This window comes from Narcine bancroftii, unplaced genomic scaffold (assembly GCF_036971445.1).
Source record: "Narcine bancroftii isolate sNarBan1 unplaced genomic scaffold, sNarBan1.hap1 Scaffold_149, whole genome shotgun sequence".
Lineage (NCBI taxonomy): Eukaryota > Metazoa > Chordata > Chondrichthyes > Torpediniformes > Narcinidae > Narcine > Narcine bancroftii.
This window is the reverse complement of record NW_027211884.1, coordinates 3,295,225-3,574,738: the sequence shown is the minus strand read 5'-3', so window position 1 is coordinate 3,574,738 and position 279,514 is coordinate 3,295,225.

Below are 279,514 nucleotides of genomic sequence, written 5' to 3'. Positions count from 1 at the left end.
CATTGGTTTCACACTGTTCTGCAGCGTTCCCCACGGTTCCCCACTTTTTTACAAGCTGTTTGCCCTGCTCCTTTTGGTTCCCCCCTGTTCTGCATTGTCCTCCACGCTTACCAACTTTTTGCAATCCATTCCCCCTGCTCCGTTTGTTTGCCCTCTGTTCTGCAGTGTTCCCCACAGTTCCCCACTTTTTCCACTCAGTTCCCCCTGCTCCCTTTGATTCCACTTTGTCCTACAGTGTTTCCCATCGGCCAAACATTTTACAATGCGTTCCCCCTGCTTCCTTTGGTTCCCCTCTGTCGTGCAGTGTTCCCCACGGTTCCCCAGTTTTCCAATGCGTTCCCTCTGCTCCCTTTGGTGCCCCTCTGTTCTGCAGTGTTCCCCACGGTTCCCCACTTTTTCCAATCTGTTTCCCCTGCTACCTCTGGTTGCCCTCTGTTCTGCATTTTTCCACACTGTTCCCCACTTTCACCAATCCGTTCCCCCTGCTTCCTTTGGTTCACCTCTGTTCTGCAGATCTTTCCACGACTCCCCACATTTTACAATCTGTTCCCCCTGCTCCCTTTGGTTCCCCTCTGTTCTGCATTGTTCCCCACGGTTCCCCACTTCTCCAAACTGTACCCCCTGCTCCCTTTGGTTCCCCTCTGTTCTGCAGTGTTCCTCACGGTTCCCCACTTTTTCCAATCTGTTCTTCCTGCTCCCTTTGGTTCCCCACTGTTCTGCATTTTTCCACACGGTTCCCCACTTTTTTCCAATCTGTTCCCCCTGCTTCCTTTGATTCCCCACTGTTCTGCATTTTTCCACACGGTTCCCCACTTTTTCCAATCTGTTTCACCTGCTCCCTTTGGTTCGTCACTGTTCTGCAGTGTTCCTCACGGTTCTCCAAATTTTTTCTAATCTGTTCCCCCTTCTCCCTCTGGTTCGCCTCTGTTCAACATTTTTCCACACGGTTCCCCACTTTTTCCAATCCGTTCCCCCTGCTTCATTTGGGTCCCCACTGTTCTGCAGAACTCCCCATGATTCCCCACTTTTTCCAATCTGTTCCCCCTTCTCCCTTTGGTTCCTCTCTGTTCTGCATTGTTCCCCACGGGTCGCCACTTTTCCGAGTTGTTCCCCCTTCTCCCTTTGTTTCCTCTCTGTTCTGCAGTTTTCCCCATTGTTCTACAAATTTTTTCTATTCTGTTCCCATGCTCCCTTTGGTTCCCCTCTGCCCTGCAGTATCCCCCATGGTTCCTTACTTTTTCCAATCCGTTCCCCCTGCTACCTCTGGGTCCCCTCTGTTCTGCAGTGTTCCCCACAGTTACCCACTTTTTCCAATCGGTTCCCCCTGCTCCCTTTGATTACCCTCTGTCATGCAGTGTTCGCCTTGGGCCCCACTTTTTGCAATCCGTTTCCCCTGCTCCCTTTGGTTCCCCTCTGTGCTGCAGTGTTCACCACGGTTCCCCACTTTTTACAACCTGTACCTCCTGCTCCCTTTGGTTCCCCTCTGAAAATGCAGTGTCCCCCATGGTTCCCCACTTATTCCAATCCGTTCCCCCTGTTCCCTTTGGTTCACCTCTGTGCTGCAGTGTTCACCACGGTTCCCCACATTTTACAACCTGTACCTCCTGCTCCCTTTGGTTCCCCTCTGTCATGCAGTGTTCCCCACGGTTCCCCACTTTTTCCAATCCGTTCCCTCTGCTCCCTTTGGTTACCCTCTATTCTGCAGTGTTCCCCACGATTCTCCACATTTTTTTCCATCCTGTACCCCTGGCTCCCTGTGGTTCCCCTCTGCATTGAAGTGTTACCCATGGGACCACACTTTTCCCAACCTGTTCCCCTTGTTCCCTTTGGTTCCCCTCTGTCCTGCCATATTCTCCACAGTTATCAACTTTTTGCAATCCATTCCCCCTGCTCCGTTTGGTTCCCCGCTGTTCTGCAGTGTTCCCCACGGTTCCCCACTTTTTCCAATCTGTTCCCCCTGCTCCTTTGGCTCCACTCTGTTCTGCAGTTTTCCACACGTTTCCCCACATTTTCCAAACCATTCCCCCGGCTCGCATTGTTTTCATACTGTTCTGGCGCGTTCCCAACGGTTCCCCACTTTTTGACAATCTGTTCGTCCTGCTCCCTTTGGTTCCCCTCTATCTGCAGTGTCCTCCACGCTTACCAACTTTTTGCAATCCATTCCCCCTGCTCTGTTTGTTTCTCCTCTGTCCTGCATTGTCCTCCACGGTTCCCAACTTTTTGAAATGCATTCCACCTGCTCCGTTTGTTTGCCCTCTGTTCTGCAGTGTTACCCACAGTTCCCCACTTTTTCCAATCAGTTCCCCCTGCTCCCTTTGATTCCCCTCTGTCCTACAGTGTTCCCCATGGGCCCAACTTTTTACAATCCGTCCCCCCTGCTTCCTTTGGTTCCCCTCTGTCGTGCAGTATTCCCCACGGTTCCCCACTTTTTCTAATGTGTTCCCTCTGCTCCCTTTGCTGCCCCTCTGTTCTGCAGTGTTCCCGACGGTTCCCCACTTTTTCCAATCTGTTTCCCCTGCTACCTCTGGTTCCCCTCTGTTTTGTATTTTTCCACACTGTTCCCCACTTTTTCCAATCAGTTCCCCCTTCTTCCTTTGGTTCACCTCTGTTCTGCAGAACTCCCCACGATTCCCCACTTTTTCCAATTTGTTCCCCCTGCTCCCTTTGGTTCCCCACTGTTCTGCATTTTTCCACACGGTTCCCCACTTTTTCCAATCTGTTCCCCCTGCTCCCTTTTATTCCTCACTGTTCTCCACATTTTTTCCAACCTGCACCCCCTGCTCCCTATGGTTCCCCTCTGCCTTGCAGTGTTCCCCATGGGACCCTACTTTTTCCAATCTGTTCCCCCTGCTCCTTTGGCTCCACTCTGTTCTGCAGTTTTCCCCATGGTTCTCCACATTTTTTCCAATCTGTTCCACCTGCTCCCTTTGGTTCTGCAGTGTTTCCCACGGTTCCCCACTTTTTCCAATCCATTTCCCCTGCTCCCTTTTGTTCCCCTCTATTGTTCAGTGTTCCCCACGGTCCCCCACTTTTTCCAATCCGTTCCCCTGCTCCCTTTGGTTCCCCTCTGTTCTGCAGGATCCCCACGGTTCCCCATATTTTCCAAACTGTTCCCCAGGCTCGATTTCGTTTCATACTGTTCTGCAGTGTTCCCCACGATTCCCCACTTTTTTACAATTTATTCGCCCTGCTCCCTTTGGTTCCCCTCTGTCCTGCAGTGTCCTTCACGGTTCCCAACTTTTTCCAACATGTACCTCCTGTCCCCTTTGGTTCCCCTCTGTCATGCAGTGTTTTCACAGTTCCCCAATTTTTTCCTATCTGTTCCCCCTGATCCCTTTGGTTCCCCTCTGTTGTGCAGTGTGCCCCAAGGTTCCCCACTTTTTCCAATCCGTTCCCTCTGCTCCCTTTGGTTCCCCTCTGTTCTGCAGTGTTCCCCACAGTTCTCCACCTTTTCCAATTCGTTCCCCCTGCTCCCTTTGGTTCCCCACCTCTCTGCATTTTTCCACATGATTCTCTACTTTTTTCCAATCGGTTCCCCACTTTTTCAAATCTGTTCCCCCTGCTCCCTTTGGTTCTCATCTCTTCTGCAGTGTTCCCGACGCTTCCCCACTTTTTCCAATCCGTTCCCCCTGCTCACTTTGGTTCCCCTCTATTCTACAGTGTTCCCCACGATTCTCCACATTTTTTTACATACTGTACTCCCTTCTCCCTTTGGTTCCCCTCTGCCTTGCAGTGTTACCCATGGGACACCACTTTTTCCAACCTGTTCCCCTTGTTCCCTTTGGTTCCCCTCTGTCCTTCCGTGTTCTCCAGTGTTCCCAACTTTTTGCAATCCGTTGCCCCTGCTACGTTTGATTCCCCTCTGTTTTGTAGTGTTCCCCACGGTGACCCACTTTTTCCAATCTGTTCCCCCTGCTCCTTTGTCTCCACTCTTTTCTGCAGTTTTCCCCACGGTTCCCCACATTTTCCAAACCATTCCCCCGGCTCGCATTGGTTTCATACTGTTCTGCAGCGTTCCCCACGGTTCCCCACTTTTTTACAAGCTGTTTGCCCTGCTTCCTTTGGTCCACCTCTTTTCTGCAGTGTTCCCCACGGTTCCCCACTTTTTCCAATGCATTCCCTCTGCTCCCTTTGGTGCCCCTCTGTTCTGCAGTGTTCCCCACGGTTCCCCACATTTTCCAATCTGTTTCCCCTGATCCCTTTGGTTCACCTCTGTTCTGCAGTTTTCCCCACGGTTCCCCACATTTTCCAAACCATTCCCCCGGCTTGCTTTGTTTTCATACTGTTCTGCAGCGTTCCCCACGGTTCCCCACTTTTTTACAATCTGTTCGCCCTGCTCCCTTTGGTTCCCCTCTGTTCTGCAGTGTCCTCCACGCTTACCAACTTTTTGCAATCCATTCCCCCTGCTCCGTTTGTTTCCATCTGTTCTGCAGTGTTCCCCACAGTTCCCCACTTTTTCCAATCAGTTCCCCCTGCTCCCTTTCATTCCCCTCTGTCCAACAGTGTTCCCCATCGTCCCAACCTTTTACAATCCGTTCCCCCTGATTCCTTTGGTTCCCCTCTGTCGTGCAGTGTTCACCACGGTTCCCCAGTTTTCCAATGCGTTCCCTCTGCTCCCTTTGGTGCCCCTCTGTTCTGCAGTGTTCCCCACGGTTCCCCACTTTTTCCAATCTGTTTCCCCTGCTACCTCTGGTTGCCCTCTGTTCTGCATTTTTCCACACTGTTCCCCACTTTTTCCAATCCGTTCCCCCTGCTCCTTTTGGTTCCCCCCTGTTCTGCATTGTCCTCCACGGTTCCCAACTTTTTGGAATCCATTCCCCCTGTTCCGTTTGTTTGCCCTCTGTTCTGCAGTGTTCCCCACAGTTGCCCACTTTTTCCAATTAGTTCCCCCTGCTCCCTTTGAATTCCCCTCTGTCCTACAGTGTTCCCCATCGGCGCAACTTTTTACAATCCGTTCCCCCTGCTTCCTTTGGTCCACCTCTTTTCTGCAGTGTTCCCCACGGTTCCCCACTTTTTCCAATGCATTCCCTCTGCTCCCTTTGGTGCCCCTCTGTTCTGCAGTGTTCCCCAGGGTTCCCCACATTTTCCAATCTGTTCCCCTTGATCCCTTTGGTTCACCTCTGTTCTACAGTTTTCCCCACGGTTCCCCACATTTTCCAAACCATTCCCACGGCTTGCTTTGTTTTCATACTGTTCTGCAGCGTTCCCCACGGTTCCCCACTTTTTTACAATCTGTTCGCCCTGCTCCCTTTGGTTCCCCTCTGTTCTGCAGTGTCCTCCACGCTTACCAACTTTTTGCAATCCATTCTCCCTGCTCCGTTTGTTTGTCCTCTGTTCTGCAGTGTTCCCCACAGTTTCCCACTTTTTCCAATCAGTTCCCCCTGCTCCCTTTGATTCCCCTCTGTCCAACAGTGTTCCCCATCGGCCCAACCTTTTACAATCAGTTCCCCCTGCTTCCTTTGGTTCCCCTCTGTCGTGCAGTGTTCCCTACGGTTCCCCAGTTTTCCAATGCGTTCCCTCTGCTCCCTTTGGTGTCCCTCTGTTCTGCAGTGTTCCCTACGGTTCCCCACTTTTTCCAATCTGTTTCCCCTGCTACCTCTGGTTGCCCTCTGTTCTGTATTTTTCCACACTGTTCCCCGCTTTTTCCAATCCGTTCCCCCTGCTTCCTTTGGTTCACCTCTGTTCTGCAGTATGCCCCACGGTTCCCCACATTTTCCAATCCGTTCCCTCTGCTCCCTTTGGTTCCCCTCGGTTCTGCAGTGTTCCCCACAGTTCTCCACCATTTCCAATTTGTTCCCCCTGCTCCGTTTGGTTCCCCTCTGTTTTGTAGTGTTCCCCACGGTGACCCACTTTTTCCAATCTGTTCCCCCTGCTCCTTTGTCTCCACTCTTTTCTGCAGTTTTCCCCACGGTTCCCCACATTTTCCAAACCATTCCCCCGGCTCGCATTGGTTTCACACTGTTCTGCAGCGTTCCCCACGGTTCCCCACTTTTTTACAAGCTGTTTGCCCTGCTCCTTTTGGTTCCCCCCTGTTCTGCATTGTCCTCCACGCTTACCAACTTTTTGCAATCCATTCCCCCTGCTCCGTTTGTTTGCCCTCTGTTCTGCAGTGTTCCCCACAGTTCCCCACTTTTTCCACTCAGTTCCCCCTGCTCCCTTTGATTCCACTTTGTCCTACAGTGTTTCCCATCGGCCAAACATTTTACAATGCGTTCCCCCTGCTTCCTTTGGTTCCCCTCTGTCGTGCAGTGTTCCCCACGGTTCCCCAGTTTTCCAATGCGTTCCCTCTGCTCCCTTTGGTGCCCCTCTGTTCTGCAGTGTTCCCCACGGTTCCCCACTTTTTCCAATCTGTTTCCCCTGCTACCTCTGGTTGCCCTCTGTTCTGCATTTTTCCACACTGTTCCCCACTTTCGCCAATCCGTTCCCCCTGCTTCCTTTGGTTCACCTCTGTTCTGCAGATCTTTCCACGACTCCCCACTTTTTACAATCTGTTCCCCCTGCTCCCTTTGGTTCCCCTCTGTTCTGCATTGTTCCCCACGGTTCCCCACTTCTCCAAACTGTACCCCCTGCTCCCTTTGGTTCCCCTCTGTTCTGCAGTGTTCCTCACGGTTCCCCACTTTTTCCAATCTGTTCTTCCTGCTCCCTTTGGTTCCCCACTGTTCTGCATTTTTCCACACGGTTCCCCACTTTTTTCCAATCTGTTCCCCCTGCTTCCTTTGATTCCCCACTGTTCTGCATTTTTCCACACGGTTCCCCACTTTTTCCAATCTGTTCCACCTGCTCCCTTTGGTTCGTCACTGTTCTGCAGTGTTCCTCACGGTTCTCCAAATTTTTTCTAATCTGTTCCCCCTTCTCCCTCTGGTTCGCCTCTGTTCAACATTTTTCCACACGGTTCCCCACTTTTTCCAATCCGTTCCCCCTGCTTCATTTGGGTCCCCACTGTTCTGCAGAACTCCCCATGATTCCCCACTTTTTCCAATCTGTTCCCCCTTCTCCCTTTGGTTCCTCTCTGTTCTGCATTGTTCCCCACGGGTCGCCACTTTTCCGAGTTGTTCCCCCTTCTCCCTTTGTTTCCTCTCTGTTCTGCAGTTTTCCCCATTGTTCTACAAATTTTTTCTATTCTGTTCCCATGCTCCCTTTGGTTCCCCTCTGCCCTGCAGTATCCCCCATGGTTCCTTACTTTTTCCAATCCGTTCCCCCTGCTACCTCTGGGTCCCCTCTGTTCTGCAGTGTTCCCCACAGTTACCCACTTTTTCCAATCGGTTCCCCCTGCTCCCTTTGATTACCCTCTGTCATGCAGTGTTCGCCTTGGGCCCCACTTTTTGCAATCCGTTTCCCCTGCTCCCTTTGGTTCCCCTCTGTGCTGCAGTGTTCACCACGGTTCCCCACTTTTTACAACCTGTACCTCCTGCTCCCTTTGGTTCCCCTCTGAAAATGCAGTGTCCCCCATGGTTCCCCACTTATTCCAATCCGTTCCCCCTGTTCCCTTTGGTTCACCTCTGTGCTGCAGTGTTCACCACGGTTCCCCACATTTTACAACCTGTACCTCCTGCTCCCTTTGGTTCCCCTCTGTCATGCAGTGTTCCCCACGGTTCCCCACTTTTTCCAATCCGTTCCCTCTGCTCCCTTTGGTTACCCTCTATTCTGCAGTGTTCCCCACGATTCTCCACATTTTTTTCCATCCTGTACCCCTGGCTCCCTGTGGTTCCCCTCTGCATTGAAGTGTTACCCATGGGACCACACTTTTCCCAACCTGTTCCCCTTGTTCCCTTTGGTTCCCCTCTGTCCTGCCATATTCTCCACAGTTATCAACTTTTTGCAATCCATTCCCCCTGCTCCGTTTGGTTCCCCGCTGTTCTGCAGTGTTCCCCACGGTTCCCCACTTTTTCCAATCTGTTCCCCCTGCTCCTTTGGCTCCACTCTGTTCTGCAGTTTTCCACACGTTTCCCCACATTTTCCAAACCATTCCCCCGGCTCGCATTGTTTTCATACTGTTCTGGCGCGTTCCCAACGGTTCCCCACTTTTTGACAATCTGTTCGTCCTGCTCCCTTTGGTTCCCCTCTATCTGCAGTGTCCTCCACGCTTACCAACTTTTTGCAATCCATTCCCCCTGCTCTGTTTGTTTCTCCTCTGTCCTGCATTGTCCTCCACGGTTCCCAACTTTTTGAAATGCATTCCACCTGCTCCGTTTGTTTGCCCTCTGTTCTGCAGTGTTACCCACAGTTCCCCACTTTTTCCAATCAGTTCCCCCTGCTCCCTTTGATTCCCCTCTGTCCTACAGTGTTCCCCATCGGCGCAACTTTTTACAATCCGTTCCCCCTGCTTCCTTTGGTCCACCTCTTTTCTGCAGTGTTCCCCACGGTTCCCCACTTTTTCCAATGCATTCCCTCTGCTCCCTTTGGTGCCCCTCTGTTCTGCAGTGTTCCCCAGGGTTCCCCACATTTTCCAATCTGTTCCCCTTGATCCCTTTGGTTCACCTCTGTTCTTCAGTTTTCCCCACGGTTCCCCACATTTTCCAAACCATTCCCACGGCTTGCTTTGTTTTCATACTGTTCTGCAGCGTTCCCCACGGTTCCCCACTTTTTTACAATCTGTTCGCCCTGCTCCCTTTGGTTCCCCTCTGTTCTGCAGTGTCCTCCACGCTTACCAACTTTTTGCAATCCATTCTCCCTGCTCCGTTTGTTTGTCCTCTGTTCTGCAGTGTTCCCCACAGTTTCCCACTTTTTCCAATCAGTTCCCCCTGCTCCCTTTGATTCCCCTCTGTCCAACAGTGTTCCCCATCGGCCCAACCTTTTACAATCAGTTCCCCCTGCTTCCTTTGGTTCCCCTCTGTCGTGCAGTGTTCCCTACGGTTCCCCAGTTTTCCAATGCGTTCCCTCTGCTCCCTTTGGTGTCCCTCTGTTCTGCAGTGTTCCCTACGGTTCCCCACTTTTTCCAATCTGTTTCCCCTGCTACCTCTGGTTGCCCTCTGTTCTGTATTTTTCCACACTGTTCCCCGCTTTTTCCAATCTGTTCCCCCTGCTTCCTTTGGTTCACCTCTGTTCTGCAGTATGCCCCACGGTTCCCCACATTTTCCAATCCGTTCCCTCTGCTCCCTTTGGTTCCCCTCGGTTCTGCAGTGTTCCCCACAGTTCTCCACCATTTCCAATTTGTTCCCCCTGCTCCCTTTGGTTCCCCACCTTTCTGTATTTTTACATACTGTTCCCTACTTTTTCCAATCGGTTCCCCACTTTTTCCAATCTGTTCCCCCTGCTCCCTTTGGTTCTCCTCTGTTCTGCAGTGCTCCCCACGATACTCCACATTTTTTTCCATCCTGTAACCCCTGCTCCCTATGGTTCCCCTCTGCCTTGCAGTGTTACCCATGGGACACCACTTTTTCCAACCTGTTCCCCTTGTTCCCTTTGGTTCCCCTCTGTCCTTCCGTGGGGTAATCCGTTGCCCCTGCTCCGTTTGGTTCCCCTCTGTTCTGCAGTTTTCCCCAAGGTTCACCCTGGTTCCATTCTGTTCCCCCTGCTCCTTTGGCTCCACTCTGTTCTGCAGTTTTCCCCACGGTTCCCCACATTTTCTAAACCATTCCCCCGGCTTGCTTTGTTTTCATACTGTTCAGCAGCATTCCCCACGGTTCCCCACTTTTCTACAATCTGTTCCCCCTGCTCCATTTGGTTCCCCTCTGTTCTGCAGTGTCCTCCATGCTTACCAACTTTTTGCAATCCATTCCCCCTGCTCCGTTTGTTTGCCCTCTATTCTGCAGTGTTCCCCACAGTTCCCCACTTTTTCCAATCAGTTCCCCCTGCTCCCTTTGATTCCCCTTTGTCCTACAGTGTTCCCCATCGGCCAACCTTTTTACAATCCGTTCCCCCTGCTTCCTTTGGTTCCCCTCTGTCGTGCAGTGTTCCCCACGGTTCCCCAGTTTTCTAATGCGTTCCCACTGCTCCCTTTGGTGCCCCTCTGTTCTGCAGTGTTCCCCACGTTTCCCCACTTTTTCCAATCTGTTTCCCCTGCTTACCTCTTGTTGCCCTCTGTTCTGCATTTTTCCACACTGTTCCCCACTTTTGCCCATCCGTTCCCCCTGCTTCCTTTGGTTCACCTCTGTTCTGCAGATCTCTCCATGAATCCCCACTTTTTCCAATCTGTTCCCCCTGCTCCCTTTGGTTCCCCTCTGTTCTGCATTGTTCCCCACGGTTCCCCACTTCTCCAAACTGTACCCCCTGCTCCCTTTGGTTCCCCTCTGTTCTGCAGTGTTCCTCACGGTTCCCCACTTTTTCCAATCTGTTCTTCCTGCTCCCTTTGGTTCCCCATTGTTCTGCATTTTTCCACACGGTTCCCCACTTTTTCCAATCTGTTCCCCCTGCTTCCTTTGCTTCCCCACTGTTCTGCATTTTTCCACACGGTTCCCCACTTTTTCCAATCTGTTCCACCTGCTCCCTTTGGTTCCTCACTGTTCTGCAGTGTTCCCCACGGTTCTCCAATTTTTTTCTAAACTGTTCCCCCTTCTCCCTCTGGTTCGCCTCTGTTCTACATTTTTCCACACGGTTCCCCATTTTTTCCAATCCGTTCCCCCTGCTTCCTTTGGTCCACCTCTTTTCTGCAGAGTTCCCCACGGTCCAGTTTTTCGAATCCTTTCCCCCTGCTCCCTTTGTGTCCCCACTGTTCTGCAGAACTCCCCACGATTCCCCACTTTTTCCAATCTGTTCCCCCTTCTCCCTTTGGTTCCTCTCTGTTCTGCAGTTTTCCCCACGGTTCTCCAAATTTTTTCTAATCTGTTCCCATGCTCCCTTTGGTTCCCCTCTGCCCTGCAGTGTCCCCCATGGTTCCATACTTTTTCCAATCCGTTCCCCCTGCTACCTTTGGTTCCCCTCTGTTCTGCAGTGTTCCCCACAGTTCCCCACTTTTTCCAATCGGTTCCCCCTGCTCCCTTTGATTACACTCTGTCATTTAGTGTTCGCCATGGGCCCCACTTTTTGCAATCCGTTTCCCCTGCTTCCTTTGGTTCACCTCTGTGCTGCAGTGTTCACCACGGTTCCCCACATTTTACAACCTGTACCTCCTGCTCCCTTTGGTTCCCCTCTGTCATGCTGTGTTCCCCACGGTTCCCCACTTTTTCCAATCCGTTCCCTCTGCTCCCTTTGGTTACCCTCTATTCTGCAGTGTTCCCCACGATTCTCCACATTTTTTTCCATCCTGTACCCCCGGCTCCCTATGGTTCCCCTCTGCATTGAAGTGTTACCCATGGGACCACACTTTTCCCAACCTGTTCCCCTTGTTCCCTTTGGTTCCCCTCTGTCCTGCCATATTCTCCACAGTTATCAACTTTTTGCAATCCATTCCCCCTGCTCCGTTTGGTTCCCCGCTGTTCTGCAGTGTTCCCCACGGTTCCCCACTTTTTCCAATCTGTTCCCCCTGCTCCTTTGGCTCCACTCTGTTCTGCAGTTTTCCACACGTTTCCCCACATTTTCCAAACCATTCCCCCGGCTCGCATTGTTTTCATACTGTTCAGCAGCGTTCCCCACGGTTCCCCACTTTTTTACAATCTGTTCGCCCTGCTCCCTTTGGTTCCCCTCTGTTCTGCAGCGTCCTCCACGCTTACCAACTTTTTGCAATCCATTCCCCCTGCTCCGTTTGTTTGCCCTCTGTTCTGCAGTGTTCCCCACAGTTCCCCACTTTTTCCACTCAGTTCCCCCTGCTCCCTTTGATTCCACTTTGTCCTACAGTGTTTCCCATCGGCCAAACATTTTACAATGCGTTCCCCCTGCTTCCTTTGGTTCCCCTCTGTCGTGCAGTGTTCCCCACGGTTCCCCTGTTTTCCAATGCGTTCCCTCTGCTCCCTTTGGTGCCCCTCTGTTCTGCAGTGTTCCCCACGGTTCCCCACTTTTTCCAATCTGTTTCCCCTGCTACCTCTGGTTGCCCTCTGTTCTGCATTTTTCCACACTGTTCCCCACTTTTGCCAATCCGTTCCCCCTGCTTCCTTTGGTTCACCTCTGTTCTGCAGATCTTTCCACGATTCCCCACTTTTTACAATCTGTTCCCCCTGCTCCCTTTGGTTCCCCTCTGTTCTGCATTGTTCCCCACGGTTCCCCACTTCTCCAAACTGTACCCCCTGCTCCCTTTGGTTCCCCTCTGTTCTGCAGTGTTCCTCACGGTTCCCCACTTTTTCCAATCTGTTCTTCCTGCTCCCTTTGGTTCCCCACTGTTCTGCAGTGTTCCTCACGGTTCCCCACTTTTTCCAATCTGTTCTTCCTGCTCCCTTTGTTTCCCCTTTGTTCTGCATTTTTCCACATGGTTCCCCTCTTTTTCCAATCTGTTCCCCATGCTCCCTTTGGTTCCTCTCTGTTCTGCATTGTTCCCCACGGGTCCAATGCTTTTCCGAGCTGTTCCCCCTGCTCCCTTTGGTTCTGCTCTGTTCTGCAGTTTTCCCCAATGTTCTCAACTTTTTCCAATCTGTTCCTCTTGCTCCCTTTGTTTCCCCACTGTTCTGCATTTTTGCACACGGTTCCCCACTTTTTCAAAACTGTTCCCCCTGCTCCCTTTGGTTCTTCACTGTTCTGCAGTTTTCCTCACGGTTCTCCACATTTTTCCAACCTGTACCCCCTGCACCCTATGGTTCCCCTCTGCCCTGCAGTGTCCCCCATGGTTCCCCACTTTTTCCAATCCGTTCCCCCTGTTCCCTTTGGTTCGCCTCTGTTCTGCAGTGTTCCCGACGCTTCCCCACTTTTTCCAATCCGTTTCCCCTGCTCCCTCTGGTTTCCCCTCTGTTCTGCATTTTTCCACACTGTTCACTACTATTTCCAATCCGTTCCCCCTGCTCCTTTTGGTTCCTCACTGTTCTGCAGTGTTCCCCACGGATCTCCAAATTATTTCTAATCTGTTCCCCCTTCTCCCTCTGGTTCGCCTCTATTCTACATTTTTCCACACGGTTCCCCATTTTTTCCAATCCGTTCCCCCTGCTTCCTTTGGTCCACCTCTTTTCTGCAGAGTTCCCCACGGTCCACTTTTTCGAATCCTTTCCCCCTGCTCCCTTTGGGTCCCCACTGTTCTGCAGGACTCACCACGATTCCCCACTTTTTCCAATCTGTTCCCCCTTCTCCCTTTGGTTCCTCTCTGTTCTGCATTGTTCCCCATGGGTCTGCACTTTTCCGAGCTGTTCACCCTGGTCCCTTTGGTTCCGCTCTGTTCTGCAGTTTTCCCCACGGTTCTCCAAATTTTTTGTAATCTGTTCCCATGCTCCCTTTGGTTCCCCTCTGTTCTGCAGTGTTCCCCACTGTTCCCCACTTTTTCCAATCGGTTCCCCCTGCTCCCTTTGATTCCCCTCTGTCCTACAGTGTTCCCCATCGGCCCAACTTTTTACAATCCGTTCCCCCTGCTTCCTTTGGTTCCCCTCTGTCGTGCAGTATTCCCCACGGTTCCCCGGTTTTCCAATGCGTTCGCTCTGCTCCCTTTGGTGCCCCTCTGTTCTGCAGTGTTCCCCACGGTTCCCCACTTTTTCCAATCTGTTTCCCCTGCTACCTCTGGTTGCCCTCTGTTCTGCATTTTTCCACACTGTTCCCCACTTTTTCCAATCCGTTCCCCCTGCTTCCTTTGGTTCACCTCTGTTCTGCAGTGTGCCCCACGGTTCCCCACTTTTTCCAATCCGTTCCCTCTGCTCCCTTTGGTGCCCCTCTGTTCTGCAGTGTTGCCCACGGTTCCCCACTTTTTCCAATCTGTTTCCCCTGCTACCTCTGGTTCCCCTCTGTTCTGCATTTTTCCACACTGTTCCCCACTTTTTCCAATCTGTTTCCCCTGCTACCTCTGTTTCCCCTCTGTTCTGCATTTTTCCACACTGTTCCCCACTTTTTCCAATCCGTTCCCCCTGCTTCCTTTGGTTCACCTCTGTTCTGCATTTTTCCACACGGTTCCACACATTTTCCAATCTCTTCCCCCTGCTCCCTTTGGTTCCTCTCTTTTCTGCATTGTTCCCCACGGGTCCCCATTTTCCGAGCTGTTCCCCCTGCTCCCTTTGGTTCCGCTCTGTTCTGCTGTTTTCCCCACTGTTCTCAACTTTTTCCAATCTGTTCCTCCTGCTCCCTTTGGTTCCCCACTGTTCTGCATTTTTGCACACGGTTCCCGACTTTTTCACAACTGTTCCCCCTTCTCCCTTTTGTTCCTCACTGTTCTGCAGTTTTCCTCACGGTTCTCCACATTTTTCCAACCTGTACCCCCTGCTCCCTATGGTTCCCCTCTGCCCTGCAGTGTCGCCCATGTTTCCCCACTTTTTCCAATCCGTTCCCCCTGTTCCCTTTGGTTCGCCTCTGTTCTGCAGTGTTCCCGACACTTCCCCACTTTTTCCAAACCGTTCCACCTTCTCCCTTTGGTTCCCCTCTATTCTGCAGTGTTCCCCACGATTCTCTACATTTTTTTCCATCCTGTACCCCCTGCTCCCTTTGGTTCCCCACTGTTGTGCATTTTTCCACAAGGTACCCCACTTCTTCTAATCTGTTCCTCCTGCACCCTTTGTTTCCCCACTGTTCTGCATTTTTTCACACGGTTCCCCACTTTTTCCAATCTGTTCCCCCTGCTCCCTTTGGTTCCTCACTGTTCTGCAGTGTTCCCCACGGTTCCCCACTTTTTCCAATGCATTCCCCTGCTCCCTTTGGTTCCCCTCTATTCTGCAGTGATCCTCACGGTTCCCCACATTTTCCAAACTGTTCCCCCTGCTCGCTTTGGTTTCATACTGTTCTGCAGTGTTCCCCACTTTTTTACAATCTGTTCGCCCTGCTCCCTTTGGTTCCCCTCTGTCATGCAGTGTTTTCACAGTTCCCCAATTTTTTCCTATCTGTTCCCCCTGATCCCTTTGGTTCCCCTCTGTCATGCAGTGTTTTCACAGTTCCCCAATTTTTTCCTATCTGTTCCCCCTGAAACCTTTGGTTCTCCTCTGTCGTGCAGTGTTCCCCACAGTTCCCCACTTTTTCCAATCCGGACCCTCTGCTCCCTTTGGTTCCCCTCTGTTCTGCAGTGTTCCCCACAGTTCCCCACTTTTTCCAATCAGTTCCCCCTGCTCCCTTTCATTCCCCTATGTCCTGCAGTGTTCCCCATGGGCCCCACTTTTTACAATCCGTTCCCCCTGCTACCTTTGGTTTCCCTTTGTCGTGTAGTGTTCCAAACGGTTCCCCACATTTTCCAATGCGTTCCCTCTGCTCCCTTTGGTTCACCTCTGTTCTGCAGACCTCTCCACGTATCCCCACTTTTTCCAATCTGTTCCCCCTGCACCCTTTGGTTCGCCTCTGTTCTGCAGTGTTCCCGACACTTCCCCACTTTTTCCAAACCGTTCCCCCTGCTTCCTTTGGTTCACCTCTGTTCTGCATTTTTCCACACGGTTCCACACATTTTCCAATCTCTTCCCCCTGCTCCCTTTGGTTCCTCTCTTTTCTGCATTGTTCCCCACGGGTCCCCATTTTCCGAGCTGTTCCCCCTGCTCCCTTTGGTTCCGCTCTGTTCTGCTGTTTTCCCCACTGTTCTCAACTTTTTCCAATCTGTTCCTCCTGCTCCCTTTGGTTCCCCACTGTTCTGCATTTTTGCACACGGTTCCCGACTTTTTCACAACTGTTCCCCCTTCTCCCTTTGGTTCCTCACTGTTCTGCAGTTTTCCTCACGGTTCTCCACATTTTTCCAACCTGTACCCCCTGCTCCCTATGGTTCCCCTCTGCCCTGCAGTGTCCCCCATGTTTCCCCACTTTTTCCAATCCGTTCCCCCTGTTCCCTTTGGTTCGCCTCTGTTCTGCAGTGTTCCCGACACTTCCCCACTTTTTCCAAACCGTTCCACCTTCTCCCTTTGGTGCCCCACTGTTCTGCAGTGTTCCTCACGGTTCCCCACTTTTTCCAATCTGTTCTTCCTGCTCCCTTTGTTTCCCCTTTGTTCTGCATTTTTCCACATGGTTCCCCTCTTTTTCCAATCTGTTCCCCATGCTCCCTTTGGTTCCTCTCTGTTCTGCATTGTTCCCCACGGGTCCAATGCTTTTCCGAGCTGTTCCCCCTGCTCCCTTTGGTTCTGCTCTGTTCTGCAGTTTTCCCCAATGTTCTCAACTTTTTCCAATCTGTTCCTCTTGCTCCCTTTGTTTCCCCACTGTTCTGCATTTTTGCACACGGTTCCCCACTTTTTCAAAACTGTTCCCCCTGCTCCCTTTGGTTCTTCACTGTTCTGCAGTTTTCCTCACGGTTCTCCACATTTTTCCAACCTGTACCCCCTGCACCCTATGGTTCCCCTCTGCCCTGCAGTGTCCCCCATGGTTCCCCACTTTTTCCAATCCGTTCCCCCTGTTCCCTTTGGTTCGCCTCTGTTCTGCAGTGTTCCCGACGCTTCCCCACTTTTTCCAATCCGTTTCCCCTGCTCCCTCTGGTTTCCCCTCTGTTCTGCATTTTTCCACACTGTTCACTACTATTTCCAATCCGTTCCCCCTGCTCCTTTTGGTTCCTCACTGTTCTGCAGTGTTCCCCACGGATCTCCAAATTATTTCTAATCTGTTCCCCCTTCTCCCTCTGGTTCGCCTCTGTTCTACATTTTTCCACACGGTTCCCCATTTTTTCCAATCCTTTCCCCCTGCTTCCTTTGGTCCACCTCTTTTCTGCAGAGTTCCCCACGGTCCACTTTTTCGAATCCTTTCCCCCTGCTCCCTTTGGGTCCCCACTGTTCTGCAGGACTCACCACGATTCCCCACTTTTTCCAATCTGTTCCCCCTTCTCCCTTTGGTTCCTCTCTGTTCTGCATTGTTCCCCATGGGTCTGCACTTTTCCGAGCTGTTCACACTGGTCCCTTTGGTTCCGCTCTGTTCTGCAGTTTTCCCCACGGTTCTCCAAATTTTTTGTAATCTGTTCCCATGCTCCCTTTGGTTCCCCTCTGTTCTGCAGTGTTCCCCACTGTTCCCCACTTTTGCCAATCGGTTCCCCCTGCTCCCTTTGATTCCCCTCTGTCCTACAGTGTTCCCCATCGGCCCAACTTTTTACAATCCGTTCCCCCTGCTTCCTTTGGTTCCCCTCTGTCGTGCAGTATTCCCCACGGTTCCCCGGTTTTCCAATGCGTTCACTCTGCTCCCTTTGGTGCCCCTCTGTTCTGCAGTGTTCCCCACGGTTCCCCACTTTTTCCAATCTGTTTCCCCTGCTACCTCTGGTTGCCCTCTGTTCTGCATTTTTCCACACTGTTCCCCACTTTTTCCAATCCGTTCCCCCTGCTTCCTTTGGTTCACCTCTGTTCTGCAGTGTGCCCCACGGTTCCCCACTTTTTCCAATCCGTTCCCTCTGCTCCCTTTCGTGCCCCTCTGTTCTGCAGTGTTGCCCACGGTTCCCCACTTTTTCCAATCTGTTTCCCCTGCTACCTCTGGTTCCCCTCTGTTCTGCATTTTTCCACACTGTTCCCCACTTTTTCCAATCTGTTTCCCCTGCTACCACTGTTTCCCCTCTGTTCTGCATTTTTCCACACTGTTCCCCACTTTTTCCAATCCGTTCCCCCTGCTTCCTTTGGTTCACCTCTGTTCTGCATTTTTCCACACGGTTCCCCACTTTTTCACAACTGTTCCCCCTTCTCCCTTTGGTTCCTCACTGTTCTGCAGTTTTCCTCACGGTTCTCCACATTTTTCCAACCTGTACCCCCTGCTCCCTATGGTTCCCCTCTGCCCTGCAGTGTCCCCCATGTTTCCCCACTTTTTTACAATCTGTTCGCCCTGCTCCCTTTGGTTCCCCTCTGTCATGAATGGTTTTCACAGTTCCCCAATTTTTTCCTATCTGTTCCCCCTGATCCCTTTGGTTCCCCTCTGTCATGCAGTGTTTTCACAGTTCCCCAATTTTTTCCTATCTGTTCCCCCTGAAACCTTTTGTTCTCCTCTGTCGTGCAGTGTTCCCCACAGTTCCCCACTTTTTCCAATCCGGACCCTCTGCTCCCTTTGGTTCCCCTCTGTTCTGCAGTGTTCCCCACAGTTCTCCACCTTTTCCAATTCGTTCCCCCTGCTCCCTTTGGTTCCCCACCTTTCTGCATTTTTCCACACGGTTCCCTACTTTTTCCAATCGGTTCCCCACTTTTTCCAATCTGTTCCACCTGCTCCCTTTGGTTCTGCTCTGTTCTGCACTGTTCCCCACAGTTACCCACTTTTTCCAATCTGTTCCCCCTGTTTCTTTGGCTCCACTCTGTTCTGCAGTTTTCCCCACGGTTCCCCACATTTTCCAAACCATTCCCCCAGCTTGCTTTGTTTTCATACTGTTCAGCAGCATTCCCCACGGTTCCCCACTTTTTTACAACCTGTTCTCCCTGCTCCCTTTGGTTCCCCTCTGTTCTGCAGCGTCCTCCACGCTTACCAACTTTTTGCAATCCATTCCCCCTGCTCCGTTTGTTTGCCCTCTGTTCTGCAGTGTTCCCCACAGTTCCCCACTTTTTTCCACTCAGTTCCCCTGCTCCCTTTGATTCCACTTTGTCCTACAGTGTTTCCCATCGGCCAAACATTTTACAATGCGTTCCCCCTGCTTCCTTTGGTTCCCCTCTGTCGTGCAGTGTTCCCCACGGTTCCCCAGTTTTCCAATGCTTTCCCTCTGCTCCCTTTGGTGCCCCTCTGTTCTGCAGTGTTCCCCACGGTTCCCCACTTTTTCCAATCTGTTTCCCCTGCTACCTCTGGTTGCCCTCTGTTCTGCATTTTTCCACACTGTTCCCCACTTTTGCCAATCCGTTCCCCCTGCTTCCTTTGGTTCACCTCTGTTCTGCAGATCTCTCCACGACTCCCCACTTTTTACAATCTGTTCCCCCTGCTCCCTTTGGTTCCCCTCTGTTCTGCATTGTTCCCCACGGTTCCCCACTTCTCTAAACTGTACCCCCTGCTCCCTTTGGTTCCCCTCTGTTCTGCAGTTTTCCCCACGGTTCCCCACATTTTCCAAACCATTCCCCCGGCTCGCATTGGTTTCATACTGTTCTGCAGCGTTCCCCACGGTTCCCCACTTTTTTACAAGCTGTTTGCCCTGCTCCTTTTGGTTCCCCCGTGTTCTGCATTGTCCTCCACGGTTCCCAACTTTTTGGAATCCATTCCCCCTGTTCCGTTTGTTTGCCCTCTGTTCTGCAGTGTTCCCCACAGTTCCCCACTTTTTCCAATCATTTCCCCCTGCTCCCTTTGATTCCCCTCTGTCCTACAGTGTTCCCCATCGGCGCAACTTTTTACAATCCGTTCCCCCAGCTTCCTTTGGTCCACCTCTTTTCTGCAGTGTTCCCCACGGTTCCCCACTTTTTCCAATGCATTCCCTCTGCTCCCTTTGGTGCCCCTCTGTTCTGCAGTGTTCCCCACGGTTCCCCACATTTTCCAATCTGTTTCCCCTGATCCCTTTGGTTCACCTCTGTTCTGCAGTTTTCCCCACGGTTCCCCACATTTTCCAAACCATTCCCCCGGCTTGCTTTGTTTTCATACTGTTCTGCAGTGTTCCCCACGGTTCCCCACTTTTTTACAATCTGTTCGCCCTGCTCCCTTTGGTTCCCCTCTGTTCTGCAGTGTCCTCCATGCTTACCAACTTTTTGCAATCCATTCCCCCTGCTCCGTTTGTTTCCATCTGTTCTGCAGTGTTCCCCACAGTTCCCCACTTTTTCCAATCAGTTCCCCCTGCTCCCTTTCATTCCCCTCTGTCCAACAGTGTTCCCCATCGTCCCAACCTTTTACAATCCGTTCCCCCTGATTCCTTTGGTTCCCCTCTGTCGTGCAGTGTTCACCACGGTTCCCCAGTTTTCCAATGCGTTCCCTCTGCTCCCTTTGGTGGCCCTCTGTTCTGCAGTGTTCCCCACGGTTCCCCACTTTTTCCAATCTGTTTCCCCTGCTACCTCTGGTTGCCCTCTGTTCTGCATTTTTCCACACTGTTCCCCACTTTTTCCAATCCGTTCCCCCTGCTCCTTTTGGTTCCCCCCTGTTCTGCATTGTCCTCCACGGTTCCCAACTTTTTGGAATCCATTCCCCCTGTTCCGTTTGTTTGCCCTCTGTTCTGCAGTGTTCCCCACAGTTGCCCACTTTTTCCAATTAGTTCCCCCTGCTCCCTTTGATTCCCCTCTGTCCTACAGTGTTCCCCATCAGCGCAACTTTTTACAATCTGTTCCCCCTGCTTCCTTTGGTCCACCTCTTTTCTGCAGTGTTCCCCACGGTTCCCCACTTTTTCCAATGCATTCCCTCTGCTCCCTTTGGTGCCCCTCTGTTCTGCAGTGTTCCCCAGGGTTCCCCACATTTTCCAATCTGTTCCCCTTGATCCCTTTGGTTAACCTCTGTTCTGCAGTTTTCCCCACGGTTCCCCACATTTTCCAAACCATTCCCACGGCTTGCTTTGTTTTCATACTGTTCTGCAGCGTTCCCCACGGTTCCCCACTTTTTTACAATCTGTTCGCCCTGCTCCCTTTGGTTCCCCTCTGTTCTGCAGTGTCCTCCACGCTTACCAACTTTTTGCAATCCATTCTCCCTGCTCCGTTTGTTTGTCCTCTGTTCTGCAGTGTTCCCCACAGTTTCCCACTTTTTCCAATCAGTTCCCCCTGCTCCCTTTGATTCCCCTCTGTCCAACAGTGTTCCCCATCGGCCCAACCTTTTACAATCAGTTCCCCCTGCTTCCTTTGGTTCCCCTCTGTCGTGCAGTGTTCCCTACGGTTCCCCAGTTTTCCAATGCGTTCCCTCTGCTCCCTTTGGTGTCCCTCTGTTCTGCAGTGTTCCCTACGGTTCCCCACTTTTTCCAATCTGTTTCCCCTGCTACCTCTGGTTGCCCTCTGTTCTGTATTTTTCCACACTGTTCCCCGCTTTTTCCAATCCGTTCCCCCTGCTTCCTTTGGTTCACCTCTGTTCTGCAGTATGCCCCACGGTTCCCCACATTTTCCAATCCGTTCCCTCTGCTCCCTTTGGTTCCCCTCGGTTCTGCAGTGTTCCCCACAGTTCTCCACCATTTCCAATTTGTTCCCCCTGCTCCCTTTGGTTCCCCACCTTTCTGTATTTTTACATACTGTTCCCTACTTTTTCCAATCGGTTCCCCACTTTTTCCAATCTGTTCCCCCTGCTCCCTTTGGTACTCCTCTGTTCTGCAGTGCTCCCCACGATACTCCACATTTTTTTCCATCCTGTAACCCCTGCTCCCTATGGTTCCCCTCTGCCTTGCAGTGTTACCCATGGGACACCACTTTTTCCAACCTGTTCCCCTTGTTCCCTTTGGTTCCCCTCTGTCCTTCCGTGGGGCAATCCGTTGCCCCTGCTCCGTTTGGTTCCCCTCTGTTCTGCAGTTTTCCCCAAGGTTCACCCTGGTTCCATTCTGTTCCCCCTGCTCCTTTGGCTCCACTCTGTTCTGCAGTTTTCCCCACGGTTCCCCACATTTTCTAAACCATTCCCCCGGCTTGCTTTGTTTTCATACTGTTCAGCAGCATTCCCCACGGTTCCCCACTTTTCTACAATCTGTTCCCCCTGCTCCATTTGGTTCCCCTCTGTTCTGCAGTGTCCTCCATGCTTACCAACTTTTTGCAATCCATTCCCCCTGCTCCGTTTGTTTGCCCTCTATTCTGCAGTGTTCCCCACAGTTCCCCACTTTTTCCAATCAGTTCCCCCTGCTCCCTTTGATTCCCCTTTGTCCTACAGTGTTCCCCATCGGCCAACCTTTTTACAATCCGTTCCCCCTGCTTCCTTTGGTTCCCCTCTGTCGTGCAGTGTTCCCCACGGTTCCCCAGTTTTCTAATGCGTTCCCACTGCTCCCTTTGGTGCCCCTCTGTTCTGCAGTGTTCCCCACGTTTCCCCACTTTTTCCAATCTGTTTCCCCTGCTTACCTCTTGTTGCCCTCTGTTCTGCATTTTTCCACACTGTTCCCCACTTTTGCCCATCCGTTCCCCCTGCTTCCTTTGGTTCACCTCTGTTCTGCAGATCTCTCCATGAATCCCCACTTTTTCCAATCTGTTCCCCCTGCTCCCTTTGGTTCCCCTCTGTTCTGCATTGTTCCCCACGGTTCCCCACTTCTCCAAACTGTACCCCCTGCTCCCTTTGGTTCCCCTCTGTTCTGCAGTGTTCCTCACGGTTCCCCACTTTTTCCAATCTGTTCTTCCTGCTCCCTTTGGTTCCCCATTGTTCTGCATTTTTCCACACGGTTCCCCACTTTTTCCAATCTGTTCCCCCTGCTTCCTTTGCTTCCCCACTGTTCTGCATTTTTCCACACGGTTCCCCACTTTTTCCAATCTGTTCCACCTGCTCCCTTTGGTTCCTCACTGTTCTGCAGTGTTCCCCACGGTTCTCCAATTTTTTTCTAAACTGTTCCCCCTTCTTCCTCTGGTTCGCCTCTGTTCTACATTTTTCCACACGGTTCCCCATTTTTTCCAATCCGTTCCCCCTGCTTCCTTTGGTCCACCACTTTTCTGCAGAGTTCCCCACGGTCCAGTTTTTCGAATCCTTTCCCCCTGCTCCCTTTGTGTCCCCACTGTTCTGCAGAACTCCCCACGATTCCCCACTTTTTCCAATCTGTTCCCCCTTCTCCCTTTGGTTCCTCTCTGTTCTGCAGTTTTCCCCACGGTTCTCCAAATTTTTTCTAATCTGTTCCCATGCTCCCTTTGGTTCCCCTCTGCCCTGCAGTGTCCCCCATGGTTCCATACTTTTTCCAATCCGTTCCCCCTGCTACCTTTGGTTCCCCTCTGTTCTGCAGTGTTCCCCACAGTTCCCCACTTTTTCCAATCGGTTCCCCCTGCTCCCTTTGATTACACTCTGTCATTTAGTGTTCGCCATGGGCCCCACTTTTTGCAATCCGTTTCCCCTGCTTCCTTTGGTTCACCTCTGTGCTGCAGTGTTCACCACGGTTCCCCACATTTTACAACCTGTACCTCCTGCTCCCTTTGGTTCCCCTCTGTCATGCTGTGTTCCCCACGGTTCCCCACTTTTTCCAATCCGTTCCCTCTGCTCCCTTTGGTTACCCTCTATTCTGCAGTGTTCCCCACGATTCTCCACATTTTTTTCCATCCTGTACCCCCGGCTCCCTATGGTTCCCCTCTGCATTGAAGTGTTACCCATGGGACCACACTTTTCCCAACCTATTCCCCTTGTTCCCTTTGGTTCCCCTCTGTCCTGCCATATTCTCCACAGTTATCAACTTTTTGCAATCCATTCCCCCTGCTCCGTTTGGTTCCCCGCTGTTCTGCAGTGTTCCCCACGGTTCCCCACTTTTTCCAATCTGTTCCCCCTGCTCCTTTGGCTCCACTCTGTTCTGCAGTTTTCCACACGTTTCCCCACATTTTCCAAACCATTCCCCCGGCTCGCATTGTTTTCATACTGTTCTGGCGCGTTCCCCACGGTTCCCCACTTTTTTACAATCTGTTCGCCCTGCTCCCTTTGGTTCCCCTCTGTTCTGCAGCGTCCTCCACGCTTACCAACTTTTTGCAATCCATTCCCCCTGCTCCGTTTGTTTGCCCTCTGTTCTGCAGTGTTCCCCACAGTTCCCCACTTTTTCCACTCAGTTCCCCCTGCTCCCTTTGATTCCACTTTGTCCTACAGTGTTTCCCATCGGCCAAACATTTTACAATGCGTTCCCCCTGCTTCCTTTGGTTCCCCTCTGTCGTGCAGTGTTCCCCACGGTTCCCCAGTTTTCCAATGCGTTCCCTCTGCTCCCTTTGGTGCCCCTCTGTTCTGCAGTGTTCCCCACGGTTCCCCACTTTTTCCAATCTGTTTCCCCTGCTACCTCTGGTTGCCCTCTGTTCTGCATTTTTCCACACTGTTCCCCACTTTTGCCAATCCGTTCCCCCTGCTTCCTTTGGTTCACCTCTGTTCTGCAGATCTTTCCACGACTCCCCACTTTTTACAATCTGTTCCCCCTGCTCCCTTTGGTTCCCCTCTGTTCTGCATTGTTCCCCACGGTTCCCCACTTCTCCAAACTGTACCCCCTGCTCCCTTTGGTTCCCCTCTGTTCTGCAGTGTTCCTCACGGTTCCCCACTTTTTCCAATCTGTTCTTCCTGCTCCCTTTGGTTCCCCACTGTTCTGCAGTGTTCCTCACGGTTCCCCACTTTTTCCAATCTGTTCTTCCTGCTCCCTTTGTTTCCCCTTTGTTCTGCATTTTTCCACATGGTTCCCCTCTTTTTCCAATCTGTTCCCCATGCTCCCTTTGGTTCCTCTCTGTTCTGCATTGTTCCCCACGGGTCCAATGCTTTTCCGAGCTGTTCCCCCTGCTCCCTTTGGTTCTGCTCTATTCTGCAGTTTTCCCCAATGTTCTCAACTTTTTCCAATCTGTTCCTCTTGCTCCCTTTGTTTCCCCACTGTTCTGCATTTTTGCACACGGTTCCCCACTTTTTCAAAACTGTTCCCCCTGCTCCCTTTGGTTCTTCACTGTTCTGCAGTTTTCCTCACGGTTCTCCACATTTTTCCAACCTGTACCCCCTGCACCCTATGGTTCCCCTCTGCCCTGCAGTGTCCCCCATGGTTCCCCACTTTTTCCAATCCGTTCCCCCTGTTCCCTTTGGTTCGCCTCTGTTCTGCAGTGTTCCCGACGCTTCCCCACTTTTTCCAATCCGTTTCCCCTGCTCCCTCTGGTTTCCCCTCTGTTCTGCATTTTTCCACACTGTTCACTACTATTTCCAATCCGTTCCCCCTGCTCCTTTTGGTTCCTCACTGTTCTGCAGTGTTCCCCACGGATCTCCAAATTATTTCTAATCTGTTCCCCCTTCTCCCTCTGGTTCGCCTCTATTCTACATTTTTCCACACGGTTCCCCATTTTTTCCAATCCGTTCCCCCTGCTTCCTTTGGTCCACCTCTTTTCTGCAGAGTTCCCCACGGTCCACTTTTTCGAATCCTTTCCCCCTGCTCCCTTTGGGTCCCCACTGTTCTGCAGGACTCACCACGATTCCCCACTTTTTCCAATCTGTTCCCCCTTCTCCCTTTGGTTCCTCTCTGTTCTGCATTGTTCCCCATGGGTCTGCACTTTTCCGAGCTGTTCACCCTGGTCCCTTTGGTTCCGCTCTGTTCTGCAGTTTTCCCCACGGTTCTCCAAATTTTTTGTAATCTGTTCCCATGCTCCCTTTGGTTCCCCTCTGTTCTGCAGTGTTCCCCACTGTTCCCCACTTTTTCCAATCGGTTCCCCCTGCTCCCTTTGATTCCCCTCTGTCCTACAGTGTTCCCCATCGGCCCAACTTTTTACAATCCGTTCCCCCTGCTTCCTTTGGTTCCCCTCTGTCGTGCAGTATTCCCCACGGTTCCCCGGTTTTCCAATGCGTTCGCTCTGCTCCCTTTGGTGCCCCTCTGTTCTGCAGTGTTCCCCACGGTTCCCCACTTTTTCCAATCTGTTTCCCCTGCTACCTCTGGTTGCCCTCTGTTCTGCATTTTTCCACACTGTTCCCCACTTTTTCCAATCCGTTCCCCCTGCTTCCTTTGGTTCACCTCTGTTCTGCAGTGTGCCCCACGGTTCCCCACTTTTTCCAATCCGTTCCCTCTGCTCCCTTTGGTGCCCCTCTGTTCTGCAGTGTTGCCCACGGTTCCCCACTTTTTCCAATCTGTTTCCCCTGCTACCTCTGGTTCCCCTCTGTTCTGCATTTTTCCACACTGTTCCCCACTTTTTCCAATCTGTTTCCCCTGCTACCTCTGTTTCCCCTCTGTTCTGCATTTTTCCACACTGTTCCCCACTTTTTCCAATCCGTTCCCCCTGCTTCCTTTGGTTCACCTCTGTTCTGCATTTTTCCACACGGTTCCCCACATTTTCCAATCTCTTCCCCCTGCTCCCTTTGGTTCCTCTCTTTTCTGCATTGTTCCCCACGGGTCCCCATTTTCCGAGCTGTTCCCCCTGCTCCCTTTGGTTCCGCTCTGTTCTGCTGTTTTCCCCACTGTTCTCAACTTTTTCCAATCTGTTCCTCCTGCTCCCTTTGGTTCCCCACTGTTCTGCATTTTTGCACACGGTTCCCGACTTTTTCACAACTGTTCCCCCTTCTCCCTTTGGTTCCTCACTGTTCTGCAGTTTTCCTCACGGTTCTCCACATTTTTCCAACCTGTACCCCCTGCTCCCTATGGTTCCCCTCTGCCCTGCAGTGTCGCCCATGTTTCCCCACTTTTTCCAATCCGTTCCCCCTGTTCCCTTTGGTTCGCCTCTGTTCTGCAGTGTTCCCGACACTTCCCCACTTTTTCCAAACCGTTCCACCTTCTCCCTTTGGTTCCCCTCTATTCTGCAGTGTTCCCCACGATTCTCTACATTTTTTTCCATCCTGTACCCCCTGCTCCCTTTGGTTCCCCACTGTTGTGCATTTTTCCACAAGGTACCCCACTTCTTCTAATCTGTTCCTCCTGCACCCTTTGTTTCCCCACTGTTCTGCATTTTTTCACACGGTTCCCCACTTTTTCCAATCTGTTCCCCCTGCTCCCTTTGGTTCCTCACTGTTCTGCAGTGTTCCCCACGGTTCCCCACTTTTTCCAATGCATTCCCCTGCTCCCTTTGGTTCCCCTCTATTCTGCAGTGATCCTCACGGTTCCCCACATTTTCCAAACTGTTCCCCCTGCTCGCTTTGGTTTCATACTGTTCTGCAGTGTTCCCCACTTTTTTACAATCTGTTCGCCCTGCTCCCTTTGGTTCCCCTCTGTCATGCAGTGTTTTCACAGTTCCCCAATTTTTTCCTATCTGTTCCCCCTGATCCCTTTGGTTCCCCTCTGTCATGCAGTGTTTTCACAGTTCCCCAATTTTTTCCTATCTGTTCCCCCTGAAACCTTTGGTTCTCCTCTGTCGTGCAGTGTTCCCCACAGTTCCCCACTTTTTCCAATCCGGACCCTCTGCTCCCTTTGGTTCCCCTCTGTTCTGCAGTGTTCCCCACAGTTCCCCACTTTTTCCAATCAGTTCCCCCTGCTCCCTTTCATTCCCCTATGTCCTGCAGTGTTCCCCATGGGCCCCACTTTTTACAATCCGTTCCCCCTGCTACCTTTGGTTTCCCTTTGTCGTGTAGTGTTCCAAACGGTTCCCCACATTTTCCAATGCGTTCCCTCTGCTCCCTTTGGTTCACCTCTGTTCTGCAGACCTCTCCACGTATCCCCACTTTTTCCAATCTGTTCCCCCTGCACCCTTTGGTTCGCCTCTGTTCTGCAGTGTTCCCGACACTTCCCCACTTTTTCCAAACCGTTCCCCCTGCTTCCTTTGGTTCACCTCTGTTCTGCATTTTTCCACACGGTTCCACACATTTTCCAATCTCTTCCCCCTGCTCCCTTTGGTTCCTCTCTTTTCTGCATTGTTCCCCACGGGTCCCCATTTTCCGAGCTGTTCCCCCTGCTCCCTTTGGTTCCGCTCTGTTCTGCTGTTTTCCCCACTGTTCTCAACTTTTTCCAATCTGTTCCTCCTGCTCCCTTTGGTTCCCCACTGTTCTGCATTTTTGCACACGGTTCCCGACTTTTTCACAACTGTTCCCCCTTCTCCCTTTGGTTCCTCACTGTTCTGCAGTTTTCCTCACGGTTCTCCACATTTTTCCAACCTGTACCCCCTGCTCCCTATGGTTCCCCTCTGCCCTGCAGTGTCCCCCATGTTTCCCCACTTTTTCCAATCCGTTCCCCCTGTTCCCTTTGGTTCGCCTCTGTTCTGCAGTGTTCCCGACACTTCCCCACTTTTTCCAAACCGTTCCACCTTCTCCCTTTGGTGCCCCACTGTTCTGCAGTGTTCCTCACGGTTCCCCACTTTTTCCAATCTGTTCTTCCTGCTCCCTTTGTTTCCCCTTTGTTCTGCATTTTTCCACATGGTTCCCCTCTTTTTCCAATCTGTTCCCCATGCTCCCTTTGGTTCCTCTCTGTTCTGCATTGTTCCCCACGGGTCCAATGCTTTTCCGAGCTGTTCCCCCTGCTCCCTTTGGTTCTGCTCTGTTCTGCAGTTTTCCCCAATGTTCTCAACTTTTTCCAATCTGTTCCTCTTGCTCCCTTTGTTTCCCCACTGTTCTGCATTTTTGCACACGGTTCCCCACTTTTTCAAAACTGTTCCCCCTGCTCCCTTTGGTTCTTCACTGTTCTGCAGTTTTCCTCACGGTTCTCCACATTTTTCCAACCTGTACCCCCTGCACCCTATGGTTCCCCTCTGCCCTGCAGTGTCCCCCATGGTTCCCCACTTTTTCCAATCCGTTCCCCCTGTTCCCTTTGGTTCGCCTCTGTTCTGCAGTGTTCCCGACGCTTCCCCACTTTTTCCAATCCGTTTCCCCTGCTCCCTCTGGTTTCCCCTCTGTTCTGCATTTTTCCACACTGTTCACTACTATTTCCAATCCGTTCCCCCTGCTCCTTTTGGTTCCTCACTGTTCTGCAGTGTTCCCCACGGATCTCCAAATTATTTCTAATCTGTTCCCCCTTCTCCCTCTGGTTCGCCTCTGTTCTACATTTTTCCACACGGTTCCCCATTTTTTCCAATCCTTTCCCCCTGCTTCCTTTGGTCCACCTCTTTTCTGCAGAGTTCCCCACGGTCCACTTTTTCGAATCCTTTCCCCCTGCTCCCTTTGGGTCCCCACTGTTCTGCAGGACTCACCACGATTCCCCACTTTTTCCAATCTGTTCCCCCTTCTCCCTTTGGTTCCTCTCTGTTCTGCATTGTTCCCCATGGGTCTGCACTTTTCCGAGCTGTTCACCCTGGTCCCTTTGGTTCCGCTCTGTTCTGCAGTTTTCCCCACGGTTCTCCAAATTTTTTGTAATCTGTTCCCATGCTCCCTTTGGTTCCCCTCTGTTCTGCAGTGTTCCCCACTGTTCCCCACTTTTTCCAATCGGTTCCCCCTGCTCCCTTTGATTCCCCTCTGTCCTACAGTGTTCCCCATCTGCCCAACTTTTTACAATCCGTTCCCCCTGCTTCCTTTGGTTCCCCTCTGTTCTGCAGTGTTCCCCACGGTTCCCCACTTTTTCCAATCTGTTTCCCCTGCTACCTCTGGTTGCCCTCTGTTCTGCATTTTTCCACACTGTTCCCCACTTTTTCCAATCCGTTCCCCCTGCTTCCTTTGGTTCACCTCTGTTCTGCAGTGTGCCCCACGGTTCCCCACTTTTTCCAATCCGTTCCCTCTGCTCCCTTTGGTGCCCCTCTGTTCTGCAGTGTTGCCCACGGTTCCCCACTTTTTCCAATCTGTTTCCCCTGCTACCTCTGGTTCCCCTCTGTTCTGCATTTTTCCACACTGTTCCCCACTTTTTCCAATCTGTTTCCCCTGCTACCTCTGTTTCCCCTCTGTTCTGCATTTTTCCACACTGTTCCCCACTTTTTCCAATCCGTTCCCCCTGCTTCCTTTGGTTCACCTCTGTTCTGCATTTTTCCACACGGTTCCCCACATTTTCCAATCTCTTCCCCCTGCTCCCTTTGGTTCCTCTCTTTTCTGCATTGTTCCCCACGGGTCCCCATTTTCCGAGCTGTTCCCCCTGCTCCCTTTGGTTCCGCTCTGTTCTGCTGTTTTCCCCACTGTTCTCAACTTTTTCCAATCTGTTCCTCCTGCTCCCTTTGGTTCCCCACTGTTCTGCATTTTTGCACACGGTTCCCGACTTTTTCACAACTGTTCCCCCTTCTCCCTTTGGTTCCTCACTGTTCTGCAGTTTTCCTCACGGTTCTCCACATTTTTCCAACCTGTACCCCCTGCTCCCTATGGTTCCCCTCTGCCCTGCAGTGTCCCCCATGTTTCCCCACTTTTTCCAATCCGTTCCCCCTGTTCCCTTTGGTTCGCCTCTGTTCTGCAGTGTTCCCGACACTTCCCCACTTTTTCCAAACCGTTCCACCTTCTCCCTTTGGTTCCCCTCTATTCTGCAGTGTTCCCCACGATTCTCTACATTTTTTTCCATCCTGTACCCCCTGCTCCCTTTGGTTCCCCACTGTTGTGCATTTTTCCACAAGGTACCCCACTTCTTCTAATCTGTTCCTCCTGCACCCTTTGTTTCCCCACTGTTCTGCATTTTTTCACACGGTTCCCCACTTTTTCCAATCTGTTCCCCCTGCTCCCTTTGGTTCCTCACTGTTCTGCAGTGTTCCCCACGGTTCCCCACTTTTTCCAATGCATTCCCCTTCTCCCTTTGGTTCCCCTCTGTTCTGCAGTGATCCTCACGGTTCCCCACATTTTCCAAACTGTTCCCCCTGCTCGCTTTGGTTTCATACTGTTCTGCAGTGTTCCCCACTTTTTTACAATCTGTTCGCCCTGCTCCCTTTGGTTCCCCTCTGTCATGAATGGTTTTCACAGTTCCCCAATTTTTTCCTATCTGTTCCCCCTGATCCCTTTGGTTCCCCTCTGTCATGCAGTGTTTTCACAGTTCCCCAATTTTTTCCTATCTGTTCCCCCTGAAACCTTTTGTTCTCCTCTGTCGTGCAGTGTTCCCCACAGTTCCCCACTTTTTCCAATCCGGACCCTCTGCTCCCTTTGGTTCCCCTCTGTTCTGCAGTGTTCCCCACAGTTCTCCACCTTTTCCAATTCGTTCCCCCTGCTCCCTTTGGTTCCCCACCTTTCTGCATTTTTCCACACGGTTCCCTACTTTTTCCAATCGGTTCCCCACTTTTTCCAATCTGTTCCACCTGCTCCCTTTGGTTCTGCTCTGTTCTGCACTGTTCCCCACAGTTACCCACTTTTTCCAATCTGTTCCCCCTGTTTCTTTGGCTCCACTCTGTTCTGCAGTTTTCCCCACGGTTCCCCACATTTTCCAATCTGTTTCCCCTGATCCCTTTGGTTCACCTCTGTTCTGCAGTTTTCCCCACGGTTCCCCACTTTTTTACAATCTGTTCGCCCTGCTCCCTTTGGTTCCCCTCTGTTCTGCAGTGTCCTCCATGCTTACCAACTTTTTGCAATCCATTCCCCCTGCTCCGTTTGTTTCCATCTGTTCTGCAGTGTTCCCCACAGTTCCCCACTTTTTCCAATCAGTTCCCCCTGCTCCCTTTCATTCCCCTCTGTCCAACAGTGTTCCCCATCGTCCCAACCTTTTACAATCCGTTCCCCCTGATTCCTTTGGTTCCCCTCTGTCGTGCAGTGTTCACCACGGTTCCCCAGTTTTCCAATGCGTTCCCTCTGCTCCCTTTGGTGGCCCTCTGTTCTGCAGTGTTCCCCACGGTTCCCCACTTTTTCCAATCTGTTTCCCCTGCTACCTCTGGTTGCCCTCTGTTCTGCATTTTTCCACACTGTTCCCCACTTTTTCCAATCCGTTCCCCCTGCTCCTTTTGGTTCCCCCCTGTTCTGCATTGTCCTCCACGGTTCCCAACTTTTTGGAATCCATTCCCCCTGTTCCGTTTGTTTGCCCTCTCTTCTGCAGTGTTCCCCACAGTTGCCCACTTTTTCCAATTAGTTCCCCCTGCTCCCTTTGATTCCCCTCTGTCCTACAGTGTTCCCCATCAGCGCAACTTTTTACAATCCGTTCCCCCTGCTTCCTTTGGTCCACCTCTTTTCTGCAGTGTTCCCCACGGTTCCCCACTTTTTCCAATGCATTCCCTCTGCTCCCTTTGGTGCCCCTCTGTTCTGCAGTGTTCCCCAGGGTTCCCCACATTTTCCAATCTGTTCCCCTTGATCCCTTTGGTTCACCTCTGTTCTGCAGTTTTCCCCACGGTTCCCCACATTTTCCAAACCATTCCCACGGCTTGCTTTGTTTTCATACTGTTCTGCAGCGTTCCCCACGGTTCCCCACTTTTTTACAATCTGTTCGCCCTGCTCCCTTTGGTTCCCCTCTGTTCTGCAGTGTCCTCCACACTTACCAACTTTTTGCAATCCATTCTCCCTGCTCCGTTTGTTTGTCCTCTGTTCTGCAGTGTTCCCCACAGTTTCCCAATTTTTCCAATCAGTTCCCCCTGCTCCCTTTGATTCCCCTCTGTCCAACAGTGTTCCCCATCGGCCCAACCTTTTACAATCAGTTCCCCCTGCTTCCTTTGGTTCCCCTCTGTCGTGCAGTGTTCCCTACGGTTTCCCAGTTTTCCAATGCGTTCCCTCTGCTCCCTTTGGTGTCCCTCTGTTCTGCAGTGTTCCCTACGGTTCCCCACTTTTTCCAATCTGTTTCCCCTGCTACCTCTGGTTGCCCTCTGTTCTGTATTTTTCCACACTGTTCCCCGCTTTTTCCAATCCGTTCCCCCTGCTTCCTTTGGTTCACCTCTGTTCTGCAGTATGCCCCACGGTTCCCCACATTTTCCAATCCGTTCCCTCTGCTCCCTTTGGTTCCCCTCGGTTCTGCAGTGTTCCCCACAGTTCTCCACCATTTCCAATTTGTTCCCCCTGCTCCCTTTGGTTCCCCACCTTTCTGTATTTTTACATACTGTTCCCTACTTTTTCCAATCGGTTCCCCACTTTTTCCAATCTGTTCCCCCTGCTCCCTTTGGTACTCCTCTGTTCTGCAGTGCTCCCCACGATACTCCACATTTTTTTCCATCCTGTAACCCCTGCTCCCTATGGTTCCCCTCTGCCTTGCAGTGTTACCCATGGGACACCACTTTTTCCAACCTGTTCCCCTTGTTCCCTTTGGTTCCCCTCTGTCCTTCCGTGGGGCAATCCGTTGCCCCTGCTCCGTTTGGTTCCCCTCTGTTCTGCAGTTTTCCCCAAGGTTCACCCTGGTTCCATTCTGTTCCCCCTGCTCCTTTGGCTCCACTCTGTTCTGCAGTTTTCCCCACGGTTCCCCACATTTTCTAAACCATTCCCCCGGCTTGCTTTGTTTTCATACTGTTCAGCAGCATTCCCCACGGTTCCCCACTTTTCTACAATCTGTTCCCCCTGCTCCATTTGGTTCCCCTCTGTTCTGCAGTGTCCTCCATGCTTACCAACTTTTTGCAATCCATTCCCCCTGCTCCGTTTGTTTGCCCTCTATTCTGCAGTGTTCCCCACCGTTCCCCACTTTTTCCAATCAGTTCCCCCTGCTCCCTTTGATTCCCCTTTGTCCTACAGTGTTCCCCATCGGCCAACCTTTTTACAATCCGTTCCCCCTGCTTCCTTTGGTTCCCCTCTGTCGTGCAGTGTTCCCCACGGTTCCCCAGTTTTCTAATGCGTTCCCACTGCTCCCTTTGGTGCCCCTCTGTTCTGCAGTGTTCCCCACGTTTCCCCACTTTTTCCAATCTGTTTCCCCTGCTTACCTCTTGTTGCCCTCTGTTCTGCATTTTTCCACACTGTTCCCCACTTTTGCCCATCCGTTCCCCCTGCTTCCTTTGGTTCACCTCTGTTCTGCAGATCTCTCCATGAATCCCCACTTTTTCCAATCTGTTCCCCCTGCTCCCTTTGGTTCCCCTCTGTTCTGCATTGTTCCCCACGGTTCCCCACTTCTCCAAACTGTACCCCCTGCTCCCTTTGGTTCCCCTCTGTTCTGCAGTGTTCCTCACGGTTCCCCACTTTTTCCAATCTGTTCTTCCTGCTCCCTTTGGTTCCCCATTGTTCTGCATTTTTCCACACGGTTCCCCACTTTTTCCAATCTGTTCCCCCTGCTTCCTTTGCTTCCCCACTGTTCTGCATTTTTCCACACGGTTCCCCACTTTTTCCAATCTGTTCCACCTGCTCCCTTTGGTTCCTCACTGTTCTGCAGTGTTCCCCACGGTTCTCCAATTTTTTTCTAAACTGTTCCCCCTTCTCCCTCTGGTTCGCCTCTGTTCTACATTTTTCCACACGGTTCCCCATTTTTTCCAATCCGTTCCCCCTGCTTCCTTTGGTCCACCTCTTTTCTGCAGAGTTCCCCACGGTCCAGTTTTTCGAATCCTTTCCCCCTGCTCCCTTTGTGTCCCCACTGTTCTGCAGAACACCCCACGATTCCCCACTTTTTCCAATCAGTTCCCCCTTCTCCCTTTGGTTCCTCTCTGTTCTGCAGTTTTCCCCACGGTTCTCCAAATTTTTTCTAATCTGTTCCCATGCTCCCTTTGGTTCCCCTCTGCCCTGCAGTGTCCCCCATGGTTCCATACTTTTTCCAATCCGTTCCCCCTGCTACCTTTGGTTCCCCTCTGTTCTGCAGTGTTCCCCACAGTTCCCCACTTTTTCCAATCGGTTCCCCCTGCTCCCTTTGGTTCCCCTCTGTTCTGCAGTGTTCCCCACAGTTCCCCACTTTTTCCAATCGGTTCCCCCTGCTCCCTTTGATTACACTCTGTCATTTAGTGTTCGCCATGGGCCCCACTTTTTGCAATCCGTTTCCCCTGCTTCCTTTGGTTCACCTCTGTGCTGCAGTGTTCACCACGGTTCCCCACATTTTACAACCTGTACCTCCTGCTCCCTTTGGTTCCCCTCTGTCATGCTGTGTTCCCCACGGTTCCCCACTTTTTCCAATCCGTTCCCTCTGCTCCCTTTGGTTACCCTCTATTCTGCAGTGTTCCCCACGATTCTCCACATTTTTTTCCATCCTGTACCCCCGGCTCCCTATGGTTCCCCTCTGCATTGAAGTGTTACCCATGGGACCACACTTTTCCCAACCTGTTCCCCTTGTTCCCTTTGGTTCCCCTCTGTCCTGCCATATTCTCCACAGTTATCAACTTTTTGCAATCCATTCCCCCTGCTCCGTTTGGTTCCCCGCTGTTCTGCAGTGTTCCCCACGGTTCCCCACTTTTTCCAATCTGTTCCCCCTGCTCCTTTGGCTCCACTCTGTTCTGCAGTTTTCCACACGTTTCCCCACATTTTCCAAACCATTCCCCCGGCTCGCATTGTTTTCATACTGTTCTGGCGCGTTCCCCACGGTTCCCCACTTTTTTACAATCTGTTCGCCCTGCTCCCTTTGGTTCCCCTCTGTTCTGCAGCGTCCTCCACGCTTACCAACTTTTTGCAATCCATTCCCCCTGCTCCGTTTGTTTGCCCTCTGTTCTGCAGTGTTCCCCACAGTTCCCCACTTTTTCCACTCAGTTCCCCCTGCTCCCTTTGATTCCACTTTGTCCTACAGTGTTTCCCATCGGCCAAACATTTTACAATGCGTTCCCCCTGCTTCCTTTGGTTCCCCTCTGTCGTGCAGTGTTCCCCACGGTTCCCCAGTTTTCCAATGCGTTCCCTCTGCTCCCTTTGGTGCCCCTCTGTTCTGCAGTGTTCCCCACGGTTCCCCACTTTTTCCAATCTGTTTCCCCTGCTACCTCTGGTTGCCCTCTGTTCTGCATTTTTCCACACTGTTCCCCACTTTTGCCAATCCGTTCCCCCTGTTTCCTTTGGTTCACGTCTGTTCTGCAGATCTTTCCACGACTCCCCACTTTTTACAATCTGTTCCCCCTGCTCCCTTTGGTTCCCCTCTGTTCTGCATTGTTCCCCACGGTTCCCCACTTCTCCAAACTGTACCCCCTGCTCCCTTTGGTTCCCCTCTGTTCTGCAGTGTTCCTCACGGTTCCCCACTTTTTCCAATCTGTTCTTCCTGCTCCCTTTGGTTCCCCACTGTTCTGCAGTGTTCCTCACGGTTCCCCACTTTTTCCAATCTGTTCTTCCTGCTCCCTTTGTTTCCCCTTTGTTCTGCATTTTTCCACATGGTTCCCCTCTTTTTCCAATCTGTTCCCCATGCTCCCTTTGGTTCCTCTCTGTTCTGCATTGTTCCCCACGGGTCCAATGCTTTTCCGAGCTGTTCCCCCTGCTCCCTTTGGTTCTGCTCTGTTCTGCAGTTTTCCCCAATGTTCTCAACTTTTTCCAATCTGTTCCTCTTGCTCCCTTTGTTTCCCCACTGTTCTGCATTTTTGCACACGGTTCCCCACTTTTTCAAAACTGTTCCCCCTGCTCCCTTTGGTTCTTCACTGTTCTGCAGTTTTCCTCACGGTTCTCCACATTTTTCCAACCTGTACCCCCTGCACCCTATGGTTCCCCTCTGCCCTGCAGTGTCCCCCATGGTTCCCCACTTTTTCCAATCCGTTCCCCCTGTTCCCTTTGGTTCGCCTCTGTTCTGCAGTGTTCCCGACGCTTCCCCACTTTTTCCAATCCGTTTCCCCTGCTCCCTCTGGTTTCCCCTCTGTTCTGCATTTTTCCACACTGTTCACTACTATTTCCAATCCGTTCCCCCTGCTCCTTTTGGTTCCTCACTGTTCTGCAGTGTTCCCCACGGATCTCCAAATTATTTCTAATCTGTTCCCCCTTCTCCCTCTGGTTCGCCTCTATTCTACATTTTTCCACACGGTTCCCCATTTTTTCCAATCCGTTCCCCCTGCTTCCTTTGGTCCACCTCTTTTCTGCAGAGTTCCCCACGGTCCACTTTTTCGAATCCTTTCCCCCTGCTCCCTTTGGGTCCCCACTGTTCTGCAGGACTCACCACGATTCCCCACTTTTTCCAATCTGTTCCCCCTTCTCCCTTTGGTTCCTCTCTGTTCTGCATTGTTCCCCATGGGTCTGCACTTTTCCGAGCTGTTCACCCTGGTCCCTTTGGTTCCGCTCTGTTCTGCAGTTTTCCCCACGGTTCTCCAAATTTTTTGTAATCTGTTCCCATGCTCCCTTTGGTTCCCCTCTGTTCTGCAGTGTTCCCCACTGTTCCCCACTTTTTCCAATCGGTTCCCCCTGCTCCCTTTGATTCCCCTCTGTCCTACAGTGTTCCCCATCGGCCCAACTTTTTACAATCCGTTCCCCCTGCTTCCTTTGGTTCCCCTCTGTCGTGCAGTATTCCCCACGGTTCCCCGGTTTTCCAATGCGTTCGCTCTGCTCCCTTTGGTGCCCCTCTGTTCTGCAGTGTTCCCCACGGTTCCCCACTTTTTCCAATCTGTTTCCCCTGCTACCTCTGGTTGCCCTCTGTTCTGCATTTTTCCACACTGTTCCCCACTTTTTCCAATCCGTTCCCCCTGCTTCCTTTGGTTCACCTCTGTTCTGCAGTGTGCCCCACGGTTCCCCACTTTTTCCAATCCGTTCCCTCTGCTCCCTTTCGTGCCCCTCTGTTCTGCAGTGTTGCCCACGGTTCCCCACTTTTTCCAATCTGTTTCCCCTGCTACCTCTGGTTCCCCTCTGTTCTGCATTTTTCCACACTGTTCCCCACTTTTTCCAATCTGTTTCCCCTGCTACCTCTGTTTCCCCTCTGTTCTGCATTTTTCCACACTGTTCCCCACTTTTTCCAATCCGTTCCCCCTGCTTCCTTTGGTTCACCTCTGTTCTGCATTTTTCCACACGGTTCCCCACATTTTCCAATCTCTTCCCCCTGCTCCCTTTGGTTCCTCTCTTTTCTGCATTGTTCCCCACGGGTCCCCATTTTCCGAGCTGTTCCCCCTGCTCCCTTTGGTTCCGCTCTGTTCTGCTGTTTTCCCCACTGTTCTCAACTTTTTCCAATCTGTTCCTCCTGCTCCCTTTGGTTCCCCACTGTTCTGCATTTTTGCACACGGTTCCCGACTTTTTCACAACTGTTCCCCCTTCTCCCTTTGGTTCCTCACTGTTCTGCAGTTTTCCTCACGGTTCTCCACATTTTTCCAACCTGTACCCCCTGCTCCCTATGGTTCCCCTCTGCCCTGCAGTGTCCCCCATGTTTCCCCACTTTTTCCAATCCGTTCCCCCTGTTCCCTTTGGTTCGCCTCTGTTCTGCAGTGTTCCCGACACTTCCCCACTTTTTCCAAACCGTTCCACCTTCTCCCTTTGGTTCCCCTCTATTCTGCAGTGTTCCCCACGATTCTCTACATTTTTTTCCATCCTGTACCCCCTGCTCCCTTTGGTTCCCCACTGTTGTGCATTTTTCCACAAGGTACCCCACTTCTTCTAATCTGTTCCTCCTGCACCCTTTGTTTCCCCACTGTTCTGCATTTTTTCACACGGTTCCCCACTTTTTCCAATCTGTTCCCCCTGCTCCCTTTGGTTCCTCACTGTTCTGCAGTGTTCCCCACGGTTCCCCACTTTTTCCAATGCATTCCCCTGCTCCCTTTGGTTCCCCTCTATTCTGCAGTGATCCTCACGGTTCCCCACATTTTCCAAACTGTTCCCCCTGCTCGCTTTGGTTTCATACTGTTCTGCAGTGTTCCCCACTTTTTTACAATCTGTTCGCCCTGCTCCCTTTGGTTCCCCTCTGTCATGCAGTGTTTTCACAGTTCCCCAATTTTTTCCTATCTGTTCCCCCTGATCCCTTTGGTTCCCCTCTGTCATGCAGTGTTTTCACAGTTCCCCAATTTTTTCCTATCTGTTCCCCCTGAAACCTTTGGTTCTCCTCTGTCGTGCAGTGTTCCCCACAGTTCCCCACTTTTTCCAATCCGGACCCTCTGCTCCCTTTGGTTCCCCTCTGTTCTGCAGTGTTCCCCACAGTTCCCCACTTTTTCCAATCAGTTCCCCCTGCTCCCTTTGATTCCCCTATGTCCTGCAGTGTTCCCCATGGGCCCCACTTTTTACAATCCGTTCCCCCTGCTACCTTTGGTTTCCCTTTGTCGTGTAGTGTTCCAAACGGTTCCCCACATTTTCCAATGCGTTCCCTCTGCTCCCTTTGGTTCACCTCTATTCTGCAGACCTCTCCACGTATCCCCACTTTTTCCAATCTGTTCCCCCTGCACCCTTTGGTTCCCCTCTGTTCTGCATTGTTCCCCACGGTTCCCCACTTTTCCAAACTGTACCCCCTGCTCCCTTTGGTGCCCCACTGTTCTGCAGTGTTCCTCACGGTTCCCCACTTTTTCCAATCTGTTCTTCCTGCTCCCTTTGTTTCCCCTTTGTTCTGCATTTTTCCACATGGTTCCCCTCTTTTTCCAATCTGTTCCCCATGCTCCCTTTGGTTCCTCTCTGTTCTGCATTGTTCCCCACGGGTCCAATGCTTTTCCGAGCTGTTCCCCCTGCTCCCTTTGGTTCTGCTCTGTTCTGCAGTTTTCCCCAATGTTCTCAACTTTTTCCAATCTGTTCCTCTTGCTCCCTTTGTTTCCCCACTGTTCTGCATTTTTGCACACGGTTCCCCACTTTTTCAAAACTGTTCCCCCTGCTCCCTTTGGTTCTTCACTGTTCTGCAGTTTTCCTCACGGTTCTCCACATTTTTCCAACCTGTACCCCCTGCACCCTATGGTTCCCCTCTGCCCTGCAGTGTCCCCCATGGTTCCCCACTTTTTCCAATCCGTTCCCCCTGTTCCCTTTGGTTCGCCACTGTTCTGCAGTGTTCCCGACGCTTCCCCACTTTTTCCAATCCGTTTCCCCTGCTCCCTCTGGTTTCCCCTCTGTTCTGCATTTTTCCACACTGTTCACTACTATTTCCAATCCGTTCCCCCTGCTCCTTTTGGTTCCTCACTGTTCTGCAGTGTTCCCCACGGATCTCCAAATTATTTCTAATCTGTTCCCCCTTCTCCCTCTGGTTCGCCTCTGTTCTACATTTTTCCACACGGTTCCCCATTTTTTCCAATCCGTTCCCCCTGCTTCCTTTGGTCCACCTCTTTTCTGCAGAGTTCCCCACGGTCCACTTTTTCGAATCCTTTCCCCCTGCTCCCTTTGGGTCCCCACTGTTCTGCAGGACTCACCACGATTCCCCACTTTTTCCAATCTGTTCCCCCTTCTCCCTTTGGTTCCTCTCTGTTCTGCATTGTTCCCCATGGGTCTGCACTTTTCCGAGCTGTTCACCCTGGTCCCTTTGGTTCCGCTCTGTTCTGCAGTTTTCCCCACGGTTCTCCAAATTTTTTGTAATCTGTTCCCATGCTCCCTTTGGTTCCCCTCTGTTCTGCAGTGTTCCCCACTGTTCCCCACTTTTTCCAATCGGTTCCCCCTGCTCCCTTTGATTCCCCTCTGTCCTACAGTGTTCCCCATCGGCCCAACTTTTTACAATCCGTTCCCCCTGCTTCCTTTGGTTCCCCTCTGTCGTGCAGTATTCCCCACGGTTCCCCGGTTTTCCAATGCGTTCGCTCTGCTCCCTTTGGTGCCCCTCTGTTCTGCAGTGTTCCCCACGGTTCCCCACTTTTTCCAATCTGTTTCCCCTGCTACCTCTGGTTGCCCTCTGTTCTGCATTTTTCCACACTGTTCCCCACTTTTTCCAATCCGTTCCCCCTGCTTCCTTTGGTTCACCTCTGTTCTGCAGTGTGCCCCACTGTTCCCCACTTTTTCCAATCCGTTCCCTCTGCTCCCTTTCGTGCCCCTCTGTTCTGCAGTGTTGCCCACGGTTCCCCACTTTTTCCAATCTGTTTCCCCTGCTACCTCTGGTTCCCCTCTGTTCTGCATTTTTCCACACTGTTCCCCACTTTTTCCAATCTGTTTCCCCTGCTACCTCTGTTTCCCCTCTGTTCTGCATTTTTCCACACTGTTCCCCACTTTTTCCAATCCGTTCCCCCTGCTTCCTTTGGTTCACCTCTGTTCTGCATTTTTCCACACGGTTCCCCACATTTTCCAATCTCTTCCCCCTGCTCCCTTTGGTTCCTCTCTTTTCTGCATTGTTCCCCACGGGTCCCCATTTTCCGAGCTGTTCCCCCTGCTCCCTTTGGTTCCGCTCTGTTCTGCTGTTTTCCCCACTGTTCTCAACTTTTTCCAATCTGTTCCTCCTGCTCCCTTTGGTTCCCCACTGTTCTGCATTTTTGCACACGGTTCCCGACTTTTTCACAACTGTTCCCCCTTCTCCCTTTGGTTCCTCACTGTTCTGCAGTTTTCCTCACGGTTCTCCACATTTTTCCAACCTGTACCCCCTGCTCCCTATGGTTCCCCTCTGCCCTGCAGTGTCCCCCATGTTTCCCCACTTTTTCCAATCCGTTCCCCCTGTTCCCTTTGGTTCGCCTCTGTTCTGCAGTGTTCCCGACACTTCCCCACTTTTTCCAAACCGTTCCACCTTCTCCCTTTGGTTCCCCTCTATTCTGCAGTGTTCCCCACGATTCTCTACATTTTTTTCCATCCTGTACCCCCTGCTCCCTTTGGTTCCCCACTGTTGTGCATTTTTCCACAAGGTACCCCACTTCTTCTAATCTGTTCCTCCTGCACCCTTTGTTTCCCCACTGTTCTGCATTTTTTCACACGGTTCCCCACTTTTTCCAATCTGTTCCCCCTGCTCCCTTTGGTTCCTCACTGTTCTGCAGTGTTCCCCACGGTTCCCCACTTTTTCCAATGCATTCCCCTGCTCCCTTTGGTTCCCCTCTATTCTGCAGTGATCCTCACGGTTCCCCACATTTTCCAAACTGTTCCCCCTGCTCGCTTTGGTTTCATACTGTTCTGCAGTGTTCCCCACTTTTTTACAATCTGTTCGCCCTGCTCCCTTTGGTTCCCCTCTGTCATGCAGTGTTTTCACAGTTCCCCAATTTTTTCCTATCTGTTCCCCCTGATCCCTTTGGTTCCCCTCTGTCATGCAGTGTTTTCACAGTTCCCCAATTTTTTCCTATCTGTTCCCCCTGAAACCTTTGGTTCTCCTCTGTCGTGCAGTGTTCCCCACAGTTCCCCACTTTTTCCAATCCGGACCCTCTGCTCCCTTTGGTTCCCCTCTGTTCTGCAGTGTTCCCCACAGTTCCCCACTTTTTCCAATCAGTTCCCCCTGCTCCCTTTGATTCCCCTATGTCCTGCAGTGTTCCCCATGGGCCCCACTTTTTACAATCCGTTCCCCCTGCTACCTTTGGTTTCCCTTTGTCGTGTAGTGTTCCAAACGGTTCCCCACATTTTCCAATGCGTTCCCTCTGCTCCCTTTGGTTCACCTCTATTCTGCAGACCTCTCCACGTATCCCCACTTTTTCCAATCTGTTCCCCCTGCACCCTTTGGTTCCCCTCTGTTCTGCATTGTTCCCCACGGTTCCCCACTTTTCCAAACTGTACCCCCTGCTCCCTTTGGTGCCCCACTGTTCTGCAGTGTTCCTCACGGTTCCCCACTTTTTCCAATCTGTTCTTCCTGCTCCCTTTGTTTCCCCTTTGTTCTGCATTTTTCCACATGGTTCCCCTCTTTTTCCAATCTGTTCCCCATGCTCCCTTTGGTTCCTCTCTGTTCTGCATTGTTCCCCACGGGTCCAATGCTTTTCCGAGCTGTTCCCCCTGCTCCCTTTGGTTCTGCTCTGTTCTGCAGTTTTCCCCAATGTTCTCAACTTTTTCCAATCTGTTCCTCTTGCTCCCTTTGTTTCCCCACTGTTCTGCATTTTTGCACACTGTTCACTACTATTTCCAATCCGTTCCCCCTGCTCCTTTTGGTTCCTCACTGTTCTGCAGTGTTCCCCACGGATCTCCAAATTATTTCTAATCTGTTCCCCCTTCTCCCTCTGGTTCGCCTCTGTTCTACATTTTTCCACACGGTTCCCCATTTTTTCCAATCCGTTCCCCCTGCTTCCTTTGGTCCACCTCTTTTCTGCAGAGTTCCCCACGGTCCACTTTTTCGAATCCTTTCCCCCTGCTCCCTTTGGGTCCCCACTGTTCTGCAGGACTCACCACGATTCCCCACTTTTTCCAATCTGTTCCCCCTTCTCCCTTTGGTTCCTCTCTGTTCTGCATTGTTCCCCATGGGTCTGCACTTTTCCGAGCTGTTCACCCTGGTCCCTTTGGTTCCGCTCTGTTCTGCAGTTTTCCCCACGGTTCTCCAAATTTTTTGTAATCTGTTCCCATGCTCCCTTTGGTTCCCCTCTGTTCTGCAGTGTTCCCCACTGTTCCCCACTTTTTCCAATCGGTTCCCCCTGCTCCCTTTGATTCCCCTCTGTCCTACAGTGTTCCCCATCGGCCCAACTTTTTACAATCCGTTCCCCCTGCTTCCTTTGGTTCCCCTCTGTCGTGCAGTATTCCCCACGGTTCCCCGGTTTTCCAATGCGTTCGCTCTGCTCCCTTTGGTGCCCCTCTGTTCTGCAGTGTTCCCCACGGTTCCCCACTTTTTCCAATCTGTTTCCCCTGCTACCTCTGGTTGCCCTCTGTTCTGCATTTTTCCACACTGTTCCCCACTTTTTCCAATCCGTTCCCCCTGCTTCCTTTGGTTCACCTCTGTTCTGCAGTGTGCCCCACTGTTCCCCACTTTTTCCAATCCGTTCCCTCTGCTCCCTTTCGTGCCCCTCTGTTCTGCAGTGTTGCCCACGGTTCCCCACTTTTTCCAATCTGTTTCCCCTGCTACCTCTGGTTCCCCTCTGTTCTGCATTTTTCCACACTGTTCCCCACTTTTTCCAATCTGTTTCCCCTGCTACCTCTGTTTCCCCTCTGTTCTGCATTTTTCCACACTGTTCCCCACTTTTTCCAATCCGTTCCCCCTGCTTCCTTTGGTTCACCTCTGTTCTGCATTTTTCCACACGGTTCCCCACATTTTCCAATCTCTTCCCCCTGCTCCCTTTGGTTCCTCTCTTTTCTGCATTGTTCCCCACGGGTCCCCATTTTCCGAGCTGTTCCCCCTGCTCCCTTTGGTTCCGCTCTGTTCTGCTGTTTTCCCCACTGTTCTCAACTTTTTCCAATCTGTTCCTCCTGCTCCCTTTGGTTCCCCACTGTTCTGCATTTTTGCACACGGTTCCCGACTTTTTCACAACTGTTCCCCCTTCTCCCTTTGGTTCCTCACTGTTCTGCAGTTTTCCTCACGGTTCTCCACATTTTTCCAACCTGTACCCCCTGCTCCCTATGGTTCCCCTCTGCCCTGCAGTGTCCCCCATGTTTCCCCACTTTTTCCAATCCGTTCCCCCTGTTCCCTTTGGTTCGCCTCTGTTCTGCAGTGTTCCCGACACTTCCCCACTTTTTCCAAACCGTTCCACCTTCTCCCTTTGGTTCCCCTCTATTCTGCAGTGTTCCCCACGATTCTCTACATTTTTTTCCATCCTGTACCCCCTGCTCCCTTTGGTTCCCCACTGTTGTGCATTTTTCCACAAGGTACCCCACTTCTTCTAATCTGTTCCTCCTGCACCCTTTGTTTCCCCACTGTTCTGCATTTTTTCACACGGTTCCCCACTTTTTCCAATCTGTTCCCCCTGCTCCCTTTGGTTCCTCACTGTTCTGCAGTGTTCCCCACGGTTCCCCACTTTTTCCAATGCATTCCCCTGCTCCCTTTGGTTCCCCTCTATTCTGCAGTGATCCTCACGGTTCCCCACATTTTCCAAACTGTTCCCCCTGCTCGCTTTGGTTTCATACTGTTCTGCAGTGTTCCCCACTTTTTTACAATCTGTTCGCCCTGCTCCCTTTGGTTCCCCTCTGTCATGCAGTGTTTTCACAGTTCCCCAATTTTTTCCTATCTGTTCCCCCTGATCCCTTTGGTTCCCCTCTGTCATGCAGTGTTTTCACAGTTCCCCAATTTTTTCCTATCTGTTCCCCCTGAAACCTTTGGTTCTCCTCTGTCGTGCAGTGTTCCCCACAGTTCCCCACTTTTTCCAATCCGGACCCTCTGCTCCCTTTGGTTCCCCTCTGTTCTGCAGTGTTCCCCACAGTTCCCCACTTTTTCCAATCAGTTCCCCCTGCTCCCTTTGATTCCCCTATGTCCTGCAGTGTTCCCCATGGGCCCCACTTTTTACAATCCGTTCCCCCTGCTACCTTTGGTTTCCCTTTGTCGTGTAGTGTTCCAAACGGTTCCCCACATTTTCCAATGCGTTCCCTCTGCTCCCTTTGGTTCACCTCTATTCTGCAGACCTCTCCACGTATCCCCACTTTTTCCAATCTGTTCCCCCTGCACCCTTTGGTTCCCCTCTGTTCTGCATTGTTCCCCACGGTTCCCCACTTTTCCAAACTGTACCCCCTGCTCCCTTTGGTGCCCCACTGTTCTGCAGTGTTCCTCACGGTTCCCCACTTTTTCCAATCTGTTCTTCCTGCTCCCTTTGTTTCCCCTTTGTTCTGCATTTTTCCACATGGTTCCCCTCTTTTTCCAATCTGTTCCCCATGCTCCCTTTGGTTCCTCTCTGTTCTGCATTGTTCCCCACGGGTCCAATGCTTTTCCGAGCTGTTCCCCCTGCTCCCTTTGGTTCTGCTCTGTTCTGCAGTTTTCCCCAATGTTCTCAACTTTTTCCAATCTGTTCCTCTTGCTCCCTTTGTTTCCCCACTGTTCTGCATTTTTGCACACGGTTCCCCACTTTTTCAAAACTGTTCCCCCTGCTCCCTTTGGTTCTTCACTGTTCTGCAGTTTTCCTCACGGTTCTCCACATTTTTCCAACCTGTACCCCCTGCACCCTATGGTTCCCCTCTGCCCTGCAGTGTCCCCCATGGTTCCCCACTTTTTCCAATCCGTTCCCCCTGTTCCCTTTGGTTCGCCACTGTTCTGCAGTGTTCCCGACGCTTCCCCACTTTTTCCAATCCGTTTCCCCTGCTCCCTCTGGTTTCCCCTCTGTTCTGCATTTTTCCACACTGTTCACTACTATTTCCAATCCGTTCCCCCTGCTCCTTTTGGTTCCTCACTGTTCTGCAGTGTTCCCCACGGATCTCCAAATTATTTCTAATCTGTTCCCCCTTCTCCCTCTGGTTCGCCTCTGTTCTACATTTTTCCACACGGTTCCCCATTTTTTCCAATCCGTTCCCCCTGCTTCCTTTGGTCCACCTCTTTTCTGCAGAGTTCCCCACGGTCCACTTTTTCGAATCCTTTCCCCCTGCTCCCTTTGGGTCCCCACTGTTCTGCAGGACTCACCACGATTCCCCACTTTTTCCAATCTGTTCCCCCTTCTCCCTTTGGTTCCTCTCTGTTCTGCATTGTTCCCCATGGGTCTGCACTTTTCCGAGCTGTTCACCCTGGTCCCTTTGGTTCCGCTCTGTTCTGCAGTTTTCCCCACGGTTCTCCAAATTTTTTGTAATCTGTTCCCATGCTCCCTTTGGTTCCCCTCTGTTCTGCAGTGTTCCCCACTGTTCCCCACTTTTTCCAATCGGTTCCCCCTGCTCCCTTTGATTCCCCTCTGTCCTACAGTGTTCCCCATCGGCCCAACTTTTTACAATCCGTTCCCCCTGCTTCCTTTGGTTCCCCTCTGTCGTGCAGTATTCCCCACGGTTCCCCGGTTTTGCAATGCGTTCGCTCTGCTCCCTTTGGTGCCCCTCTGTTCTGCAGTGTTCCCCACGGTTCCCCACTTTTTCCAATCTGTTTCCCCTGCTACCTCTGGTTGCCCTCTGTTCTGCATTTTTCCACACTGTTCCCCACTTTTTCCAATCCGTTCCCCCTGCTTCCTTTGGTTCACCTCTGTTCTGCAGTGTGCCCCACGGTTCCCCACTTTTTCCAATCCGTTCCCTCTGCTCCCTTTGGTGCCCCTCTGTTCTGCAGTGTTGCCCACGGTTCCCCACTTTTTCCAATCTGTTTCCCCTGCTACCTCTGGTTCCCCTCTGTTCTGCATTTTTCCACACTGTTCCCCACTTTTTCCAATCTGTTTCCCCTGCTACCTCTGTTTCCCCTCTGTTCTGCATTTTTCCACACTGTTCCCCACTTTTTCCAATCCGTTCCCCCTGCTTCCTTTGGTTCACCTCTGTTCTGCATTTTTCCACACGGTTCCCCACATTTTCCAATCTCTTCCCCCTGCTCCCTTTGGTTCCTCTCTTTTCTGCATTGTTCCCCACGGGTCCCCATTTTCCGAGCTGTTCCCCCTGCTCCCTTTGGTTCCGCTCTGTTCTGCTGTTTTCCCCACTGTTCTCAACTTTTTCCAATCTGTTCCTCCTGCTCCCTTTGGTACCCCACTGTTCTGCATTTTTGCACACGGTTCCCGACTTTTTCACAACTGTTCCCCCTTCTCCCTTTGGTTCCTCACTGTTCTGCTGTTTTCCTCACGGTTCTCCACATTTTTCCTACCTGTACCCCCTGCTCCCTATGGTTCCCCTCTGCCCTGCAGTGTCCCCCATGTTTCCCCACTTTTTCCAATCCGTTCCCCCTGTTCCCTTTGGTTCGCCTCTGTTCTGCAGTGTTCCCGACACTTCCCCACTTTTTCCAAACCGTTCCACCTTCTCCCTTTGGTTCCCCTCTATTCTGCAGTGTTCCCCACGATTCTCTACATTTTTTTCCATCCTGTACCCCCTGCTCCCTTTGGTTCCCCACTGTTGTGCATTTTTCCACAAGGTACCCCACTTCTTCTAATCTGTTCCTCCTGCACCCTTTGTTTCCCCACTGTTCTGCATTTTTTCTCACGGTTCCCCACTTTTTCCAATCTGTTCCCCCTGCTCCCTTTGGTTCCTCACTGTTCTGCAGTGTTCCCCACGGTTCCCCACTTTTTCCAATGCATTCCCCTGCTCCCTTTGGTTCCCCTCTGTTCTGCAGTGATCCTCACGGTTCCCCACATTTTCCAAACTGTTCCCCCTGCTCGCTTTGGTTTCATACTGTTCTGCAGTGTTCCCCACTTTTTTACAATCTGTTCGCCCTGCTCCCTTTGGTTCCCCTCTGTCATGCAGTGTTTTCACAGTTCCACAATTTTTTCCTATCTGTTCCCCCTGATCCCTTTGGTTCCCCTCTGTCATGCAGTGTTTTCACAGTTCCCCAATTTTTTCCTATCTGTTCCCCCTGAAACCTTTGGTTCTCCTCTGTCGTGCAGTGTTCCCCACAGTTCCCCACTTTTTCCAATCCGGACCCTCTGCTCCCTTTGGTTCCCCTCTGTTCTGCAGTGTTCCCCACAGTTCTCCACCTTTTCCAATTCGTTCCCCCTGCTCCCTTTGGTTCCCCACCTTTCTGCATTTTTCCACAGGGTTCCCTACTTTTTCCAATCGGTTCCCCACTTTTTCCAATCTGTTCCACCTGCTCCCTTTGGTTCTGCTCTGTTCTGCACTGTTCCCCACAGTTACCCACTTTTTCCAATCTGTTCCCCCTGTTTCTTTGGCTCCACTCTGTTCTGCAGTTTTCCCCACGGTTCCCCACATTTTCCAAACCATTCCCCCAGCTTGCTTTGTTTTCATACTGTTCAGCAGCGTTCCCCACGGTTCCCCACTTTTTTACAACCTGTTCTCCCTGCTCCCTTTGGTTCCCCTCTGTTCTGCAGCGTCCTCCACGCTTACCAACTTTTTGCAATCCATTCCCCCTGCTCCGTTTGTTTGCCCTCTGTTCTGCAGTGTTCCCCACAGTTCCCCACTTTTTTCCACTCAGTTCCCCTGCTCCCTTTGATTCCACTTTGTCCTACAGTGTTTCCCATCGGCCAAACATTTTACAATGCGTTCCCCCTGCTTCCTTTGGTTCCCCTCTGTCGTGCAGTGTTCCCCACGGTTCCCCAGTTTTCCAATGCTTTCCCTCTGCTCCCTTTGGTGCCCCTCTGTTCTGCAGTGTTCCCCACGGTTCCCCACTTTTTCCAATCTGTTTCCCCTGCTACCTCTGGTTGCCCTCTGTTCTGCATTTTTCCACACTGTTCCCCACTTTTGCCAATCCGTTCCCCCTGCTTCCTTTGGTTCACCTCTGTTCTGCAGATCTCTCCACGACTCCCCACTTTTTACAATCTGTTCCCCCTGCTCCCTTTGGTTCCCCTCTGTTCTGCATTGTTCCCCACGGTTCCCCACTTCTCCAAACTGTACCCCCTGCTCCCTTTGGTTCCCCTCTGTTCTGCAGTGTTCCTCACGGTTCCCCACTTTTTCCAATCTGTTCTTCCTGCTCCCTTTGGTTCCCCACTGTTCTGCATTTTTCCACACGGTTCCCCACTTTTTTCCAATCTGTTCCCCCTGCTTCCTTTGATTCCCCACTGTTCTGCATTTTTCCACACGGTTCCCCACTTTTTCCAATCTGTTCCCCTGCTGCTTTGGCTCCACTCTGTTCTGCAGTTTTCAACACGTTTCCCCACATTTGCCAAACCATTCCCCCGGCTCGCATTGTTTTCATACTGTTCTGGCGCGTTCCCCACGCTTCCCCACTTTTTGACAATCTGTTTGTCCTGCTCCCTTTGGTTCCCCTCTATCTGCAGTGTCCTCCACGCTTACCAACTTTTTGCAATCCATTCCCCCTGCTCTGTTTGTTTCTCCTCTGTCCTGCATTGTCCTCCACGGTTCCCAACTTTTTGCAATCCATTCCCCCTGCTCTGTTTGTTTGCCCTCTGTTCTGCAGTGTTCCCCACAGTTCCCCACTTTTTCCAATCAGTTCCCCCTGCTCCCTTTGATTCCCCTCTGTCCTACAGTGTTCCCCATGGGCCCACCTTTTTACAATCCGTTCCCCCTGCTTCCTTTGGTTCCCCTCTGTCGTGCAGTATTCCCCACGGTTCCCCGGTTTTCCAATGCGTTCGCTCTGCTCCCTTTGGTGCCCCTCTGTTCTGCAGTGTTCCCCACGGTTCCCCACTTTTTCCAATCTGTTTCCCCTGCTACCTCTGGTTGCCCTCTGTTCTGCATTTTTCCACACTGTTCCCCACTTTTTCCAATCCGTTCCCCCTGCTTCCTTTGGTTCACCTCTGTTCTGCAGTGTGCCCCACGGTTCCCCACTTTTTCCAATCCGTTCCCTCTGCTCCCTTTCGTGCCCCTCTGTTCTGCAGTGTTGCCCACGGTTCCCCACTTTTTCCAATCTGTTTCCCCTGCTACCTCTGGTTCCCCTCTGTTCTGCATTTTTCCACACTGTTCCCCACTTTTTCCAATCTGTTTCCCCTGCTACCTCTGTTTCCCCTCTGTTCTGCATTTTTCCACACTGTTCCCCACTTTTTCCAATCCGTTCCCCCTGCTTCCTTTGGTTCACCTCTGTTCTGCATTTTTCCACACGGTTCCCCACATTTTCCAATCTCTTCCCCCTGCTCCCTTTGGTTCCTCTCTTTTCTGCATTGTTCCCCACGGGTCCCCATTTTCCGAGCTGTTCCCCCTGCTCCCTTTGGTTCCGCTCTGTTCTGCTGTTTTCCCCACTGTTCTCAACTTTTTCCAATCTGTTCCTCCTGCTCCCTTTGGTTCCCCACTGTTCTGCATTTTTGCACACGGTTCCCGACTTTTTCACAACTGTTCCCCCTTCTCCCTTTGGTTCCTCACTGTTCTGCAGTTTTCCTCACGGTTCTCCACATTTTTCCAACCTGTACCCCCTGCTCCCTATGGTTCCCCTCTGCCCTGCAGTGTCCCCCATGTTTCCCCACTTTTTCCAATCCGTTCCCCCTGTTCCCTTTGGTTCGCCTCTGTTCTGCAGTGTTCCCGACACTTCCCCACTTTTTCCAAACCGTTCCACCTTCTCCCTTTGGTTCCCCTCTATTCTGCAGTGTTCCCCACGATTCTCTACATTTTTTTCCATCCTGTACCCCCTGCTCCCTTTGGTTCCCCACTGTTGTGCATTTTTCCACAAGGTACCCCACTTCTTCTAATCTGTTCCTCCTGCACCCTTTGTTTCCCCACTGTTCTGCATTTTTTCACACGGTTCCCCACTTTTTCCAATCTGTTCCCCCTGCTCCCTTTGGTTCCTCACTGTTCTGCAGTGTTCCCCACGGTTCCCCACTTTTTCCAATGCATTCCCCTGCTCCCTTTGGTTCCCCTCTATTCTGCAGTGATCCTCACGGTTCCCCACATTTTCCAAACTGTTCCCCCTGCTCGCTTTGGTTTCATACTGTTCTGCAGTGTTCCCCACTTTTTTACAATCTGTTCGCCCTGCTCCCTTTGGTTCCCCTCTGTCATGCAGTGTTTTCACAGTTCCCCAATTTTTTCCTATCTGTTCCCCCTGATCCCTTTGGTTCCCCTCTGTCATGCAGTGTTTTCACAGTTCCCCAATTTTTTCCTATCTGTTCCCCCTGAAACCTTTGGTTCTCCTCTGTCGTGCAGTGTTCCCCACAGTTCCCCACTTTTTCCAATCCGGACCCTCTGCTCCCTTTGGTTCCCCTCTGTTCTGCAGTGTTCCCCACAGTTCCCCACTTTTTCCAATCAGTTCCCCCTGCTCCCTTTGATTCCCCTATGTCCTGCAGTGTTCCCCATGGGCCCCACTTTTTACAATCCGTTCCCCCTGCTACCTTTGGTTTCCCTTTGTCGTGTAGTGTTCCAAACGGTTCCCCACATTTTCCAATGCGTTCCCTCTGCTCCCTTTGGTTCACCTCTATTCTGCAGACCTCTCCACGTATCCCCACTTTTTCCAATCTGTTCCCCCTGCACCCTTTGGTTCCCCTCTGTTCTGCATTGTTCCCCACGGTTCCCCACTTTTCCAAACTGTACCCCCTGCTCCCTTTGGTGCCCCACTGTTCTGCAGTGTTCCTCACGGTTCCCCACTTTTTCCAATCTGTTCTTCCTGCTCCCTTTGTTTCCCCTTTGTTCTGCATTTTTCCACATGGTTCCCCTCTTTTTCCAATCTGTTCCCCATGCTCCCTTTGGTTCCTCTCTGTTCTGCATTGTTCCCCACGGGTCCAATGCTTTTCCGAGCTGTTCCCCCTGCTCCCTTTGGTTCTGCTCTGTTCTGCAGTTTTCCCCAATGTTCTCAACTTTTTCCAATCTGTTCCTCTTGCTCCCTTTGTTTCCCCACTGTTCTGCATTTTTGCACACGGTTCCCCACTTTTTCAAAACTGTTCCCCCTGCTCCCTTTGGTTCTTCACTGTTCTGCAGTTTTCCTCACGGTTCTCCACATTTTTCCAACCTGTACCCCCTGCACCCTATGGTTCCCCTCTGCCCTGCAGTGTCCCCCATGGTTCCCCACTTTTTCCAATCCGTTCCCCCTGTTCCCTTTGGTTCGCCACTGTTCTGCAGTGTTCCCGACGCTTCCCCACTTTTTCCAATCCGTTTCCCCTGCTCCCTCTGGTTTCCCCTCTGTTCTGCATTTTTCCACACTGTTCACTACTATTTCCAATCCGTTCCCCCTGCTCCTTTTGGTTCCTCACTGTTCTGCAGTGTTCCCCACGGATCTCCAAATTATTTCTAATCTGTTCCCCCTTCTCCCTCTGGTTCGCCTCTGTTCTACATTTTTCCAAACGGTTCCCCATTTTTTCCAATCCGTTCCCCCTGCTTCCTTTGGTCCACCTCTTTTCTGCAGAGTTCCCCACGGTCCACTTTTTCGAATCCTTTCCCCCTGCTCCCTTTGGGTCCCCACTGTTCTGCAGGACTCACCACGATTCCCCACTTTTTCCAATCTGTTCCCCCTTCTCCCTTTGGTTCCTCTCTGTTCTGCATTGTTCCCCATGGGTCTGCACTTTTCCGAGCTGTTCACCCTGGTCCCTTTGGTTCCGCTCTGTTCTGCAGTTTTCCCCACGGTTCTCCAAATTTTTTGTAATCTGTTCCCATGCTCCCTTTGGTTCCCCTCTGTTCTGCAGTGTTCCCCACTGTTCCCCACTTTTTCCAATCGGTTCCCCCTGCTCCCTTTGATTCCCCTCTGTCCTACAGTGTTCCCCATCGGCCCAACTTTTTACAATCCGTTCCCCCTGCTTCCTTTGGTTCCCCTCTGTCGTGCAGTATTCCCCACGGTTCCCCGGTTTTGCAATGCGTTCGCTCTGCTCCCTTTGGTGCCCCTCTGTTCTGCAGTGTTCCCCACGGTTCCCCACTTTTTCCAATCTGTTTCCCCTGCTACCTCTGGTTGCCCTCTGTTCTGCATTTTTCCACACTGTTCCCCACTTTTTCCAATCCGTTCCCCCTGCTTCCTTTGGTTCACCTCTGTTCTGCAGTGTGCCCCACGGTTCCCCACTTTTTCCAATCCGTTCCCTCTGCTCCCTTTGGTGCCCCTCTGTTCTGCAGTGTTGCCCACGGTTCCCCACTTTTTCCAATCTGTTTCCCCTGCTACCTCTGGTTCCCCTCTGTTCTGCATTTTTCCACACTGTTCCCCACTTTTTCCAATCTGTTTCCCCTGCTACCTCTGTTTCCCCTCTGTTCTGCATTTTTCCACACTGTTCCCCACTTTTTCCAATCCGTTCCCCCTGCTTCCTTTGGTTCACCTCTGTTCTGCATTTTTCCACACGGTTCCCCACATTTTCCAATCTCTTCCCCCTGCTCCCTTTGGTTCCTCTCTTTTCTGCATTGTTCCCCACGGGTCCCCATTTTCCGAGCTGTTCCCCCTGCTCCCTTTGGTTCCGCTCTGTTCTGCTGTTTTCCCCACTGTTCTCAACTTTTTCCAATCTGTTCCTCCTGCTCCCTTTGGTTCCCCACTGTTCTGCATTTTTGCACACGGTTCCCGACTTTTTCACAACTGTTCCCCCTTCTCCCTTTGGTTCCTCACTGTTCTGCTGTTTTCCTCACGGTTCTCCACATTTTTCCTACCTGTACCCCCTGCTCCCTATGGTTCCCCTCTGCCCTGCAGTGTCCCCCATGTTTCCCCACTTTTTCCAATCCGTTCCCCCTGTTCCCTTTGGTTCGCCTCTGTTCTGCAGTGTTCCCGACACTTCCCCACTTTTTCCAAACCGTTCCACCTTCTCCCTTTGGTTCCCCTCTATTCTGCAGTGTTCCCCACGATTCTCTACATTTTTTTCCATCCTGTACCCCCTGCTCCCTTTGGTTCCCCACTGTTGTGCATTTTTCCACAAGGTACCCCACTTCTTCTAATCTGTTCCTCCTGCACCCTTTGTTTCCCCACTGTTCTGCATTTTTTCTCACGGTTCCCCACTTTTTCCAATCTGTTCCCCCTGCTCCCTTTGGTTCCTCACTGTTCTGCAGTGTTCCCCACGGTTCCCCACTTTTTCCAATGCATTCCCCTGCTCCCTTTGGTTCCCCTCTGTTCTGCAGTGATCCTCACGGTTCCCCACATTTTCCAAACTGTTCCCCCTGCTCGCTTTGGTTTCATACTGTTCTGCAGTGTTCCCCACTTTTTTACAATCTGTTCGCCCTGCTCCCTTTGGTTCCCCTCTGTCATGCAGTGTTTTCACAGTTCCACAATTTTTTCCTATCTGTTCCCCCTGATCCCTTTGGTTCCCCTCTGTCATGCAGTGTTTTCACAGTTCCCCAATTTTTTCCTATCTGTTCCCCCTGAAACCTTTGGTTCTCCTCTGTCGTGCAGTGTTCCCCACAGTTCCCCACTTTTTCCAATCCGGACCCTCTGCTCCCTTTGGTTCCCCTCTGTTCTGCAGTGTTCCCCACAGTTCTCCACCTTTTCCAATTCGTTCCCCCTGCTCCCTTTGGTTCCCCACCTTTCTGCATTTTTCCACAGGGTTCCCTACTTTTTCCAATCGGTTCCCCACTTTTTCCAATCTGTTCCACCTGCTCCCTTTGGTTCTGCTCTGTTCTGCACTGTTCCCCACAGTTACCCACTTTTTCCAATCTGTTCCCCCTGTTTCTTTGGCTCCACTCTGTTCTGCAGTTTTCCCCACGGTTCCCCACATTTTCCAAACCATTCCCCCAGCTTGCTTTGTTTTCATACTGTTCAGCAGCGTTCCCCACGGTTCCCCACTTTTTTACAACCTGTTCTCCCTGCTCCCTTTGGTTCCCCTCTGTTCTGCAGCGTCCTCCACGCTTACCAACTTTTTGCAATCCATTCCCCCTGCTCCGTTTGTTTGCCCTCTGTTCTGCAGTGTTCCCCACAGTTCCCCACTTTTTTCCACTCAGTTCCCCTGCTCCCTTTGATTCCACTTTGTCCTACAGTGTTTCCCATCGGCCAAACATTTTACAATGCGTTCCCCCTGCTTCCTTTGGTTCCCCTCTGTCGTGCAGTGTTCCCCACGGTTCCCCAGTTTTCCAATGCTTTCCCTCTGCTCCCTTTGGTGCCCCTCTGTTCTGCAGTGTTCCCCACGGTTCCCCACTTTTTCCAATCTGTTTCCCCTGCTACCTCTGGTTGCCCTCTGTTCTGCATTTTTCCACACTGTTCCCCACTTTTGCCAATCCGTTCCCCCTGCTTCCTTTGGTTCACCTCTGTTCTGCAGATCTCTCCACGACTCCCCACTTTTTACAATCTGTTCCCCCTGCTCCCTTTGGTTCCCCTCTGTTCTGCATTGTTCCCCACGGTTCCCCACTTCTCCAAACTGTACCCCCTGCTCCCTTTGGTTCCCCTCTGTTCTGCAGTGTTCCTCACGGTTCCCCACTTTTTCCAATCTGTTCTTCCTGCTCCCTTTGGTTCCCCACTGTTCTGCATTTTTCCACACGGTTCCCCACTTTTTTCCAATCTGTTCCCCCTGCTTCCTTTGATTCCCCACTGTTCTGCATTTTTCCACACGGTTCCCCACTTTTTCCAATCTGTTCCCCCTGCTGCTTTGGCTCCACTCTGTTCTGCAGTTTTCAACACGTTTCCCCACATTTGCCAAACCATTCCCCCGGCTCGCATTGTTTTCATACTGTTCTGGCGCGTTCCCCACGCTTCCCCACTTTTTGACAATCTGTTTGTCCTGCTCCCTTTGGTTCCCCTCTATCTGCAGTGTCCTCCACGCTTACCAACTTTTTGCAATCCATTCCCCCTGCTCTGTTTGTTTCTCCTCTGTCCTGCATTGTCCTCCACGGTTCCCAACTTTTTGCAATCCATTCCCCCTGCTCTGTTTGTTTGCCCTCTGTTCTGCAGTGTTCCCCACAGTTCCCCACTTTTTCCAATCAGTTCCCCCTGCTCCCTTTGATTCCCCTCTGTCCTACAGTGTTCCCCATGGGCCCACCTTTTTACAATCCGTTCCCCCTGCTTCCTTTGGTTCCCCTCTGTCGTGCAGTATTCCCCACGGTTCCCCACTTTTTCCAATGTGTTCCCTCTGCTCCCTTTGCTGCCCCTCTGTTCTGCAGTGTTCCCGACGGTTCCCCACTTTTTCCAATCTGTTTCCCCTGCTACCTCTGGTTCCCCTCTGTTTTGTATTTTTCCACACTGTTCCCCACTTTTTCCAATCAGTTCCCCCTTCTTCCTTTGGTTCACCTCTGTTCTGCAGAACTCCCCACGATTCCCCACTTTTTCCAATTTGTTCCCCCTGCTCCCTTTGGTTCCCCACTGTTCTGCATTTTTCCACACTGTTCCCCACTTTTTCCAATCCGTTCCCCCTGCTTCCTTTGGTTCACCTCTGTTCTGCAGTGTGCCCCACGGTTCCCCACTTTTTCCAATCCGTTCCCTCTGCTCCCTTTGGTGCCCCTCTGTTCTGCAGTGTTGCCCACGGTTCCCCACTTTTTCCAATCTGTTTCCCCTGCTACCTCTGGTTCCCCTCTGTTCTGCATTTTTCCACACTGTTACCCACTTTTTCCAATCTGTTTCCCCTGCTACCCCTGTTTCCCCTCTGTTCTGCATTTTTCCACACTGTTCCCCACTTTTTCCAATCCGTTCCCCCTGCTTCCTTTGGTTCACCTCTGTTCTGCAGATCTCTCCACGAATCCCCACATTTTCCAATCTGTTCTCCCTGCTCCCTTTGGTTCCCCTTTGTTCTGCATTTTTCCACACGGTTCCCCACATTTTCCAATCTCTTCCCCCTGCTCCCTTTGGTTCCTCTCTTTTCTGCATTGTTCCCCACGGTTCCCCACTTTTCCGAGCTGTTCCCCCTGCTCCCTTTGGTTCCGCTCTGTTCTGCAGTTTTCCCCACTGTTCTCAACTTTTTCCAATCTGTTCCTCCTGCTCCCTTTGGTTCCCCACTGTTCTGCATTTTTGCACACGGTTCCCGACTTTTTCACAACTGTTCCCCCTTCTCCCTTTGGTTCCTCACTGTTCTGCAGTTTTCCTCACGGTTCTCCACATTTTTCCAACCTGTACCCCCTGCTCCCTATGGTTCCCCTCTGCCCTGCAGTGTCCCCCATGTTTCCCCACTTTTTCCAATCCGTTCCCCCTGTTCCCTTTGGTTCGCCTCTGTTCTGCAGTGTTCCCGACACTTCCCCACTTTTTCCAAACCGTTCCACCTTCTCCCTTTGGTTCCCCTCTATTCTGCAGTGTTTCCCACGATTCTCTACATTTTTTTCCATCCTGTACCCCCTGCTCCCTTTGGTTCCCCACTGTTGTGCATTTTTCCACAAGGTACCCCACTTCTTCTAATCTGTTCCTCCTGCACCCTTTGTTTCCTCACTGTTCTGCAGTGTTCCCCACGGTTCCCCACTTTTTCCAATGCATTCCCCTGCTCCCTTTGGTTCCCCTCTGTTCTGCAGTGATCCCCACGGTTCCCCACATTTTCCAAACTGTTCCCCCTGCTCGCTTTGGTTTCATACTGTTCTGCAGTGTTCCCCACTTTTTAACAATCTGTTCGCCCTGCTCCCTTTGGTTCCCCTCTGTCCTACAGTGTCCTCCACGGTTCCCCACTTTTTCCAACCTGTACCTCCTGCTCCCTTTGGTTCCCCTCTGTCATGCAGTGTTTTCACAGTTCCCCAATTTTTTCCTGTCTGTTCCCCCTGATCCCTTTGGTTCTCCTCTGTCGTGCAGTGTTCCCCACAGTTCCCCACTTTTTCCAATCCGGTCCCTCTGCTCCCTTTGGTTCCCCTCTGTTCTGCAGTGTTCCCACAGTTCTCCACCTTTTCTAATTTGTTCCCCCTGCTCCCTTTGGTTCCCCACCTTTCTGCATTTTTCCACACGGTTCCCTACTTTTTCCAATCGGTTCCCCACTTTTTCCAATCTGTTCCACCTGCTCCCTTTGGTTCTGCTCTGTTCTGCACTGTTCCACACAGTTACCCACTTTTTCCAATCTGTTCCCCCTGTTTCTTTGGCTCCACTCTGTTCTGCAGTTTTCCCCACGGTTCCCCACATTTTCCAAACCATTACCCCAGCTTGCTTTGTTTTCATACTGTTCAGCAGCGTTCCCCACAGTTCCCCACTTTTTTACAATCTGTTCGCCCTGCTCCCTTTGGTTCCCCTCTGTTCTGCAGCGTCCTCCACGCTTACCAACTTTTTGCAATCCATTCCCCCTGCTCCGTTTGTTTGCCCTCTGTTCTGCAGTGTTCCCCACAGTTCCCCACTTTTTCCACTCAGTTCCCCCTGCTCCCTTTGATTCCACTTTGTCCTACAGTGTTTCCCATCGGCCAAACATTTTACAATGCGTTCCCCCTGCTTCCTTTGGTTCCCCTCTGTCGTGCAGTGTTCCCCATGGGACACCACTTTTTCCAACCTGTTCCCCTTGTTCCCTTTGGTTCCCCTCTGTCCTTCCGTGGGGCAATCCGTTGCCCCTGCTCCGTTTGGTTCCCCTCTGTTCTGCAGTTTTCCCCACGGTTCACCCTGGTTCCATTCTGTTCCCCCTGCTCCTTTGGCTCCACTCTGTTCTGCAGTTTTCCCCACGGTTCCCCACATTTTCTAAACCATTCCCCCGGCTTGCTTTGTTTTCATACTGTTCAGCAGCATTCCCCACGGTTCCCCACTTTTCTACAATCTGTTCCCCCTGCTCCATTTGGATCCCCTCTGTTCTGCAGTGTCCTCCACGCTTACCAACTTTTTGCAATCCATTCCCCCTGCTCCGTTTGTTTGCCTTCTATTCTGCAGTGTTCCCCACAGTTCCCCATTTTTTCCAATCAGTTCCCCCTGCTCCCTTTGATTCCCCTTTGTCCTACAGTGTTCCCCATCGGCCAACCTTTTTACAATCCGTTCCCCCTGCTTCCTTTGGTTCCCCTCTGTCGTGCAGTGTTCCCCACGGTTCCCCAGTTTTCTAATGCGTTCCCTCTGCTCCCTTTGGTGCCCCTCTGTTCTGCAGTGTTCCCCACGTTTCCCCACTTTTTCCAATCTGTTTCCCCTGCTTACCTCTTGTTGCCCTCTGTTCTGCATTTTTCCACACTGTTCCCCACTTTTGCCCATCCGTTCCCCCTGCTACCTTTGGTTCACCTCTGTTCTGCAGATCTCTCCATGAATCCCCACTTTTTCCAATCTGTTCCCCCTGCTCCCTTTGGTTCCCCTCTGTTCTGCATTGTTCCCCACGGTTCCCCACTTCTCCAAACTGTACCCCCTGCTCCCTTTGGTTCCCCTCTTTTCTGCAGTGTTCCTCACGGTTCCCCACTTTTTCCAATCTGTTCTTCCTGCTCCCTTTGGTTCCCCACTGTTCTGCATTTTTCCACACGGTTCCCCACTTTTTCCAATCTGTTCCCCCTGCTTCCTTTGCTTCCCCACTGTTCTGCATTTTTCCACACGGTTCCCCACTTTTTCCAATCTGTTCCACCTGCTCCCTTTGGTTCCTCACTGTTCTGCAGTGTTCCCCACGGTTCTCCAAATTTTTTTCTAAACTGTTCCCCCTTCTCCCTCTGGTTCGCCTCTGTTCTACATTTTTCCACACGGTTCCCCATTTTTTCCAATCCGTTCCCCCTGCTTCCTTTGGTCCACCTCTTTTCTGCAGAGTTCCCCACGGTCCAGTTTTTCGAATCCTTTCCCCCTGCTCCCTTTGTGTCCCCACTGTTCTGCAGAACTCCCCACAATTCCCCACTTTTTCCAATCTGTTCCCCCTTCTCCCTTTGGTTCCTCTCTGTTCTGCAGTTTTGCCCACGGTTCTCCAAATTTTTTCTAATCTGTTCCCATGCTCCCTTTGGTTCCCCTCTGCCCTGCAGTGTCCCCCATGGTTCCATACTTTTTCCAATCCGTTCCCCCTGCTACCTTTGGTTCCCCTCTGTTCTGCAGTGTTCCCCACAGTTCCCCACTTTTTCCAATCGGTTCCCCCTGCTCCCTTTGATTACACTCTGTCATGCAGTGTTCGCCATGGGCCCCACTTTTTGCAATCCGTTTCCCCTGCTCCCTTTGGTTCCCCACCTTTCTGCATTTTTCCACACGGTTCCCTACTTTTTCCAATCGGTTCCCCACTTTTTCCAATCTGTTCACACTTCTCCCTTTGCATCTCCTCTGTTCTGCAATGTTCCCGACGCTTCCCCACTTTTTCCAATCCGTTCCCCCGTTCCCTTTGGTTCCCCTCTATTCTGCAGTGTTCCCCACGATTCTCCACATTTTTTTCCATCCTGTATCCCCGGCTCCCTATGGTTCCCCTCTGCATTGAAGTGTTAGCCATGGGACCACACTTTTCCCAACCTGTTGCACTTGTTCCCTTTGGTTCCCCTCTGTCCTGCCATGTTCTCCACAATTATCAACTTTTTGCAATCCATTCCCCCTGCTCCGTTTGGTTCCCCTCTGTTCTGCAGTGTTCCCCACGGTTCCCCACTTTTTCCAATCTGTTCCCCCTGCTGCTTTGGCTCCACTCTGTTCTGCAGTTTTCAACACGTTTCCCCACATTTGCCAAACCATTCCCCCGGCTCGCATTGTTTTCATACTGTTCTGGCGCGTTCCCCACGCTTCCCCACTTTTTGACAATCTGTTCGTCCTGCTCCCTTTGGTTCCCCTCTATCTGCAGTGTCCTCCACGCTTACCAACTTTTTGCAATCCATGCCCCCTGCTCTGTTTGTTTCTCCTCTGTCCTGCATTGTCCTCCACGGTTCCCAACTTTTTGCAATCCATTCCCCCTGCTCTGTTTGTTTGCCCTCTGTTCTGCAGTGTTCCCCACAGTTCCCCACTTTTTCCAATCAGTTCCCCCTGCTCCCTTTGATTCCCCTCTGTCCTACAGTGTTCCCCATGGGCCCACCTTTTTACAATCCGTTCCCCCTGCTTCCTTTGGTTCCCCTCTGTCGTGCAGTATTCCCCACGGTTCCCCACTTTTTCTAATGTGTTCCCTCTGCTCCCTTTGCTGCCCCTCTGTTCTGCAGTGTTCCCGACGGTTCCCCACTTTTTCCAATCTGTTTCCCCTGCTACCTCTGGTTCCCCTCTGTTTTGTATTTTTCCACACTGTTCCCCACTTTTTCCAATCAGTTCCCCCTTCTTCCTTAGGTTCACCTCTGTTCTGCATAACTCCCCACGATTCCCCACTTTTTCCAATTTGTTCCCCCTGCTCCCTTTGGTTCCCCACTGTTCTGCATTTTTCCACACGGTTCCCCACTTTTTCCAATCTGTTCCCCCTGCTCCCTTTTATTCCTCACTGTTCTCCACATTTTTTCCAACCTGCACCCCCTGCTCCCTATGGTTCCCCTCTGCCTTGCAGTGTTCCCCATGGGACCCTACTTTTTCCAATCTGTTCCCCCTGCTCCTTTGGCTCCACTCTGTTCTGCAGTTTTCCCCACGGTTCCCCACTTTTTCCAATCCATTTCCCCTGCTCCCTTTTGTTCCCCTCTATTGTTCAGTGTTCCCCACGGTCCCCCACTTTTTCCAATCCGTTCCCCTGCTCCCTTTGGTTCCCCTCTGTTCTGCAGGATCCCCACGGTTCCCCATATTTTTCAAACTGTTCCCCAGGCTCAATTTCGTTTCATACTGTTCTGCAGTGTTCCCCACGATTCCCCACTTTTTTACAATTTGTTCGACCTGCTCCCTTTGGTTCCCCTCTGTCCTGCAGTGTCCTTCACGGTTCCCAACTTTTTCCAACATGTACCTCCTGTCCCCTTTGGTTCCCCTCTGTCATGCAGTGTTTTCACAGTTCCCCAATTTTTTCCTATCTGTTCCCCCTGATCCCTTTGGTTCCCCTCTGTTGTGCAGTGTGCCCCAAGGTTCCCCACTTTTTCCAATCCGTTCCCTCTGCTCCCTTTGGTTCCCCTCTGTTCTGCAGTGTTCCCCACAGTTCTCCACCTTTTCCAATTCGTTCCCCCTGCTCCCTTTGATTCCCCACCTCTCTGCATTTTTCCACACGGTTCCCTACTTTTTTCCAATCGGTTCCCCGCTTTTTCAAATCTGTTCCCCCTGCTCCCTTTGGTTCTCATCTCTTCTGCAGTGTTCCCGACGCTTCCCCACTTTTTCCAATCCGTTCCCCCTGCTCCCTTTGGTTCCCCTCTATTCTACAGTGTTCCCCACGATTCTCCACATTTTTTTACATACTGTACTCCCTTCTCCCTTTGGTTCCCCTCTGCCTTGCAGTGTTACCCATGGGACACCACTTTTTCCAACCTGTTCCCCTTGTTCCCTTTGGTTCCCCTCTGTCCTTCCGTGTTCTCCAGTGTTCCCAACTTTTTGCAATCTGTTGCCCCTGCTCCGTTTGGTTCCCCTCTGTTTTGTAGTGTTCCCCACGGTGACCCACTTTTTCCAATCTGTTCCCCCTGCTCCTTTGTCTCCACTCTTTTCTGCAGTTTTCCCCACGGTTCCCCACATTTTCCAAACCATTCCCCCGGCTCGCTTTGGTTTCATACTGTTCTGCAGCGTTCCCCACGGTTCCCCACTTTTTTACAAGCTGTTTGCCCTGCTCCTTTTGCTTCCCCCCTGTTCTGCATTGTCCTCCACGGTTCCCAACTTTTTGGAATCCATTCCCCCTGTTCCGTTTGTTTGCCCTCTGTTCTGCAGTGTTCCCCACAGTTCCCCACTTTTTCCAATCATTTCCCCCTGCTCCCTTTGATTCCCCTCTGTCCTACAGTGTTCCCCATCGGCGCAACTTTTTACAATCCGTTCCCCCTGCTTCCTTTGGTCCACCTCTTTTCTGCAGTGTTCCCCACGGTTCCCCACTTTTTCCAATGCATTCCCTCTGCTCCCTTTGGTGCCCCTCTGTTCTGCAGTGTTCCCCACGGTTCCCCACATTTTCCAATCTGTTTCCCCTGATCCCTTTGGTTCACCTCTGTTCTGCAGTTTTCCCCACGGTTCCCCACATTTTCCAAACCATTCCCCCGGCTTGCTTTGTTTTCATACTGTTCTGCAGTGTTCCCCACAGTTCCCCACATTTTCCACTCAGTTCCCCCTGCTCCCTTTGATTCCACTTTGTCCAACAGTGTTCCCCATCGTCCCAACCTTTTACAATCCGTTCCCCCTGATTCCTTTGGTTCCCCTCTGTCGTGCAGTGTTCCCCACGGTTCCCCAGTTTTCCAACGCGTTCCCTCAGCTCCCTTTGGTGCCCCTCTGTTCTGCAGTGTTCCCCACGGTTCCCCACTTTTTCCAATCTGTTTCCCCTGCTACCTCTGGTTGCCCTCTGTTCTGCATTTTTCCACACTGTTCCCCACTTTTTCCAATCCGTTCCCCCTGCTCCTTTTGGTTCCCCCCTGTTCTGCATTGTCCTCCACGGTTCCCATCTTTTTGGAATCCATTCCCCCTGTTCCGTTTGTTTGCCCTCTGTTCTGCAGTGTTCCCCACAGTTGCCCACTTTTTCCAATCAGTTCCCCCTGCTCCCTTTGATTCCCCTCTGTCCTACAGTGTTCCCCATCGGCGCAACTTTTTACAATCCGTTCCCCCTGCTTCCTTTGGTCCACCTCTTTTCTGCAGTGTTCCCCACGGTTCCCCACTTTTTCCAATGCATTCCCTCTGCTCCCTTTGGTGCCCCTCTGTTCTGCAGTGTTCCCCAGGGTTCGCCACATTTTCTAATCTGTTCCCCTTGATCCCTTTGGTTCACCTCTGTTCTGCAGTTTTCCCCACGGTTCCCCACATTTTCCAAACCATTCCCACGGCTTGCTTTGTTTTCATACTGTTCTGCAGTGTCCTCCACGCTTACCAACTTTTTGCAATCCATTCCCCCTGCTCTGTTTGTTTCCCCTCTGTCCTGCAGTGTCCTCCACGGTTCCCAACTTTTTGCAATCCATTCCCCCTGCTCCGTTTGTTTGTCCTCTATTCTGCAGTGTTCCCCACAGTTTCCCACTTTTTCCAATCAGTTCCCCCTGCTCCCTTTGATTCCCCTCTGTCCAACAGTGTTCCCCATCGGCCCAACCTTTTACAATCAGTTCCCCCTGCTTCCTTTGGTTCCCCTCTGTCGTGCAGTTTTCCCTACGGTTCCCCAGTTTTCCAATGCGTTCCCTCTGCTCCCTTTGGTGTCCCTCTGTTCTGCAGTGTTCCCTACGGTTCCCCACTTTTTCCAATCTGTTTCCCCTGCTACCTCTGGTTGCCCTCTGTTCTGTATTTTTCCACACTGTTCCCCACATTTTCCAATCCGTTCCCTCTGCTCCCTTTGGTTCCCCTCGGTTCTGCAGTGTTCCCCACAGTTCTCCACCATTTCCAATTTGTTCCCCCTGCTCCCTTTGGTTCCCCACCTTTCTGTATTTTTACATACTGTTCCCTACTTTTTCCAATCGGTTACCCACTTTTTCCAATCTGTTCCCCCTGCTCCCTTTGATTCTCCTCTGTTCTGCAGTGCTCCCCACGATACTCCACATTTTTTTCCATCCAGTAACCCCTGCTCCCTATGGTTCCCCTCTGCCTTGCAGTGTTACCCATGGGACACCACTTTTTCCAACCTGTTCCCCCTGCTCCGTTTGGTTCCCCTCTGTTCTGCAGTTTTCCCCACGGTTCACCCTGGTTCCATTCTGTTCCCCCTGCTCCTTTGGCTCCACTCTGTTCTGCAGTTTTCCCCACGGTTCCCCACATTTTCTAAACCATTCCCCCGGCTTGCTTTGTTTTCATACTGTTCAGCAGCATTCCCCACGGTTCCCCACTTTTCTACAATCTGTTCCCCCTGCTCCATTTGGTTCCCCTCTGTTCTGCAGTGTCCTCCACGCTTACCAACTTTTTGCAATCCATTCCCCCTGCTCCGTTTGTTTGCCCTCTATTCTGCAGTGTTCCCCACAGTTCCCCACTTTTTCCAATCAGTTCCCCCTGCTTCCTTTGGTTCCCCTCTGTCGTGCAGTGTTCCCCACGGTTCCCCAGTTTTCTAATGCGTTCCCTCTGCTCCCTTTGGTGCCCCTCTGTTCTGCAGTGTTCCCCACGTTTCCCCACTTTTTCCAATCTGTTTCCCCTGCTTACCTCTTGTTGCCCTCTGTTCTGCATTTTTCCACACTGTTCCCCACTTTTGCCCATCCGTTCCCCCTGCTACCTTTGTTTCACCTCTGTTCTGCAGATCTCTCCATGAATCCCCACTTTTTCCAATCTGTTCCCCCTGCTCCCTTTGGTTCCCCTCTGTTCTGCATTGTTCCCCACGGTTCCCCACTTCTCCAAACTGTACCCCCTGCTCCCTTTGGTTCCCCTCTTTTCTGCAGTGTTCCTCACGGTTCCCCACTTTTTCCAATCTGTTCTTCCTGCTCCCTTTGGTTCCCCACTGTTCTGCATTTTTCCACACGGTTCCCCACTTTTTCCAATCTGTTCCCCCTGCTTCCTTTGCTTCCCCACTGTTCTGCATTTTTCCACACGGTTCCCCACTTTTTCCAATCTGTTCCACCTGCTCCCTTTGGTTCCCCACTGTTCTGCATTTTTCCACACGGTTCCCCACTTTTTCCAATCTGTTCCCCCTGCTTCCTTTGCTTCCCCACTGTTCTGCATTTTTCCACACGGTTCCCCACTTTTTCCAATCTGTTCCACCTGCTCCCTTTGGTTCCTCACTGTTCTGCAGTGTTCCCCACGGTTCTCCAAATTTTTTTCTAAACTGTTCCCCCTTCTCCCTCTGGTTCGCCTCTGTTCTACATTTTTCCACACGGTTCCCCATTTTTTCCAATCCGTTCCCCCTGCTTCCTTTGGTCCACCTCTTTTCTGCAGAGTTCCCCACGGTCCAGTTTTTCGAATCCTTTCCCCCTGCTCCCTTTGTGTCCCCACTGTTCTGCAGAACTCCCCACAATTCCCCACTTTTTCCAATCTGTTCCCCCTGCTCCCTTTGGTTCTGCTCTGTTCTGCAGTTTTCCCCAATGTTCTCAACTTTTTCCAATCTGTTCCTCTTGCTCCCTTTGTTTCCCCACTGTTCTGCATTTTTGCACACTGTTCACTACTATTTCCAATCCGTTCCCCCTGCTCCTTTTGGTTCCTCACTGTTCTGCAGTGTTCCCCACGGATCTCCAAATTATTTCTAATCTGTTCCCCCTTCTCCCTCTGGTTCGCCTCTGTTCTACATTTTTCCACACGGTTCCCCATTTTTTCCAATCCGTTCCCCCTGCTTCCTTTGGTCCACCTCTTTTCTGCAGAGTTCCCCACGGTCCACTTTTTCGAATCCTTTCCCCCTGCTCCCTTTGGGTCCCCACTGTTCTGCAGGACTCACCACGATTCCCCACTTTTTCCAATCTGTTCCCCCTTCTCCCTTTGGTTCCTCTCTGTTCTGCATTGTTCCCCATGGGTCTGCACTTTTCCGAGCTGTTCACCCTGGTCCCTTTGGTTCCGCTCTGTTCTGCAGTTTTCCCCACGGTTCTCCAAATTTTTTGTAATCTGTTCCCATGCTCCCTTTGGTTCCCCTCTGTTCTGCAGTGTTCCCCACTGTTCCCCACTTTTTCCAATCGGTTCCCCCTGCTCCCTTTGATTCCCCTCTGTCCTACAGTGTTCCCCATCGGCCCAACTTTTTACAATCCGTTCCCCCTGCTTCCTTTGGTTCCCCTCTGTCGTGCAGTATTCCCCACGGTTCCCCGGTTTTCCAATGCGTTCGCTCTGCTCCCTTTGGTGCCCCTCTGTTCTGCAGTGTTCCCCACGGTTCCCCACTTTTTCCAATCTGTTTCCCCTGCTACCTCTGGTTGCCCTCTGTTCTGCATTTTTCCACACTGTTCCCCACTTTTTCCAATCCGTTCCCCCTGCTTCCTTTGGTTCACCTCTGTTCTGCAGTGTGCCCCACTGTTCCCCACTTTTTCCAATCCGTTCCCTCTGCTCCCTTTCGTGCCCCTCTGTTCTGCAGTGTTGCCCACGGTTCCCCACTTTTTCCAATCTGTTTCCCCTGCTACCTCTGGTTCCCCTCTGTTCTGCATTTTTCCACACTGTTCCCCACTTTTTCCAATCTGTTTCCCCTGCTACCTCTGTTTCCCCTCTGTTCTGCATTTTTCCACACTGTTCCCCACTTTTTCCAATCCGTTCCCCCTGCTTCCTTTGGTTCACCTCTGTTCTGCATTTTTCCACACGGTTCCCCACATTTTCCAATCTCTTCCCCCTGCTCCCTTTGGTTCCTCTCTTTTCTGCATTGTTCCCCACGGGTCCCCATTTTCCGAGCTGTTCCCCCTGCTCCCTTTGGTTCCGCTCTGTTCTGCTGTTTTCCCCACTGTTCTCAACTTTTTCCAATCTGTTCCTCCTGCTCCCTTTGGTTCCCCACTGTTCTGCATTTTTGCACACGGTTCCCGACTTTTTCACAACTGTTCCCCCTTCTCCCTTTGGTTCCTCACTGTTCTGCAGTTTTCCTCACGGTTCTCCACATTTTTCCAACCTGTACCCCCTGCTCCCTATGGTTCCCCTCTGCCCTGCAGTGTCCCCCATGTTTCCCCACTTTTTCCAATCCGTTCCCCCTGTTCCCTTTGGTTCGCCTCTGTTCTGCAGTGTTCCCGACACTTCCCCACTTTTTCCAAACCGTTCCACCTTCTCCCTTTGGTTCCCCTCTATTCTGCAGTGTTCCCCACGATTCTCTACATTTTTTTCCATCCTGTACCCCCTGCTCCCTTTGGTTCCCCACTGTTGTGCATTTTTCCACAAGGTACCCCACTTCTTCTAATCTGTTCCTCCTGCACCCTTTGTTTCCCCACTGTTCTGCATTTTTTCACACGGTTCCCCACTTTTTCCAATCTGTTCCCCCTGCTCCCTTTGGTTCCTCACTGTTCTGCAGTGTTCCCCACGGTTCCCCACTTTTTCCAATGCATTCCCCTGCTCCCTTTGGTTCCCCTCTATTCTGCAGTGATCCTCACGGTTCCCCACATTTTCCAAACTGTTCCCCCTGCTCGCTTTGGTTTCATACTGTTCTGCAGTGTTCCCCACTTTTTTACAATCTGTTCGCCCTGCTCCCTTTGGTTCCCCTCTGTCATGCAGTGTTTTCACAGTTCCCCAATTTTTTCCTATCTGTTCCCCCTGATCCCTTTGGTTCCCCTCTGTCATGCAGTGTTTTCACAGTTCCCCAATTTTTTCCTATCTGTTCCCCCTGAAACCTTTGGTTCTCCTCTGTCGTGCAGTGTTCCCCACAGTTCCCCACTTTTTCCAATCCGGACCCTCTGCTCCCTTTGGTTCCCCTCTGTTCTGCAGTGTTCCCCACAGTTCCCCACTTTTTCCAATCAGTTCCCCCTGCTCCCTTTGATTCCCCTATGTCCTGCAGTGTTCCCCATGGGCCCCACTTTTTACAATCCGTTCCCCCTGCTACCTTTGGTTTCCCTTTGTCGTGTAGTGTTCCAAACGGTTCCCCACATTTTCCAATGCGTTCCCTCTGCTCCCTTTGGTTCACCTCTATTCTGCAGACCTCTCCACGTATCCCCACTTTTTCCAATCTGTTCCCCCTGCACCCTTTGGTTCCCCTCTGTTCTGCATTGTTCCCCACGGTTCCCCACTTTTCCAAACTGTACCCCCTGCTCCCTTTGGTGCCCCACTGTTCTGCAGTGTTCCTCACGGTTCCCCACTTTTTCCAATCTGTTCTTCCTGCTCCCTTTGTTTCCCCTTTGTTCTGCATTTTTCCACATGGTTCCCCTCTTTTTCCAATCTGTTCCCCATGCTCCCTTTGGTTCCTCTCTGTTCTGCATTGTTCCCCACGGGTCCAATGCTTTTCCGAGCTGTTCCCCCTGCTCCCTTTGGTTCTGCTCTGTTCTGCAGTTTTCCCCAATGTTCTCAACTTTTTCCAATCTGTTCCTCTTGCTCCCTTTGTTTCCCCACTGTTCTGCATTTTTGCACACGGTTCCCCACTTTTTCAAAACTGTTCCCCCTGCTCCCTTTGGTTCTTCACTGTTCTGCAGTTTTCCTCACGGTTCTCCACATTTTTCCAACCTGTACCCCCTGCACCCTATGGTTCCCCTCTGCCCTGCAGTGTCCCCCATGGTTCCCCACTTTTTCCAATCCGTTCCCCCTGTTCCCTTTGGTTCGCCACTGTTCTGCAGTGTTCCCGACGCTTCCCCACTTTTTCCAATCCGTTTCCCCTGCTCCCTCTGGTTTCCCCTCTGTTCTGCATTTTTCCACACTGTTCACTACTATTTCCAATCCGTTCCCCCTGCTCCTTTTGGTTCCTCACTGTTCTGCAGTGTTCCCCACGGATCTCCAAATTATTTCTAATCTGTTCCCCCTTCTCCCTCTGGTTCGCCTCTGTTCTACATTTTTCCACACGGTTCCCCATTTTTTCCAGTCCGTTCCCCCTGCTTCCTTTGGTCCACCTCTTTTCTGCAGAGTTCCCCACGGTCCACTTTTTCGAATCCTTTCCCCCTGCTCCCTTTGGGTCCCCACTGTTCTGCAGGACTCACCACGATTCCCCACTTTTTCCAATCTGTTCCCCCTTCTCCCTTTGGTTCCTCTCTGTTCTGCATTGTTCCCCATGGGTCTGCACTTTTCCGAGCTGTTCACCCTGGTCCCTTTGGTTCCGCTCTGTTCTGCAGTTTTCCCCACGGTTCTCCAAATTTTTTGTAATCTGTTCCCATGCTCCCTTTGGTTCCCCTCTGTTCTGCAGTGTTCCCCACTGTTCCCCACTTTTTCCAATCGGTTCCCCCTGCTCCCTTTGATTCCCCTCTGTCCTACAGTGTTCCCCATCGGCCCAACTTTTTACAATCCGTTCCCCCTGCTTCCTTTGGTTCCCCTCTGTCGTGCAGTATTCCCCACGGTTCCCCGGTTTTGCAATGCGTTCGCTCTGCTCCCTTTGGTGCCCCTCTGTTCTGCAGTGTTCCCCACGGTTCCCCACTTTTTCCAATCTGTTTCCCCTGCTACCTCTGGTTGCCCTCTGTTCTGCATTTTTCCACACTGTTCCCCACTTTTTCCAATCCGTTCCCCCTGCTTCCTTTGGTTCACCTCTGTTCTGCAGTGTGCCCCACGGTTCCCCACTTTTTCCAATCCGTTCCCTCTGCTCCCTTTGGTGCCCCTCTGTTCTGCAGTGTTGCCCACGGTTCCCCACTTTTTCCAATCTGTTTCCCCTGCTACCTCTGGTTCCCCTCTGTTCTGCATTTTTCCACACTGTTCCCCACTTTTTCCAATCTGTTTCCCCTGCTACCTCTGTTTCCCCTCTGTTCTGCATTTTTCCACACTGTTCCCCACTTTTTCCAATCCGTTCCCCCTGCTTCCTTTGGTTCACCTCTGTTCTGCATTTTTCCACACGGTTCCCCACATTTTCCAATCTCTTCCCCCTGCTCCCTTTGGTTCCTCTCTTTTCTGCATTGTTCCCCACGGGTCCCCATTTTCCGAGCTGTTCCCCCTGCTCCCTTTGGTTCCGCTCTGTTCTGCTGTTTTCCCCACTGTTCTCAACTTTTTCCAATCTGTTCCTCCTGCTCCCTTTGGTACCCCACTGTTCTGCATTTTTGCACACGGTTCCCGACTTTTTCACAACTGTTCCCCCTTCTCCCTTTGGTTCCTCACTGTTCTGCTGTTTTCCTCACGGTTCTCCACATTTTTCCTACCTGTACCCCCTGCTCCCTATGGTTCCCCTCTGCCCTGCAGTGTCCCCCATGTTTCCCCACTTTTTCCAATCCGTTCCCCCTGTTCCCTTTGGTTCGCCTCTGTTCTGCAGTGTTCCCGACACTTCCCCACTTTTTCCAAACCGTTCCACCTTCTCCCTTTGGTTCCCCTCTATTCTGCAGTGTTCCCCACGATTCTCTACATTTTTTTCCATCCTGTACCCCCTGCTCCCTTTGGTTCCCCACTGTTGTGCATTTTTCCACAAGGTACCCCACTTCTTCTAATCTGTTCCTCCTGCACCCTTTGTTTCCCCACTGTTCTGCATTTTTTCTCACGGTTCCCCACTTTTTCCAATCTGTTCCCCCTGCTCCCTTTGGTTCCTCACTGTTCTGCAGTGTTCCCCACGGTTCCCCACTTTTTCCAATGCATTCCCCTGCTCCCTTTGGTTCCCCTCTGTTCTGCAGTGATCCTCACGGTTCCCCACATTTTCCAAACTGTTCCCCCTGCTCGCTTTGGTTTCATACTGTTCTGCAGTGTTCCCCACTTTTTTACAATCTGTTCGCCCTGCTCCCTTTGGTTCCCCTCTGTCATGCAGTGTTTTCACAGTTCCACAATTTTTTCCTATCTGTTCCCCCTGATCCCTTTGGTTCCCCTCTGTCATGCAGTGTTTTCACAGTTCCCCAATTTTTTCCTATCTGTTCCCCCTGAAACCTTTGGTTCTCCTCTGTCGTGCAGTGTTCCCCACAGTTCCCCACTTTTTCCAATCCGGACCCTCTGCTCCCTTTGGTTCCCCTCTGTTCTGCAGTGTTCCCCACAGTTCTCCACCTTTTCCAATTCGTTCCCCCTGCTCCCTTTGGTTCCCCACCTTTCTGCATTTTTCCACAGGGTTCCCTACTTTTTCCAATCGGTTCCCCACTTTTTCCAATCTGTTCCACCTGCTCCCTTTGGTTCTGCTCTGTTCTGCACTGTTCCCCACAGTTACCCACTTTTTCCAATCTGTTCCCCCTGTTTCTTTGGCTCCACTCTGTTCTGCAGTTTTCCCCACGGTTCCCCACATTTTCCAAACCATTCCCCCAGCTTGCTTTGTTTTCATACTGTTCAGCAGCGTTCCCCACGGTTCCCCACTTTTTTACAACCTGTTCTCCCTGCTCCCTTTGGTTCCCCTCTGTTCTGCAGCGTCCTCCACGCTTACCAACTTTTTGCAATCCATTCCCCCTGCTCCGTTTGTTTGCCCTCTGTTCTGCAGTGTTCCCCACAGTTCCCCACTTTTTTCCACTCAGTTCCCCTGCTCCCTTTGATTCCACTTTGTCCTACAGTGTTTCCCATCGGCCAAACATTTTACAATGCGTTCCCCCTGCTTCCTTTGGTTCCCCTCTGTCGTGCAGTGTTCCCCACGGTTCCCCAGTTTTCCAATGCTTTCCCTCTGCTCCCTTTGGTGCCCCTCTGTTCTGCAGTGTTCCCCACGGTTCCCCACTTTTTCCAATCTGTTTCCCCTGCTACCTCTGGTTGCCCTCTGTTCTGCATTTTTCCACACTGTTCCCCACTTTTGCCAATCCGTTCCCCCTGCTTCCTTTGGTTCACCTCTGTTCTGCAGATCTCTCCACGACTCCCCACTTTTTACAATCTGTTCCCCCTGCTCCCTTTGGTTCCCCTCTGTTCTGCATTGTTCCCCACGGTTCCCCACTTCTCCAAACTGTACCCCCTGCTCCCTTTGGTTCCCCTCTGTTCTGCAGTGTTCCTCACGGTTCCCCACTTTTTCCAATCTGTTCTTCCTGCTCCCTTTGGTTCCCCACTGTTCTGCATTTTTCCACACGGTTCCCCACTTTTTTCCAATCTGTTCCCCCTGCTTCCTTTGATTCCCCACTGTTCTGCATTTTTCCACACGGTTCCCCACTTTTTCCAATCTGTTCCCCTGCTGCTTTGGCTCCACTCTGTTCTGCAGTTTTCAACACGTTTCCCCACATTTGCCAAACCATTCCCCCGGCTCGCATTGTTTTCATACTGTTCTGGCGCGTTCCCCACGCTTCCCCACTTTTTGACAATCTGTTTGTCCTGCTCCCTTTGGTTCCCCTCTATCTGCAGTGTCCTCCACGCTTACCAACTTTTTGCAATCCATTCCCCCTGCTCTGTTTGTTTCTCCTCTGTCCTGCATTGTCCTCCACGGTTCCCAACTTTTTGCAATCCATTCCCCCTGCTCTGTTTGTTTGCCCTCTGTTCTGCAGTGTTCCCCACAGTTCCCCACTTTTTCCAATCAGTTCCCCCTGCTCCCTTTGATTCCCCTCTGTCCTACAGTGTTCCCCATGGGCCCACCTTTTTACAATCCGTTCCCCCTGCTTCCTTTGGTTCCCCTCTGTCGTGCAGTATTCCCCACGGTTCCCCGGTTTTCCAATGCGTTCGCTCTGCTCCCTTTGGTGCCCCTCTGTTCTGCAGTGTTCCCCACGGTTCCCCACTTTTTCCAATCTGTTTCCCCTGCTACCTCTGGTTGCCCTCTGTTCTGCATTTTTCCACACTGTTCCCCACTTTTTCCAATCCGTTCCCCCTGCTTCCTTTGGTTCACCTCTGTTCTGCAGTGTGCCCCACGGTTCCCCACTTTTTCCAATCCGTTCCCTCTGCTCCCTTTCGTGCCCCTCTGTTCTGCAGTGTTGCCCACGGTTCCCCACTTTTTCCAATCTGTTTCCCCTGCTACCTCTGGTTCCCCTCTGTTCTGCATTTTTCCACACTGTTCCCCACTTTTTCCAATCTGTTTCCCCTGCTACCTCTGTTTCCCCTCTGTTCTGCATTTTTCCACACTGTTCCCCACTTTTTCCAATCCGTTCCCCCTGCTTCCTTTGGTTCACCTCTGTTCTGCATTTTTCCACACGGTTCCCCACATTTTCCAATCTCTTCCCCCTGCTCCCTTTGGTTCCTCTCTTTTCTGCATTGTTCCCCACGGGTCCCCATTTTCCGAGCTGTTCCCCCTGCTCCCTTTGGTTCCGCTCTGTTCTGCTGTTTTCCCCACTGTTCTCAACTTTTTCCAATCTGTTCCTCCTGCTCCCTTTGGTTCCCCACTGTTCTGCATTTTTGCACACGGTTCCCGACTTTTTCACAACTGTTCCCCCTTCTCCCTTTGGTTCCTCACTGTTCTGCAGTTTTCCTCACGGTTCTCCACATTTTTCCAACCTGTACCCCCTGCTCCCTATGGTTCCCCTCTGCCCTGCAGTGTCCCCCATGTTTCCCCACTTTTTCCAATCCGTTCCCCCTGTTCCCTTTGGTTCGCCTCTGTTCTGCAGTGTTCCCGACACTTCCCCACTTTTTCCAAACCGTTCCACCTTCTCCCTTTGGTTCCCCTCTATTCTGCAGTGTTCCCCACGATTCTCTACATTTTTTTCCATCCTGTACCCCCTGCTCCCTTTGGTTCCCCACTGTTGTGCATTTTTCCACAAGGTACCCCACTTCTTCTAATCTGTTCCTCCTGCACCCTTTGTTTCCCCACTGTTCTGCATTTTTTCACACGGTTCCCCACTTTTTCCAATCTGTTCCCCCTGCTCCCTTTGGTTCCTCACTGTTCTGCAGTGTTCCCCACGGTTCCCCACTTTTTCCAATGCATTCCCCTGCTCCCTTTGGTTCCCCTCTATTCTGCAGTGATCCTCACGGTTCCCCACATTTTCCAAACTGTTCCCCCTGCTCGCTTTGGTTTCATACTGTTCTGCAGTGTTCCCCACTTTTTTACAATCTGTTCGCCCTGCTCCCTTTGGTTCCCCTCTGTCATGCAGTGTTTTCACAGTTCCCCAATTTTTTCCTATCTGTTCCCCCTGATCCCTTTGGTTCCCCTCTGTCATGCAGTGTTTTCACAGTTCCCCAATTTTTTCCTATCTGTTCCCCCTGAAACCTTTGGTTCTCCTCTGTCGTGCAGTGTTCCCCACAGTTCCCCACTTTTTCCAATCCGGACCCTCTGCTCCCTTTGGTTCCCCTCTGTTCTGCAGTGTTCCCCACAGTTCCCCACTTTTTCCAATCAGTTCCCCCTGCTCCCTTTGATTCCCCTATGTCCTGCAGTGTTCCCCATGGGCCCCACTTTTTACAATCCGTTCCCCCTGCTACCTTTGGTTTCCCTTTGTCGTGTAGTGTTCCAAACGGTTCCCCACATTTTCCAATGCGTTCCCTCTGCTCCCTTTGGTTCACCTCTATTCTGCAGACCTCTCCACGTATCCCCACTTTTTCCAATCTGTTCCCCCTGCACCCTTTGGTTCCCCTCTGTTCTGCATTGTTCCCCACGGTTCCCCACTTTTCCAAACTGTACCCCCTGCTCCCTTTGGTGCCCCACTGTTCTGCAGTGTTCCTCACGGTTCCCCACTTTTTCCAATCTGTTCTTCCTGCTCCCTTTGTTTCCCCTTTGTTCTGCATTTTTCCACATGGTTCCCCTCTTTTTCCAATCTGTTCCCCATGCTCCCTTTGGTTCCTCTCTGTTCTGCATTGTTCCCCACGGGTCCAATGCTTTTCCGAGCTGTTCCCCCTGCTCCCTTTGGTTCTGCTCTGTTCTGCAGTTTTCCCCAATGTTCTCAACTTTTTCCAATCTGTTCCTCTTGCTCCCTTTGTTTCCCCACTGTTCTGCATTTTTGCACACGGTTCCCCACTTTTTCAAAACTGTTCCCCCTGCTCCCTTTGGTTCTTCACTGTTCTGCAGTTTTCCTCACGGTTCTCCACATTTTTCCAACCTGTACCCCCTGCACCCTATGGTTCCCCTCTGCCCTGCAGTGTCCCCCATGGTTCCCCACTTTTTCCAATCCGTTCCCCCTGTTCCCTTTGGTTCGCCACTGTTCTGCAGTGTTCCCGACGCTTCCCCACTTTTTCCAATCCGTTTCCCCTGCTCCCTCTGGTTTCCCCTCTGTTCTGCATTTTTCCACACTGTTCACTACTATTTCCAATCCGTTCCCCCTGCTCCTTTTGGTTCCTCACTGTTCTGCAGTGTTCCCCACGGATCTCCAAATTATTTCTAATCTGTTCCCCCTTCTCCCTCTGGTTCGCCTCTGTTCTACATTTTTCCAAACGGTTCCCCATTTTTTCCAATCCGTTCCCCCTGCTTCCTTTGGTCCACCTCTTTTCTGCAGAGTTCCCCACGGTCCACTTTTTCGAATCCTTTCCCCCTGCTCCCTTTGGGTCCCCACTGTTCTGCAGGACTCACCACGATTCCCCACTTTTTCCAATCTGTTCCCCCTTCTCCCTTTGGTTCCTCTCTGTTCTGCATTGTTCCCCATGGGTCTGCACTTTTCCGAGCTGTTCACCCTGGTCCCTTTGGTTCCGCTCTGTTCTGCAGTTTTCCCCACGGTTCTCCAAATTTTTTGTAATCTGTTCCCATGCTCCCTTTGGTTCCCCTCTGTTCTGCAGTGTTCCCCACTGTTCCCCACTTTTTCCAATCGGTTCCCCCTGCTCCCTTTGATTCCCCTCTGTCCTACAGTGTTCCCCATCGGCCCAACTTTTTACAATCCGTTCCCCCTGCTTCCTTTGGTTCCCCTCTGTCGTGCAGTATTCCCCACGGTTCCCCGGTTTTGCAATGCGTTCGCTCTGCTCCCTTTGGTGCCCCTCTGTTCTGCAGTGTTCCCCACGGTTCCCCACTTTTTCCAATCTGTTTCCCCTGCTACCTCTGGTTGCCCTCTGTTCTGCATTTTTCCACACTGTTCCCCACTTTTTCCAATCCGTTCCCCCTGCTTCCTTTGGTTCACCTCTGTTCTGCAGTGTGCCCCACGGTTCCCCACTTTTTCCAATCCGTTCCCTCTGCTCCCTTTGGTGCCCCTCTGTTCTGCAGTGTTGCCCACGGTTCCCCACTTTTTCCAATCTGTTTCCCCTGCTACCTCTGGTTCCCCTCTGTTCTGCATTTTTCCACACTGTTCCCCACTTTTTCCAATCTGTTTCCCCTGCTACCTCTGTTTCCCCTCTGTTCTGCATTTTTCCACACTGTTCCCCACTTTTTCCAATCCGTTCCCCCTGCTTCCTTTGGTTCACCTCTGTTCTGCATTTTTCCACACGGTTCCCCACATTTTCCAATCTCTTCCCCCTGCTCCCTTTGGTTCCTCTCTTTTCTGCATTGTTCCCCACGGGTCCCCATTTTCCGAGCTGTTCCCCCTGCTCCCTTTGGTTCCGCTCTGTTCTGCTGTTTTCCCCACTGTTCTCAACTTTTTCCAATCTGTTCCTCCTGCTCCCTTTGGTTCCCCACTGTTCTGCATTTTTGCACACGGTTCCCGACTTTTTCACAACTGTTCCCCCTTCTCCCTTTGGTTCCTCACTGTTCTGCTGTTTTCCTCACGGTTCTCCACATTTTTCCTACCTGTACCCCCTGCTCCCTATGGTTCCCCTCTGCCCTGCAGTGTCCCCCATGTTTCCCCACTTTTTCCAATCCGTTCCCCCTGTTCCCTTTGGTTCGCCTCTGTTCTGCAGTGTTCCCGACACTTCCCCACTTTTTCCAAACCGTTCCACCTTCTCCCTTTGGTTCCCCTCTATTCTGCAGTGTTCCCCACGATTCTCTACATTTTTTTCCATCCTGTACCCCCTGCTCCCTTTGGTTCCCCACTGTTGTGCATTTTTCCACAAGGTACCCCACTTCTTCTAATCTGTTCCTCCTGCACCCTTTGTTTCCCCACTGTTCTGCATTTTTTCTCACGGTTCCCCACTTTTTCCAATCTGTTCCCCCTGCTCCCTTTGGTTCCTCACTGTTCTGCAGTGTTCCCCACGGTTCCCCACTTTTTCCAATGCATTCCCCTGCTCCCTTTGGTTCCCCTCTGTTCTGCAGTGATCCTCACGGTTCCCCACATTTTCCAAACTGTTCCCCCTGCTCGCTTTGGTTTCATACTGTTCTGCAGTGTTCCCCACTTTTTTACAATCTGTTCGCCCTGCTCCCTTTGGTTCCCCTCTGTCATGCAGTGTTTTCACAGTTCCACAATTTTTTCCTATCTGTTCCCCCTGATCCCTTTGGTTCCCCTCTGTCATGCAGTGTTTTCACAGTTCCCCAATTTTTTCCTATCTGTTCCCCCTGAAACCTTTGGTTCTCCTCTGTCGTGCAGTGTTCCCCACAGTTCCCCACTTTTTCCAATCCGGACCCTCTGCTCCCTTTGGTTCCCCTCTGTTCTGCAGTGTTCCCCACAGTTCTCCACCTTTTCCAATTCGTTCCCCCTGCTCCCTTTGGTTCCCCACCTTTCTGCATTTTTCCACAGGGTTCCCTACTTTTTCCAATCGGTTCCCCACTTTTTCCAATCTGTTCCACCTGCTCCCTTTGGTTCTGCTCTGTTCTGCACTGTTCCCCACAGTTACCCACTTTTTCCAATCTGTTCCCCCTGTTTCTTTGGCTCCACTCTGTTCTGCAGTTTTCCCCACGGTTCCCCACATTTTCCAAACCATTCCCCCAGCTTGCTTTGTTTTCATACTGTTCAGCAGCGTTCCCCACGGTTCCCCACTTTTTTACAACCTGTTCTCCCTGCTCCCTTTGGTTCCCCTCTGTTCTGCAGCGTCCTCCACGCTTACCAACTTTTTGCAATCCATTCCCCCTGCTCCGTTTGTTTGCCCTCTGTTCTGCAGTGTTCCCCACAGTTCCCCACTTTTTTCCACTCAGTTCCCCTGCTCCCTTTGATTCCACTTTGTCCTACAGTGTTTCCCATCGGCCAAACATTTTACAATGCGTTCCCCCTGCTTCCTTTGGTTCCCCTCTGTCGTGCAGTGTTCCCCACGGTTCCCCAGTTTTCCAATGCTTTCCCTCTGCTCCCTTTGGTGCCCCTCTGTTCTGCAGTGTTCCCCACGGTTCCCCACTTTTTCCAATCTGTTTCCCCTGCTACCTCTGGTTGCCCTCTGTTCTGCATTTTTCCACACTGTTCCCCACTTTTGCCAATCCGTTCCCCCTGCTTCCTTTGGTTCACCTCTGTTCTGCAGATCTCTCCACGACTCCCCACTTTTTACAATCTGTTCCCCCTGCTCCCTTTGGTTCCCCTCTGTTCTGCATTGTTCCCCACGGTTCCCCACTTCTCCAAACTGTACCCCCTGCTCCCTTTGGTTCCCCTCTGTTCTGCAGTGTTCCTCACGGTTCCCCACTTTTTCCAATCTGTTCTTCCTGCTCCCTTTGGTTCCCCACTGTTCTGCATTTTTCCACACGGTTCCCCACTTTTTTCCAATCTGTTCCCCCTGCTTCCTTTGATTCCCCACTGTTCTGCATTTTTCCACACGGTTCCCCACTTTTTCCAATCTGTTCCCCCTGCTGCTTTGGCTCCACTCTGTTCTGCAGTTTTCAACACGTTTCCCCACATTTGCCAAACCATTCCCCCGGCTCGCATTGTTTTCATACTGTTCTGGCGCGTTCCCCACGCTTCCCCACTTTTTGACAATCTGTTTGTCCTGCTCCCTTTGGTTCCCCTCTATCTGCAGTGTCCTCCACGCTTACCAACTTTTTGCAATCCATTCCCCCTGCTCTGTTTGTTTCTCCTCTGTCCTGCATTGTCCTCCACGGTTCCCAACTTTTTGCAATCCATTCCCCCTGCTCTGTTTGTTTGCCCTCTGTTCTGCAGTGTTCCCCACAGTTCCCCACTTTTTCCAATCAGTTCCCCCTGCTCCCTTTGATTCCCCTCTGTCCTACAGTGTTCCCCATGGGCCCACCTTTTTACAATCCGTTCCCCCTGCTTCCTTTGGTTCCCCTCTGTCGTGCAGTATTCCCCACGGTTCCCCACTTTTTCCAATGTGTTCCCTCTGCTCCCTTTGCTGCCCCTCTGTTCTGCAGTGTTCCCGACGGTTCCCCACTTTTTCCAATCTGTTTCCCCTGCTACCTCTGGTTCCCCTCTGTTTTGTATTTTTCCACACTGTTCCCCACTTTTTCCAATCAGTTCCCCCTTCTTCCTTTGGTTCACCTCTGTTCTGCAGAACTCCCCACGATTCCCCACTTTTTCCAATTTGTTCCCCCTGCTCCCTTTGGTTCCCCACTGTTCTGCATTTTTCCACACTGTTCCCCACTTTTTCCAATCCGTTCCCCCTGCTTCCTTTGGTTCACCTCTGTTCTGCAGTGTGCCCCACGGTTCCCCACTTTTTCCAATCCGTTCCCTCTGCTCCCTTTGGTGCCCCTCTGTTCTGCAGTGTTGCCCACGGTTCCCCACTTTTTCCAATCTGTTTCCCCTGCTACCTCTGGTTCCCCTCTGTTCTGCATTTTTCCACACTGTTACCCACTTTTTCCAATCTGTTTCCCCTGCTACCCCTGTTTCCCCTCTGTTCTGCATTTTTCCACACTGTTCCCCACTTTTTCCAATCCGTTCCCCCTGCTTCCTTTGGTTCACCTCTGTTCTGCAGATCTCTCCACGAATCCCCACATTTTCCAATCTGTTCTCCCTGCTCCCTTTGGTTCCCCTTTGTTCTGCATTTTTCCACACGGTTCCCCACATTTTCCAATCTCTTCCCCCTGCTCCCTTTGGTTCCTCTCTTTTCTGCATTGTTCCCCACGGTTCCCCACTTTTCCGAGCTGTTCCCCCTGCTCCCTTTGGTTCCGCTCTGTTCTGCAGTTTTCCCCACTGTTCTCAACTTTTTCCAATCTGTTCCTCCTGCTCCCTTTGGTTCCCCACTGTTCTGCATTTTTGCACACGGTTCCCGACTTTTTCACAACTGTTCCCCCTTCTCCCTTTGGTTCCTCACTGTTCTGCAGTTTTCCTCACGGTTCTCCACATTTTTCCAACCTGTACCCCCTGCTCCCTATGGTTCCCCTCTGCCCTGCAGTGTCCCCCATGTTTCCCCACTTTTTCCAATCCGTTCCCCCTGTTCCCTTTGGTTCGCCTCTGTTCTGCAGTGTTCCCGACACTTCCCCACTTTTTCCAAACCGTTCCACCTTCTCCCTTTGGTTCCCCTCTATTCTGCAGTGTTTCCCACGATTCTCTACATTTTTTTCCATCCTGTACCCCCTGCTCCCTTTGGTTCCCCACTGTTGTGCATTTTTCCACAAGGTACCCCACTTCTTCTAATCTGTTCCTCCTGCACCCTTTGTTTCCTCACTGTTCTGCAGTGTTCCCCACGGTTCCCCACTTTTTCCAATGCATTCCCCTGCTCCCTTTGGTTCCCCTCTGTTCTGCAGTGATCCCCACGGTTCCCCACATTTTCCAAACTGTTCCCCCTGCTCGCTTTGGTTTCATACTGTTCTGCAGTGTTCCCCACTTTTTAACAATCTGTTCGCCCTGCTCCCTTTGGTTCCCCTCTGTCCTACAGTGTCCTCCACGGTTCCCCACTTTTTCCAACCTGTACCTCCTGCTCCCTTTGGTTCCCCTCTGTCATGCAGTGTTTTCACAGTTCCCCAATTTTTTCCTGTCTGTTCCCCCTGATCCCTTTGGTTCTCCTCTGTCGTGCAGTGTTCCCCACAGTTCCCCACTTTTTCCAATCCGGTCCCTCTGCTCCCTTTGGTTCCCCTCTGTTCTGCAGTGTTCCCACAGTTCTCCACCTTTTCTAATTTGTTCCCCCTGCTCCCTTTGGTTCCCCACCTTTCTGCATTTTTCCACACGGTTCCCTACTTTTTCCAATCGGTTCCCCACTTTTTCCAATCTGTTCCACCTGCTCCCTTTGGTTCTGCTCTGTTCTGCACTGTTCCACACAGTTACCCACTTTTTCCAATCTGTTCCCCCTGTTTCTTTGGCTCCACTCTGTTCTGCAGTTTTCCCCACGGTTCCCCACATTTTCCAAACCATTACCCCAGCTTGCTTTGTTTTCATACTGTTCAGCAGCGTTCCCCACAGTTCCCCACTTTTTTACAATCTGTTCGCCCTGCTCCCTTTGGTTCCCCTCTGTTCTGCAGCGTCCTCCACGCTTACCAACTTTTTGCAATCCATTCCCCCTGCTCCGTTTGTTTGCCCTCTGTTCTGCAGTGTTCCCCACAGTTCCCCACTTTTTCCACTCAGTTCCCCCTGCTCCCTTTGATTCCACTTTGTCCTACAGTGTTTCCCATCGGCCAAACATTTTACAATGCGTTCCCCCTGCTTCCTTTGGTTCCCCTCTGTCGTGCAGTGTTCCCCATGGGACACCACTTTTTCCAACCTGTTCCCCTTGTTCCCTTTGGTTCCCCTCTGTCCTTCCGTGGGGCAATCCGTTGCCCCTGCTCCGTTTGGTTCCCCTCTGTTCTGCAGTTTTCCCCACGGTTCACCCTGGTTCCATTCTGTTCCCCCTGCTCCTTTGGCTCCACTCTGTTCTGCAGTTTTCCCCACGGTTCCCCACATTTTCTAAACCATTCCCCCGGCTTGCTTTGTTTTCATACTGTTCAGCAGCATTCCCCACGGTTCCCCACTTTTCTACAATCTGTTCCCCCTGCTCCATTTGGATCCCCTCTGTTCTGCAGTGTCCTCCACGCTTACCAACTTTTTGCAATCCATTCCCCCTGCTCCGTTTGTTTGCCTTCTATTCTGCAGTGTTCCCCACAGTTCCCCATTTTTTCCAATCAGTTCCCCCTGCTCCCTTTGATTCCCCTTTGTCCTACAGTGTTCCCCATCGGCCAACCTTTTTACAATCCGTTCCCCCTGCTTCCTTTGGTTCCCCTCTGTCGTGCAGTGTTCCCCACGGTTCCCCAGTTTTCTAATGCGTTCCCTCTGCTCCCTTTGGTGCCCCTCTGTTCTGCAGTGTTCCCCACGTTTCCCCACTTTTTCCAATCTGTTTCCCCTGCTTACCTCTTGTTGCCCTCTGTTCTGCATTTTTCCACACTGTTCCCCACTTTTGCCCATCCGTTCCCCCTGCTACCTTTGGTTCACCTCTGTTCTGCAGATCTCTCCATGAATCCCCACTTTTTCCAATCTGTTCCCCCTGCTCCCTTTGGTTCCCCTCTGTTCTGCATTGTTCCCCACGGTTCCCCACTTCTCCAAACTGTACCCCCTGCTCCCTTTGGTTCCCCTCTTTTCTGCAGTGTTCCTCACGGTTCCCCACTTTTTCCAATCTGTTCTTCCTGCTCCCTTTGGTTCCCCACTGTTCTGCATTTTTCCACACGGTTCCCCACTTTTTCCAATCTGTTCCCCCTGCTTCCTTTGCTTCCCCACTGTTCTGCATTTTTCCACACGGTTCCCCACTTTTTCCAATCTGTTCCACCTGCTCCCTTTGGTTCCTCACTGTTCTGCAGTGTTCCCCACGGTTCTCCAAATTTTTTTCTAAACTGTTCCCCCTTCTCCCTCTGGTTCGCCTCTGTTCTACATTTTTCCACACGGTTCCCCATTTTTTCCAATCCGTTCCCCCTGCTTCCTTTGGTCCACCTCTTTTCTGCAGAGTTCCCCACGGTCCAGTTTTTCGAATCCTTTCCCCCTGCTCCCTTTGTGTCCCCACTGTTCTGCAGAACTCCCCACAATTCCCCACTTTTTCCAATCTGTTCCCCCTTCTCCCTTTGGTTCCTCTCTGTTCTGCAGTTTTGCCCACGGTTCTCCAAATTTTTTCTAATCTGTTCCCATGCTCCCTTTGGTTCCCCTCTGCCCTGCAGTGTCCCCCATGGTTCCATACTTTTTCCAATCCGTTCCCCCTGCTACCTTTGGTTCCCCTCTGTTCTGCAGTGTTCCCCACAGTTCCCCACTTTTTCCAATCGGTTCCCCCTGCTCCCTTTGATTACACTCTGTCATGCAGTGTTCGCCATGGGCCCCACTTTTTGCAATCCGTTTCCCCTGCTCCCTTTGGTTCCCCACCTTTCTGCATTTTTCCACACGGTTCCCTACTTTTTCCAATCGGTTCCCCACTTTTTCCAATCTGTTCACACTTCTCCCTTTGCATCTCCTCTGTTCTGCAATGTTCCCGACGCTTCCCCACTTTTTCCAATCCGTTCCCCCGTTCCCTTTGGTTCCCCTCTATTCTGCAGTGTTCCCCACGATTCTCCACATTTTTTTCCATCCTGTATCCCCGGCTCCCTATGGTTCCCCTCTGCATTGAAGTGTTAGCCATGGGACCACACTTTTCCCAACCTGTTGCACTTGTTCCCTTTGGTTCCCCTCTGTCCTGCCATGTTCTCCACAATTATCAACTTTTTGCAATCCATTCCCCCTGCTCCGTTTGGTTCCCCTCTGTTCTGCAGTGTTCCCCACGGTTCCCCACTTTTTCCAATCTGTTCCCCCTGCTGCTTTGGCTCCACTCTGTTCTGCAGTTTTCAACACGTTTCCCCACATTTGCCAAACCATTCCCCCGGCTCGCATTGTTTTCATACTGTTCTGGCGCGTTCCCCACGCTTCCCCACTTTTTGACAATCTGTTCGTCCTGCTCCCTTTGGTTCCCCTCTATCTGCAGTGTCCTCCACGCTTACCAACTTTTTGCAATCCATGCCCCCTGCTCTGTTTGTTTCTCCTCTGTCCTGCATTGTCCTCCACGGTTCCCAACTTTTTGCAATCCATTCCCCCTGCTCTGTTTGTTTGCCCTCTGTTCTGCAGTGTTCCCCACAGTTCCCCACTTTTTCCAATCAGTTCCCCCTGCTCCCTTTGATTCCCCTCTGTCCTACAGTGTTCCCCATGGGCCCACCTTTTTACAATCCGTTCCCCCTGCTTCCTTTGGTTCCCCTCTGTCGTGCAGTATTCCCCACGGTTCCCCACTTTTTCTAATGTGTTCCCTCTGCTCCCTTTGCTGCCCCTCTGTTCTGCAGTGTTCCCGACGGTTCCCCACTTTTTCCAATCTGTTTCCCCTGCTACCTCTGGTTCCCCTCTGTTTTGTATTTTTCCACACTGTTCCCCACTTTTTCCAATCAGTTCCCCCTTCTTCCTTAGGTTCACCTCTGTTCTGCATAACTCCCCACGATTCCCCACTTTTTCCAATTTGTTCCCCCTGCTCCCTTTGGTTCCCCACTGTTCTGCATTTTTCCACACGGTTCCCCACTTTTTCCAATCTGTTCCCCCTGCTCCCTTTTATTCCTCACTGTTCTCCACATTTTTTCCAACCTGCACCCCCTGCTCCCTATGGTTCCCCTCTGCCTTGCAGTGTTCCCCATGGGACCCTACTTTTTCCAATCTGTTCCCCCTGCTCCTTTGGCTCCACTCTGTTCTGCAGTTTTCCCCACGGTTCCCCACTTTTTCCAATCCATTTCCCCTGCTCCCTTTTGTTCCCCTCTATTGTTCAGTGTTCCCCACGGTCCCCCACTTTTTCCAATCCGTTCCCCTGCTCCCTTTGGTTCCCCTCTGTTCTGCAGGATCCCCACGGTTCCCCATATTTTTCAAACTGTTCCCCAGGCTCAATTTCGTTTCATACTGTTCTGCAGTGTTCCCCACGATTCCCCACTTTTTTACAATTTGTTCGACCTGCTCCCTTTGGTTCCCCTCTGTCCTGCAGTGTCCTTCACGGTTCCCAACTTTTTCCAACATGTACCTCCTGTCCCCTTTGGTTCCCCTCTGTCATGCAGTGTTTTCACAGTTCCCCAATTTTTTCCTATCTGTTCCCCCTGATCCCTTTGGTTCCCCTCTGTTGTGCAGTGTGCCCCAAGGTTCCCCACTTTTTCCAATCCGTTCCCTCTGCTCCCTTTGGTTCCCCTCTGTTCTGCAGTGTTCCCCACAGTTCTCCACCTTTTCCAATTCGTTCCCCCTGCTCCCTTTGATTCCCCACCTCTCTGCATTTTTCCACACGGTTCCCTACTTTTTTCCAATCGGTTCCCCGCTTTTTCAAATCTGTTCCCCCTGCTCCCTTTGGTTCTCATCTCTTCTGCAGTGTTCCCGACGCTTCCCCACTTTTTCCAATCCGTTCCCCCTGCTCCCTTTGGTTCCCCTCTATTCTACAGTGTTCCCCACGATTCTCCACATTTTTTTACATACTGTACTCCCTTCTCCCTTTGGTTCCCCTCTGCCTTGCAGTGTTACCCATGGGACACCACTTTTTCCAACCTGTTCCCCTTGTTCCCTTTGGTTCCCCTCTGTCCTTCCGTGTTCTCCAGTGTTCCCAACTTTTTGCAATCTGTTGCCCCTGCTCCGTTTGGTTCCCCTCTGTTTTGTAGTGTTCCCCACGGTGACCCACTTTTTCCAATCTGTTCCCCCTGCTCCTTTGTCTCCACTCTTTTCTGCAGTTTTCCCCACGGTTCCCCACATTTTCCAAACCATTCCCCCGGCTCGCTTTGGTTTCATACTGTTCTGCAGCGTTCCCCACGGTTCCCCACTTTTTTACAAGCTGTTTGCCCTGCTCCTTTTGCTTCCCCCCTGTTCTGCATTGTCCTCCACGGTTCCCAACTTTTTGGAATCCATTCCCCCTGTTCCGTTTGTTTGCCCTCTGTTCTGCAGTGTTCCCCACAGTTCCCCACTTTTTCCAATCATTTCCCCCTGCTCCCTTTGATTCCCCTCTGTCCTACAGTGTTCCCCATCGGCGCAACTTTTTACAATCCGTTCCCCCTGCTTCCTTTGGTCCACCTCTTTTCTGCAGTGTTCCCCACGGTTCCCCACTTTTTCCAATGCATTCCCTCTGCTCCCTTTGGTGCCCCTCTGTTCTGCAGTGTTCCCCACGGTTCCCCACATTTTCCAATCTGTTTCCCCTGATCCCTTTGGTTCACCTCTGTTCTGCAGTTTTCCCCACGGTTCCCCACATTTTCCAAACCATTCCCCCGGCTTGCTTTGTTTTCATACTGTTCTGCAGTGTTCCCCACAGTTCCCCACATTTTCCACTCAGTTCCCCCTGCTCCCTTTGATTCCACTTTGTCCAACAGTGTTCCCCATCGTCCCAACCTTTTACAATCCGTTCCCCCTGATTCCTTTGGTTCCCCTCTGTCGTGCAGTGTTCCCCACGGTTCCCCAGTTTTCCAACGCGTTCCCTCAGCTCCCTTTGGTGCCCCTCTGTTCTGCAGTGTTCCCCACGGTTCCCCACTTTTTCCAATCTGTTTCCCCTGCTACCTCTGGTTGCCCTCTGTTCTGCATTTTTCCACACTGTTCCCCACTTTTTCCAATCCGTTCCCCCTGCTCCTTTTGGTTCCCCCCTGTTCTGCATTGTCCTCCACGGTTCCCATCTTTTTGGAATCCATTCCCCCTGTTCCGTTTGTTTGCCCTCTGTTCTGCAGTGTTCCCCACAGTTGCCCACTTTTTCCAATCAGTTCCCCCTGCTCCCTTTGATTCCCCTCTGTCCTACAGTGTTCCCCATCGGCGCAACTTTTTACAATCCGTTCCCCCTGCTTCCTTTGGTCCACCTCTTTTCTGCAGTGTTCCCCACGGTTCCCCACTTTTTCCAATGCATTCCCTCTGCTCCCTTTGGTGCCCCTCTGTTCTGCAGTGTTCCCCAGGGTTCGCCACATTTTCTAATCTGTTCCCCTTGATCCCTTTGGTTCACCTCTGTTCTGCAGTTTTCCCCACGGTTCCCCACATTTTCCAAACCATTCCCACGGCTTGCTTTGTTTTCATACTGTTCTGCAGTGTCCTCCACGCTTACCAACTTTTTGCAATCCATTCCCCCTGCTCTGTTTGTTTCCCCTCTGTCCTGCAGTGTCCTCCACGGTTCCCAACTTTTTGCAATCCATTCCCCCTGCTCCGTTTGTTTGTCCTCTATTCTGCAGTGTTCCCCACAGTTTCCCACTTTTTCCAATCAGTTCCCCCTGCTCCCTTTGATTCCCCTCTGTCCAACAGTGTTCCCCATCGGCCCAACCTTTTACAATCAGTTCCCCCTGCTTCCTTTGGTTCCCCTCTGTCGTGCAGTTTTCCCTACGGTTCCCCAGTTTTCCAATGCGTTCCCTCTGCTCCCTTTGGTGTCCCTCTGTTCTGCAGTGTTCCCTACGGTTCCCCACTTTTTCCAATCTGTTTCCCCTGCTACCTCTGGTTGCCCTCTGTTCTGTATTTTTCCACACTGTTCCCCACATTTTCCAATCCGTTCCCTCTGCTCCCTTTGGTTCCCCTCGGTTCTGCAGTGTTCCCCACAGTTCTCCACCATTTCCAATTTGTTCCCCCTGCTCCCTTTGGTTCCCCACCTTTCTGTATTTTTACATACTGTTCCCTACTTTTTCCAATCGGTTACCCACTTTTTCCAATCTGTTCCCCCTGCTCCCTTTGATTCTCCTCTGTTCTGCAGTGCTCCCCACGATACTCCACATTTTTTTCCATCCAGTAACCCCTGCTCCCTATGGTTCCCCTCTGCCTTGCAGTGTTACCCATGGGACACCACTTTTTCCAACCTGTTCCCCCTGCTCCGTTTGGTTCCCCTCTGTTCTGCAGTTTTCCCCACGGTTCACCCTGGTTCCATTCTGTTCCCCCTGCTCCTTTGGCTCCACTCTGTTCTGCAGTTTTCCCCACGGTTCCCCACATTTTCTAAACCATTCCCCCGGCTTGCTTTGTTTTCATACTGTTCAGCAGCATTCCCCACGGTTCCCCACTTTTCTACAATCTGTTCCCCCTGCTCCATTTGGTTCCCCTCTGTTCTGCAGTGTCCTCCACGCTTACCAACTTTTTGCAATCCATTCCCCCTGCTCCGTTTGTTTGCCCTCTATTCTGCAGTGTTCCCCACAGTTCCCCACTTTTTCCAATCAGTTCCCCCTGCTTCCTTTGGTTCCCCTCTGTCGTGCAGTGTTCCCCACGGTTCCCCAGTTTTCTAATGCGTTCCCTCTGCTCCCTTTGGTGCCCCTCTGTTCTGCAGTGTTCCCCACGTTTCCCCACTTTTTCCAATCTGTTTCCCCTGCTTACCTCTTGTTGCCCTCTGTTCTGCATTTTTCCACACTGTTCCCCACTTTTGCCCATCCGTTCCCCCTGCTACCTTTGTTTCACCTCTGTTCTGCAGATCTCTCCATGAATCCCCACTTTTTCCAATCTGTTCCCCCTGCTCCCTTTGGTTCCCCTCTGTTCTGCATTGTTCCCCACGGTTCCCCACTTCTCCAAACTGTACCCCCTGCTCCCTTTGGTTCCCCTCTTTTCTGCAGTGTTCCTCACGGTTCCCCACTTTTTCCAATCTGTTCTTCCTGCTCCCTTTGGTTCCCCACTGTTCTGCATTTTTCCACACGGTTCCCCACTTTTTCCAATCTGTTCCCCCTGCTTCCTTTGCTTCCCCACTGTTCTGCATTTTTCCACACGGTTCCCCACTTTTTCCAATCTGTTCCACCTGCTCCCTTTGGTTCCCCACTGTTCTGCATTTTTCCACACGGTTCCCCACTTTTTCCAATCTGTTCCCCCTGCTTCCTTTGCTTCCCCACTGTTCTGCATTTTTCCACACGGTTCCCCACTTTTTCCAATCTGTTCCACCTGCTCCCTTTGGTTCCTCACTGTTCTGCAGTGTTCCCCACGGTTCTCCAAATTTTTTTCTAAACTGTTCCCCCTTCTCCCTCTGGTTCGCCTCTGTTCTACATTTTTCCACACGGTTCCCCATTTTTTCCAATCCGTTCCCCCTGCTTCCTTTGGTCCACCTCTTTTCTGCAGAGTTCCCCACGGTCCAGTTTTTCGAATCCTTTCCCCCTGCTCCCTTTGTGTCCCCACTGTTCTGCAGAACTCCCCACAATTCCCCACTTTTTCCAATCTGTTCCCCCTTCTCCCTTTGGTTCTTCTCTGTTCTGCAGTTTTGCCCACGGTTCTCCAAATTTTTTCTAATCTGTTCCCATGCTCCCTTTGGTTCCCCTCTGCCCTGCAGTGTCCCCCATGGTTCCATACTTTTTCCAATCCGTTCCCCCTGCTACCTTTGGTTCCCCTCTGTTCTGCAGTGTTCCCCACAGTTCCCCACTTTTTCCAATCGGTTCCCCCTGCTCCCTTTGATTACACTCTGTCATGCAGTGTTCGCCATGGGCCCCACTTTTTGCAATCCGTTTCCCCTGCTCCCTTTGGTTCCCCACCTTTCTGCATTTTTCCACACGGTTCCCTACTTTTTCCAATCGGTTCCCCACTTTTTCCAATCTGTTCACACTTCTCCCTTTGCATCTCCTCTGTTCTGCAATGTTCCCGACGCTTCCCCACTTTTTCCAATCCGTTCCCCCGTTCCCTTTGGTTCCCCTCTATTCTGCAGTGTTCCCCACGATTCTCCACATTTTTTTCCATCCTGTATCCCCGGCTCCCTATGGTTCCCCTCTGCATTGAAGTGTTAGCCATGGGACCACACTTTTCCCAACCTGTTGCACTTGTTCCCTTTGGTTCCCCTCTGTCCTGCCATGTTCTCCACAATTATCAACTTTTTGCAATCCATTCCCCCTGCTCCGTTTGGTTCCCCTCTGTTCTGCAGTGTTCCCCACGGTTCCCCACTTTTTCCAATCTGTTCCCCCTGCTGCTTTGGCTCCACTCTGTTCTGCAGTTTTCAACACGTTTCCCCACATTTGCCAAACCATTCCCCCGGCTCGCATTGTTTTCATACTGTTCTGGCGCGTTCCCCACGCTTCCCCACTTTTTGACAATCTGTTCGTCCTGCTCCCTTTGGTTCCCCTCTATCTGCAGTGTCCTCCACGCTTACCAACTTTTTGCAATCCATGCCCCCTGCTCTGTTTGTTTCTCCTCTGTCCTGCATTGTCCTCCACGGTTCCCAACTTTTTGCAATCCATTCCCCCTGCTCTGTTTGTTTGCCCTCTGTTCTGCAGTGTTCCCCACAGTTCCCCACTTTTTCCAATCAGTTCCCCCTGCTCCCTTTGATTCCCCTCTGTCCTACAGTGTTCCCCATGGGCCCACCTTTTTACAATCCGTTCCCCCTGCTTCCTTTGGTTCCCCTCTGTCGTGCAGTATTCCCCACGGTTCCCCACTTTTTCTAATGTGTTCCCTCTGCTCCCTTTGCTGCCCCTCTGTTCTGCAGGATCCCCACGGTTCCCCATATTTTTCAAACTGTTCCCCAGGCTCGATTTCGTTTCATACTGTTCTGCAGTGTTCCCCACGATTCCCCACTTTTTTACAATTTGTTCGACCTGCTCCCTTTGGTTCCCCTCTGTCCTGCAGTGTCCTTCACGGTTCCCAACTTTTTCCAACATGTACCTCCTGTCCCCTTTGGTTCCCCTCTGTCATGCAGTGTTTTCACAGTTCCCCAATTTTTTCCTATCTGTTCCCCCTGATCCCTTTGGTTCCCCTCTGTTGTGCAGTGTGCCCCAAGGTTCCCCACTTTTTCCAATCCGTTCCCTCTGCTCCCTTTGGTTCCCCTCTGTTCTGCAGTGTTCCCCACAGTTCTCCACCTTTTCCAATTCGTTCCCCCTGCTCCCTTTGATTCCCCACCTCTCTGCATTTTTCCACACGGTTCCCTACTTTTTTCCAATCGGTTCCCCGCTTTTTCAAATCTGTTCCCCCTGCTCCCTTTGGTTCTCATCTCTTCTGCAGTGTTCCCGACGCTTCCCCACTTTTTCCAATCCGTTCCCCCTGCTCCCTTTGGTTCCCCTCTATTCTACAGTGTTCCCCACGATTCTCCACATTTTTTTACATACTGTACTCCCTTCTCCCTTTGGTTCCCCTCTGCCTTGCAGTGTTACCCATGGGACACCACTTTTTCCAACCTGTTCCCCTTGTTCCCTTTGGTTCCCCTCTGTCCTTCCGTGTTCTCCAGTGTTCCCAACTTTTTGCAATCTGTTGCCCCTGCTCCGTTTGGTTCCCCTCTGTTTTGTAGTGTTCCCCACGGTGACCCACTTTTTCCAATCTGTTCCCCCTGCTCCTTTGTCTCCACTCTTTTCTGCAGTTTTCCCCACGGTTCCCCACATTTTCCAAACCATTCCCCCGGCTCGCTTTGGTTTCATACTGTTCTGCAGCGTTCCCCACGGTTCCCCACTTTTTTACAAGCTGTTTGCCCTGCTCCTTTTGCTTCCCCCCTGTTCTGCATTGTCCTCCACGGTTCCCAACTTTTTGGAATCCATTCCCCCTGTTCCGTTTGTTTGCCCTCTGTTCTGCAGTGTTCCCCACAGTTCCCCACTTTTTCCAATCATTTCCCCCTGCTCCCTTTGATTCCCCTCTGTCCTACAGTGTTCCCCATCGGCGCAACTTTTTACAATCCGTTCCCCCTGCTTCCTTTGGTCCACCTCTTTTCTGCAGTGTTCCCCACGGTTCCCCACTTTTTCCAATGCATTCCCTCTGCTCCCTTTGGTGCCCCTCTGTTCTGCAGTGTTCCCCACGGTTCCCCACATTTTCCAATCTGTTTCCCCTGATCCCTTTGGTTCACCTCTGTTCTGCAGTTTTCCCCACGGTTCCCCACATTTTCCAAACCATTCCCCCGGCTTGCTTTGTTTTCATACTGTTCTGCAGTGTTCCCCACAGTTCCCCACATTTTCCACTCAGTTCCCCCTGCTCCCTTTGATTCCACTTTGTCCAACAGTGTTCCCCATCGTCCCAACCTTTTACAATCCGTTCCCCCTGATTCCTTTGGTTCCCCTCTGTCGTGCAGTGTTCCCCACGGTTCCCCAGTTTTCCAACGCGTTCCCTCAGCTCCCTTTGGTGCCCCTCTGTTCTGCAGTGTTCCCCACGGTTCCCCACTTTTTCCAATCTGTTTCCCCTGCTACCTCTGGTTGCCCTCTGTTCTGCATTTTTCCACACTGTTCCCCACTTTTTCCAATCCGTTCCCCCTGCTCCTTTTGGTTCCCCCCTGTTCTGCATTGTCCTCCACGGTTCCCATCTTTTTGGAATCCATTCCCCCTGTTCCGTTTGTTTGCCCTCTGTTCTGCAGTGTTCCCCACAGTTGCCCACTTTTTCCAATCAGTTCCCCCTGCTCCCTTTGATTCCCCTCTGTCCTACAGTGTTCCCCATCGGCGCAACTTTTTACAATCCGTTCCCCCTGCTTCCTTTGGTCCACCTCTTTTCTGCAGTGTTCCCCACGGTTCCCCACTTTTTCCAATGCATTCCCTCTGCTCCCTTTGGTGCCCCTCTGTTCTGCAGTGTTCCCCAGGGTTCGCCACATTTTCTAATCTGTTCCCCTTGATCCCTTTGGTTCACCTCTGTTCTGCAGTTTTCCCCACGGTTCCCCACATTTTCCAAACCATTCCCACGGCTTGCTTTGTTTTCATACTGTTCTGCAGTGTCCTCCACGCTTACCAACTTTTTGCAATCCATTCCCCCTGCTCTGTTTGTTTCCCCTCTGTCCTGCAGTGTCCTCCACGGTTCCCAACTTTTTGCAATCCATTCCCCCTGCTCCGTTTGTTTGTCCTCTATTCTGCAGTGTTCCCCACAGTTTCCCACTTTTTCCAATCAGTTCCCCCTGCTCCCTTTGATTCCCCTCTGTCCAACAGTGTTCCCCATCGGCCCAACCTTTTACAATCAGTTCCCCCTGCTTCCTTTGGTTCCCCTCTGTCGTGCAGTTTTCCCTACGGTTCCCCAGTTTTCCAATGCGTTCCCTCTGCTCCCTTTGGTGTCCCTCTGTTCTGCAGTGTTCCCTACGGTTCCCCACTTTTTCCAATCTGTTTCCCCTGCTACCTCTGGTTGCCCTCTGTTCTGTATTTTTCCACACTGTTCCCCACATTTTCCAATCCGTTCCCTCTGCTCCCTTTGGTTCCCCTCGGTTCTGCAGTGTTCCCCACAGTTCTCCACCATTTCCAATTTGTTCCCCCTGCTCCCTTTGGTTCCCCACCTTTCTGTATTTTTACATACTGTTCCCTACTTTTTCCAATCGGTTACCCACTTTTTCCAATCTGTTCCCCCTGCTCCCTTTGATTCTCCTCTGTTCTGCAGTGCTCCCCACGATACTCCACATTTTTTTCCATCCAGTAACCCCTGCTCCCTATGGTTCCCCTCTGCCTTGCAGTGTTACCCATGGGACACCACTTTTTCCAACCTGTTCCCCCTGCTCCGTTTGGTTCCCCTCTGTTCTGCAGTTTTCCCCACGGTTCACCCTGGTTCCATTCTGTTCCCCCTGCTCCTTTGGCTCCACTCTGTTCTGCAGTTTTCCCCACGGTTCCCCACATTTTCTAAACCATTCCCCCGGCTTGCTTTGTTTTCATACTGTTCAGCAGCATTCCCCACGGTTCCCCACTTTTCTACAATCTGTTCCCCCTGCTCCATTTGGTTCCCCTCTGTTCTGCAGTGTCCTCCACGCTTACCAACTTTTTGCAATCCATTCCCCCTGCTCCGTTTGTTTGCCCTCTATTCTGCAGTGTTCCCCACAGTTCCCCACTTTTTCCAATCAGTTCCCCCTGCTTCCTTTGGTTCCCCTCTGTCGTGCAGTGTTCCCCACGGTTCCCCAGTTTTCTAATGCGTTCCCTCTGCTCCCTTTGGTGCCCCTCTGTTCTGCAGTGTTCCCCACGTTTCCCCACTTTTTCCAATCTGTTTCCCCTGCTTACCTCTTGTTGCCCTCTGTTCTGCATTTTTCCACACTGTTCCCCACTTTTGCCCATCCGTTCCCCCTGCTACCTTTGTTTCACCTCTGTTCTGCAGATCTCTCCATGAATCCCCACTTTTTCCAATCTGTTCCCCCTGCTCCCTTTGGTTCCCCTCTGTTCTGCATTGTTCCCCACGGTTCCCCACTTCTCCAAACTGTACCCCCTGCTCCCTTTGGTTCCCCTCTTTTCTGCAGTGTTCCTCACGGTTCCCCACTTTTTCCAATCTGTTCTTCCTGCTCCCTTTGGTTCCCCACTGTTCTGCATTTTTCCACACGGTTCCCCACTTTTTCCAATCTGTTCCCCCTGCTTCCTTTGCTTCCCCACTGTTCTGCATTTTTCCACACGGTTCCCCACTTTTTCCAATCTGTTCCACCTGCTCCCTTTGGTTCCCCACTGTTCTGCATTTTTCCACACGGTTCCCCACTTTTTCCAATCTGTTCCCCCTGCTTCCTTTGCTTCCCCACTGTTCTGCATTTTTCCACACGGTTCCCCACTTTTTCCAATCTGTTCCACCTGCTCCCTTTGGTTCCTCACTGTTCTGCAGTGTTCCCCACGGTTCTCCAAATTTTTTTCTAAACTGTTCCCCCTTCTCCCTCTGGTTCGCCTCTGTTCTACATTTTTCCACACGGTTCCCCATTTTTTCCAATCCGTTCCCCCTGCTTCCTTTGGTCCACCTCTTTTCTGCAGAGTTCCCCACGGTCCAGTTTTTCGAATCCTTTCCCCCTGCTCCCTTTGTGTCCCCACTGTTCTGCAGAACTCCCCACAATTCCCCACTTTTTCCAATCTGTTCCCCCTTCTCCCTTTGGTTCTTCTCTGTTCTGCAGTTTTGCCCACGGTTCTCCAAATTTTTTCTAATCTGTTCCCATGCTCCCTTTGGTTCCCCTCTGCCCTGCAGTGTCCCCCATGGTTCCATACTTTTTCCAATCCGTTCCCCCTGCTACCTTTGGTTCCCCTCTGTTCTGCAGTGTTCCCCACAGTTCCCCACTTTTTCCAATCGGTTCCCCCTGCTCCCTTTGATTACACTCTGTCATGCAGTGTTCGCCATGGGCCCCACTTTTTGCAATCCGTTTCCCCTGCTCCCTTTGGTTCCCCACCTTTCTGCATTTTTCCACACGGTTCCCTACTTTTTCCAATCGGTTCCCCACTTTTTCCAATCTGTTCACACTTCTCCCTTTGCATCTCCTCTGTTCTGCAATGTTCCCGACGCTTCCCCACTTTTTCCAATCCGTTCCCCCGTTCCCTTTGGTTCCCCTCTATTCTGCAGTGTTCCCCACGATTCTCCACATTTTTTTCCATCCTGTATCCCCGGCTCCCTATGGTTCCCCTCTGCATTGAAGTGTTAGCCATGGGACCACACTTTTCCCAACCTGTTGCACTTGTTCCCTTTGGTTCCCCTCTGTCCTGCCATGTTCTCCACAATTATCAACTTTTTGCAATCCATTCCCCCTGCTCCGTTTGGTTCCCCTCTGTTCTGCAGTGTTCCCCACGGTTCCCCACTTTTTCCAATCTGTTCCCCCTGCTGCTTTGGCTCCACTCTGTTCTGCAGTTTTCAACACGTTTCCCCACATTTGCCAAACCATTCCCCCGGCTCGCATTGTTTTCATACTGTTCTGGCGCGTTCCCCACGCTTCCCCACTTTTTGACAATCTGTTCGTCCTGCTCCCTTTGGTTCCCCTCTATCTGCAGTGTCCTCCACGCTTACCAACTTTTTGCAATCCATGCCCCCTGCTCTGTTTGTTTCTCCTCTGTCCTGCATTGTCCTCCACGGTTCCCAACTTTTTGCAATCCATTCCCCCTGCTCTGTTTGTTTGCCCTCTGTTCTGCAGTGTTCCCCACAGTTCCCCACTTTTTCCAATCAGTTCCCCCTGCTCCCTTTGATTCCCCTCTGTCCTACAGTGTTCCCCATGGGCCCACCTTTTTACAATCCGTTCCCCCTGCTTCCTTTGGTTCCCCTCTGTCGTGCAGTATTCCCCACGGTTCCCCACTTTTTCTAATGTGTTCCCTCTGCTCCCTTTGCTGCCCCTCTGTTCTGCAGGATCCCCACGGTTCCCCATATTTTTCAAACTGTTCCCCAGGCTCGATTTCGTTTCATACTGTTCTGCAGTGTTCCCCACGATTCCCCACTTTTTTACAATTTGTTCGACCTGCTCCCTTTGGTTCCCCTCTGTCCTGCAGTGTCCTTCACGGTTCCCAACTTTTTCCAACATGTACCTCCTGTCCCCTTTGGTTCCCCTCTGTCATGCAGTGTTTTCACAGTTCCCCAATTTTTTCCTATCTGTTCCCCCTGATCCCTTTGGTTCCCCTCTGTTGTGCAGTGTGCCCCAAGGTTCCCCACTTTTTCCAATCCGTTCCCTCTGCTCCCTTTGGTTCCCCTCTGTTCTGCAGTGTTCCCCACAGTTCTCCACCTTTTCCAATTCGTTCCCCCTGCTCCCTTTGATTCCCCACCTCTCTGCATTTTTCCACACGGTTCCCTACTTTTTTCCAATCGGTTCCCCGCTTTTTCAAATCTGTTCCCCCTGCTCCCTTTGGTTCTCATCTCTTCTGCAGTGTTCCCGACGCTTCCCCACTTTTTCCAATCCGTTCCCCCTGCTCCCTTTGGTTCCCCTCTATTCTACAGTGTTCCCCACGATTCTCCACATTTTTTTACATACTGTACTCCCTTCTCCCTTTGGTTCCCCTCTGCCTTGCAGTGTTACCCATGGGACACCACTTTTTCCAACCTGTTCCCCTTGTTCCCTTTGGTTCCCCTCTGTCCTTCCGTGTTCTCCAGTGTTCCCAACTTTTTGCAATCTGTTGCCCCTGCTCCGTTTGGTTCCCCTCTGTTTTGTAGTGTTCCCCACGGTGACCCACTTTTTCCAATCTGTTCCCCCTGCTCCTTTGTCTCCACTCTTTTCTGCAGTTTTCCCCACGGTTCCCCACATTTTCCAAACCATTCCCCCGGCTCGCTTTGGTTTCATACTGTTCTGCAGCGTTCCCCACGGTTCCCCACTTTTTTACAAGCTGTTTGCCCTGCTCCTTTTGCTTCCCCCCTGTTCTGCATTGTCCTCCACGGTTCCCAACTTTTTGGAATCCATTCCCCCTGTTCCGTTTGTTTGCCCTCTGTTCTGCAGTGTTCCCCACAGTTCCCCACTTTTTCCAATCATTTCCCCCTGCTCCCTTTGATTCCCCTCTGTCCTACAGTGTTCCCCATCGGCGCAACTTTTTACAATCCGTTCCCCCTGCTTCCTTTGGTCCACCTCTTTTCTGCAGTGTTCCCCACGGTTCCCCACTTTTTCCAATGCATTCCCTCTGCTCCCTTTGGTGCCCCTCTGTTCTGCAGTGTTCCCCACGGTTCCCCACATTTTCCAATCTGTTTCCCCTGATCCCTTTGGTTCACCTCTGTTCTGCAGTTTTCCCCACGGTTCCCCACATTTTCCAAACCATTCCCCCGGCTTGCTTTGTTTTCATACTGTTCTGCAGTGTTCCCCACAGTTCCCCACATTTTCCACTCAGTTCCCCCTGCTCCCTTTGATTCCACTTTGTCCAACAGTGTTCCCCATCGTCCCAACCTTTTACAATCCGTTCCCCCTGATTCCTTTGGTTCCCCTCTGTCGTGCAGTGTTCCCCACGGTTCCCCAGTTTTCCAACGCGTTCCCTCAGCTCCCTTTGGTGCCCCTCTGTTCTGCAGTGTTCCCCACGGTTCCCCACTTTTTCCAATCTGTTTCCCCTGCTACCTCTGGTTGCCCTCTGTTCTGCATTTTTCCACACTGTTCCCCACTTTTTCCAATCCGTTCCCCCTGCTCCTTTTGGTTCCCCCCTGTTCTGCATTGTCCTCCACGGTTCCCAACTTTTTGGAATCCATTCCCCCTGTTCCGTTTGTTTGCCCTCTGTTCTGCAGTGTTCCCCACAGTTGCCCACTTTTTCCAATCAGTTCCCCCTGCTCCCTTTGATTCCCCTCTGTCCTACAGTGTTCCCCATCGGCGCAACTTTTTACAATCCGTTCCCCCTGCTTCCTTTGGTCCACCTCTTTTCTGCAGTGTTCCCCACGGTTCCCCACTTTTTCCAATGCATTCCCTCTGCTCCCTTTGGTGCCCCTCTGTTCTGCAGTGTTCCCCAGGGTTCGCCACATTTTCTAATCTGTTCCCCTTGATCCCTTTGGTTCACCTCTGTTCTGCAGTTTTCCCCACGGTTCCCCACATTTTCCAAACCATTCCCACAGCTTGCTTTGTTTTCATACTGTTCTGCAGTGTCCTCCACGCTTACCAACTTTTTGCAATCCATTCCCCCTGCTCTGTTTGTTTCCCCTCTGTCCTGCAGTGTCCTCCACGGTTCCCAACTTTTTGCAATCCATTCCCCCTGCTCCGTTTGTTTGTCCTCTATTCTGCAGTGTTCCCCACAGTTTCCCACTTTTTCCAATCAGTTCCCCCTGCTCCCTTTGATTCCCCTCTGTCCAACAGTGTTCCCCATCGGCCCAACCTTTTACAATCAGTTCCCCCTGCTTCCTTTGGTTCCCCTCTGTCGTGCAGTTTTCCCTACGGTTCCCCAGTTTTCCAATGCGTTCCCTCTGCTCCCTTTGGTGTCCCTCTGTTCTGCAGTGTTCCCTACGGTTCCCCACTTTTTCCAATCTGTTTCCCCTGCTACCTCTGGTTGCCCTCTGTTCTGTATTTTTCCACACTGTTCCCCGCTTTTTCCAATCCGTTCCCCCTGCTTCCTTTGGTTCACCTCTGTTCTGCAGTATGCCCCACGGTTCCCCACATTTTCCAATCCGTTCCCTCTGCTCCCTTTGGTTCCCCTCGGTTCTGCAGTGTTCCCCACAGTTCTCCACCATTTCCAATTTGTTCCCCCTGCTCCCTTTGGTTCCCCACCTTTCTGTATTTTTACATACTGTTCCCTACTTTTTCCAATCGTTTACCCACTTTTTCCAATCTGTTCCCCCTGCTCCCTTTGATTCTCCTCTGTTCTGCAGTGCTCCCCACGATACTCCACATTTTTTTCCATCCAGTAACCCCTGCTCCCTATGGTTCCCCTCTGCCTTGCAGTGTTACCCATGGGACAGCACTTTTTCCAACCTGTTCCCCTTGTTCCCTTTGGTTCCCCTCTGTCCTTCCGTGGGGCAATCCGTTGCCCCTGCTCCGTTTGGTTCCCCTCTGTTCTGCAGTTTTCCCCACGGTTCACCCTGGTTCCATTCTGTTCCCCCTGCTCCTTTGGCTCCACTCTGTTCTGCAGTTTTCCCCACGGTTCCCCACATTTTCTAAACCATTCCCCCGGCTTGCTTTGTTTTCATACTGTTCAGCAGCATTCCCCACGGTTCCCCACTTTTCTACAATCTGTTCCCCCTGCTCCATTTGGTTCCCCTCTGTTCTGCAGTGTCCTCCACGCTTACCAACTTTTTGCAATCCATTCCCCCTGCTCCGTTTGTTTGCCCTCTATTCTGCAGTGTTCCCCACAGTTCCCCACTTTTTCCAATCAGTTCCCCCTGCTTCCTTTGGTTCCCCTCTGTCGTGCAGTGTTCCCCACGGTTCCCCAGTTTTCTAATGCGTTCCCTCTGCTCCCTTTGGTGCCCCTCTGTTCTGCAGTGTTCCCCACGTTTCCCCACTTTTTCCAATCTGTTTCCCCTGCTTACCTCTTGTTGCCCTCTGTTCTGCATTTTTCCACACTGTTCCCCACTTTTGCCCATCCGTTCCCCCTGCTACCTTTGGTTCACCTCTGTTCTGCAGATCTCTCCATGAATCCCCACTTTTTCCAATCTGTTCCCCCTGCTCCCTTTGGTTCCCCTCTGTTCTGCATTGTTCCCCACGGTTCCCCACTTCTCCAAACTGTACCCCCTGCTCCCTTTGGTTCCCCTCTTTTCTGCAGTGTTCCTCACGGTTCCCCACTTTTTCCAATCTGTTCTTCCTGCTCCCTTTGGTTCCCCACTGTTCTGCATTTTTCCACACGGTTCCCCACTTTTTCCAATCTGTTCCCCCTGCTTCCTTTGCTTCCCCACTGTTCTGCATTTTTCCACACGGTTCCCCACTTTTTCCAATCTGTTCCACCTGCTCCCTTTGGTTCCTCACTGTTCTGCAGTGTTCCCCACGGTTCTCCAAATTTTTTTCTAAACTGTTCCCCCTTCTCCCTCTGGTTCGCCTCTGTTCTACATTTTTCCACACGGTTCCCCATTTTTTCCAATCCGTTCCCCCTGCTTCCTTTGGTCCACCTCTTTTCTGCAGAGTTCCCCACGGTCCAGTTTTTCGAATCCTTTCCCCCTGCTCCCTTTGTGTCCCCACTGTTCTGCAGAACTCCCCACGATTCCCCACTTTTTCCAATCTGTTCCCCCTTCTCCCTTTGGTTCCTCTCTGTTCTGCAGTTTTGCCCACGGTTCTCCAAATTTTTACTAATCTGTTCCCATGCTCCCTTTGGTTCCCCTCTGCCCTGCAGTGTCCCCCATGGTTCCATACTTTTTCCAATCCGTTCCCCCTGCTACCTTTGGTTCCCCTCTGTTCTGCAGTGTTCCCCACAGTTCCCCACTTTTTCCAATCGGTTCCCCCTGCTCCCTTTGATTACACTCTGTCATGCAGTGTTCGCCATGGGCCCCACTTTTTGCAATCCATTTCCCCTGCTTCCTTTGGTTCACCTCTGTGCTGCAGTGTTCACCACGGTTCCCCACATTTTACAACCTGTACCTCCTGCTCCCTTTGGTTCCCCTCTGTCATGCAGTGTTCCCCACGGTTACCCACTTTTTCCAATCCGTTCCCTCTGCTCCCTTTGGTTACCCTCTATTCTGCAGTGTTTCCCACGATTCTCCACATTTTTTTCCATCCTGTACCCCCGGCTCCCTATGGTTCCCCTCTGCATTGAAGTGTTACCCATGGGACCACACTTTTCCCAACCTGTTCCCCTTGTTCCCTTTGGTTCCCCTCTGTCCTGCCATATTCTCCACAGTTATCAACTTTTTGCAATCCATTCCCCCTGCTCCGTTTGGTTCCCCGCTGTTCTGCAGTGTTCCCCACGGTTCCCCACTTTTTCCAATCCGTTCCCCCGTTCCCTTTGGTTCCCCTCTATTCTGCAGTGTTCCCCACGATTCTCCACATTTTTTTCCATCCTGTATCCCCGGCTCCCTATGGTTCCCCTCTGCATTGAAGTGTTACCCATGGGACCACACTTTTCCCAACCTGTTGCACTTGTTCCCTTTGGTTCCCCTCTGTCCTGCCATGTTCTCCACATTTATCAACTTTTTGCAATCCATTCCCCCTGCTCCGTTTGGTTCCCCTCTGTTCTGCAGTGTTCCCCACGGTTCCCCACTTTTTCCAATCTGTTCCCCCTGCTGCTTTGGCTCCACTCTGTTCTGCAGTTTTCAACACGTTTCCCCACATTTGCCAAACCATTCCCCCGGCTCGCATTGTTTTCATACTGTTCTGGCGCGTTCCCCACGCTTCCCCACTTTTTGACAATCTGTTTGTCCTGCTCCCTTTGGTTCCCCTCTATCTGCAGTGTCCTCCACGCTTACCAACTTTTTGCAATCCATTCCCCCTGCTCTGTTTGTTTCTCCTCTGTCCTGCATTGTCCTCCACGGTTCCCAACTTTTTGCAATCCATTCCCCCTGCTCTGTTTGTTTGCCCTCTGTTCTGCAGTGTTCCCCACAGTTCCCCACTTTTTCCAATCAGTTCCCCCTGCTCCCTTTGATTCCCCTCTGTCCTACAGTGTTCCCCATGGGCCCACCTTTTTACAATCCGTTCCCCCTGCTTCCTTTGGTTCCCCTCTGTCGTGCAGTATTCCCCACGGTTCCCCACTTTTTCTAATGTGTTCCCTCTGCTCCCTTTGCTGCCCCTCTGTTCTGCAGTGTTCCCGACGGTTCCCCACTTTTTCCAATCTGTTTCCCCTGCTACCTCTGGTTCCCCTCTGTTTTGTATTTTTCCACACTGTTCCCCACTTTTTCCAATCAGTTCCCCCTTCTTCCTTTGGTTCACCTCTGTTCTGCAGAACTCCCCACGATTCCCCACTTTTTCCAATTTGTTCCCCCTGCTCCCTTTGGTTCCCCACTGTTCTGCATTTTTCCACACTGTTCCCCACTTTTTCAAATCCGTTCCCCCTGCTTCCTTTGGATCACCTCTGTTCTGCAGTGTGCCCCACGGTTCCCCACTTTTTCCAATCCGTTCCCTCTGCTCCCTTTGGTGCCCCTCTGTTCTGCAGTGTTGCCCACGGTTCCCCACTTTTTCCAATCTGTTTCCCCTGCTACCTCTGGTTCCCCTCTGTTCTGCATTTTTCCACACTGTTCCCCACTTTTTCCAATCTGTTTCCCCTGCTACCTCTGTTTCCCCTCTGTTCTGCATTTTTCCACACTGTTCCCCACTTTTTCCAATCCGTTCCCCCTGCTTCCTTTGGTTCACCTCTGTTCTGCAGATCTCTCCACGAATCCCCACATTTTCCAATCTGTTCTCCCTGCTCCCTTTGGTTCCCCTTTGTTCTGCATTTTTCCACACGGTTCCCCACATTTTCCAATCTCTTCCCCCTGCTCCCTTTGGTTCCTCTCTTTTCTGCATTGTTCCCCACGGGTCCCCACTTTTCCGAGCTGTTCCCCCTGCTCCCTTTGGTTCCGCTCTGTTCTGCAGTGTTCCCCACAGTTCTCCACCTTTTCCAATTCATTCCCCCTGCTCCCTTTGGTTCCCCACCTTTCTGCATTTTTCCACACGGTTCCCTACTTTTTCCAATCGGTTCCCCACTTTTTCCAATCTGTTCCCCCTGCTCCCTTTGGTTCCTCACTGTTCTGCAGTGTTCCCCACGGTTCCCCACTTTTTCCAATGCATTCCCCTGCTCCCTTTGGTTCCCCTCTGTTCTGCAGTGATCCCCACGGTTCCCCACATTTTCCAAACTGTTCCCCCTGCTCGCTTTGGTTTCATACTGTTCTGCAGTGTTCCCAACTTTTTTACAATCTGTTCGCCCTGCTCCCTTTGGTTCCCCTCTGTCCTGCAGTGTCCTCCACGGTTCCCCACTTTTTCCAACCTGTACCTCCTGCTCCCTTTGGTTCCCCTCTGTCATGCAGTGTTTTCACAGTTCCCCAATTTTTTCCTATCTGTTCCCCCTGATCCCTTTGGTTCCCCTCTGTCATGCAGTGTTTTCACAGTTCCCCAATTTTTTCCTATCTGTTCCCCCTGAAACCTTTGGTTCTCCTCTGTCGTGCAGTGTTCCCCACAGTTCCCCACTTTTTCCAATCCGGTCCCTCTGCTCCCTTTGGTTCCCCTCTGTTCTGCAGTGTTCCCCACAGTTCTCCACCTTTTCCAATTCGTTCCCCCTGCTCCCTTTGGTTCCCCACCTTTCTGCATTTTTCCACACGGTTCCCTACTTTTTCCAATCGGTTCCCCACTTTTTCCAATCTGTTCCACCTGCTCCCTTTGGTTCTGCTCCGTTCTGCACTGTTCCCCACAGTTACCCACTTTTTCCAATCTGTTCCCCCTGTTTCTTTGGCTCCACTCTGTTCTGCAGTTTTCCCCACGGTTCCCCACATTTTCCAAACCATTCCCCCAGCTTGCTTTGTTTTCATACTGTTCAGCAGCGTTCCCCACGGTTCCCCACTTTTTTACAATCTGTTCGCCCTGCTCCCTTTGGTTCCCCTCTGTCCTGCAGTGTCCTCCACGGTTCCCCACTTTTTCCAACCTGTACCTCCTGCTCCCTTTGGTTCCCCTCTGTCATGCAGTGTTTTCACAGTTCCCCAATTTTTTCCTATCTGTTCTCCCTGATCCCTTTGGTTCCCCTCTGTCATGCAGTGTTTTCACAGTTCCCCAATTTTTTCCTATCTGTTCCCCCTGAAACCTTTGGTTCTCCTCTGTCGTGCAGTGTTCCCCACAGTTCCCCACTTTTTCCAATCCGGTCCCTCTGCTCCCTTTGGTTCCCCTCTGTTCTGCAGTGTTCCCCACAGTTCTCCACCTTTTCCAATTCGTTCCCCCTGCTCCCTTTGGTTCCCCACCTCTCTGCATTTTTCCACACGATTCTCTACTTTTTTCCAATCGGTTCCCCACTTTTTCAAATCTGTTCCCCCTGCTCCCTTTGGTTCTCATCTCTTCTGCAGTGTTCCCCACAGTTCCCCACATTTTCCACTCAGTTCCCCCTGCTCCCTTTGATTCCACTTTGTCCTACAGTGTTTCCCATCGGCCAAACATTTTACAATGCGTTCCCCCTGCTTCCTTTGGTTCCCCTCTGTCGTGCAGTGTTCCCCACGGTTCCCCAGTTTTCCAATGCGTTCCCTCTGCTCCCTTTGGTGCCCCTCTGTTCTGCAGTGTTCCCCACGGTTCCCCACTTTTTCCAATCTGTTTCCCCTGCTACCTCTGGTTGCCCTCTGTTCTGCATTTTTCCACACTGTTCCCCACTTTTGCCAATCCGTTCCCCCTGCTTCCTTTGGTTCACCTCTGTTCTGCAGATCTTTCCACGACTCCCCACATTTTACAATCTGTTCCCCCTGCTCCCTTTGGTTCCCCTCTGTTCTGCATTGTTCCCCACGGTTCCCCACTTCTCCAAACTGTACCCCCTGCTCCCTTTGGTTCCCCTCTGTTCTGCAGTGTTCCTCACGGTTCCCCACTTTTTCCAATCTGTTCTTCCTGCTCCCTTTGGTTCCCCACTGTTCTGCATTTTTCCACACGGTTCCCCACTTTTTTCCAATCTGTTCCCCCTGCTTCCTTTGATTCCCCACTGTTCTGCATTTTTCCACACGGTTCCCCACTTTTTCCAATCTGTTCCACCTCCTCCCTTTGGTTCGTCACTGTTCTGCAGTGTTCCTCACGGTTCTCCAAATTTTTTCTAATCTGTTCCCCCTTCTCCCTCTGGTTCGCCTCTGTTCAACATTTTTCCACACGGTTCCCCACTTTTTCCAATCCGTTCCCCCTGCTTCATTTGGGTCCCCACTGTTCTGCAGAACTCCCCATGATTCCCCACTTTTTCCAATCTGTTCCCCCTTCTCCCTTTGGTTCCTCTCTGTTCTGCATTGTTCCCCACGGGTCGCCACTTTTCCGAGTTGTTCCCCCTTCTCCCTTTGTTTCCTCTCTGTTCTGCAGTTTTCCCCATTGTTCTACAAATTTTTTCTATTCTGTTCCCATGCTCCCTTTGGTTCCCCTCTGCCCTGCAGTATCCCCCATGGTTCCTTACTTTTTCCAATCCGTTCCCCCTGCTACCTCTGGTTCCCCTCTGTTCTGCAGTGTTCCCCACAGTTACCCACTTTTTCCAATCGGTTCCCCCGGCTCCCTTTGATTACCCTCTGTCATGCAGTGTTCGCCTTGGGCCCCACTTTTTGCAATCCGTTTCCCCTGCTCCCTTTGGTTCCCCTCTGTGCTGCAGTGTTCACCACGGTTCCCCACTTTTTACAACCTGTACCTCCTGCTCCCTTTGGTTCCCCTCTGAAAATGCAGTGTCCCCCATGGTTCCCCACTTATTCCAATCCGTTCCCCCTGTTCCCTTTGGTTCACCTCTGTGCTGCAGTGTTCACCACGGTTCCCCACATTTTACAACCTGTACCTCCTGCTCCCTTTGGTTCCCCTCTGTCATGCAGTGTTCCCCACGGTTCCCCACTTTTTCCAATCCATTCCCTCTGCTCCCTTTGGTTACCCTCTATTCTGCAGTGTTCCCCACGATTCTCCACATTTTTTTCCATCCTGTACCCCCGGCTCCCTGTGGTTCCCCTCTGCATTGAAGTGTTACCCATGGGACCACACTTTTCCCAACCTGTTCCCCTTGTTCCCTTTGGTTCCCCTCTGTCCTGCCATATTCTCCACAGTTATCAACTTTTTGCAATCCATTCCCCCTGCTCCGTTTGGTTCCCCGCTGTTCTGCAGTGTTCCCCACGGTTCCCCACTTTTTCCAATCTGTTCCCCCTGCTCCTTTGGCTCCACTCTGTTCTGCAGTTTTCCACACGTTTCCCCACATTTTCCAAACCATTCCCCCGGCTCGCATTGTTTTCATACTGTTCTGGCGCGTTCCCAACGGTTCCCCACTTTTTGACAATCTGTTCGTCCTGCTCCCTTTGGTTCCCCTCTATCTGCAGTGTCCTCCACGCTTACCAACTTTTTGCAATCCATTCCCCCTGCTCTGTTTGTTTCTCCTCTGTCCTGCATTGTCCTCCACGGTTCCCAACTTTTTGAAATGCATTCCACCTGCTCCGTTTGTTTGCCCTCTGTTCTGCAGTGTTACCCACAGTTCCCCACTTTTTCCAATCAGTTCCCCCTGCTCCCTTTGATTCCCCTCTGTCCTACAGTGTTCCCCATGGGCCCAACTTTTTACAATCCGTCCCCCCTGCTTCCTTTGGTTCCCCTCTGTCGTGCAGTATTCCCCACGGTTCCCCACTTTTTCTAATGTGTTCCCTCTGCTCCCTTTGCTGCCCCTCTGTTCTGCAGTGTTCCCGACGGTTCCCCACTTTTTCCAATCTGTTTCCCCTGCTACCTCTGGTTCCCCTCTGTTTTGTATTTTTCCACACTGTTCCCCACTTTTTCCAATCAGTTCCCCCTTCTTCCTTTGGTTCACCACTGTTCTGCATTTTTCCACACGGTTCCCCACTTTTTCCAATCTGTTCCCCCTGCTCCCTTTTATTCCTCACTGTTCTCCACATTTTTTCCAACCTGCACCCCCTGCTCCCTATGGTTCCCCTCTGCCTTGCAGTGTTCCCCATGGGACCCTACTTTTTCCAATCTGTTCCCCCTGCTCCTTTGGCTCCACTCTGTTCTGCAGTTTTCCCCATGGTTCTCCACATTTTTTCCAATCTGTTCCACCTGCTCCCTTTGGTTCTGCAGTGTTTCCCACGGTTCCCCACTTTTTCCAATCCATTTCCCTTGCTCCCTTTTGTTCCCCTCTATTGTTCAGTGTTCCCCACGGTCCCCCACTTTTTCCAATCCGTTCCCCTGCTCCCTTTGGTTCCCCTCTGTTCTGCAGGATCCCCACGGTTCCCCATATTTTCCAAACTGTTCCCCAGGCTCGATTTCGTTTCATACTGTTCTGCAGTGTTCCCCACGATTCCCCACTTTTTTACAATTTGTTCGCCCTGCTCCCTTTGGTTCCCCTCTGTCCTGCAGTGTCCTTCACGGTTCCCAACTTTTTCCAACATGTACCTCCTGTCCCCTTTGGTTCCCCTCTGTCATGCAGTGTTTTCACAGTTCCCCAATTTTTTCCTATCTGTTCCCCCTGATCCCTTTGGTTCCCCTCTGTTGTGCAGTGTGCCCCAAGGTTCCCCACTTTTTCCAATCCGTTCCCTCTGCTCCCTTTGGTTCCCCTCTGTTCTGCAGTGTTCCCCACAGTTCTCCACATTTTCCAATTCGTTCCCCCTGCTCCCTTTGGTTCCCCACCTCTCTGCATTTTTCCACACGGTTCTCTACTTTTTTCCAATCGGTTCCCCACTTTTTCAAATCTGTTCCCCCTGCTCCCTTTTGGTTCTCATCTCTTCTGCAGTGTTCCCGACTCTTCCCCACTTTTTCCAATCCGTTCCCCCTGCTCACTTTGGTTCCCCTCTATTCTACAGTGTTCCCCACGATTCTCCACATTTTTTTACATACTGTACTCCCTTCTCCCTTTGGTTCCCCTCTGCCTTGCAGTGTTACCCATGGGACACCACTTTTTCCAACCTGTTCCCCTTGTTCCCTTTGGTTCCCCTCTGTCCTTCCGTGTTCTCCAGTGTTCCCAACTTTTTGCAATCCGTTGCCCCTGCTCCGTTTGGTTCCCCTCTGTTTTGTAGTGTTCCCCACGGTGACCCACTTTTTCCAATCTGTTCCCCCTGCTCCTTTGTCTCCACTCTTTTCTGCAGTTTTCCCCACGGTTCCCCACATTTTCCAAACCATTCCCCCGGCTCGCATTGGTTTCATACTGTTCTGCAGCGTTCCCCACGGTTCCCCACTTTTTTACAAGCTGTTTGCCCTGCTCCTTTTGGTTCCCCCCTGTTCTGCATTGTCCTCCACGGTTCCCAACTTTTTGGAATCCATTCCCCCTGTTCCGTTTGTTTGCCCTCTGTTCTGCAGTGTTCCCCACAGTTCCCCACTTTTTCCAATCATTTCCCCCTGCTCCCTTTGATTCCCCTCTGTCCTACAGTGTTCCCCATCGGCGCAACTTTTTACAATCCGTTCCCCCTGCTTCCTTTGGTCCACCTCTTTTCTGCAGTGTTCCCCACGGTTCCCCACTTTTTCCAATGCATTCCCTCTGCTCCCTTTGGTGCCCCTCTGTTCTGCAGTGTTCCCCACGGTTCCCCACATTTTCCAATCTGTTTCCCCTGATCCCTTTGGTTCACCTCTGTTCTGCAGTTTTCCCCACGGTTCCCCACATTTTCCAAACCATTCCCCCGGCTTGCTTTGTTTTCATACTGTTCTGCAGCGTTCCCCACGGTTCCCCACTTTTTTACAATCTGTTCGCCCTGCTCCCTTTGGTTCCCCTCTGTTCTGCAGTGTCCTCCACGCTTACCAACTTTTTGCAATCCATTCCCCCTGCTCCGTTTGTTTCCATCTGTTCTGCAGTGTTCCCCACAGTTCCCCACTTTTTCCAATCAGTTCCCCCTGCTCCCTTTCATTCCCCTCTGTCCAACAGTGTTCCCCATCGTCCCAACCTTTTACAATCCGTTCCCCCTGATTCCTTTGGTTCCCCTCTGTCGTGCAGTGTTCACCACGGTTCCCCAGTTTTCCAATGCGTTCCCTCTGCTCCCTTTGGTGCCCCTCTGTTCTGCAGTGTTCCCCACGGTTCCCCACTTTTTCCAATCTGTTTCCCCTGCTACCTCTGGTTGCCCTCTGTTCTGCATTTTTCCACACTGTTCCCCACTTTTTCCAATCCGTTCCCCCTGCTCCTTTTGGTTCCCCCCTGTTCTGCATTGTCCTCCACGGTTCCCAACTTTTTGGAATCCATTCCCCCTGTTCCGTTTGTTTGCCCTCTGTTCTGCAGTGTTCCCCACAGTTCCCCACTTTTTCCAATCATTTCCCCCTGCTCCCTTTGATTCCCCTCTGTCCTACAGTGTTCCCCATCGGCGCAACTTTTTACAATCCGTTCCCCCTGCTTCCTTTGGTCCTCCTCTTTTCTGCAGTGTTCCCCACGGTTCCCCACTTTTTCCAATGCATTCCCTCTGCTCCCTTTGGTGCCCCTCTGTTCTGCAGTGTTCCCCACGGTTCCCCACATTTTCCAATCTGTTCCCCTTGATCCCTTTGGTTCACCTCTGTTCTGCAGTTTTCCCCACGGTTCCCCACATTTTCCAAACCATTCCCACGGCTTGCTTTGTTTTCATACTGTTCTGCAGCGTTCCCCACGGTTCCCCACTTTTTTACAATCTGTTCGCCCTGCTCCCTTTGGTTCCCCTCTGTTCTGCAGTGTCCTCCACGCTTACCAACTTTTTGCAATCCATTCTCCCTGCTCCGTTTGTTTGTCCTCTGTTCTGCAGTGTTCCCCACAGTTTCCCACTTTTTCCAATCAGTTCCCCCTGCTCCCTTTGATTCCCCTCTGTCCAACAGTGTTCCCCATCGGCCCAACCTTTTACAATCAGTTCCCCCTGCTTCCTTTGGTTCCCCTCTGTCGTGCAGTGTTCCCTACGGTTCCCCAGTTTTCCAATGCGTTCCCTCTGCTCCCTTTGGTGTCCCTCTGTTCTGCAGTGTTCCCTACGGTTCCCCACTTTTTCCAATCTGTTTCCCCTGCTACCTCTGGTTGCCCTCTGTTCTGTATTTTTCCACACTGTTCCCCGCTTTTTCCAATCCGTTCCCCCTGCTTCCTTTGGTTCACCTCTGTTCTGCAGTATGCCCCACGGTTCCCCACATTTTCCAATCCGTTCCCTCTGCTCCCTTTGGTTCCCCTCGGTTCTGCAGTGTTCCCCACAGTTCTCCACCATTTCCAATTTGTTCCCCCTGCTCCCTTTGGTTCCCCACCTTTCTGTATTTTTACATACTGTTCCCTACTTTTTCCAATCGGTTCCCCACTTTTTCCAATCTGTTCCCCCTGCTCCCTTTGGTTCTCCTCTGTTCTGCAGTGCTCCCCACGATACTCCACATTTTTTTCCATCCTGTAACCCCTGCTCCCTATGGTTCCCCTCTGCCTTGCAGTGTTACCCATGGGACACCACTTTTTCCAACCTGTTCCCCTTGTTCCCTTTGGTTCCCCTCTGTCCTTCCGTGGGGCAATCCGTTGCCCCTGCTCCGTTTGGTTCCCCTCTGTTCTGCAGTTTTCCCCAAGGTTCACCCTGGTTCCATTCTGTTCCCCCTGCTCCTTTGGCTCCACTCTGTTCTGCAGTTTTCCCCACGGTTCCCCACATTTTCTAAACCATTCCCCCGGCTTGCTTTGTTTTCATACTGTTCAGCAGCATTCCCCACGGTTCCCCACTTTTCTACAATCTGTTCCCCCTGCTCCATTTGGTTCCCCTCTGTTCTGCAGTGTCCTCCATGCTTACCAACTTTTTGCAATCCATTCCCCCTGCTCCGTTTGTTTGCCCTCTATTCTGCAGTGTTCCCCACAGTTCCCCACTTTTTCCAATCAGTTCCCCCTGCTCCCTTTGATTCCCCTTTGTCCTACAGTGTTCCCCATCGGCCAACCTTTTTACAATCCGTTCCCCCTGCTTCCTTTGGTTCCCCTCTTTCGTGCAGTGTTCCCCACGGTTCCCCAGTTTTCTAATGCGTTCCCACTGCTCCCTTTGGTGCCCCTCTGTTCTGCAGTGTTCCCCACGTTTCCCCACTTTTTCCAATCTGTTTCCCCTGCTTACCTCTTGTTGCCCTCTGTTCTGCATTTTTCCACACTGTTCCCCACTTTTGCCCATCCGTTCCCCCTGCTTCCTTTGGTTCACCTCTGTTCTGCAGATCTCTCCATGAATCCCCACTTTTTCCAATCTGTTCCCCCTGCTCCCTTTGGTTCCCCTCTGTTCTGCATTGTTCCCCACGGTTCCCCACTTCTCCAAACTGTACCCCCTGCTCCCTTTGGTTCCCCTCTGTTCTGCAGTGTTCCTCACGGTTCCCCACTTTTTCCAATCTGTTCTTCCTGCTCCCTTTGGTTCCCCATTGTTCTGCATTTTTCCACACGGTTCCCCACTTTTTCCAATCTGTTCCCCCTGCTTCCTTTGCTTCCCCACTGTTCTGCATTTTTCCACACGGTTCCCCACTTTTTCCAATCTGTTCCACCTGCTCCCTTTGGTTCCTCACTGTTCTGCAGTGTTCCCCACGGTTCTCCAATTTTTTTCTAAACTGTTCCCCCTTCTCCCTCTGGTTCGCCTCTGTTCTACATTTTTCCACACGGTTCCCCATTTTTTCCAATCCGTTCCCCCTGCTTCCTTTGGTCCACCTCTTTTCTGCAGAGTTCCCCTAGGTCCAGTTTTTCGAATCCTTTCCCCCTGCTCCCTTTGTGTCCCCACTGTTCTGCAGAACTCCCCACGATTCCCCACTTTTTCCAATCTGTTCCCCCTTCTCCCTTTGGTTCCTCTCTGTTCTGCAGTTTTCCCCACGGTTCTCCAAATTTTTTCTAATCTGTTCCCATGCTCCCTTTGGTTCCCCTCTGCCCTGCAGTGTCCCCCATGGTTCCATACTTTTTCCAATCCGTTCCCCCTGCTACCTTTGGTTCCCCTCTGTTCTGCAGTGTTCCCCACAGTTCCCCACTTTTTCCAATCGGTTCCCCCTGCTCCCTTTGATTACACTCTGTCATTTAGTGTTCGCCATGGGCCCCACTTTTTGCAATCCGTTTCCCCTGCTTCCTTTGGTTCACCTCTGTGCTGCAGTGTTCACCACGGTTCCCCACATTTTACAACCTGTACCTCCTGCTCCCTTTGGTTCCCCTCTGTCATGCTGTGTTCCCCACGGTTCCCCACTTTTTCCAATCCGTTCCCTCTGCTCCCTTTGGTTACCCTCTATTCTGCAGTGTTCCCCACGATTCTCCACATTTTTTTCCATCCTGTACCACCGGCTCCCTATGGTTCCCCTCTGCATTGAAGTGTTACCCATGGGACCACACTTTTCCCAACCTGTTCCCCTTGTTCCCTTTGGTTCCCTTCTGTCCTGCCATATTCTCCACAGTTATCAACTTTTTGCAATCCATTCCCCCTGCTCCGTTTGGTTCCCCGCTGTTCTGCAGTGTTCCCCACGGTTCCCCACTTTTTCCAATCTGTTCCCCCTGCTCCTTTGGCTCCACTCTGTTCTGCAGTTTTCCACACGTTTCCCCACATTTTCCAAACCATTCCCCCGGCTCGCATTGTTTTCATACTGTTCAGCAGCGTTCCCCACGGTTCCCCACTTTTTTACAATCTGTTCGCCCTGCTCCCTTTGGTTCCCCTCTGTTCTGCAGCGTCCTCCACGCTTACCAACTTTTTGCAATCCATTCCCCCTGCTCCGTTTGTTTGCCCTCTGTTCTGCAGTGTTCCCCACAGTTCCCCACTTTTTCCACTCAGTTCCCCCTGCTCCCTTTGATTCCACTTTGTCCTACAGTGTTTCCCATCGGCCAAACATTTTACAATGCGTTCCCCCTGCTTCCTTTGGTTCCCCTCTGTCGTGCAGTGTTCCCCACGGTTCCCCAGTTTTCCAATGCGTTCCCTCTGCTCCCTTTGGTGCCCCTCTGTTCTGCAGTGTTCCCCACGGTTCCCCACTTTTTCCAATCTGTTTCCCCTGCTACCTCTGGTTGCCCTCTGTTCTGCATTTTTCCACACTGTTCCCCACTTTTGCCAATCCGTTCCCCCTGCTTCCTTTGGTTCACCTCTGTTCTGCAGATCTTTCCACGACTCCCCACTTTTTACAATCTGTTCCCCCTGCTCCCTTTGGTTCCCCTCTGTTCTGCATTGTTCCCCACGGTTCCCCACTTCTCCAAACTGTACCCCCTGCTCCCTTTGGTTCCCCTCTGTTCTGCAGTGTTCCTCACGGTTCCCCACTTTTTCCAATCTGTTCTTCCTGCTCCCTTTGGTTCCCCACTGTTCTGCATTTTTCCACACGGTTCCCCACTTTTTTCCAATCTGTTCCCCCTGCTTCCTTTGATTCCCCACTGTTCTGCATTTTTCCACACGGTTCCCCACTTTTTCCAATCTGTTCCACCTGCTCCCTTTGGTTCGTCACTGTTCTGCAGTGTTCCTCACGGTTCTCCAAATTTTTTCTAATCTGTTCCCCCTTCTCCCTCTGGTTCGCCTCTGTTCAACATTTTTCCACACGGTTCCCCACTTTTTCCAATCCGTTCCCCCTGCTTCATTTGGGTCCCCACTGTTCTGCAGAACTCCCCATGATTCCCCACTTTTTCCAATCTGTTCCCCCTTCTCCCTTTGGTTCCTCTCTGTTCTGCATTGTTCCCCACGGGTCGCCACTTTTCCGAGTTGTTCCCCCTTCTCCCTTTGTTTCCTCTCTGTTCTGCAGTTTTCCCCATTTTTCTACAAATTTTTTCTATTCTGTTCCCATGCTCCCTTTGATTACCCTCTGTCATGCAGTGTTCGCCTTGGGCCCCACTTTTTGCAATCAGTTCCCCCTGCTTCCTTTGGTTCCCCTCTGTCGTGCAGTATTCCCCACGGTTCCCCACTTTTTCTAATGTGTTCCCTCTGCTCCCTTTGCTGCCCCTCTGTTCTGCAGTGTTCCCGACGGTTCCCCACTTTTTCCAATCTGTTTCCCCTGCTACCTCTGGTTCCCCTCTGTTTTGTATTTTTCCACACTGTTCCCCACTTTTTCCAATCAGTTCCCCCTTCTTCCTTTGGTTCACCTCTGTTCTGCAGAACTCCCCACGATTCCCCACTTTTTCCAATCCGTTCCCTCTGCTCCCTTTGGTTACCCTCTATTCTGCAGTGTTCCCCACGATTCTCCACATTTTTTTCCATCCTGTACCCCCGGCTCCCTATGGTTCCTCTCTGCATTGAAGTGTTACCCATGGGACCACACTTTTCCCAACCTGTTCCCCTTGTTCCCTTTGGTTCCCCTCTGTCCTGCCATATTCTCCACAGTTATCAACTTTTTGCAATCCATTCCCCCTGCTCCGTTTGGTTCCCCGCTGTTCTGCAGTGTTCCCCACGGTTCCCCACTTTTTCCAATCTGTTCCCCCTGCTCCTTTGGCTCCACTCTGTTCTGCAGTTTTCCACACGTTTCCCCACATTTTCCAAACCATTCCCCCGGCTCGCATTGTTTTCATACTGTTCTGGCGCGTTCCCAACGGTTCCCCACTTTTTGACAATCTGTTCGTCCTGCTCCCTTTGGTTCCCCTCTATCTGCAGTGTCCTCCACGCTTACCAACTTTTTGCAATCCATTCCCCCTGCTCTGTTTGTTTCTCCTCTGTCCTGCATTGTCCTCCACGGTTCCCAACTTTTTGAAATGCATTCCACCTGCTCCGTTTGTTTGCCCTCTGTTCTGCAGTGTTACCCACAGTTCCCCACTTTTTCCAATCAGTTCCCCTGCTCCCTTTGATTCCCCTCTGTCCTACAGTGTTCCCCATGGGCCCAACTTTTTAGAATCCGTCCCCCCTGCTTCCTTTGGTTCCCCTCTGTCGTGCAGTATTCCCCACGGTTCCCCACTTTTTCTAATGTGTTCCCTCTGCTCCCTTTGCTGCCCCTCTGTTCTGCAGTGTTCCCGACGGTTCCCCACTTTTTCCAATCTGTTTCCCCTGCTACCTCTGGTTCCCCTCTGTTTTGTATTTTTCCACACTGTTCCCCACTTTTTCCAATCAGTTCCCCCTTCTTCCTTTGGTTCACCTCTGTTCTGCAGAACTCCCCACGATTCCCCACTTTTTCCAATTTGTTCCCCCTGCTCCCTTTGGTTCCCCACTGTTCTGCATTTTTCCACACGGTTCCCCACTTTTTCCAATCTGTTCCCCCTGCTCCCTTTTATTCCTCACTGTTCTCCACATTTTTTCCAACCTGCACCCCCTGCTCCCTATGGTTCCCCTCTGCCTTGCAGTGTTCCCCATGGGACCCTACTTTTTCCAATCTGTTCACCCTGCTCATTTGGCTCCACTCTGTTCTGCAGTTTTCCCCATGGTTCTCCACATTTTTTCCAATCTGTTCCACCTGCTCCCTTTGGTTCTGCAGTGTTTCCCACGGTTCCCCACTTTTTCCAATCCATTTCCCCTGCTCCCTTTTGTTCCCCTCTATTGTTCAGTGTTCCCCACGGTCCCCCACTTTTTCCAATCCGTTCCCCTGCTCCCTTTGGTTCCCCTCTGTTCTGCAGGATCCCCACGGTTCCCCATATTTTCCAAACTGTTCCCCAGGCTCGATTTCGTTTCATACTGTTCTGCAGTGTTCCCCACGATTCCCCACTTTTTTACAATTTGTTCGCCCTGCTCCCTTTGGTTCCCCTCTGTCCTGCAGTGTCCTTCACGGTTCCCAACTTTTTCCAACATGTACCTCCTGTCCCCTTTGGTTCCCCTCTATCATGCAGTGTTTTCACAGTTCCCCAATTTTTTCCTATCTGTTCCCCCTGATCCCTTTGGTTCCCCTCTGTTGTGCAGTGTGCCCCAAGGTTCCCCACTTTTTCCAATCCGTTCCCTCTGCTCCCTTTGGTTCCCCTCTGTTCTGCAGTGTTCCCCACAGTTCTCCACCTTTTCCAATTCGTTCCCCCTGCTCCCTTTGGTTCCCCACCTCTCTGCATTTTTCCACACGGTTCTCTACTTTTTTCCAATCGGTTCCCCACTTTTTCAAATCTGTTCCCCCTGCTCCCTTTGGTTCTCATCTCTTCTGCAGTGTTCCCGACGCTTCCCCACTTTTTCCAATCCGTTCTCCCTGCTCACTTTGGTTCCCCTCTATTCTACAGTGTTCCCCACGATTCTCCACATTTTTTTACATACTGTACTCCCTTCTCCCTTTGGTTCCCCTCTGCCTTGCAGTGTTACCCATGGGACACCACTTTTTCCAACCTGTTCCCCTTGTTCCCTTTGGTTCCCCTCTGTCCTTCCGTGTTCTCCAGTGTTCCCAACTTTTTGCAATCCGTTGCCCCTGCTCCGTTTGGTTCCCCTCTGTTTTGTAGTGTTCCCCACGGTGACCCACTTTTTCCAATCTGTTCCCCCTGCTCCTTTGTCTCCACTCTTTTCTGCAGTTTTCCCCACGGTTCCCCACATTTTCCAAACCATTCCCCCGGCTCGCATTGGTTTCATACTGTTCTGCAGCGTTCCCCACGGTTCCCCACTTTTTTACAAGCTGTTTGCCCTGCTCCTTTTGGTTCCCCCCTGTTCTGCATTGTCCTCCACGGTTCCCAACTTTTTGGAATCCATTCCCCCTGTTCCGTTTGTTTGCCCTCTGTTCTGCAGTGTTCCCCACAGTTCCCCACTTTTTCCAATCATTTCCCCCTGCTCCCTTTGATTCCCCTCTGTCCTACAGTGTTCCCCATCGGCGCAACTTTTTACAATCCGTTCCCCCTGCTTCCTTTGGTCCACCTCTTTTCTGCAGTGTTCCCCACGGTTCCCCACTTTTTCCAATGCATTCCCTCTGCTCCCTTTGGTGCCCCTCTGTTCTGCAGTGTTCCCCACGGTTCCCCACATTTTCCAATCTGTTTCCCCTGATCCCTTTGGTTCACCTCTTGTCTGCAGTTTTCCCCACGGTTCCCCACATTTTCCAAACCATTCCCCCGGCTTGCTTTGTTTTCATACTGTTCTGCAGCGTTCCCCACGGTTCCCCACTTTTTTACAATCTGTTCGCCCTGCTCCCTTTGGTTCCCCTCTGTTCTGCAGTGTCCTCCACGCTTACCAACTTTTTGCAATCCATTCCCCCTGCTCCGTTTGTTTCCATCTGTTCTGCAGTGTTCCCCACAGTTCCCCACTTTTTCCAATCAGTTCCCCCTGCTCCCTTTCATTCCCCTCTGTCCAACAGTGTTCCCCATCGTCCCAACCTTTTACAATCCGTTCCCCCTGATTCCTTTGGTTCCCCTCTGTCGTGCAGTGTTCACCACGGTTCCCCAGTTTTCCAATGCGTTCCCTCTGCTCCCTTTGGTGCCCCTCTGTTCTGCAGTGTTCCCCACGGTTCCCCACTTTTTCCAATCTGTTTCCCCTGCTACCTCTGGTTGCCCTCTGTTCTGCATTTTTCCACACTGTTCCCCACTTTTTCCAATCCGTTCCCCCTGCTCCTTTTGGTTCCCCCCTGTTCTGCATTGTCCTCCACGGTTCCCAACTTTTTGGAATCCATTCCCCCTGTTCCGTTTGTTTGCCCTCTGTTCTGCAGTGTTCCCCACAGTTGCCCACTTTTTCCAATTAGTTCCCCCTGCTCCCTTTGATTCCCCTCTGTCCTACAGTGTTCCCCATCGGCGCAACTTTTTACAATCCGTTCCCCCTGCTTCCTTTGGTCCACCTCTTTTCTGCAGTGTTCCCCACGGTTCCCCACTTTTTCCAATGCATTCCCTCTGCTCCCTTTGGTGCCCCTCTGTTCTGCAGTGTTCCCCAGGGTTCCCCACATTTTCCAATCTGTTCCCCTTGATCCCTTTGGTTCACCTCTGTTCTGCAGTTTTCCCCACGGTTCCCCACATTTTCCAAACCATTCCCACGGCTTGCTTTGTTTTCATACTGTTCTGCAGCGTTCCCCACGGTTCCCCACTTTTTTACAATCTGTTCGCCCTGCTCCCTTTGGTTCCCCTCTGTTCTGCAGTGTCCTCCACGCTTACCAACTTTTTGCAATCCATTCTCCCTGCTCCGTTTGTTTGTCCTCTGTTCTGCAGTGTTCCCCACAGTTTCCCACTTTTTCCAATCAGTTCCCCCTGCTCCCTTTGATTCCCCTCTGTCCAACAGTGTTCCCCATCGGCCCAACCTTTTACAATCAGTTCCCCCTGCTTCCTTTGGTTCCCCTCTGTCGTGCAGTGTTCCCTACGGTTCCCCAGTTTTCCAATGCGTTCCCTCTGCTCCCTTTGGTGTCCCTCTGTTCTGCAGTGTTCCCTACGGTTCCCCACTTTTTCCAATCTGTTTCCCCTGCTACCTCTGGTTGCCCTCTGTTCTGTATTTTTCCACACTGTTCCCCGCTTTTTCCAATCCGTTCCCCCTGCTTCCTTTGGTTCACCTCTGTTCTGCAGTATGCCCCACGGTTCCCCACATTTTCCAATCCGTTCCCTCTGCTCCCTTTGGTTCCCCTCGGTTCTGCAGTGTTCCCCACAGTTCTCCACCATTTCCAATTTGTTCCCCCTGCTCCCTTTGGTTCCCCACCTTTCTGTATTTTTACATACTGTTCCCTACTTTTTCCAATCGGTTCCCCACTTTTTCCAATCTGTTCCCCCTGCTCCCTTTGGTTCTCCTCTGTTCTGCAGTGCTCCCCACGATACTCCACATTTTTTTTCCATCCTGTAACCCCTGCTCCCTATGGTTCCCCTCTGCCTTGCAGTGTTACCCATGGGACACCACTTTTTCCAACCTGTTCCCCTTGTTCCCTTTGGTTCCCCTCTGTCCTTCCGTGGGGCAATCCGTTGCCCCTGCTCCGTTTGGTTCCCCTCTGTTCTGCAGTTTTCCCCAAGGTTCACCCTGGTTCCATTCTGTTCCCCCTGCTCCTTTGGCTCCACTCTGTTCTGCAGTTTTCCCCACGGTTCCCCACATTTTCTAAACCATTCCCCCGGCTTGCTTTGTTTTCATACTGTTCAGCAGCATTCCCCACGGTTCCCCACTTTTCTACAATCTGTTCCCCCTGCTCCATTTGGTTCCCCTCTGTTCTGCAGTGTCCTCCATGCTTACCAACTTTTTGCAATCCATTCCCCCTGCTCCGTTTGTTTGCCCTCTATTCTGCAGTGTTCCCCACAGTTCCCCACTTTTTCCAATCAGTTCCCCCTGCTCCCTTTGATTCCCCTTTGTCCTACAGTGCTCCCCATCGGCCAACCTTTTTACAATCCGTTCCCCCTGCTTCCTTTGGTTCCCCTCTGTCGTGCAGTGTTCCCCACGGTTCCCCAGTTTTCTAATGCGTTCCCACTGCTCCCTTTGGTGCCCCTCTGTTCTGCAGTGTTCCCCACGTTTCCCCACTTTTTCCAATCTGTTTCCCCTGCTTACCTCTTGTTGCCCTCTGTTCTGCATTTTTCCACACTGTTCCCCACTTTTGCCCATCCGTTCCCCCTGCTTCCTTTGGTTCACCTCTGTTCTGCAGATCTCTCCATGAATCCCCACTTTTTCCAATCTGTTCCCCCTGCTCCCTTTGGTTCCCCTCTGTTCTGCATTGTTCCCCACGGTTCCCCACTTCTCCAAACTGTACCCCCTGCTCCCTTTGGTTCCCCTCTGTTCTGCAGTGTTCCTCACGGTTCCCCACTTTTTCCAATCTGTTCTTCCTGCTCCCTTTGGTTCCCCATTGTTCTGCATTTTTCCATACGGTTCCCCACTTTTTCCAATCTGTTCCCCCTGCTTCCTTTGCTTCCCCACTGTTCTGCATTTTTCCACACGGTTCCCCACATTTTCCAATCTGTTCCACCTGCTCCCTTTGGTTCCTCACTGTTCTGCAGTGTTCCCCACGGTTCTCCAATTTTTTTCTAAACTGTTCCCCCTTCTCCCTCTGGTTCGCCTCTGTTCTACATTTTTCCACACGGTTCCCTATTTTTTCGAATCCTTTCCCCCTGCTCCCTTTGTGTCCCCACTGTTCTGCAGAACTCCCCACGATTCCCCACTTTTTCCAATCTGTTCCCCCTTCTCCCTTTGGTTCCTCTCTGTTCTGCAGTTTTCCCCACGGTTCTCCAAATTTTTTCTAATCTGTTCCCATGCTCCCTTTGGTTCCCCTCTGCCCTGCAGTGTCCCCCATGGTTCCATACTTTTTCCAATCCGTTCCCCCTGCTACCTTTGGTTCCCCTCTGTTCTGCAGTGTTCCCCACAGTTCCCCACTTTTTCCAATCGGTTCCCCCTGCTCCCTTTGATTACACTCTGTCATTTAGTGTTCGCCATGGGCCCCACTTTTTGCAATCCGTTTCCCCTGCTTCCTTTGGTTCACCTCTGTGCTGCAGTGTTCACCACGGTTCCCCACATTTTACAACCTGTACCTCCTGCTCCCTTTGGTTCCCCTCTGTCATGCTGTGTTCCCCACGGTTCCCCACTTTTTCCAATCCGTTCCCTCTGCTCCCTTTGGTTACCCTCTATTCTGCAGGGTTCCCCACGATTCTCCACATTTTTTTCCATCCTGTACCCCCGGCTCCCTATGGTTCCCCTCTGCATTGAAGTGTTACCCATGGGACCACACTTTTCCCAACCTGTTCCCCTTGTTCCCTTTGGTTCCCCTCTGTCCTGCCATATTCTCCACAGTTATCAACTTTTTGCAATCCATTCCCCCTGCTCCGTTTGGTTCCCCGCTGTTCTGCAGTGTTCCCCACGGTTCCCCACTTTTTCCAATCTGTTCCCCCTGCTCCTTTGGCTCCACTCTGTTCTGCAGTTTTCCACACGTTTCCCCACATTTTCCAAACCATTCCCCCGGCTCGCATTGTTTTCATACTGTTCTGGCGCGTTCCCAACGGTTCCCCACTTTTTGACAATCTGTTCGTCCTGCTCCCTTTGGTTCCCCTCTATCTGCAGTGTCCTCCACGCTTACCAACTTTTTGCAATCCATTCCCCCTGCTCTGTTTGTTTCTCCTCTGTCCTGCATTGTCCTCCACGGTTCCCAACTTTTTGCAATGCATTCCACCTGCTCCGTTTGTTTGCCCTCTGTTCTGCAGTGTTACCCACAGTTCCCCACTTTTTCCAATCAGTTCCCCCTGCTCCCTTTGATTCCCCTCTGTCCTACAGTGTTCCCCATGGGCCCAACTTTTTACAATCCGTCCCCCCTGCTTCCTTTGGTTCCCCTCTGTCGTGCAGTATTCCCCACGGTTCCCCACTTTTTCTAATGTGTTCCCTCTGCTCCCTTTGGTGCCCCTCTGTTCTGCAGTGTTCCCCACGGTTCCCCACTTTTTCCAATCTGTTTCCCCTGCTACCTCTGGTTCCCCTCTGTTCTGCATTTTTCCACACTGTTCCCCACTTTTTCCAATCCGTCCCCCTTCTTCCTTTGGTTCACCTCAGTTATGCAGAACTCCCCACGATTCCCCACTTTTGCAAATTTGTTCCCCCTGCTCCCTTTGGTTCCCCACTGTTCTGCATTTATCCACACGGTTCCCCACTTTTTCCAATCTGTTCCTCTGCTCCTTTGATTCCTCACTGTCTCCACATTTTTTCCAACCTGCACCCACTGCTCCCTATAGTTCCCCTCTGCCTTGCAGTGTTCCCCATGGGACCCCACTTTTTGCAATCTGTTCCCCCTGCTCCTTTGGCTCCACTCTGTTCTGCAGTTTTCCCCATGGTTCTCCAGATTTTTTCCAATCTGTTCCACCTGCTCCCTTTGGTTCTGCAGTGTTTCCCACGGTTCCCCACTTTTTCCATTCCATTTCCCCTGCTCCCTTTGGTTCCCCTCTATTGTTCAGTGTTCCCCACGGTTCCCCACTTTTTCCAATCCATTCCCCTGCTCCCTTTGGTTCCCCTCTGTTCTGCAGTGATCCCCACGGTTCCCCACATTTTGCAAACTGTTCCCCCGGCTCGCTTTGGTTTCATACTGTTCTGCAGTGTTCCCCACGGTTCCCCACTTTTTTACAATCTGTTCGCCCTGCTCCCTTTGGTTCCCCTCTGTCCTGCAGTATCCTTCACGGTTCCCCACTTTTTCCAACATGTACCTCCTGTTCCCTTTGGTATCCCTCTGTCATGCAGCGTTTTCACAGTTCCCCAATTTTTTCCTATCTTTTCCCCCTGTTCCCTTTGGTTCCCCTCTGATGTGCAGTGTGCCACAAGGTTCCCCACTTTTTCCAATCCGTTCCCTCTGCTCCCTTTGGTTCCCCTCTGTTCTGCAGTGTTCCCCACACTTCTCCACCTTTTCCAATTCGTTCCCCCTGCTCCATTTGGTTCCACACCTTTCTGCATTTTTCCACACGATTCCCTACTTTTTTCCAATCGGTTCCCCAATTTTTCAAATCTGTTCCCCCTGCTCCCTTTGGTCCTCCTCTCTTCTGCAGTGTTCCCGACGCTTCCCCACTTTTTCCAATCCGTTCCCCCTGCTCCCTTTGGTTCCCCTCTATTCTAAAGTGTTCCCCACGATTCTCCACATTTTTTTACATAATGTACCCCAGCTCCCTATGGTTCCCCTCTGCCTTGCAGTGTTACCCATGGGACACCACTTTTTCCAACCTGTTCCGCTTGTTCCCTTTGGTTCCCCTCTGTCCTTCCGTATTTTCCAGGGTTCCCAACTTTTTGCAATCCGTTGCCCCTGCTCCGTTTGGTTCCCCTCTGTTTTGTAGTGTTCCCCACAGTTCCCCACTTTTTCCAATCTGTTCCCCCTGCTCCTTTGTCTCCACTCTGTTCTGCAGTTTTCCCCACGGTTCCCCACATTTTCCAAACCATTCCCCCGGCTCGCTTTGTTTCATACTGTTCTGCAGCGTTCCCCACGGTTCCCCACTTATTTACAAGCTGTTTACCCTGCTCCTTTTGGTTCCCCCCTGTTCTGCATTGTCCTCCACGGTCCCAACTTTTTGGAATCCATTCCCCCTGTTCCGTTTGTTTGCCCTCTGTTCTGCAGTGTTCCCCACAGTTCCCCACTTTTTCCAATCAGTTCCCCCTGCTCCCTTTGATTCCCCTCTGTTCTACAGTGTTCCCCATCGGCGCAACTTTTTACAATCCGTTCCCCCTGCTTCCTTTGGTCCACCTCTTTTCTGCTGTGTTCCCCACGGTTCCCCACTTTTTTCAATGCATTTCCTCTGCTCCCTTTGGTGCCCCTCTGTTCTGCAGTGTTCCCCACGTTTCCCCACTTTTTCCAATCTGTTCGCCCTGCTCCCTTTGGTTCCCCTCTGTCCTGCAGTGTCCTCCACGGTTCCCCACTTTTTCCAACCTGTACCTCCTGCTCCCTTTGATTCCCCTCTGTCCTACAGTGTTCCCCATCGGCCCAACTTTTTACAATCCGTTCCCCCTGCTTCCTTTGGTTCCCCTCTGTCGTGCAGTTTTCCCCACGGTTCCCCAGTTTTCCAATGCGTTCCCTCTGCTCCCTTTGGTGCCCCTCTGTTCTGCAGTGTTCCCCACGGTTCCCCTCTTTTTCCAATCTGTTTCCCCTGCTACCTCTGGTTGCCCTCTGTTCTGCATTTTTCCACACTTTTGCCCACTTTTGCCAATCCGTTCCCCCTGCGTCCTTTGGTTCACCTCTGTTCTGCAGATCTCTCCACGAATCCCCACTTTTTCAAATCTGTTCCCCCTGCTCCCTTTGGTTCCCCTCTGTGCTGCAGATTTCTCCACTGTTCCCCACTTTTTCCAACCTGTACCTCCTGCTCCCTTTGGTTCCCCTCTGTCATGAAGTGTTCCCCACGGTTCCCCACTTTTTCCAATCCGTTCCCTCTGCTCCCTTTGGTTCCCCTCTGTTCTGCAGTGTTCCCCACAGTTCTCCACCTTTTCCAATTCGTTCCGCCTGCTCCCTTTGGTTCCCCACCTTTCTGCATTTTTCCACACGTTTCCCTACTTTTTCCAATCTGTTCCCCACTTTTTCCAATCCGTTTCCCTGCTCACTTTGATTACACTCTGTCATTTAGTGTTCGCCATGGGCCCCACTTTTTGCAATCCGTTTCCCCTGCTTCCTTTGGTTCACCTCTGTGCTGCAGTGTTCACCACGGTTCCCCACATTTTACAACCTGTACCTCCTGCTCCCTTTGGTTCCCCTCTGTCATGCAGTGTTCCCCACGGTTCCCCACTTTTTCCAATCCGTTCCCTCTGCTCCCTTTGGTTACCCTCTATTCTGCAGTGTTCCCCACGATTCTCCACATTTTTTTCCATCCTGTACCCCCGGCTCCCTATGGTTCCCCTCTGCATTGAAGTGTTACCCATGGGACCACACTTTTCCCAACCTGTTCCCCTTGTTCCCTTTGGTTCCCCTCTGTCCTGCCATATTCTCCACAGTTATCAACTTTTTGCAATCCATTCCCCCTGCTCCGTTTGGTTCCCCGCTGTTCTGCAGTGTTCCCCACGGTTCCCCACTTTTTCCAATCTGTTCCCCCTGCTCCTTTGGCTCCACTCTGTTCTGCAGTTTTCCACACGTTTCCCCACATTTTCCAAACCATTCCCCCGGCTCGCATTGTTTTCATACTGTTCTGGCGCGTTCCCAACGGTTCCCCACTTTTTGACAATCTGTTCGTCCTGCTCCCTTTGGTTCCCCTCTATCTGCAGTGTCCTCCACGCTTACCAACTTTTTGCAATCCATTCCCCCTGCTCTGTTTGTTTCTCCTCTGTCCTGCATTGTCCTCCACGGTTCCCAACTTTTTGCAATGCATTCCACCTGCTCCGTTTGTTTGCCCTCTGTTCTGCAGTGTTACCCACAGTTCCCCACTTTTTCCAATCAGTTCCCCCTGCTCCCTTTGATTCCCCTCTGTCCTACAGTGTTCCCCATGGGCCCAACTTTTTACAATCCGTCCCCCCTGCTTCCTTTGGTTCCCCTCTGTCGTGCAGTATTCCCCACGGTTCCCCACTTTTTCTAATGTGTTCCCTCTGCTCCCTTTGGTGCCCCTCTGTTCTGCAGTGTTCCCCACGGTTCCCCACTTTTTCCAATCTGTTTCCCCTGCTACCTCTGGTTCCCCTCTGTTCTGCATTTTTCCACACTGTTCCCCACTTTTTCCAATCCGTCCCCCTTCTTCCTTTGGTTCACCTCAGTTATGCAGAACTCCCCACGATTCCCCACTTTTTCCAATTTGTTCCCCCTGCTCCCTTTGGTTCCCCACTGTTCTGCATTTTTCCACACGGTTCCCCACTTTTTCCAATCTGTTCCTCTGCTCCTTTGATTCCTCACTGTCTCCACATTTTTTCCAACCTGCACCCACTGCTCCCTATAGTTCCCCTCTGCCTTGCAGTGTTCCCCATGGGACCCCACTTTTTGCAATCTGTTCCCCCTGCTCCTTTGGCTCCACTCTGTTCTGCAGTTTTCCCCATGGTTCTCCAGATTTTTTCCAATCTGTTCCACCTGCTCCCTTTGGTTCTGCAGTGTTTCCCACGGTTCCCCACTTTTTCCAATCCATTTCCCCTGCTCCCTTTGGTTCCCCTCTATTGTTCAGTGTTCCCCACGGTTCCCCACTTTTTCCAATCCGTTCCCCTGCTCCCTTTGGTTCCCCTCTGTTCTGCAGTGTTCCCCACAGTTCTCCACCTTTTCCAATTCGTTCCGCCTGCTCCCTTTGGTTCCCCACCTTTCTGCATTTTTCCACACGTTTCCCTACTTTTTCCAATCTGTTCCCCACTTTTTCCAATCTGTTTCCCCTGCTCCCTTTGGTTCTCCTCTGTTCTGCAGTGTTCCCGACACTTCCCCACTTTTTCCAATCCGTTCCCCCTGCTCCCTTTGGTTCCCCTCTATTCTGCAGTGTTCCCCACGATTCTCCACATTTTTTTCCATCCTGTACCCCCGGCTCCCTATGATTCCCTTCTGCATTCCAGTGTTACCCATGGGACCACATTTTTTCCAACCAGTTCCCCTTGTTCCCTTTGGTTCCCCTCTGTCCTGCCGTGTTCTCCACAGTTATCAACTTTTTCAATCCGTTCCCCATGCTCCGTTTGGTTCCCCTCTGTTCTGCAGTGTTCCCCACGGTTCCCCACTTTTTCCAGTCTGTTCCCCCTGCTCCTTTGGCTCCACTCTGTTCTGCAGTTTTCATACTGTTCTGCAGCGTTCCCCACGTTTCCCTACTTTTTTACAATCTGTTCACCCTGCTCCCTTTGGTTCCCCTCTGTTCTGCAGTGTCCTCCACGCTTACCAACTTTTTGCAATCCATTCCCCCTGCTCTGTTTGTTTCCCCTCTGTCCTGCATTGTCCTCCACGGTTCCCAACTTTTTGCAATCATATTCCCCTGCTCCCTTTGATTCCCCTCTGTCCTACAGTGTCCCCCATGGGCCCAACTTTTTACAATCCGTTCCCCCTGCTTCCTTTGGTTCACCTCTGTCGTGCAATATTCCCCACGGTTCCCCACTTATTCCAATGTGTTCCATCTGCTCCCTTTGGTGCCCCTCTGTTCTGCAGTGTTCCCCACGGTTCCCCAGTTTTCCAATGCGTTCCCTCTGCTCCCTTTGGTGCCCCTCTGTTCTGCAGTGTTCCTCACGGTTCCCCACTTTTTCCAATCTGTTCCCCCTGCTTCCTTTGGTTCACCTCTGTTCTGCAGTGTTGCCCACTGTTCTCAACTTTTTCCAATCTGTTCCTCCTGCTCCCTTTGGTTCCCCACTGTTCTGCATTTTTGCACACGGTTCCCCACTTTTTCAAAACTGTTCCCCCTGCTCCCTTTGGTTCCTCACTGTTCTGCAGTTTTCCTCACGGTTCTCCACATATTTCCAACCTCTACCCCCTGCTCCCTATGGATCCCCTCTGCCCTGCAGTTTCCCCCATGGTTCCCCACGTTTTCCAATCCGTTCCCCCTGTTCCCTTTGGTTCGCCTTTGTTCTGCAGTGTTCCCGACGCTTCCCCAATTTTTCCAATCCGTTCCCCGTGCTCCCTCTGGTTCCCCTCTATTCTGAAGTGTTCCCCACGATTCTCCACATTTTTTTCCTTCCTGTACCCCCTGCTCCCTTTGGTCCCCACTGTTGAGCATTTTTGTACACGGTACCCCACTTCTTCTAATCTGTTCCTCCTGCACCCTTTGTTTCCCCACTGTTCTGCATTTTTCCACACGGTTCCCCACTTTTTCCAATCTATTCCCCCTGCTCCCTTTGGTTCCTCACTGTTCTGCAGTGTTCCCCACGGTTCCCCACTTTTTCCAAATCGTTCCCCTGCTCCCTTTGGTTCCGCTCTGTTCTGCAGTGATCCCCACGGTTCCCCACATTTTCCAAACTGTTCTCCCTGCTCGCTTTGGTTTCATACTGTTCTGCAGTGTTCCCCACGGTTCCCCACTTTTTTACAATCTGTTCGCCCTGCTCCCTTTGGTTCCCCTCTGTCCTGCAGTGTCCTCCACGGTTCCCCACTTTTTCCAACCTGTACCTCCTGCTCCCTTTGGTTCCCCTCTGTCATACAGTGTTTTCACAGTTCCCAAATTTTTTCCTATCTGTTCGCCCTGATCCCTTTGGTTCCCCTCTGTCGTGCAGTGTTCCCCACGGTTCCCCACTTTTTCCAATCCGTTCCCTCTGCTCCCTTTGGTTCCCCTCTGTTCTGCAGTGTTCCCCACAGTTCCCTACTTTTTCCAATCGGTTCCCCACTTTTTCCAATCTGTTCCCCCTGCTCCTTTGGCTCCACTCTGTTCTGCAGTTTTCCACACGTTTCCCCACATTTTCCAAACCATTCCCCCGGCTCGCTTTGGTTTCATACTGTTCTGCAGCGTTCCCCACGTTTCCCTACTTTTTTACAATCTGTTCACCCTGCTCCCTTTGGTTCCCCTCTGTTCTGCAGTGTCCTCCACGCGTACCAACTTTTTGCAATCCATTCCCCCTGCTCTGTTTGTTTCCCCTCTGTCCTGCAGTGTTCCCCACAGTTCCCCACTTTTTCCAATCAGTTCCCCTGCTCCCTTTGATTCCCCTCTGTCCTACAGTGTTCCCCATGGGCCCACCTTTTTACAATCCGTTCCCCCTGCTTCCTTTGGTTCCCCTCTGTCGTGCAGTATTCCCCACGGTTCCCCACTTTTTCTAATGTGTTCCCTCTGCTCCCTTTGCTGCCCCTCTGTTCTGCAGTGTTCCCGACGGTTCCCCACTTTTTCCAATCTGTTTCCCCTGCTTCCTTTGGTTCACCTCTGTTCTGCAGAAGTCCCCACGATTCCCCACTTTTTCCAATCTGTACCCCCTGCTCCCTTTGGTTCCCCACTGTTCTGCATTTTTCCACACAGTTCCCCACTTTTTTCCAATATGTTCCTCCTGCTCCCTTTGATTCCTCACTGTTCTCCACATTTTTTCCAACCTGCACCCCCTGCTCTCTATGTTTCCCCTCTGCCCTGCAGTGTCCCCCATGGTTCCCCACTTTTTCCAATCCGTTCCCCCTGTTCCCTTTTGTTTGCCTCTGTTCTGCAGTGTTCCCGACGCTTCCCCACTTTTTCCAATCCGTTCCCCCTGCTCCCTTTGGTTCCCCTCTATTCTGCATTGTTACCCACATTTCTCCACATTTTTTCCATCCTGTACCCCCTTCTCCCTATTAATCCCCTCTGCCTTGCAGTGTTCCCAATGGGACCCCACTTTTTCCAATCTGTTCCCCCTGGTCCTTTCGCTCCACTCTGTTCTGCAGTTTTCCCCATGGTTCTCCACATTTTTTCCAAACTGTTCCACCTGCTCCCTTTGGTTCTGCAGTGCTTCCCATGGTTCCCCACTTTTTCCAATGCATTTCCCCTGCTCCCTTTGGTTCCCCTCTATTGTTCAGTGTTCCCCACGGTTCCCCACTTTTTCCAATCCGTTTCCCTGCTCCCTTTGGTTCCCCTCTGTTCTGCAGTGATCCCCACGGTTCCCAACATTTTCCAAACTGTTCCCCCGGCTCGCTTTGGTTTCATACTCTTCTGCAGTGTTCCCCACGGTTCCCCAATTTTTTACAATCTGTTCGCCCTGCTCCCTTTGGTTCCCCTCTGTCCTGCAGTGTCCTCCACGGTTCCCCACTTTTTCCAACCTGTACTTCCTGTTCCCTTTGGTTCCCCTCTGTCATGCAGTGTTTTCAAAGTTCCCCAATTTTTTCCTATCTGTTCCCCCTGATCCCTTTGGTTCCCCTATATCATGCAGTGTGCCCCACGGTTCCCCACTTTTTCCAATCCGTTCCCTCTGCTCCCTTTGGTTCCCCTCTGTTCTGCAGTGTTCCCCACAGTTCTCCACCTTTTCCAATTCGTTCCCCCTGCTCCCTTTGGTCCCCACCTTTCTGCATTTTTCCACATGGTTCCCTACTTTTTCCAATCGGTTCCCCACTTTTTCCAATCTGTTCCCCCTGCTCCCTTTGGTTCTCCTCTGTTCTGCAGTGTTCCCGACCTTCCCCACTTTTTCCAATCCGTTCCCCCTGCTCCCTTTGGTTCCCCTCTATTCTACAGTGTTCCCCACGTTTCTCCACATTTTTTTTCATACTGTACCCCCTGCTCCCTATGGTTCCCCTCTACCTTGCAGTGTTACCCATGGGACACCACTTTTTCCAACCTGTTCCCCTTGTTCCCTTTGGTTCCCCTCTGTCCTTCCGTGTTCTCCACAGTTCCCCACTTTTTACAACCTGTAGCTCCTGCTCCCTTTGGTTCCCCTCTGTTATGCAGTGTTCCCCACGGTTCCCCACTTTTTCCAACCTGTACCTCCTGCTCCCTTTGGTGCCCCTCTGTTCTGCAGTGTTGCCCACGGTTCCCCACTTTTTCCAATCTGTTTCCCCTGCTACCTCCGGTTCCCCTCTGTTCTGCATTTTTCCACACTGTTCCCCACTTTTTCCAATCCGTCCCCCTTCTTCCTTTGGTTCACCTCTGTTATGCAGAACTCCCCACGATTCCCCACTTTTGCCAATTTGTTCCCCCTGCTCCCTTTGGTTCCCCACTGTTCTGCATTTTTCCACACGGTTCCCCACTTTTTCCAATCTGTTCCCCTGCTCCCTTTCATTCCTCACTGTCTCCACATTTTTTCCAACCTGCACCCACTGCTCCCTATAGTTCCCCTCTGCCTTGCAGTGTTCCCCATGGGACCCCACTTTTTGCAATCTGTTCCCCCTGCTCCTTTGGCTCCACTCTGTTCTGCAGTTTTCCCCATGGTTCTCCAGATTTTTTCCAATCTGTTCCTCCTGCTCCCTTTGGTTCTGCAGTGTTTCCCACGGTTCCCCACTTTTTCCAATCCATTTCCCCTGCTCCCTTTGGTTCCCCTCTATTGTTCAGTGTTCCCCACGGTTCCCCACTTTTTCCAATCCGTTCCCCTGCTCCCTTTGGTTCCCCTCTGTTCTGCAGTGATCCCCACGGTTCCCCACATTTTTCAAACTGTTCCCCCGGCTCGCTTTGGTTTCATACTGTTCTAGAGTGTTCCCCACGATTCCCCACTTTTTTACAATCTGTTTGCCCTGCTCCCTTTGGTTCCCCTCTGTACTGCAGTATCCTTCACGGTTCGCCACTTTTTCCAACATGTACCTCCTGTTCCCTTTGGTATCCCTCTGTCATGCAGCGTTTTAACAGTTCCCCAATTTTTTCCTATCTGTTCCCCCTGATCCCTTTGGTTCCCCTCTGACGTGCAGTGTGCCCCAAGGTTCCCCACTTTTTCCAATCCGTTCCCTCTGCTCCCTTTGGTTCCCCTATGTTCTGCAGTGTTCCCCACAGTTCTCCACCTTTTCCAATTCGTTCCCCCTGCTCCCTTTGGTTCCCCACCTTTCTGCATTTTTCCACACGATTCCCTACTTTTTTCCAATCGGTTCCCCAATTTTTCAAATCTGTTCCCCCTGCTCCCTTTGGTTCTCCTCTCTTCTGCAGTGTTCCCGACGCTTCCCCACTTTTTCCAATCCGTTCCCCCTGCTCCCTTTGGTTCCCCTCTATTCTACAGTGTTCCCCACGATTCTCCACATTTTTTTACATACTGTACCCCCGCTCCCTATAGTTCCACTCTGCATTGCAGTGTTACCCATGGGACACCACTTTTTCCAACCTGTTCCGCTTGTTCCCTTTGGTTCCCCTCAGTCCTTCCGTATTTTCCAGGGTTCCCAACTTTTTGCAATCCGTTGCCCCTGCTCCGTTTGGTTCCCCTCTGTTCTGCAGTGTTCCCCACGGTTCCCCACTTTTTCCAATCTGTTCCCCCTGCTCCTTTGTCTCCACTCTGTTCTGCAGTTTTCCCCACGGTTCCCCACATTTTCCAAACCATTCCCCCGGCTCGCTTTGGTTTCATACTGTTCTGCAGCGTTCCCCACGGTTCCCCACTTTTTTACAAGCTGTTTGCCCTGCTCCTTTTGGTTCCCCCCTGTTCTGCATTGTCCTCCACGGTCCCAACTTTTTGGAATCCATTCCCCCGTTCCGTTTGTTTGCCCTCTGTTCTGCAGTGTTCCCCACAGTTCCCCACTTTTTCCAATCAGTTCCCCCTGCTCCCTTTGATTCCCCTCTGTTCTACAGTGTTCCCCATCGGCGCAACTTTTTACAATCCATTCCCCCTGCTTCCTTTGGTCCACCTCTTTTCTGCAGTGTTCCCCACGGTTCCCCACTTTTTCCAATGCATTCCCTCTGCTCCCTTTGGTGCCCCTCTGTTCTGCAGTGTTCCCCACGGTTCCCCAATTTTTCCAATCTGTTCGCCCTGCTCCCTTTGGTTCCCTTCTGTCGTGCAGTGTCCTCCACGGTTCCCCACTTTTTCCAACCTGTACCTCCTGCTCCCTTTGATTCCCCTCTGTCCTACAGTGTTCCCCATCGGCCCAACTTTTTACAATCCGTTCCCCCTGCTTCCTTTGGTTCCCCTCTGTCGTGCAGTGTTCCCCACGGTTCCCCAGTTTTCCAATGCGTTCCCTCTGCTCCCTTTGGTGCCCCTCTGTTCTGCAGTGTTCCCCACGGTTCCCCACTTTTTCCAATCTGTTTCCCCTGCTACCTCTGGTTGCCCTCTGTTCTGCATTTTTCCACACTTTTCCCCACTTTTGCCAATCCGTTCCCCCTGCGTCCTTTGGTTCACCTCTGTTCTGCAGATCTCTCCACGAATCCCCACTTTTTCAAATCTGTTTCCCCTGCTCCCTTTGGTTCCCCTCTGTGCTGCAGTTTTCTCCACGGTTCCCCACTTTTTCCAATCTGTACCTCCTGCTCCCTTTGGTTCCCCTCTGTCATGCAGTGTTCCCCACGGTTCCCCACTTTTTCCAATCCGTTCCCTCTGCTCCCTTTGGTTCCCCTCGCTTCTGCAGTGTTCCCCACAGTTCTCCACCTTTTCCAATTCGTTCCGCCTGCTCCCTTTGGTTCCCCACCTTTCTGCATTTTTCCACACGTTTCCCTCATTTTTCCAATCTGTTCCCCACTTTTTCCAATCTGTTTCCCCTGCTCCCTTTGGTTCTCCTCTGTTCTGCAGTGTTCCCGACACTTCCCCACTTTTTCCAATCCGTTCCCCCTGCTCCCTTTGGTTCCCCTCTATTCTGCAGTGTTCCCCACGGTTCCCCACTTTTTCCAGTCTGTTCCCCCCGCTCCTTTGGCTCCACTCTGTTCTGCAGTTTTCATACTGTTCTGCAGCGTTCCCCACGTTTCCCTACTTTTTTACAATCTGTTCAACCTGCTCCCTTTGGTTCCCCTCTGTTCTGCAGTGTCCTCCACGCTTACCAACTTTTTGCAATCCATACCCCCTGCTCTGTTTGTTTCCCCTCTGTCCTGCATTGTCCTCCACGGTTCCCAACTTTTTGCAATCATATTCCCCTGCTCCCTTTGATTCCCCTCTGTCCTACAGTGTCCCCCATGGGCCCAACTTTTTACAATCCGTTCCCCCTGCTTCCTTTGGTTCCCCTGTCATGCAATATTCCCCACGGTTCCCCACTTATTCCAATGTGTTCCATCTGCTCCCTTTGGTGCCCCTCTGTTCTGCAGTGTTCCCCACGGTTCCCCAGTTTTCCAATGCGTTCCCTCTGCTCCCTTTGGTGTCCCTCTGTTCTGCAGTGTTCCTCACGGTTCCCCACTTTTTCCAATCTGTTCCCCCTGCTTCCTTTGGTTCACCTCTGTTCTGCAGAATTCCCCACGATTCCCCACTTTTTCCAATCTGCTCCCCCTGCTCCCTTTGGTTCCCCACTGTTCTGCATTTTTCCACACAGTTCCCCACTTTTTCCAATATGTTCCTCCTGCTCCCTTTGATTCCTCACTGTTCTCCACATTTTTTCCAACCTGCACCCCCTGCTCTCTATGGTTCCCCTTTGCCCTGCAGTGTTCCCCATGGTTCCCCACTTTTTCCAATCCTGTCCCTCTGCTCCCTTTGGTTCCCCTCTGTTCTGCAGTGTTCCCCACAGTTCTCCACCTTTTCCAATTCGTTCCCCCTGCTCCCTTTGGTTCCCCACCTTTCTGCATTTTTCCACACGGTTCCCTACTTTTTCCAATCGGTTCCCCACTTTTTCCAATCTGTTCCACCTGCTCCCTTTGGTTCTGCTCTGTTCTGCACTGTTCCCCACAGTTCCCCACTTTTTCCAATCTGTTCCCCCTGTTCCTTTGGCTCCACTCTGTTCTGCAGTTTTCCCCACGGTTCCCCACATTTTCCAAACCATTCCCCCAGATTGCTTTGTTTTCATACTGTTCAGCAGCGTTTCCCACGGTTCCCCACTTTTTTACAATCTGTTCGCCCTGCTCCCTTTGGTTCCCCTCTGTTCTGCAGCGTCCTCCACGCTTACCAACTTTTTGCAATCCATTCCCCCTGCTCCGTTTGTTTGCCCTCTGTTCTGCAGTGTTCCCCACAGTTCCCCACTTTTTCCAATCAGTTCCCCCTGCTCCCTTTTATTCCCCTTTGTCCTACAGTGTTTCCCATCGGCCAAACATTTTACAATGCGTTCCCCCTGCTTCCTTTGGTTCCCCTCTGTCGTGCAGTGTTCCCCACGGTTCCCCAATTTTCCAATGCTTTCCCTCTGCTCCCTTTGGTGCCCCTCTGTTCTGCAGTGTTCCCCACGGTTCCCCACTTTTTCCAATCTGTTTCCCCTGCTACCTCTGGTTGCCCTCTGTTCTGCATTTTTCCACACTGTTCCCCAGTTTTGCCAATCCGTTCCCCCTGCTTCCTTTCGTTCACCTCTGTTCTGCAGATCTCTCCACGACTCCCCACTTTTTACAATCTGTTCCCCCTGCTCCCTTTGGTTCCCCTCTGTTCTGCATTGTTCCCCACGGTTCCCCACTTCTCCAAACTGTACCCCTGCTCCCTTTGGTTCCCCTCTGTTCTGCAGTGTTCCTCACGGTTCCCCACTTTTTCCAATCTGTTCTTCCTGCTCCCTTTGGTTCCCCAATGTTCTGCATTTTTCCACACGGTTCCCCACTTTTTTCCAATCTGTTCCCCCTGCTTTCTTTGCTTCCCCACTGTTCTGCATTTTTCCACACGGTTCCCCACTTTTTCCAATCTGTTCCACCTGCTCCCTTTGGTTCCTCACTGTTCTGCAGTGTTCCTCACCGTTCTCCAAATTTTTTCTAATCTGTTCCCCCTTCTCCCTCTGGTTCGCCTCTGTTCAACATTTTTCCACACGGTTCCCCACTTTTTCCAATCCGTTCCACCTGCTTCATTTGGGTCCCCACTGTTCTGCAGAACTCCCCACGATTCCCCACTTTTTTCAATCCGTTCCCCCTTCTCCCTTTGGTTCCTCTCTGTTCTGCATTGTTCCCCACGGGTCTCCACTTTTCCGAGCTGTTCCCCCTTCTCCCTTTGGTTCCGCTCTGTTCTGCAGTTTTCCCCACGGTTCTACAAATTTTTTCTATTCTGTTCCCATGCTCCCTTTGGTTCCCCTCTGCCCTGCAGTGTTCACCACGGTTCCCCACTTTTTACAACCTGTACCTCCTGCTCCCTCTGGTTCGCCTCTGTTCAACATTTTTCCACACGGTTCCCCACTTTTTCCAATCCGTTCCCCCTGCTTCATTTGGGTCCCCACTGTTCTGCAGAACTCCCCACGATTCCCCACTTTTTCCAATCCGTTCCCCCTGCAACCTTATGTTCCCCTCTGTTCTGCAGTGTTCCCCACAGTTACCCACTTTTTCCAATCGGTTCCCCCTGCTCCCTTTGATTACCCTCTGTCATGCAGTGTTCGCCTTGGGCCCCACTTTTTGCAATCCGTTTCCCCTGCTCCCTTTGGTTCCCCTCTGTGCTGCAGTGTTCACCACGGTTCCCCACTTTTTACAACCTGTACCTCCTGCTCCCTTTGGTTCCCCTCTGTCATGCAGTGTCCCCCATGGTTCCCCACTTATTCCAATCCGTTCCCCCTGTTCCCTTTGGTTCTCCTCAGTTCTGCAGTGTTCCCGACGCTTCCCTACTTTTTCCAATCGGTTCCCCACTTTTTCCAATCTGTTCACCCTGCTCCCTTTGCATCTCCTCTGTTCTGCAATGTTCCCGACGCTTCCCCACTTTTTCCAATCCGTTCCCTTTGGTTCCCCTCTATTCTGCAGTGTTCCCCACGATTCTGCACATTTTTTTCCATCCTGTATCCCCGGCTCCCTATGGTTCCCCTCTGCATTGAAGTGTTACCCATTGGACCACACTTTTCCCAACCTGTTCCACTTGTTCCCTTTGGTTCCCCTCTGTCCTGCCATGTTCTCCACAATTATCAACTTTTTGCAATCCATTCCCCTGCTCCGTTTGGTTCCCCTCTGTTCTGCAGTGTTCCCCACGGTTCCCCACTTTTTCCAATCTGTTCCCCCTGCTCCTTTGGCTCCACTCTGTTCTGCAGTTTTCAACACGTTTCCCCACATTTGCCAAACCATTCCCCCGGCTCGCATTGTTTTCATACTGTTCTGGCGCGTTCCCCACGCTTCCCCACTTTTTGACAATCTGTTCGTCCTGCTCCCTTTGGTTCCCCTCTATCTGCAGTGTCCTCCACGCTTACCAACTTTTTGCAATCCATTCCCCCTGCTCTGTTTGTTTCTCCTCTGTCCTGCATTGTCCTCCACGGTTCCCAACTTTTTGCAATCCATTCCCCCTGCTCTGTTTGTTTGCCCTCTGTTCTGCAGTGTTCCCCACAGTTCCCCACTTTTTCCAATCAGTTCCCCCTGCTCCCTTTGATTCCCCTCTGTCCTACAGTGTTCCCCATGGGCCCACCTTTTTACAATCCGTTCCCCCTGCTTCCTTTGGTTCCCCTCTGTCGTGCAGTATTCCCCACGGTTCCCCACTTTTTCTAATGTGTTCCCTCTGCTCCCTATGCTGCCCCTCTGTTCTGCAGTGTTCCCGACGGTTCCCCACTTTTTCCAATCTGTTTCCCCTGCTACCTCTGGTTCCCCTCTGTTCTGTATTTTTCCACACTGTTCCCCACTTTTTCCAATCAGTTCCCCCTTCTTCGTTTGGTTCACCTCTGTTCTGCAGAACTCCCCACGATTCCCCACTTTTTCCAATTTGTTCCCCCTGCTCCCTTTGGTTCCCCACTGTTCTGCATTTTTCCACACGGTTCCCCACTTTTTCCAATCTGTTCCCCCTGCTCCCTTTGATTCCTCACTGTTCTCCACATTTTTTCCAACCTGCAGCCCCTGCTCCCTATGGTTCCCCTCTGCCTTGCAGTGCTCCCCATGGGACCCTACTTTTTCCAATCTGTTCCCCCTGCTCCTTTGGCTCCACTCTGTTCTGCAGTTTTCCCCATGGTTCTCCACATTTTTTAAAATCTATTCCACCTGCTCCCTTTGGTTCTGCAGTGTTTCCCACGGTTCCCCACTTTTTCCAATCCATTTCCCCTGCTCCCTTTTGTTCCCCCCTATTGTTCAGTGTTCCCCACTGTCCCCCACTTTTTCCAATCCGTTCCCCTGCTCACTTTGGTTCCCCTCTGTTCTGCAGGATCCCCACGGTTCCCCACATTTTCCAAACTGTTCCCCAGGCTCGCTTTGGTTTCATACTGTTCTGCAGTGTTCCCCACGATTCCCCACTTTTTTACAATTTGTTCGCCCTGCTCCCTTTGGTTCCCCTCTGTCCTGCAGTGTCCTTCACGGTTCCCAACTTTTTCCAACATGTACCTCCTGTCCCCTTTGGTTCCCCTCTGTCATGCAGTGTTTTCACAGTTCCCCAATTTTTTCCTATCTGTTCCCCCTGATCCCTTTGGTTCCCCTCTGTTGTGCAGTGTGCCCCAAGGTTCCCCACTTTTTCCAATCCGTTCCCTCTGCTCCCTTTGGTTCCCCTCTGTTCTGCAGTGTTCCCCACAGTTCTCCACCTTTTCCAATTCGTTCCCCCTGCTCCCTTTGGTTCCCCACCTCTCTGCATTTTTCCACACGGTTCCCTACTTTTTTCCAATCGGTTCCCCACTTTTTAAAATCTGTTCCCCCTGCTCCCTTTGGTTCGCATCTCTTCTGCAGTGTTCCCGACGCTTCCCCACTTTTTCCAATCCGTTCCCCCTGCTCCCTTTGGTTCCCCTCTATTCTACAGTGTTCCCCACGATTCTCCACATTTTTTTACTTACTGTACTCCCTTCTCCCTTTGGTTCCCCTCTGCCTTGCAGTGTTACCCATGGGACACCACTTTTTCCAACCTGTTCCCCTTGTTCCCTTTGGTTCCCCTCTGTCCTTCCGTGTTCTCCAGTGTTCCCAACTTTTTGCAATCCGTTGCCCCTGCTCCGTTTGGTTCCCCTCTGTTTTGTAGTGTTCCCCACGGTTCCCCACTTTTTCCAATCTGTTCCCCCTGCTCCTTTGTCTCCACTCTTTTCTGCAGTTTTCCCCACGGTTCCCCACATTTTCCAAACCATTCCCCCGGCTCGCTTTGGTTTCATACTGTTCTGCAGCGTTCCCCATGGTTCCCCACTTTTTTACAAGCTGTTTGCCCTGCTCCTTTTGGTTCCCCCCTGTTCTGCATTGTCCTCCACGGTTCCCAACTTTTTGGAATCCATTCCCCCTGTTCCGTTTGTTTGCCTTCTGTTCTGCAGTGTTCCCCACAGTTCCCCACTTTTTCCAATCATTTCCCCCTGCTCCCTTTGATTCCCCTCTGTCCTACAGTGTTCCCCATCGGCGCAACTTTTTACAATCCGTTCCCCCTGCTTCCTTTGGTCCACATCTTTTCTGCAGTGTTCCCCACGGTTCCCCACTTTTTCCAATGCATTCCCTCTGCTCCCTTTGGTGCCCCTCTGTTCTGCAGTGTTCCCCACGGTTCCCCACATTTTCAAATCTGTTCCCACTGATCCCTTTGGTTCACCTCTGTTCTGCAGTTTTCCCCACGGTTCCCCACATTTTCCAAACCATTCCCCCGGCTTGCTTTGTTTTCATACTGTTCTGCAGCGTTCCCCACGGTTCCCCACTTTTTTACAATCTGTTCGCCCTGCTCCCTTTGGTTCCCCTCTGTTCTGCAGTGTCCTCCACGCTTACCAACTTTTTGCAATCCATTCCCCCTGCTCCGTTTGTTTCCCTCTGTTCTGCAGTGTTCCCCACAGTTTCCCACTTTTTCCAATTAGTTCCCCCTGCTCCCTTTGATTCCCCTCTGTCCAACAGTGTTGCCCATCGGCCCAACCTTTTACAATCAGTTCCCCCTGCTTCCTTTGGTTCCCCTCTGTCGTGCAGTGTTCCCCACGGTTTCCCAGTTTTCCAATGCGTTCCCTCTGCTCCCTTTGGTGTCCCTCTGTTCTGCAGTGTTCCCTACGGTTCCCCACTTTTTCCAATCTGTTTCCCCTGCTACCTCTGGTTGCCCTCTGTTCTGCATTTTTCCACACTGTTCCCCACTTTTTCCAATCCGTTCCCCCTGCTTCCTTTGGTTCACCTCTGTTCTGCAGTATGCCCCACGGTTCCCCACATTTTCCAATCCGTTCCCTCTGCTCCCTTTAGTTCCCCTCGGTTCTGCAGTGTTCCCCACAGTTCTCGACCATTTCAAATTTGTTCCCCCTGCTCCCTTTGGTTCCCCACCTTTCTGTATTTTTACATACTGTTCCCTACTTTTTCCAATCGGTTCCCCACTTTTTCCAATCTGTTCCCCCTGCTCCCTTTGGTTCTCCTCTGTTCTGCAGTGTTCCCCACGATACTCCACATTTTTTTCCATCCTGTAACCCCTGCTCCCTATGGTTCCCCTCTGCCTTGCAGTGTTACCCATGGGACACCACTTTTTCCAACCTGTTCCCCTTGTTCCCTTTGGTTCCCCTCTGTCCTTCCGTGGGGAAATCCGTTGCCCCTGCTCCATTTGGTTCCCCTCTGTTCTGCAGTGTTCCCCACGGTTCACCCTGTTTCCATTCTGTTCCCCCTGCTCCTTTGGCTCCACTCTGTTCTGCAGTTTTCCCCACGGTTCCCCACATTTTCTAAACCATTCCCCCGGCTTGCTTTGTTTTCATACTGTTCAGCAGCATTCCCCATGGTTCCCCACTTTTCTACAATCTGTTCCCCCTGCTCCCTTTGGTTCCCCTCTGTTCTGCAGTGTCCTCCACGCTTACCAACTTTTTGCAATCCATTCCCCCTGCTCCGTTTGTTTGCCCTCTGTTCTGCAGTTTTCCCCACAGTTCCCCACTTTTTCCAATCAGTTCCCCCTGCTCCCTTTGATTCCCCTTTGTCCTACAGTGTTCCCCATCGGCCAACCTTTTTACAATCCGTTCTCCCTGCTTCCTTTGGTTCCCCTCTGTCGTGCAGTGTTCCCCACGGTTCCCCAGTTTTCTAATGCGTTCCCTCTGCTCCCTTTGGTGCCCCTCTGTTCTGCAGTGTTCCCCACGTTTCCCCATTTTTTCCAATCTGTTTCCCCTGCTACCTCTTGTTGCCCTCTGTTCTGCATTTTTCCACACTGTTCCCCACTTTTGCCCATCCGTTCCCCCTGCTCCCTTTGGTTCCCCTCTGTTCTGCATTGTTCCCCACGGTTCCCCACTTCTCCAAACTGTACCCCCTGCTCTCTTTGGTTCCCCTCTGTTCTGCAGTGTTCCTCACGGTTCCCCACTTTTTCCAATCTGTTCTTCCTGCTCCCTTTGGTTCCCCACTGTTCTGCATTTTTCCACACGTTTCCCCACTTTTTCCAATCTGTTCCCCCTGCTTCCTTTGCATCCCCACTGTTCTGCCTTTTTCCACACGGTTCCCCACTTTTTCCAATCTGTTCCACTTGCTCCCTTTGGTTCCTCACTGTTCTGCAGTGTTCCGCACGGTTCTCCAAATTTTTTTCTAATCTGTTCCCCCTTCTCCCTCTGGTTCGCCTCTGTTCAACATATTTCCACACGGTTCCCCATTTTTTCCAATCCGTTCCCCCTGCTTCCTTTGTTCTACCTCTTTTCTGCAAAGCTCCCCATGGTCCAGTTTTTCGAATCCTTTCCCCCTGCTCCTTTGTGTCCCCACTGTTCTGCAGAACTCCCCACGATTCCCCTCTTTTTCCAATCTGTTCCCCCTTCTCCCTTTGGTTCCTCTCTGTTCTGCAGTTTTCCCCACGGTTCTCCAAATTTTTTCTAATCTGTTCCCATGCTCCCTTTGGTTCCCCTCTGCCCTGCAGTGTCCCCCATGGTTCCTTACTTTTTCCAATCTGTTCCCCCTGCTTCCTTTGCATCCCCACTGTTCTGCCTTTTTCCACACGGTTCCCCACTTTTTCCAATCTGTTCCACTTGCTCCCTTTGGTTCCTCACTGTTCTGCAGTGTTCCGCACGGTTCTCCAAATTTTTTTCTAATCTGTTCCCCCTTCTCCCTCTGGTTCGCCTCTGTTCAACATATTTCCACACGGTTCCCCATTTTTTCCAATCCGTTCCCCCTGCTTCCTTTGTTCTACCTCTTTTCTGCAAAGCTCCCCATGGTCCAGTTTTTCGAATCCTTTCCCCCTGCTCCCTTTGTGTCCCCACTGTTCTGCAGAACTCCCCACGATTCCCCACTTTTTCCAATCTGTTCCCCCTTCTCCCTTTGGTTCCTCTCTGTTCTGCAGTTTTCCCCACGGTTCTCCAAATTTTTTCTAATCTGTTCCCATGCTCCCTTTGGTTCCCCTCTGCCCTGCAGTGTCCCCCATGGTTCCTTACTTTTTCCAATCCGTTCCCCCTGCTACCTTTGGTTCCCCTCTGTTCTGCAGTGTTCCCCACAGTTCCCCACTTTTTCCAATCGGTTCCCCCTGCTCCCTTTGATTACACTCTGTCATGCAGTGTTCGCCATGGGCCCCACTTTTTGCAATCCGTTTCCCCTGCTTCCTTTGGTTCCCCTCTGTGCTGCAGTGTTCACCACGGTTCCCCACTTTTTACAACCTGTACCTCCTGCTCCCTTTGCTTCCCCTCTGTCATGCAGTGTTCCCCACGGTTCCCCACTTTTTCCAATCCGTTCCCTCTGCTCCCTTTGGTTCCCCTCTGTTCTGTAGTGTGCCCCACAGTTCTCCACCTTTTCCAATTCGTTCCCCCTGCTCCCTTTGGTTACCCTCTATTCTGCAGTGTTCCCCACGATTCTCCACATTTTTTTCCATCCTGTACCCCCGGCTCCCTATGGTTCCCCTCTGCATTGAAGTGTTACCCATGGGACCACACTTTTCCCAACCTGTTCCCCTTGTTCCCTTTGGTTCCCCTCTGTCCTGCCATATTCTCCACAGTTATCAACTGTTTGCAATCCATTCCCCCTGCTCCGTTTGGTTCCCCTCTGTTCTGCAGTGTTCCCCACGGTTCCCCACTTTTTCCAGTCTGTTCCCCCTGCTCCTTTGGCTCCACTCTGTTCTGCAGTTTTCATACTGTTCTGCAGCGTTCCCCACGTTTCCCTACTTTTTTACAATCTGTTCACCCTGCTCCCTTTGGTTCCCCTCTGTTCTGCAGTGTCCTCCACGCTTACCAACTTTTTGCAATCCATTCCCCCTGCTCTGTTTGTTTCCCCTCTGTCCTGCATTGTCCTCCACGGTTCCCAACTTTTTGCAATCATATTCCCCTGCTCCCTTTGATTCCCCTCTGTCCTACAGTGTCCCCCATGGGCCCAACTTTTTACAATCCGTTCCCCCTGCTTCCTTTGGTTCACCTCTGTCGTGCAATATTCCCCACGGTTCCCCACTTATTCCAATGTGTTCCATCTGCTCCCTTTGGTGCCCCTCTGTTCTGCAGTGTTCCCCACGGTTCCCCAGTTTTCCAATGCGTTCCCTCTGCTCACTTTGGTGCCCCTCTGTTCTGCAGTGTTCCTCACGGTTCCCCACTTTTTCCAATCTGTTCCCCCTGCTTCCTTTGGTTCACCTCTGTTCTGCAGTGTTGCCCACTGTTCTCAACTTTTTCCAATCTGTTCCTCCTGCTCCCTTTGGTTCCCCACTGTTCTGCATTTTTGCACACGGTTCCCCACTTTTTCAAAACTGTTCCCCCTGCTCCCTTTGGTTCCTCACTGTTCTGCAGTTTTCCTCACGGTTCTCCACATATTTCCAACCTCTACCCCCTGCTCCCTATGGATCCCCTCTGCCCTGCAGTTTCCCCCATGGTTCCCCACGTTTTCCAATCCGTTCCCCCTGTTCCCTTTGGTTCGCCTTTGTTCTGCAGTGTTCCCGACGCTTCCCCACTTTTTCCAATCCGTTCCCCGTGCTCCCTCTGGTTCCCCTCTATTCTGAAGTGTTCCCCACGATTCTCCACATTTTTTTCCTTCCTGTACCCCCTGCTCCCTTTGGTTCCCCACTGTTGAGCATTTTTGTACACGGTACCCCACTTCTTCTAATCTGTTCCTCCTGCACCCTTTGTTTCCCCACTGTTCTGCATTTTTCCACACGGTTCCCCACTTTTTCCAATCTATTCCCCCTGCTCCCTTTGGTTCCTCACTGTTCTGCAGTGTTCCCCACGGTTCCCCACTTTTTCCAAATCGTTCCCCTGCTCCCTTTGGTTCCGCTCTGTTCTGCAGTGATCCCCACGGTTCCCCACATTTTCCAAACTGTTCTCCCTGCTCGCTTTGGTTTCATACTGTTCTGCAGTGTTCCCCACGGTTCCCCACTTTTTTACAATCTGTTCGCCCTGCTCCCTTTGGTTCCCCTCTGTCCTGCAGTGTCCTCCACGGTTCCCCACTTTTTCCAACCTGTACCTCCTGCTCCCTTTGGTTCCCCTCTGTCATACAGTGTTTTCACAGTTCCCAAATTTTTTCCTATCTGTTCGCCCTGATCCCTTTGGTTCCCCTCTGTCGTGCAGTGTTCCCCACGGTTCCCCACTTTTTCCAATCCGTTCCCTCTGCTCCCTTTGGTTCCCCTCTGTTCTGCAGTGTTCCCCACAGTTCCCTACTTTTTCCAATCGGTTCCCCACTTTTTCCAATCTGTTCCCCCTGCTCCTTTGGCTCCACTCTGTTCTGCAGTTTTCCACACGTTTCCCCACATTTTCCAAACCATTCCCCCGGCTCGCTTTGGTTTCATACTGTTCTGCAGCGTTCCCCACGTTTCCCTACTTTTTTACAATCTGTTCACCCTGCTCCCTTTGGTTCCCCTCTGTTCTGCAGTGTCCTCCATGCGTACCAACTTTTTGCAATCCATTCCCCCTGCTCTGTTTGTTTCCCCTCTGTCCTGCAGTGTTCCCCACAGTTCCCCACTTTTTCCAATCAGTTCCCCCTGCTCCCTTTGGTTCCCCTCTATTCTGCATTGTTACCCACATTTCTCCACATTTTTTCCATCCTGTACCCCCTGCTCCCAAGGAATCCCCTCTGCCTTGCAGTGTTCCCAATGGGACCCCACTTTTTCCAATCTGTTCCCCCTGGTCCTTTCGCTCCACTCTGTTCTGCAGTTTTCCCCATGGTTCTCCACATTTTTTCCAAACTGTTCCACCTGCTCCCTTTGGTTCTGCAGTGCTTCCCATGGTTCCCCACTTTTTCCAATGCATTTCCCCTGCTCCCTTTGGTTCCCCTCTATTGTTCAGTGTTCCCCACGGTTCCCTACTTTTTCCAATCCGTTTCCCTGCTCCCTTTGGTTCCCCTCTGTTCTGCAGTGATCCCCACGGTTCCCAACATTTTCCAAACTGTTCCCCCGGCTCGCTTTGGTTTCATACTCTTCTGCAGTGTTCCCCACGGTTCCCCAATTTTTTACAATCTGTTCGCCCTGCTCCCTTTGGTTCCCCTCTGTCCTGCAGTGTCCTCCACGGTTCCCCACTTTTTCCAACCTGTACTTCCTGTTCCCTTTGGTTCCCCTCTGTCATGCAGTGTTTTCAAAGTTCCCCAATTTTTTCCTATCTGTTCCCCCTGATCCCTTTGGTTCTGCTCTGTTCTGCACTGTTCCCCACAGTTCCCCACTTTTTCCAATCTGTTCCCCCTGTTCCTTTGGCTCCACTCTGTTCTGCAGTTTTCCCCACGGTTCCCCACATTTTCCAAACCATTCCCCCAGATTGCTTTGTTTTCATACTGTTCAGCAGCGTTCCCCACGGTTCCCCACTTTTTTACAATCTGTTCGCCCTGCTCCCTTTGGTTCCCCTCTGTTCTGCAGCGTCCTCCACGCTTACCAACTTTTTGCAATCCATTCCCCCTGCTCCGTTTGTTTGCCCTCTGTTCTGCAGTGTTCCCCACAGTTCCCCACTTTTTCCAATCAGTTCCCCCTGCTCCCTTTTATTCCCCTTTGTCCTACAGTGTTTCCCATCGGCCAAACATTTTACAATGCGTTCCCCCTGCTTCCTTTGGTTCCCCTCTGTCGTGCAGTGTTCCCCACGGTTCCCCAATTTTCCAATGCTTTCCCTCTGCTCCCTTTGGTGCCCCTCTGTTCTGCAGTGTTCCCCACGGTTCCCCACTTTTTCCAATCTGTTTCCCCTGCTACCTCTGGTTGCCCTCTGTTCTGCATTTTTCCACACTGTTCCCCAGTTTTGCCAATCCGTTCCCCCTGCTTCCTTTCGTTCACCTCTGTTCTGCAGATCTCTCCACGACTCCCCACTTTTTACAATCTGTTCCCCCTGCTCCCTTTGGTTCCCCTCTGTTCTGCATTGTTCCCCACGGTTCCCCACTTCTCCAAACTGTACCCCTGCTCCCTTTGGTTCCCCTCTGTTCTGCAGTGTTCCTCACGGATCCCCACTTTTTCCAATCTGTTCTTCCTGCTCCCTTTGGTTCCCCAATGTTCTGCATTTTTCCACACGGTTCCCCACTTTTTTCCAATCTGTTCCCCCTGCTTTCTTTGCTTCCCCACTGTTCTGCATTTTTCCACACGGTTCCCCACTTTTTCCAATCTGTTCCACCTGCTCCCTTTGGTTCCTCACTGTTCTGCAGTGTTCCTCACGGTTCTCCAAATTTTTTCTAATCTGTTCCCCCTTCTCCCTCTGGTTCGCCTCTGTTCAACATTTTTCCACACGGTTCCCCACTTTTTCCAATCCGTTCCACCTGCTTCATTTGGGTCCCCACTGTTCTGCAGAACTCCCCACGATTCCCCACTTTTTTCAATCCGTGCCCCCTTCTCCCTTTGGTTCCTCTCTGTTCTGCATTGTTCCCCACGGGTCTCCACTTTTCCGAGCTGTTCCCCCTTCTCCCTTTGGTTCCGCTCTGTTCTGCAGTTTTCCCCACGGTTCTACAAATTTTTTCTATTCTGTTCCCATGCTCCCTTTGGTTCCCCTCTGCCCTGCAGTGTTCACCACGGTTCCCCACTTTTTACAACCTGTACCTCCTGCTCCCTCTGGTTCGCCTCTGTTCAACATTTTTCCACACGGTTCCCCACTTTTTCCAATCCGTTCCCCCTGCTTCATTTGGGTCCCCACTGTTCTGCAGAACTCCCCACGATTCCCCACTTTTTCCAATCCGTTCCCCCTGCAACCTTTGGTTCCCCTCTGTTCTGCAGTGTTCCCCACAGTTACCCACTTTTTCCAATCGGTTCCCCCTGCTCCCTTTGATTACCCTCTGTCATGCAGTGTTCGCCTTGGGCCCCACTTTTTGCAATCCGTTTCCCCTGCTCCCTTTGGTTCCCCTCTGTGCTGCAGTGTTCACCATGGTTCCCCACTTTTTACAACCTGTACCTCCTGCTCCCTTTGGTTCCCCTCTGTCATGCAGTGTCCCCCATGGTTCCCCACTTATTCCAATCCGTTCCCCCTGTTCCCTTTGGTTCTCCTCAGTTCTGCAGTGTTCCCGACGCTTCCCTACTTTTTCCAATCGGTTCCCCACTTTTTCCAATCTGTTCACCCTGCTCCCTTTGCATCTCCTCTGTTCTACAATGTTCCCGACGCTTCCCCACTTTTTCCAATCCGTTCCCCCTGTTCCCTTTGGTTCCCCTCTATTCTGCAGTGTTCCCCACGATTCTGCACATTTTTTTCCATCCTGTATCCCCGGCTCCCTATGGTTCCCCTCTGCATTGAAGTGTTACCCATGGGACCACACTTTTCCCAACCTGTTCCACTTGTTCCCTTTGGTTCCCCTCTGTCCTGCCATGTTCTCCACAATTATCAACTTTTTGCAATCCATTCCCCCTGCTCCGTTTGGTTCCCCTCTGTTCTGCAGTGTTCCCCACGGTTCCCCACTTTTTCCAATCTGTTCCCCCTGCTCCTTTGGCTCCACTCTGTTCTGCAGTTTTCAACACGTTTCCCCACATTTGCCAAACCATTCCCCCGGCTCGCATTGTTTTCATACTGTTCTGGCGCGTTCCCCACGCTTCCCCACTTTTTGACAATCTGTTCGTCCTGCTCCCTTTGGTTCCCCTCTATCTGCAGTGTCCTCCACGCTTACCAACTTTTTGCAATCCATTCCCCCTGCTCTGTTTGTTTCTCCTCTGTCCTGCATTGTCCTCCACGGTTCCCAACTTTTTGCAATCCATTCCCCCTGCTCTGTTTGTTTGCCCTCTGTTCTGCAGTGTTCCCCACAGTTCCCCACTTTTTCCAATCAGTTCCCCCTGCTCCCTTTGATTCCCCTCTGTCCTACAGTGTTCCCCATGGGCCCACCTTTTTACAATCCGTTCCCCCTGCTTCCTTTGGTTCCCCTCTGTCGTGCAGTATTCCCCACGGTTCCCCACTTTTTCTAATGTGTTCCCTCTGCTCCCTATGCTGCCCCTCTGTTCTGCAGTGTTCCCGACGGTTCCCCACTTTTTCCAATCTGTTTCCCCTGCTACCTCTGGTTCCCCTCTGTTCTGTATTTTTCCACACTGTTCCCCACTTTTTCCAATCAGTTCCCCCTTCTTCCTTTGGTTCACCTCTGTTCTGCAGAACTCCCCACGATTCCCCACTTTTTTCAATTTGTTCCCCCTGCTCCCTTTGGTTCCCCACTGTTCTGCATTTTTCCACACGGTTCCCCACTTTTTCCAATCTGTTCCCCCTGCTCCCTTTGATTCCTCACTGTTCTCCACATTTTTTCCAACCTGCAGCCCCTGCTCCCTATGGTTCCCCTCTGCCTTGCAGTGCTCCCCATGGGACCCTACTTTTTCCAATCTGTTCCCCCTGCTCCTTTGGCTCCACTCTGTTCTGCAGTTTTCCCCATGGTTCTCCACATTTTTTCCAATCTATTCCACCTGCTCCCTTTGGTTCTGCAGTGTTTCCCACGGTTCCCCACTTTTTCCAATCCATTTCCCCTGCTCCCTTTTGTTCCCCCCTATTGTTCAGTGTTCCCCACTGTCCCCCACTTTTTCCAATCCGTTCCCCTGCTCACTTTGGTTCCCCTCTGTTCTGCAGGATCCCCACGGTTCCCCACATTTTCCAAACTGTTCCCCAGGCTCGCTTTGGTTTCATACTGTTCTGCAGTGTTCCCCACGATTCCCCACTTTTTTACAATTTGTTCGCCCTGCTCCCTTTGGTTCCCCTCTGTCCTGCAGTGTCCTTCACGGTTCCCAACTTTTTCCAACATGTACCTCCTGTCCCCTTTGGTTCCCCTCTGTCATGCAGTGTTTTCACAGTTCCCCAATTTTTTCCTATCTGTTCCCCCTGATCCCTTTGGTTCCCCTCTGTTGTGCAGTGTGCCCCAAGGTTCCCCACTTTTTCCAATCCGTTCCCTCTGCTCCCTTTGGTTCCCCTCTGTTCTGCAGTGTTCCCCACAGTTCTCCACCTTTTCCAATTCGTTCCCCCTGCTCCCTTTGGTTCCCCACCTTTCTGCATTTTTCCACACGATTCCCTACTTTTTTCCAATCGGTTCCCCAATTTTTCAAATCTGTTCCCCCTGCTCCCTTTGGTTCTCCTCTCTTCTGCAGTGTTCCCGACGCTTCCCCACTTTTTCCAATCCGTTCCCCCTGCTCCCTTTGGTTCCCCTCTATTCTACAGTGTTCCCCACGATTCTCCACATTTTTTTACATACTGTACCCCCGCTCCCTATGGTTCCACTCTGCATTGCAGTGTTACCCATGGGACACCACTTTTTCCAACCTGTTCCGCTTGTTCCCTTTGGTTCCCCTCTGTCCTTCCGTATTTTCCAGGGTTCCCAACTTTTTGCAATCCGTTGCCCCTGCTCCGTTTGGTTCCCCTCTGTTCTGCAGTGTTCCCCACGGTTCCCCACTTTTTCCAATCTGTTCCCCCTGCTCCTTTGTCTCCACTCTGTTCTGCAGTTTTCCCCACGGTTCCCCACATTTTCCAAACCATTCCCCCGGCTCGCTTTGGTTTCATACTGTTCTGCAGCGTTCCCCACGGTTCCCCACTTTTTTACAAGCTGTTTGCCCTGCTCCTTTTGGTTCCCCCCTGTTCTGCAGTGTTCCCCACAGTTCTCCACCTTTTCCAATTCGTTCCCCCTGCTCCCTTTGGTCCCCACCTTTCTGCATTTTTCCACATGGTTCCCTTCTTTTTCCAATCGGTTCCCCACTTTTTCCAATCTGTTCCCCCTGCTCCCTTTGGTTCCCCTCTATTCTACAGTGTTCCCCACGTTTCTCCACATTTTTTTTCATACTGTACCCCCTGCTCCCTATGGTTCCCCTCTACCTTGCAGTGTTACCCATGGGACACCACTTTTTCCAACCTGTTCCCCTTGTTCCCTTCGGTTCCCCTCTGTCCTTCCGTGTTCTCCACAGTTCCCCACTTTTTACAACCTGTAGCTCCTGCTCCCTTTGGTTCCCCTCTGTTATGCAGTGTTCCCCACGGTTCCCCACTCTTTCCAACCTGTACCTCCTGCTCCCTTTGGTGCCCCTCTGTTCTGCAGTGTTGCCCACGGTTCCTCACTTTTTCCAATCTGTTTCCCCTTCTACCTCCGGTTCCCCTCTGTTCTGCATTTTTCCACACTGTTCCCCACTTTTTCCAATCCGTCCCCCTTCTTCCTTTGGTTCACCTCTGTTATGCAGAACTCCCCACGATTCCCCACTTTTGCCAATTTGTTCCCCCTGCTCCCTTTGGTTCCCCACTGTTCTGCATTTTTCCACACGGTTCCCCACTTTTTCCAATCTGTTCCCCTGCTCCCTTTGATTCCTCACTGTCTCCACATTTTTTCCAACCTGCACCCACTGCTCCCTATACTTCCCCTCTGCCTTGCAGTGTTCCCCATGGGACCCCACTTTTTGCAATCTGTTCCCCCTGCTCCTTTGGCTCCACTCTGTTCTGCAGTTTTCCCCATGGTTCTCCAGATTTTTTCCAATCTGTTCCTCCTGCTCCCTTTGGTTCTGCAGTGTTTCCCACGGTTCCCCACTTTTTCCAATCCATTTCCCCTGCTCCCTTTGGTTCCCCTCTATTGTTCAGTGTTCCCCACGGTTCCCCACTTTTTCCAATCCGTTCCCCTGCTCCCTTTGGTTCCCCTCTGTTCTGCAGTGATCCCCACGGTTCCCCACATTTTGCAAACTGTTCCCCCGGCTCGCTTTGGTTTCATACTGTTCTGCAGTGTTCCCCACGATTCCCCACTTTTTTACAATCTGTTCGCCCTGCTCCCTTTGGTTCCCCTCTGTACTGCAGTATCCTTCACGGTTCCCAACTTTTTCCAACATGTACCTCCTGTCCCCTTTGGTTCCCCTCTGTCATGCAGTGTTTTCACAGTTCCCCAATTTTTTCCTATCTGTTCCCCCTGATCCCTTTGGTTCCCCTCTGTTGTGCAGTGTGCCCCAAGGTTCCCCACTTTTTCCAATCCGTTCCCTCTGCTCCCTTTGGTTCCCCTCTGTTCTGCAGTGTTCCCCACAGTTCTCCACCTTTTCCAATTCGTTCCCCCTGCTCCCTTTGGTTCCCCACCTCTCTGCATTTTTCCACACGGTTCCCTACTTTTTTCCAATCGGTTCCCCACTTTTTAAAATCTGTTCCCCCTGCTCCCTTTGGTTCTCATCTCTTCTGCAGTGTTCCCGACGCTTCCCCACTTTTTCCAATCCGTTCCCCCTGCTCCCTTTGGTTCCCCTCTATTCTACAGTGTTCCCCACGATTCTCCACATTTTTTTACTTACTGTACTCCCTTCTCCCTTTGGTTCCCCTCTGCCTTGCAGTGTTACCCATGGGACATCACTTTTTCCAACCTGTTCCCCTTGTTCCCTTTGGTTCCCCTCTGTCCTTCCGTGTTCTCCAGTGTTCCCAACTTTTTGCAATCCGTTGCCCCTGCTCCGTTTGGTTCCCCTCTGTTTTGTAGTGTTCCCCACGGTTCCCCACTTTTTCCAATCTGTTCCCCCTGCTCCTTTGTCTCCACTCTTTTCTGCAGTTTTCCCCACGGTTCCCCACATTTTCCAAACCATTCCCCCGGCTCGCTTTGGTTTCATACTGTTCTGCAGCGTTCCCCATGGTTCCCCACTTTTTTACAAGCTGTTTGCCCTGCTCCTTTTGGTTCCCCCCTGTTCTGCATTGTCCTCCACGGTTCCCAACTTTTTGGAATCCATTCCCCCTGTTCCGTTTGTTTGCCTTCTGTTCTGCAGTGTTCCCCACAGTTCCCCACTTTTTCCAATCATTTCCCCCTGCTCCCTTTGATTCCCCTCTGTCCTACAGTGTTCCCCATCGGCGCAACTTTTTACAATCCGTTCCCCCTGCTTCCTTTGGTCCACATCTTTTCTGCAGTGTTCCCCACGGTTCCCCACTTTTTCCAATGCATTCCCTCTGCTCCCTTTGGTGCCCCTCTGTTCTGCAGTGTTCCCCACGATACTCCACATTTTTTTCCATCCTGTAACCCCTGCTCCCTATGGTTCCCCTCTGCCTTGCAGTGTTACCCATGGGACACCACTTTTTCCAACCTGTTCCCCTTGTTCCCTTTGGTTCCCCTCTGTCCTTCCGTGGGGCAATCCGTTGCCCCTGCTCCATTTGGTTCCCCTCTGTTCTGCAGTGTTCCCCACGGTTCACCCTGTTTCCATTCTGTTCCCCCTGCTCCTTTGGCTCCACTCTGTTCTGCAGTTTTCCCCACGGTTCCCCACATTTTCTAAACCATTCCCCCGGCTTGCTTTGTTTTCATACTGTTCAGCAGCATTCCCCATGGTTCCCCACTTTTCTACAATCTGTTCCCCCTGCTCCCTTTGGTTCCCCTCTGTTCTGCAGTGTCCTCCACGCTTACCAACTTTTTGCAATCCATTCCCCCTGCTCCGTTTGTTTGCCCTCTGTTCTGCAGTTTTCCCCACAGTTCCCCACTTTTTCCAATCAGTTCCCCCTGCTCCCTTTGATTCCCCTTTGTCCTACAGTGTTCCCCATCGGCCAACCTTTTTACAATCCGTTCTCCCTGCTTCCTTTGGTTCCCCTCTGTCGTGCAGTGTTCCCCACGGTTCCCCAGTTTTCTAATGCGTTCCCTCTGCTCCCTTTGGTGCCCCTCTGTTCTGCAGTGTTCCCCACGTTTCCCCATTTTTTCCAATCTGTTTCCCCTGCTACCTCTTGTTGCCCTCTTTTCTGCATTTTTCCACACTGTTCCCCACTTTTGCCCATCCGTTCCCCCTGCTCCCTTTGGTTCCCCTCTGTTCTGCATTGTTCCCCACGGTTCCCCACTTCTCCAAACTGTACCCCCTGCTCTCTTTGGTTCCCCTCTGTTCTGCAGTGTTCCTCACGGTTCCCCACTTTTTCCAATCTGTTCTTCCTGCTCCCTTTGGTTCCCCACTGTTCTGCATTTTTCCACACGTTTCCCCACTTTTTCCAATCTGTTCCCCCTGCTTCCTTTGCATCCCCACTGTTCTGCCTTTTTCCACACGGTTCCCCACTTTTTCCAATCTGTTCCACTTGCTCCCTTTGGTTCCTCACTGTTCTGCAGTGTTCCGCACGGTTCTCCAAATTTTTTTCTAATCTGTTCCCCCTTCTCCCTCTGGTTCGCCTCTGTTCAACATATTTCCACACGGATCCCCATTTTTTCCAATCCGTTCCCCCTGCTTCCTTTGTTCTACCTCTTTTCTGCAAAGCTCCCCATGGTCCAGTTTTTCGAATCCTTTCCCCCTGCTCCTTTGTGTCCCCACTGTTCTGCAGAACTCCCCACGATTCCCCTCTTTTTCCAATCTGTTCCCCCTTCTCCCTTTGGTTCCTCTCTGTTCTGCAGTTTTCCCCACGGTTCTCCAAATTTTTTCTAATCTGTTCCCATGCTCCCTTTGGTTCCCCTCTGCCCTGCAGTGTCCCCCATGGTTCCTTACTTTTTCCAATCTGTTCCCCCTGCTTCCTTTGCATCCCCACTGTTCTGCCTTTTTCCACACGGTTCCCCACTTTTTCCAATCTGTTCCACTTGCTCCCTTTGGTTCCTCACTGTTCTGCAGTGTTCCGCACGGTTCTCCAAATTTTTTTCTAATCTGTTCCCCCTTCTCCCTCTGGTTCGCCTCTGTTCAACATATTTCCACACGGTTCCCCATTTTTTCCAATCCGTTCCCCCTGCTTCCTTTGTTCTACCTCTTTTCTGCAAAGCTCCCCATGGTCCAGTTTTTCGAATCCTTTCCCCCTGCTCCCTTTGTGTCCCCACTGTTCTGCAGAACTCCCCACGATTCCCCACTTTTTCCAATCTGTTCCCCCTTCTCCCTTTGGTTCCTCTCTGTTCTGCAGTTTTCCCCACGGTTCTCCAAATTTTTTCTAATCTGTTCCCATGCTCCCTTTGGTTCCCCTCTGCCCTGCAGTGTCCCCCATGGTTCCTTACTTTTTCCAATCCGTTCCCCCTGCTACCTTTGGTTCCCCTCTGTTCTGCAGTGTTCCCCACAGTTCCCCACTTTTTCCAATCGGTTCCCCCTGCTCCCTTTGATTACACTCTGTCATGCAGTGTTCGCCATGGGCCCCACTTTTTGCAATCCGTTTCCCCTGCTTCCTTTGGTTCCCCTCTGTGCTGCAGTGTTCACCACGGTTCCCCACTTTTTACAACCTGTACCTCCTGCTCCCTTTGCTTCCCCTCTGTCATGCAGTGTTCCCCACGGTTCCCCACTTTTTCCAATCCGTTCCCTCTGCTCCCTTTGGTTCCCCTCTGTTCTGCAGTGTTCCCCACAGTTCTCCACCTTTTCCAATTCGTTCCCCCTGCTCCCTTTGGTTCCCCACCTCTCTGCATTTTTCCACACGGTTCCCTACTTTTTTCCAATCGGTTCCCCACTTTTTAAAATCTGTTCCCCCTGCTCCCTTTGGTTCTCATCTCTTCTGCAGTGTTCCCGACGCTTCCCCACTTTTTCCAATCCGTTCCCCCTGCTCCCTTTGGTTCCCCTCTATTCTACAGTGTTCCCCACGATTCTCCACATTTTTTTACTTACTGTACTCCCTTCTCCCTTTGGTTCCCCTCTGCCTTGCAGTGTTACCCATGGGACACCACTTTTTCCAACCTGTTCCCCTTGTTCCCTTTGGTTCCCCTCTGTCCTTCCGTGTTCTCCAGTGTTCCCAACTTTTTGCAATCCGTTGCCCCTGCTCCGTTTGGTTCCCCTCTGTTTTGTAGTGTTCCCCACGGTTCCCCACTTTTTCCAATCTGTTCCCCCTGCTCCTTTGTCTCCACTCTTTTCTGCAGTTTTCCCCACGGTTCCCCACATTTTCCAAACCATTCCCCCGGCTCGCTTTGGTTTCATACTGTTCTGCAGCGTTCCCCATGGTTCCCCACTTTTTTACAAGCTGTTTGCCCTGCTCCTTTTGGTTCCCCCCTGTTCTGCATTGTCCTCCACGGTTCCCAACTTTTTGGAATCCATTCCCCCTGTTCCGTTTGTTTGCCTTCTGTTCTGCAGTGTTCCCCACAGTTCCCCACTTTTTCCAATCATTTCCCCCTGCTCCCTTTGATTCCCCTCTGTCCTACAGTGTTCCCCATCGGCGCAACTTTTTACAATTCGTTCCCCCTGCTTCCTTTGGTCCACATCTTTTCTGCAGTGTTCCCCACGGTTCCCCACTTTTTCCAATGCATTCCCTCTGCTCCCTTTGGTGCCCCTCTGTTCTGCAGTGTTCCCCACGGTTCCCCACATTTTCAAATCTGTTCCCACTGATCCCTTTGGTTCACCTCTGTTCTGCAGTTTTCCCCACGGTTCCCCACATTTTCCAAACCATTCCCCCGGCTTGCTTTGTTTTCATACTGTTCTGCAGCGTTCCCCACGGTTCCCCACTTTTTTACAATCTGTTCGCCCTGCTCCCTTTGGTTCCCCTCTGTCCTGCAGTGTCCTCCACGGTTCCCCACTTTTTCCAACCTGTACCTCCTGCTCCCTTTGGTTCCCCTCTGTCATACAGTGTTTTCACAGTTCCCAAATTTTTTCCTATCTGTTCGCCCTGATCCCTTTGGTTCCCCTCTGTCGTGCAGTGTTCCCCACGGTTCCCCACTTTTTCCAATCCGTTCCCTCTGCTCCCTTTGGTTCCCCTCTGTTCTGCAGTGTTCCCCACAGTTCCCTACTTTTTCCAATCGGTTCCCCACTTTTTCCAATCTGTTCCCCCTGCTCCTTTGGCTCCACTCTGTTCTGCAGTTTTCCACACGTTTCCCCACATTTTCCAAACCATTCCCCCGGCTCGCTTTGGTTTCATACTGTTCTGCAGCGTTCCCCACGTTTCCCTACTTTTTTACAATCTGTTCACCCTGCTCCCTTTGGTTCCCCTCTGTTCTGCAGTGTCCTCCATGCGTACCAACTTTTTGCAATCCATTCCCCCTGCTCTGTTTGTTTCCCCTCTGTCCTGCAGTGTTCCCCACAGTTCCCCACTTTTTCCAATCAGTTCCCCCTGCTCCCTTTGGTTCCCCTCTATTCTGCATTGTTACCCACATTTCTCCACATTTTTTCCATCCTGTACCCCCTGCTCCCAAGGAATCCCCTCTGCCTTGCAGTGTTCCCAATGGGACCCCACTTTTTCCAATCTGTTCCCCCTGGTCCTTTCGCTCCACTCTGTTCTGCAGTTTTCCCCATGGTTCTCCACATTTTTTCCAAACTGTTCCACCTGCTCCCTTTGGTTCTGCAGTGCTTCCCATGGTTCCCCACTTTTTCCAATGCATTTCCCCTGCTCCCTTTGGTTCCCCTCTATTGTTCAGTGTTCCCCACGGTTCCCTACTTTTTCCAATCCGTTTCCCTGCTCCCTTTGGTTCCCCTCTGTTCTGCAGTGATCCCCACGGTTCCCAACATTTTCCAAACTGTTCCCCCGGCTCGCTTTGGTTTCATACTCTTCTGCAGTGTTCCCCACGGTTCCCCAATTTTTTACAATCTGTTCGCCCTGCTCCCTTTGGTTCCCCTCTGTCCTGCAGTGTCCTCCACGGTTCCCCACTTTTTCCAACCTGTACTTCCTGTTCCCTTTGGTTCCCCTCTGTCATGCAGTGTTTTCAAAGTTCCCCAATTTTTTCCTATCTGTTCCCCCTGATCCCTTTGGTTCCCCTATATCATGCAGTGTGCCCCACGGTTCCCCACTTTTTCCAATCCGTTCCCTCTGCTCCCTTTGGTTCCCCTCTGTTCTGCAGTGTTCCCCACAGTTCTCCACCTTTTCCAATTCGTTCCCCCTGCTCCCTTTGGTCCCCACCTTTCTGCATTTTTCCACATGGTTCCCTTCTTTTTCCAATCGGTTCCCCACTTTTTCCAATCTGTTCCCCCTGCTCCCTTTGGTTCCCCTCTATTCTACAGTGTTCCCCACGTTTCTCCACATTTTTTTCATACTGTACCCCCTGCTCCCTATGGTTCCCCTCTACCTTGCAGTGTTACCCATGGGACACCACTTTTTCCAACCTGTTCCCCTTGTTCCCTTCGGTTCCCCTCTGTCCTTCCGTGTTCTCCACAGTTCCCCACTTTTTACAACCTGTAGCTCCTGCTCCCTTTGGTTCCCCTCTGTTATGCAGTGTTCCCCACGGTTCCCCACTTTTTCCAACCTGTACCTCCTGCTCCCTTTGGTGCCCCTCTGTTCTGCAGTGTTGCCCACGGTTCCCCACTTTTTCCAATCTGTTTCCCCTTCTACCTCCGGTTCCCCTCTGTTCTGCATTTTTCCACACTGTTCCCCACTTTTTCCAATCCGTCCCCCTTCTTCCTTTGGTTCACCTCTGTTATGCAGAACTCCCCACGATTCCCCACTTTTGCCAATTTGTTCCCCCTGCTCCCTTTGGTTCCCCACTGTTCTGCATTTTTCCACACGGTTCCCCACTTTTTCCAATCTGTTCCCCTGCTCCCTTTGATTCCTCACTGTCTCCACATTTTTTCCAACCTGCACCCACTGCTCCCTATAGTTCCCCTCTGCCTTGCAGTGTTCCCCATGGGACCCCACTTTTTGCTATCTGTTCCCCCTGCTCCTTTGGCTCCACTCTGTTCTGCAGTTTTCCCCATGGTTCTCCAGATTTTTTCCAAACTGTTCCACCTGCTCCCTTTGGTTCTGCAGTGCTTCCCATGGTTCCCCACTTTTTCCAATGCATTTCCCCTGCTCCCTTTGGTTCCCCTCTATTGTTCAGTGTTCCCCACGGTTCCCTACTTTTTCCAATCCGTTTCCCTGCTCCCTTTGGTTCCCCTCTGTCCTGCAGTGTTCCCCACAGTTCCCCACTTTTTCCAATCAGTTCCCCCTGCTCCCTTTGGTTCCCCTCTATTCTGCATTGTTACCCACATTTCTCCACATTTTTTCCATCCTGTACCCCCTGCTCCCAAGGAATCCCCTCTGCCTTGCAGTGTTCCCAATGGGACCCCACTTTTTCCAATCTGTTCCCCCTGGTCCTTTCGCTCCACTCTGTTCTGCAGTTTTCCCCATGGTTCTCCACATTTTTTCCAAACTGTTCCACCTGCTCCCTTTGGTTCTGCAGTGCTTCCCATGGTTCCCCACTTTTTCCAATGCATTTCCCCTGCTCCCTTTGGTTCCCCTCTATTGTTCAGTGTTCCCCACGGTTCCCTACTTTTTCCAATCCGTTTCCCTGCTCCCTTTGGTTCCCCTCTGTTCTGCAGTGATCCCCACGGTTCCCAACATTTTCCAAACTGTTCCCCCGGCTCGCTTTGGTTTCATACTCTTCTGCAGTGTTCCCCACGGTTCCCCAATTTTTTACAATCTGTTCGCCCTGCTCCCTTTGGTTCCCCTCTGTCCTGCAGTGTCCTCCACGGTTCCCCACTTTTTCCAACCTGTACTTCCTGTTCCCTTTGGTTCCCCTCTGTCATGCAGTGTTTTCAAAGTTCCCCAATTTTTTCCTATCTGTTCCCCCTGATCCCTTTGGTTCCCCTATATCATGCAGTGTGCCCCACGGTTCCCCACTTTTTCCAATCCGTTCCCTCTGCTCCCTTTGGTTCCCCTCTGTTCTGCAGTGTTCCCCACAGTTCTCCACCTTTTCCAATTCGTTCCCCCTGCTCCCTTTGGTCCCCACCTTTCTGCATTTTTCCACATGGTTCCCTTCTTTTTCCAATCGGTTCCCCACTTTTTCCAATCTGTTCCCCCTGCTCCCTTTGGTTCCCCTCTATTCTACAGTGTTCCCCACGTTTCTCCACATTTTTTTCATACTGTACCCCCTGCTCCCTATGGTTCCCCTCTACCTTGCAGTGTTACCCATGGGACACCACTTTTTCCAACCTGTTCCCCTTGTTCCCTTCGGTTCCCCTCTGTCCTTCCGTGTTCTCCACAGTTCCCCACTTTTTACAACCTGTAGCTCCTGCTCCCTTTGGTTCCCCTCTGTTATGCAGTGTTCCCCACGGTTCCCCACTTTTTCCAACCTGTACCTCCTGCTCCCTTTGGTGCCCCTCTGTTCTGCAGTGTTGCCCACGGTTCCCCACTTTTTCCAATCTGTTTCCCCTTCTACCTCCGGTTCCCCTCTGTTCTGCATTTTTCCACACTGTTCCCCACTTTTTCCAATCCGTCCCCCTTCTTCCTTTGGTTCACCTCTGTTATGCAGAACTCCCCACGATTCCCCACTTTTGCCAATTTGTTCCCCCTGCTCCCTTTGGTTCCCCACTGTTCTGCATTTTTCCACACGGTTCCCCACTTTTTCCAATCTGTTCCCCTGCTCCCTTTGATTCCTCACTGTCTCCACATTTTTTCCAACCTGCACCCACTGCTCCCTATAGTTCCCCTCTGCCTTGCAGTGTTCCCCATGGGACCCCACTTTTTGCAATCTGTTCCCCCTGCTCCTTTGGCTCCACTCTGTTCTGCAGTTTTCCCCATGGTTCTCCAGATTTTTTCCAATCTGTTCCTCCTGCTCCCTTTGGTTCTGCAGTGTTTCCCACGGTTCCCCACTTTTTCCAATCCATTTCCCCTGCTCCCTTTGGTTCCCCTCTATTGTTCAGTGTTCCCCACGGTTCCCCACTTTTTCCAATCCGTTCCCCTGCTCCCTTTGGTTCCCCTCTGTTCTGCAGTGATCCCCACGGTTCCCCACATTTTGCAAACTGTTCCCCCGGCTCGCTTTGGTTTCATACTGTTCTGCAGTGTTCCCCACGATTCCCCACTTTTTTACAATCTGTTCGCCCTGCTCCCTTTGGTTCCCCTCTGTACTGCAGTATCCTTCACGGTTCCCCACTTTTTCCAACATGTACCTCCTGTTCCCTTTGGTATCCCTCTGTTATGCAGCGTTTTAACAGTTCCCCAATTTTTTCCTATCTGTTCCCCCTGATCCCTTTGGTTCCCCTCTGACGTGCAGTGTGCCCCAAGGTTCCCCACTTTTTCCAATCCGTTCCCTCTGCTCCCTTTGGTTCCCCTATGTTCTGCAGTGTTCCCCACAGTTCTCCACCTTTTCCAATTCGTTCCCCCTGCTCCCTTTGGTTCCCCACCTTTCTGCATTTTTCCACACGATTCCCTACTTTTTTCCAATCGGTTCCCCAATTTTTCAAATCTGTTCCCCCTGCTCCCTTTGGTTCTCCTCTCTTCTGCAGTGTTCCCGACGCTTCCCCACTTTTTCCAATCCGTTCCCCCTGCTCCCTTTGGTTCCCCTCTATTCTACAGTGTTCCCCACGATTCTCCACATTTTTTTACATACTGTACCCCCGCTCCCTATGGTTCCACTCTGCATTGCAGTGTTACCCATGGGACACCACTTTTTCCAACCTGTTCCGCTTGTTCCCTTTGGTTCCCCTCTGTCCTTCCGTATTTTCCAGGGTTCCCAACTTTTTGCAATCCGTTGCCCCTGCTCCGTTTGGTTCCCCTCTGTTCTGCAGTGTTCCCCACGGTTCCCCACTTTTTCCAATCTGTTCCCCCTGCTCCTTTGTCTCCACTCTGTTCTGCAGTTTTCCCCACGGTTCCCCACATTTTCCAAACCATTCCCCCGGCTCGCTTTGGTTTCATACTGTTCTGCAGCGTTCCCCACGGTTCCCCACTTTTTTACAAGCTGTTTGCCCTGCTCCTTTTGGTTCCCCCCTGTTCTGCAGTGTTCCCCACAGTTCTCCACCTTTTCCAATTCGTTCCCCCTGCTCCCTTTGGTCCCCACCTTTCTGCATTTTTCCACATGGTTCCCTTCTTTTTCCAATCGGTTCCCCACTTTTTCCAATCTGTTCCCCCTGCTCCCTTTGGTTCCCCTCTATTCTACAGTGTTCCCCACGTTTCTCCACATTTTTTTTCATACTGTACCCCCTGCTCCCTATGGTTCCCCTCTACCTTGCAGTGTTACCCATGGGACACCACTTTTTCCAACCTGTTCCCCTTGTTCCCTTCGGTTCCCCTCTGTCCTTCCGTGTTCTCCACAGTTCCCCACTTTTTACAACCTGTAGCTCCTGCTCCCTTTGGTTCCCCTCTGTTATGCAGTGTTCCCCACGGTTCCCCACTTTTTCCAACCTGTACCTCCTGCTCCCTTTGGTGCCCCTCTGTTCTGCAGTGTTGCCCACGGTTCCCCACTTTTTCCAATCTGTTTCCCCTTCTACCTCCGGTTCCCCTCTGTTCTGCATTTTTCCACACTGTTCCCCACTTTTTCCAATCCGTCCCCCTTCTTCCTTTGGTTCACCTCTGTTATGCAGAACTCCCCACGATTCCCCACTTTTGCCAATTTGTTCCCCCTGCTCCCTTTGGTTCCCCACTGTTCTGCATTTTTCCACACGGTTCCCCACTTTTTCCAATCTGTTCCCCTGCTCCCTTTGATTCCTCACTGTCTCCACATTTTTTCCAACCTGCACCCACTGCTCCCTATACTTCCCCTCTGCCTTGCAGTGTTCCCCATGGGACCCCACTTTTTGCAATCTGTTCCCCCTGCTCCTTTGGCTCCACTCTGTTCTGCAGTTTTCCCCATGGTTCTCCAGATTTTTTCCAATCTGTTCCTCCTGCTCCCTTTGGTTCTGCAGTGTTTCCCACGGTTCCCCACTTTTTCCAATCCATTTCCCCTGCTCCCTTTGGTTCCCCTCTATTGTTCAGTGTTCCCCACGGTTCCCCACTTTTTCCAATCCGTTCCCCTGCTCCCTTTGGTTCCCCTCTGTTCTGCAGTGATCCCCACGGTTCCCCACATTTTGCAAACTGTTCCCCCGGCTCGCTTTGGTTTCATACTGTTCTGCAGTGTTCCCCACGATTCCCCACTTTTTTACAATCTGTTCGCCCTGCTCCCTTTGGTTCCCCTCTGTACTGCAGTATCCTTCACGGTTCCCCACTTTTTCCAACATGTACCTCCTGTTCCCTTTGGTATCCCTCTGTTATGCAGCGTTTTAACAGTTCCCCAATTTTTTCCTATCTGTTCCCCCTGATCCCTTTGGTTCCCCTCTGACGTGCAGTGTGCCCCAAGGTTCCCCACTTTTTCCAATCCGTTCCCTCTGCTCCCTTTGGTTCCCCTATGTTCTGCAGTGTTCCCCACAGTTCTCCACCTTTTCCAATTCGTTCCCCCTGCTCCCTTTGGTTCCCCACCTTTCTGCATTTTTCCACACGATTCCCTACTTTTTTCCAATCGGTTCCCCAATTTTTCAAATCTGTTCCCCCTGCTCCCTTTGGTTCTCCTCTCTTCTGCAGTGTTCCCGACGCTTCCCCACTTTTTCCAATCCGTTCCCCCTGCTCCCTTTGGTTCCCCTCTATTCTCCAGTGTTCCCCACGATTCTCCACATTTTTTTACATACTGTACCCCCGCTCCCTATGGTTCCACTCTGCATTGCAGTGTTACCCATGGGACACCACTTTTTCCAACCTGTTCCGCTTGTTCCCTTTGGTTCCCCTCTGTCCTTCCGTATTTTCCAGGGTTCCCAACTTTTTGCAATCCGTTGCCCCTGCTCCGTTTGGTTCCCCTCTGTTCTGCAGTGTTCCCCACGGTTCCCCACTTTTTCCAATCTGTTCCCCCGGCTCGCTTTGGTTTCATACTGTTCTGCAGCGTTCCCCACGGTTCCCCACTTTTTTACAAGCTGTTTGCCCTGCTCCTTTTGGTTCCCCCCTGTTCTGCATTGTCCTCCACGGTCCCAACTTTTTGGAATCCATTCCCCCGTTCCGTTTGTTTGCCCTCTGTTCTGCAGTGTTCCCCACAGTTCCACACTTTTTCCAATCAGTTCCCCCTGCTCCCTTTGATTCCCCTCTGTTCTACAGTGTTCCCCATCGGCGCAACTTTTTACAATCCATTCCCCCTGCTTCCTTTGGTCCACCTCTTTTCTGCAGTGTTCCCCACGGTTCCCCACTTTTTCCAATGCATTCCCTCTGCTCCCTTTGGTGCCCCTCTGTTCTGCAGTGTTCCCCACGGTTCCCCAATTTTTCCAATCTGTTCGCCCTGCTCCCTTTGGTTCCCCTCTGTCCTGCAGTGTCCTCCACGGTTCCCCACTTTTTCCAACCTGTACCTCCTGCTCCCTTTGATTCCCCTCTGTCCTACAGTGTTCCCCATCGGCCCAACCTTTTACAATCCGTTCCCCCTGCTTCCTTTGGTTCCCCTCTGTCGTGCAGTGTTCCCCACGGTTCCCCAGTTTTCCAATGCGTTCCCTCTGCTCCCATTGGTGCCCCTCTGTTCTGCAGTGTTCCCCACGGTTCCCCACTTTTTCCAATCTGTTTCCCCTGCTACCTCTGGTTGCCCTCTGTTCTGCATTTTTCCACACTTTTCCCCACTTTTGCCAATCCGTTCCCCCTGCGTCCTTTGGTTCACCTCAGTTCTGCAGATCTCTCCACGAATCCCCACTTTTTCAAATCTGTTTCCCCTGCTCCCTTTGGTTCCCCTCTGTGCTGCAGTTTTCTCCACGGTTCCCCACTTTTTCCAATCTGTACCTCCTGCTCCCTTTGGTTCCCCTCTGTCATGCAGTGTTCCCCACGGTTCCCCACTTTTTCCAATCCGTTCCCTCTGCTCCCTTTGGTTCCCCTCGCTTCTGCAGTGTTCCCCACAGTTCTCCACCTTTTCCAATTCGTTCCGCCTGCTCCCTTTGGTTCCCCACCTTTATGCATTTTTCCACACGTTTCCCTACTTTTTCCAATCTGTTCCCCACTTTTTCCAATCTGTTTCCCCTGCTCCCTTTGGTTCTCCTCTGTTCTGCAGTGTTCCCGACACTTCCCCACTTTTTCCAATCCGTTCCCCCTGCTCCCTTTGGTTCCCCTCTATTTTGCAGTGTTCCCCTCGATTCTCCACATTTTTTTCCATCCTGTACCCCCGGCTACCTATGATTCCCTTCTGCATTCCAGTGTTACCCATTGGACCACATTTTTTCCAACCTGTTCCCCTTGTTCCCTTTGGTTCCCCTCTGTTCTGCAGTGTTCCCCACGGTTGCCCACTTTTTCCAGTCTGTTCCCCCCGCTCCTTTGGCTCCACTCTGTTCTGCAGTTTTCATACTGTTCTGCAGCGTACCCCACGTTTCCCTACTTTTTTACAATCTGTTCAACCTGCTCCCTTTGGTTCCCCTCTGTTCTGCAGTGTCCTCCACGCTTACCAACTTTTTGCAATCCATACCCCCTGCTCTGTTTGTTTCCCCTCTGTCCTGCATTGTCCTCCACGGTTCCCAACTTTTTGCAATCATATTCCCCTGCTCCCTTTGATTCCCCTCTGTCCTACAATGTCCCCCATGGGCCCAACTTTTTACAATTCGTTCCCCCTGCTCCCTTTGGTTCCCCACCTTTCTGCATTTTTCCACACGATTCCCTACTTTTTTCCAATCGGTTCCCCAATTTTTCAAATCTGTTCCCCCTGCTCCCTTTGGTTCTCCTCTCTTCTGCAGTGTTCCCGACGCTTCCCCACTTTTTCCAATCCGTTCCCCCTGCTCCCTTTGGTTCCCCTCTATTCTCCAGTGTTCCCCACGATTCTCCACATTTTTTTACATACTGTACCCCCGCTCCCTATGGTTCCACTCTGCATTGCAGTGTTACCCATGGGACACCACTTTTTCCAACCTGTTCCGCTTGTTCCCTTTGGTTCCCCTCTGTCCTTCCGTATTTTCCAGGGTTCCCAACTTTTTGCAATCCGTTGCCCCTGCTCCGTTTGGTTCCCCTCTGTTCTGCAGTGTTCCCCACGGTTCCCCACTTTTTCCAATCTGTTCCCCCTGCTCCTTTGTCTCCACTCTGTTCTGCAGTTTTCCCCACGGTTCCCCACATTTTCCAAACCATTCCCCCGGCTCGCTTTGGTTTCATACTGTTCTGCAGCGTTCCCCACGGTTCCCCACTTTTTTACAAGCTGTTTGCCCTGCTCCTTTTGGTTCCCCCCTGTTCTGCATTGTCCTCCACGGTCCCAACTTTTTGGAATCCATTCCCCCGTTCCGTTTGTTTGCCCTCTGTTCTGCAATGTTCCCCACAGTTCCCCACTTTTTCCAATCAGTTCCCCCTGCTCCCTTTGATTCCCCTCTGTTCTACAGTGTTCCCCATCGGCGCAACTTTTTACAATCCATTCCCCCTGCTTCCTTTGGTCCACCTCTTTTCTGCAGTGTTCCCCACGGTTCCCCACTTTTTCCAATGCATTCCCTCTGCTCCCTTTGGTGCCCCTCTGTTCTGCAGTGTTCCCCACGGTTCCCCAATTTTTCCAATCTGTTCGCCCTGCTCCCTTTGGTTCCCCTCTGTCCTGCAGTGTCCTCCACGGTTCCCCACTTTTTCCAACCTGTACCTCCTGCTCCCTTTGATTCCCCTCTGTCCTACAGTGTTCCCCATCGGCCCAACCTTTTACAATCCGTTCCCCCTGCTTCCTTTGGTTCCCCTCTGTCGTGCAGTGTTCCCCACGGTTCCCCAGTTTTCCAATGCGTTCCCTCTGCTCCCTTTGGTGCCCCTCTGTTCTGCAGTGTTCCCCACGGTTCCCCACTTTTTCCAATCTGTTTCCCCTGCTACCTCTGGTTGCCCTCTGTTCTGCATTTTTCCACACTTTTCCCCACTTTTGCCAATCCGTTCCCCCTGCGTCCTTTGGTTCACCTCTGTTCTGCAGATCTCTCCACGAATCCCCACTTTTTCAAATCTGTTTCCCCTGCTCCCTTTGGTTCCCCTCTGTGCTGCAGTTTTCTCCACGGTTCCCCACTTTTTTCAATCTGTACCTCCTGCTCCCTTTGGTTCCCCTCTGTCATGCAGTGTTCCCCACGGTTCCCCACTTTTTCCAATCCGTTCCCTCTGCTCCCTTTGGTTCCCCTCGCTTCTGCAGTGTTCCCCACAGTTCTCCACCTTTTCCAATTCGTTCCGCCTGCTCCCTTTGGTTCCCCACCTTTCTGCATTTTTCCACACGTTTCCCTACTTTTTCCAATCTGTTCCCCACTTTTTCCAATCTGTTTCCCCTGCTCCCTTTGGTTCTCCTCTGTTCTGCAATGTTCCCGACACTTCCCCACTTTTTCCAATCCGCTCCCCCTGCTCCCTTTGGTTCCCCTCTATTCTGCAGTGTTCCCCTCGATTCTCCACATTTTTTTCCATCCTGTACCCCCGGCTACCTATGATTCCCTTCTGCATTCCAGTGTTACCCATTGGACCACATTTTTTCCAACCTGTTCCCCTTGTTCCCTTTGGTTCCCCTCTGTTCTGCAGTGTTCCCCACGGTTCCCCACTTTTTCCAGTCTGTTCCCCCCGCTCCTTTGGCTCCACTCTGTTCTGCAGTTTTCATACTGTTCTGCAGCGTTCCCCACGTTTCCCTACTTTTTTACAATCTGTTCAACCTGCTCCCTTTGGTTCCCCTCTGTTCTGCAGTGTCCTCCACGCTTACCAACTTTTTGCAATCCATACCCCCTGCTCTGTTTGTTTCCCCTCTGTCCTGCATTGTCCTCCACGGTTCCCAACTTTTTGCAATCATATTCCCCTGCTCCCTTTGATTCCCCTCTGTCCTACAGTGTCCCCCATGGGCCCAACTTTTTACAATCCGTTCCCCCTGCTTCCTTTGGTTCCCCTGTCATGCAATATTCCCCACGGTTCCCCACTTATTCCAATGTGTTCCATCTGCTCCCTTTGGTGCCCCTCTGTTCTGCAGTGTTCCCCACGGTTCCCCAGTTTTCCAATGCGTTCCCTCTGCTCCCTTTGGTGTCCCTCTGTTCTGCAGTGTTCCTCACGGTTCCCGACTTTTTCCAATCTGTTCCCCCTGCTTCCTTTGGTTCACCTCTGTTCTGCAGAATTCCCCACGATTCCCCACTTTTTCCAATCTGCTCCCCCTGCTCCCTTTGGTTCCCCACTGTTCTGCATTTTTCCACACAGTTCCCCACTTTTTCCAATATGTTCCTCCTGCTCCCTTTGATTCCTCACTGTTCTCCACATTTTTTCCAACCTGCACCCCCTGCTCTCTATGGTTCCCCTTTGCCCTGCAGTGTTCCCCATGGTTCCCCACTTTTTCCAATCCCGTCCCTCTGCTCCCTTTGGTTCCCCTCTGTTCTGCAGTGTTCCCCACAGTTCTCCACCTTTTCCAATTCGTTCCCCCTGCTCCCTTTGGTTCCCCACCTTTCTGCATTTTTCCACACGGTTCCCTACTTTTTCCAATCGGTTCCCCACTTTTTCCAATCTGTTCCACCTGCTCCCTTTGGTTCTGCTCTGTTCTGCACTGTTCCCCACAGTTCCCCACTTTTTCCAATCTGTTCCCCCTGTTCCTTTGGCTCCACTCTGTTCTGCAGTTTTCCCCACGGTTCCCCACATTTTCCAAACCATTCCCCCAGATTGCTTTGTTTTCATACTGTTCAGCAGCGTTCCCCACGGTTCCCCACTTTTTTACAATCTGTTCGCCCTGCTCCCTTTGGTTCCCCTCTGTCCTGCATTGTCCTCCACGGTTCCCAACTTTTTGCAATCATATTCCCCTGCTCCCTTTGATTCCCCTCTGTCCTACAGTGTCCCCCATGGGCCCAACTTTTTACAATCCGTTCCCCCTGCATCCTTTGGTTCACCTCTGTCGTGCAATATTCCCCACGGTTCCCCACTTATTCCAATGTGTTCCATCTGCTCCCTTTGGTTTCTCTCTGTTCTGCAGTTTTCCCCACGGTTCTCCAAATTTTTTCTAATCTGTTCCCATGCTCCCTTTGGTTCCCCTCTGCCCTGCAGTGTCCCCCATGGTTCCTTACTTTTTCCAATCTGTTCCCCCTGCTTCCTTTGCATCCCCACTGTTCTGCCTTTTTCCACACGGTTCCCCACTTTTTCCAATCTGTTCCACTTGCTCCCTTTGGTTCCTCACTGTTCTGCAGTGTTCCGCACGGTTCTCCAAATTTTTTTCTAATCTGTTCCCCCTTCTCCCTCTGGTTCGCCTCTGTTCAACATATTTCCACACGGTTCCCCATTTTTTCCAATCCGTTCCCCCTGCTTCCTTTGTTCTACCTCTTTTCTGCAAAGCTCCCCATGGTCCAGTTTTTCGAATCCTTTCCCCCTGCTCCCTTTGTGTCCCCACTGTTCTGCAGAACTCCCCACGATTCCCCACTTTTTCCAATCTGTTCCCCCTTCTCCCTTTGGTTCCTCTCTGTTCTGCAGTTTTCCCCACGGTTCTCCAAATTTTTTCTAATCTGTTCCCATGCTCCCTTTGGTTCCCCTCTGCCCTGCAGTGTCCCCCATGGTTCCTTACTTTTTCCAATCCGTTCCCCCTGCTACCTTTGGTTCCCCTCTGTTCTGCAGTGTTCCCCACAGTTCCCCACTTTTTCCAATCGGTTCCCCCTGCTCCCTTTGATTACACTCTGTCATGCAGTGTTCGCCATGGGCCCCACTTTTTGCAATCCGTTTCCCCTGCTTCCTTTGGTTCCCCTCTGTGCTGCAGTGTTCACCACGGTTCCCCACTTTTTACAACCTGTACCTCCTGCTCCCTTTGCTTCCCCTCTGTCATGCAGTGTTCCCCACGGTTCCCCACTTTTTCCAATCCGTTCCCTCTGCTCCCTTTGGTTCCCCTCTGTTCTGCAGTGTTCCCCACAGTTCTCCACCTTTTCCAATTCGTTCCCCCTGCTCCCTTTGGTTCCCCACCTCTCTGCATTTTTCCACACGGTTCCCTACTTTTACCAATCGGTTCCCCACTTTTTAAAATCTGTTCCCCCTGCTCCCTTTGGTTCTCATCTCTTCTGCAGTGTTCCCGACGCTTCCCCACTTTTTCCAATCCGTTCCCCCTGCTCCCTTTGGTTCCCCTCTATTCTACAGTGTTCCCCACGATTCTCCACATTTTTTTACTTACTGTACTCCCTTCTCCCTTTGGTTCCCCTCTGCCTTGCAGTGTTACCCATGGGACACCACTTTTTCCAACCTGTTCCCCTTGTTCCCTTTGGTTCCCCTCTGTCCTTCCGTGTTCTCCAGTGTTCCCAACTTTTTCCAATCCGTTCCCCCTGCTCCCTTTGGTTCCCCTCTATTCTACAGTGTTCCCCACGGTTCCCCACTTTTTCCAATCTGTTCCCCCTGCTCCTTTGTCTCCACTCTTTTCTGCAGTTTTCCCCACGGTTCCCCACATTTTCCAAACCATTCCCCCGGCTCGCTTTGGTTTCATACTGTTCTGCAGCGTTCCCCATGGTTCCCCACTTTTTTACAAGCTGTTTGCCCTGCTCCTTTTGGTTCCCCCCTGTTCTGCATTGTCCTCCACGGTTCCCAACTTTTTGGAATCCATTCCCCCTGTTCCGTTTGTTTGCCTTCTGTTCTGCAGTGTTCCCCACAGTTCCCCACTTTTTCCAATCATTTCCCCCTGCTCCCTTTGATTCCCCTCTGTCCTACAGTGTTCCCCATCGGCGCAACTTTTTACAATCCGTTCCCCCTGCTTCCTTTGGTCCACATCTTTTCTGCAGTGTTCCCCACGGTTCCCCACTTTTTCCAATGCATTCCCTCTGCTCCCTTTGGTGCCCCTCTGTTCTGCAGTGTTCCCCAGGGTTCCCCACATTTTCAAATCTGTTCCCACTGATCCCTTTGGTTCACCTCTGTTCTGCAGTTTTCCCCACGGTTCCCCACATTTTCCAAACCATTCCCCCGGCTTGCTTTGTTTTCATACTGTTCTGCAGCGTTCCCCACGGTTCCCCACTTTTTTACAATCTGTTCGCCCTGCTCCCTTTGGTTCCCCTCTGTCCTGCAGTGTCCTCCACGGTTCCCCACTTTTTCCAACCTGTACCTCCTGCTCCCTTTGGTTCCCCTCTGTCATACAGTGTTTTCACAGTTCCCAAATTTTTTCCTATCTGTTCGCCCTGATCCCTTTGGTTCCCCTCTGTCGTGCAGTGTTCCCCACGGTTCCCCACTTTTTCCAATCCGTTCCCTCTGCTCCCTTTGGTTCCCCTCTGTTCTGCAGTGTTCCCCACAGTTCCCTACTTTTTCCAATCGGTTCCCCACTTTTTCCAATCTGTTCCCCCTGCTCCTTTGGCTCCACTCTGTTCTGCAGTTTTCCACACGTTTCCCCACATTTTCCAAACCATTCCCCCGGCTCGCTTTGGTTTCATACTGTTCTGCAGCGTTCCCCACGTTTCCCTACTTTTTTACAATCTGTTCACCCTGCTCCCTTTGGTTCCCCTCTGTTCTGCAGTGTCCTCCATGCGTACCAACTTTTTGCAATCCATTCCCCCTGCTCTGTTTGTTTCCCCTCTGTCCTGCAGTGTTCCCCACAGTTCCCCACTTTTTCCAATCAGTTCCCCCTGCTCCCTTTGGTTCCCCTCTATTCTGCATTGTTACCCACATTTCTCCACATTTTTTCCATCCTGTACCCCCTGCTCCCAAGGAATCCCCTCTGCCTTGCAGTGTTCCCAATGGGACCCCACTTTTTCCAATCTGTTCCCCCTGGTCCTTTCGCTCTTCTCTGTTCTGCAGTTTTCCCCATGGTTCTCCACATTTTTTCCAAACTGTTCCACCTGCTCCCTTTGGTTCTGCAGTGCTTCCCATGGTTCCCCACTTTTTCCAATGCATTTCCCCTGCTCCCTTTGGTTCCCCTCTATTGTTCAGTGTTCCCCACGGTTCCCTACTTTTTCCAATCCGTTTCCCTGCTCCCTTTGGTTCCCCTCTGTTCTGCAGTGATCCCCACGGTTCCCAACATTTTCCAAACTGTTCCCCCGGCTCGCTTTGGTTTCATACTCTTCTGCAGTGTTCCCCACGGTTCCCCAATTTTTTACAATCTGTTCGCCCTGCTCCCTTTGGTTCCCCTCTGTCCTGCAGTGTCCTCCACGGTTCCCCACTTTTTCCAACCTGTACTTCCTGTTCCCTTTGGTTCCCCTCTGTCATGCAGTGTTTTCAAAGTTCCCCAATTTTTTCCTATCTGTTCCCCCTGATCCCTTTGGTTCCCCTATATCATGCAGTGTGCCCCACGGTTCCCCACTTTTTCCAATCCGTTCCCTCTGCTCCCTTTGGTTCCCCTCTGTTCTGCAGTGTTCCCCACAGTTCTCCACCTTTTCCAATTCGTTCCCCCTGCTCCCTTTGGTCCCCACCTTTCTGCATTTTTCCACATGGTTCCCTTCTTTTTCCAATCGGTTCCCCACTTTTTCCAATCTGTTCCCCCTGCTCCCTTTGGTTCCCCTCTATTCTACAGTGTTCCCCATGTTTCTCCACATTTTTTTCATACTGTACCCCCTGCTCCCTATGGTTCCCCTCTACCTTGCAGTGTTACCCATGGGACACCACTTTTTCCAACCTGTTCCCCTTGTTCCCTTCGGTTCCCCTCTGTCCTTCCGTGTTCTCCACAGTTCCCCACTTTTTACAACCTGTAGCTCCTGCTCCCTTTGGTTCCCCTCTGTTATGCAGTGTTCCCCACGGTTCCCCACTTTTTCCAACCTGTACCTCCTGCTCCCTTTGGTGCCCCTCTGTTCTGCAGTGTTGCCCACGGTTCCCCACTTTTTCCAATCTGTTTCCCCTTCTACCTCCGGTTCCCCTCTGTTCTGCATTTTTCCACACTGTTCCCCACTTTTTCCAATCCGTCCCCCTTCTTCCTTTGGTTCACCTCTGTTATGCAGAACTCCCCACGATTCCCCACTTTTGCCAATTTGTTCCCCCTGCTCCCTTTGGTTCCCCACTGTTCTGCATTTTTCCACACGGTTCCCCACTTTTTCCAATCTGTTCCCCTGCTCCCTTTGATTCCTCACTGTCTCCACATTTTTTCCAACCTGCACCCACTGCTCCCTATAGTTCCCCTCTGCCTTGCAGTGTTCCCCATGGGACCCCACTTTTTGCAATCTGTTCCCCCTGCTCCTTTGGCTCCACTCTCTTCTGCAGTTTTCCCCATGGTTCTCCAGATTTTTTCCAATCTGTTCCTCCTGCTCCCTTTGGTTCTGCAGTGTTTCCCACGGTTCCCCACTTTTTCCAATCCATTTCCCCTGCTCCCTTTGGTTCCCCTCTATTGTTCAGTGTTCCCCACGGTTCCCCACTTTTTCCAATCCGTTCCCCTGCTCCCTTTGGTTCCCCTCTGTTCTGCAGTGATCCCCACGGTTCCCCACATTTTTTTACATACTGTACCCCCGCTCCCTATGGTTCCACTCTGCATTGCAGTGTTACCCATGGGACACCACTTTTTCCAACCTGTTCCGCTTGTTCCCTTTGGTTCCCCTCTGTCCTTCCGTATTTTCCAGGGTTCCCAACTTTTTGCAATCCGTTGCCCCTGCTCCGTTTGGTTCCCCTCTGTTCTGCAGTGTTCCCCACGGTTCCCCACTTTTTCCAATCTGTTCCCCCTGCTCCTTTGTCTCCACTCTGTTCTGCAGTTTTCCCCACGGTTCCCCACATTTTCCAAACCATTCCCCCGGCTCGCTTTGGTTTCATACTGTTCTGCAGCGTTCCCCACGGTTCCCCACTTTTTTACAAGCTGTTTGCCCTGCTCCTTTTGGTTCCCCCCTGTTCTGCAGTGTTCCCCACAGTTCTCCACCTTTTCCAATTCGTTCCCCCTGCTCCCTTTGGTCCCCACCTTTCTGCATTTTTCCACATGGTTCCCTTCTTTTTCCAATCGGTTCCCCACTTTTTCCAATCTGTTCCCCCTGCTCCCTTTGGTTCCCCTCTATTCTACAGTGTTCCCCACGTTTCTCCACATTTTTTTTCATACTGTACCCCCTGCTCCCTATGGTTCCCCTCTACCTTGCAGTGTTACCCATGGGACACCACTTTTTCCAACCTGTTCCCCTTGTTCCCTTCGGTTCCCCTCTGTCCTTCCGTGTTCTCCACAGTTCCCCACTTTTTACAACCTGTAGCTCCTGCTCCCTTTGGTTCCCCTCTGTTATGCAGTGTTCCCCACGGTTCCCCACTTTTTCCAACCTGTACCTCCTGCTCCCTTTGGTGCCCCTCTGTTCTGCAGTGTTGCCCACGGTTCCCCACTTTTTCCAATCTGTTTCCCCTTCTACCTCCGGTTCCCCTCTGTTCTGCATTTTTCCACACTGTTCCCCACTTTTTCCAATCCGTCCCCCTTCTTCCTTTGGTTCACCTCTGTTATGCAGAACTCCCCACGATTCCCCACTTTTGCCAATTTGTTCCCCCTGCTCCCTTTGGTTCCCCACTGTTCTGCATTTTTCCACACGGTTCCCCACTTTTTCCAATCTGTTCCCCTGCTCCCTTTGATTCCTCACTGTCTCCACATTTTTTCCAACCTGCACCCACTGCTCCCTATACTTCCCCTCTGCCTTGCAGTGTTCCCCATGGGACCCCACTTTTTGCAATCTGTTCCCCCTGCTCCTTTGGCTCCACTCTGTTCTGCAGTTTTCCCCATGGTTCTCCAGATTTTTTCCAATCTGTTCCTCCTGCTCCCTTTGGTTCTGCAGTGTTTCCCACGGTTCCCCACTTTTTCCAATCCATTTCCCCTGCTCCCTTTGGTTCCCCTCTATTGTTCAGTGTTCCCCACGGTTCCCCACTTTTTCCAATCCGTTCCCCTGCTCCCTTTGGTTCCCCTCTGTTCTGCAGTGATCCCCACGGTTCCCCACATTTTGCAAACTGTTCCCCCGGCTCGCTTTGGTTTCATACTGTTCTGCAGTGTTCCCCACGATTCCCCACTTTTTTACAATCTGTTCGCCCTGCTCCCTTTGGTTCCCCTCTGTACTGCAGTATCCTTCACGGTTCCCCACTTTTTCCAACATGTACCTCCTGTTCCCTTTGGTATCCCTCTGTTATGCAGCGTTTTAACAGTTCCCCAATTTTTTCCTATCTGTTCCCCCTGATCCCTTTGGTTCCCCTCTGACGTGCAGTGTGCCCCAAGGTTCCCCACTTTTTCCAATCCGTTCCCTCTGCTCCCTTTGGTTCCCCTATGTTCTGCAGTGTTCCCCACAGTTCTCCACCTTTTCCAATTCGTTCCCCCTGCTCCCTTTGGTTCCCCACCTTTCTGCATTTTTCCACACGATTCCCTACTTTTTTCCAATCGGTTCCCCAATTTTTCAAATCTGTTCCCCCTGCTCCCTTTGGTTCTCCTCTCTTCTGCAGTGTTCCCGACGCTTCCCCACTTTTTCCAATCCGTTCCCCCTGCTCCCTTTGGTTCCCCTCTATTCTCCAGTGTTCCCCACGATTCTCCACATTTTTTTACATACTGTACCCCCGCTCCCTATGGTTCCACTCTGCATTGCAGTGTTACCCATGGGACACCACTTTTTCCAACCTGTTCCGCTTGTTCCCTTTGGTTCCCCTCTGTCCTTCCGTATTATCCAGGGTTCCCAACTTTTTGCAATCCGTTGCCCCTGCTCCGTTTGGTTCCCCTCTGTTCTGCAGTGTTCCCCACGGTTCCCCACTTTTTCCAATCTGTTCCCCCTGCTCCTTTGTCTCCACTCTGTTCTGCAGTTTTCCCCACGGTTCCCCACATTTTCCAAACCATTCCCCCGGCTCGCTTTGGTTTCATACTGTTCTGCAGCGTTCCCCACGGTTCCCCACTTTTTTACAAGCTGTTTGCCCTGCTCCTTTTGGTTCCCCCCTGTTCTGCATTGTCCTCCACGGTCCCAACTTTTTGGAATCCATTCCCCCGTTCCGTTTGTTTGCCCTCTGTTCTGCAGTGTTCCCCACAGTTCCCCACTTTTTCCAATCAGTTCCCCCTGCTCCCTTTGATTCCCCTCTGTTCTACAGTGTTCCCCATCGGCGCAACTTTTTACAATCCATTCCCCCTGCTTCCTTTGGTCCACCTCTTTTCTGCAGTGTTCCCCACGGTTCCCCACTTTTTCCAATGCATTCCCTCTGCTCCCTTTGGTGCCCCTCTGTTCTGCAGTGTTCCCCACGGTTCCCCAATTTTTCCAATCTGTTCGCCCTGCTCCCTTTGGTTCCCCTCTGTCCTGCAGTGTCCTCCACGGTTCCCCACTTTTTCCAACCTGTACCTCCTGCTCCCTTTGATTCCCCTCTGTCCTACAGTGTTCCCCATCGGCCCAACCTTTTACAATCCGTTCCCCCTGCTTCCTTTGGTTCCCCTCTGTCGTGCAGTGTTCCCCACGGTTCCCCAGTTTTCCAATGCGTTCCCTCTGCTCCCTTTGGTGCCCCTCTGTTCTGCAGTGTTCCCCACGGTTCCCCACTATTTCCAATCTGTTTCCCCTGCTACCTCTGGTTGCCCTCTGTTCTGCATTTTTCCACACTTTTCCCCACTTTTGCCAATCCGTTCCCCCTGCGTCCTTTGGTTCACCTCTGTTCTGCAGATCTCTCCACGAATCCCCACTTTTTCAAATCTGTTTCCCCTGCTCCCTTTGGTTCCCCTCTGTGCTGCAGTTTTCTCCATGGTTCCCCACTTTTTCCAATCTGTACCTCCTGCTCCCTTTGGTTCCCCTCTGTCATGCAGTGTTCCCCACGGTTCCCCACTTTTTCCAATCCGTTCCCTCTGCTCCCTTTGGTTCCCCTCGCTTCTGCAGTGTTCCCCACAGTTCTCCACCTTTTCCAATTCGTTCCGCCTGCTCCCTTTGGTTCCCCACCTTTCTGCATTTTTCCACACGTTTCCCTACTTTTTCCAATCTGTTCCCCACTTTTTCCAATCTGTTTCCCCTGCTCCCTTTGGTTCTCCTCTGTTCTGCAGTGTTCCCGACACTTCCCCACTTTTTCCAATCCGTTCCCCCTGCTCCCTTTGGTTCCCCTCTATTCTGCAGTGTTCCCCTCGATTCTCCACATTTTTTTCCATCCTGTACCCCCGGCTACCTATGATTCCCTTCTGCATTCCAGTGTTACCCATTGGACCACATTTTTTCCAACCTGTTCCCCTTGTTCCCTTTGGTTCCCCTCTGTTCTGCAGTGTTCCCCACGGTTGCCCACTTTTTCCAGTCTGTTCCCCCCGCTCCTTTGGCTCCACTCTGTTCTGCAGTTTTCATACTGTTCTGCAGCGTACCCCACGTTTCCCTACTTTTTTACAATCTGTTCAACCTGCTCCCTTTGGTTCCCCTCTGTTCTGCAGTGTCCTCCACGCTTACCAACTTTTTGCAATCCATACCCCCTGCTCTGTTTGTTTCCCCTCTGTCCTGCATTGTCCTCCACGGTTCCCAACTTTTTGCAATCATATTCCCCTGCTCCCTTTGATTCCCCTCTGTCCTACAGTGTCCCCCATGGGCCCAACTTTTTACAATCCGTTCCCCCTGCTTCCTTTGGTTCCCCTGTCATGCAATATTCCCCACGGTTCCCCACTTATTCCAATGTGTTCCATCTGCTCCCTTTGGTGCCCCTCTGTTCTGCAGTGTTCCCCACGGTTCCCCAGTTTTCCAATGCGTTCCCTCTGCTCCCTTTGGTGTCCCTCTGTTCTGCAGTGTTCCTCACGGTTCCCCACTTTTTCCAATCTGTTCCCCCTGCTTCCTTTGGTTCACCTCTGTTCTGCAGAATTCCCCACGATTCCCCACTTTTTCCAATCTGCTCCCCCTGCTCCCTTTGGTTCCCCACTGTTCTGCATTTTTCCACACAGTTCCCCACTTTTTCCAATATGTTCCTCCTGCTCCCTTTGATTCCTCACTGTTCTCCACATTTTTTCCAACCTGCACCCCCTGCTCTCTATGGTTCCCCTTTGCCCTGCAGTGTTCCCCATGGTTCCCCACTTTTTCCAATCCCGTCCCTCTGCTCCCTTTGGTTCCCCTCTGTTCTGCAGTGTTCCCCACAGTTCTCCACCTTTTCCAATTCGTTCCCCCTGCTCCCTTTGGTTCCCCACCTTTCTGCATTTTTCCACACGGTTCCCTACTTTTTCCAATCGGTTCCCCACTTTTTCCAATCTGTTCCACCTGCTCCCTTTGGTTCTGCTCTGTTCTGCACTGTTCCCCACAGTTCCCCACTTTTTCCAATCTGTTCCCCCTGTTCCTTTGGCTCCACTCTGTTCTGCAGTTTTCCCCACGGTTCCCCACATTTTCCAAACCATTCCCCCAGATTGCTTTGTTTTCATACTGTTCAGCAGCGTTCCCCACGGTTCCCCACTTTTTTACAATCTGTTCGCCCTGCTCCCTTTGGTTCCCCTCTGTCCTGCATTGTCCTCCACGGTTCCCAACTTTTTGCAATCATATTCCCCTGCTCCCTTTGATTCCCCTCTGTCCTAGAGTGTCCCCCATGGGCCCAACTTTTTACAATCCGTTCCCCCTGCTTCCTTTGGTTCACCTCTGTCGTGCAATATTCCCCACGGTTCCCCACTTATTCCAATGTGTTCCATCTGCTCCCTTTGGTGCCCCTCTGTTCTGCAGTGTTCCCCACGGTTCCCCAGTTTTCCAATGCGTTCCCTCTGCTTACTTTGGTGCCCCTCTGTTCTGCAGTGTTCCTCACGGTTCCCCACTTTTTCCAATCTGTTCCCCCTGCTTCCTTTGGTTCACCTCTGTTCTGCAGTGTTGCCCACTGTTCTCAACTTTTTCCAATCTGTTCCTCCTGCTCCCTTTGGTTCCCCACTGTTCTGCATTTTTGCACACGGTTCCCCACTTTTTCAAAACTGTTCCCCCTGCTCCCTTTGGTTCCTCACTGTTCTGCAGTTTTCCTCACGGTTCTCCACATATTTCCAACCTCTACCCCCTGCTCCCTATGGATCCCCTCTGCCCTGCAGTTTCCCCCATGGTTCCCCACGTTTTCCAATCCGTTCCCCCTGTTCCCTTTGGTTCGCCTTTGTTCTGCAGTGTTCCCGACGCTTCCCCACTTTTTCCAATCCGTTCCCCGTGCTCCCTCTGGTTCCCCTCTATTCTGAAGTGTTCCCCACGATTCTCCACATTTTTTTCCTTCCTGTACCCCCTGCTCCCTTTGGTTCCCCACTGTTGAGCATTTTTGTACACGGTACCCCACTTCTTCTAATCTGTTCCTCCTGCACCCTTTGTTTCCCCACTGTTCTGCATTTTTCCACACGGTTCCCCACTTTTTCCAATCTATTCCCCCTGCTCCCTTTGGTTCCTCACTGTTCTGCAGTGTTCCCCACGGTTCCCCACTTTTTCCAAATCGTTCCCCTGCTCCCTTTGGTTCCGCTCTGTTCTGCAGTGATCCCCACGGTTCCCCACATTTTCCAAACTGTTCTCCCTGCTCGCTTTGGTTTCATACTGTTCTGCAGTGTTCCCCACGGTTCCTCACTTTTTTACAATCTGTTCGCCCTGCTCCCTTTGGTTCCCCTCTGTCCTGCAGTGTCCTCCACGGTTCCCCACTTTTTCCAACCTGTACCTCCTGCTCCCTTTGGTTCCCCTCTGTCATACAGTGTTTTCACAGTTTCCAAATTTTTTCCTATCTGTTCGCCCTGATCCCTTTGGTTCCCCTCTGTCGTGCAGTGTTCCCCACGGTTCCCCACTTTTTCCAATCCGTTCCCTCTGCTCCCTTTGGTTCCCCTCTGTTCTGCGGTGTTCCCCACAGTTCCCTACTTTTTCCAATCGGTTCCCCACTTTTTCCAATCTGTTCCCCCTGCTCCTTTGGCTCCACTCTGTTCTGCAGTTTTCCACACGTTTCCCCACATTTTCCAAACCATTCCCCCGGCTCGCTTTGGTTTCATACTGTTCTGCAGCGTTCCCCACGTTTCCCTACTTTTTTACAATCTGTTCACCCTGCTCCCTTTGGTTCCCCTCTGTTCTGCAGTGTCCTCCATGCGTACCAACTTTTTGCAATCCATTCCCCCTGCTCTGTTTGTTTCCCCTCTGTCCTGCAGTGTTCCCCACAGTTCCCCACTTTTTCCAATCAGTTCCCCCTGCTCCCTTTGATTCCCCTCTGTCCTACAGTGTTCCCCATGGGCCCACCTTTTTACAATCCGTTCCCCCTGCTTCCTTTGGTTCCCCTCTGTCGTGCAGTATTCCCCACGGTTCCCCACTTTTTCTAATGTGTTCCCTCTGCTCCCTTTGCTGCCCCTCTGTTCTGCAGTGTTCCCGACGGTTCCCCACTTTTTCCAATCTGTTTCCCCTGCTTCCTTTGGTTCACCTCTGTTCTGCAGAAGTCCCCACGATTCCCCACTTTTTCCAATCTGTACCCCCTGCTCCCTTTGGTTCCCCACTGTTCTGCATTTTTCCACACAGTTCCCCACTTTTTTCCAATATGTTCCTCCTGCTCCCTTTGATTCCTCACTGTTCTCCACATTTTTTCCAACCTGCACCCCCTGCTCTCTATGGTTCCCCTCTGCCCTGCAGTGTCCCCCATGGTTCCCCACTTTTTCCAATCCGTTCCCCCTGTTCCCTTTTGTTTGCCTCTGTTCTGCAGTGTTCCCGACGCTTCCCCACTTTTTCCAGTCCGTTCCCCCTGCTCCCTTTGGTTACCCTCTATTCTGCATTGTTACCCACATTTCTCCACATTTTTTCCATCCTGTACCCCCTGCTCTCAAGGAATCCCCTCTGCCTTGCAGTGTTCCCAATGGGACCCCACTTTTTCCAATCTGTTCCCCCTGGTCCTTTCGCTCCACTCTGTTCTGCAGTTTTCCCCATGGTTCTCCACATTTTTTCCAAACTGTTCCACCTGCTCCCTTTGGTTCTGCAGTGCTTCCCATGGTTCCCCACTTTTTCCAGTGCATTTCCCCTGCTCCCTTTGGTTCCCCTCTATTGTTCAGTGTTCCCCACGGTTCCCTACTTTTTCCAATCCGTTTCCCTGCTCCCTTTGGTTCCCCTCTGTTCTGCAGTGATCCCCACGGTTCCCAACATTTTCCAAACTGTTCCCCCGGCTCGCTTTGGTTTCATACTCTTCTGCAGTGTTCCCCACGGTTCCCCAATTTTTTACAATCTGTTCGCCCTGCTCCCTTTGGTTCCCCTCTGTCCTGCAGTGTCCTCCACGGTTCCCCACTTTTTCCAACCTGTACTTCCTGTTCCCTTTGGTTCCCCTCTGTCATGCAGTGTTTTCAAAGTTCCCCAATTTTTTCCTATCTGTTCCCCCTGATCCCTTTGGTTCCCCTATATCATGCAGTGTGCCCCACGGTTCCCCACTTTTTCCAATCCGTTCCCTCTGTTCCCTTTGGTTCCCCTCTGTTCTGCAGTGTTCCCCACAGTTCTCCACCTTTTCCAATTCGTTCCCCCTGCTCCCTTTGGTCCCCACCTTTCTGCATTTTTCCACATGGTTCCCTTCTTTTTCCAATCGGTTCCCCACTTTTTCCAATCTGTTCCCCCTGCTCCCTTTGGTTCCCCTCTATTCTACAGTGTTCCCCACGTTTCTCCACATTTTTTTTCATACTGTACCCCCTGCTCCCTATGGTTCCCCTCTACCTTGCAGTGTTACCCATGGGACACCACTTTTTCCAACCTGTTCCCCTTGTTCCCTTCGGTTCCCCTCTGTCCTTCCGTGTTCTCCACAGTTCCCCACTTTTTACAACCTGTAGCTCCTGCTCCCTTTGGTTCCCCTCTGTTATGCAGTGTTCCCCACGGTTCCCCACTTTTTCCAACCTGTACCTCCTGCTCCCTTTGGTGCCCCTCTGTTCTGCAGTGTTGCCCACGGTTCCCCACTTTTTCCAATCTGTTTCCCCTTCTACCTCCGGTTCCCCTCTGTTCTGCATTTTTCCACACTGTTCCCCACTTTTTCCAATCCGTCCCCCTTCTTCCTTTGGTTCACCTCTGTTATGCAGAACTCCCCACGATTCCCCACTTTTGCCAATTTGTTCCCCCTGCTCCCTTTGGTTCCCCACTGTTCTGCATTTTTCCACACGGTTCCCCACTTTTTCCAATCTGTTCCCCTGCTCCCTTTGATTCCTCACTGTCTCCACATTTTTTCCAACCTGCACCCACTGCTCCCTATAGTTCCCCTCTGCCTTGCAGTGTTCCCCATGGGACCCCACTTTTTGCAATCTGTTCCCCCTGCTCCTTTGGATCCACTCTGTTCTGCAGTTTTCCCCATGGTTCTCCAGATTTTTTCCAATCTGTTCCTCCTGCTCCCTTTGGTTCTGCAGTGTTTCCCACGGTTCCCCACTTTTTCCAATCCATTTCCCCTGCTCCCTTTGGTTCCCCTCTATTGTTCAGTGTTCCCCACGGTTCCCCACTTTTTCCAATCCGTTCCCCTGCTCCCTTTGGTTCCCCTCTGTTCTGCAGTGATCCCCACGGTACCCCACATTTTGCAAACTGTTCCCCCGGCTCGCTTTGGTTTCATACTGTTCTGCAGTGTTCCCCACGATTCCCCACTTTTTTACAATCTGTTCGCCCTGCTCCCTTTGGTTCCCCTCTGTACTGCAGTATCCTTCACGGTTCCCCACTTTTTCCAACATGTACCTCCTGTTCCCTTTGGTATCCCTCTGTTATGCAGCGTTTTAACAGTTCCCCAATTTTTTCCTATCTGTTCCCCCTGATCCCTTTGGTTCCCCTCTGACGTGCAGTGTGCCCCAAGGTTCCCCACTTTTTCCAATCCGTTCCCTCTGCTCCCTTTGGTTCCCCTATGTTCTGCAGTGTTCCCCACAGTTCTCCACCTTTTCCAATTCGTTCCCCCTGCTCCCTTTGGTTCCCCACCTTTCTGCATTTTTCCACACGATTCCCTACTTTTTTCCAATCGGTTCCCCAATTTTTCAAATCTGTTCCCCCTGCTCCCTTTGGTTCTCCTCTCTTCTGCAGTGTTCCCGACGCTTCCCCACTTTTTCCAATCCGTTCCCCCTGCTCCCTTTGGTTCCCCTCTATTCTACAGTGTTCCCCACGATTCTCCACATTTTTTTACATACTGTACCCCCGCTCCCTATGGTTCCACTCTGCATTGCAGTGTTACCCATGGGACACCACTTTTTCCAACCTGTTCCGCTTGTTCCCTTTGGTTCCCCTCTGTCCTTCCGTATTTTCCAGGGTTCCCAACTTTTTGCAATCCGTTGCCCCTGCTCCGTTTGGTTCCCCTCTGTTCTGCAGTGTTCCCCACGGTTCCCCACTTTTTCCAATCTGTTCCCCCTGCTCCTTTGTCTCCACTCTGTTCTGCAGTTTTCCCCACGGTTCCCCACATTTTCCAAACCATTCCCCCGGCTCGCTTTGGTTTCATACTGTTCTGCAGCGTTCCCCACGGTTCCCCACTTTTTTACAAGCTGTTTGCCCTGCTCCTTTTGGTTCCCCCCTGTTCTGCATTGTCCTCCACGGTCCCAACTTTTTGGAATCCATTCCCCCGTTCCGTTTGTTTGCCCTCTGTTCTGCAGTGTTCCCCACAGTTCCCCACTTTTTCCAATCAGTTCCCCCTGCTCCCTTTGATTCCCCTCTGTTCTACAGTGTTCCCCATCAGCGCAACTTTTTACAATCCATTCCCCCTGCTTCCTTTGGTCCACCTCTTTTCTGCAGTGTTCCACACGGTTCCCCACTTTTTCCAATGCATTCCCTCTGCTCCCTTTGGTGCCCCTCTGTTCTACAGTGTTCCCCACGGTTCCCCAATTTTTCCAATCTGTTCGCCCTGCTCCCTTTGGTTCCCCTTTGTCCTGCAGTGTCCTCCACGGTTCCCCACTTTTTCCAACCTGTACCTCCTGCTCCCTTTGATTCCCCTCTGTCCTACAGTGTTCCCCATCGGCCCAACCTTTTACAATCCGTTCCCCCTGCTTCCTTTGGTTCCCCTCTGTCGTGCAGTGTTCCCCACGGTTCCCCAGTTTTCCAATGCGTTCCCTCTGCTCCCTTTGGTGCCCCTCTGTTCTGCAGTGTTCCCCACGGTTCCCCACTTTTTCCAATCTGTTTCCCCTGCTACCTCTGGTTGCCCTCTGTTCTGCATTTTTCCACACTTTTCCCCACTTTTGCCAATCCGTTCCCCCTGCGTCCTTTGGTTCACCTCTGTTCTGCAGATCTCTCCACGAATCCCCACTTTTTCAAATCTGTTTCCCCTGCTCCCTTTGGTTCCCCTCTGTGCTGCAGTTTTCTCCACGGTTCCCCACTTTTTTCAATCTGTACCTCCTGCTCCCTTTGGTTCCCCTCTGTCATGCAGTGTTCCCCACGGTTCCCCACTTTTTCCAATCCGTTCCCTCTGCTCCCTTTGGTTCCCCTCGCTTCTGCAGTGTTCCCCACAGTTCTCCACCTTTTCCAATTCCTTCCGCCTGCTCCCTTTGGTTCCCCACCTTTCTGCATTTTTCCACACGTTTCCCTACTTTTTCCAATCTGTTCCCCACTTTTTCCAATCTGTTTCCCCTGCTCCCTTTGGTTCTCCTCTGTTCTGCAGTGTTCCCGACACTTCCCCACTTTTTCCAATCCGTTCCCCCTGCTCCCTTTGGTTCCCCTCTATTCTGCAGTGTTCCCCTCGATTCTCCACATTTTTTTCCATCCTGTACCCCCGGCTACCTATGATTCCCTTCTGCATTCCAGTGTTACCCATTGGACCACATTTTTTCCAACCTGTTCCCCTTGTTCCCTTTGGTTCCCCTCTGTTCTGCAGTGTTCCCCACGGTTCCCCACTTTTTCCAGTCTGTTCCCCCCGCTCCTTTGGCTCCACTCTGTTCTGCAGTTTTCATACTGTTCTGCAGCGTTCCCCACGTTTCCCTACTTTTTTACAATCTGTTCAACCTGCTCCCTTTGGTTCCCCTCTGTTCTGCAGTGTCCTCCAAGATACCAACTTTTTGCAATCCATACCCCCTGCTCTGTTTGTTTCCCCTCTGTCCTGCATTGTCCTCCACGGTTCCCAACTTTTTGCAATCATATTCCCCTGCTCCCTTTGATTCCCCTCTGTCCTACAGTGTCCCCCATGGGCCCAACTTTTTACAATCCGTTCCCCCTGCTTCCTTTGGTTCCCCTGTCATGCAATATTCCCCACGGTTCCCCACTTATTCCAATGTGTTCCATCTGCTCCCTTTGGTGCCCCTCTGTTCTGCAGTGTTCCCCACGGTTCCCCAGTTTTCCAATGCGTTCCCTCTGCTCCCTTTGGTGTCCCTCTGTTCTGCAGTGTTCCTCACGGTTCCCCACTTTTTCCAATCTGTTCCCCCTGCTTCCTTTGGTTCACCTCTGTTCTGCAGAAGTCCCCACGATTCCCCACTTTTTCCAATCTGTACCCCCTGCTCCCTTTGGTTCCCCACTGTTCTGCATTTTTCCACACAGTTCCCCACTTTTTTCCAATATGTTCCTCCTGCTCCCTTTGATTCCTCACTGTTCTCCACATTTTTTCCAACCTGCACCCCCTGCTCTCTATGGTTCCCCTCTGCCCTGCAGTGTCCCCCATGGTTCCCCACTTTTTCCAATCCGTTCCCCCTGTTCCCTTTTGTTTGCCTCTGTTCTGCAGTGTTCCCGACGCTTCCCCACTTTTTCCAATCCGTTCCCCCTGCTCCCTTTGGTTCCCCTCTATTCTGCATTGTTACCCACATTTCTCCACATTTTTTCCATCCTGTACCCCCTGCTCTCAAGGAATCCCCTCTGCCTTGCAGTGTTCCCAATGGGACCCCACTTTTTCCAATCTGTTCCCCCTGGTCCTTTCGCTCCACTCTGTTCTGCACTTTTCCCCATGGTTCTCCACATTTTTTCCAAACTGTTCCACCTGCTCCCTTTGGTTCTGCAGTGCTTCCCATGGTTCCCCACTTTTTCCAATGCATTTCCCCTGCTCCCTTTGGTTCCCCTCTATTGTTCAGTGTTCCCCACGGTTCCCTACTTTTTCCAATCCGTTTCCCTGCTCCCTTTGGTTCCCCTCTGTTCTGCAGTGATCCCCACGGTTCCCAACATTTTCCAAACTGTTCCCCCGGCTCGCTTTGGTTTCATACTCTTCTGCAGTGTTCCCCACGGTTCCCCAATTTTTTACAATCTGTTCGCCCTGCTCCCTTTTGTTCCCCTCTGTCCTGCAGTGTCCTCCACGGTTCCCCACTTTTTCCAACCTGTACTTCCTGTTCCCTTTGGTTCCCCTCTGTCATGCAGTGTTTTCAAAGTTCCCCAATTTTTTCCTATCTGTTCCCCCTGATCCCTTTGGTTCCCCTATATCATGCAGTGTGCCCCACGGTTCCCCACTTTTTCCAATCCGTTCCCTCTGCTCCCTTTGGTTCCCCTCTGTTCTGCAGTGTTCCCCACAGTTCTCCACCTTTTCCAATTCGTTCCCCCTGCTCCCTTTGGTCCCCACCTTTCTGCATTTTTCCACATGGTTCCCTTCTTTTTCCAATCGGTTCCCCACTTTTTCCAATCTGTTCCCCCTGCTCCCTTTGGTTCCCCTCTATTCTACAGTGTTTCCCACGTTTCTCCACATTTTTTTTCATACTGTACCCCCTGCTCCCTATGGTTCCCCTCTACCTTGCAGTGTTACCCATGGGACATCACTTTTTCCAACCTGTTCCCCTTGTTCCCTTTGGTTCCCCTCTGTCCTTCCGTGTTCTCCACAGTTCCCCACTTTTTACAACCTGTAGCTCCTGCTCCCTTTGGTTCCCCTCTGTTATGCAGTGTTCCCCACGGTTCCCCACTTTTTCCAACCTGTACCTCCTGCTCCCTTTGGTGCCCCTCTGTTCTGCAGTGTTGCCCACGGTTCCCCACTTTTTCCAATCTGTTTCCCCTTCTACCTCCGGTTCCCCTCTGTTCTGCATTTTTCCACACTGTTCCCCACTTTTTCCAATCCGTCCCCCTTCTTCCTTTGGTTCACCTCTGTTATGCAGAACTCCCCACGATTCCCCACTTTTGCCAATTTGTTCCCCCTGCTCCCTTTGGTTCCCCACTGTTCTGCATTTTTCCACACGGTTCCCCACTTTTTCCAATCTGTTCCCCTGCTCCCTTTGATTCCTCACTGTCTCCACATTTTTTCCAACCTGCACCCACTGCTCCCTATAGTTCCCCTCTGCCTTGCAGTGTTCCCCATGGGACCCCTCTTTTTGCAATCTGTTCCCCCTGCTCCTTTGGCTCCACTCTGTTCTGCAGTTTTCCCCATGGTTCTCCAGATTTTTTCCAATCTGTTCCTCCTGCTCCCTTTGGTTCTGCAGTGTTTCCCACGGTTCCCCACTTTTTCCAATCCATTTCCCCTGCTCCCTTTGGTTCCCCTCTATTGTTCAGTGATCCCCACGGTTCCCCACATTTTGCAAACTGTTCCCCCGGCTCGCTTTGGTTTCATACTGTTCTGCAGTGTTCCCCACGATTCCCCACTTTTTTACAATCTGTTCGCCCTGCTCCCTTTGGTTCCCCTCTGTACTGCAGTATCCTTCACGGTTCCCCACTTTTTCCAACATGTACCTCCTGTTCCCTTTGGTATCCCTCTGTTATGCAGCGTTTTAACAGTTCCCCAATTTTTTCCTATCTGTTCCCCCTGATCCCTTTGGTTCCCCTCTGACGTGCAGTGTGCCCCAAGGTTCCCCACTTTTTCCAATCCGTTCCCTCTGCTCCCTTTGGTTCCCCTATGTTCTGCAGTGTTCCCCACAGTTCTCCACCTTTTCCACTTCGTTCCCCCTGCTCCCTTTGGTTCCCCACCTTTCTGCATTTTTCCACACGATTCCCTACTTTTTTCCAATCGGTTCCCCAATTTTTCAAATCTGTTCCCCCTGCTCCCTTTGGTTCTCCTCTCTTCTGCAGTGTTCCCGACGCTTCCCCACTTTTTCCAATCCGTTCCCCCTGCTCCCTTTGGTTCCCCTCTATTCTACAGTGTTCCCCACGATTCTCCACATTTTTTTACATACTGTACCCCCGCTCCCTATGGTTCCACTCTGCATTGCAGTGTTACCCATGGGACACCACTTTTTCCAACCTGTTCCGCTTGTTCCCTTTGGTTCCCCTCTGTCCTTCCGTATTTTCCAGGGTTCCCAACTTTTTGCAATCCGTTGCCCCTGCTCCGTTTGGTTCCCCTCTGTTCTGCAGTGTTCCCCACGGTTCCCCACTTTTTCCAATCTGTTCCCCCTGCTCCTTTGTCTCCACTCTGTTCTGCAGTTTTCCCCACGGTTCCCCACATTTTCCAAACCATTCCCCCGGCTCGCTTTGGTTTCATACTGTTCTGCAGCGTTCCCCACGGTTCCCCACTTTTTTACAAGCTGTTTGCCCTGCTCCTTTTGGTTCCCCCCTGTTCTGCATTGTCCTCCACGGTCCCAACTTTTTGGAATCCATTCCCCCGTTCCGTTTGTTTGCCCTCTGTTCTGCAGTGTTCCCCACAGTTCCCAACTTTTTCCAATCAGTTCCCCCTGCTCCCTTTGATTCCCCTCTGTTCTACAGTGTTCCCCATCGGCGCAACTTTTTACAATCCATTCCCCCTGCTTCCTTTGGTCCACCTCTTTTCTGCAGTGTTCCCCACGGTTCCCCACTTTTTCCAATGCATTCCCTCTGCTCCCTTTGGTGCCCCTCTGTTCTGCAGTGTTCCCCACGGTTCCCCAATTTTTCCAATCTGTTCGCCCTGCTCCCTTTGGTTCCCCTTTGTCCTGCAGTGTCCTCCACGGTTCCCCACTTTTTCCAACCTGTACCTCCTGCTCCCTTTGATTCCCCTCTGTCCTACAGTGTTCCCCATCGGCCCAACCTTTTACAATCCGTTCCCCCTGCTTCCTTTGGTTCCCCTCTGTCGTGCAGTGTTCCCCACGGTTCCCCAGTTTTCCAATGCGTTCCCTCTGCTCCCTTTGGTGCCCCTCTGTTCTGCAGTGTTCCCCACGGTTCCCCACTTTTTCCAATCTGTTTCCCCTGCTACCTCTGGTTGCCCTCTGTTCTGCATTTTTCCACACTTTTCCCCACTTTTGCCAATCCGTTCCCCCTGCGTCCTTTGGTTCACCTCTGTTCTGCAGATCTCTCCACGAATCCCCACTATTTCAAATCTGTTTCCCCTGCTCCCTTTGGTTCCCCTCTGTGCTGCAGTTTTCTCCACGGTTCCCCACTTTTTTCAATCTGTACCTCCTGCTCCCTTTGGTTCCCCTCTGTCATGCAGTGTTCCCCACGGTTCCCCACTTTTTCCAATCCGTTCCCTCTGCTCCCTTTGGTTCCCCTCGCTTCTGCAGTGTTCCCCACAGTTCTCCACCTTTTCCAATTCCTTCCGCCTGCTCCCTTTGGTTCCCCACCTTTCTGCATTTTTCCACACGTTTCCCTACTTTTTCCAATCTGTTCCCCACTTTTTCCAATCTGTTTCCCCTGCTCCCTTTGGTTCTCCTCTGTTCTGCAATGTTCCCGACACTTCCCCACTTTTTCCAATCCGTTCCCCCTGCTCCCTTTGGTTCCCCTCTATTCTGCAGTGTTCCCCTCGATTCTCCACATTTTTTTCCATCCTGTACCCCCGGCTACCTATGATTCCCTTCTGCATTCCAGTGTTACCCATTGGACCACATTTTTTCCAACCTGTTCCCCTTGTTCCCTTTGGTTCCCCTCTGTTCTGCAGTGTTCCCCACGGTTCCCCACTTTTTCCAGTCTGTTCCCCCCGCTCCTTTGGCTCCACTCTGTTCTGCAGTTTTCATACTGTTCTGCAGCGTTCCCCACGTTTCCCTACTTTTTTACAATCTGTTCAACCTGCTCCCTTTGGTTCCCCTCTGTTCTGCAGTGTCCTCCACGCTTACCAACTTTTTGCAATCCATACCCCCTGCTCTGTTTGTTTCCCCTCTGTCCTGCATTGTCCTCCACGGTTCCCAACTTTTTGCAATCATATTCCCCTGCTCCCTTTGATTCCCCTCTGTCCTACAGTGTCCCCCATGGGCCCAACTTTTTACAATCCGTTCCCCCTGCTTCCTTTGGTTCCCCTGTCATGCAATATTCCCCACGGTTCCCCACTTATTCCAATGTGTTCCATCTGCTCCCTTTGGTGCCCCTCTGTTCTGCAGTGTTCCCCACGGTTCCCCAGTTTTCCAATGCGTTCCCTCTGCTCCCTTTGGTGTCCCTCTGTTCTGCAGTGTTCCTCACGGTTCCCCACTTTTTCCAATCTGTTCCCCCTGCTTCCTTTGGTTCACCTCTGTTCTGCAGAATTCCCCACGATTCCCCACTTTTTCCAATCTGCTCCCCCTGCTCCCTTTGGTTCCCCACTGTTCTGCATTTTTCCACACAGTTCCCCACTTTTTCCAATATGTTCCTCCTGCTCCCTTTGATTCCTCACTGTTCTCCACATTTTTTCCAACCTGCACCCCCTGCTCTCTATGGTTCCCCTTTGCCCTGCAGTGTTCCCCATGGTTCCCCACTTTTTCCAATCCCGTCCCTCTGCTCCCTTTGGTTCCCCTCTGTTCTGCAGTGTTCCCCACAGTTCTCCACCTTTTCCAATTCGTTCCCCCTGCTCCCTTTGGTTCCCCACCTTTCTGCATTTTTCCACACGGTTCCCTACTTTTTCCAATCGGTTCCCCACTTTTTCCAATCTGTTCCACCTGCTCCCTTTGGTTCTGCTCTGTTCTGCACTGTTCCCCACAGTTCCCCACTTTTTCCAATCTGTTCCCCCTGTTCCTTTGGCTCCACTCTGTTCTGCAGTTTTCCCCACGGTTCCCCACATTTTCCAAACCATTCCCCCAGATTGCTTTGTTTTCATACTGTTCAGCAGCGTTCCCCACGGTTCCCCACTTTTTTACAATCTGTTCGCCCTGCTCCCTTTGGTTCCCCTCTGTTCTGCAGCGTCCTCCACGCTTACCAACTTTTTGCAATCCATTCCCCCTGCTCCGTTTGTTTGCCCTCTGTTCTGCAGTGTTCCCCACAGTTCCCCACTTTTTCCAATCAGTTCCCCCTGCTCCCTTTGATTCCCCTTTGTCCTACAGTGTTTCCCATCGGCCAAACATTTTACAATGCGTTCCCCCTGCTTCCTTTGGTTCCCCTCTGTCGTGCAGTGTTCCCCACGGTTCCCCAATTTTCCAATGCTTTCCCTCTGCTCCCTTTGGTGCCCCTCTGTTCTGCAGTGTTCCCCACAGTTCCCCACTTTTTCCAATCTGTTTCCCCTGCTACCTCTGGTTGCCCTCTGTTCTGCATTTTTCCACACTGTTCCCCAGTTTTGCCAATCCGTTCCCCCTGCTTCCTTTCGTTCACCTCTGTTCTGCAGATCTCTCCACGACTCCCCACTTTTTACAATCTGTTCCCCCTGCTCCCTTTGGTTCCCCTCTGTTCTGCATTGTTCCCCACGGTTCCCCACTTCTCCAAACTGTACCCCTGCTCCCTTTGGTTCCCCTCTGTTCTGCAGTGTTCCTCACGGTTCCCCACTTTTTCCAATCTGTTCTTCCTGCTCCCTTTGGTTCCCCAATGTTCTGCATTTTTCCACACGGTTCCCCACTTTTTTCCAATCTGTTCCCCCTGCTTTCTTTGCTTCCCCACTGTTCTGCATTTTTCCACACGGTTCCCCACTTTTTCCAATCTGTTCCACCTGCTCCCTTTGGTTCCTCACTGTTCTGCAGTGTTCCTCACGGTTCTCCAAATTTTTTCTAATCTGTTCCCCCTTCTCCCTCTGGTTCGCCTCTGTTCAACATTTTTCCACACGGTTCCCCACTTTTTCCAATCCGTTCCCCCTGCTTCATTTGGGTCCCCACTGTTCTGCAGAACTCCCCACGATTCCCCACTTTTTTCAATCCGTTCCCCCTTCTCCCTTTGGTTCCTCTCTGTTCTGCATTGTTCCCCACGGGTCTCCACTTTTCCGAGCTGATCCCCCTTCTCCCTTTGGTTCCGCTCTGTTCTGCAGTTTTCCCCACGGTTCTACAAATTTTTTCTATTCTGTTCCCATGCTCCCTTTGGTTCCCCTCTGCCCTGCAGTGTTCACCACGGTTCCCCACTTTTTACAACCTGTACCTCCTGCTCCCTCTGGTTCGCCTCTGTTCAACATTTTTCCACACGGTTCCCCACTTTTTCCAATCCGTTCCCCCTGCTTCATTTGGGTCCCCACTGTTCCGCAGAACTCCCCACGATTCCCCACTTTTTCCAATCCGTTCCCCCTGCAACCTTTGGTTCCCCTCTGTTCTGCAGTGTTCCCCACAGTTACCCACTTTTTCCAATCGGTTCCCCCTGCTCCCTTTGATTACCCTCTGTCATGCAGTGTTCGCCTTGGGCCCCACTTTTTGCAATCCGTTTCCCCTGCTCCCTTTGGTTCCCCTCTGTGCTGCAGTGTTCACCACGGTTCCCCACTTTTTACAACCTGTACCTCCTGCTCCCTTTGGTTCCCCTCTGTCATGCAGTGTCCCCCATGGTTCCCCACTTATTCCAATCCGTTCCCCCTGTTCCCTTTGGTTCTCCTCAGTTCTGCAGTGTTCCCGACGCTTCCCTACTTTTTCCAATCGGTTCCCCACTTTTTCCAATCTGTTCACCCTGCTCCCTTTGCATATCCTCTGTTCTGCAATGTTCCCGACGCTTCCCCACTTTTTCCAATCCGTTCCCCCTGTTCCCTTTGGTTCCCCTCTATTCTGCAGTGTTCCCCACGATTCTGCACATTTTTTTCCATCCTGTATCCCCGGCTCCCTATGGTTCCCCTCTGCATTGAAGTGTTACCCATGGGACCACATTTTTCCCAACCTGTTCCACTTGTTCCCTTTGGTTCCCCTCTGTCCTGCCATGTTCTCCACAATTATCAACTTTTTGCAATCCATTCCCCCTGCTCCGTTTGGTTCCCCTCTGTTCTGCAGTGTTCCCCACGGTTCCCCACTTTTTCCAATCTGTTCCCCCTGCTCCTTTGGCTCCACTCTGTTCTGCAGTTTTCAACACGTTTCCCCACATTTGCCAAACCATTCCCCCGGCTCGCATTGTTTTCATACTGTTCTGGCGCGTTCCCCACGCTTCCCCACTTTTTGACAATCTGTTCGTCCTGCTCCCTTTGGTTCCCCTCTATCTGCAGTGTCCTCCACGCTTACCAACTTTTTGCAATCCATTCCCCCTGCTCTGTTTGTTTCTCCTCTGTCCTGCATTGTCCTCCACGGTTCCCAACTTTTTGCAATCCATTCCCCCTGCTCTGTTTGTTTGCCCTCTGTTCTGCAGTGTTCCCCACAGTTCCCCACTTTTTCCAATCAGTTCCCCCTGCTCCCTTTGATTCCCCTCTGTCCTACAGTGTTCCCCATGGGCCCACCTTTTTACAATCCGTTCCCCCTGCTTCCTTTGGTTCCCCTCTGTCGTGCAGTATTCCCCACGGTTCCCCACTTTTTCTAATGTGTTCCCTCTGCTCCCTATGCTGCCCCTCTGTTCTGCAGTGTTCCCGACGGTTACCCACTTTTTCCAATCTGTTTCCCCTGCTACCTCTGGTTCCCCTCTGTTCTGTATTTTTCCACACTGTTCCCCACTTTTTCCAATCAGTTCCCCCTTCTTCCTTTGGTTCACCTCTGTTCTGCAGAACTCCCCACGATTCCCCACTTTTTCCAATTTGTTCCCCCTGCTCCCTTTGGTTCCCCACTGTTCTGCATTTTTCCACACGGTTCCCCACTTTTTCCAATCTGTTCCCCCTGCTCCCTTTGATTCCTCACTGTTCTCCACATTTTTTCCAACCTGCAGCCCCTGCTCCCTATGGTTCCCCTCTGCCTTGCAGTGCTCCCCATGGGACCCTACTTTTTCCAATCTGTTCCCCCTGCTCCTTTGGCTCCACTCTGTTCTGCAGTTTTCCCCATGGTTCTCCACATTTTTTCCAATCTATTCCACCTGCTCCCTTTGGTTCTGCAGTGTTTCCCACGGTTCCCCACTTTTTCCAATCCATTTCCCCTGCTCCCTTTTGTTCCCCCCTATTGTTCAGTGTTCCCCACGGTCCCCCACTTTTTCCAATCCGTTCCCCTGCTCACTTTGGTTCCCCTCTGTTCTGCAGGATCCCCACGGTTCCCCACATTTTCCAAACTGTTCCCCAGGCTCGCTTTGGTTTCATACTGTTCTGCAGTGTTCCCCACGATTCCCCACTTTTTACAATTTGTTCGCCCTGCTCCCTTTGGTTCCCCTCTGTCCTGCAGTGTCCTTCACGGTTCCCAACTTTTTCCAACATGTACCTCCTGTCCCCTTTGGTTCCCCTCTGTCATGCAGTGTTTTCACAGTTCCCCAATTTTTTCCTATCTGTTCCCCCTGATCCCTTTGGTTCCCCTCTGTTGTGCAGTGTGCCCCAAGGTTCCCCACTTTTTCCAATCTGTTCCCTCTGCTCCCTTTGGTTCCCCTCTGTTCTGCAGTGTTCCCCACAGTTCTCCACCTTTTCCAATTCGTTCCCCCTGCTCCCTTTGGTTCCCCACCTCTCTGCATTTTTCCACACGGTTCCCTACTTTTTTCCAATCGGTTCCCCACTTTTTAAAATCTGTTCCCCCTGCTCCCTTTGGTTCTCATCTCTTCTGCAGTGTTCCCGACGCTTCCCCACTTTTTCCAATCCGTTCCCCCTGCTCCCTTTGGTTCCCCTCTATTCTACAGTGTTCCCCACGATTCTCCACATTTTTTTACTTACTGTACTCCCTTCTCCCTTTGGTTCCCCTCTGCCTTGCAGTGTTACCCATGGGACACCACTTTTTCCAACCTGTTCCCCTTGTTCCCTTTGGTTCCCCTCTGTCCTTCCGTGTTCTCCAGTGTTCCCAACTTTTTGCAATCCGTTGCCCCTGCTCCGTTTGGTTCCCCTCTGTTTTGTAGTGTTCCCCACGGTTCCCCACTTTTAGCAATCTGTTCCCCCTGCTCCTTTGTCTCCACTCTTTTCTGCAGTTTTCCCCACGGTTCCCCACATTTTCCAAACCATTCCCCCGGCTCGCTTTGGTTTCATACTGTTCTGCAGCGTTCCCCATGGTTCCCCACTTTTTTACAAGCTGTTTGCCCTGCTCCTTTTGGTTCCCCACTGTTCTGCATTGTCCTCCACGGTTCCCAACTTTTTGGAATCCATTCCCCCTGTTCCGTTTGTTTGCCTTCTGTTCTGCAGTGTTCCCCACAGTTCCCCACTTTTTCCAATCATTTCCCCCTGCTCCCTTTGATTCCCCTCTGTCCTACAGTGTTCCCCATCGGCGCAACTTTTTACAATCCGTTCCCCCTGCTTCCTTTGGTCCACCTCTTTTCTGCAGTGTTCCCCACGGTTCCCCACTTTTTCCAATGCATTCCCTCTGCTCCCTTTGGTTCCTCTCTGTTCTGCAGTTTTCCCCACGGTTCTCCAAATTTTTTCTAATCTGTTCCCATGCTCCCTTTGGTTCCTCTCTGTTCTGCAGAACTCCCCACGGTTCCCCACTTCTCCAAACTGTACCCCCTGCTCTCTTTGGTTCCCCTCTGTTCTGCAGTGTTCCTCACGGTTCCCCACTTTTTCCAATCTGTTCTTCCTGCTCCCTTTGGTTCCCCACTGTTCTGCATTTTTCCACACGTTTCCCCACTTTTTCCAATCTGTTCCCCCTGCTTCCTTTGCATCCCCACTGTTCTGCCTTTTTCCACAGGGTTCCCCACTTTTTCCAATCTGTTCCACTTGCTCCCTTTGGTTCCTCACTGTTCTGCAGTGTTCCGCACTGTTCTCCAAATTTTTTTCTAATCTGTTCCCCCTTCTCCCTCTGGTTCGCCTCTGTTCAACATATTTCCACACGGTTCCCCATTTTTTCCAATCCGTTCCCCCTGCATCCTTTGTTCTACCTCTTTTCTGCAAAGCTCCCCACGGTCCAGTTTTTCGAATCCTTTCCCCCTGCTCCCTTTGTGTCCCCACTGTTCTGCAGAACTCCCCACGATTCCCCACTTTTTCCAATCTGTTCCCCCTTCTCCCTTTGGTTCCTCTCTGTTCTGCAGTTTTCCCCACGGTTCTCCAAATTTTTTCTAATCTGTTCCCATGCTCCCTTTGGTTCCCCTCTGCCCTGCAGTGTCCCCCATGGTTCCTTACTTTTTCCAATCCGTTCCCCCTGCTACCTTTGGTTCCCCTCTGTTCTGCAGTGTTCCCCACAGTTCCCCACTTTTTCCAATCGGTTCCCCCTGCTCCCTTTGATTACACTCTGTCATGCAGTGTTCGCCATGGGCCCCACTTTTTGCAATCCGTTTCCCCTGCTTCCTTTGGTTCCCCTCTGTGCTGCAGTGTTCACCACGGTTCCCCACTTTTTCCAATCCGTTCCCTCTGCTCCCTTTGGTTCCCCTCTGTTCTGTAGTGTGCCCCACAGTTCTCCACCTTTTCCAATTCGTTCCCCCTGCTCCCTTTGGTTACCCTCTATTCTGCAGTGTTCCCCACGATTCTCCACATTTTTTTCCATCCTGTACCCCCGGCTCCCTATGGTTCCCCTCTGCATTGAAGTGTTACCCATGGGACCACACTTTTCCCAACCTGTTCCCCTTGTTCCCTTTGGTTCCCCTCTGTCCTGCCATATTCTCCACAGTTATCAACTTTTTGCAATCCATTCCCCCTGCTCTGTTTGGTTCCCCGCTGTTCTGCAGTGTTCCCCACGGTTCCGCACTTTTTCCAATCTGTTCCCCCTGCTCCTTTGGCTCCACTCTGTTCTGCAGTTTTCCACACGTTTCCCCACATTTTCCAAACCATTCCCCCGGCTCGCATTGTTTTCATACTGTTCTGGCGTGTTCCCAACGGTTCCCCACTTTTTGACAATCTGTTCGTCCTGCTCCCTTTGGTTCCCCTCTATCTGCAGTGTCCTCCACGCTTACTAACTTTTTGCAATCCATTCCCCCTGCTCTGTTTGTTTCTCCTCTGTCCTGCATTGTCCTCCACGGTTCCCAACTTTTTGCAATGCATTCCACCTGCTCCGTTTGTTTGCCCTCTGTTCTGCAGTGTTACCCACAGTTCCCCACTTTTTCCAATCAGTACCCCCTGCTCCCTTTGATTCCCCTCTGTCCTACAGTGATCCACATGGGCCCAACTTTTTACAATCCGTCCCCCCTGCTTCCTTTGGTTCCCCTCTGTCGTTCAGTATTCCCCACGGTTCCCCACTTTTTCTAATGTGTTCCCTCTGCTCCCTTTGGTGCCCCTCTGTTCTGCAGTGTTGCCCACGGTTCCCCACTTTTTCCAATCTGTTTCCCCTGCTACCTCTGTTTCCCCTCTGTTCTGCATTTTTCCACACTGTTCCCCACTTTTTCCAATCCGTCCCCCTTCTTCCTTTGGTTCACCTCTGTTATGCAGAACTCCCCACGATTGCCCACTTTTGCCAATTTGTTCCCCCTGCTCCCTTTGGTTCCCCACTGTTCTGCATTTTTCCACACGGTTCCCCACTTTTTCCAATCTGTTCCCCTGCTCCCTTTGATTCCTCACTGTCTCCACATTTTTTCCCACCTGCACCCACTGCTCCCTATAGTTCCCCTCTGCCTTGCAGTGTTCCCCATGGGACCCCACTTTTTGCAATCTGTTCCCCCTGCTCCTTTGGCTCCACTCTGTTCTGCAGTTTTCCCCATGGTTCTCCAGATTTTTTCCAATCTGTTCCACCTGCACCCTTTGGTTCTGTAGTGTTTCCCACGGTTCCCCACTTTTTCCAATCCATTTCCCCTGCTCCCTTTGGTTCCCCTCTATTGTTCAGTGTTCCCCACGGTTCCCCACTTTTTCCAATCCGTTCCCCTGCTCCCTTTGGTTCCCCTCTGTTCTGCAGTGATCCCCACGGTTCCCCACATTTTGCAAACTGTTCCCCCGGCTCGCTTTGGTTTCATACTGTTCTGCAGTGTTCCCCACGGTTCCCCACTTTTTTACAATCTGTTCGCCCTGCTCCCTTTGGTTCCCCTCTGTCCTGCAGTATCCTTCACGGTTCCCCACTTTTTCCAACATGTACCTCCTGTTCCCTTTGGTATCCCTCTGTCATGCAGCATTTTCACAGTTCCCCAATTTTTTCCTATCTGTTCCCCCTGATCCCTTTGGTTCCCCTCTGACGTGCAGTGTGCCCCAAGGTTCCCCACTTTTTCCAATCCGTTCCCTCTGATCCCTTTGGTTCCCCTCAGTTCTGCAGTGTTCCCCACAGTTCTCCACCTTTTCCAATTCGTTCCCCCTGCTCCCTTTGGTTCCCCACCTTTCTGCATTTTTCCACACGATTCCCTACTTTTTTCCAATCGGTTCCCCAATTTTTCAAATATGTTCCCCCTGCTCCCTTTGGTTCTCCTCTCTTCTGCAGTGTTCCCGACGCTTCCCCACTTTTTCCAATCCGTTCCCCCTGCTCCCTTTGGTTCCCCTCTATTCTACAGTGTTCCCCACGATTCTCCACATTTTTTACATACTGTACCCCCGCTCCCTATGGTACCCCTCTGCCTTGCAGTGTTACCCATGGGACACCACTTTTTCCAACCTGTTCCGCTTGTTCCCTTTGGTTCCCCTCTGTCCTTCCGTATTTTCCAGGGTCCCAACTTTTTGCAATCTGTTGCCCCTGCTCCGTTTGGTTCCCCTCTGTTTTGTAGTGTTCCCCACGGTTCCCCACTTTTTCCAATCTGCTCCTTTGTCTCCACTCTGTACTGCAGTTTTCCCCACGGTTCCCCACATTTTCCAAACCATTCCCCCGGCTCGCTTTGGTTTCATACTGTTCTGCAGCGTTCCCCACGGTTCCCCACTTTTTTACAAGCTGTTTGCCCTGCTCCTTTTGGTTCCCCCCTGTTCTGCATTGTCCTCCATGGTCCCAACTTTTTGGAATCCATTCCCCCTGTTCTGTTTGTTTGCCCTCTGTTCTGCACTGTTCCCCACAGTTCCCCACTTTTTCCAATCAGTTCCCCCTGCTCCCTTTGATTCCCCTCTGTTCTACAGTGTTCCCCATCGGCGCAACTTTTTACAATCCGTTCCCCCTGCTTCCTTTGGTCCACCTCTTTTCTGCAGTGTTCCCCACGGTTCCCCACTTTTTCCAATGCATTCCCTCTGCTCCCTTTGGTGCCCCTCTGTTCTGCAGTGTTCCCCACGGTTCCACACTTTTTCCAATCTGTTCGCCCTGCTCCCTTTGGTTCCCCTCTGTCCTGCAGTGTCCACCACGGTTCCCCACTTTTTCCAACCTGTACCTCCTGTTCCCTTTGATTCCCCTCTGCCCTACAGTGTTCCCCATCGGCCCAACTTTTTACAATCCGTTCCCCCTGCTTCCTTTGGTTCCCCTCTGTCGTGCAGTGTTCCCCACGGTTCCCCAGTTTTCCAATGCGTTCCCTCTGCTCCCTTTGGTGCCCCTCTGTTCTGCAGTGTTCCACACGGTTCCCCACTTTTTCCAATCTGTTTCCCCTGCTACCTCTGGTTGCCCTCTGTTCTGCATTTTTCCACACTTTTCTCCACTTTTGCCAATCCGTTCCCCCTGCGTCCTCTGGTTCACCTCTGTTCTGCAGATCTCTCCACGAATCCCCACTTTTTCAAATCTGTTCCCCCTGCTCCCTTTGGTTCCCCTCTGTGCTGCAGTTTTCTCCACGGTTCCCCACTTTTTCCAACCTGTACCTCCTGCTCCCTTTGTTTCCCCTCTGTCATGCAGTGTTCCCCACGGTTCCCCACTTTTTCCAATCCGTTCCCTCTGCTCCCTTTGGTTCCCCTCTGTTCTGCAGTGTTCCCCACAGTTCTCCACCTTTTCCAATTCGTTCCGCCTTCTCCCTTTGGTTCCCCACCTTTCTGCATTTTTCCACACGTTTCCCTACTTTTTCCAATCTGTTCCCCACTTTTTCCAATCTGTTCCCCCTGCTCCTTTGGCTCCACTCTGTTCTGCAGTTTTCATACTGTTCTGCAGCGTTCCCCACGTTTCCCTACTTTTTTCCAATCTGTTTCCCCTGCTCCCTTTGGTTCTCCTCTGTTCTGCAGTGTTCCCGACACTTCCCCACTTTTTCCAATCCGTTCCCCCTGCTCCCTTTGGTTCCCCTCTATTCTGCAGTGTTCCCCACGATTCTCCACATTTTTTTCCGTCCTGTACCCCCGGCTCCCTATGATTCCCTTCTGCATTCCAGTGTTACCCATGGGACCACATTTTTTCCAACCTGTTCCCCTTGTTCCCTTTGGTTCCCCTCTGTCCTGCCGTGTTCTCCACAGTTATCAACTTTTTCAATCCGTTCCCCCTGCTCCGTTTGGTTCCCCTCTGTTCTGCAGTGTTCCCCACGGTTCCCCACTTTTTCCAGTCTGTTCCCCCTGCTCCTTTGGCTCCACTCTGTTCTGCAGTTTTCATACTGTTCTGCAGCGTTCCCCACGTTTCCCTACTTTTTTACAATCTGTTCACCCTGCTCCCTTTGGTTCCCCTCTGTTCTGCAGTGTCCTCCACGCTTACCAACTTTTTGCAATCCATTCCCCCTGCTCTGTTTGTTTCCCCTCTGTCCTGCATTGTCCTCCACGGTTCCCAACTTTTTGCAATCATATTCCCCTGCTCCCTTTGATTCCCCTCTGTCCTACAGTGTCCCCCATGGGCCCAACTTTTTACAATCCGTCCCCCCTGCTTCCTTTGGTTCACCTCTGTTCTGCAGAATTCCCCACGATTCCCCACTTTTTCCAATCTGTTCCCCCTGCTCCCTTTGGTTCCCCACTGTTCTGCATTTTTCCACACAGTTCCCCACTTTTTCCAATATGTTCCTCCTGCTCCCTTTGATTCCTCACTGTTCTCCACATTTTTTCCAACCTGCACCCCCTGCTCTCTATGGTTCCCCTTTGCCCTGCAGTGTTCCCCATGGTTCCCCACTTTTTCAAATCTGTTCCCCCTGTTCCCTTTAGTTTCCCTCTGTTCTGCAGTGTTCCCGACGCGTCCCCACTTTTTCCAATCCGTTCCCCCTGGTCCTTTCGCTCCACTCTGTTCTGCAGTTTTCCCCATGGATCTCCACATTTTTTCCAAACTGTTCCACCTGCTCCCTTTGGTTCTGCAGTGTTTCCCACGGTTCCCCACTTTTTCCAATCCATTTCCCCTGCTCTCTTTGGTTCCCCTCTATTGTTAAGTGTTCCCCACGGTTCCCCACTTTTTCCAATCCGTTTCCCTGCACCCTTTGGTTCCCCTCTGTTCTGCAGTGATCCTCACGGTTCCCCACATTTTCCAAACTGTTCGCCCGGCTCGCTTTGGTTTCATACTCTTCTGCAGTGTTCCCCACGGTTCCCCACTTTTTTACAATCTGTTCGCCCTGCTCCCTTTGGTTCCCCTCTGTCCTGCAGTGTCCTCCACGGTTCCCCACTTTTTCCAACCTGTACTTCCTGTTCCCTTTGGTTCGCCTTTGTTCTGCAGTGTTCCCGACGCTTCCCCACTTTTTCCAATCCGTTCCCCCTGCTCCCTCTGGTTCCCCTCTATTCTGCAGTGTTCCCCACGATTCTGCACATTTTTTTCCTTCCTGTACCCCCTTCTCCCTTTGGTTCCTCTCTGTTCTGCATTGTTCCCCACGGGTCTCCACTTTTCCGAGCTGTTCCCCCTTCTCCCTTTGGTTCCGCTCTGTTCTGCAGTTTTCCCCACGGTTCTACAAATTTTTTCTATTCTGTTCCCATGCTCCCTTTGGTTCCCCTCTGCCCTGCAGTGTTCACCACGGTTCCCCACTTTTTACAACCTGTACCTCCTGCTCCCTCTGGTTCGCCTCTGTTCAACATTTTTCCACACGGTTCCCCACTTTTTCCAATCCGTTCCCCCTGCTTCATTTGGGTCCCCACTGTTCTGCAGAACTCCCCACGATTCCCCACTTTTTCCAATCCGTTCCCCCTGCAACCTTTGGTTCCCCTCTGTTCTGCAGTGTTCCCCACAGTTACCCACTTTTTCCAATCGGTTCCCCCTGCTCCCTTTGATTACCCTCTGTCATGCAGTGTTCGCCTTGGGCCCCACTTTTTGCAATCCGTTTCCCCTGCTCCCTTTGGTTCCCCTCTGTGCTGCAGTGTTCACCACGGTTCCCCACTTTTTACAACCTGTACCTCCTGCTCCCTTTGGTTCCCCTCTGTCATGCAGTGTCCCCCATGGTTCCCCACTTATTCCAATCCGTTCCCCCTGTTCCCTTTGGTTCTCCTCAGTTCTGCAGTGTTCCCGACGCTTCCCTACTTTTTCCAATCGGTTCCCCACTTTTTCCAATCTGTTCACCCTGCTCCCTTTGCATCTCCTCTGTTCTGCAATGTTCCCGACGCTTCCCCACTTTTTCCAATCCGTTCCCCCTGTTCCCTTTGGTTCCCCTCTATTCTGCAGTGTTCACAACGATTCTGCACATTTTTTTCCATCCTGTATCCCCGGCTCCCTATGGTTCCCCTCTGCATTGAAGTGTTACCCATGGGACCACACTTTTCCCAACCTGTTCCACTTGTTCCCTTTGGTTCCCCTCTGTCCTGCCATGTTCTCCACAATTATCAACTTTTTGAAATCCATTCCCCCTGCTCCGTTTGGTTCCCCTCTGTTCTGCAGTGTTCCCCACGGTTCACCACTTTTTCCAATCTGTTCCCCCTGCTCCTTTGGCTCCACTCTGTTCTGCAGTTTTCAACACGTTTCCCCACATTTGCCAAACCATTCCCCCGGCTCGCATTGTTTCCATACTGTTCTGGCGCGTTCCCCACGCTTCCCCACTTTTTGACAATCTGTTCGTCCTGCTCCCTTTGGTTCCCCTCTATCTGCAGTGTCCTCCACGCTTACCAACTTTTTGCAATCCATTCCCCCTGCTCTGTTTGTTTCTCCTCTGTCCTGCATTGTCCTCCACGGTTCCCAACTTTTTGCAATCCATTCCCCCTGCTCTGTTTGTTTGCCCTCTGTTCTGCAGTGTTCCCCACAGTTCCCCACTTTTTCCAATCAGTTCCCCCTGCTCCCTTTGATTCCCCTCTGTCCTACAGTGTTCCCCATGGGCCCACCTTTTTACAATCCGTTCCCCCTGCTTCCTTTGGTTCCCCTCTGTCGTGCAGTATTCCCCACGGTTCCCCACTTTTTCTAATGTGTTCCCTCTGCTCCCTATGCTGCCCCTCTGTTCTGCAGTGTTCCCGACGGTTCCCCACTTTTTCCAATCTGTTTCCCCTGCTACCTCTGGTTCCCCTCTGTTCTGTATTTTTCCACACTGTTCCCCACTTTTTCCAATCAGTTCCCCCTTCTTCCTTTGGTTCACCTCTGTTCTGCAGAACTCCCCACGATTCCCCACTTTTTCCAATTTGTTCCCCCTGCTCCCTTTGGTTCCCCACTGTTCTGCATTTTTCCACACGGTTCCCCACTTTTTCCAATCTGTTCCCCCTGCTCCCTTTGATTCCTCACTGTTCTCCACATTTTTTCCAACCTGCAGCCCCTGCTCCCTATGGTTCCCCTCTGCCTTGCAGTGCTCCCCATGGGACCCTACTTTTTCCAATCTGTTCCCCCTGCTCCTTTGGCTCCACTCTGTTCTGCAGTTTTCCCCATGGTTCTCCACATTTTTTCCAATCTATTCCACCTGCTCCCTTTGGTTCTGCAGTGTTTCCCACGGTTCCCCACTTTTTCCAATCCATTTCCCCTGCTCCCTTTCGTTCCCCCCTATTGTTCAGTGTTCCCCACGGTCCCCCACTTTTTCCAATCCGTTCCCCTGCTCACTTTGGTTCCCCTCTGTTCTGCAGGATCCCCACGGTTCCCCACATTTTCCAAACTGTTCCCCAGGCTCGCTTTGGTTTCATACTGTTCTGCAGTGTTCCCCACGATTCCCCACTTTTTTACAATTTGTTCGCCCTGCTCCCTTTGGTTCCCCTCTGTCCTGCAGTGTCCTTCACGGTTCCCAACTTTTTCCAACATGTACCTCCTGTCCCCTTTGGTTCCCCTCTGTCATGCAGTGTTTTCACAGTTCCCCAATTTTTTCCTATCTGTTCCCCCTGATCCCTTTGGTTCCCCTCTGTTGTGCAGTGTGCCCCAAGGTTCCCCACTTTTTCCAATCCATTCCCTCTGCTCCCTTTGGTTCCCCTCTGTTCTGCAGTGTTCCCCACAGTTCTCCACCTTTTCCAATTCGTTCCCCCTGCTCCCTTTGGTTCCCCACCTCTCTCCATTTTTCCACACGGTTCCCTACTTTTTTCCAATCGGTTCCCCACTTTTTAAAATCTGTTCCCCCTGCTCCCTTTGGTTCTCATCTCTTCTGCAGTGTTCCCGACACTTCCCCACTTTTTCCAATCCGTTCCCCCTGCTCCCTTTGGTTCCCCTCTATTCTACAGTGTTCCCCACGATTCTCCACATTTTTTTACTTACTGTACTCCCTTCTCCCTTTGGTTCCCCTCTGCCTTGCAGTGTTACCCATGGGACACCACTTTTTCCAACCTGTTCCCCTTGTTCCCTTTGGTTCCCCTCTGTCCTTCCGTGTTCTCCAGTGTTCCCAACTTTTTGCAATCCGTTGCCCCTGCTCCGTTTGGTTCCCCTCTGTTTTGTAGTGTTCCCCACGGTTCCCCACTTTTTCCAATCTGTTCCCCCTGCTCCTTTGTCTCCACTCTTTTCTGCAGTTTTCAACACGTTTCCCCACATTTGCCAAACCATTCCCCCGGCTCGCATTGTTTTCATACTGTTCTGGCGCGTTCCCCACGCTTCCCCACTTTTTGACAATCTGTTCGTCCTGCTCCCTTTGGTTCCCCTCTATCTGCAGTGTCCTCCACGGTTCCCAACTTTTTGGAATCCATTCCCCCTGTTCCGTTTGTTTGCCTTCTGTTCTGCAGTGTTCCCCACAGTTCCCCACTTTTTCCAATCATTTCCCCCTGCTCCCTTTGATTCCCCTCTGTCCTACAGTGTTCCCCATCGGCGCAACTTTTTACAATCCGTTCCCCCTGCTTCCTTTGGTCCACCTCTTTTCTGCAGTGTTCCCCACGGTTCCCCACTTTTTCCAATGCATTCCCTCTGCTCCCTTTGGTGCCCCTCTGTTCTGCAGTGTTCCCCACAGTTACCCACTTTTTCCAATCGGTTCCCCCTGCTCCCTTTGATTACCCTCTGTCATGCAGTGTTCGCCTTGGGCCCCACTTTTTGCAATCCGTTTCCCCTGCTCCCTTTGGTTCCCCTCTGTGCTGCAGTGTTCACCACGGTTCCCCACTTTTTACAACCTGTACCTCCTGCTCCCTTTGGTTCCCCTCTGTCATGCAGTGTCCCCCATGGTTCCCCACTTATTCCAATCCGTTCCCCCTGTTCCCTTTGGTTCTCCTCAGTTCTGCAGTGTTCCCGACGCTTCCCTACTTTTTCCAATCGGTTCCCCACTTTTTCCAATCTGTTCACCCTGCTCCCTTTGCATCTCCTCTGTTCTGCAATGTTCCCGACGCTTCCCCACTTTTTCCAATCCGTTCCCCCTGTTGCCTTTGGTTCCCCTCTATTCTGCAGTGTTCCCCACGATTCTGCACATTTTTTTCCATCCTGTATCCCCGGCTCCCTATGGTTCCCCTCTGCATTGAAGTGTTACCCATGGGACCACACTTTTCCCAACCTGTTCCACTTGTTCCCTTTGGTTCCCCTCTGTCCTGCCATGTTCTCCACAATTATCAACTTTTTGCAATCCATTCCCCCTGCTCCGTTTGGTTCACCTCTGTTCTGCAGTGTTCCCCACGGTTCCCCACTTTTTCCAATCTGTTCCCCCTGCTCCTTTGGCTCCACTCTGTTCTGCAGTTTTCAACACGTTTCCCCACATTTGCCAAACCATTCCCCCGGCTCGCATTGTTTCCATACTGTTCTGGCGCGTTCCCCACGCTTCCCCACTTTTTGACAATCTGTTTGTCCTGCTCCCTTTGGTTCCCCTCTATCTGCAGTGTCCTCCACGCTTACCAACTTTTTGCAATCCATTCCCCCTGCTCTGTTTGTTTCTCCTCTGTCCTGCATTGTCCTCCACGGTTCCCAACTTTTTGCAATCCATTCCCCCTGCTCTGTTTGTTTGCCCTCTGTTCTGCAGTGTTCCCCACAGTTCCCCACTTTTTCCAATCAGTTCCCCCTGCTCCCTTTGATTCCCCTCTGTCCTACAGTGTTCCCCATGGGCCCACCTTTTTACAATCCGTTCCCCCTGCTTCCTTTGATTCCCCTCTGTCGTGCAGTATTCCCCACGGTTCCCCACTTTTTCTAATGTGTTCCCTCTGCTCCCTATGCTGCCCCTCTGTTCTGCAGTGTTCCCGACGGTTCCCCACTTTTTCCAATCTGTTTCCCCTGCTACCTCTGGTTCCCCTCTGTTCTGTATTTTTCCACACTGTTCCCCACTTTTTCCAATCAGTTCCCCCTTCTTCCTTTGGTTCACCTCTGTTCTGCAGAACTCCACACGATTCCCCACTTTTTCCAATTTGTTCCCCCTGCTCCCTTTGGTTCCCCACTGTTCTGCATTTTTCCACACGGTTCCCCACTTTTTCCAATCTGTTCCCCCTGCTCCCTTTGATTCCTCACTGTTCTCCACATTTTTTCCAACCTGCAGCCCCTGCTCCCTATGGTTCCCCTCTGCCTTGCAGTGCTCCCCATGGGACCCTACTTTTTCCAATCTGTTCCCCCTGCTCCTTTGGCTCCACTCTGTTCTGCAGTTTTCCCCATGGTTCTCCACATTTTTTCCAATCTATTCCACCTGCTCCCTTTGGTTCTGCAGTGTTTCCCACGGTTCCCCACTTTTTCCAATCCATTTCCCCTGCTCCCTTTTGTTCCCCCCTATTGTTCAGTGTTCCCCACGGTCCCCCACTTTTTCCAATCCGTTCCCCTGCTCACTTTGGTTCCCCTCTGTTCTGCAGGATCCCCACGGTTCCCCACATTTTCCAAACTGTTCCCCAGGCTCGCTTTGGTTTCATACTGTTCTGCAGTGTTCCCCACGATTCCCCACTTTTTTACAATTTGTTCGCCCTGCTCCCTTTGGTTCCCCTCTGTCCTGCAGTGTCCTTCACGGTTCCCAACTTTTTCCAACATGTACCTCCTGTCCCCTTTGGTTCCCCTCTGTCATGCAGTGTTTTCACAGTTCCCCAATTTTTTCCTATCTGTTCCCCCTGATCCCTTTGGTTCCCCTCTGTTGTGCAGTGTGCCCCAAGGTTCCCCACTTTTTCCAATCCGTTCCCTCTGCTCCCTTTGGTTCCCCTCTGTTCTGCAGTGTTCCCCACAGTTCTCCACCTTTTCCAATTCGTTCCCCCTGCTCCCTTTGGTTCCCCACCTCTCTCCATTTTTCCACACGGTTCCCTACTTTTTTCCAATCGGTTCCCCACTTTTTAAAATCTGTTCCCCCTGCTCCCTTTGGTTCTCATCTCTTCTGCAGTGTTCCCGACACTTCCCCACTTTTTCCAATCCGTTCCCCCTGCTCCCTTTGGTTCCCCTCTATTCTACAGTGTTCCCCACGATTCTCCACATTTTTTTACTTACTGTACTCCCTTCTCCCTTTGGTTCCCCTCTGCCTTGCAGTGTTACCCATGGGACACCACTTTTTCCAACCTGTTCCCCTTGTTCCCTTTGGTTCCCCTCTGTCCTTCCGTGTTCTCCAGTGTTCCCAACTTTTTGCAATCCGTTGCCCCTGCTCCGTTTGGTTCCCCTCTGTTTTGTAGTGTTCCCCACGGTTCCCCACTTTTTCCAATCTGTTCCCCCTGCTCCTTTGTCTCCACTCTTTTCTGCAGTTTTCCCCACGGTTCCCCACATTTTCCAAACCATTCCCCCGGCTCGCTTTGGTTTCATACTGTTCTGCAGCGTTCCCCATGGTTCCCCACTTTTTTACAAGCTGTTTGCCCTGCTCCTTTTGGTTCCCCCCTGTTCTGCATTGTCCTCCACGGTTCCCAACTTTTTGGAATCCATTCCCCCTGTTCCGTTTGTTTGCCTTCTGTTCTGCAGTGTTCCCCACAGTTCCCCACTTTTTCCAATCATTTCCCCCTGCTCCCTTTGATTCCCCTCTGTCCTACAGTGTTCCCCATCGGCGCAACTTTTTACAATCCGTTCCCCCTGCTTCCTTTGGTCCACCTCTTTTCTGCAGTGTTCCCCACGGTTCCCCACTTTTTCCAATGCATTCCCTCTGCTCCCTTTGGTGCCCCTCTGTTCTGCAGTGTTCCCCACGGTTCCCCACATTTTCAAATCTGTTCCCACTGATCCCTTTGGTTCACCTCTGTTCTGCAGTTTTCCCCACGGTTCCCCACATTTTCCAAACCATTCCCCCGGCTTGCTTTGTTTTCATACTGTTCTGCAGCGTTCCCCACGGTTCCCCACTTTTTTACAATCTGTTCGCCCTGCTCCCTTTGGTTCCCCTCTGTTCTGCAGTGTCCTCCACGCTTACCAACTTTTTGCAATCCATTCCCCCTGCTCCGTTTGTTTCCCTCTGTTCTGCAGTGTTCCCCACAGTTTCCCACTTTTTCCAATTAGTTCCCCCTGCTCCCTTTGATTCCCCTCTGTCCAACAGTGTTGCCCATCGGCCCAACCTTTTACAATCAGTTCCCCCTGCTTCCTTTGGTTCCCCTCTGTCGTGCAGTGTTCCCCACGGTTCCCCAGTTTTCCAATGCGTTCTCTCTGCTCCCTTTGGTGTCCCTCTGTTCTGCAGTGTTCCCTACGGTTCCCCACTTTTTCCAATCTGTTTCCCCTGCTACCTCTGGTTGCCCTCTGTTCTGCATTTTTCCACACTGTTCCCCGCTTTTTCCAATCCGTTCCCCCTGCTTCCTTTGGTTCACCTCTGTTCTGCAGTATGCCCCACGGTTCCCCACATTTTCCAATCCGTTCCCTCTGCTCCCTTTGGTTCCCCTCGGTTCTGCAGTGTTCCCCACAGTTCTCCACCATTTCAAATTTGTTCCCCCTGCTCCCTTTGGTTCCCCACCTTTCTGTATTTTTACATACTGTTCCCTACTTTTTCCAATCGGTTCCCCACTTTTTCCAATTTGTTCCCCCTGCTCCCTTTGGTTCTCCTCTGTTCTGCAGTGTTCCCCACGATACTCCACATTTTTTTCCATCCTGTACCCCCGGTTCCCTATGGTTCCCCTCTGCATTGAAGTGTTACCCATGGGACCACACTTTTCCCAACCTGTTCCCCTTGTTCCCTTTGGTTCCCCTCTGTCCTGCCATATTCTCCACAGTTATCAACTTTTTGCAATCCATTCCCCCTGCTCTGTTTGGTTCCCCGCTGTTCTGCAGTGTTCCCCACGGTTCCGCACTTTTTCCAATCTGTTCCCCCTGCTCCTTTGGCTCCACTCTGTTCTGCAGTTTTCCACACGTTTCCCCACATTTTCCAAACCATTCCCCCGGCTCGCATTGTTTTCATACTGTTCTGGCGCGTTCCCAACGGTTCCCCACCTTTTGACAATCTGTTCGTCCTGCTCCCTTTGGTTCCCCTCTATCTGCAGTGTCCTCCACGCTTACCAACTTTTTGCAATCCATTCCCCCTGCTCTGTTTGTTTCTCCTCTGTCCTGCATTGTCCTCCACGGTTCCCAACTTTTTGCAATGCATTCCACCTGCTCCGTTTGTTTGCCCTCTGTTCTGCAGTGTTACCCACAGTTCCCCACTTTTTCCAATCAGTACCCCCTGCTCCCTTTGATTTCCCTCTGTCCTACAGTGTTCCCCATGGGCCCAACTTTTTACAATCCGTCCCCCCTGCTTCCTTTGGTTCCCCTCTGTCGTGCAGTATTCCCCACGGTTCCCCACTTTTTCTAATGTGTTCCCTCTGCTCCCTTTGGTGCCCCTCTGTTCTGCAGTGTTGCCCACGGTTCCCCACTTTTTCCAATCTGTTTCCCCTGCTACCTCTGTTTCCCCTCTGTTCTGCATTTTTCCACACTGTTCCCCACTTTTTCCAATCCGTCCCCCTTCTTCCTTTGGTTCACCTCTGTTATGCAGAACTCCCCACGATTCCCCACTTTTGCCAATTTGTTCCCCCTGCTCCCTTTGGTTCCCCACTGTTCTGCATTTTTCCACACGGTTCCCCACTTTTTCCAATCTGTTCCCCTGCTCCCTTTGATTCCTCACTGTCTCCACATTTTTTCCCACCTGCACCCACTGCTCCCTATAGTTCCCCTCTGCCTTGCAGTGTTCCCCATGGGACCCCACTTTTTGCAATCTGTTCCCCCTGCTCCTTTGGCTCCACTCTGTTCTGCAGTTTTCCCCATGGTTCTCCAGATTTTTTCCAATCTGTTCCACCTGCACCCTTTGGTTCTGTAGTGTTTCCCACGGTTCCCCACTTTTTCCAATCCATTTCCCCTGCTCCCTTTGGTTCCCCTCTATTGTTCAGTGTTCCCCACGGTTCCCCACTTTTTCCAATCCGTTCCCCTGCTCCCTTTGGTTCCCCTCTGTTCTGCAGTGATCCCCACGGTTCCCCACATTTTGCAAACTGTTCCCCCGGCTCGCTTTGGTTTCATACTGTTCTGCAGTGTTCCCCACGGTTCCCCACTTTTTTACAATCTGTTCGCCCTGCTCCCTTTGGTTCCCCTCTGTCCTGCAGTATCCTTCACGGTTCCCCACTTTTTCCAACATGTACCTCCTGTTCCCTTTGGTATCCCTCTGTCATGCAGCATTTTCACAGTTCCCCAATTTTTTCCTATCTGTTCCCCCTGATCCCTTTGGTTCCCCTCTGACGTGCAGTGTGCCCCAAGGTTCCCCACTTTTTCCAATCCGTTCCCTCTGATCCCTTTGGTTCCCCTCAGTTCTGCAGTGTTCCCCACAGTTCTCCACCTTTTCCAATTCGTTCCCCCTGCTCCCTTTGGTTCCCCACCTTTCTGCATTTTTCCACACGATTCCCTACTTTTTTCCAATCGGTTCCCCAATTTTTCAAATATGTTCCCCCTGCTCCCTTTGGTTCTCCTCTCTTCTGCAGTGTTCCCGACGCTTCCCCACTTTTTCCAATCCGTTCCCCCTGCTCCCTTTGGTTCCCCTCTATTCTACAGTGTTCCCCATGATTCTCCACATTTTTTACATACTGTACCCCCGATCCCTATGGTACCCCTCTGCCTTGCAGTGTTACCCATGGGACACCACTTTTTCCAACCTGTTCCGCTTGTTCCCTTTGGTTCCCCTCTGTCCTTCCGTATTTTCCAGGGTCCCAACTTTTTGCAATCTGTTGCCCCTGCTCCGTTTGGTTCCCCTCTGTTTTGTAGTGTTCCCCACGGTTCCCCACTTTTTCCAATCTGCTCCTTTGTCTCCACTCTGTACTGCAGTTTTCCCCACGGTTCCCCACATTTTCCAAACCATTCCCCCGGCTCGCTTTGGTTTCATACTGTACTGCAGCGTTCCCCACGGTTCCCCACTTTTTTACAAGCTGTTTGCCCTGCTCCTTTTGGTTCCCCCCTGTTCTGCATTGTCCTCCATGGTCCCAACTTTTTGGAATCCATTCCCCCTGTTCCGTTTGTTTGCCCTCTGTTCTGCACTGTTCCCCACAGTTCCCCACTTTTTCCAATCAGTTCCCCCTGCTCCCTTTGATTCCCCTCTGTTCTACAGTGTTCCCCATCGGCGCAACTTTTTACAATCCGTTCCCCCTGCTTCCTTTGGTCCACCTCTTTTCTGCAGTGTTCCCCACGGTTCCCCACTTTTTCCAATGCATTCCCTCTGCTCCCTTTGGTGCCCCTCTGTTCTGCAGTGTTCCCCACGGTTCCCCACTTTTTCCAATCTGTTCGCCCTGCTCCCTTTGGTTCCCCTCTGTCCTGCAGTGTCCTCCACGGTTCCCCACTTTTTCCAACCTGTACCTCCTGCTCCCTTTGATTCCCCTCTGCCCTACAGTGTTCCCCATCGGCCCAACTTTTTACAATCCGTTCCCCCTGCTTCCTTTGGTTCCCCTCTGTCGTGCAGTGTTCCCCACGGTTCTCCAGTTTTCCAATGCGTTCCCTCTGCTCCCTTTGGTGCCCCTCTGTTCTGCAGTGTTCCCCACGGTTCCCCACTTCTTCCAATCTGTTTCCCCTGCTACCTCTGGTTGCCCTCTGTTCTGCATTTTTCCACACTTTTCCCCACTTTTGCCAATCCGTTCCCCCTGCGTCCTTTGGTTCACCTCTGTTCTGCAGATCTCTCCACGAATCCCCACTTTTTCAAATCTGTTCCCCCTGCTCCCTTTGGTTCCCCTCTGTGCTGCAGTTTTCTCCACGGTTCCCCACTTTTTCCAACCTGTACCTCCTGCTCCCTTTGTTTCCCCTCTGTCATGCAGTGTTCCCCACGGTTCCTCACTTTTTCCAATCCGTTCCCTCTGCTCCCTTTGGTTCCCCTCTGTTCTGCAGTGTTCCCCACAGTTCTCCACCTTTTCCAATTTGTTCCGCCTGCTCCCTTTGGTTCCCCACCTTTCTGCATTTTTCCACACGTTTCCCTACTTTTTCCAATCTGTTCCCTACTTTTTCCAATCTGTTTCCCCTGCTCCCTTTGGTTCTCCTCTGTTCTGCAGTGTTCCCGACACTTCCCCACTTTTTCCAAATCGTTCCCCCTGCTCCCTTTGGATCCCCTCTATTCTGCAGTGTTCCCCACGATTCTCCACATTTTTTTCCGTCCTGTACCCCCGGCTCCCTATGATTCCCTTCTGCATTCCAGTGTTACCCATGGGACCACATTTTTTCCAACCTGTTCCCCTTGTTCCCTTTGTTTCCCCTCTGTCCTGCCGTGTTCTCCACAATTATCAACTTTTTCAATCCGTTCCCCCTGCTCCGTTTGGTTCCCCTCTGTTCTGCAGTGTTCCCCACGGTTCCCCACTTTTCCCAGTCTGTTCCCCCTGCTCCTTTGGCTCCACTCTGTTCTGCAGTTTTCATACTGTTCTGCAGCGTTCCCCACGTTTCCCTACTTTTTTACAATCTGTTCACCCTGCTCCCTTTGGTTCCCCTCTGTTCTGCAGTGTCCTCCACGCTTACCAACTTTTTGCAATCCATTCCCCCTGCTCTGTTTGTTTCCCCTCTGTCCTGCATTGTCCTCCACGGTTCCCAACTTTTTGCAATCATATTCCCCTGCTCCCTTTGATTCCCCTCTGTCCTACAGTGTCCCCCATGGGCCCAACTTTTTACAATCCGTCCCCCCTGCTTCCTTTGGTTCACCTCTGTTCTGCAGAATTCCCCACGATTCCCCACTTTTTCCAATTTGTTCCCCCTGCTCCCTTTGGTTCCCCACTGTTCTGCATTTTTCCACACAGTTCCCCACTTTTTCCAATATGTTCCTCCTGCTCCCTTTGATTCCTCACTGTTCTCCACATTTTTTCCAACCTGCACCCCCTGCTCTCTATGGTTCCCCTTTGCCCTGCAGTGTTCCCCATGGTTCCCCACTTTTTCAAATCTGTTCCCCCTGTTCCCTTTAGTTTCCCTCTGTTCTGCAGTGTTCCCGACGCGTCCCCACTTTTTCCAATCCGTTCCCCCTGGTCCTTTCGCTCCACTCTGTTCTGCAGTTTTCCCCATGGACCTCCACATTTTTTCCAAACTGTTCCACCTGCTCCCTTTGGTTCTGCAGTGTTTCCCACGGTTCCCCACATTTTCCAATCCATTTCCCCTGCTCTCTTTGGTTCCCCTCTATTGTTAAGTGTTCCCCACGGTTCCCCACTTTTTCCAATCCGTTTCCCTGCACCCTTTGGTTCCCCTCTGTTCTGCAGTGATCCTCACGGTTCCCCACATTTTCCAAACTGTTCGCCCGGCTCGCTTTGGTTTCATACTCTTCTGCAGTGTTCCCCACGGTTCCCCACTTTTTTACAATCTGTTCGCCCTGCTCCCTTTGGTTCCCCTCTGTCCTGCAGTGTCCTCCACGGTTCCCCACTTTTTCCAACCTGTACCTCCTGTTCCCTTTGGTTCCCCTCTGTCATGCAGTGTTTTCACAGTTCCCCAATTTTTTCCTGTCTGTTCCCCCTGATCCCTTTGGTTCCCCTCTGCCATTCAGTGTGCCCCACGGTTCCCCACTTTTTCCAATCCGTTCCCTCTGCTCCCTTTGGTGTCCCTCTGTTCTGCAGTGTTCCCCACGGTTCCCCACTTTTTCCAATCTGTATCCGCGCTACCTCTGGTTCACCTCTGTTCTGCAGAATTCCCCACGATTCCCCACTTTTTCCAATCTGTTCCCCCTGCTCCCTTTGGTTCCCCTCTGTCCTGCAGTTTCCCCCATGGTTCCCCACTTTTTCCAATCCGTTCCCCCTGTTCCCTTTGGTTCGCCTTTGTTCTGCAGTGTTCCCGACGCTTCCCCACTTTTTCCAATCTGTTCCCCCTGCTCCCTCTGGTTCCCCTCTATTCTGCAGTGTTCCCCACGATTCTGCACATTTTTTTCCTTCCTGTACCCCCTGCTCCCTTTGGTTCCCCACTGTTGTGCATTTTTGTACACGGTACCCGACTTCTTCTAATCTGTTCCTCCTGCACCCTTTGTTTCCCCACTGTTCTGCATTTTTCCACACGGTTCCCCACTTTTTCCAATCTATTCCCCCTGCTCCCTTTGGTTCCTCACTGTTCTGCAGTGTTCCCCACGGTTCCCCACTTTTTCCAAATCGTTCCCCTGCTCCCTTTGGTTCCCCTCTGTTCTGCAGTGATCCCCACGGTTCCCCACATTTTCCAAACTGTTCCCCCTGCTCGCTTTGCTTTCATACTGTTCTGCAGTGTTCCCCAGGGTTCCCCACTTTTTTACAATCTGTTCGCCCTGCTCCCTTTGGTTCCCCTCTGTCCTGCAGTGTCCTCCACGGTTCCCCACTTTTTCCAACCTGTACCACCTGCTCCCTTTGGTTCCCCTCTGTCATGCAGTGTTTTCACAGTTCCCAAATTTTTTCCTATCTATTCGCCTTGATCCCTTTGGTTCCCCTCTGTCGTGCAGTGTTTCCCACGGTTCCCCACTTTTTCCAATCCGTTCCCTCTGCTCCCTTTGGTTCCCCTCTGTTCTGCAGTGTTCCCCACAGTTCTCCACCTTTTCCAATTCGTTCCCCCTGCTCCCTTTGGTTCCCCACCTTTCTGCATTTTTCCACACGGTTCCCTACTTTTTCCAATCGGTTCCCCACTTTTTCCAATCTGTTCCCCCTGCTCCCTTTGGTTCTGCTCTGTTCTGCAGTGTTCCCCACAGTTCCCCACTTTTTCCAATCTGTTCCCCCTGCTCCTTTAGCTCCACTCCGTTCTGCAGTTTTCCCCACGGTTCCCCACATTTTCCAAACCATTCCCACGGCTTGCTTTGGTTTCATACTGTTCTGCAGCGTTCCCCACGGTTCCCCACTATTTTACAATCTATTCGCTCTGCTCCCTTTGGTTCCCCTCTGTTCTGCAGTGTCCTCCACGCTTCCCAACTTTTTGCTATCCATTCCCCCTGCTCTGTTTGTTTCCCCACTGTTCTGCATTTTCCCACACGGTTCCCCACTTTTTCCAATCTGTTCCCCCTGCTCCCTATGGTTCCCCTCTGTCCTTCCGTGTTCTCCACGGTTCCCAACTTTTTGCAATCCATTGCCCCTGCTCCGTATGGTTCCCCTCTGTTCTGCAGTGTTCCCCACGGTTCCCCCTTTTTCCATTCTCTTTCCCCTGCTCTTTTGGCTCCACTCTGTTCTGCAGTTTTTCCCACGGTTCCCCACATTTTCCAAACCATTCCCCCGGCTTGCTTTGTTTTCATACTGTTCTGCAGCATTCCCCACGGTTCCCCACTTTTTGCAATCCATTCCCCCTGCTCTGTTTGTTTCCCCTCTGTCCTGCATTGTCTTCCACGGTTCCAAACATTTTGCAATCCATTCCTCCTGCTCCGTTTGTTTGCCCTCTGTTCTGCAGTGTTCCCCACAGTTCCCCACTTTTTCCAATCAGTTCCCCCTGCTCCCTTTGATTCCCCTCTGTCCTACAGTGTTCCCCACGGTTCCCCACTTTTTCCAATCCGTTCTCTCTGCTCCCTTTGGTTCCCCTCTGTTCTGCAGTGTTCCCCACAGTTCTCCACCTTTTCCAATTCGTACCCACTGCTCCCTTTGGTTCCCCACCTTTCTGCATTTTTCCACACGATTCCCTACTTTTTTCCAATCGGTTCCCCAATTTTTCAAATATGTTCCCCCTGCTCCCTTTGGTTCTCCTCTCTTCTGCAGTGTTCCCGACGCTTCCCCACTTTTTCCAATCCGTTCCCCCTGCTCCCTTTGGTTCCCCTCTATTCTACAGTGTTCCCCATGATTCTCCACATTTTTTACATACTGTACCCCCGCTCCCTATGGTACCCCTCTGCCTTGCAGTGTTACCCATGGGACACCACTTTTTCCAACCTGTTCCGCTTGTTCCCTTTGGTTCCCCTCTGTCCTTCCGTATTTTCCAGGGTCCCAACTTTTTGCAATCTGTTGCCCCTGCTCCGTTTGGTTCCCCTCTGTTTTGTAGTGTTCCCCACGGTTCCCCACTTTTTCCAATCTGCTCCTTTGTCTCCACTCTGTACTGCAGTTTTCCCCACGGTTCCCCACATTTTCCAAACCATTCCCCCGGCTCGCTTTGGTTTCATACTGTACTGCAGCGTTCCCCACGGTTCCCCACTTTTTTACAAGCTGTTTGCCCTGCTCCTTTTGGTTCCCCCCTGTTCTGCATTGTCCTCCATGGTCCCAACTTTTTGGAATCCATTCCCCCTGTTCCGTTTGTTTGCCCTCTGTTCTGCACTGTTCCCCACAGTTCCCCACTTTTTCCAATCAGTTCCCCCTGCTCCCTTTGATTCCCCTCTGTTCTACAGTGTTCCCCATCGGCGCAACTTTTTACAATCCGTTCCCCCTGCTTCCTTTGGTCCACCTCTTTTCTGCAGTGTTCCCCACGGTTCCCCACTTTTTCCAATGCATTCCCTCTGCTCCCTTTGGTGCCCCTCTGTTCTGCAGTGTTCCCCACGGTTCCCCACTTTTTCCAATCTGTTCGCCCTGCTCCCTTTGGTTCCCCTCTGTCCTGCAGTGTCCTCCACGGTTCCCCACTTTTTCCAACCTGTACCTCCTGCTCCCTTTGATTCCCCTCTGCCCTACAGTGTTCCCCATCGGCCCAACTTTTTACAATCCGTTCCCCCTGCTTCCTTTGGTTCCCCTCTGTCGTGCAGTGTTCCCCACGGTTCTCCAGTTTTCCAATGCGTTCCCTCTGCTCCCTTTGGTGCCCCTCTGTTCTGCAGTGTTCCCCACGGTTCCCCACTTCTTCCAATCTGTTTCCCCTGCTACCTCTGGTTGCCCTCTGTTCTGCATTTTTCCACACTTTTCCCCACTTTTGCCAATCCGTTCCCCCTGCGTCCTTTGGTTCACCTCTGTTCTGCAGATCTCTCCACGAATCCCCACTTTTTCAAATCTGTTCCCCCTGCTCCCTTTGGTTCCCCTCTGTGCTGCAGTTTTCTCCACGGTTCCCCACTTTTTCCAACCTGTACCTCCTGCTCCCTTTGTTTCCCCTCTGTCATGCAGTGTTCCCCACGGTTCCTCACTTTTTCCAATCCGTTCCCTCTGCTCCCTTTGGTTCCCCTCTGTTCTGCAGTGTTCCCCACAGTTCTCCACCTTTTCCAATTCGTTCCGCCTGCTCCCTTTGGTTCCCCACCTTTCTGCATTTTTCCACACGTTTCCCTACTTTTTCCAATCTGTTCCCTACTTTTTCCAATCTGTTTCCCCTGCTCCCTTTGGTTCTCCTCTGTTCTGCAGTGTTCCCGACACTTCCCCACTTTTTCCAATCCGTTCCCCCTGCTCCCTTTGGATCCCCTCTATTCTGCAGTGTTCCCCACGATTCTCCACATTTTTTTCCGTCCTGTACCCCCGGCTCCCTATGATTCCCTTCTGCATTCCAGTGTTACCCATGGGACCACATTTTTTCCAACCTGTTCCCCTTGTTCCCTTTGTTTCCCCTCTGTCCTGCCGTGTTCTCCACAATTATCAACTTTTTCAATCCGTTCCCCCTGCTCCGTTTGGTTCCCCTCTGTTCTGCAGTGTTCCCCACGGTTCCCCACTTTTCCCAGTCTGTTCCCCCTGCTCCTTTGGCTCCACTCTGTTCTGCAGTTTTCATACTGTTCTGCAGCGTTCCCCACGTTTCCCTACTTTTTTACAATCTGTTCACCCTGCTCCCTTTGGTTCCCCTCTGTTCTGCAGTGTCCTCCACGCTTACCAACTTTTTGCAATCCATTCCCCCTGCTCTGTTTGTTTCCCCTCTGTCCTGCATTGTCCTCCACGGTTCCCAACTTTTTGCAATCATATTCCCCTGCTCCCTTTGATTCCCCTCTGTCCTACAGTGTCCCCCATGGGCCCAACTTTTTACAATCCGTCCCCCCTGCTTCCTTTGGTTCACCTCTGTTCTGCAGAATTCCCCACGATTCCCCACTTTTTCCAATCTGTTCCCCCTGCTCCCTTTGGTTCCCCACTGTTCTGCATTTTTCCACACAGTTCCCCACTTTTTCCAATATGTTCCTCCTGCTCCCTTTGATTCCTCACTGTTCTCCACATTTTTTCCAACCTGCACCCCCTGCTCTCTATGGTTCCCCTTTGCCCTGCAGTGTTCCCCATGGTTCCCCACTTTTTCAAATCTGTTCCCCCTGTTCCCTTTAGTTTCCCTCTGTTCTGCAGTGTTCCCGACGCGTCCCCACTTTTTCCAATCCGTTCCCCCTGGTCCTTTCGCTCCACTCTGTTCTGCAGTTTTCCCCATGGACCTCCACATTTTTTCCAAACTGTTCCACCTGCTCCCTTTGGTTCTGCAGTGTTTCCCACGGTTCCCCACATTTTCCAATCCATTTCCCCTGCTCTCTTTGGTTCCCCTCTATTGTTAAGTGTTCCCCACGGTTCCCCACTTTTTCCAATCCGTTTCCCTGCACCCTTTGGTTCCCCTCTGTTCTGCAGTGATCCTCACGGTTCCCCACATTTTCCAAACTGTTCGCCCGGCTCGCTTTGGTTTCATACTCTTCTGCAGTGTTCCCCACGGTTCCCCACTTTTTTACAATCTGTTCGCCCTGCTCCCTTTGGTTCCCCTCTGTCCTGCAGTGTCCTCCACGGTTCCCCACTTTTTCCAACCTGTACCTCCTGTTCCCTTTGGTTCCCCTCTGTCATGCAGTGTTTTCACAGTTCCCCAATTTTTTCCTGTCTGTTCCCCCTGATCCCTTTGGTTCCCCTCTGCCATTCAGTGTGCCCCACGGTTCCCCACTTTTTCCAATCCGTTCCCTCTGCTCCCTTTGGTGTCCCTCTGTTCTGCAGTGTTCCCCACGGTTCCCCACTTTTTCCAATCTGTATCCGCGCTACCTCTGGTTCACCTCTGTTCTGCAGAATTCCCCACGATTCCCCACTTTTTCCAATCTGTTCCCCCTGCTCCCTTTGGTTCCCCTCTGTCCTGCAGTTTCCCCCATGGTTCCCCACTTTTTCCAATCCGTTCCCCCTGTTCCCTTTGGTTCGCCTTTGTTCTGCAGTGTTCCCGACGTTTCCCCACTTTTTCCAATCTGTTCCCCCTGCTCCCTCTGGTTCCCCTCTATTCTGCAGTGTTCCCCACGATTCTGCACATTTTTTTCCTTCCTGTACCCCCTGCTCCCTTTGGTTCCCCACTGTTGTGCATTTTTGTACACGGTACCCGACTTCTTCTAATCTGTTCCTCCTGCACCCTTTGTTTCCCCACTGTTCTGCATTTTTCCACACGGTTCCCCACTTTTTCCAATCTATTCCCCCTGCTCCCTTTGGTTCCTCACTGTTCTGCAGTGTTCCCCACGGTTCCCCACTTTTTCCAAATCGTTCCCCTGCTCCCTTTGGTTCCCCTCTGTTCTGCAGTGATCCCCACGGTTCCCCACATTTTCCAAACTGTTCCCCCTGCTCGCTTTGCTTTCATACTGTTCTGCAGTGTTCCCCAGGGTTCCCCACTTTTTTACAATCTGTTCGCCCTGCTCCCTTTGGTTCCCCTCTGTCCTGCAGTGTCCTCCACGGTTCCCCACTTTTTCCAACCTGTACCACCTGCTCCCTTTGGTTCCCCTCTGTCATGCAGTGTTTTCACAGTTCCCAAATTTTTTCCTATCTATTCGCCCTGATCCCTTTGGTTCCCCTCTGTCGTGCAGTGTTTCCCACGGTTCCCCACTTTTTCCAATCCGTTCCCTCTGCTCCCTTTGGTTCCCCTCTGTTCTGCAGTGTTCCCCACAGTTCTCCACCTTTTCCAATTCGTTCCCCCTGCTCCCTTTGGTTCCCCACCTTTCTGCATTTTTCCACACGGTTCCCTACTTTTTCCAATCGGTTCCCCACTTTTTCCAATCTGTTCCCCCTGCTCCCTTTGGTTCTGCTCTGTTCTGCAGTGTTCCCCACAGTTCCCCACTTTTTCCAATCTGTTCCCCCTGCTCCTTTAGCTCCACTCCGTTCTGCAGTTTTCCCCACGGTTCCCCACATTTTCCAAACCATTCCCACGGCTTGCTTTGGTTTCATACTGTTCTGCAGCGTTCCCCACGGTTCCCCACTATTTTACAATCTATTCGCTCTGCTCCCTTTGGTTCCCCTCTGTTCTGCAGTGTCCTCCACGCTTCCCAACTTTTTGCTATCCATTCCCCCTGCTCTGTTTGTTTCCCCACTGTTCTGCATTTTCCCACACGGTTCCCCACTTTTTCCAATCTGTTCCCCCTGCTCCCTATGGTTCCCCTCTGTCCTTCCGTGTTCTCCACGGTTCCCAACTTTTTGCAATCCATTGCCCCTGCTCCGTATGGTTCCCCTCTGTTCTGCAGTGTTCCCCACGGTTCCCCCTTTTTCCATTCTCTTTCCCCTGCTCTTTTGGCTCCACTCTGTTCTGCAGTTTTTCCCACGGTTCCCCACATTTTCCAAACCATTCCCCCGGCTTGCTTTGTTTTCATACTGTTCTGCAGCATTCCCCACGGTTCCCCACTTTTTGCAATCCATTCCCCCTGCTCTGTTTGTTTCCCCTCTGTCCTGCCTTGTCCTCCACGGTTCCCAACTTTTTGCAATCCATTCCCCCTGCTCTGTTTGTTTCCCCTCTGTCCTGCATTGTCTTCCACGGTTCCAAACATTTTGCAATCCATTCCTCCTGCTCCGTTTGTTTGCCCTCTGTTCTGCAGTGTTCCCCACAGTTCCCCACTTTTTCCAATCAGTTCCCCCTGCTCCCTTTGATTCCCCTCTGTCCTACAGTGTTCCCCACGGTTCCCCACTTTTTCCAATCCGTTCTCTCTGCTCCCTTTGGTTCCCCTCTGTTCTGCAGTGTTCCCCACAGTTCTCCACCTTTTCCAATTCGTACCCACTGCTCCCTTTGGTTCCCCACCTTTCTGCATTTTTTCACACGTTTCCCTACTTTTTCCAATCGGTTCCCCACTTTTTCCAATCTGTTTCCCCTGCTCCCTTTGGTTCTCCTCTGTTCTGCAGTGTTCCCGACGCTTCCCCACTTTTTCCAATCCGTTCCCCCTGCTCCCTTTGGTTCCCCTCTATTCTGCAGTATTCCCCACGATTCTCCACATTTTTTTCCATCCTGTACTCCCGGCTCCCTATGATTTCCCTCTGCATTCCAATGTTACCCATGGGACCACACTTTTTCCAACCTTTTCCCCTTGTTCCCTTTGGTTCCCCTCTGCCCTGCCGTGTTCTCCACAGTTATCAACTTTTTGCAATCCGTTCCCCCTGCTCCGTTTGGTTCCCCTCTGTTCTGCAGTGTTCCCCACGGTTCCCCACTTTTTCCAATCTGTCCCCCTGCTCCCTTTGATTCCCCTCTGTCCTACAGTGTTCCCCACGGTTCCCCACTTTTTCCAATCCGTTCTCTCTGCTCCCTTTGGTTCCCCTCTGTTCTGCAGTGTTCCCCACAGTTCTCCACCTTTTCCAATTCGTTCCCACTGCTCCCTTTGGTTCCCCACCTTTCTGCATTTTTTCACACGTTTCCCTACTTTTTCCAATCGGTTCCCCACTTTTTCCAATATGTTTCCCCTGCTCCCTTTGGTTCTCCTCTGTTCTGCAGTGTTCCCGACGCTTCCCCACTTTTTCCAATCCGTTCCCCCTGCTCCCTTTGGTTCCCCTCTATTCTGCAGTATTCCCCACGATTCTCCACATTTTTTTCCATCCTGTACCCCCGGCTCCCTATGATTTCCCTCTGCATTCCAATGTTACCCATGGGACCACACTTTTTCCAACCTTTTCCCCTTGTTCCCTTTGGTTCCCCTCTGTCCTGCCGTGTTCTCCACAGTTATCAACTTTTTGCAATCCGTTCCCCCTGCTCCGTTTGGTTCCCCTCTGTTCTGCAGTGTTCCCCACGGTTCCCCACTTTTTCCAATCTGTCCCCCTGCTCCTTTGGCTCCACTCTGTTCTGCAGTTTTCCACACGTTTTCCCACATTTTCCAAACCATTTCCCCGGCTCGCTTTGGTTTCATACTGTTCTGCAGCGTTCCCCACGTTTCCCTACTTTTTTACAATCTGTTCACCCTGCTCCCTTTGGTTCCCCTCTGTTCTGCAGTGTCCTCCACGCTTACCAACTTTTTGCAATCCATTCCCCCTGCTCTGTTTGTTTCCCCTCTGTCCTGCATTGTCCACCACGGTTCCCAACTTTTTGGAATCATATTCCCCTGCTCCCTTTGATTCGCCTCTGTCCTACAGTGTTCCCCATGGGCCCAACGTTTTACAATCCGTTCCCCCTGTTTCCTTTGGTTCCCCTCTGTCGTGCAATATTCCCCACGGTTCCCCACTTATTCCAATGTGTTCCCTGTGCTCCCTTTGGTGCCCCTCTTTTCTGCAGTGTTCCCCACTTTTTCCAATCTGTTTCCCCTGCTTCCTTTGGTTCACCTCTGTTCTGCAGAATTCCCCACGATTCCCCACTTTTTCCAATCTGTTCCCCCTGCTCCCTTTGGTTCCCCACTGTTCTGCATTTTTCCACACTGTTCCCCACTTTTTCCAATATGTTCCTCCTGCTCCCTTTGATTCCTCACTGTTCTCCACATTTTTTCCAACCTGCACCCCCTGCTCTCTATGGTTCCCCTCTGCCCTGCAGTGTCCCCCATGGTTCCCCACTTTTTCCAATCCATTCCCCCTGTTCCCTTTTGTTTGCCTCTGTTCTGCAGTGTTCCCGACGCTTCCCCACTTTTTCCAATCCGTTCCCCCTGCTCCCTTTGGTTCCCCTCTATTCGGCATTGTTACCCACATTTCTCCACATTTTTTCCATCCTGTACCCCCTGCTCCCTATGAATCCCCTCTGCCTTGCAGTGTTCCCAATGGGACCCCACTTTTTCCAATCTGTTCCCCCTGGTCCTTTCGCTCCACTCTGTTCTGCAGTTTTCCCCATGGTTCTCCACATTTTTTCCAAACTGTTCCACCTGCTCCCTTTGGTTCTGCAGTGCTTCCCACGGTTCCCCACTTTTTGACAATCTGTTCGTCCTGCTCCCTTTGGTTCCCCTCTATCTGCAGTGTCCTCCACGCTTACCAACTTTTTGCAATCCATTCCCCCTGCTCTGTTTGTTTCTCCTCTGTCCTGCATTGTCCTCCACGGTTCCCAACTTTTTGCAATGCATTCCACCTGCTCCGTTTGTTTGCCCTCTGTTCTGCAGTGTTACCCACAGTTCCCCACTTTTTCCAATCAGTACCCCCTGCTCCCTTTGATTCCCCTCTGTCCTACAGTGTTCCCCATGGGCCCAACTTTTTACAATCCGTCCCCCCTGCTTCCTTTGGTTCCCCTCTGTCGTGCAGTATTCCCCACGGTTCCCCACTTTTTCTAATGTGTTCCCTCTGCTCCCTTTGGTGCCCCTCTGTTCTGCAGTGTTCCCGACGGTTCCCCACTTTTTCCAATCTGTTTCCCCTGCTACCTCTGTTTCCCCTCTGTTCTGCATTTTTCCACACTGTTCCCCACTTTTTCCAATCCGTCCCCCTTCTTCCTTTGGTTCACCTCTGTTATGCAGAACTCCCCACGATTCCCCACTTTTGCCAATTTGTTCCCCCTGCTCCCTTTGGTTCCCCACTGTTCTGCATTTTTCCACACGGTTCCCCATTTTTCCAATCTGTTCCCCTGCTCCCTTTGATTCCTCACTGTCTCCACATTTTTTCCCACCTGCACCCACTGCTCCCTATAGTTCCCCTCTGCCTTGCAGTGTTCCCCATGGGACCCCACTTTTTGCAATCTGTTCCCCCTGCTCCTTTGGCTCCACTCTGTTCTGCAGTTTTCCCCATGGTTCTCCAGATTTTTTCCAATCTGTTCCACCTGCACCCTTTGGTTCTGTAGTGTTTCCCACGGTTCCCCACTTTTTTCAATCCATTTCCCCTGCTCCCTTTGGTTCCCCTCTATTGTTCAGTGTTCCCCACGGTTCCCCACTTTTTCCAATCCGTTCCCCTGCTCCCTTTGGTTCCCCTCTGTTCTGCAGTGATCCCCACGGTTCCCCACATTTTGCAAACTGTTCCCCCGGCTCGCTTTGGTTTCATACTGTTCTGCAGTGTTCCCCACGGTTCCCCACTTTTTTACAATCTGTTCGCCCTGCTCCCTTTGGTTCCCCTCTGTCCTGCAGTATCCTTCACGGTTCCCCACTTTTTCCAACATGTACCTCCTGTTCCCTTTGGTATCCCTCTGTCATGCAGCATTTTCACAGTTCCCCAATTTTTTCCTATCTGTTCCCCCTGATCCCTTTGGTTCCCCTCTGACGTGCAGTGTGCCCCAAGGTTCCCCACTTTTTCCAATCCGTTCCCTCTGATCCCTTTGGTTCCCCTCAGTTCTGCAGTGTTCCCCACAGTTCTCCACCTTTTCCAATTCGTTCCCCCTGCTCCCTTTGGTTCCCCACCTTTCTGCATTTTTCCACACGATTCCCTACTTTTTTCCAATCGGTTCCCCAATTTTTCAAATATGTTCCCCCTGCTCCATTTGGTTCTCCTCTCTTCTGCAGTGTTCCCGACGCTTCCCCACTTTTTCCAATCCGTTCCCCCTGCTCCCTTTGGTTCCCCTCTATTCTACAGTGTTCCCCACGATTCTCCACATTTTTTACATACTGTACCCCCGCTCCCTATGGTACCACTCTGCCTTGCAGTGTTACCCATGGGACACCACTTTTTCCAACCTGTTCCGCTTGTTCCCTTTGGTTCCCCTCTGTCCTTCCGTATTTTCCAGGGTCCCAACTTTTTGCAATCTGTTGCCCCTGCTCCGTTTGGTTCCCCTCTGTTTTGTAGTGTTCCCCACGGTTCCCCACTTTTTCCAATCTGCTCCTTTGTCTCCACTCTGTACTGCAGTTTTCCCCACGGTTCCCCACATTTTCCAAACCATTCCCCCGGCTCGCTTTGGTTTCATACTGTACTGCAGCGTTCCCCACGGTTCCCCACTTTTTTACAAGCTGTTTGCCCTGCTCCTTTTGGTTCCCCCCTGTTCTGCATTGTCCTCCATGGTCCCAACTTTTTGGAATCCATTCCCCCTGTTCCGTTTGTTTGCCCTCTGTTCTGCACTGTTCCCCACAGTTCCCCACTTTTTCCAATCAGTTCCCCCTGCTCCCTTTGATTCCCCTCTGTTCTACAGTGTTCCCCATCGGCGCAACTTTTTACAATCCGTTCCCCCTGCTTCCTTTGGTCCACCTCTTTTCTGCAGTGTTCCCCACGGTTCCCCACTTTTTCCAATGCATTCCCTCTGCTCCCTTTGGTGCCCCTCTGTTCTGCAGTGTTCCCCACGGTTCCCCACTTTTTCCAATCTGTTCGCCCTGCTCCCTTTGGTTCCCCTCTGTCCTGCAGTGTCCTCCACGGTTCCCCACTTTTTCCAACCTGTACCTCCTGCTCCCTTTGATTCCCCTCTGCCCTACAGTGTTCCCCATCGGCCCAACTTTTTACAATCCGTTCCCCCTGCTTCCTTTGGTTCCCCTCTGTCGTGCAGTGTTCCCCACGGTTCTCCAGTTTTCCAATGCGTTCCCTCTGCTCCCTTTGGTGCCCCTCTGTTCTGCAGTGTTCCCCACGGTTCCCCACTTCTTCCAATCTGTTTCCCCTGCTACCTCTGGTTGCCCTCTGTTCTGCATTTTTCCACACTTTTCCCCACTTTTGCCAATCCGTTCCCCCTGCGTCCTTTGGTTCACCTCTGTTCTGCAGATCTCTCCACGAATCCCCACTTTTTCAAATCTGTTCCCCCTGCTCCCTTTGGTTCCCCTCTGTGCTGCAGTTTTCTCCACGGTTCCCCACTTTTTCCAACCTGTACCTCCTGCTCCCTTTGTTTCCCCTCTGTCATGCAGTGTTCCCCACGGTTCCTCACTTTTTCCAATCCGTTCCCTCTGCTCCCTTTGGTTCCCCTCTGTTCTGCAGTGTTCCCCACAGTTCTCCACCTTTTCCAATTCGTTCCGCCTGCTCCCTTTGGTTCCCCACCTTTCTGCATTTTTCCACACGTTTCCCTACTTTTTCCAATCTGTTCCCTACTTTTTCCAATCTGTTTCCCCTGCTCCCTTTGGTTCTCCTCTGTTCTGCAGTGTTCCCGACACTTCCCCACTTTTTCCAATCCGTTCCCCCTGCTCCCTTTGGATCCCCTCTATTCTGCAGTGTTCCCCACGATTCTCCACATTTTTTTCCGTCCTGTACCCCCGGCTCCCTATGATTCCCTTCTGCATTCCAGTGTTACCCATGGGACCACATTTTTTCCAACCTGTTCCCCTTGTTCCCTTTGTTTCCCCTCTGTCCTGCCGTGTTCTCCACAATTATCAACTTTTTCAATCCGTTCCCCCTGCTCCGTTTGGTTCCCCTCTGTTCTGCAGTGTTCCCCACGGTTCCCCACTTTTCCCAGTCTGTTCCCCCTGCTCCTTTGGCTCCACTCTGTTCTGCAGTTTTCATACTGTTCTGCAGCGTTCCCCACGTTTCCCTACTTTTTTACAATCTGTTCACCCTGCTCCCTTTGGTTCCCCTCTGTTCTGCAGTGTCCTCCACGCTTACCAACTTTTTGCAATCCATTCCCCCTGCTCTGTTTGTTTCCCCTCTGTCCTGCATTGTCCTCCACGGTTCCCAACTTTTTGCAATCATATTCCCCTGCTCCCTTTGATTCCCCTCTGTCCTACAGTGTCCCCCATGGGCCCAACTTTATACAATCCGTCCCCCCTGCTTCCTTTGGTTCACCTCTTTTCTGCAGAATTCCCCACGATTCCCCACTTTTTCCAATCTGTTCCCCCTGCTCCCTTTGGTTCCCCACTGTTCTGCATTTTTCCACACAGTTCCCCACTTTTTCCAATATGTTCCTCCTGCTCCCTTTGGTTCCCCACTGTTCTGCATTTTTCCACACAGTTCCCCACTTTTTCCAATATGTTCCTCCTGCTCCCTTTGATTCCTCACTGTTCTCCACATTTTTTCCAACCTGCACCCCCTGCTCTCTATGGTTCCCCTTTGCCCTGCAGTGTTCCCCATGGTTCCCCACTTTTTCAAATCTGTTCCCCCTGTTCCCTTTAGTTTCCCTCTGTTCTGCAGTGTTCCCGACGCGTCCCCACTTTTTCCAATCCGTTCCCCCTGGTCCTTTCGCTCCACTCTGTTCTGCAGTTTTCCCCATGGATCTCCACATTTTTTCCAAACTGTTCCACCTGCTCCCTTTGGTTCTGCAGTGTTTCCCACGGTTCCCCACATTTTCCAATCCATTTCCCCTGCTCTCTTTGGTTCCCCTCTATTGTTAAGTGTTCCCCACGGTTCCCCACTTTTTCCAATCCGTTTCCCTGCACCCTTTGGTTCCCCTCTGTTCTGCAGTGATCCTCACGGTTCCCCACATTTTCCAAACTGTTCGCCCGGCTCGCTTTGGTTTCATACTCTTCTGCAGTGTTCCCCACGGTTCCCCACTTTTTTACAATCTGTTCGCCCTGCTCCCTTTGGTTCCCCTCTGTCCTGCAGTGTCCTCCACGGTTCCCCACTTTTTCCAACCTGTACCTCCTGTTCCCTTTGGTTCCCCTCTGTCATGCAGTGTTTTCACAGTTCCCCAATTTTTTCCTGTCTGTTCCCCCTGATCCCTTTGGTTCCCCTCTGCCATTCAGTGTGCCCCACGGTTCCCCACTTTTTCCAATCCGTTCCCTCTGCTCCCTTTGGTGTCCCTCTGTTCTGCAGTGTTCCCCACGGTTCCCCACTTTTTCCAATCTGTATCCGCGCTACCTCTGGTTCACCTCTGTACTGCAGAATTCCCCACGATTCCCCACTTTTTCCAATCTGTTCCCCCTGCTCCCTTTGGTTCCCCTCTGTCCTGCAGTTTCCCCCATGGTTCCCCACTTTTTCCAATCCGTTCCCCCTGTTCCCTTTGGTTCGCCTTTGTTCTGCAGTGTTCCCGACGCTTCCCCACTTTTTCCAATCTGTTCCCCCTGCTCCCTCTGGTTCCCCTCTATTCTGCAGTGTTCCCCACGATTCTGCACATTTTTTTCCTTCCTGTACCCCCTGCTCCCTTTGGTTCCCCACTGTTGTGCATTTTTGTACACGGTACCCCACTTCTTCTAATCTGTTCCTCCTGCACCCTTTGTTTCCCCACTGTTCTGCATTTTTCCACACGGTTCCCCACTTTTTCCAATCTATTCCCCCTGCTCCCTTTGGTTCCTCACTGTTCTGCAGTGTTCCCCACGGTTCCCCACTTTTTCCAAATCGTTCCCCTGCTCCCTTTGGTTCCCCTCTGTTCTGCAGTGATCCCCACGGTTCCCCACATTTTCCAAACTGTTCCCCCTGCTCGCTTTGGTTTCATACTGTTCTGCAGTGTTCCCCAGGGTTCCCCACTTTTTTACAATCTGTTCGCCCTGCTCCCTTTGGTTCCCCTCTGTCCTGCAGTGTCCTCCACGGTTCCCCACTTTTTCCAACCTGTACCACCTGCTCCCTTTGGTTCCCCTCTGTCATGCAGTGTTTTCACAGTTCCCAAATTTTTTCCTATCTATTCGCCCTGATCCCTTTGGTTCCCCTCTGTCGTGCAGTGTTTCCCACGGTTCCCCACTTTTTCCAATCCGTTCCCTCTGCTCCCTTTGGTTCCCCTCTGTTCTGCAGTGTTCCCCACAGTTCTCCACCTTTTCCAATTCGTTCCCCCTGCTCCCTTTGGTTCCCCACCTTTCTGCATTTTTCCACACGGTTCCCTACTTTTTCCAATCGGTTCCCCACTTTTTCCAATCTGTTCCCCCTGCTCCCTTTGGTTCTGCTCTGTTCTGCAGTGTTCCCCACAGTTCCCCACTTTTTCCAATCTGTTCCCCCTGCTCCTTTAGCTCCACTCCGTTCTGCAGTTTTCCCCACGGTTCCCCACATTTTCCAAACCATTCCCACGGCTTGCTTTGGTTTCATACTGTTCTGCAGCGTTCCCCACGGTTCCCCACTATTTTACAATCTATTCGCTCTGCTCCCTTTGGTTCCCCTCTGTTCTGCAGTGTCCTCCACGCTTCCCAACTTTTTGCTATCCATTCCCCCTGCTCTGTTTGTTTCCCCACTGTTCTGCATTTTCCCACACGGTTCCCCACTTTTTCCAATCTGTTCCCCCTGCTCCCTATGGTTCCCCTCTGCCCTGCAGTGTTCCTCATGTTTCTCCACATTTTTTCCAATCCGTTCCCCCTGTTCCCTTTGGTTCCCCTCTGTCCTTCCGTGTTCTCCACGGTTCCCAACTTTTTGCAATCCATTGCCCCTGCTCCGTATGGTTCCCCTCTGTTCTGCAGTGTTCCCCACGGTTCCCCCTTTTTCCATTCTCTTTCCCCTGCTCTTTTGGCTCCACTCTGTTCTGCAGTTTTTCCCACGGTTACCCACATTTTCCAAACCATTCCCCCGGCTTGCTTTGTTTTCATACTGTTCTGCAGCATTCCCCACGGTTCCCCACTTTTTGCAATCCATTCCCCCTGCTCTGTTTGTTTCCCCTCTGTCCTGCATTGTCCTCCACGGTTCCCAACTTTTTGCAATCCATTCCCCCTGCTCTGTTTGTTTCCCCTCTGTCCTGCATTGTCTTCCACGGTTCCAAACATTTTGCAATCCATTCCTCCTGCTCCGTTTGTTTGCCCTCTGTTCTGCAGTGTTCCCCACAGTTCCCCACTTTTTCCAATCAGTTCCCCCTGCTCCCTTTGATTCCCCTCTGTCCTACAGTGTTCCCCACGGTTCCCCACTTTTTCCAATCCGTTCTCTCTGCTCCCTTTGGTTCCCCTCTGTACTGCAGTGTTCCCCACAGTTCTCCACCTTTTCCAATTCGTACCCACTGCTCCCTTTGGTTCCCCACCTTTCTGCATTTTTTCACACGTTTCCCTACTTTTTCCAATCGGTTCCCCACTTTTTCCAATCTGTTTCCCCTGCTCCCTTTGGTTCTCCTCTGTTCTGCAGTGTTCCCGACGCTTCCCCACTTTTTCCAATCCGTTCCCCCTGCTCCCTTTGGTTCCCCTCTATTCTGCAGTATTCCCCACGATTCTCCACATTTTTTTCCATCCTGTACTCCCGGCTCCCTATGATTTCCCTCTGCATTCCAATGTTACCCATGGGACCACACTTTTTCCAACCTTTTCCCCTTGTTCCCTTTGGTTCCCCTCTGCCCTGCCGTGTTCTCCACAGTTATCAACTTTTTGCAATCCGTTCCCCCTGCTCCGTTTGGTTCCCCTCTGTTCTGCAGTGTTCCCCACGGTTCCCCACTTTTTCCAATCTGTCCCCCTGCTCTTTTGGCTCCACTCTGTTCTGCAGTTTTCCACACGTTTCCCCACATTTTCCAAACCATTCCCCCGGCTCGCTTTGGTTTCATACTGTTCTGCAGCGTTCCCCACGTTTCCCTACTTTTTTACAATCTGTTCACCCTGCTCCCTTTGGTTCCCCTCTGTTCTGCAGTGTTCCCCACGATTCTCCACATTTTTTTCCATCCTGTACCCCCGGCTCCCTATGGTTCCCCTCTGCATTGAAGTGTTACCCATGGGACCACACTTTTCCCAACCTGTTCCCCTTATTCCCTTTGGTTCCCCTCTGTCCTGCCATATTCTCCACAGTTATCAACTTTTTGCAATCCATTCCCCCTGCTCCGTTTGGTTCCCCGCTGTTCTGCAGTGTTCCCCACGGTTCCGCACTTTTTCCTATCTGTTCCCCCTGCTCCTTTGGCTCCACTCTGTTCTGCAGTTTTCCACACGTTTCCCCACATTTTCCAAACCATTCCCCCGGCTCTCATTGTTTTCATACTGTTCTGGCGCGTTCCCAACGGTTCCCCACTTTTTGACAATCTGTTCGTCCTGCTCCCTTTGGTTCCCCTCTATCTGCAGTGTCCTCTACGCTTACCAACTTTTTGCAATCCATTCCCCCTGCTCTGTTTGTTTCTCCTCTGTCCTGCATTGTCCTCCACGGTTCCCAACTTTTTGCAATGCATTCCACCTGCTCCGTTTGTTTGCCCTCTGTTCTGCAGTGTTACCCACAGTTCCCCACTTTTTCCAATCAGTACCCCCTGCTCCCTTTGATTCCCCTCTGTCCTACAGTGTTCCCCATGGGCCCAACTTTTTACAATCCGTCCCCCCTGCTTCCTTTGGTTCCCCTCTGTCGTGCAGTGTTCCCCACGGTTCCCCACTTTTTCCAATCTGTTTCCCCTGCTACCTCTGTTTCCCCTCTGTTCTGCATTTTTCCACACTGTTCCCCACTTTTTCCAATCCGTCCCCCTTCTTCCTTTGGTTCACCTCTGTTATGCAGAACTCCCCACGATTCCCCACTTTTGCCAATTTGTTCCCCCTGCTCCCTTTGGTTCCCCACTGTTCTGCATTTTTCCACACGGTTCCCCACTTTTTCCAATCTGTTCCCCTGCTCCCTTTGATTCCTCACTGTCTCCACATTTTTTCCAACCTGCACCCACTGCTCCCTATAGTTCCCCTCTGCCTTGCAGTGTTCCCCATGGGACCCCACTTTTTGCAATCTGTTCCCCCTGCTCCTTTGGCTCCACTCTGTTCTGCAATTTTCCCCATGGTTCTCCAGATTTTTTCCAATCTGTTCCACCTGCACCCTTTGGTTCTGTAGTGTTTCCCACGGTTCCCCACTTTTTCCAATCCATTTCCCCTGCTCCCTTTGGTTCCCCTCTATTGTTCAGTGTTCCCCACGGTTCCCCACTTTTTACAATCCGTTCCCCTGCTCCCTTTGGTTCCCCTCTGTTCTGCAGTGATCCCCACGGTTCCCCACATTTTGCAAACTGTTCCCCCGGCTCGCTTTGGTTTCATACTGTTCTGCAGTGTTCCCCACGGTTCCCCACTTTTTTACAATCTGTTCGCCCTGCTCCCTTTGGTTCCCCTCTGTCCTGCAGTAACCTTCACGGTTCCCCACTTTTTCCAACATGTACCTCCTGTTCCCTTTGGTATCCCTCTGTCATGCAGCATTTTCACAGTTCCCCAATTTTTTTCCTATCTGTTCCCCCTGATCCTTTTGGTTCCCCTCTGACGTGCAGTGTGCCCCAAGGTTCCCCACTTTTTCCAATCCGTTCCCTCTGATCCCTTTGGTTCCCCTCAGTTCTGCAGTGTTCCCCACAGTTCTCCACCTTTTCCAATTCGTTCCCCCTGCTCCCTTTGGTTCCCCACCTTTCTGCATTTTTCCACACGATTCCCTACTTTTTTCCAATCGGTTCCCCAATTTTTCAAATATGTTCCCCCTGCTCCCTTTGGTTCTCCTCTCTTCTGCAGTGTTCCCGACGCTTCCCCACTTTTTCCAATCCGTTCCCCCTGCTCCCTTTGGTTCCCCTCTATTCTACAGTGTTCCCCACGATTCTCCACATTTTTTTACATACTGTACCCCCGCTCCCTATGGTACCCCTCTGCCTTGCAGTGTTACCCATGGGACACCACTTTTTCCAACCTGTTCCGCTTGTTCCCTTTGGTTCCCCTCTGTCCTTCCGTATTTTCCAAGGTCCCAACTTTTTGCAATCCGTTGCTCCTGCTCCGTTTGGTTCCCCTCTGTTTTGTAGTGTTCCCCACGGTTCCCCACTTTTTCCAATCTGTTCCCCCTGCTCCTTTGTCTCCACTCTGTTCTGCAGTTTTCCCCACGGTTCCCCACATTTTCCAAACCATTCCCCCGGCTCGCTTTGGTTTCATACTGTTCTTCAGCGTTCCCCACGGTTCCCCACTTTTTTACAAGCTGTTTGCCCTGCTCCTTTTGGTTCCCCCCTGTTCTGCATTGTCCTCCATGGTCCCAACTTTTTGGAATCCATTCCCCCTGTTCCTTTTGTTTGCCCTCTGTTCTGCAGTGTTCCCCACAGTTCCCCACTTTTTCCAATCAGTTCCCCCTGCTCCCTTTGATTCCCCTCTGTTCTACAGTGTTCCCCATCGGCGCAACTTTTTACAATCCGTTCCCCCTGCTTCCTTTGGTCCACCTCTTTTCTGCAGTGTTCCCCACGGTTCCCCACTTTTTCCAATGCATTCCCTCTGCTCCCTTTGGTGCCCCTCTGTTCTGCAGTGTTCCCCAAGGTTTCCCACTTTTTCCAATCTGTTCGCCCTGCTCCCTTTGGTTCCCCTCTGTCCTGCAGTGTCCACCACGGTTCCCCACTTTTTCCAACCTGTACCTCCTGTTCCCTTTGATTCCCCTCTGCCCTACAGTGTTCCCCATCGGCCCAACTTTTTACAATCCGTTCCCCCTGCTTCCTTTGGTTCCCCTCTGTCGTGCAGTGTGCCCCAAGGTTCCCCACTTTTGCCAATCCGTTCCCCCTGCGTCCTCTGGTTCACCTCTGTTCTGCAGATCTCTCCACGAATCCCCACTTTTTCAAATCTGTTCCCCCTGCTCCCTTTGGTTCCCCTCTGTGCTGCAGTTTTCTCCACGGTTCCCCACTTTTTCCAACCTGTACCTCCTGCTCCCTTTGTTTCCCCTCTGTCATGCAGTGTTCCCCACGGTTCCCCACTTTTTCCAATCCGTTCCCTCTGCTCCCTTTGGTTCCCCTCTGTTCTGCAGTGTTCCCCACAGTTCTCCACCTTTTCCAATTCGTTCCGCCTTCTCCCTTTGGTTCCCCACCTTTCTGCATTTTTCCACACGTTTCCCTACTTTTTCCAATCTGTTCCCCACTTTTTCCAATCTGTTTCCCCTGCTCCCTTTGGTTCTCCTCTGTTCTGCAGTGTTCCCGACACTTCCCCACTTTTTCCAATCCGTTCCCCCTGCTCCCTTTGGTTCCCCTCTATTCTGCAGTGTTCCCCACGATTCTCCACATTTTTTTCCGTCCTGTACCCCCGGCTCCCTATGATTCCCTTCTGCATTCCAGTGTTACCCATGGGACCACATTTTTTCCAACCTGTTCCCCTTGTTCCCTTTGGTTCCCCTCTGTCCTGCCGTGTTCTCCACAGTTATCAACTTTTTCAATCCGTTCCCCCTGCTCCGTTTGGTTCCCCTCTGTTCTGCAGTGTTCCCCACGGTTCCCCACTTTTTCCAGTCTGTTCCCCCTGCTCCTTTGGCTCCACTCTGTTCTGCAGTTTTCATACTGTTCTGCAGCGTTCCCCACGTTTCCCTACTTTTTTACAATCTGTTCACCCTGCTCCCTTTGGTTCCCCTCTGTTCTGCAGTGTCCTCCACGCTTACCAACTTTTTGCAATCCATTCCCCCTGCTCTGTTTGTTTCCCCTCTGTCCTGCATTGTCCTCCACGGTTCCCAACTTTTTGCAATCATATTCCCCTGCTCCCTTTGATTCCCCTCTGTCCTACAGTGTCCCCCATGGGCCCAACTTTTTACAATCCGTCCCCCCTGCTTCCTTTGGTTCACCTCTGTTCTGCAGAATTCCCCACGATTCCCCACTTTTTCCAATCTGTTCCCCCTGCTCCCTTTGGTTCCCCACTGTTCTGCATTTTTCCACACAGTTCCCCACTTTTTCCAATATGTTCCTCCTGCTCCCTTTGATTCCTCACTGTTCTCCACATTTTTTCCAACCTGCACCCCCTGCTCTCTATGGTTCCCCTTTGCCCGGCAGTGTTCCCCATGGTTCCCCACTTTTTCAAATCTGTTCCCCCTGTTCCCTTTAGTTTCCCTCTGTTCTGCAGTGTTCCCGACACGTCCCCACTTTTTCCAATCCGTTCCCCCTGGTCCTTTCGCTCCACTCTGTTCTGCAGTTTTCCCCATGGATCTCCACATTTTTTCCAAACTGTTCCACCTGCTCCCTTTGGTTCTGCAGTGTTTCCCACGGTTCCCCACTTTTTCCAATCCATTTCCCCTGCTCTCTTTGGTTCCCCTCTATTGTTAAGTGTTCCCCACGGTTCCCCACTTTTTCCAATCCGTTTCCCTGCACCCTTTGGTTCCCCTCTGTTCTGCAGTGATCCTCACGGTTCCCCACATTTTCCAAACTGTTCGCCCGGCTCCCTTTGGTTCCCCTCTGTCCTGCAGTGTCCTCCACGGTTCCCCACTTTTTCCAACCTGTACTTCCTGTTCCCTTTGGTTCCCCTCTGTCATGCAGTGTTTTCACAGTTCCCCAATTTTTTCCTGTCTGTTCCCCCTGATCCCTTTGGTTCCCCTCTGCCATTCAGTGTGCCCCACGGTTCCCCACTTTTTCCAATCCGTTCCCTCTGCTCCCTTTGGTGTCCCTCTGTTCTGCAGTGTTCCCCACGGTTCCCCACTTTTTCCAATCTGTATCCCCTCTACCTCTGGTTCACCTCTGTTCTGCAGAATTCCCCACGATTCCCCACTTTTTCCAATCTGTTCCCCCTGCTCCCTTTGGTTCCCCTCTGTTCTGCATTGTTCCCCATGGTTCCCCACTTTTCCGAACTGTACCCCCTGCTCCCTTTGGTTCACCTCTGTTCTGCATTGTTCCCCATGGTTCCCCACTTTTCCGAACTGTACCCCCTGCTTGCTTTGGTTTCATACTGTTCTGCAGTGTTCCCCACGGTTCCCCACTTTTTTACAATCTGTTCGCCCTGCTCCCTTTGGTTCCCCTCTGTCCTGCAGTGTCCTCCACGGTTCCCCACTTTTTCCAACCTGTACCTCCTGCTCCCTTTGGTTCCCCTCTGTCATGCAGTGTTTTCACAGTTCCCAAATTTTTTCCTATCTGTTCCCCCTGATCCCTTTGGTTACCCTCTGTCGTGCAGTGTTCCCCACGGTTCCCCACTTTTTCCAATCCGTTCCCACTGCTCCCTTTGGTTCCCCTCTTTTCTGCAGTGTTCCCCAAAGTTCTCCACCTTTTCCAATTCGTTCCCCCTGCTCCCTTTGGTTCCCCACCTTTCTGCATTTTTCCACACTGTTACCTACTTTTTCCAATCGGTTCCCCACTTTTTCCAATCTGTTCCCCCTGCTCACTTTGGTTCTGCTCTGCCCTGCAGTGTCCCCCATGGTTCCCCACTTTTTCCAATCCGTTCCCCCTGCTACCTTTGGTTCCCCACTGTTCTGCAGTGTTCCCCACAGTTCCCAACTTTTTCCAATCGTTTCCACCTGCTCCCTTTGATTACGCTCTGTCATGCAGTGTTCGCCATGGGCCCCACTTTTTGCAATCCGTTTCCCCTGCTCACTTTTGTTCCCATCTGTGCTGCAGTGTTCTCCACGGTTCCCCACTTTTTACAACCTGTAGCTCCTGCTCCCTTTGGTTCCCCTCTGTCATGCAGTGTTCCCCACGGTTCCCCACTTTTTCCAACCTGTACCTCCTGCTCCCTTTGGTGCCCCTCTGTTCTGCAGTGTTGCCCACGGTTCCCCACTTTTTCCAATCTGTTTCCCCTGTTCCCTCCGGTTCCCCTCTGTTCTGCATTTTTCTACACTGTTCCCCACTTTTTCCAATCCGATCCCCCTGCTTCCTTTGGTTCACCTCTGTTCTGCAGAACTCCCCACGATTCCCCACTTTTTCCAATTTGTTCCCCCTGCTCCCTCTGGTTCCCCTCTTTTCTGCATTTTTCCACACTGTTCCCCACTTATGCCAATCTGTTCCCCCTGCTTCATTTGGTTCCCCTCTGTCCTGCAGTGTCCTCCACGGTTCCCCACTTTTTTCAACCTGTACCTCCTGTTCCCTATGGTTCCCCACTGTCATGCAGTGTTTTCACAGTACCCCAATTTTTTCCTATCTGTTCCCCCTGATCCCTTTGGTTCCCCTCTGTCGTGCACTGTGCCCCACGGTTCCCCACTTTTTCCAATCCGTTCCCTCTGCTCCCTTTGGTTCCCCTCTGTTCTACAGTGTTCCCCACAGTTCTCCACCTTTTCCAATTCTTTCCCCTTGCTCCCTTTGGTTCCCCACCTTTCTGCATTTTTCCACACGGTTCCCCACTTTTTCCAATATGTTCCCCCTGCTCCCTTTGATTCCTCACTGTTCTCCACATTTTTTCCAACCTGCACCCCCTGTTCTCTATGGTTCCCCTCTGCCCTGCAGTGTCCCCCATGGTTCCCCACTTTTTCCAATCCGTTCCCCCTGTTCCCTTTTGTTTACCTCTGTTCGGCAGTGTTCCCGACGCTTCCCCACTTTTTCCAATCCGTTCCCCCTGCTCCCTTTGGTTCCACTCTATTCTGCATTGTTACCCACGTTTCTCCACATTTTTTTCCATCCTGTACCCCCTGCTCCCTATGGTTCCCCTCTGCCTTGCAGTGTTCCCCATGGGACCCCACTTTTTCCAATCTGTTCCCCCTGCTCCTTTCGCTCCACTCTGTTCTGCAGTTTTCCCCATGGTTCTCCACATTTTTTGCAAACTGTCCCACCTGCTCCCTTTGGTTCTGCATTGTTTCCCACGATTCCCCACTTTTTCCAATGCATTTCCCCTGCTCCCTTTGGTTCCCCTCTATTGTTCAGTGTTCCCCATGGTTCCCCAATTTTTCCAATCCGTTCCCCCGGCTCGCTTTGGTTTCAACTCTTCTGCAGTGTTCCCAACGGTTCCCCACTTTTTTACAATCTGTTTGCCCTGCTCCCTTTGGTTCCCCTCTGTCCTGCACTGTCCTCCACGGTTCCCCACTTTTTCCAACCTGTACCTCCTGTTCCCTTTGGTTCCCCTCTGTCATGCAGTGTTTTCACAGTTCCCCAATTTTTTTCCTATCTGTTCCCCCTGATCCCTTTGGTTCCCCTCTGTCATGCAGTGTGCCCCACGGTTGCCCACTTTTTCCAATCCGTTCCCTCTGCTCCCTTTGGTTCCCCTCTGTTCTGCAGTGTTCCCCACAGTTTTCCACCTTTTCCATTTCGTTCCCCCTGCTCCCTTTGGTTCCCCACCTTTCTGCATTTTTCCACACTGTTCCCTACTTTTTCCAATCGGTTCCCCACTTTTTCCAATCTGTTCCCCCTGCTCCCTTTGGTTCTCCTCTGTTCTGCAGTATTCCCGACGCTTCCCCACTTTTTCCAATCCGTTCCCCCTGCTCCCTTTTGTTCCCGTCTATTCTACAGTGGTCCCCACGATTCTCCACATTTTTTTCCATCCTGTACCCCCTGCTCCCTATGGTTCCCCTCTGCCTTGCAGTGTTACCCATGGGACACCACTTTTTCCAACCTGTTCCCCTTGTTCCCTTTGGTTCCCCTCTCTCCTTCCGTGTTCTCCACGGTTCCCAACTTTTTGCAATCCGTTGCCCCTGCTCCGTTTGGTTCCCCTCTGTTCTGCAGTGTTCCCCACGGTTCCCCACTTTTTCCAATCTGTTCCCCCTGTTCCTTTGTCTCCACTCTGTTCTGCAGCTTTCCCCACGGTTCCCCACTTTTTTACAAACTGTTTGCCCTGCTCCCTTTGGTTTTCCCTGTTCTGCATTGTCCTCCACGGTTCCAAACTTTTTGCAATCCATTCCCCCTGTTCCGTTTGTTTGCTCTCTGTTCTGCAGTGTCCCCCACTGTTCCCCACTTTTTCCAATCACTTCCCCCTGCTCCCTTTGATTCCCCTCTGTCCTACAGTGTTCCCCATCGGTGCAACTTTTTACAATCCGTTTCACCTGCTTCCTTTGGTTCCCCTCTGTCGTGCAGTGTTCCCCACGGTTCCCCACTTTTTCCAATGCATTCCCTCTGCTCCCTTTGGTGCCCCTCTGTTCTGCAGTGTTCCCCAGGGTTCCCCACTTTTTCCAATCTGTTTCCCCTGCTACCTCTGGTTCCCCTCTGTTCTGCATTTTTCTACACTGTTCCCCACTTTTCCCAATCCGATCCCCCTGCTTCCTTTCGTTCACCTCTGTTCTGCAGAACTCCCCACGATTCCCCACTTTTTCCAATCTGTTCCCCCTGCTCCCTTTGGTTCCCCTCTGTTCTGCATTGTTCCACACGGTTCCCCATTTTTTCCAGTCCGTTCCCCCTGCTTCCTTTGGTCCACCTGTTTTCTGCAGAGTTCCCCACGGTCCACTTTTTCGAATCCTTTCCCCCTGCTCCCTTTGGGTCCCCACTGTTCTGCAGAACTCCCCACGATTCCCCACTTTTTCCAATCTGTTCCCCCTTCTCCCTTTGGTTCCTCTCTGTTCTGCAATGTTCCCCACGGATCCGCACTTTTACGAGCTGTTCCCCCTGCTCCCTTTGGTTCTGCTTTGTTCTGCAGTTTTCCCCATGGTTCTCCAAATTTTTTCTAATCTGTTCCCATGCTCCCTTTGGTTCCCGTCTGCCCTGCAGTGGCCCCCATGGTTCCCCACTTTTTCCAATCCGTTCCCCCTGCTACCTTTGGTTTCCCTCTGTTCTGCAGTGTTCCCCACAGTTCCCAACTTTTTCCAATCGGTTCCCCCTGCTCCCTTTGATTACCCTCTGTCATGCAGTGTTCGCCATGGGCCCCACTTTTTGCAATCCGTTTCCCCTGCTCACTTTTGTTCCCATCTGTGCTGCAGTGTTCTCCACGGTTCCCCACTTTTTCCAAACTGTACCTCCTGCTACCTTTGGTTCCCCTCTGTCATGCAGTGTTCCCCACGGTTCCCCACTTTTTCCAACCTGTACCTCCTGCTCCCTTTGGTGCCCATCTGTTCTGCAGTGTTGCCCACGGTTCCCCACTTTTTCCAATCTGTTTCCCCTGCTACCTCTGGTTCCCCTCTGTTCTGCATTTTTCCACACTGTTCCCCACTTTTGCCAATCCGTTCCCCCTGCTTCCTTTGGTTCCCCTCTGTTCTGCAGTGTTCCCCACGGTTCCCCACTTTTTCTAATCTGTTCCCCCTGCTCCTTTGTCTCCACTCTGTTCTGCAGTTTTCCCCACGGTTCCCCACATTTTCCAAACCATTCCCTCGGCTCGCTTTGTTTTCATACTGTTCTGCAGCGTTCCCCACGGTTCCCCACTTTTTTACAAACTGTTTGCCCTGCTCCCTTTGGTTTTCCCTGTTCTGCATTGTCCTCCACGGTTCCAAACTTTTTGCAATCCATTCCCCCTGTTCCGTTTGTTTGCTCTCTGTTCTGCAGTGTCCCCCACTGTTCCCCACTTTTTCCAATCACTTCCCCCTGCTCCCTTTGATTCCCCTCTGTCCTACAGTGTTCCCCATCGGTGCAACTTTTTACAATCCGTTCAACCTGCTTCCTTTGGTTCCCCTCTGTCGTGCAGTGTTCTCCACGGTTCCCCACTTTTTCCAATGCATTCCCTCTGCTCCCTTTGGTGCCCCTCTGTTCTGCAGTGTTCCCCACGGTTCCCCACTTTTTCCAATCTGTTTCCCCTGCTACCTCTGCTTCCCCTCGGTTCTGCATTTTTCTACACTGTTCCCCAGTTTTTCCATTCCGATCCCACTGCTTCCTTTCGTTCACCTCTGTTCTGCAGAACTCCCCACGATTCCCCACTTTTTCCAATCTGTTCCCCCTGCTCCCTTTGGTTCCCCTATGTTCTGCATTGTTCCACACGGTTCCCCATTTTTTCCAATCCGTTCCCCCTGCTTCCTTTGGTTCCCCTCTGTCCTGCAGTGTCCTCCACGGTTCCCCACTTTTTTCAACCTGTACCTCCTGTTCCCTTTGGTTCCCCACTGTCATGCAGTGTTTTCACAGTTCCCCAATTTTTTCCTATCTGTTCCCCCTGATTCCTTTGGTTCCCCTCTGTCATGCAGTGTGCCCCACGGTTCCCCACTTTTTCCAATCCGTTCCCCCTGCTCCCTTTGGTTCCCCTCTGTTCTGCATTGTTCCCCACGGTTCACCACTTTTCCGAACTGTACCCCCTGCTCCCTTTGATTCACCTCTGTTCTGCAGTGTTGCCCACGGGTCCGCACTTTTCCGAGCTGTTCCCCCTGCTCCCTTTGGTTCTGCTTTGTTCTGCAGATTTCCCCACGGTTCTCCAAATTTTTTCTAATCTGTTCCCATGCTCCCTTTGGTTCCCGTCTGCCCTGCAGTGGCCCCCATGGTTCCCCACTTTTTCCAATCTGTTCCCCCTGCTCCTTTGGCTCCACTCTGTTCTGCAGTTTTCCCCACGGTTCGCCACATTTTCCAAATCATTCCCTCGGCTCGCTTTCGTTTCATACTGTTCTGCAGCGTTTCCCACGGTTCACCACTTTTTCCAATCTGTTTCCCCTGCTACCTCTGGTTCCCCTCTGTTCTGAATTTTTCTACACTGTTCCCCACTTTTTCCAATCCGATCCCCCTGCTTCCTTTGGTCCACCTGTTTTCTGCAGAGTTCCCCACGGTCCACTTTTTCGAATCCTTTCCCCCTGCTCCCTTTGGGTCCCCACTGTTCTGCAGAACTCCCCACGATTCCCCACTTTTTCCAATCTGTTCCCCCTTCTCCCTTTGGTTCCTCTCTGTTCTGCATTGTTCCCCACGGGTCCGCACTTTTCCGAGCTGTTCCCCCTGCTCCCTTTGGTTCTGCTTTGTTCTGCAGTTTTCCCCACGGTTCTCCAAATTTTTTCTAATCTGTTCCCATGCTCCCTTTGGTTCCCGTCTGCCCTGCAGTGGCCCCCATGGTTCCCCACTTTTTCCAATCCGTTCCCCCTGCTACCTTTGGTTTCCCTCTGTTCTGCAGTGTTCCCCACAGTTCCCAACTTTTTCCAATCGGTTCCCCCTGCTCCCTTTGATTACCCTCTGTCATGCAGTGTTCGCCATGGGCCCCACTTTTTGCAATCCGTTTCCCCTGCTCACTTTTGTTCCCATCTGTGCTGCATTGTTCTCCACGGTTCCCCACTTTTTCCAACCTGTACCTCCTGCTACCTTTGGTTCCCCTCTGTTATGCAGTGTTCCCCACTTTTTCCAACATGTACCTCCTGCTCCCTTTGGTGCCCCTCTGTTCTGCAGTGTTGCCCACGGTTCCCCACTTTTTCCAATCTGTTTCCCCTGCTACCTCTGGTTCCCCTCTGTTCTGCATTTTTCCACACTGTTCCCCACTTTTGCCAATCCGTTCCCCCTGCTTCCTTTGGTTCCCCTCTGTTCTGCAGTGTTCCCCACGGTTCCCCACTTTTTCTAATCTGTTCCCCCTGCTACTTTGTCTCCACCCTGTTCTGCAGTTTTCCCCACGGTTCCCCACATTTTCCAAACCATTCCCCCGGCTCGCTTTGGTTTCATACTGTTCTGCAGCATTCCCCACGGTTCCCCACTTTTTTACAAACTGTTTGCCCTGCTCCCTTTGGTTTTCCCTGTTCTGCATTGTCCTCCACGGTTCCAAACTTTTTGCAATCCATTCCCCCTGTTCCGTTTGTTTGCCCTCTGTTCTGCAGTGTCCCCCACTGTTCCCCACTTTTTCCAATCACTTCCCCCAGCTCCCTTTGATTCCCCTCTGTCCTACAGTATTCCCCATCGGTGCAACTTTTTACAATCCGTTCCACCTGCTTGCTTTGGTTCCCCTCTGTCGTGCAGTGTTCCCCACTTTTTCCAATCCGATCCCCCTGTTTCCTTTGGTTCACCTCTGTTCTGCAGAACTCCCCACGATTCCCCACTTTTTCCAATCTGTTCCCCCTGCTCCCTTTGGTTCCCCTCTGTTCTGCATTGTTCCCCACGGTTCCCCACTTTTCCGAACTGTACCCCCTGCTCCCTTTGGTTCACCTCTGTTCTGCAGTGTTCCTCACGGTTCCCCACTTTTTCCAATCTGTTCCCCCTGCACCCTTTGATTCACCTCTGTTCTGCAGTGTTCCCCATGGACCCAACTTTTTACAATCCGTTCCCCCTGCTTCCTTTGGTTCCCCTCTGTCGTGCAATATTCCCCACGGTTCCCCACTTATTCTAATGTGTTCCCTGTGCTGCCTTTGGTGCCCCTCTGTTCTGCAGTGTTCCCCACTTTTTCCAATCTGTTTCCCCTGCTTCCTTTGGTTCACCTCTGTTCTGCAGAATTCCCCACGATTCCCCACTTTTTCCAATCTGTTCGCCCTGCTCCCTTTGGTTCCCCACTGTTCTGCATTTTTCCACACAGTTCCCCACTTTTTCCAATATGTTCCTCCTGCTCCCTTTGATTCCTCACTGTTCTCCACATTTTTTCCAACCTGCACCCCCTGCTCTCTATGGTTCCCCTCTGCCCTGCAGTGTCCCCCACGGTTCCCCACTTTTTCCAATCCGTTCCCCCTGTTCCCTTTTGTTTGCCTCTGTTCTGCAGTGTTCCCGACGCTTCCCCACTTTTTCCAATCCGTTCCCCCTGCTCCCTTTGGTTCCCCTCTATTCTGCATTGTTACCCACATTTCTCCACATTTTTTCCATCCTGTACCCCCTGCTCCCTATGAATCCCCTCTGCCTTGCAGTGTTCCCCATGGGACCCCACCTTTTCCAATCTGTTCCCCCTGGTCCTTTCGCTCCACTCTGTTCTGCAGTTTTCCCCATGGTTCTCCACATTTTTTCCAAACTGTTCCACCTGCTCCCTTTGGTTCTGCAGTGTTTCCCACGGTTCCCCACTTTTTCCAATCCATTTCCCCTGCTCCCTTTGGTTCCCCTCTATTGTTCAGTGTTCCCCACGGTTCCCAACTTTGTCCAATCCGTTTCCCTGCTCCCTTTGGTTCCCCTCTGTTCTGCAGTGATCCCCACGGTTCCCCACATTTTCCAAACTGTTCCCCCGGCTCGCTTTGGTTTCATACTCTTCTGCAGTGTTCCCCACGGTTCCCCACTTTTTTACAATCTGTTCGCCCTGCTCCCTTTGGTTCTCCTCTGTCCTGCAGTGTCCTCCACGGTTCCCCACTTTTTCCAACCTGTTCCTCCTGTTCCCTTTGGTTCCCCTCTGTCATGCAGTGTTTTCACAGTTCCCCAATTTTTTCCTATCTGTTCCCCCAGATCCCTTTGGTTCCCCTCTATCATGCAGTGTGCCCCACGGTTCCCCACTTTTTCCAACCTGTTCCTCTTGTTCCCTTTGGTTCCCCTCTGTCCTTCCGTGTTCTCCACGGTTCCCAACTTTTTGCAATCCGTTGCCCCTGCTCCGTTTGGTTCCCCTCTGTTCTGCAGTGTTCCCCACTGTTCCCCACTTTTTCCAATCTGTTCCCCCTGCTCCTTTGTCTCCACTCTGTTCTGCAGTTTTCCCCTCGGTTCCCCACATTTTCCAAACCATTCCCCCGGCTCGCTTTGGTTTCATACTGTTCTGCAGCATTCCCCACGGTTCCCCACTTTTTTACAAACTGTTTGCCCTGCTCCCTTTGGCTTCCCCTGTTCTGCATTGTCCTCCACGGTTCCAAACTTTTTGCAATCCATTCCCCCTGTTCCGTTTGTTTGCCCTCTGTTCTGCAGTGTTCCCCACTGTTCCCCACTTTTTCCAATCAGTTCCCCCTGCTCCCTTTAATTCCCCTCTGTCCTACAGTGTTCCCCATCGGCGCAACATTTTACAATCCGTCCCCCCTGCTTCCTTTGGTTCCCCTCTGTCGTGCAGTGTTCCCCACGTTTCCCCACTTTTTCCAATGCATTCCCACTGTTCCCTTTGGTGCCCCTCAGTTCTGCAGTGTTCCCCACGGTTCCCCACGTTTTCCAATCCGTTTCCCCTGCTACCTCTGGTTCCCCTCTGTTCTGCATTTTTCTACCCTGTTCCCCACTTTTTCCAATCCGATCCCCCTGCTTCCTTTGGTTCACCTCTGTTCTGCAGAACTCCCCACTATTCCCCACTTTTTCCAATCTGTTCCCCCTGCTCCCTTTGGTTCCCCTCTGTTCTGCATTGTTCCCCACGGTTCACCACTTTTCCGAACTTTACCCCCTGCTCCCTTTGATTCACCTCTGTTCTGCAGTGTTGCCCACGGGTCCGCACTTTTCCGAGCTGTTCCCCCTGCTCCCTTTGGTTCTGCTTTGTTCTGCAGTTTTCCCCACGGTTCTCCAAATTTTTTCTAATCTGTTCCCATGCTCCCTTTGGTTCCCGTCTGCCCTGCAGTGGCCCCCATGGTTCCCCACTTTTTCCAATCTGTTCCCCCTGCTCCTTTGGCTCCACTCTGTTCTGCAGTTTTCCCCACGGTTCGCCACATTTTCCAAATCATTCCCTCGGCTCGCTTTCGTTTCATACTGTTCTGCAGCGTTTCCCACGGTTCACCACTTTTTCCAATCTGTTTCCCCTGCTACCTCTGGTTCCCCTCTGTTCTGCATTTTTCTACACTGTTCCCCACTTTTTCCAATCCGATCCCCCTGCTTCCTTTGGTCCACCTGTTTTCTGCAGAGTTCCCCACGGTCCACTTTTTCGAATCCTTTCCCCCTGCTCCCTTTGGGTCCCCACTGTTCTGCAGAACTCCCCACGATTCCCCACTTTTTCCAATCTGTTCCCCCTTCTCCCTTTGGTTCCTCTCTGTTCTGCATTGTTCCCCACGGGTCCGCACTTTTCCGAGCTGTTCCCCCTGCTCCCTTTGGTTCTGCTTTGTTCTGCAGTTTTCCCCACGGTTCTCCAAATTTTTTCTAATCTGTTCCCATGCTCCCTTTGGTTCCCGTCTGCCCTGCAGTGGCCCCCATGGTTCCCCACTTTTTCCAATCCGTTCCCCCTGCTACCTTTGGTTTCCCTCTGTTCTGCAGTGTTCCCCACAGTTCCCAAATTTTTCCAATCAGTTCCCCCTGCTCCCTTTGATTACCCTCTGTCATGCAGTGTTCGCCATGGGCCCCACTTTTTGCAATCCGTTTCCCCTGCTCACTTTTGTTCCCATCTGTGCTGCAGTGTTCTCCACGGTTCCCCACTTTTTCCAACCTGTACCTCCTGCTACCTTTGGTTCCCCTCTGTCATGCAGTGTTCCCCACGGTTCCCCACTTTTTCCAACATGTACCTCCTGCTCCCTTTGGTGCCCCTCTGTTCTGCAGTGTTGCCCACGGTTCCCCACTTTTTCCAATCTGTTTCCCCGCTACCTCTGGTTCCCCTCTGTTCTGCATTTTTCCACACTGTTCCCCACTTTTGCCAATCCGTTCCCCCTGCTTCCTTTGGTTCCCCTCTGTTCTGCAGTGTTCCCCACGGTTCCCCACTTTTTCTAATCTGTTCCCCCTGCTACTTTGTCTCCACCCTGTTCTGCAGTTTTCCCCACGGTTCCCCACATTTTCCAAACCATTCCCCCGGCTCGCTTTGGTTTCATACTGTTCTGCAGCATTCCCCACGGTTCCCCACTTTTTTACAAACTGTTTGCCCTGCTCCCTTTGGTTTTCCCTGTTCTGCATTGTCCTCCACGGTTCCAAACTTTTTGCAATCCATTCCCCCTGTTCCGTTTGTTTGCCCTCTGTTCTGCAGTGTCCCCCACTGTTCCCCACTTTTTCCAATCACTTCCCCCTGCTCCCTTTGATTCCCCTCTGTCCTACAGTGTTCCCCATCGGTGCAACTTTTTACAATCCGTTCCACCTGCTTCCTTTGGTTCCCCTCTGTCGTGCAGTGTTCCCCACGGTTCCCCACTTTTTCCAATCTTTTTCCCCTGCTACCTCTGCTTCCCCTCTGTTCTGCATTTTTCTACACTGTTCCCCAGTTTTTCCAATCCGATCCCCCTGCTTCCTTTCGTTCACCTCTGTTCTGCAGAACTCCCCACGGTTCCCCACTTTTTCCAACCTGTACCTCCTGCTACCTTTGGTTCCCCTCTGTCATGCAGTGTTCCCCACGGTTCCCCACTTTTTCCAACATGTACCTCCTGCTCCCTTTGGTGCCCCTCTGTTCTGCAGTGTTGCCCACGGTTCCCCACTTTTTCCAATCTGTTTCCCATGCTACCTCTGTTTCCCTTATGTTCTGCATTTTTCCACACGGTTCCCCACTTTTTCCAATCAGTTCCCCCTGCTCCTTTTGATTCCCCTCTGTCCTACAGTGTTCCCCATCGGCGCAACTCTTTACAATCCGTTCCCCCTGCTTCCTTTGGTTCCCCTCTGTCATGCAGTGTTCCCCACGGTTCCCCACTTTTTCCAATGCATTCCCTGTGCTCCCTTTGGTGCCCCTCTGTTCTGCAGTGTTCCCCACTGTTCCCCACTTTTTCCAATCTGTTTCCCCTGCTACCTCTGGTTCTCCTCTGTTCTGCTTTTTTCTACACTGTTCCCCACTTTTTCCAATCCGATCCCCCTGCTTTCTTTCGTTCACCTCTGTTCTGCAGAACTCCCCACGATTCCCCACTTTTTCCAATCTGTTCCCCCTGCTCCCTTTGGTTCCCCTCTGTTCTGCATTGTTCCACACGGTTCCCCATTTTTTTCCAATCCGTTCCCCCTGCTTCCTTTGGTCCACCTGTTTTCTGCAGAGTTCCCCACAGTCCACTTTTTCGAATCCTTTCCCCCTGCTCCCTTTGGGTCCCCACTGTTCTGCAGAAGTCCCCACGATTCCCCACTTTTTCCAATCTGTTCCCCCTCCTGCCTTTGGTTCCTCTCTGTTCTGCATTGTTCCCCACGGGTCCGCACTTTTCCGAGCTGTTCCCCCTGCTCCCTTTGGTTCTGCTTTGTTCTGCGGTTTTCCCCACGGTTCTCCAAATTTTTTCTAATCTGTTCCCATGCTCCCTTTGGTTCCCGTCTGCCCTGCAGTGGCCCCCATGGTTCCCCACTTTTTCCAATCCGTTCCCCCTGCTACCTTTGGTTTCCCTCTGTTCTGCAGTGTGCCCCACGGTTCCCCACTTTTTCCAATCCGTTCCCTCTGCTCCCTTTGGTTCCCCTCTGTTCTGCAGTGTTCCCCACAGTTCTCCACCTTTTCCAATTCGTTCCCCCTGCTCCCTTTGGTTCCCCACCTTTCTGCATTTTTCCACACGGTTCCCTACTTTTTCCAATCGGTTCCCCACTTTTTCCAATCTGTTCCCCCTGCTCCCTTTGGTTCTCCTCTGTTCTGCATTGTTCCCGACGCTTCCCCACTTTTTCCAATCCATTCCCACTGCTCCCTTTGGTTCCCCTCTATTCTACAGTGTTCCCCACGATTCTCCACATTTTTTTACACACTGTACCCCCTGCTCCCTATGGTTCCCCTCTGCCTTGCAGTGTTAACCATGGGACACCATTTTTTCCAACCTGTTCCCCTTGTTCCCTTCGATTCCCCTCTGTCCTTCCGTGTTCTCCACGGCTTCTAACTTTTTGCAATCCGTTGCCCCTGCTCCGTTTGCTTCCCCTCTGTTCTGCAGTGTTCCCCACGGTTCCCCACTTTTTCCAATCTGTTCCCCCTGCTCCTTTGTCTCCACTCTGTTCTGCAGTTTTCCCCACAGTTCCTCACATTTTCCAAACCATTCCCCCGGCTCGCTTTGGTTTCATACTGTTCTGCAGCGTTCCCCACGGTTCCCCACTTTTTTACAAATTGTTTGCCCTGCTCCCTTTGGTTTCCCCTGTTCTGCATTGTCCTCCACGGTTCCAAACTTTTTGCAATCCATTCCCCCTATTCCGTTTGTTTGCCCTCTGTTCTGCAGTGTTCCCCACTGTTCCCCACTTTTTCCAATCAGTTCCCCCTGCTCCCTTTGATTCCCCTCTGTCCTACAGTGTTCCCCATCTGCCCAACTTTTTACAATCCGTTCCCCCTGCTTCCTTTTGTTCCCCTCTGTCGTGCAGTGTTCCCCATGGTTCCCCACTTTTTCCAATACATTCCCTCTGCTCCCTTTGGTGCCCCTCTGTTCTGCAGTGTTCCCCACGGTTCCCCACTTTTTCCAATCTGTATCCCCTGCTACCTCTGGTTCCCCTCTGTTCTGCATTTTTGCACACTGTTCCCCACTTTTTCAAATCTGTTCCCCCTGCTCCCTTTGGTTCCTCACTGTTCTGCAGTTTTCCTCACGGTTCTCCACATTTTTCCAACCTCTACCCCTGCTCCCTATGGTTCCCCTCTGCCCTGCAGCTTCCCCCATGGTTCCCCACTTTTTCCAATCCGTTCCCCTGTTCCCTTTGGTTCGCCTTTGTTCTGCAGAGTTTCCGACGCTTCCCCACTTTTTCCAATCCGTTCCCCCTGCTCCCTTTGGTTCCCCTCTATTCTGCAGTGTTCCCCACGATTCTCCACATTTTTTTCCTTCCTTTACCCCCTGCTCCCTTTGGTTCCCCACTGTTGTGAATTTTTGCACACGGTACCCCACTTCTTCTAATCTGTTCCTCCTGCACCCTTTGTTTCCCCACTGTTCTGCATTTTTCCACACGGTTCCCCACTTTTTCCAGTCTGTTCCCCCTCCTCCCTTTGGTTCCTCACTGTTCTGCAGTGTTCCCCACTTTTTCCAATGCGTTCCCCCTGCTCCCTTTGGTTCTCCTCTGTTCTGCAGTGTTTCCGACGCTTCCCCAGTTTTTCCAATCCGTTCCCCCTGTTCCCTTTGGTTCCCCTCTATTCTACAGTGTTCCTCACGATTCTCCACATTTTTTTCCATCCTGTACCCCTGGATCCCTATGGTTCCCCTCTGCATTGAAGTATTACCCATGGCACCACACTTTTTCCAACCTGTTCCCCTTGTTCCCTTTGGTTCCCCTCTGTCCTGCCGTTTTCTCCACAGTTATCAACTTTTTGCAATCCGTTCCCCCTGCTCCGTTTGGTTCCCCTCTGTTCTGCAGTGTTCCCCACGGTTCCCCACTTTTTCCAATCTGTTCCCCCTGCTCCTTTGGCTCCACTCTGTTCTGCAATTTTCCACACGTTTCCCCACATTTTCCAAACCATTCCCCCGGCTCGCATTGTTTTCATACTGTCTGGCGCGTTCCCCATGGTTCCCCACTTTTTTACAATATGTTCGTCCTGCTCCCTTTGGATCCCCTCTATCTGCAGTGTCCTCCACGCTTACCAACTTTTTGCAATCCATTCCCCCTGCTCCGTTTGTTTGCCCTCTGTTCTGCAGTGTTCCCCACAGTTCCCCACATTTTCCAATCAGTTCCCCCTGCTCCCTTTGATTCCCCTTTGTCCTATAGTGTTCCCCATCGGCCAAACTTTTTACAGTCCGTTTCCCCTGCTTCCTTTGGTTCCCCTCTGTCCTGCATTGTCCTCCACGCTTACCAACTTTTTGCAATCCATTCCCCCTGCTCTATTTGTTTCCCCTCTGTCCTGCATTGTCTTCCACGGTTCCCAACATTTTGCAATCCATTCCTCCTGCTCCGTTTGTTTGCCCTCTGTTCTGAAGTGTTCCCCACAGTTCCCCACTTTTTCCAATCAGTTCCCCCTGCTCCCTTTTATTCCCCTCTGTCCTACAGTGTTCCCCATGGGCCCAACTTTTTACAATCTGTTACCCCTGCTCCCTTTGGTGCCCCACTGTTCTGCAGTGTTCCCCACGGTTCCCCACTTTTTCCAATCTGTTTCCCCTACTACCTCTGGTTCCCCTCTGTTCTGCATTTTTCCACACGGTTCCCCACTTTTTCCAATCAGTTCCCCCTGCTCCCATTGATTCCCCTCTGTCCTACAGTGTTCCCCATCGGCGCAACTTTTTACATTCCGTTCCCCCTGCTTCCTTTGGTTCCCCTCTGTCGTGCAGTGTTCCCCACTGTTCCCCACTTTTTCCAATGCATTCCCTCTGCTCCCTTTGGTGCCCCTCTGTTCTGCAGTGTTCCCCACGGTTCCCCACATTTTCCAATCTGTTCCCTCTGATCCCTTTGGTTCCCCTATGTTCTGCAGTTTTCCCCACGGTTCCCCACATTTTCCAAACCATTCCCCCGGCTTGCTTTGTTTTCATACTGTTCTGCATCTTTCCCCACGGTTCCCCACTTTTTTACAATCTGTTCGCCCTGCTCCCTTTGGTGCCCCTCTGTTCTGCAGTGTCCTCCACGCTTACCAACTTTTTGCAATCCATTTCCCCTGTTCTGGTTGTTTCCCCTCTGTCCTGCATTGTCCTCCACGGTTCCCAACTTTTTGCAATCCATTCCCCCTGCTCCGTTTGTTTGCCCTCTGTTCTGCAGTGTTCCGCACAGTTCCCCACTTTTTCCGATCAGGTCCCCCTGCTCCCTTTGATTCCCCTCTGTCCTACAGTGTTCCCCATGGGCCCAATATTTTACAATCCGTTCCCCCTGCTTCCTTTGGTTCCCCTCTGTCGTGCAGTGTTCCCCACGGTTCCCCAGTTTTCCAATGCATTCCCTCTGCTTCCTTTGGTACACCTCTGTTCCGCAGTGTGCCCCACGGTTCCCCACATTTTCCAATCCGTTCCCTCTGCTCCCTTTGGTTCCCCTCTGTTCTGCAGTGTTCCCCACAGTTCTCCACCATTTCCAATTCGTTCCTCCTGCTCCCTTTGGTTCCCCACCTTTGTGTATTTTTCCACACGGTTCCCTTCTTTTTCCAATCGGTTCCCTACTTTTTCCAATCTGATCCCCCTGCTCCCTTTGGTTCTCCTCTGTTCTGCAGTGTTCCCGACGCTTCCCCACTTTTTCCAATCCGTTCCCCCTGCTCCCTTTGGTTCCCCTCTATTGTACAGTGTTCCCCACGATACTCCACATTTTTTTCTATCCTGTAACCCCTGATGCCTATGGTTCCCCTCTGCCTTGCAGTGTTACCCATGGGACACCACTTTTTCCAACCTGTTCCCCTTGTTCCCTTTGGTTCCCCTCTGTCCTTCCGTGTTCTCCATGGTTCCCAACTTTTTGCAATCCGTTGCCCCTGCTCCGTTTGGTTCCCCTCTGTTTGCAGTGTTCCCCACGGTTCCCCCTTTTTCCATTCTGTTCCCGCTGCTCTTTTGGCTCCACTCTGTTCTGCAGTTTTCCCCACGGTTCCCCACATTTTCCAAACCATTCCCCCGGCTTGCTTTGTTTTCATACTGTTCTGCAGCATTCCCCACGGTTCCCCACTTTTTTACAATCTGTGCGCCCTCCTCCCTTTGGTTCCCCTCTATTCTGCAGTGTCCTCCACGCTTACCAACTTTTTGCAATCCATTCCCCCTGCTCCGTTTGTTTGCCCTCTATTCTGCAGTGTTCCCCACAGTTCCCCACTTTTTCCAATCAGTTCCCCCTGCTCCCTTTGATTCCCCTTTGTCCTACAGTGTTCCCCATCGTCCAAACTTTTTACAATCCGTTTACCCTGCTTCCTTTGGTTCCCCTCTGTCGTGCAGTGTTCCCCACGGTTCCCCAGTTTTCCAATGCGTTCCCTCTAATCCCTTTGGTGCCCCTCTGTTCTGCAGTGTTCCTCACGGTTCCCCACTTTTTCCAATCTCTTTCCCCTGCTACCTCTGGTTGCCCTCTGTTCTGCATTTTTCCACACTGTTCCCCACATTTTCCAATCCGTTCCCTCTGCTCCCTTTGTTTCCCCTCTGTTCTGCAGTGTTCCCCACAGTTCTCCACCATTTCCAATTCGTTCCCCCTGCTCCCTTTGGTTCCCCACCTTTCTGTATTTTTCCACACGGTTCACTACTTTTTCCAATCGGTTCCCCACTTTTTCCAATCCGTTCCCCCTGCTCCCTTTGGTTCTCCTCTGTTCTGCAGTGTTCCCGACGCTTCCCCACTTTTTCCAATCCGTTCCCCCTGCTCCCTTTGGTTCCCCTCTATTCTACAGTGTTCCCCACGATTCTCCACATTTTTTTCGATCCTGTATCCCCGGATCCCTATGTTACCCATGGCACCACACTTTTTCCAACCTTTTCCCCTTTTTCCCTTTGGTTCCCCTCTGTCCTGACGTGTTCTCCACAGTTATCATCTTTTTGCAATCCGTTCGCCCTGCTCCGTTTGATTCCCCTCTGTTCTGCAGTGTTCCCCACGGTTCCCAACTTTTTCCAATCTATTCCCCCTGCTCCTTTGGCTCCACTCTGTTCTGCAATTTTCCACACGTTTCCCCACATTTTCAAAACCATTCCCCCGGCTCGCATTGTTTTCATACTGTTCCGGAGCGTTCCCCACGGTTACCCACTTTTTTACATTCTGTTCGTCCTCCTCCCTTTGGATCCCCTCTATCTGCAGTGTCCTCCACGCTTACCAACTTTTTAAAATCCATTCCCCCTGCTCTGTTTGTTTCCCCTCTATTCTGCATTGTCCTCCACGGTTCCCAACTTTTTGCAATCCATTCCCCCTGCTCTGTTTGTTTCCCCTCTGTCCTGCATTGTCTTCCACGGTTCCCAACAATTTGCAATCCATTCCTACTGCTCCGTTTGTTTGCCCTCTGTTCTGCAGTGTTCCCCACAGTTCCCCACTTTTTCCGATAAGTTAGCCCTGCTCCCTTTGGTGCCCCTCTGTTCTGCAGTGTTCCCCACGGTTCCCCACTTTTTCCAATCTGTTTCCCCTGCTACCTTTGATTCCCCTCTCTCCTACAGTGCTCCCCATCGGTGCAACTTTTTACAATCCGTTCCCCCTGCTTCCTTTGGTTTCCCTCTGTCATGCAGTGTTCCCCACGGTTCCCCACTTTTTCCAATGCATTCCATCTGCTCCCTTTGGTGCCCCTCTGTTCTGCAGTGTTCACAACGGTTCCCCACTTTTTCCAATCTGTTCCCACTGATCCCTTTGGTTCCCCTCTGTTCTGCAGTTTTCCCCACGGTTCCCCACATTTTCCAAACCATTCCCCCGGCTTGCTTTGTTTTCATACTGTTTTGCAGCGTTCCCCACGGTTCCCCACTTTTTTACAATCTGTTCGCCCTGCTCCCTTTGGTTCCCCTCTGTTCTGCAGTGTCCTCCACGCTTACCAACTTTTTGCAATCCATTCCCCCTGCTCTGTTTGTTTCCCCTCTGTCCTGCATTGTCCTCCACGGTTCCCAACTTTTGCAATCCATTCCCCCTGCTCCATTTGTTTGCCCTCTGTTCTGCAGTGTTCCCCACAGTTCCCCACTTTTTCCAATCAGTTCCCCCTGCTCCCTTTGATTCCCCTCTGTCCTACAGTGTTCCCCATCGGCCCAACGTTTTACAATTCGTTCCCCCTGCTCCCTTTGGTTCCCCTCTGTTCTGCAGTGTTCCCGACGCTTCCCCACTTTTTCCAATCCGTTCCCCCTGCTCCCTTTGATTCCCCTCTCTCCTACAGTGCTCCCCATCGGTGCAACTTTTTACAATCCGTTCCCCCTGCTTCCTTTGGTTCCCCTCTGCCTTGCAGTGTTACCCATGGGACACCACTTTTTCCAACCTGTTCCCCTTGTTCCCTTTCATTCCCCTCTGTCCTTCCGTGTTCTCCACGGTTCCCAACTTTTTGCAATCCGTTGCCCCTGCTCCCTTTGGTTCTGCTCTGTTCTGCAGTGTTCCCCACGGTTCCCCACTTTTTCCAATCTGTTCCCCCTGCTCCTTTGTCTCCACTCTGTTCTGCAGTTTTCCCCACGGTTCCCCACATTTTCCAAACCATTCCCCCAGCTTGCTTTGTTTTCATACTATTCTGCAGCATTCCCCACGGTTCCCCACTTTTTTACAATCTGTTCGCCTTCTCCCTTTGGTTCCCCTCTGTTCTGCAGTGTCCTCCACGCTTACCAACTTTTTGCAATCCATTCCACCTGCTCCGTTTGTTTGCCCTCTGTTCTGCAGTGTTCCCAACAGTTCCCCACTTTTTCCAATCAGTTCCCCCTGCTCCCTTTGATTCCCCTTTGTCCTACAGTGTTCCCCATCGGCCAAACTTTTTACAATCCGTTTCCCCTGCTTCCTTTGGTTCCCCTCTGTCGTGCAGTGTTCCCCACGGTTCCCCACTTTTTCCAACCTGTACCTCCTGCTCCCTTTGGTGCCTCTCTGTTCTGCAGTGTTCCTCACGGTTCCCCACATTTTCCAATCTGTTTCCCCTGCTACCTCTGTTTGCCCTCTGTTCTGCATTTTTCCACACTGTTCCCCACATTTTCCAATCCGTTCCCTCTGCTCCCTTTGGTTCCCCTCTGTTCTGCAGTGTTCCCCACAGTTCTCCACCATTTCCAATTTGTTCCCCCTGCTCCCTTTGGACACCCACCTTTCTGTATTTTTCCACACTGTTCCCCACATTTTCCAATCTGTTCCCCCTGCTCCCTTTGGTTCTCCTCTGTTCTGCAGTGTTCCCGACGCTTCCCCACTTTTTCCAATCCGTTCCCCCTGCTCCCTTTGGTTCCCCTCTATTCTACAGTGTTCCTCACGATTCTCCACATTTTTTTCCATCCTGTACCCCTGGATCCCTATGGTTCCCCTCTGCATAGAAGTGTTACCCATGGCACCACACTTTTTCCAACCTGTTCCCCTTGTTCTCTTTGGTTCCCCTCTGTCCTGCCGTGTTCTCCACAGTTATCAACTTTTTGCAAACCGTTCCCCCTGCTCCGTTTGGTTCCCCTCTGTTCTGCAGTGTTCCGCACGGTTCCCCACTTTTTCCAATCTGTTCCCCCTGCTCCTTTGGCTCCACTCTGTTCTGCAATTTTCCACACGTTTCCCCACATTTACCAAACCATTCCCCCGGCTCGCATTGTTTTCATACTGTTCCGGCGCGTTCCCCACGGTTACCCACTTTTTTACAATCTGTTCGTCCTGCTCCCTTTGGATCCCCTCTATCTGCAGTGTCCTCCACGCTTACCAACTTTTTGCAATCCATTCCCCCTGCTCTATTTGTTTCCCCTCTGTCCTGCATTGTCCTCCACGGTTCCCAACTTTTTGCAATCCATTCCCCCTGCTCTGTTTGTTTCCCCTCTGTCCTGCATTGTCTTCCACGGTTCCCAACATTTTGCAATCCATTCCTCCTGCTCCGTTTGTTTGCCCTCTGTTCTGCAGTGTTCCCCACAGTTCCCCACTTTTTCCCATCAGTTCCCCCTGCTCCCTTTGATTCCCCTCTGTCCTACAGTGTTCCCCATGGGCCCAACTTTTTACAATCCATTCCCCCTGCTTCCTTTGGTTCCCCTCTGTCGTGCAGTATTCCCCACGGTTCCCCACTTTTTCCAATGTGTTCCCTCTGCTCCCTTTGGTGCCCCTCTGTTCTGCAGTGTTCCCCACGGTTCCCCACTTTTTCCAATCTGTTTCCCGTGCTACCTCTGGTTCCCCTATGGTCTGCATTTTTCCACACGGTTCCCCACTTTTTCCAATCAGTTCCCCCTGCTCCTTTTGATTCCCCTCTCTCCTACAGTGTTCCCCATCGGCGCAACTTTTTACAATCCGTTCCCCCTGCTTCCTTTGGTTCCCCTCTGTCATGCAGTGTTCCCCACGGTTCCCCACTTTTTCCAATGCATTCCCTCTGCTCCCTTTGGTGCCCCTCTGTTCTGCAGTGTTCCCCACGTTTCCCCACTTTTTCCAATCTGTTCCCACTGATCCCTTTGGTTCCCCTCTGTTCTGCAGTTTTCCCCACGGTTCCCCACATTTTTACAAACTGTTTGCCCTGCTCCCTTTGGTTTTCCCTGTTCTGCATTGTCCTCCACGGTTCCAAACTTTTTGCAATCCATTCCCCCTGTTCCGTTTGTTTGCCCTCTGTTCTGCAGTGTCCCCCACTGTTCCCCACTTTTTCCAATCACTTCCCCCTGCTCCCTTTGATTCCCCTCTGTCCTACAGTGTTCCCCATCGGTGCAACTTTTTACAATCCGTTCCACCTGCTTCCTTTGGTTCCCCTCTGTCGTGCAGTGTTCCCCACGGTTCCCCACTTTTTCCAATCTTTTTCCCCTGCTACCTCTGCTTCCCCTCTGTTCTGCATTTTTCTACACTGTTCCCCAGTTTTTCCAATCCGATCCCCCTGCTTCCTTTCGTTCACCTCTGTTCTGCAGAACTCCCCACGGTTCCCCACTTTTTCCAACCTGTACCTCCTGCTACCTTTGGTTCCCCTCTGTCATGCAGTGTTCCCCACGGTTCCCCACTTTTTCCAACATGTACCTCCTGCTCCCTTTGGTGCCCCTCTGTTCTGCAGTGTTGCCCACGGTTCCCCACTTTTTCCAATCTGTTTCCCATGCTACCTCTGTTTCCCTTATGTTCTGCATTTTTCCACACGGTTCCCCACTTTTTCCAATCAGTTCCCCCTGCTCCTTTTGATTCCCCTCTGTCCTACAGTGTTCCCCATCGGCGCAACTCTTTACAATCCGTTCCCCCTGCTTCCTTTGGTTCCCCTCTGTCATGCAGTGTTCCCCACGGTTCCCCACTTTTTCCAATGCATTCCCTGTGCTCCCTTTGGTGCCCCTCTGTTCTGCAGTGTTCCCCACTGTTCCCCACTTTTTCCAATCTGTTTCCCCTGCTACCTCTGGTTCTCCTCTGTTCTGCTTTTTTCTACACTGTTCCCCACTTTTTCCAATCCGATCCCCCTGCTTTCTTTCGTTCACCTCTGTTCTGCAGAACTCCCCACGATTCCCCACTTTTTCCAATCTGTTCCCCCTGCTCCCTTTGGTTCCCCTCTGTTCTGCATTGTTCCACACGGTTCCCCATTTTTTTCCAATCCGTTCCCCCTGCTTCCTTTGGTCCACCTGTTTTCTGCAGAGTTCCCCACAGTCCACTTTTTCGAATCCTTTCCCCCTGCTCCCTTTGGGTCCCCACTGTTCTGCAGAAGTCCCCACGATTCCCCACTTTTTCCAATCTGTTCCCCCTCCTGCCTTTGGTTCCTCTCTGTTCTGCATTGTTCCCCACGGGTCCACACTTTTCCGAGCTGTTCCCCCTGCTCCCTTTGGTTCTGCTTTGTTCTGCGGTTTTCCCCACGGTTCTCCAAATTTTTTCTAATCTGTTCCCATGCTCCCTTTGGTTCCCGTCTGCCCTGCAGTGGCCCCCATGGTTCCCCACTTTTTCCAATCCGTTCCCCCTGCTACCTTTGGTTTCCCTCTGTTCTGCAGTGTGCCCCACGGTTCCCCACTTTTTCCAATCCGTTCCCTCTGCTCCCTTTGGTTCCCCTCTGTTCTGCAGTGTTCCCCACAGTTCTCCACCTTTTCCAATTCGTTCCCCCTGCTCCCTTTGGTTCCCCACCTTTCTGCATTTTTCCACACGGTTCCCTACTTTTTCCAATCGGTTCCCCACTTTTTCCAATCTGTTCCCCCTGCTCCCTTTGGTTCTCCTCTGTTCTGCATTGTTCCCGACGCTTCCCCACTTTTTCCAATCCATTCCCACTGCTCCCTTTGGTTCCCCTCTATTCTACAGTGTTCCCCACGATTCTCCACATTTTTTTACACACTGTACCCCCTGCTCCCTATGGTTCCCCTCTGCCTTGCAGTGTTAACCATGGGACACCATTTTTTCCAACCTGTTCCACTTGTTCCCTTCGATTCCCCTCTGTCCTTCCGTGTTCTCCACGGCTTCTAACTTTTTGCAATCCGTTGCCCCTGCTCCGTTTGCTTCCCCTCTGTTCTGCAGTGTTCCCCACGGTTCCCCACTTTTTCCAATCTGTTCCCCCTGCTCCTTTGTCTCCACTCTGTTCTGCAGTTTTCCCCACGGTTCCTCACATTTTCCAAACCATTCCCCCGGCTCGCTTTGGTTTCATACTGTTCTGCAGCGTTCCCCACGGTTCCCCACTTTTTTACAAATTGTTTGCCCTGCTCCCTTTGGTTTCCCCTGTTCTTCATTGTCCTCCACGGTTCCAAACTTTTTGCAATCCATTCCCCCTATTCCGTTTGTTTGCCCTCTGTTCTGCAGTGTTCCCCACTGTTCCCCACTTTTTCCAATCAGTTCCCCCTGCTCCCTTTGATTCCCCTCTGTCCTACAGTGTTCCCCATCTGCCCAACTTTTTACAATCCGTTCCCCCTGCTTCCTTTTGTTCCCCTCTGTCGTGCAGTGTACCCCATGGTTCCCCACTTTTTCCAATACATTCCCTCTGCTCCCTTTGGTGCCCCTCTGTTCTGCAGTGTTCCCCACGGTTCCCCACTTTTTCCAATCTGTATCCCCTGCTACCTCTGGTTCCCCTCTGTTCTGCATTTTTGCACACTGTTCCCCACTTTTTCAAATCTGTTCCCCCTGCTCCCTTTGGTTCCTCACTGTTCTGCAGTTTTCCTCACGGTTCTCCACATTTTTCCAACCTCTACCCCTGCTCCCTATGGTTCCCCTCTGCCCTGCAGCTTCCCCCATGGTTCCCCACTTTTTCCAATCCGTTCCCCTGTTCCCTTTGGTTCGCCTTTGTTCTGCAGAGTTTCCGACGCTTCCCCACTTTTTCCAATCCGTTCCCCCTGCTCCCTTTGGTTCCCCTCTATTCTGCAGTGTTCCCCACGATTCTCCACATTTTTTTCCTTCCTTTACCCCCTGCTCCCTTTGGTTCCCCACTGTTGTGAATTTTTGCACACGGTACCCCACTTCTTCTAATCTGTTCCTCCTGCACCCTTTGTTTCCCCACTGTTCTGCATTTTTCCACACGGTTCCCCACTTTTTCCAGTCTGTTCCCCCTCCTCCCTTTGGTTCCTCACTGTTCTGCAGTGTTCCCCACTTTTTCCAATGCGTTCCCCCTGCTCCCTTTGGTTCTCCTCTGTTCTGCAGTGTTTCCGACGCTTCCCCAGTTTTTCCAATCCGTTCCCCCTGTTCCCTTTGGTTCCCCTCTATTCTACAGTGTTCCTCACGATTCTCCACATTTTTTTCCATCCTGTACCCCTGGATCCCTATGGTTCCCCTCTGCATTGAAGTATTACCCATGGCACCACACTTTTTCCAACCTGTTCCCCTTGTTCCCTTTGGTTCCCCTCTGTCCTGCCGTGTTCTCCACAGTTATCAACTTTTTGCAATCCGTTCCCCCTGCTCCGTTTGGTTCCCCTCTGTTCTGCAGTGTTCCCCACGGTTCCCCACTTTTTCCAATCTGTTCCCCCTGCTCCTTTGGGTCAACTCTGTTCTGCAATTTTCCACACGTTTCCCCACATTTTCCAAACCATTCCCCCGGCTCGCATTGTTTTCATACTGTTCTGGCGCGTTCCCCATGGTTCCCCACTTTTTTACAATATGTTCGTCCTGCTCCCTTTGGATCCCCTCTATCTGCAGTGTCCTCCACGCTTACCAACTTTTTGCAATCCATTCCCCCTGCTCCGTTTGTTTGCCCTCTGTTCTGCAGTGTTCCCCACAGTTCCCCACATTTTCCAATCAGTTCCCCCTGCTCCCTTTGATTCCCCTTTGTCCTATAGTGTTCCCCATCGGCCAAACTTTTTACAGTCCGTTTCCCCTGCTTCCTTTGGTTCCCCTCTGTCCTGCATTGTCCTCCACGCTTACCAACTTTTTGCAATCCATTCCCCCTGCTCTATTTGTTTCCCCTCTGTCCTGCATTGTCTTCCACGGTTCCCAACATTTTGCAATCCATTCCTCCTGCTCCGTTTGTTTGCCCTCTGTTCTGAAGTGTTCCCCACAGTTCCCCACTTTTTCCAATCAGTTCCCCCTGCTCCCTTTTATTCCCCTCTGTCCTACAGTGTTCCCCATGGGCCCAACTTTTTACAATCTGTTACCCCTGCTCCCTTTGGTGCCCCACTGTTCTGCAGTGTTCCCCACGGTTCCCCACTTTTTCCAATCTGTTTCCCCTACTACCTCTGGTTCCCCTCTGTTCTGCATTTTTCCACACGGTTCCCCACTTTTTCCAATCAGTTCCCCCTGCTCCCATTGATTCCCCTCTGTCCTACAGTGTTCCCCATCGGCGCAACTTTTTACATTCCGTTCCCCCTGCTTCCTTTGGTTCCCCTCTGTCGTGCAGTGTTCCCCACTGTTCCCCACTTTTTCCAATGCATTCCCTCTGCTCCCTTTGGTGCCCCTCTGTTCTGCAGTGTTCCCCACGATTCCCCACTTTTTCCAATCTGTTCCCCCTGCTCCCTTTGGTTCCCCTCTGTTCTGCATTGTTCCACACGGTTCCCCATTTTTTTCCAATCCGTTCCCCCTGCTTCCTTTGGTCCACCTGTTTTCTGCAGAGTTCCCCACAGTCCACTTTTTCGAATCCTTTCCCCCTGCTCCCTTTGGGTCCCCACTGTTCTGCAGAAGTCCCCACGATTCCCCACTTTTTCCAATCTGTTCCCCCTCCTGCCTTTGGTTCCTCTCTGTTCTGCATTGTTCCCCACGGGTCCACACTTTTCCGAGCTGTTCCCCCTGCTCCCTTTGGTTCTGCTTTGTTCTGCGGTTTTCCCCACGGTTCTCCAAATTTTTTCTAATCTGTTCCCATGCTCCCTTTGGTTCCCGTCTGCCCTGCAGTGGCCCCCATGGTTCCCCACTTTTTCCAATCCGTTCCCCCTGCTACCTTTGGTTTCCCTCTGTTCTGCAGTGTGCCCCACGGTTCCCCACTTTTTCCAATCCGTTCCCTCTGCTCCCTTTGGTTCCCCTCTGTTCTGCAGTGTTCCCCACAGTTCTCCACCTTTTCCAATTCGTTCCCCCTGCTCCCTTTGGTTCCCCACCTTTCTGCATTTTTCCACACGGTTCCCTACTTTTTCCAATCGGTTCCCCACTTTTTCCAATCTGTTCCCCCTGCTCCCTTTGGTTCTCCTCTGTTCTGCATTGTTCCCGACGCTTCCCCACTTTTTCCAATCCATTCCCACTGCTCCCTTTGGTTCCCCTCTATTCTACAGTGTTCCCCACGATTCTCCACATTTTTTTACACACTGTACCCCCTGCTCCCTATGGTTCCCCTCTGCCTTGCAGTGTTAACCATGGGACACCATTTTTTCCAACCTGTTCCACTTGTTCCCTTCGATTCCCCTCTGTCCTTCCGTGTTCTCCACGGCTTCTAACTTTTTGCAATCCGTTGCCCCTGCTCCGTTTGCTTCCCCTCTGTTCTGCAGTGTTCCCCACGGTTCCCCACTTTTTCCAATCTGTTCCCCCTGCTCCTTTGTCTCCACTCTGTTCTGCAGTTTTCCCCACGGTTCCTCACATTTTCCAAACCATTCCCCCGGCTCGCTTTGGTTTCATACTGTTCTGCAGCGTTCCCCACGGTTCCCCACTTTTTTACAAATTGTTTGCCCTGCTCCCTTTGGTTTCCCCTGTTCTTCATTGTCCTCCACGGTTCCAAACTTTTTGCAATCCATTCCCCCTATTCCGTTTGTTTGCCCTCTGTTCTGCAGTGTTCCCCACTGTTCCCCACTTTTTCCAATCAGTTCCCCCTGCTCCCTTTGATTCCCCTCTGTCCTACAGTGTTCCCCATCTGCCCAACATTTTACAATCCGTTCCCCCTGCTTCCTTTTGTTCCCCTCTGTCGTGCAGTGTTCCCCATGGTTCCCCACTTTTTCCAATACATTCCCTCTGCTCCCTTTGGTGCCCCTCTGTTCTGCAGTGTTCCCCACGGTTCCCCACTTTTTCCAATCTGTATCCCCTGCTACCTCTGGTTCCCCTCTGTTCTGCATTTTTGCACACTGTTCCCCACTTTTTCAAATCTGTTCCCCCTGCTCCCTTTGGTTCCTCACTGTTCTGCAGTTTTCCTCACGGTTCTCCACATTTTTCCAACCTCTACCCCTGCTCCCTATGGTTCCCCTCTGCCCTGCAGCTTCCCCCATGGTTCCCCACTTTTTCCAATCCGTTCCCCTGTTCCCTTTGGTTCGCCTTTGTTCTGCAGAGTTTCCGACGCTTCCCCACTTTTTCCAATCCGTTCCCCCTGCTCCCTTTGGTTCCCCTCTATTCTGCAGTGTTCCCCACGATTCTCCACATTTTTTTCCTTCCTTTACCCCCTGCTCCCTTTGGTTCCCCACTGTTGTGAATTTTTGCACACGGTACCCCACTTCTTCTAATCTGTTCCTCCTGCACCCTTTGTTTCCCCACTGTTCTGCATTTTTCCACACGGTTCCCCACTTTTTCCAGTCTGTTCCCCCTCCTCCCTTTGGTTCCTCACTGTTCTGCAGTGTTCCCCACTTTTTCCAATGCGTTCCCCCTGCTCCCTTTGGTTCTCCTCTATTCTGCAGTGTTTCCGACGCTTCCCCAGTTTTTCCAATCCGTTCCCCCTGTTCCCTTTGGTTCCCCTCTATTCTACAGTGTTCCTCACGATTCTCCACATTTTTTTCCATCCTGTACCCCTGGATCCCTATGGTTCCCCTCTGCATTGAAGTATTACCCATGGCACCACACTTTTTCCAACCTGTTCCCCTTGTTCCCTTTGGTTCCCCTCTGTCCTGCCGTGTTCTCCACAGTTATCAACTTTTTGCAATCCGTTCCCCCTGCTCCGTTTGGTTCCCCTCTGTTCTGCAGTGTTCCCCACGGTTCCCCACTTTTTCCAATCTGTTCCCCCTGCTCCTTTGGGTCAACTCTGTTCTGCAATTTTCCACACGTTTCCCCACATTTTCCAAACCATTCCCCCGGCTCGCATTGTTTTCATACTGTTCTGGCGCGTTCCCCATGGTTCCCCACTTTTTTACAATATGTTCGTCCTGCTCCCTTTGGATCCCCTCTATCTGCAGTCTCCTCCACGCTTACCAACTTTTTGCAATCCATTCCCCCTGCTCCGTTTGTTTGCCCTCTGTTCTGCAGTGTTCCCCACAGTTCCCCACATTTTCCAATCAGTTCCCCCTGCTCCCTTTGATTCCCCTTTGTCCTATAGTGTTCCCCATCGGCCAAACTTTTTACAGTCCGTTTCCCCTGCTTCCTTTGGTTCCCCTCTGTCCTGCATTGTCCTCCACGCTTACCAACTTTTTGCAATCCATTCCCCCTGCTCTATTTGTTTCCCCTCTGTCCTGCATTGTCTTCCACGGTTCCCAACATTTTGCAATCCATTCCTCCTGCTCCGTTTGTTTGCCCTCTGTTCTGAAGTGTTCCCCACAGTTCCCCACTTTTTCCAATCAGTTCCCCCTGCTCCCTTTTATTCCCCTCTGTCCTACAGTGTTCCCCATGGGCCCAACTTTTTACAATCTGTTACCCCTGCTCCCTTTGGTGCCCCACTGTTCTGCAGTGTTCCCCACGGTTCCCCACTTTTTCCAATCTGTTTCCCCTACTACCTCTGGTTCCCCTCTGTTCTGCATTTTTCCACACGGTTCCCCACTTTTTCCAATCAGTTCCCCCTGCTCCCATTGATTCCCCTCTGTCCTACAGTGTTCCCCATCGGCGCAACTTTTTACATTCCGTTCCCCCTGCTTCCTTTGGTTCCCCTCTGTCGTGCAGTGTTCCCCACTGTTCCCCACTTTTTCCAATGCATTCCCTCTGCTCCCTTTGGTGCCCCTCTGTTCTGCAGTGTTCCCCACGGTTCCCCACATTTTCCAATCTGTTCCCTCTGATCCCTTTGGTTCCCCTATGTTCTGCAGTTTTCCCCACGGTTCCCCACATTTTCCAAACCATTCCCCCGGCTTGCTTTGTTTTCATACTGTTCTGCATCTTTCCCCACGGTTCCCCACTTTTTTACAATCTGTTCGCCCTGCTCCCTTTGGTGCCCCTCTGTTCTGCAGTGTCCTCCACGCTTACCAACTTTTTGCAATCCATTTCCCCTGTTCTGGTTGTTTCCCCTCTGTCCTGCATTGTCCTCCACGGTTCCCAACTTTTTGCAATCCATTCCCCCTGCTCCGTTTGTTTGCCCTCTGTTCTGCAGTGTTCCGCACAGTTCCCCACTTTTTCCGATCAGGTCCCCCTGCTCCCTTTGATTCCCCTCTGTCCTACAGTGTTCCCCATGGGCCCAATATTTTACAATCCGTTCCCCCTGCTTCCTTTGGTTCCCCTCTGTCGTGCAGTGTTCCCCACGGTTCCCAAGTTTTCCAATGCATTCCCTCTGCTTCCTTTGGTACACCTCTGTTCCGCAGTGTGCCCCACGGTTCCCCACATTTTCCAATCCGTTCCCTCTGCTCCCTTTGGTTCCCCTCTGTTCTGCAGTGTTCCCCACAGTTCTCCACCATTTCCAATTCGTTCCTCCTGCTCCCTTTGGTTCCCCACCTTTGTGTATTTTTCCACACGGTTCCCTTCTTTTTCCAATCGGTTCCCTACTTTTTCCAATCTGATCCCCCTGCTCCCTTTGGTTCTCCTCTGTTCTGCAGTGTTCCCGACGCTTCCCCACTTTTTCCAATCCGTTCCCCCTGCTCCCTTTGGTTCCCCTCTATTGTACAGTGTTCCCCACGATACTCCACATTTTTTTCTATCCTGTAACCCCTGATGCCTATGGTTCCCCTCTGCCTTGCAGTGTTACCCATGGGACACCAATTTTTCCAACCTGTTCCCCTTGTTCCCTTTGGTTCCCCACTGTCCTTCCGTGTTCTCCATGGTTCCCAACTTTTTGCAATCCGTTGCCCCTGCTCCGTTTGGTTCCCCTCTGTTTGCAGTGTTCCCCACGGTTCCCCCTTTTTCCATTCTGTTCCCACTGCTCTTTTGGCTCCACTCTGTTCTGCAGTTTTCCCCACGGTTCCCCACATTTTCCAAACCATTCCCCCGGCTTGCTTTGTTTTCATACTGTTCTGCAGCATTCCCCACGGTTCCCCACTTTTTTACAATCTGTGCGCCCTCCTCCCTTTGGTTCCCCTCTATTCTGCAGTGTCCTCCACGCTTACCAACTTTTTGCAATCCATTCCCCCTGCTCCGTTTGTTTGCCCTCTATTCTGCAGTGTTCCCCACAGTTCCCCACTTTTTCCAATCAGTTCCCCCTGCTCCCTTTGATTCCCCTTTGTCCTACAGTGTTCCCCATCGTCCAAACTTTTTACAATCCGTTTACCCTGCTTCCTTTGGTTCCCCTCTGTCGTGCAGTGTTCCCCACGGTTCCCCAGTTTTCCAATGCGTTCCCTCTAATCCCTTTGGTGCCCCTCTGTTCTGCAGTGTTCCTCACGGTTCCCCACTTTTTCCAATCTCTTTCCCCTGCTACCTTTGGTTGCCCTCTGTTCTGCATTTTTCCACACTGTTCCCCACATTTTCCAATCCGTTCCCTCTGCTCCCTTTGTTTCCCCTCTGTTCTGCAGTGTTCCCCACAGTTCTCCACCATTTCCAATTCGTTCCCCCTGCTCCCTTTGGTTCCCCACCTTTCTGTATTTTTCCACACGGTTCACTACTTTTTCCAATCGGTTCCCCACTTTTTCCAATCCGTTCCCCCTGCTCCCTTTGGTTCTCCTCTGTTCTGCAGTGTTCCCGACGCTTCCCCACTTTTTCCAATCCGTTCCCCCTGCTCCCTTTGGTTCCCCTCTATTCTACAGTGTTCCCCACGATTCTCCACATTTTTTTCGATCCTGTATCCCCGGATCCCTATGTTACCCATGGCACCACACTTTTTCCAACCTTTTCCCCTTTTTCCCTTCGGTTCCCCTCTGTCCTGACGTGTTCTCCACAGTTATCATCTTTTTGCAATCCGTTCGCCCTGCTCCGTTTGATTCCCCTCTGTTCTGCAGTGTTCCCCACGGTTCCCAACTTTTTCCAATCTATTCCCCCTGCTCCTTTGGCTCCACTCTGTTCTGCAATTTTCCACACGTTTCCCCACATTTTCAAAACCATTCCCCCGGCTCGCATTGTTTTCATACTGTTCCGGAGCGTTCCCCACGGTTACCCACTTTTTTACATTCTGTTCGTCCTCCTCCCTTTGGATCCCCTCTATCTGCAGTGTCCTCCACGCTTACCAACTTTTTAAAATCCATTCCCCCTGCTCTGTTTGTTTCCCCTCTATTCTGCATTGTCCTCCACGGTTCCCAACTTTTTGCAATCCATTCCCCCTGCTCTGTTTGTTTCCCCTCTGTCCTGCATTGTCTTCCACGGTTCCCAACAATTTGCAATCCATTCCTACTGCTCCGTTTGTTTGCCCTCTGTTCTGCAGTGTTCCCCACAGTTCCCCACTTTTTCCGATAAGTTAGCCCTGCTCCCTTTGGTGCCGCTCTGTTCTGCAGTGTTCCCTACGGTTCCCCACTTTTTCCAATCTGTTTCCCCTGCTACCTTTGATTCCCCTCTCTCCTACAGTGCTCCCCATCGGTGCAACTTTTTACAATCCGTTCCCCCTGCTTCCTTTGGTTCCCCTCTGTCATGCAGTGTTCCCCACGGTTCCCCACTTTTTCCAATGCATTCCATCTGCTCCCTTTGGTGCCCCTCTGTTCTGCAGTGTTCACAACGGTTCCCCACTTTTTCCAATCTGTTCCCACTGATCCCTTTGGTTCCCCTCTGTTCTGCAGTTTTCCCCACGGTTCCCCACATTTTCCAAACCATTCCCCCGGCTTGCTTTGTTTTCATACTGTTGTGCAGCGTTCCCCACGGTTCCCCACTTTTTTACAATCTGTTCGCCCTGCTCCCTTTGGTTCCCCTCTGTTCTGCAGTGTCCTCCACGCTTACCAACTTTTTGCAATCCATTCCCCCTGCTCTGTTTGTTTCCCCTCTGTCCTGCATTGTCCTCCACGGTTCCCAACTTTTGCAATCCATTCCCCCTGCTCCATTTGTTTGCCCTCTGTTCTGCAGTGTTCCCCACAGTTCCCCACTTTTTCCAATCAGTTCCCCCTGCTCCCTTTGATTCCCCTCTGTCCTACAGTGTTCCCCATCGGCCCAACGTTTTACAATTCGTTCCCCCTGCTCCCTTTGGTTCCCCTCTGTTCTGCAGTGTTCCCGACGCTTCCCCACTTTTTCCAATCCGTTCCCCCTGCTCCCTTTGATTCCCCTCTCTCCTACAGTGCTCCCCATCGGTGCAACTTTTTACAATCCGTTCCCCCTGCTTCCTTTGGTTCCCCTCTGCCTTGCAGTGTTACCCATGGGATACCACTTTTTCCAACCTGTTCCCCTTGTTCCCTTTCATTCCCCTCTGTCCTTCCGTGTTCTCCACGGTTCCCAACTTTTTGCAATCCGTTGTCCCTGCTCCCTTTGGTTCTGCTCTGTTCTGCAGTGTTCCCCACGGTTCCCCACTTTTTCCAATCTGTTCCCCCTGCTCCTTTGTCTCCACTCTGTTCTGCAGTTTTCCCCACGGTTCCCCACATTTTCCAAACCATTCCCCCGGCTTGCTTTGTTTTCATACTATTCTGCAGCATTCCCCACGGTTCCCCACTTTTTTACAATCTGTTCGCCTTCTCCCTTTGGTTCCCCTCTGTTCTGCAGTGTCCTCCACGCTTACCAACTTTTTGCAATCCATTCCACCTGCTCCGTTTGTTTGCCCTCTGTTCTGCAGTGTTCCCAACAGTTCCCCACTTTTTCCAATCAGTTCCCCCTGCTCCCTTTGATTCCCCTTTGTCCTACAGTGTTCCCCATCGGCCAAACTTTTTACAATCCGTTTCCCCTGCTTCCTTTGGTTCCCCTCTGTCGTGCAGTGTTCCCCACGGTTCCCCACTTTTTCCAACCTGTACCTCCTGCTCCCTTTGGTGCCTCTCTGTTCTGCAGTGTTCCTCACGGTTCCCCACATTTTCCAATCTGTTTCCCCTGCTACCTCTGTTTGCCCTCTGTTCTGCATTTTTCCACACTGTTCCCCACATTTTCCAATCCGTTCCCTCTGCTCCCTTTGGTTCCCCTCTGTTCTGCAGTGTTCCCCACAGTTCTCCACCATTTCCAATTTGTTCCCCCTGCTCCCTTTGGTTACCCACCTTTCTGTATTTTTCCACACTGTTCCCCACATTTTCCAATCTGTTCCCCCTGCTCCCTTTGGTTCTCCTCTGTTCTGCAGTGTTCCCGACGCTTCCCCACTTTTTCCAATCCGTTCCCCCTGCTCCCTTTGGTTCCCCTCTATTCTACAGTGTTCCTCACGATTCTCCACATTTTTTTCCATCCTGTACCCCTGGATCCCTATGGTTCCCCTCTGCATAGAAGTGTTACCCATGGCACCACACTTTTTCCAACCTGTTCCCCTTGTTCTCTTTGGTTCCCCTCTGTCCTGCCGTGTTCTCCACAGTTATCAACTTTTTGCAAACCGTTCCCCCTGCTCCGTTTGGTTCCCCTCTGTTCTGCAGTGTTCCGCACGGTTCCCCACTTTTTCCAATCTGTTCCCCCTGCTCCTTTGGCTCCACTCTGTTCTGCAATTTTCCACACGTTTCCCCACATTTACCAAACCATTCCCCCGGCTCGCATTGTTTTCATACTGTTCCGGCGCGTTCCCCACGGTTACCCACTTTTTTACAATCTGTTCGTCCTGCTCCCTTTGGATCCCCTCTATCTGCAGTGTCCTCCACGCTTACCAACTTTTTGCAATCCATTCCCCCTGCTCTATTTGTTTCCCCTCTGTCCTGCATTGTCCTCCACGGTTCCCAACTTTTTGCAATCCATTCCCCCTGCTCTGTCTGTTTCCCCTCTGTCCTGCATTGTCTTCCACGGTTCCCAACATTTTGCAATCCATTCCTCCTGCTCCGTTTGTTTGCCCTCTGTTCTGCAGTGTTCCCCACAGTTCCCCACTTTTTCCCATCAGTTCCCCCTGCTCCCTTTGATTCCCCTCTGTCCTACAGTGTTCCCCATGGGCCCAACTTTTTACAATCCATTCCCCCTGCTTCCTTTGGTTCCCCTCTGTCGTGCAGTATTCCCCACGGTTCCCCACTTTTTCCAATGTGTTCCCTCTGCTCCCTTTGGTGCCCCTCTGTTCTGCAGTGTTCCCCACGGTTCCCCACTTTTTCCAATCTGTTTCCCGTGCTACCTCTGGTTCCCCTATGGTCTGCATTTTTCCACACGGTTCCCCACTTTTTCCAATCAGTTCCCCCTGCTCCTTTTGATTCCCCTCTCTCCTACAGTGTTCCCCATCGGCGCAACTTTTTACAATCCGTTCCCCCTGCTTCCTTTGGTTCCCCTCTGTCATGCAGTGTTCCCCACGGTTCCCCACTTTTTCCAATGCATTCCCTCTGCTCCCTTTGGTGCCCCTCTGTTCTGCAGTGTTCCCCACGTTTCCCCACTTTTTCCAATCTGTTCCCACTGATCCCTTTGGTTCCCCTCTGTTCTGCAGTTTTCCCCACGGTTCCCCACATTTTCCAAACCATTCCCCCGGCTTGCATTGTTTTCATACTGTTCTGCAGCGATCCCCACGGTTCCCCACTTTTTTACAATCTGTTCGCCCTGCTCCCTTTGGTTCCCCTCTGTTCTGCAGTGTCCTCCACGCTTACCAGCTTTTTGCAATCCATTCCCCCTGCTCCATTTGGTTCCACTCTGTTCTGCAGTGTCCTCCACGCTTACCAACTTTTTGCAATCCATTCTCCCTGCTCCGTTTGTTTGCCCTCTGTTCTGCAGTGTTCCCCACAGTTCCCCACTTTTTCCAATTAGTTCCCCCTGCTCCCTTTGATTCCCCTCTGTCCTACAGTGTTCCCCATCGGCCCAACGTTTTACAATCCGTTCCCCCTGCTTCCTTTGGTTCCCCTCTGTCGTGCAGTGTTCCCCACGGTTCCCCAGTTTTCCAATGCGTTCCCTCTGCTCCCTTTGGTGCCCCTCTGTTCTGCAGTGTTCCCCACGGTTCCCCACTTTTTCCAGTCAGTTTCCTCTGCTCCCTCTGGTTGCCCTCTGTTCTGCATTTTTCCAAACTGTTCCCCACTTTTTCCAATCCGTTCCCCCTGCTTCCTTTGGTTCACCTCTGTTCTGCAGATCTTTCCACGGTTCCCCACATTTTCCAATCCGTTCCCTCTGCTCCCTTTGTTTCCCCTCTGTTCTGCAGTGTTCCCCACAGTTCTCCACCATTTCCAATTCGTTCCCCCTGCTCCCTTTGGTTCCCCACCTTTCTGTATTTTTCCACACGGTTCACTACTTTTTCCAATCGGTTCCCCACTTTTTCCAATCCGTTCCCCCTGCTCCCTTTGGTTCTCCTCTGTTCTGCAGTGTTCCCGACGCTTCCCCACTTTTTCCAATCCGTTCCCCCTGCTCCCTTTGGTTCCCCTCTATTCTACAGTGTTCCCCACGATTCTCCACATTTTTTTCGATCCTGTATCCCCGGATCCCTATGTTACCCATGGCACCACACTTTTTCCAACCTTTTCCCCTTTTTCCCTTCGGTTCCCCTCTGTCCTGACGTGTTCTCCACAGTTATCATCTTTTTGCAATCCGTTCGCCCTGCTCCGTTTGATTCCCCTCTGTTCTGCAGTGTTCCCCACGGTTCCCAACTTTTTCCAATCTATTCCCCCTGCTCCTTTGGCTCCACTCTGTTCTGCAATTTTCCACACGTTTCCCCACATTTTCAAAACCATTCCCCCGGCTCGCATTGTTTTCATACTGTTCCGGAGCGTTCCCCACGGTTCCCCACTTTTTTACATTCTGTTCGTCCTCCTCCCTTTGGATCCCCTCTATCTGCAGTGTCCTCCACGCTTACCAACTTTTTAAAATCCATTCCCCCTGCTCTGTTTGTTTCCCCTCTATTCTGCATTGTCCTCCACGGTTCCCAACTTTTTGCAATCCATTCCCCCTGCTCTGTTTGTTTCCCCTCTGTCCTGCATTGTCTTCCACGGTTCCCAACAATTTGCAATCCATTCCTACTGCTCCGTTTGTTTGCCCTCTGTTCTGCAGTGTTCCCCACAGTTCCCCACTTTTTCCGATAAGTTAGCCCTGCTCCCTTTGGTGCCGCTCTGTTCTGCAGTGTTCCCTACGGTTCCCCACTTTTTCCAATCTGTTTCCCCTGCTACCTTTGATTCCCCTCTCTCCTACAGTGCTCCCCATCGGTGCAACTTTTTACAATCCGTTCCCCCTGCTTCCTTTGGTTCCCCTCTGTCATGCAGTGTTCCCCACGGTTCCCCACTTTTTCCAATGCATTCCATCTGCTCCCTTTGGTGCCCCTCTGTTCTGCAGTGTTCACAACGGTTCCCCACTTTTTCCAATCTGTTCCCACTGATCCCTTTGGTTCCCCTCTGTTCTGCAGTTTTCCCCACGGTTCCCCACATTTTCCAAACCATTCCCCCGGCTTGCTTTGTTTTCATACTGTTTTGCAGCGTTCCCCACGGTTCCCCACTTTTTTACAATCTGTTCGCCCTGCTCCCTTTGGTTCCCCTCTGTTCTGCAGTGTCCTCCACGCTTACCAACTTTTTGCAATCCATTCCCCCTGCTCTGTTTGTTTCCCCTCTGTCCTGCATTGTCCTCCACGGTTCCCAACTTTTGCAATCCATTCCCCCTGCTCCATTTGTTTGCCCTCTGTTCTGCAGTGTTCCCCACAGTTCCCCACTTTTTCCAATCAGTTCCCCCTGCTCCCTTTGATTCCCCTCTGTCCTACAGTGTTCCCCATCGGCCCAACGTTTTACAATTCGTTCCCCCTGCTCCCTTTGGTTCCCCTCTGTTCTGCAGTGTTCCCGACGCTTCCCCACTTTTTCCAATCCGTTCCCCCTGCTCCCTTTGATTCCCCTCTCTCCTACAGTGCTCCCCATCGGTGCAACATTTTACAATCCGTTCCCCCTGCTTCCTTTGGTTCCCCTCTGCCTTGCAGTGTTACCCATGGGACACCACTTTTTCCAACCTGTTCCCCTTGTTCCCTTTCATTCCCCTCTGTCCTTCCGTGTTCTCCACGGTTCCCAACTTTTTGCAATCCGTTGCCCCTGCTCCCTTTGGTTCTGCTCTGTTCTGCAGTGTTCCCCACGGTTCCCCACTTTTTCCAATCTGTTCCCCCTGCTCCTTTGTCTCCACTCTGTTCTGCAGTTTTCCCCACGGTTCCCCACATTTTCCAAACCATTCCCCCGGCTTGCTTTGTTTTCATACTATTCTGCAGCATTCCCCACGGTTCCCCACTTTTTTACAATCTGTTCGCCTTCTCCCTTTGGTTCCCCTCTGTTCTGCAGTGTCCTCCACGCTTACCAACTTTTTGCAATCCATTCCACCTGCTCCGTTTGTTTGCCCTCTGTTCTGCAGTGTTCCCAACAGTTCCCCACTTTTTCCAATCAGTTCCCCCTGCTCCCTTTGATTCCCCTTTGTCCTACAGTGTTCCCCATCGGCCAAACTTTTTACAATCCGTTTCCCCTGCTTCCTTTGGTTCCCCTCTGTCGTGCAGTGTTCCCCACGGTTCCCCACTTTTTCCAACCTGTACCTCCTGCTCCCTTTGGTGCCTCTCTGTTCTGCAGTGTTCCTCACGGTTCCCCACATTTTCCAATCTGTTTCCCCTGCTACCTCTGTTTGCCCTCTGTTCTGCATTTTTCCACACTGTTCCCCACATTTTCCAATCCGATCCCTCTGCTCCCTTTGGTTCCCCTCTGTTCTGCAGTGTTCCCCACAGTTCTCCACCATTTCCAATTTGTTCCCCCTGCTCCCTTTGGTTACCCACCTTTCTGTATTTTTCCACACTGTTCCCCACATTTTCCAATCTGTTCCCCCTGCTCCCTTTGGTTCTCCTCTGTTCTGCAGTGTTCCCGACGCTTCCCCACTTTTTCCAATCCGTTCCCCCTGCTCCCTTTGGTTCCCCTCTATTCTACAGTGTTCCTCACGATTCTCCACATTTTTTTCCATCCTGTACCCCTGGATCCCTATGGTTCCCCTCTGCATAGAAGTGTTACCCATGGCACCACACTTTTTCCAACCTGTTCCCCTTGTTCTCTTTGGTTCCCCTCTGTCCTGCCGTGTTCTCCACAGTTATCAACTTTTTGCAAACCGTTCCCCCTGCTCCGTTTGGTTCCCCTCTGTTCTGCAGTGTTCCGCACGGTTCCCCACTTTTTCCAATCTGTTCCCCCTGCTCCTTTGGCTCCACTCTGTTCTGCAATTTTCCACACGTTTCCCCACATTTACCAAACCATTCCCCCGGCTCGCATTGTTTTCATACTGTTCCGGCGCGTTCCCCACGGTTACCCACTTTTTTACAATCTGTTCGTCCTGCTCCCTTTGGATCCCCTCTATCTGCAGTGTCCTCCACGCTTACCAACTTTTTGCAATCCATTCCCCCTGCTCTATTTGTTTCCCCTCTGTCCTGCATTGTCCTCCACGGTTCCCAACTTTTTGCAATCCATTCCCCCTGCTCTGTCTGTTTCCCCTCTGTCCTGCATTGTCTTCCACGGTTCCCAACATTTTGCAATCCATTCCTCCTGCTCCGTTTGTTTGCCCTCTGTTCTGCAGTGTTCCCCACAGTTCCCCACTTTTTCCCATCAGTTCCCCCTGCTCCCTTTGATTCCCCTCTGTCCTACAGTGTTCCCCATGGGCCCAACTTTTTACAATCCATTCCCCCTGCTTCCTTTGGTTCCCCTCTGTCGTGCAGTATTCCCCACGGTTCCCCACTTTTTCCAATGTGTTCCCTCTGCTCCCTTTGGTGCCCCTCTGTTCTGCAGTGTTCCCCACGGTTCCCCACTTTTTCCAATCTGTTTCCCGTGCTACCTCTGGTTCCCCTATGGTCTGCATTTTTCCACACGGTTCCCCACTTTTTCCAATCAGTTCCCCCTGCTCCTTTTGATTCCCCTCTCTCCTACAGTGTTCCCCATCGGCGCAACTTTTTACAATCCGTTCCCCCTGCTTCCTTTGGTTCCCCTCTGTCATGCAGTGTTCCCCACGGTTCCCCACTTTTTCCAATGCATTCCCTCTGCTCCCTTTGGTGCCCCTCTGTTCTGCAGTGTTCCCCACGTTTCCCCACTTTTTCCAATCTGTTCCCACTGATCCCTTTGGTTCCCCTCTGTTCTGCAGTTTTCCCCACGGTTCCCCACATTTTCCAAACCATTCCCCCGGCTTGCATTGTTTTCATACTGTTCTGCAGCGATCCCCACGGTTCCCCACTTTTTTACAATCTGTTCGCCCTGCTCCCTTTGGTTCCCCTCTGTTCTGCAGTGTCCTCCACGCTTACCAGCTTTTTGCAATCCATTCCCCCTGCTCCATTTGGTTCCACTCTGTTCTGCAGTGTCCTCCACGCTTACCAACTTTTTGCAATCCATTCCCCCTGCTCCGATTGTTTGCCCTCTGTTCTGCAGTGTTCCCCACAGTTCCCCACTTTTTCCAATTAGTTCCCCCTGCTCCCTTTGGTTCTCCTCTGTTCTGCAGTGTTCCCGACGCTTCCCCACTTTTTCCAATCCGTTCCCCCTGCTCCCTTTGATTCCCCTCTGTCCTACAGTGTTCCCCATCGGCCCAACGTTTTACAATCCGTTCCCCCTGCTTCCTTTGGTTCCCCTCTGTCGTGCAGTGTTCCCCACGGTTCCCCAGTTTTCCAATGCGTTCCCTCTGCTCCCTTTGGTGCCCCTCTGTTCTGCAGTGTTCCCCACGGTTCCCCACTTTTTCCAATCTGTTCCCCCTGCTCCTTTGGCTCCACTCTGTTCTGCAATTTTCCACACGTTTCCCCACATTTACCAAACCATTCCCCCGGCTCGCATTGTTTTCATACTGTTCCGGAGCGTTCCCCACGGTTACCCACTTTTTTACAATCTGTTCGTCCTGCTCCCTTTGGATCCCCTCTATCTGCAGTGTCCTCCACGCTTACCAACTTTTTGCAATCCATTCCCCCTGCTCTGTTTCTTTCCCCTCTGTCCTGCATTGTCCTCCACGGTTCCCAACTTTTTGCAATCCATTCCCCCTGCTCTGTTTGTTTCCCCTCTGTCCTGCATTGTCTTCCACGGTTCCCAACATTTTGCAATCCATTCCTCCTGCTCCGTTTGTTTGCCCTCTGTTCTGCAGTGTTCCCCACAGTTCCCCACTTTTTCCCATCAGTTCCCCCTGCTCCCTTTGATTCCCCTCTGTCCTACAGTGTTCCCCATGGGCCCAACTTTTTACAATCCATTCCCCCTGCTTCCTTTGGTTCCCCTCTGTCGTGCAGTATTCCCCACGGTTCCCCACTTTTTCCAATGTGTTCCCTCTGCTCCCTTTGGTGCCCCTCTGTTCTGCAGTGTTCCCCACGGTTCCCCACTTTTTCCAATCTGTTTCCCGTGCTACCTCTGGTTCCCCTATGGTCTGCATTTTTCCACACGGTTCCCCACTTTTTCCAATCAGTTCCCCCTGCTCCTTTTGATTCCCCTCTCTCCTACAGTGTTCCCCATCGGCGCAACTTTTTACAATCCGTTCCCCCTGCTTCCTTTGGTTCCCCTCTGTCATGCAGTGTTCCCCACGGTTCCCCACTTTTTCCAATGCATTCCCACTGATCCCTTTGGTTCCCCTCTGTTCTGCAGTTTTCCCCACGGTTCCCCACATTTTCCAAACCATTCCCCCGGCTTGCATTGTTTTCATACTGTTCTGCAGCGATCCCCACGGTTCCCCACTTTTTTACAATCTGTTCGCCCTGCTCCCTTTGGTTCCCCTCTGTTCTGCAGTGTCCTCCACGCTTACCAGCTTTTTGCAATCCATTCCCCCTGCTCCATTTGGTTCCACTCTGTTCTGCAGTGTCCTCCACGCTTACCAACTTTTTGCAATCCATTCCCCCTGCTCCGTTTGTTTGCCCTCTGTTCTGCAGTGTTCCCCACAGTTCCCCACTTTTTCCAATTAGTTCCCCCTGCTCCCTTTGATTCCCCTCTGTCCTACAGTGTTCCCCATCGGCCCAACGTTTTACAATCCGTTCCCCCTGCTTCCTTTGGTTCCCCTCTGTCGTGCAGTGTTCCCCACGGTTCCCCAGTTTTCCAATGCGTTCCCTCTGCTCCCTTTGGTGCCCCTCTGTTCTGCAGTGTTCCCCACGGTTCCCCACTTTTTCCAGTCAGTTTCCTCTGCTCCCTCTGGTTGCCCTCTGTTCTGCATTTTTCCAAACTGTTCCCCACTTTTTCCAATCCGTTCCCCCTGCTTCCTTTGGTTCACCTCTGTTCTGCAGATCTTTCCACGGTTCCCCACATTTTCCAATCCGTTCCCTCTGCTCCCTTTGTTTCCCCTCTGTTCTGCAGTGTTCCCCACAGTTCTCCACCATTTCCAATTCGTTCCCCCTGCTCCCTTTGGTTCCCCACCTTTCTGTATTTTTCCACACGGTTCACTACTTTTTCCAATCGGTTCCCCACTTTTTCCAATCCGTTCCCCCTGCTCCCTTTGGTTCTCCTCTGTTCTGCAGTGTTCCCGACGCTTCCCCACTTTTTCCAATCCGTTCCCCCTGCTCCCTTTGGTTCCCCTCTATTCTACAGTGTTCCCCACGATTCTCCACATTTTTTTCGATCCTGTATCCCCGGATCCCTATGTTACCCATGGCACCACACTTTTTCCAACCTTTTCCCCTTTTTCCCTTCGGTTCCCCTCTGTCCTGACGTGTTCTCCACAGTTATCATCTTTTTGCAATCCGTTCGCCCTGCTCCGTTTGATTCCCCTCTGTTCTGCAGTGTTCCCCACGGTTCCCAACTTTTTCCAATCTATTCCCCCTGCTCCTTTGGCTCCACTCTGTTCTGCAATTTTCCACACGTTTCCCCACATTTTCAAAACCATTCCCCCGGCTCGCATTGTTTTCATACTGTTCCGGAGCGTTCCCCACGGTTCCCCACTTTTTTACATTCTGTTCGTCCTCCTCCCTTTGGATCCCCTCTATCTGCAGTGTCCTCCACGCTTACCAACTTTTTAAAATCCATTCCCCCTGCTCTGTTTGTTTCCCCTCTATTCTGCATTGTCCTCCACGGTTCCCAACTTTTTGCAATCCATTCCCCCTGCTCTGTTTGTTTCCCCTCTGTCCTGCATTGTCTTCCACGGTTCCCAACAATTTGCAATCCATTCCTACTGCTCCGTTTGTTTGCCCTCTGTTCTGCAGTGTTCCCCACAGTTCCCCACTTTTTCCGATAAGTTAGCCCTGCTCCCTTTGGTGCCGCTCTGTTCTGCAGTGTTCCCTACGGTTCCCCACTTTTTCCAATCTGTTTCCCCTGCTACCTTTGATTCCCCTCTCTCCTACAGTGCTCCCCATCGGTGCAACTTTTTACAATCCGTTCCCCCTGCTTCCTTTGGTTCCCCTCTGTCATGCAGTGTTCCCCACGGTTCCCCACTTTTTCCAATGCATTCCATCTGCTCCCTTTGGTGCCCCTCTGTTCTGCAGTGTTCACAACGGTTCCCCACTTTTTCCAATCTGTTCCCACTGATCCCTTTGGTTCCCCTCTGTTCTGCAGTTTTCCCCACGGTTCCCCACATTTTCCAAACCATTCCCCCGGCTTGCTTTGTTTTCATACTGTTTTGCAGCGTTCCCCACGGTTCCCCACTTTTTTACAATCTGTTCGCCCTGCTCCCTTTGGTTCCCCTCTGTTCTGCAGTGTCCTCCACGCTTACCAACTTTTTGCAATCCATTCCCCCTGCTCTGTTTGTTTCCCCTCTGTCCTGCATTGTCCTCCACGGTTCCCAACTTTTGCAATCCATTCCCCCTGCTCCATTTGTTTGCCCTCTGTTCTGCAGTGTTCCCCACAGTTCCCCACTTTTTCCAATCAGTTCCCCCTGCTCCCTTTGATTCCCCTCTGTCCTACAGTGTTCCCCATCGGCCCAACGTTTTACAATTCGTTCCCCCTGCTCCCTTTGGTTCCCCTCTGTTCTGCAGTGTTCCCGACGCTTCCCCACTTTTTCCAATCCGTTCCCCCTGCTCCCTTTGATTCCCCTCTCTCCTACAGTGCTCCCCATCGGTGCAACATTTTACAATCCGTTCCCCCTGCTTCCTTTGGTTCCCCTCTGCCTTGCAGTGTTACCCATGGGACACCACTTTTTCCAACCTGTTCCCCTTGTTCCCTTTCATTCCCCTCTGTCCTTCCGTGTTCTCCACGGTTCCCAACTTTTTGCAATCCGTTGCCCCTGCTCCCTTTGGTTCTGCTCTGTTCTGCAGTGTTCCCCACGGTTCCCCACTTTTTCCAATCTGTTCCCCCTGCTCCTTTGTCTCCACTCTGTTCTGCAGTTTTCCCCACGGTTCCCCACATTTTCCAAACCATTCCCCCGGCTTGCTTTGTTTTCATACTATTCTGCAGCATTCCCCACGGTTCCCCACTTTTTTACAATCTGTTCGCCTTCTCCCTTTGGTTCCCCTCTGTTCTGCAGTGTCCTCCACGCTTACCAACTTTTTGCAATCCATTCCACCTGCTCCGTTTGTTTGCCCTCTGTTCTGCAGTGTTCCCAACAGTTCCCCACTTTTTCCAATCAGTTCCCCCTGCTCCCTTTGATTCCCCTTTGTCCTACAGTGTTCCCCATCGGCCAAACTTTTTACAATCCGTTTCCCCTGCTTCCTTTGGTTCCCCTCTGTCGTGCAGTGTTCCCCACGGTTCCCCACTTTTTCCAACCTGTACCTCCTGCTCCCTTTGGTGCCTCTCTGTTCTGCAGTGTTCCTCACGGTTCCCCACATTTTCCAATCTGTTTCCCCTGCTACCTCTGTTTGCCCTCTGTTCTGCATTTTTCCACACTGTTCCCCACATTTTCCAATCCGTTCCCTCTGCTCCCTTTGGTTCCCCTCTGTTCTGCAGTGTTCCCCACAGTTCTCCACCATTTCCAATTTGTTCCCCCTGCTCCCTTTGGTTACCCACCTTTCTGTATTTTTCCACACTGTTCCCCACATTTTCCAATCTGTTCCCCCTGCTCCCTTTGGTTCTCCTCTGTTCTGCAGTGTTCCCGACGCTTCCCCACTTTTTCCAATCCGTTCCCCCTGCTCCCTTTGGTTCCCCTCTATTCTACAGTGTTCCTCACGATTCTCCACATTTTTTTCCATCCTGTACCCCTGGATCCCTATGGTTCCCCTCTGCATAGAAGTGTTACCCATGGCACCACACTTTTTCCAACCTGTTCCCCTTGTTCTCTTTGGTTCCCCTCTGTCCTGCCGTGTTCTCCACAGTTATCAACTTTTTGCAAACCGTTCCCCCTGCTCCGTTTGGTTCCCCTCTGTTCTGCAGTGTTCCGCACGGTTCCCCACTTTTTCCAATCTGTTCCCCCTGCTCCTTTGGCTCCACTCTGTTCTGCAATTTTCCACACGTTTCCCCACATTTACCAAACCATTCCCCCGGCTCGCATTGTTTTCATACTGTTCCGGCGCGTTCCCCACGGTTACCCACTTTTTTACAATCTGTTCGTCCTGCTCCCTTTGGATCCCCTCTATCTGCAGTGTCCTCCACGCTTACCAACTTTTTGCAATCCATTCCCCCTGCTCTATTTGTTTCCCCTCTGTCCTGCATTGTCCTCCACGGTTCCCAACTTTTTGCAATCCATTCCCCCTGCTCTGTCTGTTTCCCCTCTGTCCTGCATTGTCTTCCACGGTTCCCAACATTTTGCAATCCATTCCTCCTGCTCCGTTTGTTTGCCCTCTGTTCTGCAGTGTTCCCCACAGTTCCCCACTTTTTCCCATCAGTTCCCCCTGCTCCCTTTGATTCCCCTCTGTCCTACAGTGTTCCCCATGGGCCCAACTTTTTACAATCCATTCCCCCTGCTTCCTTTGGTTCCCCTCTGTCGTGCAGTATTCCCCACGGTTCCCCACTTTTTCCAATGTGTTCCCTCTGCTCCCTTTGGTGCCCCTCTGTTCTGCAGTGTTCCCCACGGTTCCCCACTTTTTCCAATCTGTTTCCCGTGCTACCTCTGGTTCCCCTATGGTCTGCATTTTTCCACACGGTTCCCCACTTTTTCCAATCAGTTCCCCCTGCTCCTTTTGATTCCCCTCTCTCCTACAGTGTTCCCCATCGGCGCAACTTTTTACAATCCGTTCCCCCTGCTTCCTTTGGTTCCCCTCTGTCATGCAGTGTTCCCCACGGTTCCCCACTTTTTCCAATGCATTCCCTCTGCTCCCTTTGGTGCCCCTCTGTTCTGCAGTGTTCCCCACGTTTCCCCACTTTTTCCAATCTGTTCCCACTGATCCCTTTGGTTCCCCTCTGTTCTGCAGTTTTCCCCACGGTTCCCCACATTTTCCAAACCATTCCCCCGGCTAGCATTGTTTTCATACTGTTCTGCAGCGATCCCCACGGTTCCCCACTTTTTTACAATCTGTTCGCCCTGCTCCCTTTGGTTCCCCTCTGTTCTGCAGTGTCCTCCACGCTTACCAGCTTTTTGCAATCCATTCCCCCTGCTCCATTTGGTTCCACTCTGTTCTGCAGTGTCCTCCACGCTTACCAACTTTTTGCAATCCATTCCCCCTGCTCCGATTGTTTGCCCTCTGTTCTGCAGTGTTCCCCACAGTTCCCCACTTTTTCCAATTAGTTCCCCCTGCTCCCTTTGGTTCTCCTCTGTTCTGCAGTGTTCCCGACGCTTCCCCACTTTTTCCAATCCGTTCCCCCTGCTCCCTTTGATTCCCCTCTGTCCTACAGTGTTCCCCATCGGCCCAACGTTTTACAATCCGTTCCCCCTGCTTCCTTTGGTTCCCCTCTGTCGTGCAGTGTTCCCCACGGTTCCCCAGTTTTCCAATGCGTTCCCTCTGCTCCCTTTGGTGCCCCTCTGTTCTGCAGTGTTCCCCACGGTTCCCCACTTTTTCCAATCTGTTCCCCCTGCTCCTTTGGCTCCACTCTGTTCTGCAATTTTCCACACGTTTCCCCACATTTACCAAACCATTCCCCCGGCTCGCATTGTTTTCATACTGTTCCGGAGCGTTCCCCACGGTTACCCACTTTTTTACAATCTGTTCGTCCTGCTCCCTTTGGATCCCCTCTATCTGCAGTGTCCTCCACGCTTACCAACTTTTTGCAATCCATTCCCCCTGCTCTGTTTCTTTCCCCTCTGTCCTGCATTGTCCTCCACGGTTCCCAACTTTTTGCAATCCATTCCCCCTGCTCTGTTTGTTTCCCCTCTGTCCTGCATTGTCTTCCACGGTTCCCAACATTTTGCAATCCATTCCTCCTGCTCCGTTTGTTTGCCCTCTGTTCTGCAGTGTTCCCCACAGTTCCCCACTTTTTCCCATCAGTTCCCCCTGCTCCCTTTGATTCCCCTCTGTCCTACAGTGTTCCCCATGGGCCCAACTTTTTACAATCCATTCCCCCTGCTTCCTTTGGTTCCCCTCTGTCGTGCAGTATTCCCCACGGTTCCCCACTTTTTCCAATGTGTTCCCTCTGCTCCCTTTGGTGCCCCTCTGTTCTGCAGTGTTCCCCACGGTTCCCCACTTTTTCCAATCTGTTTCCCGTGCTACCTCTGGTTCCCCTATGGTCTGCATTTTTCCACACGGTTCCCCACTTTTTCCAATCAGTTCCCCCTGCTCCTTTTGATTCCCCTCTCTCCTACAGTGTTCCCCATCGGCGCAACTTTTTACAATCCGTTCCCCCTGCTTCCTTTGGTTCCCCTCTGTCATGCAGTGTTCCCCACGGTTCCCCACTTTTTCCAATGCATTCCCACTGATCCCTTTGGTTCCCCTCTGTTCTGCAGTTTTCCCCACGGTTCCCCACATTTTCCAAACCATTCCCCCGGCTTGCATTGTTTTCATACTGTTCTGCAGCGATCCCCACGGTTCCCCACTTTTTTACAATCTGTTCGCCCTGCTCCCTTTGGTTCCCCTCTGTTCTGCAGTGTCCTCCACGCTTACCAGCTTTTTGCAATCCATTCCCCCTGCTCCATTTGGTTCCACTCTGTTCTGCAGTGTCCTCCACGCTTACCAACTTTTTGCAATCCATTCCCCCTGCTCCGTTTGTTTGCCCTCTGTTCTGCAGTGTTCCCCACAGTTCCCCACTTTTTCCAATTAGTTCCCCCTGCTCCCTTTGATTCCCCTCTGTCCTACAGTGTTCCCCATCGGCCCAACGTTTTACAATCCGTTCCCCCTGCTTCCTTTGGTTCCCCTCTGTCGTGCAGTGTTCCCCACGGTTCCCCAGTTTTCCAATGCGTTCCCTCTGCTCCCTTTGGTGCCCCTCTGTTCTGCAGTGTTCCCCACGGTTCCCCACTTTTTCCAGTCAGTTTCCCCTGCTCCCTCTGGTTGCCCTCTGATCTGCATTTTTCCAAACTGTTCCCCACTTTTTCCAATCCGTTCCCCCTGCTTCCTTTGGTTCACCTCTGTTCTGCAGATCTTTCCACGGTTCCCCACATTTTCCAATCCGTTCCCTCTGCTCCCTTTGGTTCCCCTCTGTTCTGCAGTGTTCCCCACAGTTCTCCACCATTTCCAATTCGTTCCCCCTGCTCCCTTTGGTTCCCCACCTTTCTGTATTTTTCCACACGGTTCCCTACTTTTTCCAATCGGTTCCCCACTTTTTCCAATCTGTTCCCCCTGCTCCCTTTGGTTCTCCTCTGTTCTGCAGTGTTCCCGACGCTTCCCCACTTTTTCCAATCCGTTCCCCCTGCTCCCTTTGGTTCCCCTCTATTCTACAGTGTTCCCCACGATACTCCACATTTATTTCCATCCTGTAACCCCTGCTCCCTATGGTTCCCCTCTGCCTTGCAGTGTTACCCATGGGACACCACTTTTTCCAACCTGTTCCCCTTGTTCCCTTTGGTTCCCCTCTGTCCTTCCGTGTTCTCCACGGTTCCCAACTTTTTGCAATCCGTTGCCCCTGCTCCCTTTGGTTCTGCTCTGTTCTGCAGTGTTCCCCACAGTTCCCCACTTTTTCCAATCTGTTCCCCCTGCTCCTTTGTCTCCACTCTGTTCTGCAGTTTTCCCCACGGTTCCCCACATTTTCCAAACCATTCCCGCGGCTTGCTTTGTTTTCATACTGTTCTGCAGCATTCCCCACGGTTCCCCACTTTTTTACAATCTGTTCGCCCTGCTCCCTTTGGTTCCTCTCTGTTCTGCAGTGTCCTCCACGCTTACCAACTTTTTTCAATCCATTCCCCCTGCTCCGTTTGTTTGCCCTCTGTTCTGCAGAGTTCCCCACAGTTCCCCACTTTTTCCAATCTGTTCCCCCTGGTCCTTTGTCTCCACTCTGTTCTGCAGTTTTCCCCACGGTTCCCCACATTTTCCAAACCATTTCCCCGGCTTGCTTTGTTTTCATACTGTTCTGCAGCGATCCCCACGGTTCCCCACTTTTTTACAATCTGTTCGCCCTGCTCCCTTTGGTTCCCCTCTGTTCTGCAGTGTCCTCCACGCTTACCAGCTTTTTGCAATCCATTCCCCCTGCTCCATTTGGTTCCACTCTGTTCTGCAGTGTCCTCCACGCTTACCAACTTTTTGCAATCCATTCCCCCTGCTCCGTTTGTTTGCCCTCTGTTCTGCAGTGTTCCCCACAGTTCCCCACTTTTTCCAATTAGTTCCCCCTGCTCCCTTTGATTCCCCTCTGTCCTACAGTGTTCCCCATCGGCCCAACGTTTTACAATCCGTTCCCCCTGCTTCCTTTGGTTCCCCTCTGTCGTGCAATGTTCCCCACGGTTCCCCAGTTTTCCAATGCGTTCCCTCTGCTCCCTTTGGTGCCCCTCTGTTCTGCAGTGTTCCCCACGGTTCAACACTTTTTCCAGTCAGTTTCCCCTGCTACCTCTGTTTGCCCTCTGTTCTGCATTTTTCCACACTGTTCCCCACATTTTCCAATCCGTTCCCTCTGCTCCCTTTGGTTCCCCTCTGTTCTGCAGTGTTCCCCACAGTTCTCCACCATTTCCAATTCGTTCCCCCTGCTCCCTTTGGTTCCCCACCTTTCTGTATTTTTCCACACGGTTCCCTACTTTTTCCAATCGATTCCCCACTTTTTCCAATCTGTTCCCCCTGCTCCCTTTGGTTCTCCTCTGTTCTGCAGTGTTCCCGACGCTTCCCCACTTTTTCCAACCTGTACCTCCTGCTCCCTTTGGTGCCCCTCTGTTCTGCAGTGTTCCTCACGGTTCCCCACTTTTTCCAATGCATTCCCTGTGCTCCCTTTGGTGCCCCTCTGTTCTGCAGTGTTCCCCACTGTTCCCCACTTTTTCCAATCTGTTTCCCCTGCTACCTCTGGTTCTCCTCTGTTCTGCTTTTTTCTACACTGTTCCCCACTTTTTCCAATCCGATCCCCCTGCTTTCTTTCGTTCACCTCTGTTCTGCAGAACTCCCCACGATTCCCCACTTTTTCCAATCTGTTCCCCCTGCTCCCTTTGGTTCCCCTCTGTTCTGCATTGTTCCACACGGTTCCCCATTTTTTTCCAATCCGTTCCCCCTGCTTCCTTTGGTCCACCTGTTTTCTGCAGAGTTCCCCACAGTCCACTTTTTCGAATCCTTTCCCCCTGCTCCCTTTGGGTCCCCACTGTTCTGCAGAAGTCCCCACGATTCCCCACTTTTTCCAATCTGTTCCCCCTCCTGCCTTTGGTTCCTCTCTGTTCTGCATTGTTCCCCACGGGTCCGCACTTTTCCGAGCTGTTCCCCCTGCTCCCTTTGGTTCTGCTTTGTTCTGCGGTTTTCCCCATGGTTCTCCAAATTTTTTCTAATCTGTTCCCATGCTCCCTTTGGTTCCCGTCTGCCCTGCAGTGGCCCCCATGGTTCCCCACTTTTTCCAATCCGTTCCCCCTGCTACCTTTGGTTTCCCTCTGTTCTGCAGTGTGCCCCACGGTTCCCCACTTTTTCCAATCCGTTCCCTCTGCTCCCTTTGGTTCCCCTCTGTTCTGCAGTGTTCCCCACAGTTCTCCACCTTTTCCAATTCGTTCCCCCTGCTCCCTTTGGTTCCCCACCTTTCTGCATTTTTCCACACGGTTCCCTACTTTTTCCAATCGGTTCCCCACTTTTTCCAATCTGTTCCCCCTGCTCCCTTTGGTTCTCCTCTGTTCTGCATTGTTCCCGACGCTTCCCCACTTTTTCCAATCCATTCCCACTGCTCCCTTTGGTTCCCCTCTATTCTACAGTGTTCCCCACGATTCTCCACATTTTTTTACACACTGTACCCCCTGCTCCCTATGGT